Source organism: Perna viridis, chromosome 3, assembly GCF_037379345.1.
Source record: "Perna viridis isolate PV_CMFRI_1.1 ecotype Kerala chromosome 3, ASM3737934v1, whole genome shotgun sequence".
Taxonomy (NCBI): domain Eukaryota; kingdom Metazoa; phylum Mollusca; class Bivalvia; order Mytilida; family Mytilidae; genus Perna; species Perna viridis.
Genome location: NC_142447.1, coordinates 2668416 through 2956773, shown reverse-complemented (window position 1 = coordinate 2956773; position 288358 = coordinate 2668416). Strand labels below are relative to the sequence as shown.

The 288358-nt window shown below is 32.6% G+C and overlaps 10 protein-coding genes, 2 long non-coding RNA genes and 1 pseudogene across 21 annotated transcripts; 7 read left to right on the top strand and 6 right to left on the bottom strand.

The window, feature by feature from the left end:
- Positions 1 to 24191: 24191 nt before the first annotated feature.
- On the bottom strand, positions 24192 to 36097 carry LOC148620660 (neuronal acetylcholine receptor subunit alpha-10-like). 2 transcript variants are annotated; one of them, XM_088574337.1, is made up of 8 exons: positions 36001 to 36097; positions 34168 to 34261; positions 33226 to 33365; positions 32597 to 32641; positions 31542 to 31651; positions 27604 to 28139; positions 26846 to 27036; positions 24192 to 24974 (listed from the first exon to the last, which is right to left on the bottom strand). In XM_088574337.1, the coding sequence occupies exons 1-8, from the start codon at positions 36004 to 36006 to the stop codon at positions 24822 to 24824; spliced, it is 1275 nt and encodes a 424-aa protein (XP_088430463.1). In that variant the 5' UTR covers positions 36007 to 36097; the 3' UTR covers positions 24192 to 24821. The 2 variants fall into 2 exon arrangements, with proteins under 2 accessions (XP_088430463.1, XP_088430464.1); XM_088574338.1 differs by having other exon boundaries at positions 35578 to 36015.
- A 1866-nt stretch (positions 36098 to 37963) lies between these two features.
- LOC148620659 (neuronal acetylcholine receptor subunit alpha-10-like) lies at positions 37964 to 43110 on the bottom strand. Its single transcript, XM_088573922.1, has 5 exons — positions 43081 to 43110; positions 42241 to 42350; positions 40893 to 41428; positions 40033 to 40223; positions 37964 to 38269 (listed from the first exon to the last, which is right to left on the bottom strand). Exons 1-5 carry the CDS (start codon positions 43093 to 43095, stop codon positions 38093 to 38095), a joined length of 1029 nt encoding a protein of 342 aa, XP_088430048.1. The 5' UTR covers positions 43096 to 43110; the 3' UTR covers positions 37964 to 38092.
- Positions 43111 to 74896: 31786 nt separating this feature from the next.
- Positions 74897 to 82567, top strand: LOC148620658 (neuronal acetylcholine receptor subunit alpha-9-II-like). The gene is made up of 7 exons (XM_088573921.1): positions 74897 to 75046; positions 77170 to 77309; positions 77714 to 77758; positions 79255 to 79364; positions 80026 to 80561; positions 80994 to 81181; positions 82284 to 82567. Exons 1-7 carry the CDS (start codon positions 74986 to 74988, stop codon positions 82437 to 82439), a joined length of 1236 nt encoding a protein of 411 aa, XP_088430047.1. The 5' UTR covers positions 74897 to 74985; the 3' UTR covers positions 82440 to 82567.
- Positions 82568 to 83959: 1392 nt separating this feature from the next.
- On the bottom strand, positions 83960 to 161753 carry LOC148620656 (G protein-coupled receptor GRL101-like). 2 transcript variants are annotated; one of them, XM_088574335.1, is made up of 25 exons: positions 161381 to 161753; positions 139549 to 139716; positions 124086 to 124196; positions 122632 to 122748; positions 119789 to 119905; positions 119309 to 119404; positions 119005 to 119121; positions 112393 to 112542; positions 107922 to 108077; positions 107459 to 107575; positions 106250 to 106369; positions 105668 to 105799; positions 102323 to 102442; positions 101855 to 101975; positions 98198 to 98272; positions 95753 to 95824; positions 95151 to 95222; positions 93965 to 94036; positions 91713 to 91784; positions 91234 to 91305; positions 90256 to 90327; positions 89122 to 89320; positions 87668 to 88324; positions 86559 to 86730; positions 83960 to 84882 (listed from the first exon to the last, which is right to left on the bottom strand). In XM_088574335.1, the coding sequence occupies exons 1-25, from the start codon at positions 161448 to 161450 to the stop codon at positions 84758 to 84760; spliced, it is 3372 nt and encodes a 1123-aa protein (XP_088430461.1). In that variant the 5' UTR covers positions 161451 to 161753; the 3' UTR covers positions 83960 to 84757. The 2 variants fall into 2 exon arrangements, with proteins under 2 accessions (XP_088430461.1, XP_088430462.1); XM_088574336.1 differs by lacking the exons at positions 139549 to 139716; positions 161381 to 161753 and adding an exon at positions 124459 to 124558.
- On the top strand, positions 131243 to 131985 carry LOC148620657 (uncharacterized). The gene is made up of 3 exons (XR_015920933.1): positions 131243 to 131379; positions 131565 to 131639; positions 131848 to 131985. It is a non-coding gene; the product is annotated as an uncharacterized LOC148620657 (long non-coding RNA).
- A 5527-nt stretch (positions 161754 to 167280) lies between the features above and the next one.
- On the top strand, positions 167281 to 195550 carry LOC148620655 (uncharacterized). Its single transcript, XR_015920932.1, has 2 exons — positions 167281 to 167528; positions 195175 to 195550. It is a non-coding gene; the product is annotated as an uncharacterized LOC148620655 (long non-coding RNA).
- LOC148620654 (uncharacterized) lies at positions 192816 to 201543 on the bottom strand. Its single transcript, XM_088574334.1, has 3 exons — positions 197951 to 201543; positions 195260 to 195493; positions 192816 to 194741 (listed from the first exon to the last, which is right to left on the bottom strand). The coding sequence occupies exons 1-3, from the start codon at positions 198006 to 198008 to the stop codon at positions 194500 to 194502; spliced, it is 534 nt and encodes a 177-aa protein (XP_088430460.1). The 5' UTR covers positions 198009 to 201543; the 3' UTR covers positions 192816 to 194499.
- Positions 201544 to 203179: 1636 nt separating this feature from the next.
- Positions 203180 to 209828, bottom strand: LOC148620653 (uncharacterized). Of its 3 annotated transcripts, XM_088574332.1 has the most exons (6): positions 209810 to 209828; positions 206215 to 206382; positions 204795 to 204914; positions 204396 to 204522; positions 204051 to 204243; positions 203180 to 203396 (listed from the first exon to the last, which is right to left on the bottom strand). In XM_088574332.1, exons 2-6 carry the CDS (start codon positions 206279 to 206281, stop codon positions 203211 to 203213), a joined length of 693 nt encoding a protein of 230 aa, XP_088430458.1. In that variant the 5' UTR covers positions 206282 to 206382; positions 209810 to 209828; the 3' UTR covers positions 203180 to 203210. The 3 variants fall into 3 exon arrangements, with proteins under 3 accessions (XP_088430458.1, XP_088430459.1, XP_088430457.1); XM_088574333.1 differs by lacking the exon at positions 209810 to 209828 and having other exon boundaries at positions 203180 to 203412; positions 206215 to 206427; XM_088574331.1 differs by lacking the exon at positions 209810 to 209828 and having other exon boundaries at positions 206215 to 206427.
- Positions 209829 to 212425: 2597 nt separating this feature from the next.
- On the top strand, positions 212426 to 220841 carry LOC148620652 (uncharacterized). Its single transcript, XM_088574330.1, has 5 exons — positions 212426 to 212615; positions 214358 to 214477; positions 214647 to 214773; positions 217132 to 217324; positions 220416 to 220841. Exons 1-5 carry the CDS (start codon positions 212549 to 212551, stop codon positions 220599 to 220601), a joined length of 693 nt encoding a protein of 230 aa, XP_088430456.1. The 5' UTR covers positions 212426 to 212548; the 3' UTR covers positions 220602 to 220841.
- Positions 220842 to 230483: 9642 nt separating this feature from the next.
- On the top strand, positions 230484 to 244319 carry LOC148620651 (uncharacterized). Of its 6 annotated transcripts, none has more exons than XM_088574328.1 (6): positions 232479 to 232725; positions 237539 to 237831; positions 238885 to 238979; positions 239960 to 240153; positions 240783 to 240866; positions 241298 to 244319. In XM_088574328.1, the coding sequence occupies exons 4-6, from the start codon at positions 240109 to 240111 to the stop codon at positions 241844 to 241846; spliced, it is 678 nt and encodes a 225-aa protein (XP_088430454.1). In that variant the 5' UTR covers positions 232479 to 232725; positions 237539 to 237831; positions 238885 to 238979; positions 239960 to 240108; the 3' UTR covers positions 241847 to 244319. The 6 variants fall into 6 exon arrangements, with proteins under 6 accessions (XP_088430452.1, XP_088430451.1, XP_088430454.1 ...); XM_088574327.1 differs by having other exon boundaries at positions 237539 to 237893; XM_088574326.1 differs by lacking the exon at positions 232479 to 232725 and adding an exon at positions 230484 to 230550 and having other exon boundaries at positions 237539 to 238979.
- A 4229-nt stretch (positions 244320 to 248548) lies between these two features.
- LOC148620650 (lipid transport auxiliary protein 1-like) lies at positions 248549 to 257818 on the top strand. The gene is made up of 6 exons (XM_088574322.1): positions 248549 to 248699; positions 250004 to 250114; positions 253207 to 253308; positions 255154 to 255253; positions 255879 to 255932; positions 256849 to 257818. Exons 2-6 carry the CDS (start codon positions 250052 to 250054, stop codon positions 257409 to 257411), a joined length of 882 nt encoding a protein of 293 aa, XP_088430448.1. The 5' UTR covers positions 248549 to 248699; positions 250004 to 250051; the 3' UTR covers positions 257412 to 257818.
- Positions 257819 to 264568: 6750 nt separating this feature from the next.
- Positions 264569 to 266627, top strand: LOC148620649 (E3 ubiquitin-protein ligase TRIM45-like; annotated as a pseudogene).
- An 8868-nt stretch (positions 266628 to 275495) lies between these two features.
- LOC148620648 (uncharacterized) lies at positions 275496 to 278345 on the bottom strand. The gene is made up of 3 exons (XM_088574321.1): positions 278051 to 278345; positions 276551 to 277064; positions 275496 to 275994 (listed from the first exon to the last, which is right to left on the bottom strand). Exons 1-3 carry the CDS (start codon positions 278114 to 278116, stop codon positions 275822 to 275824), a joined length of 753 nt encoding a protein of 250 aa, XP_088430447.1. The 5' UTR covers positions 278117 to 278345; the 3' UTR covers positions 275496 to 275821.
- Between the last annotated feature and the right edge of the window lie 10013 nt (positions 278346 to 288358).

Here is a 288358-nt window from a genome sequence, read left to right as displayed (position 1 = left end):
GATACCCGATCTTTGATCTACCACGAGTTTAAGGTAATGTTTCGTGAAACACACACATATATACTCTGCCGCTTTTAAGACGTTTCCATGGTATAGACAATACTTTAAGACAAGCGCGCTTGACCTCGTCTTACTCTTACACGGATTGTCTCAACTCGTAAAGGATCATTTCTGGAAGAAAAAGTCCAATTTAACTTACCAAAACTAGAAAAGAAAAAAATTCCTTAATTCTACACCTTCCTGTTGGTATCACATATAACACTTGGAAGGCAATCTCTACCGCAGTAGATAACATCAAAAAGAAAACAACCAGGAATAAATAATGTAGCAACACGGCAAAAGTAGTACAGGCATTCTACAAGTTTAAAAAGGACGAAATATTTAAGCAACACAACAAAAGCAGCGCAGACACTCTACACGTTTAAAACGGAAGAAATATTTTAGCAACACAATAACAGCAGTACAGGCATTCTACAAGTTGAAAAAGTAAGAAATATTTAAGCAACACAGCAGCAACTATAAAGGTATCAAAAATATGCAACCACACCGATTTAGCTAATAGTAAATTAATAAGCAAGTGTCTGTTATTATGAACTCACACATGTATTTTTTTCCTGCCCTTCATATGGGAAAGATTTTGGAATGATTTTGGCCCTTACCCCTCGAATGCCGTACATATGTGAATAATGTTTTGGACTTTATGTAAATTTGCTCACATGGCGTGCATCAGTTTACAATGAGTTTGGCCATTATTGTAAAACAACCAATATGGCATGCGTATGTTATGCATATTTTGGCCTAAATTGTAAACCATGTTGAAATGAAGTATATTATTAACACTTATCTTGGCCTTTATTGTAAGAACAGCTAAAATAGAGTATATTGGCGAACAATCATTTTGCCTATATTGTAAGAACTACTAATGAAGTACATTAGTTTAAAATCATTTTGGCCGAAATTATAAGACCAGCGACAATCAAATATATCTAATTTAATTACAATAATAAGAATAATTAACTGTGGCTTCAATAAGCCTTTTAAACATTGTTCATCATTTTAGACTTGATTTCAGATTGATGTATTGTATAAGTCCATAAGCTGTTACCTAAGGATGTTTGTTTTGTGTTTATTAAATATAGGTTTATGTCTAATTTCGAGGAGAGAGCATGTTTTTTTTTATCTTATTAGATTAATAAAAATATTCTCATTAAAGACACATTTATCTTCGCCAACGATTTATTTTTGTTAATTGCACACGTAATAGGACTTATACGTTTAATAGATAGTTTTGAATTAAGACGAAATTCTGACAGGTATCCACGAAATCCTGACAGGTATCCACGAAAATAAAAGTATGACTTAAGGAAAACCTTAAACTTATGTTTATACTGACCTTGTTACTGGTTCTCTGAACACCAGACAAGAAAGTTATGTAAGAATCTATCAGAGTTATACAAAGCATGTTTAAGAGTTTGGTCCTGTCACTCTTCACGTTTCTACAAGAGTATAAATAAAAACACAAAATAAAAGAAAAACAAAAGGAAAAAAAAAAAAAAAACAATACCAGATTATTATAATTATACATTTCGAAAATAACCGCTTATTTCTAACCCTTATCTTAACTCTCAACCCCAACCCCCCACCCAAATAAAAAAAAATAACCTAACAAAACAAAACAGGCATACATTATTGTAATCATACAGTTCGAAAATAACCCCTTATTTTTAACCCTGACCCTCAACCCCACCCGAAAATAATAACATAACAAAAGAAAACAAAAAAGTAAAACAAAACAAAGACCAAAAAATGACATTAAAGACAAACAAACAGACAAACAAAACAAAACAAAACGAAACCACACTCAAAAACTACTATATAATGATAATAAACTAATCAATCCTAATCTAAACATGCAATACATATTATTTGTATACAATATGTAATGCTTTCCAAAAGACAATATAAGTTATAACTGTAATGACCAGGAATAGGATAGATATTGAAATCCCAACAATTGTTATAACTTTAAGAACTGTATCATGTACGGTTGGCTGGAAACATGATAAAAAATAAAAGATATAAGACTAGGACTATTAACTGCCTTAATAATAACAAAAGCATAATGAATGTAGAGCTGAAACTCTACTTCTCTGTTAAGTATTATCTTATTTTATTGAACATGAATTGAGTGTCAAAAAATGCTAGAAGAGAAATCACATTAAAAATAACAATTATTAAATAGTTCTGTCCATTTGAAGCTTAGAACCTTATTCAACATTAAAGACAACAAAGAAAACAATCTTTTTATCGAATAAGGGATTAAAAGGAAACAAGGATACCACGTTATTAACAAAACAAAAGCAAAAGCGATATCAACTATAAAAAATATTGGGAGCAAGCTCACAAAGAGAATACTAACACTTCAATGCAGATGAATGTATAACCCGTAAGTTAAACATTCTCTCTGAGGTCCCCGGAAGTCTCCCTGAGGTCCCCGGAAGTAGATATTCACGCACATCTACATATAATACCTATACTTCATTAAAATATTCATTTCAATCCTCTCAGCGATTTAGAAGGCGACGTGCCTACGAAATGTAAACATGTTAAGTTGAATTATCCCCCTTTGGAGTCCCTATATTCTATATTCATTTATGCACATGTAATGTCCAACATTCCTATAAAGTTTCATAAAAATCCCTTGGTCGTTTTAGGAGGAGTTGCGCTTACAAGAAATGTGGACGGACGTTTAAACAGACAGACAGGCAACTCATTTTGGAATCTCAAACCACCAAAAAGCAGTGACAGACAAGCAGAGTGATATCTACATAAATCAAAACATTCATCTATGGCAACTTTCTCTACAAGATTAAAGTCATCACTACAGAAGTTCTATGGCCATATTCATGAACTCGTGGATCATAAAGTATCCATCTGCAACATGATTTGTTCAACTATCATAGTTTTCCTTTCCTATTTAGCCTACTTCGGCTTTGACTTTTTATGAACAATTCGGCGGGTGTTTCTAGAAAAGCAGAGGACGCTTACACTACCGGTACACCTGCTCCCAGTTTTTATTGGAGTCCGAGTTGCTCATTTACTTTTGATGCTTTGTATGTATTAATTTGGTTAATTTATGTTCTTTGTTGTTTTTGTCTGTTTTCCATGTCTGGTCTTTGTCCCTGGTTTACATTCTTTTAGTTTCCGCTAGAATCTTGGTTTCTTTAATTACTCTTTCAGTACCTGCATTTGGAATATTTCGATCATCTCATACATTTTGCCAGAGACTTTTGTACCGCAGAAATATGTGCTTACTATTTTAAGATTGTCATCATGAACTCGTAACCTACCAAATGAAAGCCGTATTTTTCATCTTGTCATAGTTGTCCTTTTTCGTCTACCCCGTATGTGATGTTATGAACATTTTGGCGGGTATTTCTAATATATCATGGATATCAATGTTGTCTGTGTAATTTATTTCTCTTTAATCATTGCATTATTCAAAAACCAACATTCAACATTTGTGATGTAAAATTGATGGAATTTTTTTAAAACAAAATTTGTCATGTGCCACCCACTGCCTTGTTTTTGCATAGACTTCACCTTAAACATTCAACTTAAACACTACAATTTAAAAAAAAATATCCAAGCTAATGTAACACTAAGACAGATACCACATACTGTGAGAAGATTTTCATAAAATTTTATTTTGCTTCATGGATTACCATAACGCTATATTAAGAATTAATGATGACTTATTTGTCGAATCTTATTTCTTATCATTTATGAACCTCAAAAAGTAGGGGAATTACGGCACCGCACACCCTCACGAGGTTGAAAGTTTAAAGAATTCTAATCAAAATCAATCTGGAATAGTTTTTGTATAAATTGAAATACTTACTGAGGGCTATAGTCCCACACACACAGGACTTGATACGCCATTCTGAGGTGAAAAAAAAATGTGAAATATTTAGAGCATCTTTTCTGTAAATTGAAAACTAAAAGACCTTGAGTAAAGAGATGATGTAAAAACAAAAACAAGGTTGCAAGAGATATTTTATATATTTGTTTTTAAATCATACTCTTGTTTCATCAATCAATAAATGCACATACCACACATTTAAACATTTAGGACATATAATAAGACATGATAGTCTGGCCACAATGGTGACAAACGGACAAACTGATATTCACATATTTTTCACTGAAATAGTATAGCAAAGTGGAGATATTCCCCAAGGACTGTAATTCTAATTTAGTGGAAATTATTATTTTAAAAGTCCGTAATTATGTTAAAAGTAACATTTTTTATCATTGATGATGATGAAGAAGGTTCAAAATATCGTGAGAAAATAAATTATTGCAATATTCCTTCCTTTCAATTCTTTGTCATTTATTTTGTCTTTATGTAACAATCCTTTGAGTTTATTTTGATCTTGCCCTACCGGTGCATCTGCTCCATAAACCCAGGTTTTAGTGGAGTACGTGTTCATCATATACTTTTTTTTTTGCTGTGTTATTTCGGTTATTTCATGTTCTTTGTTGTTGGTCTGTTTTCCCTGTCTTGACTGGAAATACATTCTGCTGACTACCGCACAAACCTTGGTTTCATTGATTACTCTTGATTTAAAAGAAGAAATAGAAAACTGTGTTCACAAGAAAAATAATTACCATATTGTAAAGCATCTTAACGTATTTTTTTTTGTTTTCTTTGTTTTCTTACCTTTATATATTCAAACGTAACAGTGAGTGGCGGGGCCAACAGCACTTGTGAAGGAACAACAGAAAAGTCAACTATGTTGGAATTCACATCTAACTAAACTCTCATTCAGTGACTCCACCTCTCTTAAAGCGTACCAAAAAAAAAAAGATAAGTGTAACAAATATGCACATTCAATTATTTGCTTTCAATATTCACCAGAAACAGAAACATCACATTATAGAAAAAGGAACGGATATACTTATGATGAAACGCAACAAATGCACCAGCTTATAACCTACGTACAAAATGGTGAAATTAGAATTGAAAATGGAAAAATTGATGTTCATCTTGAAATTCCATTGTTCATAGTTGAAAAACATAGGTATACAGAGTGTTGTTGAACGAAATTGGTAAATAGGCCCTTTAAAAACGAAATGGATTAACGTATGCGATATATAACATTTTATCATCTCAGAAACAAATCTTGCTGCGCTTCACTTAGGAAGTTTTGAATTAAAAAAAAAACTCTTAATGTAAAAAAGTGGTGGTTTTTATTTCTGATTGAAATCGTAGAAAAGTTGTGAATGGTTTAAAATCGCAAATATACACAAGCAAATTCACACGAACACATTTTCACGTATCATTCACTTAACACAAACTTCTTGTGGACATTCCAGATGATATAGAAAGGCAAAGTCCTGGATATTGACGCCTATGGAAGAAAGTTTGCGGAAATATGGTATAAAATGATAAAAGGAAAAAAGTTTGTAACTTACCATAAATGCAGATATTCTAGGCAGGTGAACTTTGCAAGCGAGTTAGATATTAAAAATAATTGCTTTTTCCCCTCTTCATTAATATATTAAATTTCTGTATTAATGAGTAGTGTATGAACCCATTCAAAAACAAAGTATTTTCTGTAAATTAAGACATTATTGAAATTTCGGGGTATAAATACGATGCTAATTTTGCCGATTTTAGTAGTTTTTAAGTGACACACTCATATAGTGTTTTGAATATAGCCATTATTGCCAGTATTGGTATCCCCAATACGTTTAATATATAATATTTCCAATGGGAATCTTCCCAGTAAACAACAAACTGAAAACTGATATCTCCATCTTTATAAAAAAAAAATTGGAAAAAATTGAAACACGTTCACAGCATATCGAAATTTGCATTATATATGCTAGGCGTTTTATATATAACTCACCCATTAATAACAATGTATTATGGAAAAAGAGAGGAGATATTTCTGTAGATTGCCTACAATACAAGTTGGTTGATCATTTTTGGAAGCGTTTCTAGTATACATACATAATGATGGCAAATTTTTCTGGCATATTGAAAATATTGTTTGTGTTCTCAAAAACAAAGAAAGTTTGTTTTAGAAAACTATTGTTAAAAAAACTGAGTTCAATGGAAACTTGTTTATTTTGTTTTGCATCTTGAATTTCATGTTTATCGTTTTAACAAATGTATGAGGATTGAAGTTTAAAATTATTGGTGGATATCCCATTTCTATTTTAAACATTTCGAAATGGATCAAATTAGTGGTCTTTATTTGTTTCAATCTCGAAACTCGTCTTGCATTTTTAGTACTAATGTACTAATATATGTGATGACCCTGCACAGACTATAATGATGGTTTCTTACAATTCAATGAACAAAAGTTTAAAAAAAAGTTTCTTATTAGTCATGCAGGACCGTATTAGTTACTACTTTGAAACTTTTGTTAGCTCAGAAAAAAGAGAAATACAGTTGTTGATTTTTGACATGACAACGATTTATTTGAATCACAATACAAAAATGATTTGTAATATTTCACAAAAGGGCTCAAAACATTCAGGAGAGACGTATGTATGTTCGTTTGTCTGCACGTACAACAGTTTTAAAAGCTTAATGCTTTAAAATACGGTACGGTAACTTACTTGTAATAGAAGTACCCGACAATCTTACAATAGTGTGAATTTCCGATCCACCCAGCCCTATTTCTTGTTTTATCTGGGAAGACTATATCTTCATTCTGTATTTTTCCCACTTCTGCCACTTAAAGTAAAATAACATGTTTTACATTCTTTTTAATTCATTTAGTTTATTGTAATCACTAGGTGGAGACATTAATTAAAGTTAAATAATATTTAGACAGTTAAACATTAACTCTATGATGAACTAGAATATTCACAAACACAAAGTTCTTTCATAATTTTTGTTAGCCCTGTTATTATTAACTTCCAAATTGGTAAAATGTGTCATAATATACAGTTTTTATTGTCCTTATGTATTCTCCTGTTGGCATGGTCTGTAATATGTATTGGGCGAAATGTCCAGCTTTGCTAAAAAACTGGTGATTGTCATGGTCCGAAATGTCTTTGGGTCAAATTGTCCGGTATTGATTACATCATTTTCTTAAACAGTCGGATGTCATGTTTTGACCATCCCTATCTTAGAAAAAGTTCAGATTCAATTTATATTTAATCATCGAAGCTAGTTTATGTTTCCTAGACTGGTGTGATTCTTAATCACATTTACCAAGTGTGCGAAAATGAAACTGCCATTATACTGCTTTCAAGCTCCCGATTTTACATGCACAAACAGGATATTGATGCTTTTTCTGCAGGATCCTGTTGATCATACAGTCATTTACGCTCCCTTTGGTCCTTTGCTTTGCTTTTCTAGAAACACCCGCCGTGTTGCTCATAAAAAGTCAAGTCCGGGGCAGACAAAAGAGGAAAGGAAAACTATGATACGTTGAACGAATCAGTTTTCATGTGGCAGATCAAAACTTTAATCGATATGTCGTTTTCGGTGTAGCAAAAATAATCTGATGATTGGTCAGTGTGCAATGTATTTTCATTTAACATTAACTCAACTACAATCGGGCTGTTGTAACTGTGCTATGACCTTCTACAAATGGACAATTAGGTCGAAATACATCAATGACTTTGTAAATTTACTTACTTGGAATGTGACGAATGCCGTTAGCGTGGTAGGTTGTGCTTACTCTTTCGGAGCACCTGATGTCACTTTCGTTTTTTTCTTATTTTAAATTGCAGGTACTTTCTTTATTGTGCCATCTCATGTGTTTTATGTTCGTCAATGCACTTTATTCGGTTGTCTACATTGTATATGTGTTGGCCATGTGTCTGATGTCTCAAAATTGTAGTTTAATTTAGATTCTTCAATATTTTTTGGCAGATATATTGATAACATTTACCCAGGTTATTTTTCTCAACAGCTCTTTTGAAAATAATTGATCCTCGGTCGGAGTGTACGCTTTAGTATATGTAGTAACCGCCTTTAACATATTACCATTTTTAGCGATATCCTACAATGAAATAAGGCATTCAGTATAACGTTTGACATCATTAATACTGTTATAAATAATTCTGTTCTCAGGATTGAAATCTCCTTATCATCTCCTGCCTTAGGTAGCATGATTCCTATATGAACTAGGAAATAAATTAATACATACCTTACAAATTCAGGCATGGATGCTAATTATGATTTAAATAATTATGTCTGAATTTTGATATTTAAGAAAAAAATGTTACTAGAAACTAAATGCTGAGATGTCCTATGCTGCATTCAGCATAAAATAGGGAATAAACAACATTGCAAATGTAAGACAACCTAGTTACATACCATATGCCAAATTCTTATACAAAATAGATGTTGATAGAAAAGAAGATGCAGGCAAAAATTTAGAAATTTTAGGAAAAGAGTTTATCTCTTTTGTTTTTATTTGCTTTTTTTGCTTGCGGTGTGCTCATAATCAACGTACTGCTAAAGTGTTAATTTTCTCAAGGTACTGATTTTTTACTATTTTTGCCATCAATTGAAAAGCGAGAAATTTTTACCCACGAATGTGATTTTAATACTATAAAATGCTTATCATTTTTGAAACCGCGAAAGTTGATACTTGCAAATATATTCTATTTGAAAGAATCATGGAAAAGTGGTCCCTCGACCATTTAGCAAAAAATCCTAAGCTATAATATGTGTAATGACATTATACATTGATATCAATAGGGATCTGCTCCTATTCATAAGCGTTTTGGTCAAGGAAGTAGACATAGGGTAAGGGATACAACTCTTACAAATCATCGGAACGTTTGTATTCAGCCTTTTACATCAATCTCATGTATGCATCAAAGTAACTTGGACTTATTTAATTCTGTTTCAAATGACAGCTTGGTAGGCTTTCGTGAAATTGAACGTGATACAAATATATCACCGATTTCAAGAGTTATGTTCCTTACCTTAGGTCTACCTCCTTAAATTAAACAAAAGTTATGTAACAGAAACACATGAATAGCAGAGCTTCATAGTGCTCTTATCTTATGAAAAGAGGAAACAAAAATATGATGACATTTTGTAATATTATACGGACTGTCTTTTGGTTTATTTCTTTTGTCAATTTCCTACAGTTTATCAGTTCGGTAATTTTATTATCTATTATGCCATCCACAATTCTTGTTTAACCATACATCGAACCCGGATTCAAACCATCAGTCATATAAATACTGTAGGCCATTTTAAGAGAGCGAATAGTTTTCGCTAATATCAATAAAAAATAGCAAAATATAAGCCATGGGAATAAACCCCTAACTACGGGATAGCTGTAATACAGAGTGTAAGTCGCAAAAGTAAAAAAAAGTAGAAATGCCAAAATAAGTATCCATAAAAAATAAGTTAGTTGGTAATCTAATTTGGTTCCCTGGTCAATATCATAAGCGGACTTAGGATCGCTAAAAATATAGACTCAGGTCACGAGAGATGGAAATAAAATAAAAACAAAGATGAGATTATCTAAATTAACTTTATAATTGTGCATTTACGTCGAAAGATAATATAAGTAATTTGAAAAATAATATTTAAACCTATTTTTCTTTAGATTTGAATATTAAAACGTATAAAAGTAAATAAAATAACGTCATTTTCGCTAAGCCAATCAAAAGATAGAAGACGTTACTGGTGACCCGGGGTTATATTTTAAAGAAACTTCGAGATTAGTTGGTAATCATGTTTATATACCTGTCCTTTCAGCTCTGTCCATCCCTAAGTATTATCAGATTCTAATACATTGTTTGCTGAAGATAAAAATTCCAAAGGAGCAAGAAAGAATATAAAAATGAAAAATAAAGAAATATGAAGAGTACATATTTATATTAGAGAAGTATTATCACGTCATTGCTAATATCTACTAAATATTCCTATGCTGATTTCAAATTTAAAACAAAATGAAGAAATGAAAAAAAAGAAGAATTTATTCGTCATTAGAATATTTTTGCCTGTACAAATAATTAGTCCCAAATAAAAGTAAATCAAGGGATGATTTAATAAAGTTTTTCCAACTAATAAACTCTTTAATCCTTCGATTAAATTCACAATGGAAACCAGTGACACTAAATTACTATTTTTGGACATTTTAATATTGAAAACAGGCAGAAAAATAACAACGGATATCTTTTACAAACCCACAGACACACACACACACACACACACACACCAATATTTAAATTTTCAATCATGTCATCCATCCCATACAAAAAGAAATATACCTTATTGTATGGCCAGACGGATTTGCGCCGTAATATCGGACAATACAATTCGGGAAATGAGATTAAACGAACTAAAAACGTACCGGACACAATAGTCATATCCAGAAGGTTTAATCAAATGTGGAATAAATAAAGCAAAGCAATTAACATTTCAAGAATTACGAACCCCGAAAATTAAAGAAACTGATACAAAAGCAAAACCGTTCGTTAGTACACACGATCCTAGGTTACCAAACGTATTTAATACCATCAAATCAAATCTTCCACTTTTACATCAAAGTGAATTGATGAAACAATTGGTACAGGAAGGGAATTTAATTTATAGTCGGAGACGACCAAAAAATCTTAAGAAGCATCTAACCAGAGCTAGATTTGAATCTCAACAAAATGAATTTTCGGTAAAATCATGTGGTGATTCTAGATGTGGTGTTTGCGGAAAAAAAACTATATATATTTAGAAGTAGGCACAACAAAATCATTTAGAGATGGAAAACGTTTTAAAGTAAATGCAGATGTGACTTGCAAGACGACAAATCTAATTTATCGCATCACATGTCCCGGTTGCCACGAAAATGATATCGGACAGACAGGAAATAGTCTTTGTGAACGGGTACGTGTTCATAAGGAACAAATAAAACTTCCTGCATACAGGAATACACCAGTAAGTGCCCATCTGGATATATGTGGCAAAGGACACTTTAAAATTATGCCTTTTTTAAATGTTACCGGGATGAAACATATCGGAAAGAAATGGAGCGATACTTCATAAAAACTTTCAAGTCGGAATTGAATCCCGAGAATACAAAAACTTAATGTACAACATACAATGCTGGAACGTCATAAACCTCCTTAACGACGTTTCCCTTAACGACGTCAATTCAGTTATCCTGAAGAGTCCCTACAGAAGGATAAAATCGATAGAACTATTATATTGTTTACTTATCTTACTGCTAGTTTTATGAATATATTATCTACACATGTGAAATCTTTTTTCTACATATATGCTAAAAACAGTTTGTATATACAATAACCCATTTCTATCACTTTGTCTTAAATCTTGAAATTTGAATTTTGAATCATTAATATTCTCCCTACTACCTTTTTGACTACCAGTACATTGTTTAATTAATTACTAAAACACCGTCAACTGAATTCTCCCAGAGATTACCATAACTGTCTATAGTATCTGGATATACGGGAAGCGAAACTGAAATTATGAAAATATTATATAATAAAAAATTAATAAATGATTAAAACGACAATGGTGCCTTTTCATAGCTGATGTTAATAACCAATAAAAAAGAGTGCAATAGATTTTAAATGAACAAATTCAGAACCACAAATGAGAACGTTCAACTTTCATTTGTAATTTAAAATGCAGGTCTCCATTGTGAACAAACTGGCGAAATATCCATAACAATAGAAGTGTATAACCTTAGCCTCAAATCTTTTAATGCAAGTGATATTTTTATGAAAAGTGGTCTGAACCGATCCGCGCAACCGTTTGACGGATCGATGACCGTTGACTGATTGATCGTTGACGGATCGATGACCGATGACCGGTGACCGATCGCAGTTTTGTTATGTAAAATGACGAATGAATCGTTAAAAATAAAACAAATGTAAAAAAAGCATAGATTGATGTTAAAATTTATTATATAATGTAAATATGTGTAAAATTGATAGAGAAAACACTGAAAACTGTAAAATATAATGACCGCTCTCTGATGCGATCACCGGTTTGATAAGTCGGTTTGGCGGATCGATGACTCATCGGAAACTGATCTTATATCGATGACCGATCGCAAATTTTGTTGCACGGATCGGTTCAGGTACTGTACTCATTGAAAAGTTTCTTAGGCACTTTAAAATGTATAAACAGGTATATGGAACACGGATCCATATTTCATATATATAATGAATGAACTTCAGGTATATTAGAAAATAACACGCATTTTAAGAGTATTACAAAGACCCCTACCGGAAGTAAAATCTGTTGAAAATATTGCATAATTTGTTAACGAGAGAAATGGGAAAAACTGAGTGTGCATTAATGTTCTAAAACCAAAGACAATAACTCAGCAAAAAATCAAAGGAACAGAACAATTAAAACTTGATCTGTTACTTGTCTTGGTAAAACAAGGTAACACATACCATACATATATCTGCAAGCATGCAAAAATGTGCGGAAAACTGATTTGCTAGGCTGACGGACGGACAAAAGAACGTACCGACTAATGAAGTGCAAACTAAGGTCCCCTACGACGAAAGTTGAAGGTAGGAGACTAATAAAGACACATCTCTGTTTCCTTCCAATATATTTTGATAATTTGATTACCTAAATACTAACCGTTTTCTCTAACAACAGTAACGTTACATAAAGCATTTTCTGTCCCTGCAATATTGGTACCCGCACAAGTATAATAGGTACTATTTTGGGTATTTCTAACCCTCAAAATCTGTGACGTGTCATTATTGTTAACCTCTATGAATTCGTCTTAAGACATGAAATAAGAATACATAATTTGAAATCATTGGTAATCCTGAACATATGCGAATTTACTTTTGCATTGCGATTCAAAAATTGTTAAAGGTAATGGATTAATGATATCAGGTTATTGCATTTATATAATTAAATTATGTCCAGAACATAAATGATTTTGCGCGACTTTGGAGTGCAATACAATACTCTACGAGGAATGATACTTACCAATATGAATGCAATTACCCTTTTTATTATATAGTAGTAAATATCATTACAATAATATAACATTTAAAATTATGATAAAAAGTAATAAAGTAATACATTTCTGCCTATTCAATTCGATAGAAATTAGAAATACAATATTTGCAAATATTTCACATTGTTTCTCGCTCTTTCTTATATATTCCGTGAGAATTTGTATACGTTTTCAATGTCGATTTTCGAGCAGAGGGAAATTAATCAAATAAACAAACCAAAGTCAAATTGCTGCCCGACAAAAGCATAGTGAAGATGTTAACTGTAAAAAAAAGAACTTTGAACTAGGTTGAAAGGCACCTACTTGGCTGGTGTCGAACTTGTATATGGTAATGTATTTCAAACCCCCTTTCTTGAGTGCTAAGGTACAATGCATTTTATTACAAATTGATTGATATTGAACTAGCTTTTATATCGACTAAAACTGGTCCAATATACATTTTACTTCCGAGGTTTTGTCCACTAAGCCATTAATTTTAAAACACAACTGTGCAAATGCAAGGATATGCTGCACGGTAGTTCTCGTGGGTTTTTCTGTTGAAGATAATAAGCAAATATTTATCAATATTTCATATGGTGTGGCATTCTTCTATTTTCATTGGTTATCAAGGTGATTTCTTTGAATCAAAGGACTACCTAAAGCCAATGTTTTCATTTATACGTATATGGACGCTATGTTTCTTTGAATATAACTCAAAGCAATAAATACGGATACAAACAACTCTGATATCTCAGAAACCTAGTTGCCAAGAATTTGAAATTAAGAACAGTGGTAGAGTCAACCTAGCCAAACAAGAATATGCAAACAACTGGAAACAAAATGTCCGTTGCCAAGACAACCGATTTTTCCGCCATTTGTTTTGTGTGTTTTTTTTTAAAAGTGACAATGACATTCCTAGTTGAATACACAAAATGCAATATCATTTTTAAAATGACTTTGTATTCTGTCGATTTAATCTTAATAGGGCCATATATAACGTATTGGCTTCATTAAAAGTCCAAAATTGATAACTATATAGTAAATATCAGTATTATTGATATAAATAACTTAATCGTGCTGTTATTATTTTTTTTACTGATCATCGGGATTTGTGTAACAATTTAATTCGTTAAAGATTAAGGTTCTTCCTAAGTCAAAATCTAGGACCACATACATATACACATAAAATTGTTAATAATGTCATTATTTTAATGAATTGTGAAAATAAGACCTTTGAACCACTTGTATACAAAACACAAATGTACGATTCGATATACTTCATCTTTTAACCCAAAATATATGAAAATTTGGTTTGGGGTACATTGGTTTAGGTATTTTGAGATTGCAGATGTCGTACCAGTAATGAATTGATAAAAAAAAACATGAATAGAAAATATTTTGAATTTTCTTTATATTTCCGGGTCGAGGACATGCACCCTTACACAAAATATTCTTTATTTCACTTCAAATTAATTCTCCCATAAAGCACGATTTGAGGAACCTCCGCCAGGTGTCAGGTATGAACACATATTTCAGAATGCAAAATGTATTTCTCTTGTCTGTGCTTTTTTTTAATTTTAAAAATATCACATTTTCACAAATTTTGGAGAAGACTGCATGTTACAACTATAAATTCTGGAGCAATTTCGAAAGTCAGACGACGGAGTCTATTGATTCAGAACAATATTCTGGGCAATCATCCCCGAATATACACAGATCTAACTCTCTACCATGATGAAATCTGCCTTAACCAACGCCTTAAAAAGTAAACAAATCAGCTTAATTCTGACATAGGTATCAGTTTTAATGTATTATAGCCAGTTATAAAGTACCACAGGGTTTCAGTTTACATATTTCGCCGTATATGTTAACCTTAAAATTTATTCAAATTTACTTACCCGGTGTACTAACTAAAGCCGAACCATTCTTAGACCATTATATGACTACACCACTAACTTCAGAGATTATGTTACATTCAATGGTAATGTTTTCTCCTTGTCGAACTGCAACTGTCAAAAGAAAAACTCCACAAGAGGCTTGGTTATAACATCTAATTTCATGGACCTGTCATATCTAAAGCTTCCATTGTCAGTGTTCACTTCACATGAAAGTGTTCCTACAATGATAAAAGTAAAAAGGAATATTAACGAAAAACACAGATTTCACATCAAATTCATTCCTGCGTTTTATTACGCTTAATCAATTTCAAATTACTATGTAACCACTGTTTGTATTTTCTGTTTGATTTTCTTTTATGCGTACTTGTTACAATTCATAGTTTTAGAAGGGTTGGTAGGCGGCTTATCAAAATCTGTCGGTGGTCTGAAAACTCTATGGTTCAAGTTTAGTTGGATCCTTCTTATTTGTTCTTTTTACTTTTTTGAGTTTTTTATTGTTTATTGATTTATTTAGCATTGTATTGATATCTACACATCATCAAGATCATCGTTTCTTATGTGTTATTGTTTCTAACCATTTGCTAAAGAAACAATAGAGTAGAAAAACTCATTAACATTGAGAAGTCGGAGATTACATACAATTATGGGACATTCATTGTCACATATATGTTTGTACCAAGTACTATTGACATTAGTGAAACGATGTTGCCCGTCATCTCTGGATTTTAATCCTGAGCTTATCAATGTGAATTGTCTTAAGTGAGGTGTTACAAAACTGATAGGTTCAGTCTTGTAACTCCACCTGGATATTTGAGTGGGTCTGATTAACAAGTTGTTGAACTTCCAATTTACAGTAATCTCCCCTGTCCGTCCAAATGTCTCTACCACATATATAAATGTTGCCCCGGTATCTTCTAGTACCTGTGTTGTGCTTATGAGTTGTATGATACTTAGTCCACTGTCTAAAGGAGTAAACAGCTGATATTACAATAAATCAAAAAGACCATAATCGACAGGGATAAAATTGACACATCTCTTAATCCGAAGCATAGTTTATGTGATACAAATTAGTTTCGTATTATTTTGCAAAAAGCTTCTAGCACATTTTCCTATTTTGATACTGTATATCAAATCTAACGTCTGTATCATAAATGCCATAGTGTCTTAGCTGATTATGCAATTAAGTTAAATGGTACTAACTTGACTCAGCACATGACATTATACCATGCCCCCTGTCACAAAACACTTTTGTTCCAGTTATACAGCAACAGAATGTATTCATATGATCAAAAGGAGTTGCAATTGTACCATTTAATATTGTCTGGTTTTGTCTGAAGGTAAAGTAAAAACGAAATAATTGGTACATTAAGAGTTCCAGCTGTAAAATTATTATGCAAGCCTATCATTAGAAAAGGATGAGGTCCATATACGATTTTTTAGTTCTTCTATTCAGGAAGTAAAAATATTTTCCCTACCCGATTTTGAAAATAAATCCAATAGTAGAAGTTTAGATGAAAAGGCCAAAGATAAAAGATCTAAAAAAGTTAAGAAGGAACAGAGATCTATACAGCAATTGAGGTACAGCAAGACAATGTCGATAATACTGGTAACCGAAATACAGCACGATGCTGACCTGGAACCAATATGAAATCCAACTGCAGTGGTTACTAACGTCAACAAATGTATTTTGTATGTATCATGACGTCATACTTACCTCCAATATAAATTAAAAGGATTTGGATATTATCAGAACGTCCTGTCTGCGGATTGAATATATCATTTCATTTATTACCATCATAAGAACCACAAAGACCTAAACAAAATTCAAATTATTTTGATAACGAGAATTCCATAGCATTACCTAACATTAACGGTACACATTTTAAGGTGCATTTTAAGCCGAAATTTTCAATATGTATAACCGGTGGTTTTGTGTATACAAAGAAAATAAAAAATAACTACATGTTCCTTATTGCATAGACAAAAACATAAACCAGTTAACGTTTGTCCTATTAATCAAACAAGAATGTAATATAATGAAACTTAGAAAAAAATGGTGCATTTGTCATTTAATTTGTGTACCTGTTCCATGCTCCCAGTTTTTAGTGGAGTCCGAGCTCATTTGCTTTTGTTACTTTGTATGTATGATTTTATTTACTTTATGTCCTTTGTTGTGTATGACTGTTTGTCTGTTTTCCATGTCTGGTCTTTGTTCCTTGATTACATTCTTTTGATTACCGCTATAACATTAGTTCGCTTGATTGCTCTCTTACATCTAGTAAAATGTTCAGTTACGTCAATGCAGTAGTAGTAAAGTTGCTGTTCAAAAGCAAACTTTGAAGGAATCGCTGATGCAATCGCTTACACAAAGATCTCTTCAATTTTGTTATTTAAGATACCATTAATAGCAGTAAATGTTTTTTTCTATTTAAGGACAAATGCAATAGATTTTCTATCAAGTGATGACATAACCCCAGTAACACGTGAAGAAGTAGATTAAATTTAATTGTGTGTGACGAGCATTGATGGCACTTAGAATATATAGAAAAATATTCAGATATGAATTTGAGAGTCTAATTAAAATTAGCCCCTCCGATTTTTATGGGTTTTGCGTACATCAAAAATAAAAAACGCAAGGTCTAATTTTAATTAGACTGTGTATTTGTTTAATATTATAAATTTAACAAGTAAATCGACAAACAACATTAACGAAATTACAATAATATGGCGAAATTTACGTGTTTAAGATGATAAACGAAAATTTATCACTTAGGAAATTAAATTGCATGCAATAAGCCTTAATACATGTATATAAATTAGAAAGAAATTGAATTCTAAATGTAATAATCGGAATACACGACTTTTAAAATATCGGTAAAAGAAACAAAAAAACTACCAAACTTAAGTGTTTCATGTTTCGGGGAATGACTTGTCCATGTCATTAAAAATAAATGAGAAAAAACAATGCGGTGTAACTTGTAAGAGGATGAAGTTATGAGCTAAAGGGTCCCTATCGATAGATAGGCCACTTATCCAATGTTTGGATTGGCTCAGTTGTCTTGGGGGAAGAGTGCTAAAAAAATGGACGCCACTGTTTGTCCACCAAGTTCGTGGTAGTTAAATGACAGACTCGCGGAAGGATGGCTCGGAATTAGATCAATATGCCTTGGTGGGGTTACTACCTGTATGTTATTGCTTATATGAAAATCAGAATCAGTGTGTCGAATGGGTACAAAGCAAGGTCTGTTCGTTTGTTTAATAGTTCACATCCTGACTTAAAAGGAAAATCTGCCAGACTTTTAAGTCATATTCAATAAATCGATCAATATTCTGTGTTACGTGATGTCGTAGGCTTAAGTAGACTTAGGAAGACTGGACTGAGAGCCGATATGACCCATATTTTATCACTTTCTGTCAGTCTATAATCAGTAATTCTTGGTTTCGTACAAATTATACTGTTATTTACCTTCCGATTATTCCCTATCAGACGTGGAAGCTACTATGTGTATATCGAGGCCACTAGTAATGTTGTTATAAAAGATTGTGTCAACAGTCCCCGTCGGCATAACCACCTACAGAATATTGCAAATAAGTTGCGAATAAAAAATACTAATGATAATCTAGTAAATATGGATATCGCTTACAAAACATAAAAAAGAAGAAGAAAGAAAGAAAGAAGGCCCTTGGCCAAATTAAAATGCTTACTTTGGTGTTGGACTGTTTAATATGGTAAACACCAAACTCTTGAATGACATGGTACAAGCATTTCGGAAAGAATCGTTGGATTTAACCAGGTTTAATGCGCACTGTATCTTCCACTTTCATTACAGTTAATTATTTCATGTATTATTCAGCACAAATATACCACCGATAAAACAATGGTTCACTCAGTAGTCAAAATAGTACAGACAAATCTTAAAGATTACAACTTAAGCACAATTTTATGTGACTTTCATTTGGATAAAATCCAAATTAATTCAACTGGTTTACCTACCAGGAAATTTTGTGATCCTAAATTAAGGATTTTGATTCCCGGATTAAGGTCATAATTTGTATACATATTCATCTGAAGACTACGCTCTTCACATGCACTAAATGTGATGACATCATCCCCAGATTTAATGGCAGCTCCACAATTGCAGTACGTTTGGCTGCTGTTAGTACAGTTTATGCTTTTGGCTCTCACCTAGAAGTTCATATGTATGAGCGAGCTAAAATAAATTTGACTGTAAAAATAAAGGAATAATAAAAAAAACTGTGATGGAAGACAAATCAGCCATATTCCACCCAAGATCTAAATTGCACCCCTACTTAACACAAATTTGAAATATAGAAAAAAAAATCGTATGTTTCGAAAATCAAATATATACCGTACTCCTTTTATAAATGGAATCCTATTGAAAAAAAAAATATATGAATACCATATAATGTTTATTTAATAGTGGTTTTATTCGTGAAACAGGAACATATATTTTCATGTTTTCATGGTGGTCCTGAACATATGAAGCACATATGAGGAACATATGTAATATGTATTGTCAAAACATATGAAAAAACAAATGTTGCAATTTAAATGTGTAGCTTACATGCCGATGGCCCTTTGGATGCTATAGGGGTCTCGGGTCGAAATGGCATATGATACAATTGTTGACATGTAGTATTTATTATATAATTGGATCCGCTTCCCCATATATGATTTAATATATTAATGATAAGCAAATATGATGTTTACCGAAAGACTAGTGAGTGTTACCTCTTTATAGACTTTTTAAATTTGTGTACAAAAATACAGTGTGACTACTCACTTAATAAAGCTGATGAGCACATAATAATTCATTAGAATAAACATTTTTGACTGCTTTTGTAATGATGCAACAAAAGTCAAGCCATAAAAAATACCCATTCTACATAGCCATACCTCATACGGAAGTACTTTATGTTTATACAGTATAAATTCTCCTTCGTTGTGATTCTCGTACTGTCTGTAAAAACAGAAGTCCAATATTATTGAAGAAAACACCCATAGAAAAAAGTACTAACTATGAAAAACAAGCAAATGAATAAAACAAAACACAAACAGCAAAGCAAGCCAACCAAAGCAGAGTTTGTTTAAAAAATACATAGATTTAGTTTTATCGTCTTGTGTACTGTTTAAGTGAATTATTACAAAGACATGTATTTAGACAGAGTCAGGTTTCCTCGTATGCTTGATTGACCTACAAGCCATATTATGAACGAATCACGACCAAATTGACCCTGCGTTCCAAGAAATCAAACATTTGGTTAGGTGATGTAGCTGTAAAACAGCAACATAAACAATACATTTGCCGAGGTTGACTTTCAGTATTTTATATCTATGACAGGCTTTTCTTTATTTTCCTCCAATTCATAGGTCAGTGTTACATGAATAAAAATAAACAAAACACTATTTCGATAAGGCATTGAAGCAACTGAAAGGGAGTAACCATTAAATATTAATGGGGATTTGGCTAAGAATTTAATGCCCAAACTTTAAATCTTTAACATTTTGAGCTTTTTGAAAAAGACAAAAGTATTTAAAAACATGTTTTCTTCATAAAATGTTTGTTACTTCTTTTATATTGTTGCTGACAATGTACTGCATATCAAAATACCTCTAAACTGCCAACTCTCAATGTTTGTTGAAAGTTTAATATAGCATCCGGAAAATTCAATACTTTCGCTTGTACGATAAAAATGTTGCTTGAGTCTCTGTCGATGCGATCATCTATGTAAGCTTTCACAGGGATTCGAATAGTCTGTTGCCAACACAACGATTGTATTGTAGAGGGAATATTTGTTCCACACGTCTCCGGGTTTTCTGCTTGAGATATCCCGGTCCATCCTACCAATACGTCTGCAATACTTTTGATGGAGGAACAGGTCTGATAAAATGGCTCCTGGTTTGCTGTAGTTGTCATAGTTACGGTGCGGTTACCTCGACAATTACTGCAACAAAATGTCTGCGGTGGTGCAGTAATGTTAACGTCAATATAGTCTTCCTGTTGACCTTCAAAAAGTGGGCTCGACGTTATTATCTTGAAATTAAGATATCGCAAATGAAATACAAATTAGAAAACATCAACAAGCAAAATAAATATATCAGATTTAACAATAGTCATTAAAACATCAAAGCGGAAAACAATCATGCAGAGAATATATAATAAGTGATAAAACTAAACATCTAACAATGGTTGACTGCAATATGTTATAGATCACTTCAGTGAAACATACACGTGTGATAACAGTATATTAGAACAAATTCGATATTATGATATGTATATTTTCTATGTCTTGAACGAAACGCAAAACATTTACCATTCGTTTGAAAATTGAACATATAAAAAATTGGTATATTTGAGTTAGTATTTCTTAAAATTGACCAAAGCCAATATTATAGCCAGAATAAAACTAGATGTAATATTGTATACGACTATTATGATTTTCACACCGTGAAAATATTATTGTTTGTGTGGTACTTATTATCGTGGTTATCTTGGGTTTAGTAATTAAGTTCCCAAAAATAATGATAAAGGTGTCAAATCCACGAGTTTGAGAATGCCCGAAATGGTCATTTTGACTAAACCATGCAAATCTGTACCGACAAATCAAAGTACTTTCACATTAATACAATCTATTAAAATGTGTCAAATGTCAAACATTGACAGTGGTCTATTACCTGAATATCAGGAAACAATTTTGTCGACGTTGTTAGGTTACCTCCTGTCCATTTAGCTTGAATCGAACAGATGATCTGTCAAATGATCCATATGTATAATATTCTTCATTAGAATAACATCTCAATGAACATTTCCCGAATACGAAAGTATAGCAAGACAAACATACCGGGTTGCATTTTCAGAGCATCTTGTTTTGTCATTCAGTGTAAGTTTACTGTGTCTTTAATACCAACAAACGAAGAGCAAATCGTTTAACAAAAAGATAACTGCTTGTAACGCTTTCCCATTAATAGAAGGGTGAATTCAAATTTAATATTAATAGTGTGAAGTGAAACATATTACACGATATCAGTAGAGTGTGATTATGATATAATTATCATATAATTGTTACAGTTTACACATGGTCAACACATATTTCAGTGTAATATGAACCTATGAACATATGACTATCATGTGTCTCACTTTTGGCGGTTTATAACCTACCAACTTCTCCTAAATTTGTTTTACATACAATCAAGTAGCTTCAGCTAATGTATTCTTGATAAAAGAGCTTAGATGCTATGACATTAGCTTAAACTACCTTTTAGGCCTGTTCCCACAGTTTGGTCTTTGATATAGATCATCGTAATCAATCGTAAAAAAAACTTACTGTATTTCTAAATATAGGCTGATCAATGTTCTGCACCGTGAAAGATTTATTTGTGGAGGTTCCGGATACGGTCTCTCGAGAAAAACAGCTGCCATCAATGTTGAAGCAGACGATGTATTCAACGTCCACTTCAGTTGTACTTTCATACTCACAGACAAATTGTGGTGTCTGGTCATCATTGAATTCTCCTTTTAAATAAGGCTTTTTTGGCGTACAGGGTGTAGCTGATGTTATGATACATGCTATAAATCTTATGTCCACTAGCATTATCAAGAGAAGTAGCATGACGTCTTCGTGGTAACTTTCTGTAGTTAATAAACAGGAATCAATTTTAATATGGACTAAACATACTGGCAACAGCATCTTGTCCAAGTAGTAAAGTTGTATAATGACCGTATTTTTAAACATAACGTTTTAGTCATGAGAACTATCTATAACTATACTACTATTGATGCAGGAGATTGTGAATAATATGATTTCAAACACCCACTACGGTGTTAATCTCAGATTGTTTTTATTTCTGAGACATCGCTTAAAACGTTTTGTCCATCGGGTGAGTTATATACAATAATAACTTCTCTTATTGATTATTTACATTGTTTACGTCATGAAATTGTGTTGTCGACATTGAACACGTCACACAAACAGAGATTGGCCGGCGCGCGCATGTAAAGGACTAAAGAGAGAGAGAGAATAGAGAGAAAAAATCTGAAATAAGTAATTGCTAAACAAATATTTTAAAACAATTAATTACAAAAACAAAAACAAAAAAAAAAATAAAACACAAAACAAAAAACAACAACCCCACAAAAAAATGAAAACAAAACAAAACAAAAACAAAACCTCACCTTACTTTACTTTTCTAACCAATTTCTCGCGTTGTAAAATATATGTATTTGGGGTAGATTAAAAATTGCAAGTCTTTTCTTAACCGGTTTTCACGTGTAACATGTAAAATATAGACCAACCGGACATTTCATAATGCGGATAAAATGCATCTACAGATCATTTGACAAGATATCCCCATATTAATTTTGATGAGGTTTCCACATGTTATTCAAGGAAATCTGTAAAATTGAACCCTGAAGAATCCGAAAAACCTTGACTTAATCAAATGCATTTTAAACGTTTGTAAGTCGAACACCTGCTTAAACCAAAGAAATTGTAAGGACTAAATAGGCAAGCTCCACGCAGCCGCAGACGTTCCTTTTTTCTCTTACTAATTGCTGCAGACAGGACTTTCGAAATTCGCGGATGTTATTCATATCATACGTCGTTTTACAATTGGATAACGTCTCGTAAAATCCTTCACTTTTTTCCGACTTTGCAAAATTCTTTTATTTTCTGAGAGAGCTGAGTACAGCGTCTAGAGTAAATCTCTAACTTCAGACGCTGTTCGGCGCTTGCTAAGTAGGATTATGTTTTAAAAGGTTTTACTGTATATGAAGATCACCATTATATTATTTCATTGAATATTTATGTGTATATTTCAAGGAATTAAATTATTTCGGTCTATTTCAATTGCCATTTCTTTCCATGATTTTCGGGTTTCTGATTTAATGGACATGAAAACATTTTGTTCAAGATAGATATAGAAATCTGACCAATACATTAAGGGGTTTGAACAAGGCAAAATGAGTTTTAAGTTACGCAGGTTGTTGAATGACACCAATATACAATAAAATCATCCGTCTCAATTGGTCCGCGTCGTCCGGAATATGCATGTGTATTACCCCGTCACACTGTCAAGCAAGAGAAATGGACGTGAACAGATGAATAATATAAATCAAATTTTACAGCTTGACCGAAAATTGAGCACACTAAGGACCGTGGGCCACTTATTCAGCTTGTTAGTTCACTTTTGTTACGTTTTCAACAACCACAGCAAAACTGCAACTTTTACAAACAAAACAAGAGTGTCTTTCAAATGATCACCATTTACAAAAGATATGAAGTCATGTTTTATTTATTTTGATAAATCATTTGTCAGCAAAATGCAAAAGACAAGACTTTACCCTATGCATTTTATCAGTGAAGTGAATATATTGTATTCAGATTTCAACAATTTTCTTCAATTGCGTAGGCAATTGATTATTTATAATAAAGTTCTTATTGAGAAATAACGTTTGAGATGTTGTATCTAATGTGATTGGTTTGCTTTTTTTTATAAACTGTATAAAAATGGCCGAATCATATCTACAATGATCGTAAAGGGGGTGATTAGGAACCATGAACCCTTTCCTCGTGCACTGGCGACTTCATATACATTTTTTTATTATGCAATATAACGTCTTATATCTATATGAGAAATTGTAGGTGTATTTCAGTCTTTATCTTTTATATAACAGGACATTTTTGGAATCACATTTTCACCCGATTTAAAAATCCCACCCCTCACAATTTACAGTCATTCAACATCCCACAATTCCATCAAACGATAAGTTTATTCATTGATGGACAGTGTTGCACGTCTACTGACGTCAGCATTGTAAAGGTATATAATCATGCATCATATCAACAACGATGAGAAAATCCAACATTATAGATATTATATACTGTCTACATTTCTAGTTTATTCCGATTGTTATTTTTAATTAATGTTGTTGAAAATAAAAACGCATCCGGTCGATAGAGTAAGAGTGAATAAAACTATTCCAAGTCTGTCAATCGCTACAGCAAAACACTGCCATAATTCTGCATTAGATTGGGTAATTTTGTCTTCTTTCAGTCTATCAACACTATTCTGTAACAAAGAAAGACAGAGAAATATAAATAATATATGCAGGGACACAAAGTGCTCACGTCTAGATTTCAGCACGATGGGTGCCTTGTACAAAGCAGGAACTATCCACCCTCTCCAGATTTGTAGTTGTTTAATTAATGTTCAAATGTTTAACTGTTATGGTGATCCATTTGCTTCTGTTTTGTCTAATAGACCCTTCAAAAGCATTTTAAGTCACTCCGATTTTTTTGTTTTAGTTCATATTCCAGGTGCTTTATCTTTAAGTGTCTTGTTTATCATTTCTGCAGTTTTTATATGTACTTGAATTTGATTTTGTTGTCTACGTTCTGTATGTAAGTCTTCTCTGTTTTCCATTTTCACCTTTTTACTATTACTTGGAATTGATCTCTATAAATTGTCCCTTATTTCGATTTTGTGTTATACTACTTGTTTGCCGTTTGTTGTCCTTCTCATATTCCTTTTGATATGTTGCCAATGGATATCCCCTTGGTGTTGGCATTTCGCGTTTGGGGTAGTTAAATCTACTGAACATTCTGTTAGTCGTTTTGAAGAGATTGATACCGAATAGCAGTCAAAATTTGTACATAACATATAATGACAAAAGGAAATGATGCTCGTGTTGTTTTTATATGCATAAAAGGTAATAACAAAATTACCGAACCGATTACATCTGGGCAGTTCCCAAAAGCAAAAGAGGAAAGTCCGTACACCAAATGGAAATATCAGGATAAAAAACCAGAAAGTTGGAAACCATCGCAATGTTCCTGAGTTGGAACATGCATTTAAAAATGAAAGGAAAGTTAAACCAGGTTTTATAGTGTGCTAAACATCCTGCTTCTATTACAGTTACTTTTTTCAAGTATATTTCAACAAAAATGGGAAGAATAAATTGCCATATTTAGATTTCAGATTTTTCTGATACATACTGTATACTACCCATCTGCTGTGGTATCCCTAATCATCCCAAAACGTTCAGGAGGAAAAACATTTACTGTCATGAATTGTTCTAGGGTAGCTATGTCAGAGATTTTGTTTAGGTATTTTTTTTTCTATAAGTCTTCTAGGGATGATACTAAAGGGTTATTGCATTTACATTGGGGAATATTTTTCTGATATTTTTTGGCACGAACTTAAGAGCGCAGTATCATACTTCTCGAGATATAATATTAACCAATATAATTGCAATAACCCTTTTATTATATAGTGAATAGTACAGAGATCATTTTGCGCATATCTAAATACCAAACATATTTTACTCGGCGAGTGCAAAAGCAGAGGACGCTTACCCTACCGTTGCATCTGGTTCATGCTTCCAGGTTTTAGTGGTTTTGAGTTGCTCATTTACTATTGATACTGTGTATGTATTACTTTATTTTCTTTGTTGTGTTTATCTGTTTTTCATGTCTGGTCTTTATTTCTTGATAACATTCTTTTGATCTTGGTTTTTTATTATTACTCTTTCTACTATCGACCAAAGATTTTTCCATATTCATTTCACATTTGAATTTTTGTCACTCCAGCCAATGCTACCAAACTTTCTATAAATTGAGATGATTCTCATTTATTTTATGTTCACTTGAATAAAAGAAACGCATTTTGGTATGATCGGCATCGCCATTTTGAGTTGACACTTGACAACAATACAATATCATTGAAAGTGGTTTTGAAACGCTTTTTTTTTACAAAGAATGAATATCGATTTCGTGTAAAAATAAGAATCTTTAAGGTCGGGCTTTTAAATTTAAATTTACAAAACAAAAAATATACTACCATAAGATAGTTAGTATTAAAAATGTATGTTTTAGGTTAGAATTATCAGAAACTGTTTTATAGAGTTTTAATGCAAGGATCTTGTTCTATGTATAATTTACCTTATTACAACACATGCAGTTAGACTGGAAATCTGGAACTTTAACACGAGTTATGCAGCACAATGGAAGAACAATACAATCTCTCAAACATTTAGACATTTCCTGTTCTCCACGATAATAAACATTAATAACGAGTACTTGTATAACTGTAGAAACTGCTGACAGTCCAAGTATAAAGTTGAAGAAAATCACTGCAACGATAAAAAATAGAACAAGGCTTTTTAATTTTGTCTCTTATCGGCTGTTTGTTATGAGGCAGTTTTTAATAGTTTCATGTTTTTATTCTTGTTTTCTGTTAGGTTTTCTCGTAATTTTGATTTGATTTTTTTTCGGTCTCTGTTTTCTTAAATTTTTCGTTGTCTTTTTACTTTTGACATTCAAGCCTCGATCTAACCGTTGGTTTGCCAAATTTCAGTTGCTGTCTCTATCACTTCTCCAAACATATAAATATCTTTTACGTGTCACTCCGCTACTCCTCTACGTTATATACATAAAAATGTTTCTTGCTATCATAATAACTCAAACCAACCAAACAACCAACCAACCAAATTAAACCCTGATTTAGAGTAGATTTTTTTCTGCAGTGTGAATCATTATATCAGAGAGCAAGTACACAATTAAAATGTAAATTACTTTTAGTATGTTGCGCATGCACTTCTTTATATCAAGATGTTTGTTAAGCACTGAGAATTAGAACGCTTTAAAATAGGAAAATTTAATAAACTTTCTCAGACTGCCTTAGATTTTATCATACATACTTAACCAAGGAGTTGCATCTGCAGAAGGTGGAAGTTTGTCGGCCACCAGGAGTTGAAATACTGACATAGCTAGCATCACAGTTATCATCAATGACGCCTTCTCTCCACTGTCTACCGGAAGTATGTACCCAAAAACTGCTAACACCGAAATCATAATACATGGCGTTATGATATTAGTGACGTAGTAAGAAGGCTTCCGACTAATGTTGAGATAGAAGGTTATATCAACATATGGTTCTGGGCAGCATCCATAATAGGCCACATTCCGTACGGTAGTTATTGTATTAACAGTCCATTCAACGTTTTCTTTGTATGATGAAAGGTCTCCAGGAGTATCTCTGGGTTGAAAGTCGAGTTCTAAACCGTGGTAGGTCCAAGAACCGAACATCAATGGACATTTTTGAGAATCAAAAGGGAAATTTGCTACATCGATAGGGCATAACGCCTCCATTACGGTTGGAAAGTTGTAAATAACTGTTCCGTTTGAGTCAACTAAGGCGTTATAATTATTTATTCCTGCTATTTCGGTATCTATACTGAAAAAAAAATGACAAGACAACGTAAGTCAGAACAGTAAAAAAAGTTGCAACCGCCATAAGCTGCTTAATCCTTGTGTTTGTATTGAACAGTGATATAATGATTTATCAGTAAAAAAAATAGTTCTGTCCTCGTCATTGAAGTAAAAAAGTTCTTTTGAGCAAAGTACAGTCCCTTATTCGATCCGTGCAACAATTTGACCGCCGCCTGATTGATCGCTGACAGATCGATAACTGATCTGATCGTAGTTTTGTTATCTATAATGACGGATAATCTGTTAAAAATAAAACAAATGTAAAATAAAAGTATTAATCCATATTTAAATCTACTGCATTATGTTAATATGTGTAAAATAGACAAATAAAACAACGGAATCCGTAAAAAATATTAATCGTTCTGTGGTCACGTGATGCGATTGATCGGAAACTGATCAGTGCTAGATGACCGATCGCAATTTTTGTTGCACAGACCGGTTCAGGTACTGTAGAATGAGTCGAACCCGTTGAAAAAGAACAAACCGAAGTCAATTAAATGCTTGACAAAAACAAAGGAAAGATTTGTACATCAGCAGATAAAAACTGAACAAAAAGGGGCTTTAAACATTGTGTTTAAGTGGCTTGTATCGTCGTATTGAAAAACTGTACGTTTGACTTAGATTTTAATGCTCTATCAATGTCCCAGGCGTGTAGTGATTGTAATCGACCGAGAAAGTAAAGGAAATTATGCTTATCACTTGAGTTTCCATTCATCTTATCTGATGGAATACAGAGCTGAGTGAAAATCAAAAGATTTTTTTAATCATGTTTCACTTAAAAAGAACAAAAATGCATAATTAAAGAATATTTTATACATATTTATATTTATAACACTAAACAAATAAAAATAGCAGTCATATTTAACTAGTGCTACCATCAGTATACTGGACAGAACAGTGTGTACTTTGGGAAAAAAACTAGGAGTATTACTACATTATAAAAAGTTATTGCATGAGTATTGGTGAATATTGACCCTCTCAGAGTATCATGTTGCAGTATTTTGTTTCTGCTTCGGCCAATATTTACCAATATTTAAGGCATAAAACTAATAGTAGGCAATGCCTAAATCAGCGAGCGCCGTGAGCTTTACCATACATGTACCGTCTGTGCGAGACTCGTAAATAATAAAGGACATTACAAAGAAAGAGGGTCAACCCGGATGAAAATTTTCGCTTCGCAAGTGCAATATGTTTATTTATATTTAAGAAGCAAGCGAAATCAATATTTCTATTTGAAAATCTGTCTTATTAATTAATGGGGGTGTTTTTTTTCAATAAATGAATGACTTGCATGTTTTTTTTTCTAAAATTTCAACCCCATACCCCCTTTCCTCTCGCTCTCAAAATGGTCGATAACTTTATAGCACTCCGCAATACTTTACATTTTTGATTCCTTAAGGGCATCTCTAGCAACATCCATTTCAGTTTTGGCCGGTCAGATCAATCTTTACAGATACCAGAAATAATACAGTTCTCCACGGATGGTGAGAATAGTTTACACATATCATGTGACGTAAACATTCAGACGACAGCTTCAAATTCCAAAACAAGAAAGTGATTGCCTTTCCTATCTTAGAAAAGCTATGCTTCGATTTGGATAATACAATCGGAGTTATATTTTTTTCAAGGCGGGTTAGCTTCTTGACAACAGCAACAGTGGAACAGCGGAGATACACGTACGTGCATCCACATGTTTCCCGAAGTTTTTAAAAACACCGCATTCACTTCTTTAAACAAGTGAAAAAAAGATAGAAAGACTTGAAAATTGTCAGAAAGAGTAATCAATGGAACCAAGGTTATAGCGGTAAGCAAAAGAATGTAATCCAGGGACAAAGACCAGACATGGAAAACAGACATACACAACAAAGAATATAAAGTAACTAAAATCATACATACAAAGTAACAAAAGTAAATGAGCAACTCGGACTCCACTAAAAACTGGGAGCATGGACCAGGTGCACCGGTAGGGTAAGCGTTATCTGCTTTTCTAGAAACACCCGCCGAGTTGCTCATAAAAAGTCAAGTAGGGGGAGACAAACGAGGAAAGGAAAACTATGACCCGTTGAATAAATCAGTTTTCATGGTGCTGATGGATACACCATAACGATCCACGAGTTCACGATGACGACCATAAAACTTTTGTAGTGATGACTTCAATCTTGTAGCAACATAACCCTGTTCCAGAAGCCTATTTGTTAGAGTTCTAGCGCGATACAAAAAGTCTGCGTAGTTTGGGCAAGCTCTGGCATAACGTATGAGTTGTAGTATGAACATTCCATACGCAGGAGCCGAAGAGATGTTGCCACAGATGAAAGGAAAGTTGACAATTCTGAATGAAAAGTCATCACGTTTGTCGTAAAGTTTGGTCAATAGTTTTCCTTTATTATCGATTTCTAAGTGTAGGTGATGAAAAGATGAATTTATTTTTACTGAAACACAATCTTAACTTGTATTTTTTTTATTTGTTTGATTTAAGGAAATGATGAATTTCCTCCGTAAGGACAGTCACTTTTTGTTACTTCTGGGACATTACGTTTTTGTTAGTATATTGGGAAACCTTCAGGGAAATTTATAAAGTACACGTAATAACCGTAGTATCAACATACATTTGTAGCACAATACGTATAGCAATTGATATTTATAATATGAAATGGTACGTAGATCTGCCCATATCATCATCGTCATCATTATCGTCATCAACAACCGATATCCCATGGATTCGATAATATTTTGTTCATGAACAGAGAAAATCAATATATAGAATCGTCGTTGTTTATAGAGAGGCTTAACGAGGATATATGGGCTTGTCGGGTCGGCTGACGAAGAATAATAAAATGAGAGATTTTAATCATTTAACATATCATTTACACTGTTGGAATTCTAATTTTTTCTAAAAGTGTATCATCTATTCGATTCAAACAGAAATAATGTTTAAAGAATGAACGTCGCCATAACCCTCTTATCAAATATTTGATGTTTTACTTGTTAATGAGTATAATACAAGTCTCGTTATTTGAAAGGATTATTATGTTGTTTGATGAATCATCGACCTTCAACGTAGATGATACACTCAGTATACTTGTGTACATAACGAAAATGCCACATATGATAATCATACGTTACTTGATTCTTAAGATAAATATATGATTCTCATATGTAAAAATTGGCTCAATAGTAAAAGGAAAAATATATGACTCTCATATGTAAAATTTGGCTAACTAGCAAAATGAAAACATATAAATATAATGTGATAATCATTTGATAGACATATGTAAATCAGACATATGTTAATAAAGTCATGCTCAATTCATATGAAAATCATTTGTTATCAATCACATGCTTATTATGCGCCACACTAAAAACTTACCTGTCATACAATGTCAGATCAGGTTTCCAGATTTGAGTGATGGGAACGACAATTTGATCTGTGTCGTTGTAAACACTTGGATTCCATTGCAGAGAACAATCTGTCCATTTCTATCGATAACATAAAAGATTTTGGTATAAAACTGAATGAGATATTGATATTAATTTGGTTGATTTTAACTGTCAGAAATCATATGCTCATATGCTTAGCATGCTTATATAGTTTCTAAAGTTTGTGTAGAAAATATAGTCTTCCATTGCTGATAACATTCAGTTTGATCATGTTGATGATGTTGTCTTGTTTACACAGCAGTTTGTGTGTCATGAAGATGAACTTATTTAAACATGGTAAAATAACGATTTTATATATCAATGAAAGTAAGGACAATTGGACACAACCCTTTCCCCAGAAATGTAAAACGTGCATCAGAATTAAGTGTCAGAGTCTCTGTAAGAATCAGGCAGTGGGTAAAACATAGTCTGAAAGGAAAACCCTATCGTCTTGATAGGGTAATTTGACTATTTGCACCATCAGAACAAAAAACAAAAACAACAAAAAAAAAAAACAAAAAAAAAAACAACAAAAAACAACAAAAAAACAAAAAAACAAAAAAAACAAAAAAAAAAAAAAAAACCAAAAAAAAAAAAAAAACAAAAAAAACCAGACGTAATATTCTATATCATGCTGGACCATCGAGTTACAATTTCATTGAAATACACTGAAAATGACCATTGCAAGATCAGATAACTTTGTCAAAAACCTCCTTTTTCTGAAATGCTATTGAAAAATTTCTTAGCAAAGCCAGTGATGCAGAGATCAAGTAATGGTCTTTTCAAATAAAAAAAAATATCCTTGAGTTATATTACATTGTCAGATTGGTGTGTTTTTGAGATGAATGTTTCTGATTTTTACCATTTTGCAAGGTTCTTACAAATACTCACAACAGCTTCTTCTACTTCTCTATAAACAACCAGAGCAACCTCATGACACATGCAGTGTAATATGATACGGCAGAAAGAAGGTAAATTAACTATTAAGTACTATAATGAGCTTACCAGTCTTATCCACATATTCATTTTGATTATCTGAGCCGGCTCATCCTTAAAAAAATATGATAATGATAAAATCTTTAATTAAACATATCTTTAGAAAATACATTCAAGTCTTTGGTACAATAGATCAGTATGATGGGATTTATCAAGGTGGTAAATATATTTTTGTCTATATTCTTTCTACAGACAGGACTGATTTTTTTCCTTTTAGTTTCTCCGATATTATTGTTTATTTGTATGCTTTGTTACTTGTCTAAAAAACTAAAAAAATTATTTGAGACAATGCTTTGACAAAATATCTAAAAAATTTAGTTGTTGGTCTTTTTGAGTGAATTTGCATTGTTAAATGCCGATGATCTTATTTGAGGGTGTTTGTTTTCGAATTTACAAAGAAAACAAAACGTTACATAGTTACAGAATAATACATCACTATATTGTCTGTCCATTTAAATATATTTTTTATTTGGCGAGTGAAAAAAGTTACAGTTATATCCCAGCGTCTCTTTCAAATAGTGAAAGTTGTTGTAAGGAGTGCAATATTGTATTGGTTTCAAGATTTCATATCGAATCCGATTCTTTTCTCTAGGATTTATGACGTCACATTACAAGACTATAAGGTTCTATAAGCTTACCAGATTAACTATCTGTCGAAGAGCGATACCAAGTGTAGCATTAATCATGCTGACTCCAGGACAGTTCGGTCGTAGACCTTTGTCATAGTTTGTGAATATGCTATCTGAGAGTGACTTTATAATACTTTGACCCTTGACCTCTATAAGAATATTAAATGACAGGTCAATTTTTAAAACTTAATGTTTAGACAGTTAAGGATTTGAACACTGGTTCTTATTGGTTTGTACTTGTTTTAAAATCGTAACTTAGTGTTTTTTTTAATCGGTCAATTTTCTTGAAATGTCACAAAAACGGGAATGGCACTAAGGAAAAGAATTCGATATTTTATTTGAGCACACATACATTTGGGTTTTTCATATTGTTAGAATGAAGACACTAAGAAAATTCCTGTCACTGAACGAATTTGATCATACTCCGAATAATGTTTTGTCAACTTAGGGAAAATCATGATGTAACTGCAAGTAGCAGACAGATACATCTTAACCATTGAATGCAGTAATCATTGTAAGAAATATTTCGGTTCAAATTAGACAGAATTTTGAAAGGGGAACATGGCCAAAACCAGGCAGTGGGTGGCTCATGAATTTAAAAAAAATATCATCAATTTCATATAAAAAATGCACCCTTTCTCAAAATTCAATGTTGGCTTTTGATTAAATGCAACGGTTAAAGAGAAATAAGTTACATACAAAGCATTGAAATTCATTGAAATGAAGGGGGATTTTGATTTAATTTTGTGCAAAATTTGGTTGCTTTGCAATTGAACTTTTTCCAAGTGTTATATTGTCGTTTGAAAAAAAAAATCTTTTGACTAATCGATTAAAGGTTTGATGTAAACCTTTACTTACATTGGAACAAAAAAGTCAGTGGTATAAAATTTACCATGTACCACCATGTCATTTGAACTGCCTATTTTCTATATGAACTCTCTGTTAACTTACCAGTAAAAGCTAGTAATAAGGTAATCCAACATCCGATGCGAGACATGTTTATAAATCCTGAAATATGCTGGAGTCTTAAAGCGAAATTGACATTCTAGAAAATACAACAATAAATACTAATTATTTAAGAATTTAAATTAACAAATGTTATGTATATAAACAAACTATATTTGTAGCTCGATAATAGCGACTCCTCTTTTGAAATATTTTACAGTAACAATTTAAAAGACGTATAAACAAATATAGCGTCATAGAAAGTCACTATTACAAAGAAATGATTTCCGATAATAACAAACAGGACCTAATGTGAACTTCCTCATTATTTTACTTCATTAAAAAATAGGCAACTTGGAATCCATCAATTTATTTTTTATTATCTTCCAGGTGTACGGGTAAGGTTATCCTTTTTTCACCCCCTTCCAGTAACTCTAAGGCAGAAGTAATAGGAAACAGATATAAAACAAGCTCTACAGAAGTGAACCCGAAAACCAAAAACCAAAGTGATACCAGAGGGTAAAACGAAGCCCAATTTGTAAATGAAAGTATAATCAGTGAGCCAATTACACTCCGAAGTGTAAATCGATGTAAAATCAAAGGGGTATGTTCACCCGGAAAAAGGTAAATCAATGGGAAACATATGAGCAATAGACACCTTGAAGTGTCAACCAAGGTGATATCAGTGGGAAAATAAATTGGAAAATGTGTTCCAAGTGAAAAGTACACTCGGAAGTGTGAGGTCCTTTAATCTCACGTATCGCGTCTTGGTTGGTTCTGTCCAAATCGTAAGTATAGAGTTTAAAAAAAAGCACGTCTAAGTTCTTTGATAAAGTCCTGGCCTATTTACACGTTTTTCATTTTTTTTTTGTCTTTATTGTAGGTAATTTTCCAGTTTTTTTTACCCATCAGCTCAACAGTTAGTCAGGGTTTTTCTAGATGACAAGAAATACAGTCCTAAACATGAGCTTCGAAAAAAATTAATATAGACTTATTAGTTTACTTTAAAGTTTTAGGCTATTTTGATCCTGCTGATCGATATGCCATGTCCATCTACAGTATGGGGATAAATTTAAACAATTTATTCCATTCGTCATTTTCCTTCATGTTACATCGGTCATACATTACTATTCATTTTATGTTTCTAGATAAGTATAGGACACTTGCCATTTCGGTTTACCAGTTCTAATTGTCTTTGTCCGGTTGAGTTGCTCAATTAAACTTATTTGTATAAATGTTTGTTTCTACTACCTCAAATTATGGGTTAACTGCGATAACCCTTGAGTTTGCTCTCAGTACAAGGGCATTTATCAATCTTTTAACTAAAATAGGCTTGCTCTCACAAACAACAATTTGCAGGAGACGCCTGTTGCTCTACACGATTACCTTTCTCCTTTTTTTCCTTTTAATTCTAACCTGCATTTTAATAGATGAATCAGAGAATATTCAAGATGGATAAGACGGGTATCCTGATTTGTGTTTTCATGCTGTCGTTAGTAAAAGTAGTAGCAGAATCAAAGTTATAAAGGAAAGGAAATCCATGGACAAAACTCTGATGAAAACTCGAGAAGGACAACAGTCAATGATCAAGTCGCAAATCTTGAAGAAATAAACATTGAGATCGTATTATTTCATTCACAAATGAAGAAGATTACAGACCAGCGCACCATATTAACGTCTACGTAAATTCATCCGGAATTAAAATATCCAGCTCCTGCTGTCATGGCTAATGCTTTGCCATCAGAATTATGACAATTGATAACGGTATCAAAACATCTTATTTATCAACATGGTGAAGTGTTAAGTCTTAAATAAATAAGTATTGATTCATTTACTTACTAGCATGAATATTAAAATATCCAGCACTTCTTTTCTGACATAGTTTTGTTTAAAGAACAGATAGATAGATTACATCTAATGCCTTTAATATTTGAACCGTGTAATCAGAATAATATTTTACTAATCATTTATTAATACTATTGTTTTAGATATCGTGTTATCGCAATAAGGTTCAGAGGCGGTTGGTTTAAAGAATAGAAATATGTCGCCAATTAGTGTTGGTTAAAAAATTCTTTTGACCACAACTGGAATTGATGTAAATTTTTGTGTTAATATTAGTGCTAATTTTTTTTTCTGGCTGACAATTTAAAACCCTAAGTTAAATCTTTTGCACATCATTTGGCAAACGATACAAGATACCATGACTTTGACTTTATTTCTTTTATTACATCAATAAGCATAAAAACAACGTATTATAAAGATCTGACTTATTGACCTATTTTGCCTGCCGTAAATAAAATCTTTGCATTAAAAAGAACCGGATTTGGTTATTAACAAACTCACATATATCCTAAAAAATTAAAAAAAAAAAAAAGGACATCGCGAACACAGCCGAGTCATGAGTCGAATCATGACCATCTTAAAATTTGATGAAATACGGAAATTCTTTATTTACTTCGCTAACAATTAATGTGATATATTTTCGTTCTCCATTAGTCGCTGGTTTTATTCAATATAGGATTCATTATTGATTGTTCTTCTCGACTTGTATTATTACTTGTTACAATTAAAAACTTTTAAAATCGTTTGCATTTGCTTTTGTTTTTTGATATTTTGGTTTTTGTTATGCGAGATCACATTTTTGTGTTCTATGTGTGTATTGGTTTGTTTTTGTATGTTGAATGTTGTTATTCCTATCCTAAACACACACTAATCGACATATATCAATTATATGGGTTACTTACTCGTGATGTTCATGAGTAATGTTAGATATCAAAATGAGTGAAAGTTGAATATATCAAAATAAATTAATTTGAGATAAATACTGTAATCTGATTGGTTCAAAAAATTTTGTTATATCTCAAGGGATAAAAAAATATATTGACACACCCCTATCTAGTTAAATCCAGAGCTACTTTTCTCATGTTTAAAGATAAAAATGTGTTTTAAAATTAATTCATAAAAATTGGCTATGATAAAAATTTTGTCTATTGAAAAATAGCATAAATTTTCCATGTGCTATTTTGTTATATAGCTGATGTCAAGACCAACGGGATTATGCGAGACTTCCTGTAACACACGCAATGCGTCTGCGTTAAAAGTTCACAAACCACTTTCAAGATATACATTTTCATCCCGGTGGTGTTGTCTCTTTGACACCACATCTTTTGTCGTTATATTTGTAGTAAATGTCAGTTATTTATTTTGTTCAGAGTATGAAATGAAGATAAAATACACTTTTTTCAGATTAATTCTAAAGAAGTCATAGCCATTTGAGCAACTTAGTGGGTACATGCATTTCTAGAAGGAAAGAGTACGATGTTTTCAGATTAACTCTACAGGAGTCATAGACCTTTTAGCATTTTAGTGGGTATTTCTAGAAGAAAAGAGGAAGCTATCCCCACCGGTGCACTTGGTCCACTCTCAATGTTTTTTTGTGGACACCAGGTAAATCATTTATTTTTTATTTTAGGTGTATGCTATTTTGATTATTTTATGTTCTTCGTCTAGTCAATATGTAGGGAGTGTGTTCTTTTTCATTTCCCTTCCAAAATATATTTTTGAATACTGAAAATATGAGTAAAGTTTGATCTTTGGTCTATTTAACATAGAACGTTTGTGAGTAATGGCCCCTTTTATAAAATTTTGAGATTTTGGTCTCCACATCCAATTTTTTTTTTTGTTTTTGCATTCATTTCATGATACATTTGTACTGAAATGATAATGAACTTGAATTATCTTTCCTTTACCACGTTGGTTTCTAAACTGAAACCTAGTGAATAAAATTTAATGCACAATTACATGAATCTAAAACAATTTCACAGATGTTGGTTTAATTTGCAACTGATTGAGAGTATTTAGGGCAAAAGTTGATTAGTCCAAGAGACAATGCACGAAAAAAACCTTGCAAAGATTATGCGATTCATAGCTTTCACTGCGATAACTCCTGATCTTGTATATTATTGAATATACAAGCACATCCGACCGACAGCGTGAATGTAAATAGTACTATCCCAAGTCTATCGACGGCTACACCAAAACACTGCCACAATTCTACATTTAAGTTGGATGAATTACTTTTGTCTTCTTTTATCATTTCGGCACTGACCTGTAATCAAAGAAGGATACTAATATCAAAACATTACCAAAGTAAAAATATGATATTGAAAAAATACGAAGGCCAAAATATAATATTGAAAAAATACGAAGGCCAAAATATAATATTGAAAAACATCGTTGCATTGAACATAAACATAACAAGAGGCTCCGAGGAGCCTGAACCGCTCACCTGGTTGAATTTTGCCTTTCAAGAGTAATAAATCAGAAAGTTGTCCAACAATTTTAACTCAAGAGGACTTTGACAGGACTTATCGTAAGAACCATGTCAGCTATTGAAAGTTTCTATCTATCATAGTTTTCAAGATATTGGCTGAAAACTGTCATTTTTCCCCTTTTAATGCCAATAACTCTTACATGGAGGCGTCTGACAACTTCTATCCCTGAAAACTTTTGTAGGCCTAATAATAAGGATCATTTCAGCTATTGACAGAGTTTGGCTTAACCTAAATGTCTTGGAGATAAATGCCAAAAACTACTGTCTTACCCTATGTTCTGTTGTTTGTAACCACGGCCATGTTTTTCGACGGATCAAAAATTCCCACATAGGTTCTATGCAGTATACCCCAAGAATCATTCGCTACGTGTTTGGTATTAATTGGTCAAGTGGTGTCAGAGGAGAAGATTTTTAAAGAAATAACATTAAAAATAGCAAAAAACGTTGAAAAAGGGCAGTAACTCCAATATGGCTTAATATAATAAAAAGAAAATTTGTCAGCAGATAGATCTCATCATGCTGAACACTTTTACCTAGTCAGAATTTAGCTAGACCTAACGGCAAGTAGTGTCTGAGAAGAAGAGTTTTGAAAAATTGTTAACGACGACGACGATGGACGCCAAGTGGTGGCAATAGCTCACATGGCCTTCGGCAAGGTAAACTTAAAATGATCAGCAAACAAAAATATAGGATATAATGAAACAATAAGTAATGCCTCGCAGCGTAACGGTGAAAAAAGGGGATGGCAAAATGTTCAAATTGGTCTAACTCGAAAACTGCATTTTAGATTTCGATGAGAATTGAACTTGACCTGTATTTTATGGTACTGAATAACAGTAACTGTACGAAGTTTACAAAAAATCAGTGATCCGCTCTCAATTCATCATCTGAAAACCGCCTTGCGATGGACAGACTGACGGGCACACACCTTTTTTAAGGGTATCATATGTGTGGCGGGGTATAAAAATTGTACATTGAAATTTTATACATTTCGGAGTGTAGCACATAATACCTCGCCACTTCGTGTGGCGGGGTAAAAAAAGTACATTGGACTCTTTTTACATTTACTATCATTTAACTCAAATCAAAACAGCTGTGTTGACACAAAATCTCTCTTTGCACGAGAAGTAGCCTACACAGTCAAGTTTACCATTCATGAGAACCACTTGAAGTGAACGTATCATGATAATTTACAAATTATAGTCATATACTAATTATATCAAGCTCGATTCATTCGATAGTCATACGGTATGACTATCGAATGAATCGAGCTTGATAAAATTAGTATATGACTGATATATAAATTATCATATGATTACTAGAGGATAATCATTCTGGTTGTCATATGAATTAATTGTGCACATAATTTTATGATTATCATGTGGCAGTTTTGGCTGTGTATACTTTGTAAAAATTAGGTGAGGGTAATATCACTAGAGTTTCCCCTCATTTTACTTTGATTACAAACTGCTAATGTATTGTCCAATTTGAAATCAATAGCAATTAATAATAATTTTACATATACACGTATATGATACCTTGTTACAGCAGACGGGATTCTTCGTCGAATTTGGAATTTTAACACAGGTAATGTAGCACAGTGGAAGAACAATATAGGTTTTAAAATATTTAGACATTTCCTGCTCTCCACGATAATAAACATTGATAACGAGTACTTGTATAACTGTAGAAACTGCTGACAGTCCAAGTATAAAGTTAAAGAAAATCACTGCAACAAACGAAAAGACATATTTAGTATTCAACTAACTTAAAAAGACGACTTGGAAATTTGCTGTCGAACTCCAGATCGAGGGACATTACCAAGTGTACCACGCAAAGATGTACAAGATGTCGTCCTTGTTTTAGGGTTAATATACTGTTTGATATGGTGAGGTTGGTTTTGCCTTGCACTTTATATCTTATATTTCCTGTTTAATGTGTGATTTTTTAAGGTAAAAAAATACTAAGCAGCAATATTGAGTGTTTTGTTTCATTTTGAAGTTAACAATAGGGTATGTAAGTCTCGTCACGTGACTCCGTGGTTTCATGAAAATGGGTCCTGGTCTACCATTCAAATGCATGGAGATTCGTCATTAACAAAGCATTGAGTTCAATATAAGAAGCAAAATACCTTTTTTTGTGTAAAAACACTGATAAAAAATTACAAATATCTAGTTCTACAAGATAAAAATGTTAAGAAAAGCGTGAAATAGAAAATTTTGCATTGTGATGCCGCGTTTCGATTTCCCGGAAGTAAACATTAAAATGCAGATCGGTCTTCAAATTTCAATACGTTCTACATCGGAAATTCCGGAACAGAAACTATAATTAGAACTTACAAATCCTATATAAGTTTCATTTACTATGAATCATTTCTTATGTTTCTACTTATACATACTTAGCCATGGTGTATCGTCTGCTGAGGGAGGGAGCTTGTCTGCAACAAGAAGCTGGAAAACTGACATAGCCAACATTAAAGTAATCATCAATGATGCCTTTTCTCCACTCTCTACCGGAAGTAAATACCCAAATACACCCAAAATTGAAATCATAATAGAGGGCGTTATAATATTTGTGACGTAGTACGCAGGCTTCCGGCTGATATGCAAATCAAAAGTAATATCAACATACGGTTCCGGACAACATCCGTAAATGACCACATTTCTGACAGTACTTATTTTGTTTATTGTCCATTCAACATTTTCTTTATATGAAGTCAGGTCTCCAGGAGTATCCCTAGGTTGAAAATCAAGCTCCAGGCCGTTAAAGGTCCAAGATCCAAACATCAGAGGACATTTTTGAGAATCAAAAGGAAAACTTGCCACATTTATTGGGCATAATGATTGTATTACTGTTGGAAAATTGTAAATGACTGTTCCGTTAGCGTCAATTATAGCGTTATAGGAATTAATTCCGGCTAACTCAGTATCTAAACTAAAAAAAAAACAGAAGAAAAAAATGTTTCAATCTGTTCGTGGTTTGAATGATTAAAAAAGCAGTTTTAAGACTGTCAGTTAGCATAAAGTAAATCAATCGACTTTCGACTGAGTCTGATGCTATATAGCCGCTTATACACTACACTTTTATCCCGAAAAGTTAACTAATGAATATTTAATTGAAGAGATTCAATATCTAAAATATGATCACTAGTGGCGAAAACACCCAGATTTAATCAGTGAACAGAACTAGTTCCATGCACTAGTTAATTTCCAATTACATTTTGGTAATTAGTCATTAAATGGTTTTTCTCAACAATTTATTCCTAATTCAACATAAGATTGAAATTTTGTGATCGGCAGATTTATATTTGTGATATGAAAATTTGGCGGAAGAAAGCCGGAAGCGCATTTAGAGAAATATCGGAATTTCTTACATAGGGAACATTCGATAAATTCCCGCTATCTATATAATAGTAATAGGATAATCGACTGGAAAGAGTGAAAAAACAAAATATTATCACGAGTGCCGAAGAACGCCTAGATTTAATGAGTGAGTGAAGTCTTCGAGCGTTCTTGGCACGAGTGATCATATTTTGTTATCCACGATAACCAATTGATTATTCTTTTTATCAGTGAAATTACCGAATTTTCTTCAGTGTGAATGTCGAAATTTATTATTATTTAGTTATTACAATTATTAAATTATTTGTTGAAATATGAATCAATTCTGCCATGATTGGAGCTAATTGGAAATCAAAAACAGATAAGGGTGGATAAAATTGACTTTTTTCCAATTATTTAACTTACCTGTCATACAGTGTTAGGTCTGGTTTCCAAATTTTAGTGACTGGAACCGAAATTTGAGTGGTACCGTTGTAATCACTTGGATTCCATTTTAGAGTACAATCAGTCCATTTCTACAAATGAAATAAAAGATAGTATCATGATTAGTCGACTTTATATCAGTGCAAGATATGCTTCATAAAGGTATATAAATTGTAAATTTGATAATTGGGTACCATTCTATGTAAGAATGAGGCAAGCAATAGGTACGCATCATTGGGTGATAAAAGACAAGGCTGTCATAATAACATTCTTATCCGTTATCAATGTAATATAAAGAGACAATGATTCTTCATTACGCAGTAGTATTTCACTCTTTCTTGAACGTAAAACGTTGTAAACGATTCTCGTGTTAATCTCCAGGATCCACGCTGCGGCAGACGTTCGTTTCCTCTCTCGGAGTTTAACAGTGCGACATAAATGGCAAGCCCGTGGTAAAACAATGATAAAATGGAGTTTCCGTGATTTACTTCTTAAATAAAGCCGCAGTGTCATTTTTTTCTCGATGATGTAGGTTTACAAATTTCATGATTTAAATTTAAATTATTTTAGCCATGAACGTGAACTTCAATATAAATGTGACCGACATACTCTCAACTAAGAAAAGTAGAGCAAAACTGTAACCCAAAAACCACACTAACCTTTTAACGCGGGATAACTGTTTATCGGTTGGCTTTGTACATGTAGAACGTACAGAACTTTAAACTGGGGTTAAAAGTATAATAAGTCTGTGTTATTGCAGTATAAATTCAAATAAAAAAAAATAATCATAGTTTGAAAGATTTTTTATAGTGTTTTACTTACCAATCTTATCCACATATTCAGGGAGATTACCTGGGCAGGTTCATCCTAATCAAAAGATATTGACAATGTATAAATATTCTAAATATTGCTGCTCGGGCGTTAAACCTCAACAATCAATCAGTCTAATGTTGATCACTGCATAGAAATCAAATATCAAACCCATTATTCGGAAAGAAGAACTATAATTGAGTATGTATAGTTGATGGCGTTTTGAATTTATTTGTTCTAACACAGATGCTGAGTAGTAACAGTTGCCTTGTATCCGTCTTCAAAGCTTAACCATCATCCCAGTTTTTAGTGGAGTCCGAGTTGCTCATTTGCTTTTGTTACTTTGTATGTATGTCTGTTTTCCATGTCTGGTCTTTGTCCCTGGATTACAACCTTGGTTCCCTTGATTAGTCTTTTAAAATATGACTCCGCTCTCCGATACATTTCAGTGTCATCGTGTGTCACGTGACAAATTTGATTACTGCATGACAAACTATATCGACGGAAAACTAAATATTGACGAAAAAGTCATATACAAACAAAAGTAAAATATAAAACAAATAGAAAGAAGAGAAAGGAAGCATTATTGTGACTTGCAGACATACGGTCGAAACAGTTATACATACAGCCACAGCGTAAACTTATATATTATAATAATCCTCTTCGTTGTCGAGAGGGACTAAAACTTAACAGAGGCCTCATTGTCGAAATTGTCAATAATGTATTTTTTTCTAAATACACCATAACTGCAGATGGAGAAAAATAGGTTTGCTCAACTTTAAATATTAACATGTTTACAAGTTCGATCTCTTGTGTTAAAAATTAAGGTGGTGCGCTCTATCGTCGGTTCTGTTGAAAGCATTGCATAATCTGACATCGAATGGAACATATTGGAAACGGCAAATTATACTAATACACAAATTGAAAAACGAAAACAAAACAGACAAATGGAGGAAATAAAAAGGACTGCCAAAGTACGTCAGATAAATATTAGACTATGCAAGTTCAAATTTATTTCTAATTGAATTATATATGGAGAGAGGAAACGGTAGTTTAATCATCACATATGCAAAAATACTTTAACTGATTAATTAAAATTTTACTCTTCTTGAACTATTTATTAATGAGAACCATGATTGTTTACTCACTGAAGGCTAATTGCTTTTTTTTATGGCGTCACTTTAGAATTGTAATTATTATGTGGGCGGTCGTACTGTAGTATGTTCAATGCACTTACCAGGTCTACGATCTGTCGAAGGGCGACGCCTATTGTAGTATTGACCACATTTACTCCCGGACAGATAGGTCTAAGTCCCTTGTCGTAATCCGTAAATATGGAATCCGACACAGATTTTATGATGCTACTTCCGTTCACACCTGAATTATTTAGTTAACTATTTTCTTTACCACAGTGTACTGCGGAAAATGCAGTTTGATTCAATTTCGCTAACTTTGAGATTACTTTATCAAATTATACATAATAAAAACATTGTCTAAAATTCAGATGACAAACAGGTCGCTGAAGACACAGGTACATGTAATTAAAGAAAATGGAAACTCCATTCAGCGGCAGACGTTCTTTTAGTAGCCACTAAAGACAACTATTTGCTATATGATTAGATAACGTCGTGCAAAATTTTTCACTTTTTCCTAAAATTTCAAGAATCTTCTAATTTTTGGAAAGGTTGACAGCAGTAGTAAAAAAAAATTGAGTACAAAAATGACCATGTTTTCTTCTGTTTCTTTTGTTTGTGTCTTTAGAAAATTACTCTTGATAGGACAGAACTTGTAGTCTACGTATTTCATATATTGGTAGACATACACCATCCATTTCTTAATGGAAAATCAATTTTGTTCCTTTCAGTAAGAAAAATTCAAAAATGGCTGAAGCCTTGGTCATAACCATGTGAAATATTATGCTGTGGTGCCATTATTATATGGCTTACGATAACGATAAAAAAAATCCGTGAACATCAATTGTTTGCTCTCTGACGCAATGCGAGACTAACTCGGCGGGTGTTTCTAGAAAAGCAAAGAACGCTTACCCTACCGGTGCACCTGGTCCATGCTCCCAGTTTTTAGTGGAGTCCGAGTTGCTCATTTACTTTTGTTACTTTGTATGTATGACTTTAGTTACTTTATGTTCTTTGTTGTGTATGTCTGTTTTCTATGTCTGGTCTTTGTCCCTGGATTACATTCTTTTGATTACCGCTATAAACTTGGTTCCCTTGATTACTCAATTAAGAGAACATCTTTCACATTATATTCTTATCATGCTTTACATGAATAAAGTACATGTATGTATGAAAAAATCGTATATACTTACCGGCTGTGAACAGAAAAATCAAAGTAAATATCCAACCTCCAGTCGATGGCATGTTCTGTAATTAAGAGGTAATATCAGATATTGAATGAACCTTAATTATTTGGACTTAGATGAACCGTAGTCATGATCTCTACTAAACACTGTAAGAATCAGGTTGTTGAGGATTATTGAGTTCTATTGTCAGAACTTCGAAATATATCACTATGTGGATGGTATATAGAATGTCACTCTAGATAGTCAGAATTTCAGTAAACTAGCATGCTACAACTCCAAATAGTAACAATTTCAGTGAAAAGTCTTAGTTGTCGGATTTTCGACAAGACAAGACAAGACAAATACTTCAATAAAGTCTATATATACAGTCTAAACATTCTTTTATAAAAATACATTAGCCACTCTTTAAAGAGTTATGAGAAACTACAATAACAACAGTAAAATACTATTTATACAAATCATTTTTTTCGTTTTAATAAAACTATATGGCATATTTTGACAGTATAATATTGCATGGCATTATTACTGAACATAACAATATTTTCTGGTCATCAGACATGTTCATAAAATCATCATAAATACAACAGGCATGGGTAAAAAATTCATACATGTATATCTGCATCCCAGTAACACATGTTTTCCATCTTCAACACTAAAACAACAATTGAAACGTGTTCTTTCTGCAATACATAAATTTTCGTATCTACCGGTTTGGATTCTTATTGGCACTACATTACACCGAAATTCTATATTTACCAGGCATATTTCTTATGAAATAATTCTCTTTACCATAAATGTTTTTAAATTTTCTGTATATACGAACTTTGCTTGTATCATTTGACATAAGTTTACAATACCATTCTTATTTGAACGTTTCAAAAGAATTATTCACAATGTCTTTTATAACAGAATTTGACATAACATAGTTCGTATCACAATAATCCATATTAATACATCTCAAATTTTGTATTCACCTTATATTGTCAGTTTTTAACTTTCCTATTTCCATGGGAATTACCCCATAAAACACCTTTTTGATAACTCTCTCATTACCCATTTTGGTAACTCTAGACCAATTTCTTAAAACACAAGTGCATTGTTTTACATTGCATGACATCCATCTAATATCACCATACAGAGCCAAGTTTGGTGTGTATTAATCAACACCCATGAAAAGAAAAACGCATTGCTCTGTTTTTACACTGTTTATACACGAATTTTCTATTGTGTCCCATATTGCAGCAGCATTCTTAATTATAGACATTACAAGAGAATCAAAATGTTTTGAAAATACAGAGTATTGAAATCCACCATTAGCTTTACATATAGATATCTATAACCATAATGATCTACTAGCTGATTTTGAAACAGCTTTAGCCATACATTCATACCTTAAAAATTCGGTTAACAGTAGACCAAGATAAATTAAATTATATTCAGAAACAGTGGCAACAATTTTATCATTAAGCATAAATTGACACTGACTCTGTTCTGATGTGAATGCTCGTTGATTTATCACAATTAACAAATAAATCATTTATCAAACACTATGAATTAAGTACATCCAACTATTGTGGATTGTTAATTTTCAGCTAAAAATAGAACATCATCCGCACATAATAAGATAATTATTAAGATCAATTCCAATATTCAGCTTCTTAATGTCGTCAACAAGATCATTGATGAACTTAATAAAAAGTAAGGGAGACAGTATACACCCTTGTTTCAAAACACTATTGAGATTAAACCAATCTATACAATGCCCATTAAGTTTAACACACAATCGGATATTATTATATAAAGCCTTAATTTCTTCTAACATTCTGGAGCTAATATGAAGTGATTGCAATTTACAAAATAACAGATTTCTATTTAGCTAATCATACGCTTTCTTACAATAAAGGAAGAAATGTAGAAAGTTTTTTTTTCAAAAATTCCTTGTCTCAATTCTAGTTGTTAAAGTACTTAAATGATCTGTTGTGTTTCGTCCTTTTCTGATCCCATTTTGCTAATCATGTAAAAAGTTAATATCATCAAGTTTGTCAGTAAGGCGTGCATTTAACACACCACAATATATTTATATAAAACAGGAGCCAATGTTATACCAAGATATGGCATCGGGTCAATTTTGTCCGACGTCGAATTTTTAGGGATCGGAGTAATCATACATACGAGACACTTTTCCAGAATTCAAACAGACATTGAACATTTTAGTTAATGCTATTAGTGCAGTCTGGTTTTTATACAATTCAACCGGAATTCCATCATACCCTACTTTTTTTTTCCATTTTTTGAAGTTTTTAAAACATTGTACACCTCTACAATGGAAATTTCACAATCAAGCAAATTATCATCTACATGTATTGATTTATTATTAACACTATGAAAATGATTTTCACACTTTCAAACTGTTTCAACTTGAGATTGAAATTAATTTTATAATTGAAATTAATTTTATGAATAAATGAATAAATACATAGTTAGAAAGAAAATATATTCAAATTACAAGCAATAGATATATAAATAAGCACATGCGTGAACAACATATTAAGTATATTAGCTAAGAGGACTGACTTTCACATTCATGATTTTTATAAATCTACATAATTTTTCTAATAGAACATTATCTCTAGAATTAAACAAACGGTTAAACTTAAAAGTTTTTGGATTTTTCCAGCAAAATTGCAGTAGATTGTTTTTTCTTTCAGCTTTTAATGAGCTGCATGACAGTATATAATGATACTCGTCACCGATGTCACCCGAGCCACAAAAATGGAAAAGTCTGTCATTTCTAGCCATACCGTGCCATCTTCCTATCTCGACTGACAGTCGGTGAGTTCCACATCTAAGTTTACATAATATATACATTAAATTATTAAACAATGCATCAATATAATGCTCGAATTGACTTCACTTTTAAAAATTCTATAACATAGACATTTTGGTAAAACATATATCTGACAAACAGAATGGCTGAAACTGATCTTTAAATATTTGTTCAATATTTTTTGATACCCATTTATCAGCATATTGATAAACCCACATGTTTGACAAGCCACAGTTATCAAGTATATCTTTTATATACATCAACCATTTATTTTCTAAACCATAGTTATCATAATTTATTAACAATAATCTATATAACAAGTGTGATATTTCAATATCTTTGTCATTCAAAAGTCGACCCCAAAAAATAATCATACGAACTTTTGCGCTTAAAGCAATTGAATATTTTCCAAGCTCTGCATAGACAACTAAATCAGGTATCGATTGTTTTAAATGCTACAACAATTTACAGAATTTAAGTTGAGTACGTCAAAAAATGTCCATGTTTTCGAATCCCCAAATTTCAGATCGGTATAATAAAATAGGCAACACTGCTTTTTCAAAAAGGTGTAATTGACATTCAATAGATAGATTATTTTGTCAACCTTTTTTTTTCAAAATGGCATACATAGCTTTTGTACCGTGGCCATATAAATATTTTCGTGTTCTCAGAAAGGAACCACCTCTGGCAAAATATATACCAAGGTATTTATAATCTTTAACTATTTCTAATTCGTTCTTTTTTTTTTTTTGCAATAAGTTTTGTGGAATTCATCCACAAGAAAATATTAGAACTTTTGTCTTCTCTGTATTTATTTTCAATTTCCAATTTTCACAGTAAATAGCAAATTTATTCAACAAAATCTGCAATTCAGTACTGCTGTCTGTTAGTAAAAAGTGTCGTCAGCATATAATAATAAAAATATCTTCAGGTAAACGGTAAGTTTACTTTCTAAATCCGAGCTAATTGATTCTAGGCCATTTAGCTCTTTCAAGATAATCTTGCAAGTCATTTAGATAAATTGAAAATAAAGTAGGAGGTAAGTAGGAGGTAGGTTTTCGCCTTGGCGAACACCAGTCTCACATAAAAAAAATCTGATTTTTCAATATCGTGAACTACACGTGATTTAATATTTCTATACATATTTTGAATAACTCGGAAATGTTTTCCGTTAATATTATTATTCAAAAGCCTAACTAAAAGTAAATGTCTGTGTATCGAGTCAAATGCTCTCTGGAATTCAATGGAAGCACAATATAGTTTCTTTACTTCAATTTAAGTAGCTCAAATAAAGCATAAAAAGAAAATATATGATCATTTGTGCTATAACCGTGTCTAAACCTTGTTTGATTTTCATGTAAAATTAAAAGTTGATTCAAATAATCACACAATCTGTTAATCAAGACTGAGATAAAGTTTTTCCCTAGGCTAGACAATAGCATTATTGGTCGATAATTTTTCGGATCAGACTTATTCCCTTTATTTTTAAATACAGGAACAACATTTCCAAAAAGCCATGCTTCGGGCAACAAGCCTGTATTAAAAATCAAATTAAACAGCTTTTAATGATGCTAAAGATAAACTCATTAAACAAGCACAAAAACCTCTGTTTGCCTTATATAAAAAAATTAGAAACTTGAATTTACCTATTGATATTCAAATTGAACTTTTTGACAGTCTTGTCGAACCAATTTTATTATATGGATACGAGATATGGGGTTATGAAAATACTGTTAAGATAGAACGTGTACATATTCAGTTTTGCAAACGCATTTTAGGACTGAGGAAAAGTACGCCTAATTGTATGGTATTTGGGCGATTTCATAACCTTTCATAGCTTTAAACATTTCATCCCATATAATACCATAATTCAAGAACATATTCGACTCTTCAATATCATTTTCATTTTGTTGCATAACATCATCAACTTTAACTTGATTTCTATCAAATTATATTATCATTGAAGTCTTTTGTTTTGTCATTTTTCCATTTTATATATCAAAAGAAAAAGGGATGTAATACAGATAATGAGTATAATTAATCGGTATTCCGAATTACATGTACCTCACCACATGTATGTATGATTAGCATAATTGCAATCACGTGCATTATGAGTTTGAAAGGGTTATGGTTATAATAGTATAACCGTTCGATTTGTCTCTGTTTTGGGGAAATAGTCACTTTGGTAGAGCCATACTAAAAAAACACAGAGTTTTACATATTTTAATAACGTCCGAATAATTCAGCAGACTAAACATAACTCCACATAAAAATCACAAACAAAATCAGGATCGAATCACAAACATGATTGACATATGGAATAAGTAATAGTTTGGCCAATAGTAATAATTGTACCATATTTAACCTTAAGCAAACACTTATTTTTTGCCTGAAGAATAAGAACAGTTTAAGAGTAACAATTAGCACCAATTTGCGTTAGTTACAGTCTAAAGTCTAAAGTCTAAAGGTTATTAAGCTGATCCGTGATAAAGTCTTTTATTGAACTACATGTACTTGGAACAATATATTAATCAATATAAAAACTTTTCTTTATCAAATAGACCCTTTTGTGCTAGCGTTGAGGTAGTCGCTGAGCATGCGTAGAGCATACTCAATATACACTTCCGCGACGAAAATACTTTCGTTCTACCCAAGCTCTACATCGCGGAAATGTATATTGAGCATGCTCACCAACCTACCACAAAAGGGTCTATACTTCTACATGTATAAACAATGGAAAATAAGAGCGTGAAAAGCAACACGCTGAAAACGTATTGAATCTAAAAATAAAGCTTGCACGTAAAAACCATAGGGTTATAATATGCGCATCGTTGCGAGTTATGAGATCGCACGGGTAAGTGGACCATAAGCGTATATTATTATGCAAATCTGTAATTATCAGTATCAGTATATGTGATAAGATTTTAGTTTGATTTATGTTCTTTTTTAATATAACAAATTTTGAAGTATAACCATGCAGAAATAATCTGTTTAGAGATACTATTTAAACCATCAAACGTCAAAGAAGGTTTGTAATGTCATGCTAATTTGTTAATCGGGCCAGTTGGTTGGAAAATGACAATATACCATGATAACGATTACATTGATGTCAAAGAGATCTAACTTATAGAATTATATGTTTTCAACTTCAACTGTAAATATCAATAAACAGTTGCGGTTAAAAATATGATATGCCATTCCCCTCTTTTTGGTGCTAAATAGGTATGAATCGAAAACAATCAAAACCGAAAAGTCCTTCCAAGTGGACCGTAAATTTACGTAAACCCCTTCCAGCATTTCAGAATAACGTTACGATGTACGCATGTGCGTACAGACTGACAGACAGTTATTATAATGGGGCGTCCTTCAAAAGACGAGTGTGCACGCACCAATATGCTGACCAGTTTCGCTCCGTCAATTGCAACCTTTCGTAAAAGGCTTTTTTTATTGGAAATAAGCTTGCTTCATATTGCATACATGTAAGAATAATCAAGGGAACCAAAGTTATAGCGATAATCAAAAGAATGTAATCCAGGGACAAAGACCAGACATGGAAAACAGACACACACAACAAAGAACACAAAGTAACTAAAATCATACATACAAAGTAACAAAAGTAAATGAGCAACTCGGACACCACTAAAAACTGGGAGCATGGACCAGGTGCACCGGTAGTGTAAGCGTCCTCTGCTTTTCTAGAAACACCCGCCGAGTTGCTCATAAAAAGTCAAGTCCGGGGTAGACAAACGAGGAAAGGAAAACTATGACCCGTTGAATAAATCAGTTTTCATGGTGCTGATGGATACACCATGACGATCCACGAGTTCATGTAAAATATAGAATAAGGAGCCCCTTCTTTCCTCACGTTTTACAACAATCAAATGTTCATGTTTTCATGCGTTTAAAATAAAACTATATCCCTTAAGTGTCTAAGAGGCAATTGGCAAGACCGAGTTTGGGGAATATCTATTTCAAACAGTGACATAGAATATAATTTGAGTCAGATAATCAAATTTGAAAAAAAAAACGATCAAGGTCATGATTCTTCTTTCCAAATGCACGCCAGAATGATGGAAATTTAACTAGAATGCTCGTCAATGAGGAACTCTTACTAGTCTATCACAAAATTGCATATCACGACAGTGTACTCTGGAGGCTAAGCCAAATTGAATGTAGACAATCTGGTTACGCGTATGGTCTTTTACACTTATTTAAACATTATATTGTATTAAAAAGCAATTTTTCAAAGAAAAAAATTATCACCCCAAAACACTAGCTAGTTCCATATAAAATGTATTTATGAATTTATATCTTAGTCAATGAAGTTCCGTTGTTGCAACCAAGTACTTATAAATGCATTTATTCCACAAAGAAAAGAAGTACCGTTGGTATCCAAATTTTAACAATCAATTATAATAATTCATTTTTTTTCAGATTTGGTGGTGTATCATGAGTATGATGTGTTTTTCGCCTGATTCTAAGAAATAAGCGTAAATGATAGTGGAACTTGAACGTCATGTAGGATATTGTTTACATAACTAATTCGCTTTCTAAAAAAATATTTCACTTCTATTGTTCATTCTTTTTTTTTGATTCTACCAAGAAAGGCAGGTAACACAACTAAAAACCACATAGAAATCATTAAAGAAGATTAGATTTCTGATGAAGACTTTTTGGAGGAGAAAAGTAACGACATTTAATCTTACTTTAAAAGAATTATTGTGTCCGGGTGTCAAAAAAATAGACATGCAGCAGCTTGTCGTAAAAGGCGACTAAATAGTGCTCAGAAACCTAGCCGGGGGCTAGGCGCTCTGCCCACAGAGCAACTGGGATGTGTGCCCCAGGTGGTGGAATTGGGTACCCCTGGCGTGTTACATGCTGGGGTTGTCAGGGTATAATATGGAAAACCTGACCGCAAACCATAGTGGTGCACCGTGTTGGGAAAGATACCACGTTCCTCGCACATTAAAGAACCCTGCTGTGGTATTCGATAGGAGTAGGAACCTTTGCGCTCCGCCACAGGAGGCTAAATTGTCCAACCCTACCCATCCCTTCCTTTTATTTTGTGGCAATCAAAATTTGTCGACCCATTATCCTTGTGTCCCATCCCTTTTTTCGTTTCATCATCATCATTTCATGTTCATTTTATCATCCCTTTCATGTTCATCGCCTGAATATGGCTGAAATATTGCTGCTCGGGCGTTAAACAAACAAACAAACAAACAAACAAACAAACAAAAAGAATTATTGTTGTATGAATTACTAAGCAAACAGATTAAAGATGTAATCAGTATAAGATTAAAAACAAACCAAAAATTAAAAAAAAATAAATAAACTGCTGAAAATTGTAATTTTTTTGAATTTTTCAAACTCCTGATGTTTTCTCAGAAGTTATGTATTTTTTTAACCCTAATTCATAATTAACATTCAACACTGGCTGATTGATTTCATTTGTATTTTAAGCTAATTATAGCCTTTTACGCCCTGTCTTCTTCTTCCCTTACGTTAATGAGTGTTAAAATTTTTTAGGCTAAATTTTTGAAATATTCTTCAAGAGTGGGTGCAATGTCGATATCTTTTGTGGTAAAATTAGCGAGAAATTAAAGTTTCAACCTAAAACCGCCTAAATATATATCCCTGACAACCCATGCTTTGCAAATTTTAGGGGGCGAACGCCCGCCATACCCCCGCCTGAATCCGCCCCTGCTGTAGCATGTTTTATAGACGTTATACATTGTATTGCAGGTAAAACAGAACTATGAACACAGGTGTACTTTAAAATGACATGTTCTTATGTGTTAAGCGGAAATTTAATACAATGAAACCTGTCTATATATTTTTGTATTCTTTTATATTTCTTTATTCTTCGAATTCTCAGGATAAATTGAATATCATTTGCTTAGTTGGTATCCATGACAACAATTAGATTGATTCAATGTTTTATTTCACAGGATATTTTGTAAAGAAGTTAGAAGTTCACTAGCAAACGATATAGATTTGGATTGAAATTTTGGGTTTAAATAATTTGTCTACAGAATTATAATATGTCTTTTCGAAATTCGATAATTTAGAGCAAGTAAGACTTCTAAATTATTGTGTAAAAGACTATATTTTGGATTCACAGAGCAACCTTAAAATAAAGAACATCGTTTTTATATAGTACTTTCTCTCTGTTTTTCATCACGCACCCGGAAAGCCACCAAGCAATCAAGAAGGAAAAGTCTCAGGACGACATCTGGTGGATATTTAAAAAAATGTTTGAGATTGAGAAATTCAAACTTTAATATGACATATGCATTATAAGTGTTTGTTAAAACCCTATGTTGTTTACACTCTATTGCATACCGTATATCACACTTCTAGACCTATATCGCATATCCTATATCACAAATGTAGACCTTTATCGCATACCTTAAATGTATATCACACCCTATACCTATATCGCATACCCCAAATCGCACCATAGACCTATATCGCATATCCCACATCACACCTCTAGACCTGTATCACATACCCTATATGAAAACCCTAGACCTATATCACATACCCCAGATCACACCTCTAGACCTATATCACATACCCCAAATCACACCTCTAGACCTGTATCACATACCCCAGATCACACCTCTAGACCTTTATCACATACCCCAGATCACACCCCTAGACCTATATCGCATGTCCCATAGCGTACCTCTAGACCTATATCGCATGTCCCATATCGTACCTCTAGGCCTGTATCACATGTCCCATATCGTACCCCTATTCAAAACACACGAAAAATTGTTAAAATCTATAATATAATGAACATGCCATGTCAAAATCTGTATCACATGTCGAGTCAACCATCGACCCTTATTATCCTCAGGCCTGAATACCCTTGGTTGATATAGGAGTTTCGGGTTGATACGGCATGCGATACAGATTTCGACATATAATATTCAGTATATATAGTTAGAACAAAAATAGTGTAATTCAAAATACATGAGCTAAAGTAGTATAAAACTATAATAAAAGTTTCTGGTATCCGAGAGCACGTAGGAAAAGCAAACACATACAAAATAACATACTTACCAAAAAGATATATTAAACACCCTGCATCACGTGATATCCGGTCTTATTTAAAATCTTCTAGAATTGACCCGTTTTTTTATTAGAGATAACAATATACACCATAGCTACAATACGTATTTTACAAATCGAAATAATTATGAATCATTTACACCGCATGGATAGGAATATAGGATGATTTAATATCAAATTGTTGTAAATAGAACTTTTAATATCTCAATCGAGGGTTATTTTATTCCGTGTTAAAAGCTTATAATTTTCAATTTATGGTTGCTAGAGGCTATTCCTGACATTGCTAAGTCACGGTTCGTCAAGTAAAAATAATTGAACTTAAAGAAAATTTGTTTTGTCTTCCAATTTACATGTTGTATAATGTGAAAATTAAATTATAATTACGGTATTAGATAAATTAAATGCATTCTTGTCGATGAAAAATGCTTTAGTCGCACAAGAAAGTTTTTAAATTAGACCAGCATTTGTCTAAGGATATAATGCTATGTGGATTGCTAAAAAATATCTGTCTAGCGCACCATTCACACACAGAACTCTAATTTAATTGACCAATATGGTAAAAAAAATTACTTGAGCAGATAAAATGGCCAGTTAAAAATTGACATTTTCACTTCAGCAGATGCGTAAGGAGTTTTTACAATTTTATCCTAATTCTTACGTTATGCCAGACCTTGCCGTAACTACGCGGACTTTTTGTATCGTACTAAATAACTTATCATTAGGCTTCTGGGACAGGGTCATGTTGCGCGAAGATGAAAATAATCGATACAGAAGTCATGAACTCATTGATCGTTATGGTGTTGGTACATAAACCAACGTATTTTAAAATACATAAAGCTTAAAAATTGAGTACATGTATCATACTAAAGACATAGTCTACAGAGAACTTTGGTTAGGCATAGTTCCTTCGTACCTAGTGTGAAAAAAAACAAGAGTCAATTATTTTAAATCGAATTCATTTGTTAGTTTTCCCTGTCTTTTTGACTAAATGGATGGCAACTGACTGAGATTATTCCGAATTGAAACTTCCTTATTGAAATATATTTATCATAGACAGCCAATCACGTAAGTGTTGAGTGGGAATTTTACAGCAGCTGTCATTCCGGAGAAAACGACTTAATTTCCGAAGAAACAGAGAAAGTTAAGACGATATACAGGTAATAACAGCATGATATACACTCTGGTTTAAGCATTATCAAAATACTCCGATCAATAAGAAATAATAGAAAATATACGTCAATTTGACACTATATTAAAAGACGAGAATCAGTTTGCCAGTAGTTTTAATTAACATGATTTATGAAGTTATAGAGAACTTTGCTTTTTTTTTCATTTGACCATTACTGACTACATTGACGAAACTCCTACTAAAACCGTGAGGCTTAATTTGACAAGATCAGCTGTGGCAATTGTGTCAATTTTTTTTTCTTTCATGAAATAAAACCAATATTTAGTTGAAAAATTCTGCCAGAGGCACTGTAATTATACCAGTTCTGTTACATTAAATGACGATAAAATTGAAAGCGTCAATGTATCAATTAAATTATGTATGCTACATATTTAGAAGATATTCCTAGTTAATTGTTCGGAAAGTTTATGGAACAATATTAAAATTGCCGGTACAGAATTATACACTTTTATAGCACAGTTTCGGATCCATCGTTTTCCGGGTTTGAATATTTGGTTATTTTTGCAAAGTTGAGTTCATTTGAGAAAATGATAACCATAAAAACCTTTAGAATTTCAAGATCCACTCCTGAAGCGTAAGAAGGAATATATTATGTGAACAATAGAGAACCTAACAACTCAAAATTAAATAGAACATATCAGAGCTAATTACATCAACTATTATCAATACATTATATTGATACCTACAAAGAAATTTCGCACAATTCACTCACTAAACAACATGCTTATGTAGGATCTTAGTTGTCAGGATTCATTTTAATGTATTCAAGCTGATGTCCTTAGATACAAATGTACCAAAGTTCAATGATTTTCAAAGAAAAACTTAGGTTTCCCTATCGACATAACATGGGAGCAATTTAAGGGGGAAAATGGAATACTAGACAGTAACAACTTTCAAAACTTCGACACGAATGACAAGGTCTGAAGGATTGTTATTTTGTTTTTCAGCGAAGAGAATTTTAGTTTATTCGTTTGTTTATTACCCTGCCGGAGCCCCTGTTCAATATTCCAATTTAATTAAAGTCATTTGGATCATATGCGCATCAGTCCTGTAGTCTGTCGTAGGGCAGGGGGTTGGAAAGGGGGACGAGTTCCAGACTTATCTTCATAATTTTGAAATTTAGACCATCGTTTTTTAATCCTTTGCTTCACAAAGGGAGGAAGCATTTTTTTCTCGGAGCCAAAGTTCTGCTTTGTGAATACAAGGTAGTCGAATCGGCGTTTTTTTTTTTTATTAAAATCTAAAAAACATTTTAGCATTTTTTCTAGACACGCACGAAAAGGCTTTTAAATAACGGAGGTTTTGTGGTACATATATTTTTTAACGTGTAGAAATTTGCATATCTATAAGAAAACATCACAAAACCCTTATTCCTATGACTTAACTCAAAGATAAGGATGACCTCATAACAAAATTGAACTTAGACAGGTTTTGCAGGTTTTGACAAGTTATATTCCGCTTATACCGGGGCAATGTGTTTATTATACTCGGGTTATACAGGTAATGATCGAATTTGATAGATAATATTTAGGTTAGACACGTTATGATCGGAACTGACAGATAATGATCGAATTTCGCAGATAATATTTAGATTAGACAAGTTATGTTCGGATTTGACAGGTAATGATCGAATTTAACAGATAATGATCGCATTTAACAGGTAATATTTAGGTTAGACACGTTATGTTCGGATTTGACGTAATGTTGTTATTTGTCAGGTAGCATTTGGATAAGACAAGTTATGTTTGGATTTTACAGGTAATGATCTGATTTGACGGGTAACGTTTTTGTTAGACAGGTTATGTTTGGATTTAACAGGTACAGATAATTATAATGTTTTTTGTTAGAAACATAATGTTTGGATTTTATCAGTTGTGATTGGATTCAGGACTATATAACATTCTTACGTAGTGATATTTATTGAAGTTGTCGTCTGCTTTGTTCCGAATTTTCTTCCAATGTTTTGTTACATTAATGTCAATGAATGTCATCATTTCTTCTTACTAGCTCAATTATAGACGATTGTAACCATTAGTGAATCTCGTTAATGTGACAGGCAGCTATAAATTCAAACATTTAGGCCGTTTCGACTGAAGAAGTCATGACACATTATTTCAACTAATATAATAAAATGACACTGGTACTGTGCTGTCGACCTCGGATACCAGGGACGTTCATAATTTAGTAGAATTTGAGCATAAACAGAGGCGATGTTATAACAACTTACCCGATGATATTTTGGTTTATGGGTCCCCGCCTTACATATGTAATTATGTTTGATTTATAATATCAGAAATTTCCAAAGTTGAAAATATAAATTCCGATGACCGATCTATTTGTACCTACAATTACTGTATACATTTCGAAACGGGCATGGCATCCGACTCATAGTTAAACAGAAAAGAATATTTTCATCTTTTTAATATATCTTTTCTGGAATGTACATAAGTTTTCCTTATATCTCTACAACAACTTCCACTTACCCAATCTAGACAGAAGAAATTTTCGTTTGAAGAGAAGACTTTAAATTTAGAGCCACGACTGTTCGTCATCGTCATTGACGTCACAATTAAAATGATTAATCCACGTAAGTAAAAGCATGGATATGCACGCACACTTCTTTGATCAAATTTTGAAGTAATAATAAAAAGAAAATCAAGATACGTTCATATTCTTATGTACATTCTTTTGACGTTTAAGCAATAACTTTTTCAAATTTCGTGTTAATTTATATGCACTTTTTCCTTGTTCGTGTTGTGTAATCAACATTAAGATGGACATTGTAATTATAAAACGTTGTTTCTCAACTTTGCATGTCAATTTAAAGATAATCTATCAAAATTTCTGTCTAGACGGCTTTTCAAATTTCCAAGAAAGTTTTAACACATGCACTCGGTCCATTGCACTCTTTATCCATAAAAAATTTTAAAAAAAAATTTGTATGGCTATGATGTGGGCTTTCAGACGCGCAATAGTTTGACTTTTTACCAATTTCAGATGAGATGTATGACATTTACATACCAAGAAAGAAAAAACCATTTCGGTTATGTGTAAACACGGATATTACCTGTCTTCAAAATGTCTGATTAAAGATTAAGGTTGAACGTTCACGTTTCAACCGGAGATTTTGTATCACTTTTAGGTCTTGTGATTCCTTGCACTTTGATTGATAGGTAACACAAGCATTACTAATTTTATGAAGCTTTAAGTTGATTTTAGCTAATTACCAGTAATACCATTCAAATTTTATAAAATTGATAAATTGATTGACATTGAATATACATTTCTAATAAGATTTACACGAATCTAAAATGGAGAACATTTGATCTGTAGAACAGAATAAAGAAATCTATACGCATACTTACCCAAAATTAAAAATTTTCTAACCTTCAAAAGCAACCAAAAAGCATACTAATTCGACTCAGGCGTACACATATAGTTATGACGACGAGTCATCAAGTCATCCCTCAAACTCACTTAAAGAGGTAGATCTAGAGTAAGGGACACAACTCTTACAAATCATTGGAACGTTTGTATTTACCATTTTACATCAATCTCATGTGAGCATTAAAGTAACTTGGACCGATTTCACTCTGTTTCAATGGAAAGCTTTGGTGCAATTGAATATGATACAAACATATCACTGGTTTCAAGAAAAATAAATAAAAATTAAAAAAAGAAATAAATAAAAAAATATGTTCACAAATTAACAAATAGCACACCTCCCCAAGAAAACAAAATAATACAATATGAAAATGATAAATAAATAAACATGGAGTAACAAATGCACAGAAGAAATAGCATAAAACATAAACCTAGGAAAAACAACAATACAAAATAAAATATTGCAGATTAGTACCTTGAAAATTTATTGATGTTGATTTATAGTAATATTTTAAAAAGCGAAAGCATTTTAAGATAAACTTACGTTTACAAGACAAGCGCTGTCTTTCTACAATTTAAACGTTATATGATGAGTCTAATTGTGTTAAATACGTCAAATATTTGAACCAAGTAATTATATTTCAATTAGTCATCGAGTCATACTGCTATTGTTTAAAGTTTCACATTGGTATTAATGGTGTGTAGCTTAAATGAATTAAAACACATCAAAATTAGTGATGGTTTAAATTATCTTGACATCAACATCAAATGTGATAAAAAAGACTGCATTATCATTTAGTTTTTGTGATGTTATTGAATTCAAATTAAAAGATTTTGCATGTATCTTGCATTTTGATTGTAAACTGAATGAGTGTTCGTCTTGTCGTGTCACTGATAAATTGATGATAGGTTAAAAGATTACATTGATGAACCAACCGTGAAATTGTAGGTGGCCTTTTTCCGACGCTATGCATTGTCCTAATTTATTGTGCACCCAAAGCATTAGTAATCAATATACCTTACTTTACTAGTGATAAGATGAACTCATTAACTAATTAGTCCCCACGGGAGATAAAGCTGTTCTTTTGTAATTGACAGTTTTAAAATCGAATTCATTTAAACACACATAGTATAAATAATCTTAGCTTTTAACGTTGCAAAAGTGAAATACGTAAACTCCAATTACAATTTAATTCATATCAAATCAATGTTTGATTTTGTAGTCTTTAAGTAGCAATCTTTCTAAACATTAGGCAGAAAGGGATTCATGAATATCTAAAACCTACAAAATTGGGTTTAATTTCTATTTCAAAAAACAGTAATTGATCACATAACCAGTCTTATGGTTTTTACACTTTCGAGATAAAAATTATATATATTGTACACGTCATTGGTACCTTGCAAGAGTTATCGTTCTTTGCAAGAGTTACCGTTCGTATTCGGTTTCATTTGTTTGAGTTTAGTAGGAGATGAATGTATGAGTTTCTGAAATGTGCAGATCTGAATGCAGAAATAGTTATCGTTATGTGAAAGTATAGCATATCTAGACTGAAAAGGCTTCGTTTATTTGGTGTTTTTTTTTCTCCGCTATAACTCACTTCACCATTTGCTGTGTCTGAATTTTATGTTTTATGGTACTTAAATCTTTATGGGAAACGTATGTAAATCAAGTTCAAATGCATACAAAAGTGGACAATAAGTCAAACGGGCAACAATCTTACCAACTATAAAATAGCAAAATAGGAAACAAAAATTGAACAAAACAAAAGCCATTAAAAACAAAGCAAAAACAATTTAACGAGAAACAAAAACAAAAACAAAAACAAAACAAAACAAACAGAAAAACAAAACAAAAAATATATAAACACAATAACAAAACGAAATAACAAAACAAAAACAAAAAAGGCGACACTTTACCAGTGAAAAAAGTGATTTTAAGGATACGCGTCCATTCAAATAATAAAGTTTTTATCATAAACGTATAACTTGTAGATTTTCAGAATCATTTTTTGTTTGTTTCATTTTTTTAAAAAATGGGATTTTCCTTCAATAGTTTGTTGCTAGTTTATAGGTAATATTTGATATAGTATCACTTGAGAAATCACTGTAAGAGCAATAGTCAGAATTAGAACGCTGGAGGAAGAAGCAAGACCAAGAACATTATCTATAGACAAACAAACAACAACACACAGGAACCCAAAACACAAACATGAATTACTGAAAATAAGCGAATGTCAGATATCAATAGCTCTACAAAACGTTGAAAGCACAGATCTAGTACACTGGTAAAAAAATTACACAATTTCATATTCAGAGCACACGAACAAAACGAAAACAAAACCCATGATTTGTAAATTCTTCATTGTTGTTTTTTATACCATGTCTATGGTTTAACATCCTCTTCTTTCAACTTTTTAGTGTTCGAAGATCGATCGAAATCGACGACTAGGAAATGTATCTAGATATCACATTCCCCACAGCAACAACTCTATTGACGCTTAATATCATTAAACAATGGAATGCTTCCCCTTAAATACCAAAATCAGAAAAAGTTTATTGACAGAAAATATTGAACAAGCTGCATTTATCTCGGATACATGTATGATTAATACTTCCGGAACTATCACATTCATTCACTTTACCTCAACAATGATACAAATTTTCAAGCTCCACGCAGCGGCAGTTGTACGTTTCCTCTCTTAATTATCCTCCATTATATAGATAGGTCACTGCAAATAACTTTATGATAATTTGTGGAAATAAAATTACATTGAGACACTTAAACAAACACATTCAATAATGTGCTTGTTTAAGTGTCTCAATGTATATAAAAAGTATATATTTAAAAAAACACCTTACATTATGGAGATCCATTAAAAAGATAGATAGTCTTTTTTATGATAACATAATAAAAGCAAATATACCTTCCCAAAATTTAATTGTAAAATAAAGTCGGTTTCCTAAAATATCAGGCATTTTAAAACTGCCAGAAAAACTATGCGGGCATGGTATTATTGTAAAAAAAAAACAAACAAAAAAACAAACAAAAAAAAAAAAAAAACAAAAAAAAACAAAAACAAATATTAAACGAAACTTTTTCTGCTCATTTGTTCATGATTATATTTCCTAAAGTTTGTGCAAAAGTATGCATTTTTGGAAAACAGCCAGTTAGTTGCATCTATTTATGTACGAATGCTATACTATCCACAATCAATAATTTCCACCAAGTTTCACTTTTATTTTCAAGTTTTACAAAATAAGACCAGGTCAATTTTGTGTACGAAACAGTGCACATTAGTCCCATCTGTAAATCATTCACAATTTCCCGACTTTGCAAGATTCTTGCATTTTCTGAGAGGGCTGATTGCAGCTTGTAAGTGAATTTCGATTGTCGGGCGCTATTACAGATCTTGACAATTTTTATGTTTATTCACAATTTTGTTATGTATACTTATTTATAAACATCAATCATAAAAGTTAAATATGATTACATCCTTTGAAAGATAAGTCATATTTTCAGGGAGTTGACTATCTGGACAGAAAATGTTTCAAGCATCGGGAAGGGGATGCGGTGCACACATAATTTTTTATTATGAAGGTTTGTCCAGTATGTTTTTACAGTTAATCATCGACCTTCCAATTTGCATATCAATTCGAACTATAGAGTAGTTTTTTTATTTATAAAACGTTTTTTTCGGGATTACTGTATGCTTTCTTGAAAAGATATTTAACTCTCTGTTTCCATTAATTCTTAATTAGATAACAGTTATATTTCCACTTTAAAAGTTAATTTTGTTTATTAGCATTATCATTTATTTATTACAATAAAAGTTGGAACAAATATAAGAAAACAAAATGACACTCTTCTTGACGAGTTAGTGTTCCCGATCTTACGGCTAAGTGCAATTTTTGCTACTTGCATTCTTTAAATAATTACCTGAAAAAAGACGTTATGATTTTGACTTAGGCATATTGCCATAATTACATTGTTCTTAAATTTGCCCGAAGCTCGAAAATACGGTCACAAATTGTACCAAAAACCTTTGGAAAAATTCCATAAATACCACAGCTGTCATCGAAAGCGACACCTAATTTCTCTAAATGACATCCAGTTTACTTTCATTCAGCCAAACAGAATTAGCAAGTTTCATACATAAGATTGGCCCGAAGAAAATGCACAATCAATATCACCACTGTTAGCAACAGTTATCTTTGTTAACTTTCTTTTTTTTTATCGACATTTAGTTGTTATTCAATAAAGAAATCAGGAACATTAACGCGTTTTCTACTGAACAATGTCAATCGTATAATTTCAGTGGCTAGGTCTAGTAACACAGCTATTTGATGAAAGAATTGACGGTAGTTTTCGAGCCTCAATTTAGATATGATCGTTATGGTATCGTCGTTTCAACCATGAGAAGGATTTGTTTCCAATTTCGTAGTTTCCGTCTGTCGTTTTAAGCCAGATCTGCCGTCATGCAAACTTCTTGAAAAGCTGAAGTCGCTTATTGTATTAGTGCATCTGGTCCATACTACTACTTTTTTTAGTGTCATGGGTAGTTCACAATTATTCTGTAGTGTCTGTTTGTACTCTTTGAATCAATTAGTGTTATCTAAGGCTTTTTTGTTCAGAACTGTCAACTTTCCTTTCATCTGTGGCAACATCCCTTCAGCACCTGCGAATAGAGTGTTCATATCACAACTCGTACGTAATGCCAGAGCTAGACTTCTAACAAGTAGACTTCTCAATCAGGATTATGTTGCTACAAGATTGAAGTCACCACTACAGAGGTTTTATGGTCGTCATCATGAAATCGTGGATCGTTATGGTATATTCATCTGCGCCATGAAAACTAATTTGTTCAACGTGTCATAGACTTCTTTTTCTCTTTCGTATACCCTGGGCTTGACTTTTTATGAGCAACTCGGCGGATATTTTTAGAAAAGCAGAGGACGCTTACCCTACCGGTGCACCTGGTCCATGCTCCCAGTTTTTAGTGGAGTTCGAGATGCTTTTGTTACTTTGTATGTATCATTTTAGTTACTTTGTGTTTTTTGTTCTGCATGTCTGTTTTCCATGTCTACGTTTTTTTTTACCACTAGAACCTTGGTTACCTTGATTATTGTTTGTACTGTTAACCTGGTGAAGCGTTTGTCTCTCGTTCCATTCATGGTTCCTTTGAAATTCTTTTTACAAATGTATTTTTCTTTTAGGAATTTGAAAGATTATTTCACTAACGAAAAAAAAACTTCCCATATCTTGTCGTTATCTGTGGCTATTTCTTTCGAAAAACACAAAAAGGAGAATCAAATTAATTCTACTACTACTACTTGACTTGAATTATTTTTGTACAGTACACTAATGTATATTTAAAAGCAGAGGACGCCTTACTTACTGGGCTATGTACCCAAGTTTTAGTGAAGTCCGAGTTCCTCATTTCTTTTTGTTACTTTGTACATGTGTGTACGTGTTACCGTGGATATTTCATGTTCTTTGCTGGGTGTGTCTGTTTTCCATGTCTAGTCTTTATCCTCAGTGTATTCTTCTGATTTCCAATCGAATCTTTGTTCCCTTGAACCCTTTTTAAAACCTGAAATTATTTTTATCGTTTGTTTTTTTAAAACTCCTTTTCTACTGTACCCATCCTATATTAACTCGGTATCTGATTTCATATTTTGTGTCTCCTTGATGAAATTTATTTTTATTAGAAAGTTGTGTTTTTTCTTATACTGTTAAAAACGGTATCGTGGTGTATAAACAAAATTGTCTGTTTTCTATTTTTATTCTACAAACCAGACATAAACAGATTATACTTGTCTGATATATGGTCTTTTGTTGTCGTAGATTTTCTTTACATGGTATCTAACATCGTGCTCACACTTAAATAACAAACTCAAATGCGTACAAACACACTATAGGAAAGAAAAATAAAATAAGTAGAAATGATATATTACGAGACAAGAAGGAATGACTTCTAATCACGAATTTCGAGCTTTTTTTCTGATATATTTATGTATAAATTGATATTTTCGTATTCATAGGTGATAGAGAGTCTGTTGTCGTTTCAACATGGATGCTTTATATTAGCAATGATGTATTGTTTAAGTGCTAGTCTATCAAAAAATCGGCGAAACAAAAACTAAACAAAAGATAGATAAATAAATAAGATATACTATACCGTCTAAATAGAGGACAATGCCGAATCTGAGTCATCTGACAATTAATCTAGGAATCCGGAGATTTAAAAGGATATTTCTTGACGATGCATTAAAACATTTCCATATTAAAATTATTATATATCATAAATTACTTTGAATCTAATCTTGGTGGAATACATCCCTTACATCTACATAGAAAAATCCATAAAAACCAAGCGATAGATAGCTTCGATATAAACGTTTAACATTTCTAAGAAATATTTATTTGAACACTAGTTGAGCAACACTCCAGGTAAGAGTATTCAAGGGAACCAAGATTATAGAGTCATGCAAAATATGATTCATGTTTGGAAAGCCTATCATTTTTAATACTTTGTTTTAAATGTTATAGAAAACAGAAATTAACATCTGGCTTTTCATATTAATCGTGCTCTTAGGATACAAAAAAAGTATATAGAATGTACTGTCGAATTCAAATATAAGGAAGATAACTCTGTAAATGACACTAAAATACAATAGAACTTTGGATTTTCAATGTGGATTGTCTCCTATGAGCAGACAGATTGGAATGAATAATAACACAATGCATCATATAGACCCACAAAACAACTTGATAACATGAAATGAATCATTTGTTTAAACATGCGGTATTCGTTAATTTGCATTGAAATGAGGGCCCAGGGCATCACCACAAGGTAATAGTAACCTACATTGAAATAAACAAACAAGTTGTTCATGTAGAGGCCATAATCAATAAATTGATCATCCTTGAAGTGATACCGCCTTTTAGTATTGATAATGCCCTCGCCTGCAGTTCGTACATTTTCATGATAATAAATTATTATGGCAACTTATATCAAAGTCATTATTACATCTTCCTTAGATCTTCAGTTTTTATGTGTAATCTTTTTCATTCGGTTCGCTACATTGTTTTTGAAGATCGTCTCTTTTTCGTATGATCACGTTCAGGCCTTGCGGGAGGTCATATTGCAATGGTTTTCGATTTTTGTTTGCCGTTTTGTTCTCTTGTTTTATCTTCAGATTTTATATATTAATGCATTCATTATGCTGTCTATATTTTGTATGTAGATTGTTTCTGTTTTCTGTTTTCATGTTTAAGCCCATGTACTTAGAGTTGTATGCTTCTGAATGGTCAATTATTTTTTGATACTTTGGCATTTTTGCCGACGTTAATTATTCTATAATTATTTACAATTTACATATCGCAGAATTTGTATCTTAACGTAGTTTGGATTTGAAAAAAAAAAAAAAAAACATGCAAAATAAAAATCGAGGTAATAGCGAGCACCGTGACGTAGTGTGAGCTCTACGGTTATTACATGTATTGTCCAAATTTCCCTTAACGTTCCCCAATATACTAATTAAAAAAGTCATGTCCCGGAAGTAACAAAAAGTAACTGTCCTTACGGAGAAAATTCATCACTACCTTAAACCAAACAAATAAAAATACATAGGTTAAGATTAGGATTCAGTAAAAATAAATTCATCTTCTCTGATAGCTCTCGAGTCTTTCTCTATTTTTTTTTACTAATTAAAAGAAGTGAATATGATGTTTATAAAGAGTTCGGGAAACACATGGATGTACTTACGTGTATATTCGCTGTTCAACTGTCGCTGTTATTAAGAATCTAACCCACCTTGGAAAAAATATAACTTTGATTTTAATATCAAAATCGAAGCATAGCTTTTCTAAGATAGGATAGGCATATCATTTTCTTGTTTAGAATTTGCAGCTATCGTCTGAATTTTGTTTACGTCACATATGTGTAAAATATTCGCACCATCCTTGGAGAATTGTAATATTTCCGGTATCTGTACAGATTGATCTGACGGGCCAAAACTGAAATGGACGTTACTAGAGATTACCTTAAGGGATGAAATATGTAAAGTATTGTTTTGAGAACGAGGGAAGTGGGGTGCGGGGTTGGAATTTTGGGGAGGAAAAATTTTCGAGTTATTCATTTATTGAAAAAAACTCCCCTATTAATTAACAAGGCAGATTTTCAAATAAAAATATTGAACTCACTTGATGCTTAGATATAAACAAAAATAATGCATTTCTGAAGCAAACATTTTCATCCAGGTCGACCCACCCTTTTGTACTACATGTCCATTTATTATTTTTACGAGTCTCACACTGACGGTACATGTATGGTAAAGCTCACGGTACTCGCTGATTTAGGCAATGCCTATCCCATATTAATTTTATCTGTTCATAAAATAAATTAGTTCTTTCCATTTCAACTATTTGAAGGTTATTGTATACTTTTGGCTTGATTGACTTGCCTAATTTTTATAACCTACATTGCAAAAAAGTATCAACCAATCATAAGGTCGATTACAAATATTGTTAGAAAAAAATGTCGAAAATGGAATAAAAAGAGAAACAGACGTCTGAGATAAAACATGGCAAGGGAAAACCTATTAAAGCAGAAATGAATATGTAAAAAACATGCAAGCTCCGAAACAGCGTCTGACGTTCGACGTGACGAACTCTGGACGCTACTGCCAGCCCTCTGAGAAAATGCAAGAATCTTGCAAAGTGAGGAAACATGAACGATTTAACGCGGCTAATAATCTCTAAAAATTTTGAAAGGCCTTTCTGTAGAGTTTAGTAAGAGAGGATACGGACCTTGGCATATTTGTTATAAATTTGAGTACGGTAAAAAGATTTGCCACCCTTAAATTAAATTGACCAATTTTATTCAGTCATTCATTTTATTAGTAAAATAAGACATATAGGTTTGTGTAGCCTAGATTCTCCAATCGTGATAATACTGCTACAAGCACAACACAATCTTACATAATAGTGACAAAAAAGAAAAATCATTCATAAAAAGTTAAAGCAATGCCATAATATATTCTTTCACAAGAGAAAAATGGGTTTTTCTTTTTTTGTCATATTCTACTTTTGCATATACTTTTTTTAGAGGTAATTATTTGGGGCTTCCATTTAAAAATCAAATATGTGAAACATTTCTATTCTTTCATCTTCCCCGGACTTGAACTTTTATTAGCAGCTCGGCGGATGTTACTAGAAAACAGACGACGATTACCCTGCCATCACCTGGTCCATGTTCCCAGTTTTTACTGGAGTCCGAGTTGCTCATTTACTTTTGTTTCTTTGTATTTATTATTTTTGTTACTTAATGTTCTTTAATGGTCTGTTTTCCATGTCTGATCTTTGTCTCTGGATTACATATTTTTGATTTCCGCTAGAATCTTGGTTCACTTGATTACTCTTAAACTTGTCTGTCCTGAAAATGAATTGTTTTTCTGTTCACACTGAATAACTATACATTTTAACAGAATGATAGGCATTGAGTATTTTCATTTGTTAAAGGAAATCAGTCCTTAGCCTACGCTAATATAGATTTCGTGTTGTGTTACAATTTTCGATGCTTGACGGTAATGTTTTTAGAGAATAGATAATTTGTCTTATTAGTAGCCCCAGTAAGTCTTTAATCAATTACATTTGTACAATAACCTAAAATGTCGTTAGATTGCAACAATGTCGGTTGATGAAGACATTTTCTGATGTTTATTGTCTCTTAATGGACATCTTATATTTATTCTCAAGTATATATCCAAGTTTTCTCCTCTTTTTTACATTAATAGATCTGTCTTGTCAGCAAATAAATTCTTATATCTGTAAGAGGCATTATCAAATAATTTTGTGTCTGTCATCCTTATGTTTTTCATATCAAAGGAATAAGCAAAAATAATAAATATATAAATGATTGGGAAAAAATAAAAAAAAAAAACCATTACACATCGCAACGAAAACCACATGCTTATCAAACTGTAAAAAAAAATATCCTTACATATTAACACAATAGCAATACCGATAAAAACTTCATGTGAAGGCAGGTTCTTCGGAAGGTGATCAGTTTATGATATTTGCAAGACACCAACCGCGCTGTTGATTGAAGGCAAGGGCAATGAACGAGAAATAATATCAATGAAGATACAATATACAAAATGAAATAACACTACATGGAGGTAAATTGTGTTATGGTCACGACCAAAACACTTAAAATGACCACTCTTATCTATGAGCAACAAACCACTGCTCTCGTAGTTAATACGTAAATAGCTTAAAGATCCCTATCTGAAAAATCGCTGTGATATATACAGTTTCTTACAAAGCGTACATTATGAATTAGTAAATACAAAACTCCTTACGCTGGAGCAGCTGGAGCGTCTCGTGATTTTTATGTGTAACTTTCACGTAAAATTCACAGGAAGGCTAATTCATATAACTATGATTGAATTAAATCTATCAACAAAGTTATGAGCTCAATATAGTTAATAATCATTTATGATTGATGAGAAATCTGTAAACTATGTACACCTCAACAGCTAGACATACTTCGATTGAGGTTTTTGGGCTAATACAGAAATTCAAATTTCAAGGGTCAACAATCAAGTTCAAGAAGCAACCAAACGATAAATAACAAAACCAAAGACAAAGCAACTCAAAACCTGAAATAAAATGGTGAAAACATCAATAATATGTTCGAACAATATCCATATAATGGAGCAGCAAGGTGCATCAGTAAAGTTGGTTGCATTGAAGGACAAGATTTGGTTTGCATGGGAACTAAAAACACAAGTAAATGAAAATATGTTTTGGAAAAAAATAACGCACAAAATTTATAAATAATTCTTATCATATCTTATACATGTAATGGGTAATATTCGAGTGTGCAATATTTCACGATTTGCTCTATCAATTGGTGTATTAAATTTTCGCAGTCTTTATTTTTCAGGTCCTTTAAACCAGTCTATGGGAAATAGAAATATCTAGACTTAATTTAACAAGCTATTATTTCCGCGATTTCTCAAACAATATAGCAAAAATTAGAACATTGAAGATTCACGCTATATAGTAAAATGTGAAAATAGGAATCACTGGTATAAATTAACAGGAGGTTAAAGATTAAAGCCTCCGTAGATGTAATGTTAATATCATGACGGTCTTTCTGTGTTTTCAGTTATTTACTAGTAGGGATTTCCTTAACACTTTGTCAATTATCTAATGTGTGTCTACTAAGAAAACGGCGACAAATAAATAGGCAAATACTAATTTCCTCAGAGGATAATCAATATCTACAAAAATAGGATGAATGAGACACAGTTTCTGCAATTAAGACAAATTCCTATTCTAACTGATGCTATTATGCTTACTTATATAGTTAACCAAATTTAACGTCTGAACATTACATGATCCATTTCTGCTTTCTTGATTAACTTTAGGAATGAATGACTGAATAGTCAAAGTCGACGGAATATTAAAACTAATCAAAGACGACGGTTTTACGCTGCTGGAATTGTCAGCCAATAATGTTTGAATTCAGTTCTTGGATGACGTAATTGCTTTATAAACTTCCGTTATGTCCTTTACTATGAAAGTACTACGTCTCTTTTCAATTGACTTTTAACAATTAGGCTTCTGGAACAGGGTTATTTTGCTACCAGATTAAAGTCGACACTACCGAAGTTTTTGGTCGTGATCATGACCTCGTGGATCTAGTCCATGGTGATGTTTAGGTACCTTTACACCTCCCATTACCGAATCAATTTGTCGTCAAAGAATATTCTCTGATTCTTTTTCAGTATAAGCCTATATTTGTACCCCACTGGGTCAAGAAACCAAGATTTTTGTGACTCAATTGTTTGAGCGTCTAAGCCTTCCTGGGATAGCATGTGTAAACAAACTAATGTAGGTATCATTGTGTAGCCAAATGTCTAAGCTTTACAATGGTACTATGAAAGTTGCAATAACACTTAGGATGTTGCGGTAAAATAAAAAAAAGTGTACCCCTACTCTCTCCCCGAAAAATCGCCTAAGTTGACATGTTCGATTTTTCGGTCAAAAGTTACATATAAATTCGACTCTTAAAGTAATCAACCATCTGTAACACGATACTAACCAATCGACATTGACCGATTAGTGTCTGTATAGTGAGACTCATCAGTAAAAGATTTATCAATAAATGACACTTTGCCACGTCTCTAACACTGTTTTTATTTAACGACTATATGTTTTTTTTATTTTCCTAAGTTCCTTTTGAACCTTTTGAAGATAATTATGAGTAATTGTATCAGACTCAAGAATACAGAAGATGGACATGGTTGTAATGACTACATGAACCAGAACCTAGAAATTAACCTGTATGTAAATTCCATGGTACAAAATATAGGTATACAATATTTAAACAATAGATAAACGACAAGTCTCATTTTTAGGTACTTTGAAATTTGTTATACTACAAATTTTCATAAACACGATAAATTAAATCTGACTCCTAGTTTGGTGAATGCACTCAACTATGGTCAAGCAGCAGTGTCATCGACCCGATGGTTATTGAATACAAAATACCAATCATATATATTTCATATGCAGATTTCGACATGTTGTACACGTGTTTTATGAAGTAACATCTCATCAACAGCATTATAATCAAATACAAAGGAAGATCCATGTCCACTTCAGCTTAAACTAAATTATATACCGTTTGTTTCCCCTTTATTTGGTAAACCTGATACACCTTTTATCCTATATCATAGCGATGACGTGTTCATTACCTTGTTTTGTTAGTTTTAGATTGCAGAGACAGTAGTCATTAATACAAGGGTTGTTCTACAGATTAATATGCAACCTATTTGCCCTTATCTAAAACTAGATCTTTTCATAATGGAATGTTAAATAGGTCTGGTAAATTTAACAACAATTTACAAATGAATACAAGGACAAAATTCGAAATCGAAAGAAAAGAATAGTTGCCATAAAAGGATACGAACAGAAAGGCAACAACTCCAGGCAATAATCAAATCGATAAGGCAGACTAAAGAAAGTTCAGATAACCAATGGAAACTAAAAGACAAAAAAAAATAAATAGTCGGAAACAACCGCAATCGTTTTGAATTTCTACTTGCATTTACTCTGGAAATGACAGGTAAACAAATCGGGTTTTTTACCACTCATAAAAATTAAACAAATAAAAATGTGAATAACCATTTCAACTAGTATTTTGTATTTGTCATATATCTCTATTTGAATCTTAATATTCCAAGATCTGAAAAAAAAACAAATTTTCGAAGAAATGTTTTGAAAACATATTTGAACTAACAATATGCTACATTATAGCCATAGAATATCACACGAAAAAATGTAACACATGTTTGAATATATTTTAAAACATATGTTGAGGACAGATATAATATAATATCATTGAATTGTATTTTTTAAAGATCATCAGTAGGTCATACGCTGTTCATTAAAGCAACCACTAGGAAAACATGTATGGAAAATGACTTTTTTTCTATCAGATAATTTCTGCAGTTCTAAGAATGTTGATATCGTTGCTCTTGCATGCGTTACTTTTCCAGGGTTGTTAGGTTCGTCCAATGAATGAGTACTATTATATTAAGCAATGCAATATAGCACTTGGGAAATATGACACAGTGAAGTCGTTATTTAAGCTATTACAGAACTTTTATTCGAATCAAGATATGGGACGACATTTATGGCCCTCATCGGATATTAAACTTTGCATAGTAATTCTATATCATTCTTCTGTAGACACCCCATAATTCTTTCTTTTAATGTAGGTGCTTAGCTGAGTCATAAATTAAAAAAAAATGGTTTAAACTTTAATGCCATGTACACTGCTTAAGTTGAGAACAAAGTAATTTTACCAGTTTCATTTGAATCTTAACGAAAATGACTGTTTATACTATACGACAAAGACTTTCATAATTAAATTCACAAGAACTATTTCTCTAGACTATCAGATCGATCGCTGCACCTATGTTACTACCTATTGCATAGCGTTAAATGTAAGAAGCACGTTTTAAATGCTATATAAAGATAATGAAAATTAGGATGTTGAAAATTTTACATGTTAAAAGAAAAAGCATACAATGATTTGATCCAAACCATTTTATTTATATTATAAATATGATGAAAAAGCAGTGGCGTTCAATGAAATAAAGCAGACAAATCTATGTCAAATGTGGTGGAGAAAACGGATGGGAAAAATCAAGCGATTGTGTTAGTCAACAATAGTTCTGTACAATATCATTATTGCACTCAACAGTACTGTATCAGGAATATTATACATTTAATTTATCAATAAAATTAAATGTAGTTTTAAGCATATTATCGCCTAAATAGCTACATTTAAATTGATTCATTTTATTTCCATTACGAATCATATTTCTGTTTTTTTACTATTGATGTTGTAATATTATATATTTATCCAATCTGATTCCAGATAATTGATACCAGTACATTTAAATATTTAAGCATTTCAGAAAATCAGTTACATTTTGTCCGCACAGGTTATGTCAAGCTTTGCATAACACCAGACTATGTTATTATACGGAAATAATGACACATTTTATAAGTACCTGGCTTTTTAAACAAACTTTTCTCAATAAACCGTCTGTAAAGAATTCTTTTGCTGATAAGTATAGGTTTTGTGAATGTTCTTTGTAGTTTATCATATACTTCACACTGTTTGATGTTCTTAGTGTTAACAATTTTGTTGAGCCTTAACCGATAAAATTATGTAATTTGAATAAACAATGTGAATATTAAAGACTTATTAGCGGAAGAATTAATATAACAAATAAATACAAACATGTCGATATTTCATAGGAGTGAAAGACCGAACACCAAAAAATATCGGAAATCATTACGTTAATTAACCAATACTTTTGTAATATTTACTTATTTTCCACGTGCTAAATGTTTCTTTGACATGATCAATTATTAAACGACGAGTAATTTAGTTCCAAATACATTTTAGAAATTGCATCGAAGTTTCTAATCACTTAAATAAATTAGAAAACTTTTTGTTTTGTTTGGAACAACAGTAGCCATTCAAAGAATATCTAGTTACACCAATATGGACACATAGAAATGCCATGGGTATCATGCCTTCAGCAGGATGTCAAATCTTCGTGGTTCTTTCAATTACTTTTACTGGTGAGTCATTTATTGTTGTTAATTAAGCTCTTTGATTATAAAGATGGCAAAATTATCGAATTTCACTGTTTGATAAATTTCGATAATTCACATATGAAATAAATTCTGTGATTTCGCACTTGATTTTTATTGCCGCTAAAATGTCACAACGTATACATACGTCGAAAAATCTGTAAGATAAACGAATAAAACAATCTAACTAGAAATACTGTGAGCAAATCACACTTGGTGATACCCCTGCTCCGCATGAAAGACCCAAAAAGTGATTCATATTGAAAAACAAAATTAGTGGTGCAAAATGGCATTATGTGCTGAAGGGGGTTCAGAATTTGTACAATAGCAAATTTAGATAATTAAATATGATACAAGTCTGACATATGTGTCGGTAAATACCCTCGCGGGGACCTATGGACCACCAACAGTGGCATCAGCCAAGAGGTTTTTTTTAGAAATAAAATTACCAATAATATAAATACTGAAATTTTCGGTATGATGTACACGTGTTTCAAAGAGTAACCACCAGCATTGAAACAGTTGTATTTTTTTTCGGATCATATTCAGTATTTTTTATTGTAATTTTTTACTAGTTTAAAAAAACTTCAATGACAAAAATTTGATATAAAGAACAGTGTATTAAAACCTTTTCCGATCTTTGTGAAAGACAATAAATAAATCTTATCGGCAATGTAATATATACTAAATATATATCAAAGGTCATACAAAAAATCAAAACTCTAGATCAGTTTCGACACTGATACTAAAAAAAAAACTGAAACAGAAAAAGTGAACACCATGAAAAACCAGATACAAAAACAAAACAAAACACCACTATCAACAGCATCAACAAAATCCATTGCAAAAATACAACAACAATCATTATCTTGACTGTTTATCAAACTATATTCAGTTTTAAGTTTGCTATAATATGATATAAATTCTCCGTGAGTGGTAAACATTTAATCATCTATTACACAATAATTGTTTGACTTTGAACTAATTTTACAAGTGTAAGCATTTGGATTTACTGATCGATATAAGTACTGGATATTGAGTTTGTCATCAATGCTTAATTTTTAATAACAGGAAAATTATCATTTCTTCCACTGGAATGAGAATACACATGTCCATTAGTTCAAAAGCTACATATTAGCATAATTGGTTTATGGTACACGTAAAATAGTACAATTGCCATTGTTCTAGTGTAAACTTTTTTTCAAGCGTACGTTTTTGGTACGAATAAGGCAAAATGTGAAAAATCAGAAACATGCATGTCAAAATCCCACTGATCTAATAATATGAATCTTTCAAGGATGCTTTCTCTATTTGAAAAGACCATTATTTGATCTCTGCATCACTGGATTTGCTCATTTTTTTACTAGAATGTTAGACAAATGAGGTTTTTGACAAGAGTTATCTGTCCTAGAAATGTTCATTTTCAGTGCATTCCAATGAGAATGCAACTGGATTTAGCAAAGTGATACGGGAAAGAGTAATCAAAGGAACTAAGGTTCTAGCGGTAATCAAAAGTATGTAGTCCAAGGACAAAGACCAGACATGGAAAACAGACATACACAACAAAGGACATAAAGTAACTAAAACAATACAAAACTATAAAGTCAGCCTCATAAGAGTGAGGGAATAGGTCAACAAGTAGAGGAGCACAATTAGTTCCCATTGGAATGCCGACCATTTAATGAAAAATGCGTCCACCAAATTGGACAAATATTTTGTCGATTACAAATTCTAGCATTTTGTAAACATCTTCTACTGTATATTTGACATATGATTTGGAATTATTTCTCACAACGTATGAGGAATCTCTACCAAGAACTATATATTCTTATCTAAATCTTGTCTTTTTTCCATAATTATAAAGCTGCAAATTGTTCAATTAAATTTTAAAATGTATTTTCACACCATGTTTCACCGACTGCCTGATTCATACAGAGACAGACACTTAATAACAATATATCATATAAGTTTTATACGTGAAAGTAAACAACGTGTGTAAACACATATTATATTTGCTTGAAATATCATTATCTAATCTTGATGAATTATAGCGCAAAGAAAAATATACGACCATCTGTATTTGTCCACTAATCAAGATTTTTTTTATTCAGGTTTAAATGCACAAAGCGTTACAAAAGCAGTAGCAGATGCCATCCTCACAAATTATAACAAGGGTCTTCGACCAATTTGTCCAGGAGAAGATATGGTTAATGCTACACTAGGTGTCGCTCTTCGCCAGATTGTTCATTTGGTAAGAAATGTTTGTTCCAAAGAAAAATAAATATCGATGATTTTTAGGGTATAAACTACATAACCACCAATAATGTTACCTGTAAATGTAATGTAGAATTAGTAATTTTAAATTTCGAAGTTCTTTTTTTCCGGAGTGTATTCAAAGAGAGTTATTGATTTTAGCTTGAATTGTATTCAAACAATAAATCTAATATCTTTGTAATAAAAGTGCATTTCAATTATGCTATTTTCTTTGGGTTTACTAAAGTTCTAAATAGCGTATAAATACAAATTCTTTTCGAGGAAACATAAAGCATCAATGAAGAACAATATTCAAAATAACAGACCTAGAACAAAAAGAAAGTCGTAAATTAAACTCATCATTTCTTTAGTGAATTCGATGCTACATTTTTCATACTACAGGATGAACCTGCACAAATTATAAAACTGAACATGTGGATACGAATGGTAAGTGTAATACTAGTAAAAAAGCATAAATCCTACTTCTTTGAAAACGTCCATTGCAGTCCAAATAAAAACTTCCGAACATACTAAGTATCCGTTTCTTGATAGCCTACTATCATAAATTAGAAAACATTAAGTGTTTGCGCATTCCGCATTACATTTTTATGATCTGTACAATATACAGTACTAAGCGAGTGATCAACACAGATCATTGCTGGGTTTTTCTACGCCGAAGATTAGGAGTGATGGCCACAATCTTTTTTCACTCTCGTGCCAATGTCTGTTGTGAAGGATTCTTAGTTGTTCTCGGTACAAACATGTTTGATAAAAGTTGATTTATGTTTTTTTTTTATCAATGGCTGTGTTACTCATAAGCAATGAGTTATATATATTTTTTTGAAAATTATTCTTTTAACTGATTTAACCACTGATTTATCGATTGTGACATTATAGCATGCAAATGATATATAATCACCGCTGGTATACAACTCCGCAATGAAAGAAAAATGTATTGCGCGCTGTAAAACATGGAATTAAAGCACCATTTCGATTGGAATGCCCATACAAAGTCGGGACCATTACGGTGAAGGCTACCCCAATGAGGTTATACCGTTTTGTCAGATTTATTTTGGAATTGACTTATAAATCGGGTTAGTGTTCTGTCAGTTTGTTGTTACACTTATTTCCTTAGACATGCCATTATCCAGTAACATTTAAAATGTCCGTAATATTTTGCTCTATTTTTTACTTTCAAAACCTTGGCCTATGTAGAGTGTTTGGACGAGTAATCAAGGGAACCAAGATTATAGCGGTAATCAAAAGAATGTAATCCAGGGACAAAGACCAGACATGGAAAACAGACATACACAACAAAGAACATAAAGTAACTAAAATCATACATACAAAGTAACAAAAGTAAATGAGCAACTCGAATTCCACTAAAAACTGGGAACATGGACCAGGTGCATCGGTAGGGTAAGCGTCCTCTGCTTTTTCTAGAAAACACCCGCCGAGTTGCTCATAAAAAGTCAAGTCCGGGATAGACAAACGAGGAAAGGAAAACTATGACCCGTTGAATAAATCAGTTTTCATGGTGCAGATGGATACACCATAACGATTCACGAGTTCATGATGATGACCATAAAACGTCTGTAGTGATGACTTCAATCTGTTCCAGAAGCCTATTTTTTAGAGTTCTAGCGCAATACAAAAAGTCTGTGTAGTTTCGGCAAGCTCTGGCATAAAGTATTAGTTGTGATATGAACACTCCATACGCAGGAACCGAAGGGATGTTGCCACAGATGAAAGGAAAGTGAGCAATGAATACTTGAACTATTACTTATGAATCAATACATTAACTGATATTTGTTTGGTAATGAAAAATATGTAGATTAGCCATAAAAATATATGCACTGCACGAATGTATGACTTCATGTGTTATAATAATTTTATTCTTCATTCAATTAAAATCACTGGAACTAAATATGGTACTTTTACAGAAATGGAAAGATTGTTTACTGCGATGGAACCCGAGTGATTATAATGGCATTAACCAAATAGTGATTCCAGTTAAACAGATTTGGAAACCTGACCTGACTCTATACGATAGGTAAAAATGTAGATGCTTATCCTTTGCATCTTTTTACCTCCAACTATCCCTAAAATATTAAAAAATACCAAAAAGAATATTTTGATATGCTGTGAAAATCAGTATCCGTTTGAAAATGAAAAGAAAGGTGAATTGTGATAACAATGCAAACTGTACAAATTGCATTAAACATACTAATTATAAAAGTTCTTTTGATTAGCTTTAACCATAAAGTAATATAGAAAGTCGTTAGAACTTTTAACTGGTTTGTTCTCAAATTTTGCAAAAAAGGGCGATGATGACACTGTCATCCAACAAATGTTGTTTCTCAGGGACGGATCTAACCAAAGTACGTATTAATTTTGAAATTAAATAATTATAATACAAAGAACAACCATGCAGTATCCAAGCGAAGACAGGGAAAATGCCCAACATACAGGGAATAAGAACATGTACGCAGGAAAAAAGGAAGAAAAAACTAATAAGCACATCGAAGTCAACATAATTGGTATTTAGATCAAATGCAGCGGAATGGTTTTTTTTCTGCAAAACACCGACGGATCAATTTTTTAAACAAAAAAATCATTATATCAAAGACTTATATCAACAACAAAAAGAATAATTTTCTATTAGTAATGTAACAACCTGCAGAATTACATGCACAAAAATTATTTCATTCCAGTTTGGATACCGAAATTGCCGGTATCAACTCCTTCAACGCTATAATCGACTCCGATGGAACAGTTATGTACAACTTTCCTACGATACTGGAATCATTATGTCCAATTGAAGTTGCTATCTTCCCTTTTGATACTCAGGAATGTCCTTTAATGTTTGGTTCCTGGACATATAACGGTTTTCAGCTTGATATCAAGCCGAGGAATAACCCAGGAGACCTCTCCTCATTCAAGGAAAATGTGGAATGGGCCAGCAACACAATTACTGCGGTCAGGAATGTAATAATTTACGGGTGCTGCCCCGAGCCTTATGTCGATATAACTTTTTACATAAACATCAGTCGCAAGCCCGCTTACTATATCACCAATATCATTACCCCCTCTATCATGATAGCAGTCTTGGCAGCGTTTGGATATTTACTTCCGGTAGAGAGTGGAGAGAAGGCGTCGTTGATGATAACAGTAATGTTGTCCATGTCAGTGTTTCAACTTTTAGTTGCTGACAAGCTTCCACCATCAGCAGACACCACTCCTGCTTTAAGTACGTATAGTTCAAGTTATGTATATGAAACATGTTGATTGATTAATAGCCCTAATCGTTATTTTAAGTCAATAACACCTAGTAGAAACATAACAATCAAGTATTATTTTTGCAGTAAATTACGAGAGTTAGCGAGGTAAAAGTGATGTTCGTGCAAATGGTTCAACCAGACAAACCTCAAATTCAAGGTCAAATTTGATTTGTTGTCTACTGAAATATGTCTAAAAGTAATTACATGTACTTTTACATTTTTAATTGAGAAACATCAAACAATATTTTACTTGTCACATTTGCGGTATTTGTTTTTAAATATGTGTTAAATAGCCTCACAACTGTTTTCAAAGTTTTTCGTAATCACATATAATAAGATAAGTTGCAGCTGCAGTAGTAATCGTTTATGATGAGTGATTTTCTAATTGGCTTCCGTTGTAGTGATTTTCTTCAACTTCATTCTCGGACTATCAGCTGTATCTACAATTATTCAAGTACTTGTAATCAACGTGTATTATCAGGGGGACAAGAAAATGCCAAGATGGATTAAAAATTACATTGTTTATCCCATGTGTCATATCACGTTTGTCGACACACAAGTTCAACTAAAAGTTTTATGCTGTAACAAGGTAAAGTAATTGTAAGTCCTGACCATTGTAAACCAACTTATTAATTCTAATTTTACGAGCAAGTAAAAAAAGCAAAAAGTAGTCGACGCGAATAGGTTCCTTAATGATGGGGCATATGTTTCAGTAAGTTTTAGTCGCGAAATGAAATGACAGTGAAGTTGAATTGACATCGAAAAACGTGAAAATATGTATCCGCGGTAGAAGAGTTGGTTAACAGTAAATTGTTTTTTTTTTTCACAAATATATTCAATACATCTTGATAACAACAGAACAGCTATGCGAATTTATCCGGAAGTACTTGAGACGTCGATATTTTCACTGTTTCAAAAAAGGATTTTTTTCTGCCATTTTTCGATACTGCATTTCAACTTCATTTGACCTTTCAATATGTCTAAAAAAGACGATTTTTATTTCTGGAGGTAATGAGGCGTAAATACTTTGATACTTTTAATGAAATCCCTGCGTCCTTGTTCTCATGCAACACACCTGATACACTCTTTGTATTAAATTCGATCTCCAATTCATCTATTCTATATAGAACTTCCCTCTTTTTAGTTATGGCGAAAATAGACAAAAAAGGAAAAGCGCAAATAATCTTACATTTCAATGATAATGATTCACTTGAAATATATCATTATTGAGGGAAAATTCTTCGACAGATAATACACATTAAATGGACTTTAAACACAAACAACCAATCATCAAAAATACATAAAAAATAATAATAAAAAACATAGACAAAACATACACCACGAAAAATTTGACAAATTGCATGTTTATTGGCTTTGGTGTGGCGATTAGTAAATTTACCTATGTACCTGGTGCATGATGCAAGTGTTTAGTGGAATCCTTTTTGCTCATTTATTTTGTTTCTTTGTATTGTTATTTTGGTTATTTAATGTTTTTTTTTTTTGTATGTGTGTCCATTTTCCCTGTGTAGTCTTTATCCTTGGAATACATTATTTTTTTTTATTTCCTCTCGAATCGTGGTTCCTTCGATTGCTCTCCCACTAAAAAAAAGTTATCAATATTCCCCTATTGATAATAGACAAGTATCATATAATTATTTCCTTTCACATTTTTTGTCTTTAATTCTTTCCAGAATAGTGTCAAAATTCTAAAAGATGAAAAACGCAGCCTGTCTAACGCAGAACTCTGGCAAAACTTTGCTGTAGCGATGGACAGACTAGGAATAGTTCTATTCAGCTTTACTCTAGCAGTCGGATGCGGGTGTGTCTTCGCTAACATGAAGGACTAAAAAAAAATAGTTTTAAATTAAATATAAATATTTTGGGTACTTAGGACTTTATACCTCTTTCATTCTGATCCGTCAAAATCAAAAGATTTCCGATAAAACTCAACTAGAGACATTAATTTTATGAAACCGGGCTATGGTGAACTACTTCGCGTAGAATCAGAAAAACGGTATACTGTTTTCATCGAAAATAAAACAAACAAATGAAGGCACACACTCACATGTACTGATAAGGTACTATTCAAGCAGAGTATTTGGAGTAATGTTCAAATCGTTTAAGCTTTTTTCACAAACTATTTACTGTTTAGCCGGTCATAAAGGTGGGAGTGAAATACAAAAAAATATCAATCATAAATACATTTTTGTGTATGTTGCAAATTTTGAAATGCTGTACACGTGTTTGAAGGAGTAACTTCTCATCGGTAGCACTAGAATCAAATATATAGGAAGATCTCATTAAAACAAAATTGTAAACAAGAAGTACTTTAAACTAAAACTATCAAAATATCCCGATTTCATAAAATATATCGGTTTCATAAAAAAGGCAGGTTTAATAAATAATCCCGTTTTATAAAAATCTCAAAGTTGAACCTTTTTATTTGCGGGCTAATTATTTTCCTTTGCACGAGTTGGCTGACAACCACTCACTGGATAAGCGAAGTTCGATTTTGATAACTGTTGATACAAAAACATTGTTCTAAGTAACATAACAAGACATACATCGGTTTGTCTAAATAACCAATGAACCCTCACATTATCGAGTTCACACAGTCCACAGTCGCAATTATCAATAATTCTACTTAGTATAATGTGTGTGTTTCTTATTTTATAAGTCTAATTTGTTTTGTTTTGCATGGGACTTTATTATTAAGATATGTATATATATATATGATCTAGGACTGATCTAGGATTAATCTAGGACTGTAACTTAGTACACGATGTATGGTAGTACGGGACAGTTCATTTTAGATGTTATTATGTAGGATAGAGGATCAAATTAATGATGCATGTCACAACAAATCAATATTATACAAACGTCTGAGAATGTGACGACTCTATTTGCTGCACTATTCCATCGGACCAAATTGATACAGAGAAGATATATAAACGTATCGAAAGGTCTGAAAAATTCCTAACAATTGCTTACATGAACGTATTTGAGAGTGGTAAAAAATAAAACCGAAAGGGAGATTTTTTTATAAATTCAATATAAAAGTGCACTTGAGCCATTACTAACTACATTTAACAACTGATATGGTACGCCGGACTTGACGGCAGGTGTTTCTAGAAAAGCAGAGGACGCTTACCCTACCGGTGCACCTGGTCTATGCTCCCAGTTTTTAGAGTCCGAGTGGCTCATTTGCTTTTGTTACTTTGTATGATTTTAGTAACTTTGTTCTTTGTTGCGTATGTCTGTTTTCCATGTCTGGTCTTTTGTCCGTGGATTCTATTCTTTAGATTACCGCTATAACCTTGGTTCCCTTGATTACTCTTTCTATGGCAGTAAGACAAACAATACAAGATTATGTATATATTGGTTTAATGTGTAAGTTTCTCAAAAGAAATACAATCAACAAATCACAAGATCAAACAAGCAAATATCAATTAACTTTCTATGTTAATTTAATTAATATAATAACTGAGTGTCTGACATTATGTTCGACGTAACAAAAGCAATGTGAATAAAAAGCTTATTTCAAAGTGTCTTGCATCAGAAATATTGTATATGTAAGATATTTTTTTCATTAAAATCAATTAAACAATTAACGATTTATCTACAGCAAAAACAAAAGAAACAGGAAACAAATAATGAAACAATAAAATAAACTGTAACAAAAACATTTCGCCTGTGCCAAAGTCAATTTTTGAATTGTTTCGAATTTTGGAGACAAATGAACTTTCAACTTAATTACTCACACTAATTGTAAAAAACATTGTTAATGTTAGAATCTACATAACTTTAAACTGTAGAAAAAGTTGATCACTGTTAAGGTATATGAAAGTAAATTTTACCTTTAATAAGAATAATAAGGTGTAGCTTTGATTACTTTGTTTCTTTTATAACTGACTTCAGCCATTTGCATGACGCAGTCAGAACTATATCAAAACTTCTTGATGACCAAATATCGTTCTATTTTATTAAGTTTTGAGGTTAATAACTAATGAAATCCTTGTCCAGCTATAATATTAGGAAAATCCATATGTTACGCATGGGATTCATTGTTTCGTTTCACAGAATTAGGAAATCATAAAAAAAGGATTTCCATTGATTGTTTGAATATCATCGCCTCTTATAATAATTATCGGAAGTTCTCTTGTTATCACATACGTGTTATTGAGCTATGGTTATTATGTATTCCTAGTGAATATGCTTTGTTGAGTCCTCTAAGACGTGTCAATTCTAACTGTCTGTATCCGGAATTTCTTTGCCAGACATATCTGTCATCTGTAGAAATATAAGCAAACATAAACTTGCCTTTTGAAAAGAGATATGACACCAACCCTTAGGTAATTGTATTACGAGATACAATCTCAACTAAACTGGTCGAGTATATATTCTATATAAAATAATGTGCATACTGTAAATTCATATATTGTAGTAAACATTTCCACTCTATTCGTGTAACTGATTTTTTGTGCAAAAACGAATGGTTTTTTTTGTTATTTTTTTGGGTTGTGTTAGTCGTACCTGTTTACCAAATTTATTGCACTCTTTTACTTTTTCTAAAATGAAATAATGTCAATAAAAATAAAACTTTTTCACTTTCGTCGACTGATTGTGGTGCATTGTCGTTCTTAATACAGTTGAAGGAATTGAAGGATAACTCTGTGCATATGATGAATATTTACCAACCAAGAAAGGATATAAAATGATTATATACCATAACGTCAAAGAAATGGACAAATCGTTTTAGTACAGAACATAAACACTGTACCGTTGAGCCTAGTATGGACACATCATTTAAGATCTCTAAATATGGATGCAATGTGTAACAGAGGTTAAGAATTTGACCACAAAAACAGTCCGTACATCTTAAACAGTTCATGTAACAATACCCAAATTCCATCCCATCATAATTTTGGAAGCATGGTATCTTGTGGTCGAGTAAAACATTTTTAAAGACATCTATACATTTTTACTCAAGGTATTGTCCGAATATTAAGACAACGCTTTTTTGTTGTCCCATTTTGTCCGATAATTCCTAAACGGTTCAAGCAGATTTCCCAAAATTAACCGAAGCCTTTCGTTTTCGGCATGACACTTGGTGGTAAATTTATGTCATAGATAATCTTTACAGAAATATTCAATATAATGTTCAGACATCAAATGTCTACGGATGACGACAGGACAGACCCATATTGTTACAAGACCGCAATCATTTTGTGGTCCAGAAAAACGAACGTCCACTATGCATGTAGTATGAGCAAATAGGAAAATGATCGAAAAACTCGGAGAACAAAACAAATAATTCGGATTTCATCATGTCTTTACCGAAAAAAAAAACGTTATTAAGTGTTTCAAGGATACTTGTCATGTATAGTAGAAGAAAAATGTTCTGAATTATATAACATTCTTAATTTTGAGTAGAAGTATTTAATACAAATTAGACAGAATTTTATTCATGCATGTCAAAAACCAACTGAACTGACTTTTATTTTTGTTCAGAAACAGTAGATCACATAATCAGTGTTAGTTTTTCATTTGGTTGTTGCACTTTTGAGATAACAAATATTGAGATTGTACATAAAATTGGCACTTGGCAAAAGTTATTTTTCTCGATTTTATTTGATTTTGGTGCGAGCTAAATTTATAATTTTGTCAAAAGTGCAGATCTGAATACAAAAAGTCTATCGTTATATAAAAATATAGCATATATAGACCGAAAAATCATTATTTGTTTGGTGGGTTTTTCTTCACCTTGAATCACCTCTACTATTGGCAGTGCCTGGATTTTATATAGACTGGTACTTCCAGTTTCAAATTCCACGGTAACTAATTTTTACTTAATATGCAACGATTGTAGTTTGTTATATTTTCTGTCAGACTCGTGTATTTTTCTCTAAAATCACGTATCAAATTGTATATGTCGCGTCTTGAGACAAATATTTAACTTTACTTACCAACAATAGAATGTTTAGTATCTGTAGATCTATACGATCCAGTAAAAGATTTTCTAAATCTACATGCTCTTTTCCGAACATTGCCTAAAAAAGTAGCTGTGGAAATAGTGTACAATACTGGATTTATGGCAGAATTTAATGGTAAAACGAACACAGCTATCCAGGCATATACCTACAAGTACAATAAAATGCAAAAAATATTTGAAAGAAAAAAATTCTTTAAAGTAACACTCCTGCTGAGAACCATGCAAAATGTGATGCATGGTGGGGAAGCTTACATATTTTAATACTTGATATTTTGTCAAAAATAAACAGAAAATTACATGTGGTTTTTCACAGAACCCTTGTTCACAAGAGATAAAAATTATAAAGAATGCACTATAGAATTAAAAAATACAGGCGATTACTCTGTAAATATAAAACACAATAGATATTGTTGGATTTTAAATGTGGATTATTTCCTAAGAGCAAAGAGATTGGAATGAATATTTATAAATTTTATCATATAGACGTATAAAGAAACAAAAAAAAATAAAAATAAAATGCGTATCCTTTTTTTTTCTTAGGGGGGTGTATTGCATATTATAGAATTTGCATGATAATATATGGATATTGATCAAAGCCTATTCTAGAATATTCTGAAAATTACCCGACTCGAATTCGAATTACTTAGAAAAGTATAGTATAGGACTGTCATGAAAACTGTTATAACTGGAGAGACAAGTTGGCAAACGTTGCTCTTAAATAGTGAGTTTACTCTCTGTATTTGACAGCTGACAATCGTAATCAGATCACCACTATGTTGATATGCATGAAGTATTTGTTATATTACAGCCTGATCTGCACCATGAAAACTGATTTATTCAACGAGTCATAGGCAGAGAGAGGATGCTTATCCTACCGGTGCACCTGGTCCATGCTCCCAGGTTTTAGTGGATTCCAAGTTGCTCATTTGCTTTTGTTACTTTGTATGTATGATTTTAGTTACTGTATGTTCTTTGTTGTGTATGTATGTTTTCCATGTCTGGTCTTTGTCCCTGGATTACATTCTTTTGATTACCGCTATAACCTTGGTTGCCTTTTATACGAAGACATTTTTGTTACCTTACCTGTTGTGGTACTCGTGCTCCAAAGAGAGACGCAAATCCTAACAGAATGATAGGAATCCAACACATAAAATCGGTCATCACAATTAATGTCATTTTCTTTGCCATAGATGTATCAGATATCGCTTTAGATTTTCTAACAGCAGTTGTTGTCTTTTTGGCAACAAAAAACATCCAGAGATACGATATGAATATAAGAAGAAATGAAACAAAGTTTAATACAAGAAAAACAAACACGGAATATTCCCAACCACCCACGTGATTGGGGGTGATATGTAAAGCCAGGCACACGCCTGATCGCCCATAAAAGTTACGAAAATACTCAATTCCTATTAGAGGACATGCTGATAAAAATAACACTAAAATCCAAAGTGAGGGCATAACCACTAGGGCTTCTCTCATTCCTAAGCGTTTTACTTTTAATGGAAAGATAATGCATACAAGTCTGTCTATAGTTATAACTGTCAAAGTAAACACTGACAGTTCACTAGAAAAGGTCGACATAAAACCCGCAAATTTACACATGGCGCTTTCCCGCCAATATCTGTCATATCTAAAATATTTTCCTCTGTAATATGTATCGACTACTGCTATGATCATAAGGTAAACACCCATGAAAAAGTCACCAATCGCTAAATTTGCAATCAGAAAAGAATGCACCTGCAAATATAAAAAATACTTCAATTAAAAAAGATACAAACATTATCATTGTAAAAAACCTGATGTCTGCGAACGACGATGACAGAGGCATGTTATTCAGCAGTACAAATAAACAATGAAAATGGCATATTTTGGCACTGTCACTTTTGTGTGATTTCGTACAGTACACCCAAGAAAAAATTCATTTCTAACCTGAAATAAGACTTTTTTTACTGAAATAATTTGATCGTTTCGTGTAAATGTTTCCAGTATTTTTAAACTCCTAAAGTTAAAAGTTTTTGTTAAATCTACTGAAACATTATTGTGTTTTGTACTAGGTCAAATATTTTTACTTTCCACTTAAAGTACACATTACTCTTTTACCATGACAATATGAGAACATCCAGACGACCTTCTTATTTGTTTTACTCTTTACAGTTCTTTTTTTCTTATATGCAAAGGACACCTAGGTTTATTATACTAACTGGTGACTTAAATTTTCTATAGTTCAAAGCATAAAAAAGAAAAGATACCAGTCTACAGAAACATCAAAATGGAGGTATCAGAATAAATTTTATCACAAAGTGATCATGCTATCGATTGGCGATATTCATGCACACGACTTTTACTTCAAAAACATAGAATAAATAGATAAGATGTATACCTTTAGTTTTTTTTACGCATGCACTTTTGAAGATAAGTTGAATAAATGAACTATCCTCAGCGACTGAGTACAAATTAAACTGTAAATATGTAACTATGTATATAAGTGTACCTTCATACATAAAAACTTATGTGTAAGACGTATTAGTATTTACCTTTCCATTCTGAAAGTCTTTGATCCTCCAACCAATTACAAGCAAGTTGCCAAAGCAAGCTAGAGATCCAAGAATCCATATACTGATTCTAAGTACAAAGTTAGACATCAAGTCCTCACAAGACGAAAATTCGTCCGGTTTTGGATAGCAATGTTCCACATGTCTGACCATGCAGCAGAAGGGGAATTCATCGGTATGTCTCTCAAAAGAAAACAAACTATTTAAGCACTTTGTTTAACTTATCAGTGTTGTATTTTAAAACTTGGCTATTCTATGTGGTGTGCTGTTTCGAAGGGTGTTTTGTTAAATTCGTATTTGCCTCCCGACCTTCAATTCTCAGATTATTCCTCGTCACTTGTCACCTTTGACTACACTTCCGTTATACCTTTACTCTCCTATTGTAAACTCTCTCGACGTTGGTATTTTTTTATTTTTTTTATTTAAATATATTGTTTCTTCTCGTTTTTGCAATTTAAAAAAAAATAAGAAACAATGTATTTAAATAATAAAATATGGCCTGCTTTTATTGATGTCGATTGTAACAAATATATATATGAATTTGGCTATTTGCCATCCTAAGTTAAATTTTCACAATACAAGTTCCTCTTTCATCAACCCTGGACGTGGAGCAACTAGGCGGGTGTTTCTTGAATAGCAAAGGACGCTTACCCTACCGGTTCACCTGGTCCATGCTCGCTCCCAGTTTTTTAGTGGAGTCCAAGTTGCTCATTTACATTGGTTACTTTGTATGTATTATTTAAAACATTTAATGTTCTTTGTTGTGTGTGTCTTTTCTCCATGTCTGGTCTTTGTCTCTGGATCACATTTGTTTGATTGCTGCTCAAATCTTGCTTCCCTTGATTACTCTTTCAATAGATGCACTACTACAGTAAATCCTGCCAAAACCACACCCCTTGTAGAACTGTAAAAAGTGCCTGGTTTAGACAAATATTTTGGGATTTTCAGGGATTAGTCAAGACAGATTTCAATGTATTACGTTCATGTTTTAAAAACTTAAGCTGATGGATAAAAAAGAACTTATATTTGAAAAAAAGCAATTACTATCTACGCTCCTTACGACATTGATAAACGAGAGCTTACGAGATTTTATTGGATTAGAAAAGATGTACTTACAACGTGCGTAGTCGTGGGAGGCCATGAAAGGTGTTATACTCTATCATTGTTATGTCATTGTCAGACAAGTCCCTACAATTGAAAAAAAAACATATTTAGCCTTAATTACCCCTTAGGTTCCGGAAAATTGGAAAAGTAATAGAAACTCAAATAAAGACTTTGTGATTGGTCTTCTTTGACGCAAGTTTATACTTAAGCTACTTGAAATATTTTAAGACAATCTCATAAAATGTCTACAGTAAAAGCTATTTCAACAAAGGCAATTCTCAATTGGAAGTTTTTTGCCATATAAATATTTGAAATGAATTTTTGCACCATCTCTTTTAGATGTTATGGTGTGATATCACACTTAGTTTACATGAAGTAAGAATCATCCAATGTTAGTTTGTTTAAACTTTTCTGTTTTAAAAATAATATTGCACTTGTTCTCTTTAACATAGAAACATATATACGCTTCAGGGTTTTAAGTGTGTTTGTAAGAATCAGGCAAAATAAGAGACATGCATGTCAAAACCCAACCGATCTAACAATGTAATATTACTAAAGGATGCTTTATCTATTTGAAAAGATCATTATATTATCACTGGCTTTACTCAGAAATTTGTCAATAGAATGTTAGATAAATGAGAGTTTTGACAGAGTTATCTGCCCTTGAAATGTTCATTTTCAGTGCATTTTATTGAAATTATAAATCGACAAGTGAAATATTTTTTCCCTTGATTCTCTTGGTGCAAAAAGTCAAATTGCATTATCAAAATGATGTTTTTGTCCATACCATGTTTCACCCACTGATTCTTACAGGGACTGAAACCCAAATTTCAGTTATTGGCTTCTTTTCTGAAAACATAGCCTTTCCATCTTTTCTATTGTCAAGTATTCAATTGGTGTTTTTGTATGTTTGGATTACAAATATATTAAAGCATGCAAGTTTTGAAGCAAACGCAACATTTGAAATGCAGTCTTCCATAAGTGACTTACAAAGTTAGTAGCTTAAGTAGCCCGTTAAATGAACCATCTTCTATAAGTTCCAATTTGTTATGTGATAAATCCCTGCAAATAAAGGTTAAATTGGATTTGAAAGTATACGTAAACAAATGCCGATTAAACTTTCTGTTTTCTTTCTTTAGGATTTAAAATAAAACCCTACTTAATGAAAAAGCTTCCCACTTATTATTTTTTTTTAAATAAACAATCTCATATAAGACGCAAAGTGACACAATGTGTCTTTAATAATCCTATTTAAATATATTTTTTAAATTTCTGAAATAACACATAAACCATCTATATACCTATCAAAACGGCTAAATGCAATTAATAGGTGACGAAGCTATGTTTTTGCCTAAGCTATACCCGTAATATATGATATCTCAACAGTTACACATTCTGTTCAATACGCATGTGCAATGCTGCAAAACTGGAAGTAAATTGTATTATCTGCAATAACAGAAATTACTTACAAACTGTTAACGCTCCTCAATCCTAAGAATGAACCACTTGATAGTCTTGTAATTTTTTGGTAGCTAAGGTCACTAAAATGATTATACTTCATATTAATTATAAAATATCTACATTTATAAATGTGATTTTATTTAATGATACACAAAACACATTTATGCCCAAAATAATTCGTCAAGGCAAACGTAAAGGTAGCCTTAAATTGCATGATAATGGCCTAAAACCTATAAACAGATAGATCCAAGGATGTGCTGCAATAGAGACTGAATCATCGAAAACATTTACCTATGTGGACATACAAGGATAGATTATTATTGCTATTAGTGTTACTGTAAAAGTATAAGTTTTTGCGGATAACGTCCAGTGAACATATTCACATGACTAATTAGACCCGGTTTCAAAAACTGATAAGCGTTATATAGTGTTAAAATCAATTTTGCGGGTACTGTTTTTCCTGATATGCCGTCCACCGTAAAAATAAAAGCCAAGATTAGTATTGTTCCGATGAGATCGATCGAAAATCTAGCAAAAGGAAAAAGAAACTATTCAGATTTGATTTAAAAACGAACCTTCATGGACGTAAATTAGACATAGGTAACATATGTGAATCATTGTTTTGTTTGCAAAAGCAAGATCAACATTTAGGCATGTGGAAACATTTTGTTCGATCACTTGTCCCTGGATAAGTTTCAATCTTAATTTCACTTGTCCATAAACATATTACTTGCCAAATTTCTTTTAATGATTTTTGAAATAGATATAACTGCATAATGTTGTAGCAATGCCCTAAACAATTTTGTCAAAATGTACCACTCCTGTTCAATGAAGTATATTTCTGAACTATAATTTTAACAACATGCTTTTATTTACTATTTTAGTACTACCATCAGACAAGTTTATTTTCTTTATTTGATCTTTGATTTCAAATTAAAGAACCCCAGATATATTTACTGGTGCACCTGGTCCATGCTCCCAATTCTTAGTGCAGTCCAAGTTTACTTTACTCATTTACTTTTGTTACTTTGTATGTATGATTTTAGTTACTTTATGTTCTTTGTTGTGCATGTCTGTTTTCCATGTCTGGTCTTTGTCTCTGAATTACATTCTTTTGATTTCCGCTTGGTTCCCTTGATTACTTTTTAATAAAATCAGCACAGGCATATGAACCAAGATGATCCGCACCAAATTGCATGAGTTTCTTATTTGAATATTACATATAAAGCTGTTTTTGGCTACAGCAAAAGCAGTATTAAAGAGCTTTTTATATCTTTCTGATTGACCCTAGTTAGAGCTTTGTCCATTTGTCCACAGACCTGTGAAGGTTTAGACGTTTCTTTGGCTTGACATGACTGGTGCTTAGCAAAGGCCTGATGGCTATGAAGAGTGTTCTTCCTATCTACAACTTTGCGAACAAATAAATTACCCTTTTGATCACCAAACTGTGTGTGCTTTCTAAAAAATTTACAATAACGTATTCTGATTTTCAAAGTTTCTTTATATGACAACTAGGGAAACTCGAATAGCCAAGAACTTTTAAAGTCCCTTTTCCATTTATGTCATATTCCCGGTCTTTTTCAGACTTGTTTTTTCGTTTACGTGAATCTGGCGTATTAGATGTATTGGACACTTTATCTCTGACATTTTTGTTCTTTTCCCATGTTTTTTTTTAATTACAAACTGATCCATGAATGTTCCCGTAAAAATGTTCTTTACCAAAAACATTTTTACACATCCGGTATTCATATAATATATAAAACATTGCAGTATAAACTCGGGCAATTGTAAAGCGAAAACAATGGCAAAATTCTGGCTATCCAAGACCGAATACCTATTTTATGCAAACGGGTGATGACAAAACTATTTTTAGGCTTTAAAATGTACATTATCTAAAATTAAATAAGAAAGACAAAGTAACACTGCATCTGATTCACAGGACTAAAAGTCTAAAAAAGGAATGTGCATCCCCAAATTTTATACTTGTCCATGAACAACCAAGACGATAAACACTTGTCAGAGTGGCCGAACGCACAAACCGGACACCTCTGCCCTCACAAAACTAACTACATTTATATGACTTCACTAAAAACAACCTGTAGCTATCATTTATAAACAAATGACGTAAAAGACACGTCACAGACTCAATTTCATCTGCGTGATAACATATCTGAGTCGTGTTTAATTAGGTAAGATTTTCTTTTCTATAATTTTGCTGAAAAAAAAGCTTAATTGATCAGATTACGTGACATGTATTTACAGTGTGAGCAGCTGGGATAGTCCTATGAAAGACGACGGGTAGATCTCCTGGATACCGTTTCCCGACAGGTATCTGAAACAATAAATGAACATTAATTATTAGACCATTATGTGTTATTAGACTGGTTTCATTTACACAAATTGAACAGTCTGAATTACTTAACCTAAAAATCATTTTAGTCAAAAACAATACTAGAGCTTGTTTTCCATTACCCTGTTACACTTTCACTTATGCTACTTCCTGTCCGTCTGCTCTAACGAACCAACGGGTATGAATCCATATTGAAACACGAATGTGTGATTCAATTTGAACGAACCATATGATGGAAAGCACCATTGCTTGTTGACTACAAAAATATCCGACATGTTTGTAAATTTAATCGCCAGTGAGGATATCACAATACTTTCAGCGATGATGTCATAACGTACATGTATAACAAATATACAATTTCATGTGAAATCGACCTCAACAGGTTTTCTTGACTGATGTAGAGGTTGATAAAGTCATTAAGTTCATGCTCCCAATTGTTAGTGGAGTGCGAGTTGCTTATTTACTTTTGGTTCTTTGTACTGCTTTTTTTATTATTATTTTATGTTCTTTGTTGTGTGTGTTTTAATTTCCACCCGAATCATGATTCCCATTTAGTATTGAAATGAAGCCAGCTGGTTACTCTCGTGTTTTAATGATTCTTTTCTCAGAGACATTTGGCTCTTCCTCTTTTCTACCGAAAAAAAAAACAATTGAAAGGGGTCTTAATTATTTATTTCAGGAAAGACTAATTGCATTACAGATAGACGGAGAGATTTTGGATTTCTCATTTGTGTAATTAAGATGTATAAGGCCCTAGGAATAAAACAAAAATGCTTTAACATGTTTGGAAATGCATGAAGATAAAATTTATCCTTTTAACGTTTCCAGAATGGCTACTTAGACAAACATAAAGCTATAATTGAATGTACTAATGTGAAATATTGCAAAACAAAGGCTTTTGAAAAGAAATAAACGCCATAAAAGGTATTACAATCAATTGAGTCTAATGCTTAAAGTAACATTAAAAGTGCATGATAGCAACTTTTATTACAATCTCTACTTAAATTAGAAAAATGATTTTAATAATCCAGACTTATTTTCAGGCAATACCAATAAACGGAATTGTTTAATAGTTTTTAGTGCTTATAACACTCACAATGCACGTAAGTTGGTTAATCCACTAAAAGTACCATTCTTTAAAATCATGATTTCGTTGTTTCGTAGATTTCTAAAACAAGTAAAAATTAAAAACGTTAAATAATTGTTTATTTCAAATCTTCTCTCTGCTTTGCTATGAATATGATTCATATTTGTATTATATTTTTTATATCTCTCTCAGAAAGACCACAGAGAGAATGATCTTAAATGTTCTAATAATTATACAGCTTCCGGTTTAAAGACATATCCATATCTTTTAGTCTAGCTTAGTAGTTAATGACATTGAACAAACTTAAAGAAAGCGATTATCTAAGTGTAAAAACAATATGACTGAGTGGATGGGCCTTCTTTGCACTCAGTGTTGCTTAACATTAAAATTCCGGCTACATTTTACAGGTTCATCAAAACCTGGAAAACGAACCAATGAAATGGAAGCAACATACGTCAGTGCTTCATAGATATTGTTTCAATGTCCATAAACTGATCTCAACCATCATCAAATCGTTAAATGAACATCTTCAATTGGATCTCTGCTGTTTCTCTCCCAATTCGCTAGATATTGTATAAAATAGACATAAAGTACAATCATTAAGTACTTACAGAGCCACTAATCGTAACAGATTCCGGAAAACACCATATGGAAGGTCTGTAATGCTATTATTACTTAGATTCCTTCAGTAATGAAAAAAAGTAACCATTCAAAGAAATGTCATGTCCTTGAATTTTATTCTATAAAGAAAGCTACGCGATCGGATTATCTAGAATTATCAGTTATTCATTCAAAGCACAGCGTTAAATCTTTGCTGAAAGTCACGACCGTGTCTGTAATATAATGCTATTAAAAACCCTGTGGTTATGAGTCGGTTAAAAAGGGTTCGTGTTACGGAAACACATTTTAGTATGAAATGTAAATTTATAATCGGATTATCCAAAAGTTAAGCAAATAATTTATTCAAAACGCATTATCAAACTTCGTTTCGGGTTTAGAATGCTTCACAGGATAGTAGCACGAATACTAGATATATGTTTCTGAGAGCTAAAGGTACTTTATATTTTACAATATTTTAATATTTTAATATAATTTGCTTCTTATACTTTATAAGATTTTCAGAGAATATCACTTTTACATCATCTGTACTTCAATACAATTGTACAAAGAAAAACAAAATGTATGATTGTTATGCGGTTTGGCAGCCGTTATCAAAACCGAGTGTTTTTGGGACTTAAAGTACTTCTCTGTTTCAGAATCAGGCAAAAATGTGTATAAGGTGTGGCACATAAAAAAACATGTTATGATATTACCCAAGTCTTTATAACTGCCAGAAACAACCATCAAAGTATGTATGAAGTTTGCTTTTTTAACATATTAATAGGTAATATTTGATGACATGCACTATGAAAAAATGGCGGGAAATTTTTCCAGTATATTTTCCCTGAATAAGCAGTAAAAAATATCTCTATTAAAGATACTTCAGTATAAATTTAAATAGACTTTCTGATGTTTTCTAGATGTATTGAATGTATTTGATGCACAAAAGACCAAACTGAGAAAAATGATGTGCCATCATTGCCTGATTCTTTTACAGAATGATACTTAAGTACATTCTGCTGGTTCACAAATTGAATGAAGCTGAAATTGTAACATTTTAACTTTTTCAACTTTATCAGAATCTACCATTGCAGAAAGGAGATGTTCATACGTGGGTTCAAGGAATTTAAGTACTACTTAAGCTAAGAATCATGCAATAGGTGATTCATGGTTGAAAGCCTACACATTTTTGTTTTTGATATTTTGTTTATAACGTTATACTAAACAAAAATTAACATGTGGTTTTTCATATAACCCCTGGTCATCAGAGATATATATAGAGAATGTACTGTAGAATTCAAAATCAATGGAAATAACTTTATAAATGACACTAAATACAGTAGAAACAATTGAATTTTCAATGCGAATTATCTCCTAAGAGCAGACAGTATGGAATAAATGATTATACATTCCATCATATAGACCTGCAAAGAAACTTAATAACAAAAAATAAAAATATGTAAACTTTTTTTTAGACGTATCACATTTTACAAAACTTGCATGATTCTTACAAAGACTGCTACTTAACTTTCTACTGATTTAGTTCTGAACTTGAAAAATATACTAAGTCTGTCATTACAAAAACAAGTTATGGGTTCGTGCATAAACCTGTATTCCGCGACAGTTCAGATTACTGTTCATAGTTTAAGAAGTTAATTCAAAATTTTATGTCAAATATTAGCTAAAAAGGAAGATCTCGAATAAAGAAACCTCTATTTTGACTTGTAACACATAGAAATTCGAAAAAAATTATTTACTTTTTATCACTTTAATAATGTTGTACAAGAATATTGGCTACCTCAAAATACTAAATATACGTAATTTGTTCCATTTAAATAAGTTTTTGTGAAATACATTAGTGTAAAAAACTTTAGATTACAAGATTTGATAATATTTGATATTATATTTTAGGGCCTAAAATGGGCCTTATTTACCCGATTCCTTTACTACAGTCGTATATACATGTATATGAAAACTATGTCATCTCTTTTACTGCCCTATCCTTGGCAGTCAAATGAACAATATGCATGTTGGATGAATAGTTCAAGCACTTATTAAATTTTCCGTTTAATTAACTGTTTTACCTTTTTGAATTATTAAACGTAATCTTTTACGTCATAAAACATGTGGTGTTAGAAAAAGTGAATTGTACATTTAATGAAGGTTGTCAGGTACTTGTAATACATGTCAATTATCTATCAGATTATGAGATATCTACTAAGCAAAATGTGGAAAGGGTTTTACAAGGGAATCAGGTTTTGGAGTCAATATTTAAACTCTGCCCACTTTACCGAGTGGGAATTTTGTGCTGCCTAAGATTTGTTTCAAATTTTCCATTTTTGTTTGCCTTGTTATTGCCTTTTTATATAGACTTTCTTTTGACCATTCCTTTAACCTTTGTCTGGCGTTTTTGTCTACCAGTTCAGTGATTTTGTCACTACCACTTGTCAACTTACAAATAAAACATTCTATCCAGGTCTGAAAATGTATCCGAATGTAACGTTTCACCAAGACGATTACCAGTTAAAACACTGGAAAAGACAAAATAATAACATCAGTAGTATTCCTATACATGTATTTTCGTATAACACTATTGAGATACAAACGATATAAATATCGTAATAGATACGGACCCCTATAAATACGTTAAAACGTAAAGTCTTATTTCTATCAACAAAGATTTTTTTTCCAATATTATAGCTCTATCAGCTTTTATACATTTCTCACTACGTGATTTAAATCTAGAAATTTATTTGTCAGCAAGTCAACGAACACATTTTAACTACTACAATATTCAAATATGGACCAGTAAAACAGAAAAAGGAAGAGTGCTACTTTACTAGTTATTTAACAGTCTGGATTTTAAAACACCCCAGAAATAATTATTCATAACATGAATGAGAGTGTAATCAAGGGAACCAAGGTTATAGCGGTAATCTAAAGAATGTAATCCAGGGACAAAAACCAGACATGGAAGCTTAATCAAGGGAACCAAGGTTATAGCGGTAATCAAAAGAATGTAATCCAGGGACAAAGTCCAGACATGAAAAACAGACATACACAACAAGGAACATAAAGTAACTAAAATCATACATACAAAGTAACAAAAGTAAATGAGCAACTCGGACTCCACTAAAAACTGAGAGCATGGACCAGGTTCACCGGTAGGGTAAGCGTCCTCAGCTTTTCTAGAAACTACCGCCGAGTTGCTCATAAAAAAGTCAAGTCCAAGGTAGACAAACTTGGAAAGGAAAACTATGAGACGTTGAATAAATCAGTTTTCATGGTGCAGATGGAAACACCATAACGATCCACGAGTTCATGATGACGACCACAAAACTTCTGTATTGATGACTTCAATCTTGTAGCAACATAACCCTATTCCAGAAGCCTATTTGTTAAAGTTCTAGTGCGATACAAAAAGTCTGCGTAGTATCGGCAAGCTCTGGCATAACGGATGAGTTGTGATATAAACACTCCATACGCAAGTGCTGAAGGGATGTTGCCACAGACGAAAGAAAAGTTGACAATTCTAAATGAATTGTCATCACGTTTGTCGTAAAGTTTGGTCAATATATTCCTTTACCATCGATTTCTAAATGTAGGTCAAGATATGAGGCTGATTTCAAAGTGTCTAGTATCCTTTATCTCAAGTTCTTTTGGGTAGATGCAATGTATAAAATCACCGAAATTAGGATTGTTTAAAGATAATACGTTATCTATATAGCGGAAACTGAGATTAAAGGATCTAGCCAAACGATATTCTTTCCTTTCGGATTTGATCAGCTATAAAGTCAGCCTCAGAAGAATGAAGGAATAGGTCAGCAAGTAAAGGAACACAATTTGTTCCAATTGGAATGCCGACCGTTTGTTGAAAGAGTAATCAAAGGAACCAAGGTTATAGCGGTAATCAAAATAATATAATCCAGGGACAAAGACGAGATATGGAAAACAGACATACACAACAAGGAACATAAAGTAACTAAAACATACATATAAAGTAACAAAAGTAAATGAGCAACTCGGACTCACTAAAAACTGGGAGCATGGACCAGGTTCACCGGAAGGGTAAGCGTCCTCTGCTTTTCTAGAAACATCCGCCGAGTTGCTCATAAAAAGTCAAGTCCGGGGTAGACAAACGAGGAAAGGAAAACTATGAGACGTTGAAAAAATCGGTTTTCATGATGCTGATGGATACATCATAACAATCTACGAGTCCATGATGACGACCATAAAACTTCTGTAGTGATGACTTCAATCTTGTAGCAACATAACCCTGTTCCAGAAGCCTATTTGTTAGAGTTCTAACACAAAAAGTCTGCGTAGTTTCGGCAAGCTCTGGCATAACATGTGAGTTGTGATATAAACACTCCATACGCAGGAACAGAAGGAATGTTGCCACAGATGAAAGGAAAGTTGACAATTCTGAATGAAAAGTCATCACGTTTGTCTTAAAATTTGGTCAATAGTTTTCCTTTACCATCGATTTCTAAGTGTAGGTCAAGATATGAGGCTGACTTCACAGTGTCTGTAGTATCCTTTATCTCAAGTTCTTTTGGGTAGTCGCGATGTATCAAATCCCCGAAATTAGGATTGTTTAAAGATAATACGTCATCTATATAGCGGAAACAGAGATTGAAGGATATAGACAAACGATATTCTTTCTTTCTGATCAAATCAGCTATAAAGTCAGCCTCATAAGAGAGAAGAAATAGGTCAGCAAGTAAAGGAGCACAATTTGTTCCCATTGGAATGCCAACCGTTTGTTGAAAAACACGTCCACCACACTGGACAAATATGTTGTCGATTAAAAATTCCAGCATTTTGTAAACATCTTCCTTTGTATATCTGGAAGATGATTTGGAATTATTTCTTACAATGTATGAGGAATCTCCACCAAGAACTATATATTTGTATGTAGGTGTACCATCTTTTTTGCAAAAAAACAACGGTGTATAATGTTTTTAAGTTGGGATTTTAACTAAGTATGGGGAATAAAAGTATACAGTGTTGAAAAATCATAGGTTTTAATGCTATTATATTCAGATAGTAGTCTTGAACTGATTGTCTCCAAAAGATCTTTCGAATTTTTCAGGATCCACATTGAATCAATACCACTACGGGAGTAACAAGTGTTGTGGTAGGACTGCAGACCCTCTTTGACAGTTGTGAGTATAGAAGTTGAAAGTTTTGAAAGAGGTTTGGTGGTACATTTTGCAGATCCAGCTATGAAACGTTGTTTGTATGGATTCTTGTGAAGTTTAAGAATCCAGTACATAGACGGTAAATCACAATCATCGTCCTTGGTAGAGAGACCAAAAGAGGATAGCACAGATTTATGGTTTTCCACATTCTTTTCTTTGGAGAGAGTGGTAGCAGTATAGGTCTTATCACTGCTATTATTTTCTACGTCTACCTATGATAATAAACATTGGATATGAAACGTTTTGCAGACAAAAAAAATGTTGTTTTGGGCTTTGTCTGCTGGTACAACAACATATTTGTCATGTATAGTAGACAATGTTTTTGCTACATCGGGGTATTTGAAAACTGATGTAGCCTTGGCACTTATTGGCCTACTTAAAACTTTCATTTGTTTCAAAAGTAAAGACATCACGGCCTTTAACCACTCTGACAGAGAATCAATGTCTTCTTGCTCTCGTTTTATCAATTTTCTTGTATAGTCCTCCACGGCAACCATACGAACTTTAAAGTATAATTCCAATTTATGGAGCGTGGTTCACGGTACTTAGGCAGAGATTCGTTTTCGATAATGGTTAAATCTCCCGTAACGACGTGACCAGAAGGACCATATTTGAATGGAGAGTTTTTGCAAGAACAGTCAGAGGGTTTAGCCTTGTGGGAATTAACTGCTATAAAGGAAGATATGATACAAGAATATGGGATATACATATATGAGGCATGGTGTAAGGAGGCGAGAGAGGGAGGGATAAGAGTTGAGGGGTTGTAGGTGAGAAAAGGGTAGGCTGGAGGTAAGGAGATTTAAAAGGATGAAGCGGATGGTATTAGATGGTACATGTACCAACCCTGTCCTCCCACGCATTATTTTGATAAATACCTTAAACACAAAAGCGAAAAATATTAAAACTTACAATCTTGTTAGAGTTCTTTCTAAATCAAGATTGGCTGGCAATGCTTTTAGTTGTAGATTGGTACAGTTTATTACATCTTCTTGGCATATACATGTGTCAACATTGTATGGGCAAGTATAAGCTAAAAATGTCAATAAGAGGATGTAAAATATTAACGTTTTCTATTGGTATATATATATTTAACTATCCATCTTGAATACAGCATCTCAAAAACAGACAAAATGTGTTAACTGCAAATAATGACAAGTAGCAAATATCCTTAATTTATTATTAGCAAATGCATTTCTTGACTGGTCATTACGCTAACAATTTACAGCTTTGTAATACATATTGTGTTTATTTGTAGAGAGGCAAAATTTATTCCAAGGTCATATAAAACTGTATAACAATTGTGAAATAATTGTTAATGTTTTTTTTATATATAAATACCCTTTATTTGATGTTCAGAAAATTGAACTCAATACTTACGACAGTTTACTTCATCAGCATATGTTTCCCCGCAGTCAGGTATTTCATCACAATGTCTTTTGCCATCGATACAAAATGAATGATTACACTTAAATTGATCAGGCTGACATTCCCAGAAACCTATTGACAATAATACTGATTACGCAATCGTGTAATACAAGGTCATCGTGTTTAGTATTATCAACCAAGATGCAGTCAGACGTATAGATAAATCTACTAACTACTGGAACTTATTTATTCTTGTTTGTTATATGATACATTTTTAAAAAAAAACCTAAAAAGGATGTTAATCTTTATAAGCAAAACATTTTTTTAAACAATTAAATTCTTTCTTAAATAAAATAGTTAACTTGATCGAAAATAAAAGCAAACATTATTAGAACAAAATTGGTATATACATGACACTGGGACAAATACAACCTACAAAGCATCCTAAATAAATATAAAAAAAAAACGAAAGGAATACATACAGCATATTAAGATTCTGACTAGATTTAAAGCGGTAAAATAACTTGAAAATGTAAAAAAAAAAAAAAAACTCCAAAGTCCCTCAAAAGACTACTTCTAGACAATGTATAAAAAATCAACTTTTTAACCTATCTGTCCATGTTACTTGTAAGCACTGTTCATTTTTTTTACATATTTTTCAATTGGATTCTTTTAAGTTCTTAAGCGCCGACTTTTACTTTATATAAAATTGTTCCTTTTTTAATAGGAGAATTGAGTTAAACTGTCACAGAGGTCAACACACTTTTTCTCATGACATTGTGAGAAAACGAGAAACAAGTTAGGTTCCTTTCCCCCCTAACTTCGGAAAATTTGTATCACAACACTTAGAATCAATCCCAATTGTATGTATGTTATGGTATTGAACCTTGTGTAATTGCAAAGAGATCAATATACTTTAACTAATAGTTCTGAAACTAGAAAAATGTTAGGGTCATTATTCCCTAATCAATATTCCGCCCTTCTCCGTAGTAGTATTGAATCAAGTGGTACAATTCCATGAAGGTCAATTCATTATCATCAGGTTATTTTGCAGAAAACAAAAAAAAGTTTGCTTTAGGTCCCTTTCTGTCTCTTTTTATAAACGGTTTTGGTCATAACATTAAAAAAAAAACAAAACAAAACATTACGAAACAAAAAAAAAACAAAAACAAAAACAAAATAATAAAAAAAACACAGCGATTCGGTGGTCTATATGTTTTGGTACATATGTACCTAAGTTGATAACGATCATGACGACAATCTCAAAATATTCTGAGAAATATTAGTTCACTTAAGAACTCAGAAAATACATTCATAAGATCAAAACTTAAAAAAAGAAAAAAATACAAATGTTCTTAGTTTTTAGAATGATTGCCGTTGTTCAGGAGATAACTTGTTATGCATGTATATGAGCTTTATGAAACTATTTAAGTCGGACTGAAAATTCATTTAAAATGCAGTAATGCGACAGGCGGAATGACTCATCATTCATGATATATGTTTATATTCGAATTGCGCTGCAACGATTTATTCCTGATAGCCTTCCAGAATGATTATCACGCAGAATATGAATAAAGTGGAGATTATAATTCTAAATAAAAAAAATATTATTTTGAGGCCACTTAAAGAATAGAAGCATACATTACACATCGAAAAGAACAAGGGTATCTCATAAAAGTTTACTTTTCTAGTGTATTGAAGAAAATTGTCCTTGAATTCATAAAAAAAAACTGAATGAATGAATAATTGATTATCTTCATTTGCTCCATAACTTGAGTTCTGATATCATCATGCATGACACATTCATTCAAGTTAACATCAACTGTTCAAATGTACATGTAATGGACGAACTTATACAGCATCAGAAATCGTTGTAATCGACACATAGTCTTATGCATGAAACTTATTGAGATCAATGCTTCACTCTTTTGTTCTAAGAGATAAATTCAAAATCATCAAATGCGTAAATCACTGAAACCAGAAAGTCTTTAAACAAACTCATATATCTAAATATGGTTGAAAATGCTGTTTATCATGGAGATTTAAATCCGTGGTAATTCATCAGATATATGCTTTATCAAGACTGGAAACGAATGACAAAGTGATTCGAAACATCAGTTTTACATTAAGTAGTTTACTTAACCATGATTTATACTGCATCTCGCTTTTTATCTTTTTTTTATTCATTGGCAAGAAACGTATATTAATTTTTATTTTTTTTTATTTATTGACAAGAAGTGTACATCAAATTAACTATATCGCTTGTACTTCTACAATAATTTTATTTTAGTTTGAACGGTTTACTTTTACACAATATGCATGACTTGGTTCTGCTACAAAGAAGTCTTCAAGTATTCAATGGTAGCTTATTTAGAACCTGTCCACCTTTTTGGTGAACAGAACCTTTTAGCACTTGATTTTCCAGCATACTGCATCATTTGTAATATAATCAGACATTTATCACATTTCGGTATATCTTATATCTTACAGTTTGAAGCCTGAAAACTGAAAAAAAACGTAAGACTTTCGACGAACTTCAGGTACAAAGAAGTTGGACAAACTTGACACATCAATTATATTCTATCATATAAGAATATCATTTCTTTACTTGAGAATATAATATGTGATTCACTTTAGAGGCCTTCTTCGTAAATAAATACTATCAGTTTCTATTATCCAATTATCGAAAATTGTAAGGACACGAAGAAGTCCAAGAAATCTGCCTGAAGTTCGATGTTAATAATGATACCTTGTTGTCAAGAGGATGTTTAATTTGGACTTGAAGCTTCTAAAGACCATTCTTATCCTGTCTCTGAGATATTAAAGTCATTCAGTGTACTCAGTGGTCAGGGTAATCGAGATAAAAACATAGCTGATGTCTGACAGAATTAGTGTAATCAACTATACTTTTGAGACAAAGGATTTATATGACTGTGATATCAAAGTAAAAACAAAGTATGGGATCATCTTACTATCAACAATGACCATACAAAAGAACTATATTCACAATAAAAATTTTAAAGAATAAAAGGACAGTGATTGTGTTTTTCAATGTAGACATATTATGATCCCATTTTTAGTATAAACAGTGATATCGAAAAGTGAATTGAAAATCCAGTAAAACATCCAAGTTCCGTACGAACTCTTAAAATACTATCAAAAGGAGTACCTGAGTCCACTATTTCTTCATTAATTATTGAAAACAGTCTAGAGAGCAATGTGAAATAGCTTTATAGCTATTGAAGGGGGTTAATTGACAAAGTATAGACGAATGAAATACAGACCAAACGACATTACAACACCACCACATTAATTAAGCATGATGTATGAAATAAATCGCCATGAAATTCTACTTACTACAGTTGTGGAGGTGGGAACCATCAGAACAGCCTTTCCGTAGATTATCTTGGTCCTTATAGCATACGTGATCCATTGAAATACACTGGCCATTTTTACATGTAAATTCATTGACTTCACAAGTCCTCCTATCTTTAGAAAATGTCAAAACATGCTACATGTGAATACATCTATCAACTCTTTATGTGCAATTTTTCTACTCTGCTACGCTTCTGTAGATGTTTTATTTGTCTTGTCTGAGGTTCACGTGTTAAATTTGGTTTAGTTTGTGTTGAATTCCGGTTTAATCGAACAGAGTTTAAAAAAAAAGATACGATCTCCTAGTTGTTTGCTATTGTTTCTTTTTCCTGGTTACTTACTGTAAAACAGTATTTTGCACTTTGGAAGAGCATATGTACTGTATAAGAAATCATGTTTGGCTGGCTGACTAACTGGTCTTTCCTTAACACTGCCCATGTACACCTCTTTAATCGTATAATAATCAGTTGTTTGACAAAAACACAAGTGAGAACATAAAAGAAAGAACCATGTATGTATGATTTGTACAGATGAAATATCTAGATTTAACTATTCGTTGCTCACCTCCACACTGTGTTTCATCACTTCCGTCTGGACAGTCCCGGAAGTAATCACACCACCAAACTTCCGGAATGCATTGACCACTTTTGCATTTAACTTCGCCTGAACTGCATTTAACGACATCTGAAAACAAATTGGAATTGTTGACCACGTAATATTATCTTTTATTTTAGCTTCATAACAAATATTTCATAAGCAATAGAATGATATATTTGACATGTTTTGTTCCCTTAATCTGGAAGGAGATCGAGGAAGAGTATTACTACTTTCAATGCAAATTTCGCCTTTATTGAGGTAATAACAGTTCTATGTACGTACAGGAAGTGAAAATATTATTAAATGATTGAAATAATTATAACCAGCATTAAAGAATCTTTCAATATTCCGACTAAAATTGCAAGTAACAAGAAAGAAAAGGTGTATTATTTAAGATTTCTAAAATGTCCTTTTTCTACAGTTTTTATTTACAACCCCCGCATTTATTTAGATGATAACCTAGTTTTTCGACCAATCAGAATTCGAGATGACCGAGTTTCAGACAATCAGAATCTCGAGAAGTAAGTCATGACTTTTACAACAGACGTCACGTAACTGCTGTGATTGCCTGTTTTAATTTAAAATCTAGGATTTTGTATCTGTTTAAGAGAAATTTGTAATATGGTTACCAAATTAGTAAGTATGGAACACTTTCTCTACGCAAAAAATAAATAAAAAAGAAGTCAGTTTTTTTTTAACTTTACTGCTAAAAACATCATATGGCGTAAGTATTCCGTCTCAGTGTATTATCGAATGAAAACCTAGGTTATCTTCTAAGCCAGTTAGTTAAAATTAAACGGCGAGTTCAGTTCGGTAACACAGCTTGTTTCTGTCATCCGTTCTGAATTTTTTTTTCACTACAAATATAATATACATGAACTTCCTCTTAGTACTTCATTTGAAACAAGCCCCTTTGGTACATGTACATTTAGGGCCAATGAAAGTAGGATATTTCCTTCAACTTCACGGAAAAAGCTCTCGTTCGTTACGTGCATACACTGTATATATACCAAATTTAAATAAAAATGATGTAACAGTAGTCGTCGAAATCGCATCCTGCTTTACAGTTACGGTTGTTACCAACTGTGCCAAAGAGTTCACTCACTCCCTGTGGTAGACAATAATGGCAGTCTTTCCGTAATTCTAATTCGTAAATGAAAAACAATAATTTCTTACCACACTGAGTCTCGTCTGTTCTGTCGAAGCAGTCAAAATTTCCGTCGCAATGTTTACTCCGTGGTATACACTGTTGATTGTGGCATTTAAATTCACCCTCTTTACACTCGGGGAACACTGTGAATTGAAAAGGCATAATAATTGCACCAAAATATAATACAGAATTCAACTACAACATGTACAATTATGAAAAAGGAAAAAACAGACCTTTGACAGACAATAATGACAAATCCAAATGACTTGCATATAAAGAATGAAAATGATTTTCCGCCCATTGAAGTACGTATACAACTTATAAATGTGTATCTTTAAATGTTCAGAGGTATAGGTGTTGTAATATGCGCTTATTGAGAATCATTATACACATTGAAAAAAGATGGCCTTGTAATAATAGAATCAGAAAGAGCATATTTCCCAAAATTTATAAAATTCAAGTTACACTTGATTTAATTCAACAACGTACAGCATCCGATTTCGTCGTTTCCGTTTATACAGTCATTAATATGGTCGCAGGTAGCATTTCCTGGACCGGAAGCAGGGATACAGCGCCCCTCTGGACACAGGAAGTATTTGTCCATATTCCTGCCAACTATAGCGTCACATGTCTGGTTTGGTTGTACTGTAAAACAATGGCTGATTAACTAACCATATAACAATGCAATGACTAATCTCTGATACAATGTAATATCAATTTGCTAATTACATTATAAATACAACGAACTGAGAATGTTTATCCCCATGGTAGATATATAAATGTTTATCCCCATGGTAGATATATAATACATACAAGTATTTCACCTCGCAAAAACCTAGAACAAAGTTTAAAAGATGTAAAGGGTTTTCATTTTGTTTTTATCAAAATATGTATCTCTTACATATTATTTGCCTTGTAATCAAATGCAGTACTTGTTATTTTTGAAAACGAATAAATTTGCACTACAAGTTTTGTGTATCTACTTAATCCTCTACTACGTTCTATACCTTGCTACGAATCGTTTGGTGTTTTCATTTTCCGCATAAATTCTAATGTTTTTAACAAAATATACTTAGAAACTAAGTTGAAAACTTCTAAACCGAACCCCTTTTAACTGAAAAACAGGTGTTCGGTGTACCAAGGTTAAAAAAATACAATTAAACTTATTTCCAAGAGTTTTGGATTAGACAGGTTTTCGGTTTATCAGTGGTTCTCTTAACGCAGCTTTCGCTCTTTCAAATTCTATTTAATAAGATTGATTGATTGATTGAAAATTGGGGTTTAACGTCCGAGTCGCAATACTGCAGCTATATTCAGGCGATGAACGTGAAAGGGATGATAAAATGAACATGAATTGAAGGAGTAATCAAGGGAACAAAGGTTATAGCGGTAATCAAAAGAATGCGATCCAGGGACAAAGACCAGACATGGAAAACAGACATACACAACAAAGAACATAAAGCAACTAAAATCATACATACAAAGCAACAAAAGTAAATAAGCAACTGGGACTCCACTAAAAACTGGGAGCATGGACCAGGTGCACCGGTAGGGTAAGCGTCCTCTGCTTTTCTAGAAACACCCGCCGAGTTGCTCATAAAAAGTCAAGTCCGGGGTAGACAAACTTGGAAAAGAAAACTATGAGACGTTGAATAAATCAGTTTTCATGGTGCTGATGGATACATCATAACGATCCACGAGTTCATGATGACGACCATAAAACTTCTGTAGTGATAACTACAATCTTGTAGCAACATAACCCTGTTCCAGAAACCTATTTGTTAGACTTCTAGCGCGATACAAAAAGTCTGCGTAGTTTCGGCAAGCTCTGGCATAACGTATGAGTTGTGATATGAATACTCCATACGCAGGAGCCGAAGGGATGTTGCCACAAATGAAAGGAAAGTTGACAATTCTGAATGAAAAGTCACCACGTTTGTCATAAAGTTTTATCAATAGTTTTCCTTTACCATCGATTTCTAAGTAGGTCAAGATATGAGGCTGACTTCACAGTATCTGTAGTATCCTTTATCTCAAGTTCTTTTGGGTAGTTGCAATGTATCAAATACCCGGAAACTGAGATTGAAGGATCTGGCCAAACGATATTCTTTCTTTCTGATCAGATCAGCTATTAAGTCAGCGTCATAATAGTGACGGAATAAGTCAGCAAGTAAAGAGCACAATTTGTTCCCATTGGAAAGCCGACCGTTTGTTGAAAAACACGTCCACCACACTGGACAAATATGTTGTCAATTAAAAATTCCAGCATTGTGTAAACATCTTCCTTTGTATATTTGGAAGATGATTTGGAATTATTTTCTACAAAGTATGAGGAATCTCTACCAAGAACTATATATTTGTATCTAGGTGTACCATCTTTTTTGGAAAAGAACAACGGTGTATAATTTTTTTAAGTTGGGATTTTAACTAAGTATGGGGAATAAAAGTATACAGTGTTGAAAAATCATAGGTTTTAATGCTATTATATTCAGATAGTAGTCTTGAACTGATTGTCTCCAAAAGATCTTTCGAATTTTTCAGTATCCACATTGAATTAATACCACTACGGGAGTAACAAGTGTTGTGGTAGGACTGCAGACCCTCTTCGACAGTTGTGAGTATAGAAGTTAAAAGTTTTGAAAGAGGTTTGGTGGTACATTTTGCAGATCCAGCTATGAAACGTTGTTTGTATGGATTCTTGTGAAGTTTAGGAATCCAGTACATAGACGGTAAATCACAATCATCGTCCTTGGTAGAGAGACCAAAAGAGGATAGCACAGATTTATGGTTTTCCACAATCTCTTCTTTGGAGAGAGTGGTAGCAGTATAGGTCTTATCACTGCTATTATTTTCTACGTCTACCTCTGATAATAAACATTGGATATAAAACTTTTTGCAGACAAAAACAATGTTGTTTTAGGCTTTGTCTGCTGGTACGACAACATACTTGTCATGTATAGTTGACAATGTTTTTGCTACATCGGGGTCTTTGACAACTGATGTAGCCTTGGCACTCATTGACCTACTTAAAACTTTCATTCGTTTCAAAATTTAAGACCTCACGGCCTTTAACCACTCTGACAGAGAATCAATGTCTTCTTGTTCTCGTTTATCCATTTTCTTGCATAGTCCTCGACGGCATTCATAAGAACTTTAAAGTTATAATTCCAATTTATGGAGCGTGGTTCACGGTACTTAGGACCTTAGGAAAGGATATTACGCAGAGATTCGTTTTCGATGATGGTTAAATATCCCGTAACGACGTGACCACAAGGACCATATTTGAATGGAGAGGTTTTGCAAGAACAGTCAGGTGGTTTAGCCTTGAAATTCCTCAATCTCGAGGTTCTGCAATAGCCTTTTATAATTGAAAATTTTGGATGCGATGTGTGAAGTATAGGAATATGAAATAATTGGTATGGATTTGTCTTTTAGATATGGGGAAATTTTGTTGGTAACGTTTTTGTGATGGAGGATGTTGGCCAAATCAATTGCATCTATACCTTTGTTGACAAACGGTAGTGGAAGTAATGATCGTTTTTCTTCATCTTGACTTTTCACACAAACTTGTTTAAAGAGTCTGTGGAAACTAATATCCAAAATGTTGGCAACAAGTCTGTATAATGATGAGGTGGGGTCAGATGACGAAATGACAAAAGGGATGGGACACAAGAATAATAGGGTCGACAAATTTTTATTGCCACAAGATAAAAGGGTGGATGGGTAGGGTCGGGCAATTTAGCCTCCTGTGCAGGAGCGCAAAGGTTCCTACTCCTATCAAATACCACAGCAGGGTTCTTTAACGTGCGAGGAACGTGGCATCTTTCCCAACACGGTGCACCACTATGGTTTGCGGTCAGGTTTTCCGTATTATAACCTGACAACCCCAGCAAGTAACACGCCAGGAGTATCCCATTCCACTAACTTGGGCACACAACTCAGTTGCTCTATGGGCAGAGCGCCTAGCCCCTGGCTATGTTTCTGAGCACTATTTAGTCGCCTTGTACGACAAGCTTAGCGCTGCTGCAGGCCTATTATTTGGACACCTGGACCTGCACGGGGCCTGTTTGATAAGATTTGGGTTTGAAATTCACAGGTCAAACACAAAGAAAATGATTCAAAAGAAGTTGTAAAACCTTTGAATTTACTAAAGGCCACCAGTGCACCTGTCAGTGAAAGGATATTAAAACAAGTCTACACAAAACTATTTCTATCGTTCGTCGTGATCTTTAAACACTTTCCAAATACATCCTTTGATCCTATTACTTTTTCACACTAAAGACTATTCTTTTAAGACTCGAGATTCTACGATGGCTGTTTTGATTTTCATGTCAAGTTCCTTTCCGTTAGGTAGACAGTATTTACTTCTACTATTGTTGTAAAAGGTTTCCAATTACTGAAGCACGCTGGGCTTCTTTTTAGAAGAAGCTGTTAGACTGTTTGACACATGTTTTAAATATGTTTTATATAGGAACAGTTTTGTGTTAAGAATTATAATGCGTAAAGACCACTAAATACGGCAATACTATTTATGCCAGAAACATCTGGATAAAGTCATCTGTTAAGTTATTAGATAAGACGCAACGGCATTTGATAATAGAGAGAATCCTGTATAAAAAAATGGTTCTTTAAGACTTTAAAACTGATATGTTTTTGGAGGTGTTTTGTGTCTGAATGTAATGCATGCTTCTGAACATATTTAATAAATCGGAAAAAGGTTCCGGTTTAGACTGATTTACGGTTAGTGTATTCTGAATTTTTTTTTTCGTTTTTAATCAAAATGATTTAAATAAAAAGATTGTTTTCATCAAACAATTTTAATATTATAATAATAATTTAATAGTGTCTTTGGTAAGGAAAGTATGATAATGGTTTAAAATAGAGGCAGCGTGACGTATTTCCGGTAATAAAAACATGTTCAAACGTAATAGGATACAGTTATGTGGCTAAACAGACTTACAACAAGTATCCTCGTCAGATCCGGTGGCTGTGTTCCAGCAGTCATTTCGTCCATCACAGAGATATTCTTCGCCGACACAACGAAGTGTCCGAATTCTTCGCCCGTAACGAATACACTGGTACTTTCCACCTCCAGAACAGGAATAATCATCTGGAATGAGGACCAAGAATAACTATATATGATACATGTACATGTAAATGCAAAATAGGAAATTCGGAAGGACAAAATAAAGAAAATAGAGATAAACCAACAAATTATATAAAACATGAACTTAAAACCCATAGAAAACTAAAACTAAATAAGAAACTGCTGTGCACTGACAGCTTAAGCGCTTTCTTACACTCTAGAAACAACTGTAGAGGGTTCCATTTTTTTTAAGTTAGAATCAACAATCACTTTAATACGATAAAAAACGTAATCAATCGAAAAACCAGTAGCCCGTCAAATCCAACAAACTGAATCAATGCAACATTTACAGATTTCTTAAGGTCGAAGAAAAATATGAATTTATCAATTAAAGCCACAGACATTTAGAAGTAAATAGACAACATGCATTTATCATGAATTCAGCACCTGACAAATAGTTAAATGAAGGGAAAATTTCGACGAGACGAAACTTTTTAATTAAGGCTATGGCATGGATATTCTTTCATATGGTCATCACATATGCCCCCGCACCCATACCATGTCTTAACTGATAATTAATTTAATCGACTCGTTCGCAACACAAGATAAATTCAACTGCTTCGTTATGATGTTTTTCGATAGGAATGTATGAAATAGAATTTAATTAAACCATTTATCATCTTATATCTCTGTCTTAATGCATCACATCAACCACGGGATCACGTCTTCAGAAGAATTTTTTTACAGGAAACTAATTTGCCAGATTGATTAAGGGTGATTGGTCGATGTTAGACCGCACTAGATCGCAGAGTTAAAAACCATTTATCACAATGGATCTGAAGCGAATGATTTGTGATACACCAGAATGATACGATTTTAGTTAATTTACCATCTTTAATTCGGATAAATTTCAGTAAATGTTGAAAAGGTCACGATGGATCACTGCATATGTATCTTTATTATTTTTAAGAAGAAATTGTCATTATCTTGTTGTTATAGATTTTAGTATACAATATATATATAGCGTCTCAGAATGTGACGACTCTATTAGCTACACTGCTCCATCGGATCAAATTGATACAGGGAAGATATATAAACGTATAGAATGGTCTGAAAAATTCCCTACAATGTTAGAACTGTCAAATTTGCTGTCCCGTACCACCATACATCGTGTACTAAGTTACAGCCCTAGATTAATCCTACGAGGAGGAATGACACGGCCAGCGAAAGCTATATTTTTTATATATAGCCTAGCTGGCCGAGTGGTCTAGGGCGCTGGACTTTGTGCAGGCGGTGTTGCCATAGATGTCACAGCAGTACGAGTTCAAGTCCCGCGGAGGGAACGACCAAAAATTTGCATCGCAAATTTGACAGTTCTAACATCGTTGGGAATTTTTCAGACCATTCTATACGTTTATATATCTTCCCTGTATCAATTTGATCCGATGGAGCAGTGTAGCTAATAGAGTCGTCACATTCTGAGACGTTATATATATATATATATATATATATATATGTAATTAACCTCTCTTATCACGCCACTACTAATTTCTGGCCTCTCTTCCGTAATAATTAGTAAATCTGCTATCAGAGGGATACATGCAAGCGATAAACTTTTTCATATATTCTTTAATATAAAAAGAGGGACTTGTAGCAAGTCTAGTACTCCCAATACTTCACTCTATCCGTTTGTATTAATTAGTATGGTATGTGAAAAGCCATGTTAATTTCGAGAGGTTTGAAACGGCTAATTTCATTTTAATTTACTGCATAGTTTATATCGCTTTTTGACCAATCTAGTAAATCATCATATACTTAAAATATTGACAAACCCTCCTTCCCCAAATAAAATCTATTAATTGAATTGTTTTGCCTTCAAAATAGTGTTGAAAACCGATATACCAATTAGGAATGAAAGTCAAATACTATTCTTAAGGAGGTAGACCTCGGATAAGAACAGAACTCTTGAAATCAGTGATATGTTTGCATCATATTTAGTTTTATTAAAGCCTATCAAGTTTTCATTTGAAATAGAATGAAATAAATCCAAGTTACTTTGATGTTTAGATGAGATTGATGTAAAATCTTTACACAAACGTTCCAAAGATTTGTAAGACGTAGCATACGGTGTTGGTGTCATTTTTGGTAACGTCGAAATTCTATAATCGTTACATGTAAGAAGAAGTGTGCTTATTTAATTGTGTACATAAAATAACACACACGACATGTTTTATTATTTAATTATCCGATTTGATATTAATTTTTCGTACGTTTTGGTCAACTGAAATGATCAGATTACATCCTGATTTGGTAAAGAGTTTGGCATCAATCATTTAAAAATGATTTGAAGGAAATTTTATCCTATGAGAAAAATGTTAGGAATTATGAAAACAAATTTCGTGATGCGGTAATAAAAAGTGAAAAACCCTCACTAAAACAGAAAGCCAACAAACCTACAAGCAAAAAATAAGTCAGTAGCACCCCCCCTCGGAAATCATATTGCGAATGCGTATAAAGTGCATCTTTCCTATTTGATTTCATATCTCTTATGTAGTAAATGTATGTTGATATTTCCGAATACATGATTGTACTCGTTTAGGAATTTTAGAAGGTGTGAAGCTAAACATAAAACATTGCTTAACATTTCGAGAAACAAAACCTTAGCAAATCTCCCTCTTTGAGAAAATTTGAGAGCGAAATTTCCCGTTTTTATTATACGAAGAAAAAAACTTGCTGTCGTATAAGGTTATGGCGCAGTCGTCGTCGTGGTCTGCGGACACTTCGTTTCCGTGCGATAACTTTAGTTGTGGTTGATATGATTTTACCAACAACTAATTTAATTCGGACTCTTTTGCCCCTGCCGCTTTAGAAAATGGGGCCAAAAACGGTAAAAATACGTATTTTATTAGAATCCATGTAGATTGGGTTCTTTTTCGATTTTAAATATTCTATTTTTAATGTGTTCTTTAATTCGGCTACACAAATGTACAGCAGATTTTATGTGTTTTGGACTGTTTTCAAGTTATAGGGGGTCAAAGTTGGGCAACGCCCAAAAACATTTTCATAACTTTTTTTTTCTTCTTTTTTTCTTGTCCGATTTCGAAATTTTTTATTTCATTGGATTCTTCAATGGATTCCTCAATAATAATCCAATCAGAGATATCTCTTACGGTTCTCGAGTTATAAGGGGTCAAAAAGACCACCCCAGAACAAATAATTCTTTAGTTTTGTTTTTAGTCCGATTTGAAAAAAAAATTCAAAAAAATATTTTTGCAATATTTGTACAGCCAGTACATATATATACATGTAAAATTCGAAATTTCATAGTTATTAGTTCACTCAAAGCTAACGAAAAAAGCTTTTGATGAAGACTGGGTAGCACGCAACGTGTAGAAAACGTCGGGAAAAGACAACGTGACGTCACAACATACGTGCGTATTTATCTACTATTAGACAATAAAACTCATTATTTTTTAGAACAAACATGATATTCTGAATATTTATACAGTCCTTTACGCGTGAATATACTTTGGTAAAAATACTATTCGTTGTTATATTTTACAACCGTAAGCAAGAAAGTAGCCAATGGCGAACGTCGAAAAAATTAAGATTTGTGACATAATTGAAATATGGATAAAAAGGCTTTTAACAAAAAGACTGATTGAACATTTCATATATTTTTACATTGGGGTTATGTAATAAATTGTCAATATAGTTAATAAAAGTCGCGATTAAAAAAAGCTGTTCGAATAACTTTTAAAATAAATGTGAAACATGTCTTCAAATCAGTTTCTTTCCATTTTTACAATGTCCACATCAAAGGGGAGACATTTGTTATGTTATAATACGCTTTGATCTTATCATTACGTCATGAAAAATATGACATCGTCTGCAGCACAAACTGCTCTTTCCAAAAAAGTTCGTTTTATCAATATAAGCCAAGAAACAACTTAGATATATTGATGAAATGGGAAGCAAGCACATCTTAATGTTACCCGTCCACATATGACAATGGACGTTCTTGTGATCGAATAATGCTTTCCCTCCACAAGTAGCGGCAGCTTTCAAAGATTTATGATTGTAATCTTAAAACAACAACCATTTTCGATCATTTTAATATATATATATATATATGTGTGTGTGTGTGTGTGTGTGTGTGTGTGTGTGTGTGTGTGTGTGTGTGTGTATATATTGCCTTTGATAACTCCACATTTTAATAGCAATATTTCAGTTTTTGTAACCAGCCCCCGGCCGGTTCAATCGAATGTTACACCAACAACGTACACAACGTCTTTAGAAGCGTTTTGTCTCTTACCATAGGTCACTAGCTCCTGTGTTTATATTTTGTTTCAAAGATATCGACAGAAAAATCCAAATATCTTTAGAAATTTAGAAAAAAAATAAATATTACGTGGAAACCATAGTTTCTGTCGTGACAAAATCTGGTAAACCAATTTTATCATTGATCGTTCATCGGAAATATTTAAAATGTTCCTTACCAACTGATTTTCTTTAATTGATTACAAGCAGGTTGATGATCGTAGGAAACATCATGGAGTCCCCCTCCACAACAAATAGAGAGAAAGAAAAAAAAACAAAACAAAAAAAGAAAAAAAAAGAAAGCTTGAATCAAGGTAGTACAAAAGGAGCATTTCGAAAAGTTTACAAGCCAACGTTGCCTTTCGATGAATGGTCAGTTTCAAATGGTATTCTGACCTTTCAGGATGAAAAAAGTACATAAATTATTGTACTGCATATCACTCAAGGTGATCCCTTTTATCAAATAGAATTCAAAGCACCTATACATTTCCATTTATTCACCTGTTTTGTGATCATTGCTTTATTTCAATTCTAATAGGACTATTTTCTACAAAATTATTTTAGAATAGACACAGCCTACGCGTTGTACGAAATGTTGGTCTCGTGTTTATCACCATTTCACCATTGCTATGGTCTAAAAAGCTTTGAAGCACGTAATATTAGAATTGTTCATAAACAATGGGTGATCATAAAATTAAAGCATAAACACTCCTGAACCATTTACTTTTTATTCGAAGCACCATTCAAGTACCGGTAATTACAAATAACATTGTATAAATAAAGTTTTGGCTTCACAAAAGCCTTTTACAATCATTATTGTAGTTGCACCGTAAAACAAATATCCTGAGTTGATATTCGATCATCTTTGGTGAGTGTTCTTCATCATAAAGGCAATAAAGAAGTCACAGGTCTTGACGTAAGAAAGATGTTATTGTATTCAGTACGCGATGTAACGAATACAATAATGGAGTCTTGTGTTTGTTTTTCATACAGAAACCATCTTAACACATAAACCATATTCCATTCAAGATATTTGCTAATAGGTCATTCAAAATTGCTTCAAACCATGGACAGGAAAAATGTTAATTTCTGCCCAAGTGAATTTTAACTAAGGACATTGCACCCTGAGGAATGCTAATATTGCGAGACTTTTCACAAGATATTAATGAGGACGATACATTAACACCATCCTAATGGAAATATAGACACCAATAATTAAATAAATGGCATGTTTATTAGAAATATTTTGCCACAAATCATTTTACAAGAAATCTTTTTTCTCATATTGCTTTGACCGGGTCAATTTGTGAGAAAATGGGCGAACATTTATGGAAAGGATGGTTGACCTTTATTAAGATCAACGTGTTACTACTTATATCAATGGTTTTAATCAATTTTAATCGAAAATTTTTATGATAAAATGATTCTCAGGGTGCAGCTTGATACGACCACAGAGGTCGAACCCTGGACACTTGGGTAAAGTATGGACTCATCATCCAAGCTTGCTTTCAGATTTTCATTAACTATATATTTGAAACAGGATAAGATTTGACTAGAATTTTGGGACCCTTCTTCATAAACGATTCCTATCACAACGTCTACCCCAGCAATCATTATGACATGTACCTTGTGGTATAATTTCAAACAGCTCCATTCAAGTATAGTCGAGTTATTGCCCGAAAATTTAGAAAATGCTTGTTTCTGGCCCCTTTTTCCATAGTGGTTTAATTCACAATCCTCAAAATCAATCCCAGCATTCCTTTTAATTTGTGACATGGCATATTGTGGTACAATTTTATCTAGATCCATACACTTATACTCAAGTTATTTCCCGGAAACAAAATGTATACGGAAGATCGTATAAATAGTTATTTCGTTATTTCTTTTCATATTTTGTTTGATGTCAAAAGCACCACTCTTATCATTTCGGGGCGTTAGCATTGCAAAATAGGGCAAAAGGGCGTCGACAGACATACCAAAATGGTTGCTGCTTAGGAACTTGAATATTAAGTATTTCTTTCATAAAACATGTTAACTGAAAATAAACAATTTAACAAAGTTAATACAGGAAGATGTCATGATTCATAGCTGTACATACTCATTTCAAATTTAAATTGAATTGGATGAATTAGTGTAGATCCATTTAATACATTTGTGTATACTTACCACACTCGTTTTCGTCGACACAACTATGACCGCAATCACACTCGCCATCACAGACGTTGGACTTTCGGATACACCGTCCATTATTACACTGGAACTCATCAGTTTTACATGGACCACCTGCAAAATATATGCACATCCCCGTCAAAACATATCTTCAATGCAATCAAGACAGTTACATGTATCTTTTTTGCTAGTTTTTTTGTATTTAAAAATGGGATAAACCTATCGCCTTAAATTCTCAATCCGTAACTAGACAGATTATACGAATGAAATAGTTGACATTTACTGATGATTTATAACTCACAATTCGTCTCGTCTGACTGATCCTGGCAATCTACCCAACCATCACACACACGTGTCATATCTTTGTATGTGCCATCATCACATCGGAAATACGAATCTAGGAAAAGGCAAGAGAATTATTACACGTAACGTTACAAGTGTCTCTAAGTTGATATGTGACAGGTAAAAAAATCAGAAATATATATCCTGTTAGTATTATCACGTTTGAAGACAATGGTGTATTTAAGAGAACCTAATCATACATGTACAAGGAAAATTCAAAACAAAACATAATTATACAGTCATGCTACATTTCTTATTTGTAAAATGTCTGTTTTACTTGAGAAAAATATAAACCATTAGTTATGCCCTTTTCATCTAGTATATAGCTACATTGTACTTCGTTTTGTTATTTCAGAATTTTGTGCTTCATGGCAAGATGTTCTATTGCTCCCAGTAAAATTCGTATTTTGATATCAAAATGTGGTCTTCTAGAACTTACCACAGTTAGTCTCATCACTGGCATCTTCACAGTCCATATCTCCGTCACAAAGGTAGGCATGTGATATACACCTGGAGTTATTACACCGGAACTGAGTGGGGTAGCATGATGGACGAACTGTGAATAAACATTAATCAAACTACAGGAGTACAGAAAATAACAGGATAAAACAAATACATGTACGCAAGGGTAAAATATCTCTTCTGGTGCTCCAGCAAATTCGCGAGATCAGGTATATTAGTCCAATTAAATAACTCGGGAAAAGAAAATAAAACGCGAATTGATCAAACAGATTTTATGCTTAAGACAGCGACAAGTTTTAGTTACTAGTACTCTATACGAGATGATTGTATGGGTGGGGCTAAAATTAACGAGAAAGCTGTGCTTTTGAGTTAGATTGGGACCAACTCATACTCTATCTATTTCGAATGTAGTCACATGCATTCTACGTCACGATGATCAGTTCCCGCCATTTTTCCACGTGCAGATCAGTTTACACCGAGCAGTCGATTACAGCAGCATGGCTGAAAATATTGATTTACTACAATTTTCTAATTTTGGGGGTGTTATTTGAGATAGGCACTGACCAAATGGATCATATCTTATGCTTTCACGACGAGCTAATAAGAACAATTTAATTGATTTTTTATTATTCTTTACCATAAAATTACTGAAAAAATTAAAAGACTTTGAACATTTTGAAACAGCCTCGATTTTTATTTTTCATTTTTCCATTGAAAAGGTTTTTGTAAAAAAAAAAAATAACTTAAAAACGACCAAAAATCAAGAAAAAAATCACCGACAACTGTGTTCGATTAATTTGGTGAATATAGCTGAAATATTGCTGCTCGATGTTAAACCCAAACAAACAAACAAAACAAACATTAATTTGGTGACTTCTTCTTGGAAATAACTTTTGCTTTTTAGAAAATCTGTATGTCTTCCCAGTTCTGAGAGGTCCGCATCACGTGTACGCTCGTGTTTTTAAGAATTAAACGCACTGTTTGAAAGTTAATTAACTACATTTGTGAATTGACTGATGCTTCTTAATGAGCACCATTTCACTGTCGTTTTGTCATATATACTGAAAATATGTACCACTTCATAAATGACAAAAAGATAATGAGAAATTCTACACAATCAATTTTCAGCATTCACAATCGGATTATAAAATATTTAGTATTTATTTTGGTATATCAATTACGTAAACCCTGTTAAATTGAAGATTATGTTTATTTTGAAGGTGGTCTGAACCAGCGACATTTGAAGATGAAATTAAGTGCAACACTCAGTCGACCGGAGTGAACTAATATCGTCTTTGATCAAAACAATTGTGTTTCGAGGCTGGGATAGACGGGTAATAAAGAATGATATCTTTTTTGTAATTTCCTACCTCCCTTGTTTGCGAAAATTAATCCTTTCAGATATTATTTTTGTAACAAAAAACACATATAAAGCAGTAAGGAATCTATTTCATATTTTAAATTAACGGATATAAAATGTGCTTTATTTCCAATGATTTATTTCGAGGCCAATTAGAACTTGCTATATGATTTGAGGTTCCTCCTAATGTATTTAAGACCATACGGCGACCCCAATGTGCTGTGTTTTAGCTTGACGGTAGGATATTGTCTCCTCAACATTTACCCCTAAAGGAATCACTTTTGAAAAATATAATTTATTGTTTTTGTTTTTGTCTTTTTTTTATCAGAATTCTTAAATTGATATCTTACTTGTTTCTATGTGATACGTACGTGTACTAAAATATTGACCAATAAAAAGTTAGTAATGTGCAGAATTCACATGGCTTTAAGGCATCAACCATTTGACTTTCATGGGGGTGGTGGTTAGTGGGGCGCTATTATATTTTTTTAAAATAATTTGTTTTGGAAAATGTGGGGAAATAATTTGACTTATCACTTTACAGAAAAAAAGTTTGACTGAAAACTATGATAAAAAATAATAATAAAACTAATAATTTATTGTCTAATTTAAGACCAGAAAAAGTAGTGTAAAGACAAAAAAAGATTGTTATCAATTATAGATGGTGAAAACACAATTAATATTGGTTTTTGATTGGCCCTGGAAAAAATACACGTTATTTTTGCTAAAGGTAAAAAAAAATGTTTGTCTCAGAAAATAATCTAAAGTCCACCTGAAAGAAAGTCCAGTGGTTGCTGCCTAAACAAAGCAAAGTCGAACTTCTTGAATTTACAATGAAATTAGAATTAGCTTTAAAAAATGAAATAAAAAAATAAATAGTAAGTGTTCGTCTTTAAAGTCGGTGTCGAACAGTTGATAATATGATGCAGATGTAACATGTAAGAGGACGAAGTTGAATATATTGGTATTTTAAACTTAAATTATGCCTTTTACAGTTTTACATCAGCTAGTATTTATTGTTCTTCAGAATATGGTGAGGATGTAAGCAGTAAACAGATAAACAATTTGTTTTTGTTTGTTTGTTTGTTTGATTGATTTTTTTGGTTACATTTAAAGATACGAAACTAATTAAGATCTTTACTCGGTATTAAGGGTTCACTTCTTGTCAGACAGAAATCGAGCTCTCGGTACTTCAAAGGTCACACTAGGTTAAATTCTTATTGATTATCGTTATGAGGACTTTGTCTTATCGTGCGATACACATAGATGGAGTATTAACTATAAAATCTAATTAATATTACATTTCAAAAATGGAACAAGGACACATAATAGAATAAGTATAAAGTTCCTGAGAGATATCAACAAAAAATTACGATGAATGAAACCAGCAAATCCAAAAAGATGGTCAGTTTAGTACCGTTCGAAGACCAATCAGTTTAATGCCTTCATAAAATACTCACCACAATCATTTTCGTCTGACCAATCACCGCAGTCGTTCTTAAAGTTACATTCTAAATAACGTGGTACACAAAAATGGTTCGCACATTTACCGTGTGTCGGTGGGCACTCGTAAACCTCTGAAATTAATTAATATGTACAAATTTGAGTTTTCTATAAGATTAATATATTCTGTCTGTTGTGCATGTAATATTCAATGTTGTTGGGAGTTGATGTCGCTAGAATCTGAAATCAAATTCCACGATATGGCTTATCTATATTAAGCTTCATTCTATAAAATATGAAAGAGTGGCAGTGATAAGTAGCTATGTTGAGAAAATTGTAACGAAATAGTTGTGGACGGACGAATTGACTGACGACACGATGATCATCAAAAATCCAGGACAGGCTAGAGTAAAAAATAGTCAGGTCAGAGATAATACTGAAAAAAAATCTAGGACATAAAATTGCTTCTAGCCCAAATAGAAATCGATTGTTCCCTCATGTAAAAATTTAAGTCTTAATCGTTAATGGGTGAAGGTGACATATTTTACTGCACTACAAACTTTAAAAAAAAAACTTGTATTTGTTAGGAAAATGTCAATATACTGGCATAGTCAAGAAATGTCATAATACTGACATAGTTAAGACACATAATAGTCTACAACAATCTTGGATAAAATATTCTTTGATTTTTATCCGGACAAGATCAAAATCATAAAGATTACGTGTATATAAATATCCAGTTATTCTGAATATAGGAACTGTCTTGTTTACAAGTCTATCATTTTCTACCAATGAATAATTCAACAATAAAATAGGCTAGGTAGTATTTGTTTTGATAACTTATTCCGGAAATTTGGTAGACCAACGATGAAATTCCGGAAAAACATTATTTCAATGTTCCCAAAAAGACAATATACGTGCACTTTAGGTATAATCATGAATCGATTTTTAGACAATAAAGTCCCTATAAATCCATTGTTTGGTCATGCAATGCATTGGAATATAAAAATTATCCTTTTCTTTCCCTGTATCATCTTCTGGGCTTCAAGCAGTAGGAGTGTTTATATCCGGAGAAGAATTGAACAACGTTATCGTTTTACATTTATCATCCGCAATCATTGACATTCACGCCTGATTCTTTATTGATGAAGCTCAGGATCACGTAAAAGAAATTTTGAATTTATGATTTTCAGAAAAAAATTATGTACCACAATTTTAATATTTCAAGTATATGTCTAAGACACGTACAACAGTATTTTATTTTAACGGAGGTAGAAGATACAGTCACACAATATTTCAAGTTAACAGTACACTTTAGTATAAATGTACCTACCACAATATTTTATGTGAACGGCAAGTATAAGGCAAGTACATTTTGTACCGCAATGTTTTATGTTAACGGCGAGTATGATGATCATGTACGTACCACAATATTTTAACGGTAAGTATAAACATAAGCTAAGGTACAAACCACAATCTTCCTCGTCTTTACCGTCTTCACAATCTTTCTTCGTGTCGCATCTCCTGACCATATCTATACAGACACTAGCATTACACTGGAACTCTATGTCTTGCAGACAACCTGGAAAAATGTGTTCTAGCAATGAATTCTGTAAAATGACGATTTCTGGAAATATATCTCCCTATATAGCAGGTAATAAATAGGCTCCGGTCAAGTACATGTTCCTCATGCATAAAATAAGTGGGTCCTAATATAAATGACGTGTTATAAACTGCATCATTGCGACTCCAAAATCCAATTATAAGTTATAAGTATATTAAATATAATGAGATATGTTATAGAGACAACCCCAACGGGATGAAAAATGTGCAAGACTACTCACACCACAGAGCAGGTTGATGCTGGCCCCAAAACAGTATCATACACAGGTACAGCGAAATAGTTTCCCCTATATACTACAGCAACATAAAAGTAAACTAAAAGTAAAAACGAAACAATACGTACAAATTCCTGACTTACAACCGGCGCAAACAATGCGGCGGGGTGAACGTACTTTGGCGTGATCACAAACTTCCCCTTTTAAATCTAGCTACCGGTAAAATATCACACAATTAAATACACATAAAAACTAGACATCTCTCTTAACGGGACTAATACCATCGCCGCCTGTTGAACTCTACATACATTTGGGGACCAATGCGGACATATGATTCATGCATGTATTGGATACATTTTTATGGTGAATAAACTATGCACATTTGACACACACCTGGCTGCCATTTGGTAAAACATCAAACTCCAAGTAGCAATCAATACTATTTTTTGTTGAAACATAATAACAGAATACGACTAACTTCGGGCAATATATGCACATCTCCATATAATAACCAAACACTCCATTGAGTTTCATAACAATCCCACAAGTCGTTAAGGAGGAGTTGTGGACAAAGCATCAGACCAAAATTTTGCTGAAAATTTCCAACGGTCATCATTTTCTAAAATTTTTGTTCAAACATAAATAAATTCCTGACAATATGCACATCCCAATATGAAATTAAACATCCCATTAAGGATCATAATAATCCTGTAAGTCGTTGAGGAGTTGCAGACAACATTTCTATGAGGTTATATTACATTACACAAAGTCTTATAGCAACTCTGCAAGATGCTCAGAAAATAGCTTGGAGATGGGCAGACAGACAGACAGGTTAAAACCTATATCTGAGTCCCTTGTTAAAACAGAAATAAAGAAATTGATTAATCTTTTCACAAATGAACAAAAAAAATGACTACATGTATTACCAGTTACATGACATACCAACCAACACCAACCTATTGCCAGTTATCTGACATACCAAACAACACCAACCTATTACCAGTTACCTGACATACCAACCAACACCAACCTATTACCAGTTACCTGACATACCAACCAACACCAACCTATTACCAGTTACCTGACATACATACCAACACCAACCTATTACCAGTTACCTGACATACCAACCAACACCAACCTATTACCAGTTACCTGACATACCAACCAACACCAACCTATTACCAGTTACCTGACATACCAACCAACACCAACCTATTGCCAGTTATCTGACATACCAAACAACACCAACCTATTACCAGTTACCTGACATACCAACCAACACCAACCTATTACCAGTTACCTGACATACCAACCAACACCAACCTATTACCAGTTACCTGACATACATACCAACACCAACCTATTACCAGTTACCTGACATACCAACCAACACCAACCTATTACCAGTTACCTGACATACATACCAACCAAAAAAATCATCCCCTTTATTGTAAATTTTATTATTAAGTTATTGATATGAATACTTAGATCAAGAAAACGATAAACGGTATCGCCAAAGCGAACGACAGTGTTATCTAACAGCAATATGAGTGCTGTAAGCAGATCAGAAGAAGTCCATTTAACGTAGTTTGTAGGTTTTTCGTTACTAGAAATGATCCTAATGAATTCACATACCACTTTATCAAAGGATATTTGAGAAAGATATGCAAATTTTTGTTTTATGAGATTATTTGGAAGTGTACTGTATAGGGTAGAAAAATCAAAACTTTAAACAGATTCGAAAGATCCCACACGGGCATATAATTCATCCAGCACTTCAAGCGAGTTTTTAACACTCTAAAATATTTAATTCCACTATTTGCATAAGCTTTGTTTAAATCAATATTGTATTTTCGGCCTGACAGACGTTCCCGGAGATTCACAGAGTCAACATTTGAGTTTCAAAATATTACGAAAAACATCTCTGACATAGCATAGTTTGCACTTGTAACAAAAATCCTACTCTATACCTGCAGCTTATCTCCATATTATAAAGTTAAACTTATAAAATCAATGAAAAATGCGATGCTTTATCATCTGTTGATATCAACGCTGACAGTACTATGCGTTTAAAAACATATTTAAATGAAATTATGGCTATTGAAAGGATGTTTACGGGTTTTCTGTCCTTTTTATCACATTTAATTCGTTGAATCATAGATGAAAAGAGATTCTAAGGCATCTACACATAACATGTTTATTGCTTGAAACTTCAGTCATAATTATAGTCTGTCTGGAAATATTCGCCTTAAAGTCCATAACAATGAGCTACAATTCGACCTATTATTTCCCAAACCTTTCATCTTGGTTTCTAAAGCTTATCATGATAGTCAAGCATATTTTTCTTCACTACTTCCTGTCTTATATCTGGAACAGTGCATATCTGATGCACTTCGGTTTGTTTTCAACTTCCACTGTTGATATGGCTAAAGATTCGGAGAATAATGGGTGTCGCATTTCATGTATTGTAATGGAAGATGACTCGACAAAAATTTTAGAATTAAAGCAAAATCTTACCTATGAAATAAAAAAGAAAGAAGACAAAAATCACAAACGTTAGAATATCGTCGGTGACTTGTATCATTTACACCAAAAGTTTAAAGGTTCTTAATCGACCACTACCATCAATTACTTGACAAAAATATTGACTATGCAACAGCCCAAAATCCAAATAATCCAGAATGTTTGAAAAAAAAGCTATTCTTTCGATTGTACCTCATTCGTTTGGTGTTCATTCTAAATGTGATACAGGGTGTACTTACCAGCGGAACCCAGGAAACTATACACACAAGGGTCTACCACATGGTAAAGATTTAGGTGTAGGAGCATTTTTCAAAGATCTATCTTGTCTTTTTGAGCAGTACGCGAAAAATCTGACAGGTTGTCAAACTTAGGAAACTCTCAAAGAAACGAGTCGTTCAAATCAGTGTATTGCTTTGAAAGCTCCTAAGTCAAAACACTTTGGTGGAAGTGAATCTTTAAACTACAGAGTGGTGGCAGCAGTAATACTGCAAAAATGAAGGGAGATCTCATATACCGCAGGTACAAAATTATAGACAAGATACAGAGTATGCGTTAAGTATTGCACCACAATAAAATAAACCATGCTAATATAAATACGGTATATAATGTATTACCCTAAACAACTGTTCACCTATAAACCAAAATAAAGGTAGTAACAATAATAATAAATCGGCAATTAGTAATTGGGTACTGGGGAAATACATGTAAATACGGATACATGTTACACATTTTGTACCGCTGAAACAATGATAAACAACACCCGGTTTCAAATTGTGTGCACTAATTGTTCCTACAGTTTCCTAACTGCCTAAAATGTTCATAGAATCCGCTATATTTTCTCAAAATACGACATTTGCAATATGAACAACATTGAGAAAGAATTCGTTGGACAAGCTAGCTCGTAATAAGGGAGCTAATTCGGTGACAAGCTATCTCGTAATAAGGGAGCTACCATTTTATTTTTACTGGGATGTTTGAAATAAAAAGGCTTGTTTATGTTTAAAAACGGCCAATGTTTATATTATCTCAAAGAGGAAAGGCTGAAAAAAATTATTCTAGCCCCACCTCCAAATAAAAATCAAATGGTTACTCCCTAAACTCAAAATGGTAATTATAGAAATTATAAATACATTTCATACTTTAAATTCATTTTCTGAAGGTCTATGAAGCACACATCTTTCACCTGGGAAATGTGCTAACGAGAACAAAATGAAACTTGACATAAAGAAAAAGATTAAGAGAGAAAATGCCAGTTTACCGGGAAGTAAAAAGAAAAGTGTAGAAAGAAAGCAAACAAGGTCTTTGAAAATAACAACGAAAGAAATAGGGTACAACATATGCCAGTGGTGTAGCGACTAAAAACGTTCCGCAAAATAATATCATCCCGATCTGAAGTGCGCGCTAATCAAATTATGTACGTATAATGATAATATTCGCACATTATTTTAATATAATATGATATCTGCACAACATATACATGTATGATCTGAGTGCATCATAATTCATTATAAGGCATTTCATATGATGCACATGATGCTATCGGGGACGTAAAATCCTTGCAAATGCTTATAGAAAGTACCGATATTCCGAAAAAATGATTGAAAATCACACTTTCACAACTGAGTTCACCATAAATTCGTTTAGGCAGAACAGTTACATTAATATCAAAAGTGAAACATTTTTATCTGTTCCGTCTGATGTAATTTCAAAGCCCATGGTTAAGAAAATTGCGTCATCTGGATTAGAACTATTGCATTTGAGATTAGCTATCAACGCGGAAATGTGGAAGGTGTAGAACAGCTACTCAGCGAAAGAACTTTCTAACGGAAAGCCAAGAGTAACAATCGCTTCATTTTTTTGACAGAGAATGAATGATAAGAAAACGCAACGGTCATGTGTCCTTTTTATTTTCATTTTAAAGAGATCTTATTTCGATACAAATACGTGTTATTAAATAAATGAATATGCAGAAAATGCTTTCGTAAAATATAGTGATCTGAAATAGAAGGGTTAGATGGTTAGACAGTGCTACATGTATTTATAATAATTTTTGTTTCTCTGCCTTTTCAGTATTTTAATTCCCTAGTCCAGCTTCTAATAAATTCATTTGAAACTGAAGAAAAAAACTGTCCAAAGCCTTTCCATCACTGCCGTTTTTTAGCAATTTCCCTACATATCCTATGTATTTTCATCATTGTACTTGTATATTTCAAATCTATGTACTAAGAAAACGAAATCCGATCACATGTCATTTTTCTGTCATATGATTGCATTTGAGTCGATCTTTCCGCATGCAACATTTCAGAAAAATTCTAGGACGCGATACTTACGTATTCCTACCTTAAATTTAATATTTGCTTATGTTAGAACAGAGACATATTTTGTTTTTATAATATGAGACGGGTGTAACCTGTAAGATGGTGAAGTTAATAACAAAAGAGGCCTTGTCGTCCTTTTTACTTTTATATTTTTTATAGATGTGAGACGATTTGTCTATGGGCCGAGTTGTCCCATTTTTTTAATTTCCGTATCTGTATATATATATATATATATATATTATATATATATATATATATATATATATATATATATATATATATATATGAGGACTTTGTTCTTAATATATATCCCTTAAATCAGTAATTTCTGATATGCAAGGTTCTAAAATAATTCTGTTAGTGAAAAAAACTAAATAAAAATTATTCTAATCATTCCCACTCTAATATGAGTCAGGTGTAACTTGTCAGAGGACAAGCTTGAATATATAGATACACATGTATCTACAACTTATCTTGTCACTAAACATTTTGGTAGTTCTTGTCACTTCTTGACGCTTCTTGGTATTTTTGTCGCTAATTAGTGAGACCGGTGTACTTCGGATTTCTCTCTAAACCCAGAAAAGGTCTACTCTTATAACCTGTCGGAAATGAATGAAAGTACATGTGTCTGAATTTTAATAATTATTGAAGACCATATAATGAACGCTTTTTTGTGAGAAAAATATGAAAGTATGAAAGTACCAAACTTTGTATGGGCAGCTCCGAAAGGCGTGACTTCCTGTCAGACTTATATCAGGCTCAGATTGCTTCAAGCTGTGCCTTTATTTCGCATTAAATACCGTTATAAGGACTTCGTCCTCTAATAAGCCTGGTAAACATGTAGATTTAAAAAAAAATCATGTACAGCTGGGTCCTTTCTTCTTAGCTATCCGAAAACCGGGAATAAAAACAAACATAAGATAGATAATGTTATTCCTCCTACAATTGTTATCAGCAAAAACAAACCAGAGTCCTGAATTTTGTAACTCCAATCAGAAATATGTTAAAATGTTTCCTTTAAATAATAATACATTCAACGGCAAGAACACAATGCACATACATTTGTATCATGCATGATGTTTAGAAACTTAAATATATAAAGAGAATAAATGTGGTGAATATGTCAAAGAGACATCAAACCTCATCATGATTTAAAATGTCAGGTCAAGGGTACCCATAGGTCTTCGATAAACGGGGAGGAAATTTTAACCCTCACACCGCAGAGTAGGCTGCACATGGCCCCAAAACAACATTATACCCAGCTGGAGCGAAATGCAGCCCCTAAATACACTTGTACTCCAGCAACATAAAAGTGAACAAAGTTTAAATGAAACAAATCATAAAGAGTCCTGAAATTCCAGTCCTGGACCAGGCGCAAAAAAGCGGTGGGGTCAAAGTACTTTGGCGTGATCACTACCCTTCCACTTTTTAAATCTGGTCACCGCAGAAAAAAATCATTTCACAATCAAAAACATATAAAAATCAGTTCAAAACGGTTTGAGTTTCTTGTTAAAAAAATAGAAAAAAAACTAATTATACGTTACACACATACACAAACAAAGGACTAATAGCAGTTAACGGACATACAATCTCCAGACCAGTTTATACCTACAAATATTTATGACCTCATCGTATGTAAAATGCATTCTTTACAGGATATTCATTATTTCATGCAAAATTGAAGACATAGAATCTGAAAGATGAGAAATTGTTTTTGAATTAATTAATCTATAAATCATCAATAAAGCATTAGGTCAGTAAGTGGACCTTAAAATGTAATACGATTTTTGTTATATGAAACAAAAATTGATTTATACAAGGGCTGGTATTCGTGGTACGTTTTCGTGCGTTAATATGCTAATTTAACGTTGCAAATGCTAATTATATGCATCGTGACGTCAAATCGACGTAATTTCTCTTCCGCGCTAGATTCCAAGCTGGGTGGAAGCTAGCTGCGAAACGTAGCTCTATTCTTTTGTATTTTCTTAACGTTAGATCGCAAAATCAAAAAAAAAAAAAAGATCAAGAGCTACGATTTCGCAGCTAGGTGGAAACATACTATTTGCTAAAGATTATTGAAGAGGTAAAGTACCCGTAAAATATGACTGCATGGTTTTATAAGTGTCAAAAAAGAGTAATCGAGGGAATGAAGGTTATAGCGGTAATCAAAAGAATGTAATCCAGGGACAAAGAACTTATTGACTATTTGTTTTGTTTGAGTTGTTATACAATTTGTGGAGTATTGAAGGTAAATTTTACGAATTTTAGATGATGTAAAGAAGCTTGAAAGCTACCTCATTCATCCGGCCATGGTTATATATTTAATTTGGGATAATAAGCTTGGTAAGTGTAAATAATTTATGTTCTGAAAGTTAAATTAAGTAGATGATATCTTTCTTGGCGAGAAAAAATAAACGAATATTATGACTGAGAATTGAAACAGTATTCGGATTTGGAGTATATCTACCAGAATTATCTCTAAATTGCAAGTAAATTTGGCTGAATTATGTATGAGTTAAATGTTCTATATGTTAACTGGTATATTGGTCAGTTTCAGATTGGTTAAAATGCTGCCCCAGAGAAAAGCTACTCGGAAACGCATTGCTACAAACAAAGCTGGTGGTGGTAGGAAGGCTTCAACACCACCGACGAAAGTTTCCAGGGCAGCTTCATACACTGTGCTTCCCCGACAGTCTACAGCACCGGTACCATCCAATACAACCACCCTTCCAACAGCCATCATATAACTCTACATTCACGCCTGATTTAACGCTTACAAACCCAGTTCCGGGCCCATCGGGAAATCCATCGTCGAATTTCGAAGGTAATGCTATCGTCTCATGCAATACCAATTACACACAGGCAATAACTACAACCAGAAATCTAATTACATTGCCAGTACAAATGAATATGGTCACACAAAACCAATTCAACACACCAAATATGACAAACCGTGCCAATAATGAAATAGCATTTAATGTTTCACAACCAATAAAAGAAAAGATAACTAAAGGAGAATATGTAGATTTGTCAAGATTGATCAATAATTCTACAAATGATAACCAGAAACAGACCATATCTTTCGGCCAGGGCCAGTTGATTCTCGAGCCATCAATAACAACAAAGCAAATAACAAAAAATGAAATGAGATCTGATGCATTTATTGTGTATTTAAGCATATATTGTTCGGTTCACAAAACTAGATTTCAGGAGTTATTAAAATATCTGAACACTGTTAGGCTTGGGGCAGAACGCTTTCCGGGGAATGGTTAGATATCATATGACCAACAATACAAGTTAAATAAGGCCCAAGACATTACTAGTTCTTGGGGAGCGATCGACTTAGAGCTGTGGTTACTTTGTATGCAATCCCAAACATTTCCCCCCAACCTACCCCGTAAATAGACACGCCTACAATCTAAAATGTTATGATTTTAACTACTCTGGAACTTGTACAAAAGTAATCTGTTTTTATCAGCATACTTGTTTAAGGTGTAATGAACCTCACGCTCAGATTTATTGTCATAAGCAAGTATATGTTTCTCAAGGTGCTAATAGGTTTTCAACAAACAGGCAATTCACCCCAAGAACCAATGATTCTTTCCGTGCCTAAATTGCTTCCGGATGTTAAAATTATATGGTCTGAGATCCTGCCAAGATCGAAGTGGTGTAATTCAGAAAATAAGAAAGCAATGAATGAAGGAAGGAAAAGGTTAAGCAATTCTATGGGTGCATTTGTGGTCAGTCTAGGCGGCCATTACTTACGTTATAATGACATTTCCTTGACAGGCTGCTTCATTAAAACCGATGGCATATATTTTGACAGATATGGGGAACGACGTTTTCCTAAATACCTTTTAAGGGGTTCTAGAATTGTTTCATTGTTGCGGAATTCCTGCATTTCCGCCACAAAATTATATCAACTGGTGAAAGGCTAATGTACAGTACATCCATGCTGCTTTCATTCTCGAATGTCAATGACTAAAATGTCGTAGCTTTCTAATATGGATCTCTGCAACCCAGGATTCATGTTTCATTATGATTTATATATTTTCCTCCGTATATATTACAGTTATTTACATTTATCTATTTCTCCCATATGTACATGTAAAACAGTGTTTTTATAGTTATCTATTTTCTCCCATATAAATTAGTTATTTACAGTTATCTATTTTCTCCCATGATACATAATACAGTTATTTAAATTTATATATTTTCTCCCATGCGTGAGCTGAATTTTAGAATCTCAGAGTCCCAGGATTCTAGTTCTTTGGCATTTAAATATTCCCACACGAAAGAGATGAGAATCACTGTACACTAGGTTGGCACATTATTTACGATTATCTACATATGCATACGAAAAGATGTTTGTACATAAAATAAAATATGTTAGTTTGTTGTATATAGTTGTGAACCACCCAGTTAAATATGAATTTCAAGTATTAGCATAGGGTATTGATCACAGACGCTCAGACCGCACTTAATGGCGGTTTGACTGGTGGTTACATGAATTTGGGAACTCATGTACCCCCCAGCCATTGACGTACTTCGCGCTGTGACATAATTTCGTTAAAACAGTATAACTGGACCTCTGTACCCCAGGGTCCAACATTTCATTCTGACATTCCGGTTAAATATTCAGTGATATATTTGACATTATCCGTATCAACAACAAGAAAACAGATTATCCCTATTCAACATTAAGTGACAGTAACTTCCGGTTTAATAAACAAATAATTATTTAAATTTCCATTGAACAGTTCTTGCATCTTTTCATTGCTTTATATTAAATGTTTGTATATAATTTAATTATAACCGTGGCCAATACCGCCAAAAAACTCATTTTGCTTTATTACGCATCTTGGATAAATAGAATCAAGGGGCTGTAAGGGTGTAAACGTTATGACAATTTAAATTCTTTGACAAATTGAATCCTTTTATGTTTGTACACAATTTAAGCTTAAAATGATGAACGCCTACAAAACATTATGCAGGGGTATAATCCAGAAATAATATAACATGGGAGTTTCGTTCAGAAATTTATGAAAGAGGCTTTCCGCGGTTATTTTTGCTAAAGTTTGTAAAATTAAGAAAACAAATTCATACAAAAGGGCCCAAAACCCAACCCACGCACACACGGAACCTACTCTATTCGAAACACAAATTGACGCCATTCTTAATTGAAAGTGCCTTATTTAATTTTATTTTGAATATAAACTTTAAACATATTCTCTAGTTTAACAACTTTATTTTTTATTAGTTTAACATGTACATGACCTTTACTTTATTTGGGCCAGTAAGAAACAAATCACAGCTTACATGCACTTTATGTACTTTCAAAAAGTGTTTCGAAGACACTCAAAACATAATTGCACTTTATCTTTATTCGATGTCTTAAATTGTTTGTTTGTCCTCGTCCAAAAATGCATCAGAAAATTGCAGTAAAAATTTCAAATAGGTTTAAAAAATGGACGATGTACATGCAGTTAACATTCGGATCATGTCTTCCTTGGTAGACCAATAATTCAAGCAAATGGTGAAAGAAAAAAACAATTTGTGGCCATAAAAATAGACCTTAAATTGATGTTTCCATTAAAAACATTTTTACATATGGCGTCACTGGAAAACTTCGCTTGAATTGCATGACCCGTAAGTGCCCTAGTTAATTAAATCGTAAACAAATTGTAGCATTCGGGTTACTCGGTATTTTTCTTGTATGTTTTCAATAAAGATCGATGAACTTTTATTACTCAAATCATCCTAAACTATGACCGACAAAAACAGGTCTCTAAAAATTGTGCTTATAAATTATTATCTTAATTTTATGATTATTAGTACTGAAATTTGAGTTAACATTAAATCGAATATTTTCCTATTTTTGCTTTATTGTTGTTGATATTTTCTTTACAACTAATATACAATTTACTTGGAGGATGGTTTAGGGCATAAACATTTTTTATTAATAACCGTGATGTCGAAATTAATTACCTGAATGTTTGCTAGTTTGGTGTACCTAATTACAAGTAAAGCATTAGTCTACATAAGAATTTAGTAATGTTGAGGAATAAAATCAATTTTTCTTGAAATTTTCGTTATTATCTTTGGAAAATAATTTTTAGGTCTTGCTAAGAAAGCTAAATCTAAAACTACTTATGTTGTCAAATAATGCTCTGGATCAAACGATACTTGAAAGATAATTGAAATTCTAAAATGAATCATCTTCCTCTTTTTTTAAATATTTTCTCAAGTATAGTACAAATAAAGCCTCTTGCTTCTTTGGGGACACAAACTAAATTGAAATAAACTGTTGATTTATAAAAAAAAAAAGTAACTGTTTATACATGTTCAGACGGGACGTATCATGGTATACAGGTGTTCTTCCGTCCGTCCGTCTGTATAATAACTTAAAAAAGCTGCTACCAGTTTTTTTGTGAAACTTTAGTGAATTGTTTCTTTCTATTGATACGGGCTCCTTTTCGATTTTTTAAAATTTCTGACAAACAATTTCTTTTTTGAGTCATGGGACTTTAATGGTACAAAATGGGGTGGTTTTCGGACTGTAACGCAAGAAACCCTTGCGGCAATGTCAATGAACCTTTAATGAATAATTTATTGATATTGACCTAAGCAACCTTTCCATTTTTGTACATTTCCAGTTTAATGATCAACAGTTATTGGCCTTTCTGCATGAAAGAGGGCGAAGAATACACCCATTTTTACGAAACTTTGGAAAATAGTTTATTACTATTTATGTTAGGTCCTTCCTCAATTATTACGAATATCTGATTTTGGTGACCACCGGAACCCACTCTTGAATCGCCCTCACAACAAAATTAAACACATCTTAGAAATATTGGATTCTGGTTGAAACAAAATAGTCCTTGACCTTTAACAGCTGTTTGGTTTTGTATGTAAAGAAAGAAAAAAAAAGAAAATATAGATAACCAAACGAAATGTTGCTCCTTCGCAAAACATAAAACTACCTATGTTTTCATGAATTCTTTAGGTACATTGTATAAGTATAAATATTTCCCTTTTTTTCAAAACATTTGTCGCACAAAAATATACAGTATGTATATTAATGGCGAGCGTATTATTGTGAAGGAATACAAAATTATGTTTCGTGAAAGAGCCAACGCCTCTTTATTTTACATGTGCAAGCTCTTTAGAATTTTTTAAACCCTTCTTTTTTTCTGAATTCGATATAATAAAACTGTTTTCATTAATGTACTGATAAATAACCCTGCCTTGCTCTTATAAGGATTAACTCCAATAAACTGATACTACATACATAACATTTCATTCAATTTATTTACATTTTCCTTCCAAGGCCATCTGTTTTACTGCTATTTGCGATTTGTTTTTCACTTATTTAAAGTTTATCATTAAGATCTTTGATGTGCTATGGAAGAAGAGTATTTTTGTAAGTTCGTGCAGCTATGTTTATTTTGCATTGTTCAATGTACAAAGTAATCATTTCTTTTTTTAAGTGCAAGAGCGTGTGTGCATATGTGGAAACAGTATTTACAATTTATTCATTTATTCAGAGCGCATGGTGAAAGGAAAATCAATGTATTGTATTCAGGAGACTACAATGATTTTCAAGTTATCAAGTTCATCACCTCAAAGGAAAACTAAAAGGATTGATTGATTATGATTTATTTCACGCATTTCAAGACAAGAACAATTGACCAATCGAACTGACCCTGTTCTTTACAAGCCCGAAACGCTAAGTCGGGTCATTTTTTCAAATATAAGCAACACCCTACGAATACATGTAGACATGCCATCCCACTTGGGTGCATCATTCTGACCCCCGAGACCACCTGTCATCACCACATCCCCTCAATACCGCGTGCTTAGCGGAGAAGCAGTGACTTAAAGTTTTAAAATCTTTAGTGTGACTCGATCTTGGATTGAAACCCAAACCTCCCGTACTCAAGGCAAGTTCGCTATACCGAGACCACCGAAGCAGTCAAAATTAAAAAGGAAGGTGAGCAGCAAACCAGTTAAAAGAACTACATGGGCTCAACACGACATTACCATTTATATTTTCAAACATGAATCATGTTACATTAAATGACCGCTCTCTTCAGCGTGTTTTCTGTCCAGTGAGTGTCACCAATAACTACTGAACGGGTCACCATTTAATTTTGGACATACAATGTAATCCTGATTTCCAACAGAGTTAATTGAGTTTTCAGATGATTAGCATTCTTACATATGGTAGGCATTTGACTGAACTTTTACTTAATAATCAACTCTTGAAAAAAAAATAATAAGCAATAAAAACTTCACTTAAGGAGGTAGACCAAAGGTAAGGGACATAACTCATGAAATCATTCATATGTTTGCATCATATTCCTTTTCACCAAAGCCTCTCAAGCTTTCGTTTGAAGCAGAATAAAATGAATCAAAGTTAATTAGAAGCTTACATAAGGTTGAGTTAAAATCCTGAATACAAACGTTCCAATGATTTTTAAGAGTTGTGTCCCTTACCTTAGGTCTACTTCACTTAATTAGTAGATGAGTAATCTGAAAAGGGAACTATACTCTGGGTCACCCGCCCACTTTTGGACAAAAAATTGTGATAAAAGAATATGTTTAATGTTTTCGCCAAATGGATGACTGAAATATAAAGCCTATGCATCGACCATTGATTTTATGCGGTTGACATTATTTTCGGTCCGTAGACCAATCAAATCGACTTCCGCCAAGATCAGCCTGACAATTTTCTTTATTTAAAATTTCCTTCCCCTTTTCTGGTTTTAAAGAAAAAGAGGGTCTTGTACTAAATCTTTTCTTTTAAGTTTATAGTTATTTGAAAACACTGAAAAGTTTGGGGGACGACCAATTTTATGCTGAAGGGAAGGGGTGGCTAGTTGGCAGATTCTGGAAATAAATATTATGGCCTATACATCGTAGAAAATAATTAAATATTCTGATCTCAGTCACTCAGATAAAATAAACACAAGTAATCTTGCCCCAGTGGGGTTGAAAATATATTTTCTGATTTTCAATAATTGAAAATATTCAGACCCACAAAATTTGTCAGCCTCTTCCCCCGAGTCAAATGGTTGCCCCTTAATCTACGGAACCAGTTTTTGGATATGTCATGAATGGGATGTGATGGAGTGGATTCTATGAACAAGCTGTCTTTTTTATCCAAACAAAATTCTCATAAGACACAAGATTAATTAATAGCATTAATTACTTATTAAAAAGCTATTCACAATGTTGAATCGGCTTACAAGGAAGACCAGAAATGCTTGTTCTTCATTTCTTGATGTTTACGTCTTTTACCTCTACTGTCGTAGCCAATATACAACTATAAAATAACGTAGTTCACAAAAATAATATTCGCTGTCAATATCAGCTGATCAGCGTCTGTTTGCAGGAGTAGTTCCCCTTTGCACGGAACACACCGTCTAGAGTGCCATTGTGACGTAAGTTAGGTTTTCCTAAGATATGCATATCACCGTGGTCGACAAGACCATGATGGCGATTATAGACTATAGCATTGTGGTATCATAATAGTGTTCCCTGCTTTAAGAAGGTGAGCATGAAAGTAAATAATATCTGTATAACTTTTTCAAGCTCTCTAATTTCGTCAGAGTGTGGATGCGAGTGGGAAAATGCATGCAATTGCCTACAATTGAGTTAAGGTTTTGTAGAGGAAGGCTTGGCATCAGGCTTGCGCAAGAAATCGAAGAATATACTCATGGCAATAAAAGTACAATCGTTGGGGGAATCAGTGGAACAATAATATCAATATTTATTATACAAGTTCTTTTTTTTTGTATCGCACTAGAACTAGAAGTCATCACTACAGAAGTTTTATGGTCGCATCATGAACTAGTGGATTGTTATGGTGTATCCATCTTCACCATGAAAACTGATTTATTCAACGGGCCATAGTTTTTCTTTCCTCGTTTGTCTACCCCGGACTTTTTATGAGCAACTCGGCGGGTGTTTCTAGAAAAGCAGAGGACGCTTACCCTACCGGTGCACCTGGTCCATGCTCCCAGTTTTTAATGGAGTCCGAGTTGCTGATTTGCTTTTGTTACTTTGTATGTATGATTTTAGTTGCTTTATGTTCTTTGTTGTGTATATCTGTTTTCCATGTCTGGTCTTTGTCCCTGGATTACATTCTTTTAATTACCGCTATAACCTTGGTTCCCTTGATTACTCTTCCAGTACACTGTAAATAGATACTCACATGAGATATTCTAAAGAGCCTCATTACACTTACCACATTCCTCAACGCTTTCGTCCCTCCCATTACTACATTCGTTCACACCATTACAAAGTTTGTCCCTGGAAAGACATTCCTGTTGTTCGTTATCACAGAAGAATACCTCACCGTCACATTTAACGTACTCTTTTGCTGTCAGTTCTTCATTAAAGTATTGACAAGAAGCTACAAATAGAAATGATGAAACCGATAAAGATTTGAGATTGGTTTGGTATCATCTTGATGATACTTGATCACTTACATGGGCTTAAGGGTGACTTTGGTTGTTTCACACTTGAGTGTCATTAACCAAAGATCAAACTTACCATGAATTCAGTTTTTGCTAATATTTAAGTCCTTCTCTGTCTAAAAATCAGGCAAAATGTGTATTATGTTTAGCACATGAAGAAAAAACGTGTATTTTATTCCATTATCCAAGTACTTATACCTAATTGCATCCAAAAAATGGCCATTAAAGTGTTTGTAAAATTGCATGTTAAAGATATCTAGGTCATTGTGTTACCGCACATTACAATAAAAAATAGTTACGTTACATATGAAGGCAAGATAAATTTAAATATATTTTCGGCTTTTTCTGTTATAATGGATTTTTATATTCATGCACGATTCTTTTGTTTATACTAGGTAGCCCCATCCTCTTTTATTAAAGATAAGCATTATTATGTTTTGCTTCAGTTACCCCAAAACAGGTCACCACGTCTCAGTTTAGTCGAGTTTTGAATTGTATATCACTATACTTTCATCGCCAATAATTGTTAAAAAATCAAACGTACAGAAGAATTTGTTCAAATACCAATTTTAGTGTTTCATTACTTGATTAGTTTGGAGTATAAAAGTATTAATGTTTGTTGTTAAATTGACTCTCAATAGAATCGCACTTAATTATCCAAAAGACTTTCAATATGTTTGAACCCATTTTAGATTTATAAACATTTATTTTGGCTCTTCTGATATAATCATACACACCCTTTTATAACAACTACCTCAAGTTTCATATTATTATATAATTGCAACTGAAATGAATAAACAATTGCTAAAAATATTAACTTTATCTGCCAATCTTGCTTGAGAGTTTTTGGAGTTATTCTTTTTTATTTTATCTTTTGCAATCAAGCTGCAGATCTAGAATTTCATCGAGTTGTGTTGTCTTATGATGTTTCTTTTCCGTTGGCGGTACAGCCAACACTGCCACTTATGCCACATAATTATATGTGTTCGATTCGTAAAAGAATTATGGGATAATCACATATGACAATAACATGATTCTCATATGTATAAAATTGTATTGTTTATATATGATTATCAAATATTTGAGAGAAAAAAATCATGTGATAATATCATACGATAACCACTCTCGGTTTATATCATAATCTTATGATTCATGTATGTGGCATTTTGCGGCTTGAAAATAATTCAATAAGTGTTCGGAAAAAAAACACAAGCAAAACAAAACTATCAACAATTCAACAAAGACAGGTGTTTCTGGCATTAATTTTTATCATTTATCCTTTTGCATCCGACCCTTGGGGTTATCCGGGTTATCGATTTACTGGAACTTGTCAATGCACATTTTCTCAATTTCAAATAAATTGACATTTCACAGATTAAAACAATCAATGGATTTCTCATGTCACGTGTGAAATCGGATACTTATTAGATTACACCTTCATCCAAAGAAGGTGTGAAGCGTTACACTCAGAGTTTTCATTCTAATAATCCGATTTCAAAGCAAATTAAAACAGAAATGTCAACCAAAAATAATTGTAAAAAACTTTGAAAGCCAATGCATATTCTGGAAAATGTGCATTGACGAGTTAAATCATTCTCAAGTAAATGCTATCACATTTTCTAAAGGAATGCATTTAGAACTAATATCTTCAACTTAGATTTTGTTCAATATGTGTACATGTATATCAAGTCTACATTAATACTCAAAACCTAGATGGGTCATTCTCAGATATTAACTTAATATAATGATGTTTATATAAACTTCTAATCGTGCCTTATGCTTTGCGGTTCATAAATTGTACATTGCCCCAAAGTTGGTTACGTATATGAAGTAATAAACTTCTGGTAAAAAATTATGTAATAGTCTTTGTAAAAATTATGCAAATTATGTAATATGTAATACACCCCCCAAAAAAAAATGATACACATTTTTATTTTTGTTTTTTAGTTGCTTTATAGATCCATATTATGAAATGTTTTATTAAACATTCTAATCTGTCTTAGGAGATAATCTACATTGAAAATCCAACAGTTTCTATTGTATTTAAGTGTCCTTTACAGAGTTATCTCTATAAATTTTGAATTCTACAGTGCATTCTATATGATTTATTATATCCTAAGAACAAGGGCTATATAAAGCCACATGTTAATTTCTGTTTACTATTACATTTGAAACAAAATATCAAAAATAAAAATATGAAGGCTTTCCATCCATAAATCACATTGTGTATGGTTCTTATGTGGAGTGCTACTTAAAAACAATCCTTGAATGTCACAACGCAGAGTTTTATTCAGTATTCAGTCAGTATCGGAGTGTGCATTTTTACTGCTTAAATAGAACGATTGAAGAAGTGTAATTGAATTGATACAGACCATAGATCCATCGTGTCTGAAAACAAAATATTAGTAATACAGTCAAACGTTCTATATATGCATTACAATGTTTTATGAAAAAAGATAGAAAGTGTGAATTCCCATATGTAAACAATATTAATCATACCACATATCTTCAAGATCCGGAATAAGCTTGTATCTAATACAGCAAATAACGCTATATATTGTTGAAGGCATCGCCATTGTTTTTACAATTTCCTACCATAAACTCTCATATACTTTTAAAATATTGAAAGCATGTCTGACATCGCAAATGTCATTAACTGTAATTCTCTAAAGGCATGGCATGAAAGTTAATAAGAATTCTAAAAATCCTGTACAAATCATAACAACATTGAAATCAACGCACATTCAATGATATATATATTGCCTATAAATTTCAGCTCATTCTTTATGATAAATGAGAAATAAAGGGAAAAAGAAATTTGGGTGTTACAGTAAAGACATATTCGTAACAGTGATATACTCAACAAGCAACACGAAGAAATAAGTTACTCAGGAGGAAAACTATAACTAGTGAGCAACTACGACTCTCGTCCAAAACCATTTATCGAGTTGTTCATTCCATGTTAAGTAGCATAAAAATAGTGTAAAAAGTCGTGTTCATATTGGAGAGCGTAAAATGTAGGGTAAAAATACAATTTTCGATCTGATAAAATCTAGGCAGAGGTCAAAAGGAAAGTCTGTATAACAAATGGTAATATCAGGATAAAAAAACTGGAAAATTGGAAACCACAACATGGTCTTGACTTGGTGCAGGCATTTCAAACTGAGAGGTGGGTTAAACCAGGTTGTATAGCGTACTAGAATTCCCGCTTCCAATACAGTTCATTATTTGCAGGACATTTCATCATAAACGGGGCACATAACATTGCCTCCAGTCAAATCGGTAAAATCAGCGATTAAAACTACAGAAGATATGAACATTAGGTAATTGAAAATAAAAAAAAGAAATAAATACATTACAATATATTAACACGAGATAAACAAACACTTTTGAACTTTGTGGGGAAGGTGCGTCATGTTCAAGATGAAATAATGATATACAAGTAAAAACTACAACAAATTAATTTTTAGATATTCACGAGGAACAGGAAGTATATATCGAACGTCAAAATAAAAACAAAACAAAACAAACAAACAAACAAACAAACAAAAAACAAATAAACAAACAAAACATGCAAACAAAAAAACAAACAAAACCAAAATCAAAACCAAAACTACAAACAAACAAAAACAATTCGATAGCAAGTTCGCTGTTTTGTCCGATTTATAGAAAGCAATTGCTTTAATACCAAAGAGAGTTCTTTAGTTTGCAAATGTCTATTTACACTTCATTGTGCTCAATAACTAGCCTTCAAGTTAAATCGTCAGGATTCTGTAAATTGATGTTTCCCATATGATTCTATTTTAGATGTCAAATAAATGAGTATTTCTAGTAAAAGTGCGTTTTGAGAAGGCGATTTCGCATGTTTACATGGACCTGGGTTTGTTTAGCACTATACCATGGACCAGAGTGCATTTATCACAATTTTTCAATAAAGTGGTTAATGAATGAACGTATGAAATTCTCACTAAAGTTGGAAATTGAAGTTTAACTTTGTCAAAATATGACAGAATAATCAGAAACCAAGATTTGAGCGGAAATCAACATATAGAGACTAGACAGGGAAAACAGACAAGCACAACAAAGAACATTAAATAACAAAAAACAAAACAAAAAACAAAAAAAAAAAACAATAAAGAAACAAAAGTAAATGGGCAACCTGGACCTCACAAAAATGGGAGCATGGACCAGGTGTACTGGTAGGGTAAGCATCCTCTGTTTTTTTCTATAAAAAATCTGCCGAGTTGCTCATAATGTCAGTCTTCAGCTAATGTAACATGTTTTGGGTAGAAAAAAATACGCAGTACATAATGTAACGCCTCACATTAAAGTTTTGACTGAAACAGTTTATTTAGTTGACACTGTGGGTAAAATAATTAACACTGAAAAAAAATCCATTATAAAGCCGATACTATGTTTATAAAGTCCCAGAAATGAAACTAAACAATTGTAGTAAAAACAACGGACAACTACTCTTTTTTGCTCTTTTTTACCAATTTAATAGCAAAAATAATTTAATTTTAAGGAAAGACAAAATCAATCCACAGAAAAAACGGTTACTGAATTATAGTATATCAGTTCATGTACATTTTATATGTTGCTGTTTTTCAAGTGATATGCATGTGATATTTTATAAAGTTTTATAGGACATTTCTGTACTAAAATTTCTTTTGATTGTGTACAGTAATAAACACATGCACAACAGGGAATTCGATGTCCAAGCGATTAAGCTTAACAATAAAAATTTGGTTCTATAAACAGTTTTTTTACTTTTTCAATAAAATCTCTTCTAAGCAATATGCTATTTTTTGTTAAAATCAAGATTAACTTTCAATATTATGTAATTTCGAACGAAATCAACAAACAGAAGGCTTGAGACAATTAATGTGTTTCGCAATTAATTTGTTAATTGGTTTTCCGAGTATTTATATAACAGCCTTAAGCTCTAAAGTCAGAACAAAATGGTTTGAAGACGAAATAGAATTTGAAAAGCTATTCAAACATCATTTTGAATCTTAATAAAAGCAAATGTATGTTTCTGAGTATAGGTTGTACGCATGATCTTGTTTCAAGCCATGGTTCTCGTGCCTGATTAACTTTCCAGTGAAACATACAGTTAATTGAAACTGAACATTTTGATTTGTAAATAGAGTAATATGATTTTTTAAACCAATTTTATATTGATAAATCTAAACGAGTTTTTATATTTTGTTTCGTTCCGATTAATTTTTTTCCAATTTGATGGGTTTTAACTTTTCAATTGCAGCAGAGGTAGTTTAATTTGAAGGTTATTGTGCCAACATGTCGTGTTTATGGATTAAAGCAGTAAGTGGAAACGAGGAATATGTCACAGAGACAATAACAATACCAAACGGTCAAAAAAAACCAAAAGCAGTCTATTTGTCTAAATTAAACGGTGAGAAATTTCTGATACCAAGAGTCTGCATTTGAAACGACAAAACCACTGTTTCAGTGAAATAGACATCCCACTGTACTATAACTATATAAAACATATAATAAGAAAACAAGACTTCTTCATAACATTGTGTCAAATTTGTTGACTATTTTAGAATAGAGACAAATTGCGCCCAATAAGGTTTTTATTGCTATCAGTTCTCTCCATCTATAATATGAATGGAGCTAGACAGTCTCTAAACAAGTCAATACAGATTGATCATCCAAATAAAGACCTAATTTACACTTCATCAAGCCTTGCTTAGAAAAAAACTGAAATTTAATTTAAAAACATGTCAGTTATATATATATATATATATCTGGTTCGAATACTTGAAGGATTACTGGTTAGACCTGAAATTATATGGATACTGACACTATATTTTTATTATCTGAATTTATATGTTGAAATATACCAGATAAAATGAACCGTAATAGAAGCTGGAGTTTTAGAGCGCTCTAAACCTGGTTTAACCCACCTTTCATTTTTGAACACCTGTACCAAGTCAAGATCATTAGGATGGTTTCCAACTTTCCAGTTTTTACCATGATATTGCCATTCGTTATACAGACTTTCCTTTAGACATTTCCTTTTGATTACTGCCTGTTTTATCAGTTCGGAAATTGTGTTACGTCCCTTCATCCCTTCATATAGAATGAAACAAAAAAAAAAAGAACAAAAACGACAAAATAAAACAAAAATGAAACACGTGGCTTTTATGATTTTATTTCAATTCCTGAAAATAGTGTCGTGTTTTTAATTGGCTGAGATAATCTCTGGTATTTCATAATAGATTATTTTCATTTCTTTAATTTAGGAAACTGTTTAAAGGAAAGCAAGGAAATTGTTATAAAAAGAATATAGGATAAGTACTAAACAAGGAAAAAAAGGAAAGCAAAGGATAAGAATTTAAAAAAAATGATATGTACATAAAAGAGTAATCAAGGGAAGGAAGTTGCTAGCAGAAATCAAAAGAACGTAATCCAGGGATAAAGACCAGACACAGAAAACAGACACACACAACAAAATACATAAAATAACCATATAATACGTACAAAACAACACAAGTAAATGAGCAACTCGGACATCACTAAAACGTGGGAGTATGGACCAGGTGCATCCGTATAAAAAAGGCCTTTACTGTCAATTATTATAAAATATTGTAATAGAAGGTGCAGGCAAAAACAACGCCGGATGATCCATCGTTTTTAATCTTTTTTTATTTCTTCCTATCGTTTCAACCTATGTATTAGAATTATTTGATTTTGCCTCCTAAGTAAAACCATTTCTTTTGCATTTTGCAGCTATCATAAGGATTATTTGTTAATTACAGATATTGTATTATTAACTATAGTGTATTTAATGTATGAGCACCTGCCTTCTTCTGGATATCAGCTAATTGATACTATAATGCCTTTGCGTTGAATAGGACATATGATCCACACATTATCGCGATCACCACATGATTATGCGAAAGGTGTTTACAATGTGAATGTAACTGCAAATAAGAAGTTTCGTTATAAAATCTATAGATCAATCAGAAAGTAACTGTACAGAATACTAAGGATTGTGAGTCACATTGTGTTTGCAGGATATAGATCTAGAGGCATTGAAAGTAATCTCATCTCAAAGGTAATTGCTTTTAAATAAATAAATACAAACGTTCCAATGATTTTTAGGAGTTGTGTGCCCTAGGTCTACCTCCTTAAGTACCATTCTGTGTAAGAATCAGGTAAGGGGTGACACATCATAATTCTCAACATGGTCTTTCTTGGCTCAAATGTATTCAATGCATCAAGAAAGCAACTGAAAACTTATTTAAATCAATTTTGAAACATCTGTGACGTAGATATTTAAATCTACACCGTTCATATTACGAGGCTCCCATACTTAATGAAAGTGTAATTTGCATGATAGAGTCTTATTATCTAAATCAAGCTACAATGAAGTGGTTACAATCATTGCAAAACTATATTAGCGAAATATAGATGGAAATGTCTCGTATTAAACCCTCCTTTGCTCTATATATTGTCAACAGAAAACAAATTATGACTAAAAGCATCGTTACGACACCTTGAAACTTTTGCCTTCATGTCAAAATCGTATATATCACATCACATGCTTATTTTTAAATGCGAAGATATATTGTTTTTACTATGCGTTACGTCATATTTATACAGCTAGCAATAACACAGCTGAAAACAAAGAATATTATCCTGCCGTAGATACTGGTTTATAGTTAGATGTTGGTCATTTTTAAGTTTACTTATGCTTTTGTCAATTTGTTTATCCTTTCATAATTATTTTTATTTAGACTTTTGAGTTTTTGAATGAGGTCACAATCGTTATCCTTTTAGTTTATTTACATGTTTTCAACAAATTGTTTTGGAAGTCATTCAAGAGGAAATTAAAAACAAAAAAGACGGAAATTAACGATTTTTCATTGCTTATTTAACGGAAGTTGAATTAGAGTTTGGACATCAAAATGTTAGAACGTGTGCCTTAAATATACAGCCAGATAAAGGTAGAAAACTCACTTAATTTATCGTTTTAACAAAAATAAGATCAATAGGCAGAACCACAAAAAACATAATACATAGATGTTTTTTATAATACAATGAAACCTGTCTAATACGAACCATAAACAATCCATAAACCTTTGTTAACCAGACACTTTTTAAAGTATATTTATATCACGTTATATGAAATTTGGTTGACCAAAATCTTGTCTTAAACCAACCAAAGTCTAAAATGTGTCTGGTTTAGACAGATCTCACTGTTTCCCTCTTAATAATTATATTACTATTATAGGTTATGACAACTTATATATAATTTGAAGACATGCGCATCAATGGAATATAAAAAAAGAAATATATACCACATTATTATTGATCCATGAAAGGGTGGCCAGTATCAAATGTTTTAAGACACTATCTTGGGAAATTATGTCGATATAAAAATGTAAAATGTACAATGAGCACTCTATGACTAACACTTCTGTTGTTTTCATAAACAATAAAACTTTTTAGCGTTTTCTGGCAGTGTTAATTTGTGCTCTCAATTATACTTCATTTTTGCTTCTTGCAAGTAATTGAATAGAAATTTTTTTTAAAAATGTTTTTTTTTTAAAGTTGGTGAACGGTTTTGATACTTTTGCTACGCTGAATTTGCGGCAGAAAAAATAATATGATGTTTACATTACAAACTCCATGGAGAGGTCTCATTGAGGTGAAACCAAATCTGTTACAAATAAAAAATAAAAGAAAGAAAAAAAAACATGATATTAAAATTAAAATGATTTTTTATGAGAGTTTTTAAAGAATTCTTCTTCGTAAGGATATATAAATTAGGCCTTTTATCTTAAGACCCTTTCACTAAGTATTCCTTTTAAGGATACATTACCTAAGCACTCCTTTTAAGGATAGTTTAAGAGTAATCAAGGGAACTAAGGTTATAGCGGTCATCAAAAGAATGTAATCCAGGGATTTAACAAAAGCAAATGAGCAACTCGGACTCAACTAAAAACTAGGAGTATGAACCAATCCTTCTCCCTAACGATACTTTAACTAAACTTTCTACCTAAAGATCCCCTAACTAAACTTTCTTCATAAGGATAAGTCTTGTACCTAAAGATCCCTTAACTTAACATTCCGCCTTATGCTACTTTAACTAAGCCTTCTACATAAAAATCCCTTAATTAAAGTTCCTTCTTAAGGATACTTTAACAAAGCCTACTTCCTTAGGATACTTTAACTTAGCGTTCTATCTAAAGATTCCTACTAAACTAAACTAAACTTTCTTCCTAGGAATAGTTTGAATAAACCTTGTATATAAATATACCTTAACTAAACTTTCTACCATAGCTACCATAGGATACTTTAACTAAGCCTTCTAAATGAAGATCCTTCACTAAACTTTCTTCCTAAGGATACTTTAACTATGACTTCTTCATAAGGGTACTTTAACTAATTCTTCTCCCGTAGGATACTTTAATTAATTAGTCTCCCGTAGATACTTTAACTAAGTCTTCTTTCAAGGGAAACTTCAACTAAGCCTTCTTCCTACGTACACTTTAACTAAGCCTTCTTTCCTTTTAGGATATATTAACTGAGCCTTCTCCCTTAAGATACATTAAGTAAGCTTTTCCACTAAGGATACTTTAACTGTGCCTTCTCTCTTAAAATACTTAAAAGCAATATCATATTGCATGCAAATGCTATTTAATCACCACTAGTATTGTCACGCCCCAATGGAAGAGGGATGTTCAGCTCTGTAAAACTTAGATTTAACCCACCATTTCGATTGAAATGGTTGTAGCAAGTCAGGACTATTGTGGTTTAATATCTAATTTGCCAGGATCACTATTGGACTTGACTTGATTATTGATTGGTTAAGTGTCAGGTAATTTAGTTGTACCTTTATTAACTGAGCCTTCTCCCTAAGGATATATGGACTTTGGGTCATGTATTGTTAGAAATAAAAATCAATTCATTTGAAGTTCGGATGAAATACTACTATTTTGTAATCTTGATGATATATTTAATATAGTTCTACGTATACCTTTAAAATTTGAGAATAATGTGATCCCCTACCCTGCATCCAAGAAAAAATTCTTTCCTACAAAAATAGCTGACTTGAAAAAAAAACTGTCAAATTGTCAACAGTCATCTAATATCTTGTATAATAATGTTTGGGCATGAATAAGAATTAAACAGCCTGGACTTCTAATCGACTTCTTAAGAGTTTTATAGGCGTGGGAGTCCATTGTAGAACTTTATTTCCCTACTATAACTCGATTTTGATCAAACCAAACATATCACTTTGTACCATGTCCGACCTAAATCTAATGATTACTGCTTGCATATGACATCTTATCGGATTGCCACCCATATAGGCTAAAAACCACTAATTCCACTTCCCATAGGCTTCTATGCTAATTTCACAATATTCAATGGCTTCTCTGGACTTTACCTTAACTTTAACCTGCAGAGGACTATATATCAGCATGATTCTACATATGTCAGCTCACAATCCTCAGAATGGCATGTGGGGTTAGCAGACTTGCAGTGCAGTACTGGTCACCGGAAGTGAAGTGTCTATAAATAGCATGGGAAATCCCAGTGTTTTCACAAGATAGGGGTATATTTAGAAATCATTATGGAGATTAGGCTTCACATCACAAGAAGCAAAATGCACCTATAAAATGTACAGAAATGTTTTTCCTTTCAGAAACTGTTTAAATTTCTTAAATGAGATGAGAACTTTTTTCACAGCACTATGAGGAACAGGGGTAATTTCTGCGTAGGACTATTTTTGCGTACGTTCCAAATGCTCATTGGTTGAATTGGTGATCTGTAACCTAAACAGTCACTTTCTGTCTTAGAAAAAATAAATAACTATACAAGTATCTTCCTATAAACATACTGAATGAATTTGCAAAGTTTCAGTGAAATGTGACAAGCACTTTTTTAAATATTTGATTTTTAAATATAGGGTAACCAAGTTGCGCGAGCAAAAAAGTGACAATATTCTACCATACTTAAATGCATTAAATATTTGCAAAGAACTATTCTGACTTTTCAAATAAAAAAAATCAATCACAACTTGTTTTTGAACAATATTAATAAAGAACTAGCCTTTGAAAGTAGTCATTTTCTGAAAAATTGGTCTATTTTTAAAAATTTATGTCTGACATGCCTCCCCCTTTTTCTTGATCACATGTCAAAAACCCTAAATCTTTAAATTTTCGCAAAAGGTGATATCTTTGGCTTTAAATTTGTAAATACAGTGTTTTCACAATAAAACATGACAAGTAAAGGGCACCTAAAGCAAAAAAAGTACTCAAAAATGGATTTTCCATGTTGCCATAGGGAAATGCTTACATGTCCTTAACCGCAGTAATGAAAGTGAGTTTTTCCTCATTTCTAATCAAATTTTTGCTCAAATTTACACAAAACTTGATTTCAAGTGCTGATTACCACCATATTTAGGTAAATATAGCCCTCAAAGTTTAATATTTGATATTTGTACTAAATTTTCTACACTTTTCACAAGATAGGACATAAAATTCAGCCAAAAAGACCAATTTTCCATAATTTGGACCTATAACTTTTTTGTAGTGTATTCCTCTCATAGCAAAGTTTACAAGATCTTCAAGTAGTTTAAAGCTATTCCAAGAAACTTTTCATTTTGCCATGGCCTAAGCTTAAGGCTAAAAACCACTAATTCCACTTCCCATAGGCTTCTATGCTAATTTCACAATATTCAATGGCTTCTCTGGACTTTACCTTAACTTTAACCTGCAGAGGACTATAATCAGCATGATTCTACATATGTCAGCTCACAATCCTCAGAATGACATGTGGGGTTAGCAGACTTGCAGTGCAGTACTGGTCACCGGAAGTGAAGTGTCTATAAATAGCATGGGAAATCCCAGTGTTTTCACAAGATAGGGGTATATTTAGAAATCATTATGGAGATTAGGCTTCACATCACAAGAAGCAAAATGCACCTATAAAATGTACAGAAATGTTTTTCCTTTCAGAAACTGTTTAAATTTTTTAAATGAGATGAGAACTTTTTCACAGCACTATGAGGAACAGGGGTAATTTCTGCGTAGGACTATTTTTGCGCACGTTCCAAATGCTCATTGGTTGAATTGGTGGTCTGTAACCTATATAACAAGCTTTCAATTCCTAAAATGTTGATTTTAAGTTTGAAAAAAACAACATCGTAAAAGGGGTATTCAACTGTACATGTATGAAATTAAAAATATGATATCATGCCATAGAAAAAATCATTTTAAATAATTTAAATAGTCATTCAGATAATCGAGTTAAGCAATAAACAGGAATGAATATTGCAAACATTTGCTTCGATTAAAAAAGATCTGCCTGAAGAAAAAAAAACAAAGATAAATGGGAAATTTGAACAAATAGTGGAAGCACGTGTTTGATGCCATACACGAATGATGTAATTGTGAAATAATTTAAGATCTGACGTACATGTAATACAATTGATAGTTAGGGTAATTTAAGACCTCCTGCATGTTTACATGTAATATTTTAAAATTAAAAACAAATCTGGTTGAATAACGAATCGAATTGTCGGGTACAAAGTTCAAGGCTTACTAAAACCTCACAAAACGTTTGAAGCAGTTGGTCTTTACATATTAAATGCAATATGCTTTTGAAAAGAAATGTTTGAAACAGAACTTGAAATAACAGGAAATCTGAGATATGGTGAAAACAAGTTTTGTAGTTTCTTGTTTTTATTAAGAATTTATTCGTTTTAGTCTAGTGTTTAATAAGAGAAAACTTATCATAAATGGGTGAATTTTGTATAACACTAGTATAGTATGACCTTTGACCGTCTTGTTAGGTCCATAAATCTACAGCATATGTACCTCTGAAATAAACAACACTTAAACACAGTAATCAAGGAGTAACCAAGGGAACCAAGGTAATAGCGGTAACCAAAGAGTAATCAAGGGAACCAAGGTTAGAGCGGTAATCAAAGAGTAATCAAGAGAACCAAGGGTAAAGCGGTAATCAAGAGAACCAAGGTGATAGCCGTAATCAAAGAGTAATCAAGGGAATCAAGGTGATAGCGGTAATCAAAGAGTAATCAGGAGAACCAAGGTGATAGCGGTAATCAAAGAGTAATCAGGAGAACCAAGGTGATAGCGGTAATCAAAGAGTAATCAGGAGAACCAAGGTGATAGCGGTAATCAAAGAGTAATCAAGAGAACCAAGGTTATAGCGGTAATCAAAGAGTAATCAAGGGAACCAAGGTTATAGTGGTAATCAAAGAGTAATCAAGAGAACCAAGGTTATAGCGGTAATCAAACAGTAATCAAAGGAACCAAGGTGATAGCGGTAATCAAAGAGTAATCAAGAGAACCAAGGTGATAGCGGTAATCAAAGACTATTCAAGAGAACCAAGGTTATAGCGGTAATCAAAAGAATGTAATACAAAGACTTGACATGGAAAACAGACATACACAACAAAGAACATCGGTACTGCTGCATGGTTTTAGATTCTCTCCATCTGGCCATAACTTACAAACCTCAGACAAAGATGGTACAGTTTTTTCATGAAAACCATTGAGACGTTGCTTTATATCTTTCTCGAAATATTTGTTTTTATATCTATAAGAAATGCAATGACATCTCTGGGTTTTTTAAGTTACACGTAATATATGTTTATGCTTAAAAGTGGTTTTTTTTGCAGACAAAACAATATTGTTTTACAGTCTTGGTTACCTTGAATTCATTGACTAGAGATTACTGTATAAATTCATAACATAGCGAATATCGAATTTTTTTTTCAAAGGCAAAAACATTCAGAACACCTGATTTTTTTCAGGTTTAAATGGGGTTCAAACCACTCGTATCTGTGTATCTTCTTTTAGCTAGCTTTGTAAGAGGGCATATGGATTTGTTTTCTCTTTTACTAATCGCTGAAGAGAGGCCTTTCGAAATTCTAGGATATTATTTAAATCGGATAACGTCGGGTAAAACCAGACCTACCAACTTTGCAGAATTCTGGTAGTATCGAAGAATGCTGTCTGTAAGGTCTTGAGACGCTGTTCGGAGCTAGGTTTATAGTCGTTACTTGTTCTTTATCCGTTGTCGTTTTAATTTGTCACAGATTTTTTCTGCTTGACACTTGGAAATTCCTTCTTATCAATATTGTTGCTACATATTAAAGCGGACACAACAAACTTACTGATGATATAATCATATTATGTATTGCAAAAGTGATTTTGTTATACTCCTAGTTATGTAAGATATAAATTGCAGACAGCAATGTGATTAAAAACACTCATAAAATAAAAAAAAACATGAAAGCACTGTGTTTAACCCTTTATGATTAACTATTTCTCTATATAAAAAAGTTTATACACGATGGGTTGAGTTTGTTTTAATGTTTGTAGATGTTCTGAGATCAAAGAATTCAATTATAAAATTACAAGCACTGTTTTTGTTAATTCTTTTAAAGTGATAATTTAAATATTTGGTAAAAAAGGCCTGTAAACAAGTTACTTATTTGCACTGTTTGTTTGGTTTTATTTGGAGTGATACTTTTAACAGTCTTATATATAGCTATTTCGTCATTCATGTCATTTAAGCGAGATGAAGACCGACACGACGCTTATCATGAAGGATATGAGTACATCACACTTAATTTAATCAAGGAAAAAAACAAAATATTTCTAATAAGTTTCTTGAATAAGATTTATACCTCACAAATGAGGTGAGATTGAATATGTATGGTAACTAACATGTAGTGACAATTAATCTTAGTATTCAATCTTTTGTTAGCACATTGGTGATCGTAGCTAATGTGACTGTCAGTTATCAAATTCCGCAAGATTGTTCGTCTGTGTAATGTTCGTCATTACTTTTTTAACAAATATGGGCTCTATTTTACCACAAACTTCCTTCAGACTACAAACAAACCTGTGTATTTTAAAGACTGTATGGCATAGCATGCCCTATATATGAGAAAGTTACATTATAGCTATGTAAACTTAAATTAAAAACTGATCTGACATTTGCTTAGCTATTTTATCAGTTCTGCATGAGATAATAAAATAAAAAACAAAAAGAGATTTACTTAGTAAGATGCTCTCCTTTAAAAAGTTTAAATTACCTATTTTGTAAATGTGGTTATTGTTCTTCTATTGACCAGCAATTTGGATAGAGTTTAATTTTAATGAATGGAGAACATCTCAAAACATTATCTCAACTTAGTTGATTTTGGATCTTAAATATTTTAAAACAGAAAATGAAAATGAGTTTTAATAATATGGACCCAGGTTTGTTTTAGATTATACTCTAATGCACATGCTTGCCTGTAGTCAGAGGGAAATCATGTTGAAGGAGTAATCAAGGGAACCAAGGTTATAGTGGTAATCAAAAGAATGTAATCCAGGGACAAAGACCAGACATGGAAAACAGACATACACAACAAAAAACATAAAGTAACTAAAATCATACATACATAATAAAGCAAACCTTTTGGAAAGGTGATACTGAGCCTTAAATCAAGTTATTTGTATTGGAAACTTTTAACTCAATCAGATCTTAAGTAGTTATCGTATATCATAATGTCAGGCTAAAAATAATGTCTATGAATGAATGTACAATAAGTCATGTCGAAACAAAAACCGGAATAAACAGGTACAGATAACCTGTGTAAACCGGTCTTTTTTTAAGTGGAAGTTTTTGTAAGATCATCAGACAAAAAATCAGACCGATCTGACAATGTAATATCACTAAAGGATACTTTCGGTATTTGAAAGACTATTCTTTAATCTCTGCATCACTGGCTTTGCTAAGAAATTTTTCAATAAAATGTTAGAAAAATGAGGTTTTCGACAGAGTTGTCTGCCCTTAAAATGTTGATTTTCAGTGCATTCAAATGAAATTATAACTAAGAGCATATGGAAAATTATGCCTTATTGCCTTTATTCTGATGGTACAAATATCAAATAACACTATCAAAATGATGTTTTTTTTTCATTCCAAGTTTCACCCACTGCCCAATTGTTACAGGGACTGGCGCTTAAGTTCTCACAGTCCAAAAGGGTTTCGGTTTGGACATGAATTTTCCACTGTATTTGCCATAGTTCAGATACGCGATATGAAATACCGGAAAAATACAAAGGCGTTAATAATGGAAGAATTTAGAACGTAAATTATGTTAAAAATGAGAAAATTTTTGGAAAATAAAGGGACGGAACAAGTATATAACAAACAGTCATGACATACAAAATAGTCCCATGATCTCTGATTAATGGATGTGTTTAGAAAAAGACAAATATCAGAAATATCAAATGTTATTTTAGATATGCCATATCTCTATTATCTGTTTTGAACACAAATTTATGAAACGAAAATGTATATTGTTAAAACTTGTTATAGATGTATAAATTACGTTATGAGAAAGACAAAAACAGTGATATACTTCAATGTTGGTGCTTGTTAAAAATAAAAAGTTATAACCGTTTGATTATATGGTAATAACTAGATTTAATTTATACACAAATACGTTAGTGGACCATGAACACCAGAAAATAAGCACAACGGATATTTTGTAAATATGGTTTTTATCTATTAAAGTACATATGACTTTTAACTAGATTTCGAACGGAAGCATATGATAGATTGTCATTCAAATATACAGCACATGAAGTATGTTTGCTGTATTATCTTTCAATTCTGAGATGATTGAATGATACCACAGTTATTAAGAACTGTCTTGCTGGTTTACAGGTGTAAACTCTATCAAATAACAATTACTTGTTTTACTTACTGGTATCATAAAGAAATTCTTTATACAATGTTTTATCTAAACTGACAAGGTTGATCAGATACAGGCTTTGTATGGCACAATCTACAGGTTTCGTATGGTACAATTTTTGCATGTTCACAGCTTTTCCTATTGCCCATAGAATTTATCTATATGCTTATTGCCCCCCCCATAACTTTCGTCGCTAATATAATTATATTATAAAAAATAATTTTACTATCATATTTTTCACGATCAAAATATTGATTTTAATCAATAAATATTGATTTTAAACCTCATTTTTTTTCTATTCCAGACACCATTATACTCATAGATATAAACTACTTTTTACTACTTTTCAGAGATAGGAAATCGACAGCTACTCCTGTTTTTAGTGGAATCAGAGTTGCTCATTTACTTTTGTTACTTTGTGTGTATGATTTTAGTTACTTTATGTTCTTTGTTGTGTGTGTCTGTTTTTCATGTCTGGTCTTTGTCCCTGGATTACATTCTTTTGATTATCGCTATAACCTTCCCTTGATTACTCTACTGTAACATCATCTTACGCATTTAATTGTGATGATGATAATGATGAAGGAAAATATGTACATACAGTGTTACGTAATAACTTGTCTTTATTTATGACAAAGAAGTAAGTTCTACTTACCTAATATCTCGGTTTTGTTTATAACAACGATGTCAGAGTCAAAAAGTTAACGATGTTAATTTTATCTGGAAACGGCCTTCAAATTTAAGATAAATAAACACTATAAAGCTATCTTCCACATTTTCCAATACAAAATTCCTTTCACTCATTCTCATTCCCTGCCCCTATGGAACTTTGTCCCTTTTAATATTCAACTTTCCATAGTAAATGTGCAAAATGTATACGATGATATGCACATATTTAAATGTTAAGCAAGTAGATGAAAAAAACAAGACAATTTGCCATATAAAACTGTATTTGGCAATTTAGGACCACAACCTGTAAACAAACTCGTTGCTTCTGTATAAATCAAGGGGGAAGAAAGATGGGAAAGTTGGTAGTTTGGCAGATAATCTTTTGATATATTCTTCGTCTTTTTTTTTTAATTTTTGTATAGACTTATGTTATTCTAATATTTCTGTTTTATTTTCTCTCGGATATATAGTCTAATACCACCTAAAAATCTGCCTCCTTAGAAGATATTGTCTGTGTACCTGGTCGTGAACAATTTAGGGGATTGCCTCCCTTTGATATAACAATTACTTACCCACGTCAGTCTATTAATTAAAATTGTACTGATAATAACGTTATAAAATGTTTTTTGTTTCACATCTTTAACTTGTATTAGTATAATATTAGAAGAATAGCGAGCACTGGAGATATACAAATGGATTAAATTACATGACATTTTATTTTGAAATCAATTTTGCAACTGATGACATACTTGATAAAATGTCAAATAATTACGATGAAATATTGAAAGCGAATGAAATTATCATTCATTCTGAATTCAACCGTCAGATGTGTCGATAAAAATCCTTTATCAATTTTACAGTTATAATTACTACTATAAGAAAACATCATGATTCAATATTGAGCATCTTGACATTCTTAGCAATACGATTCCAATTGCATTTTATTTTTGAGTATCTACGTGCCATAAAGTAGTTGTTTATGTATATCTTATCAAGTCATTAAAACTTGGCTTTGTTTTATAACAGCATAACTTACCGTCACATTGATAGAAATGCCGTTTTACAAGAATTGTACGTCAAGTTTATCTCATGAGCGATATCTTTATCATATCGATATCAGTGACTTAGTACATCACGATCTTCTGCATAAACGTAAATATGGTAGACAGTGCATTTCTCATGAATAAATGTACATGTGGAAGACATTGCATTTCCTCACATAAAGGCATAAATGGTTGACAATGCGAATTAACAAAAATGTATAAATTGAATGGATGATTCATTTATGAATCTTAACTGTGAAAAAAATGCGGAAAACACTCTTGTCTTCGCATTTTGATGTAATGGCTAAATAACAAATAAATTCATGATTCATTGATATACAGATTACATGAATAGGGCTTGTATGTATCTTAATTCATGTGGCTCCGTTTATGAACGACAATTGAACCCTAACTCCCACACAAAAGTGTACGATGAGGTTATCCTACTATTTTATCGACGGAAGTCACTGATGCGTAAAGATGATAAAAAATATGAAACTTTTCCTAAGCTATAACAAGTTTGGTAACAATTGTCAAAAATTCTGACAACAAACATCATGGTGATGTACCTTGAGACCACGAGTTAAGTACAGAAACGTCGTCAGTTTTGAATGCTTTTAACAGTTGAAATCCCGGACTAAAATATAAGTAGACAACGAGACTTTCAAGCTCTATCACATGTTCATCTAAGAATCATAAAAGTTTCCAATATGTCAAAATTAGAAATTGAGACATAAAGAAATAATGAACGATGTTGGGTAAGTTAGAGCAATGCCCGATTGTTCATAGTGATCTCCAAACGACTGGTATACTATTTTTTTACATGAAGTCGAACTCTATTTGACTAATTTCTCTACTGTCCAATTCGTAAATGCTACTCATGTTAGTAAACATGCTATCATACGTTTGACTTTCTGATCACATGCATGTTTTAAGAAAACATCTCGACTTAAAATCCTATTTCTTATATTTTTGCATGGTTATTAGGATAACATATACTTGATTAGGTCTGCATCACGCATTGAGGAATATTGTTATCGTATCTTCGCAATGTTGGTATTGCTTTGAATTGTATACGTTTATGAGACTTTAAAGACTGATCATAGTATTGAATCAAACATACATCTACTTTACATAATAAACGAACTCACAAAATATGTACATATTCATTGCAGTAGCATTTTGTCAATCGATATAGTAGTATGCCGACATCACTTTTGATTACTAATTGAATGAGGTTTATCTTTAACAATTTTGGTCAGAAACACAAATTGAAGATAAAGCTATAATAAATTATCGCCTTCACCAACATGAGAACAGAAGATTTTTTTCAGAATGTCATAGTTTCTTTTCTTCATTCTAAACCAGGTCTGACATCTTATTACCAACTGAACGGGTGTTTCAAGAGGACGATTATACAGGATGCCCTTCATGCGTTCTCATAGTGTTTAAAGGAATTTGGATTTTTCAAATATTATTTGGTTGCTGTGTATTTTAAAGTTAATAAGTGGTATTAGGTGTTTGTTTGTTTTTATGGTTTTGTCTTTCTTCCCATATAATGGATATGTCATTTAACGTTCTAAGCAAGTATCGATGTCCAATTGTTTCTCCTAATTGTCCTTTAATTACACACCAAGCATTAATAACGACCGAATGGTAATGACAAAATTTCTGAACTGATAAACTCAGAGCAAAAGACAAAAAGAAAAGGCCGTATAACAAAAGGAAATATCAAAGGGAAAACAAGTACATTGGAAACCAAACGCAATAGTCCTGACTTGGCACAGGCATTGCCGTTATAAATGATAGGACAAACAAGGTTTTATAGCGCGCTAAACCTCCTGCTTCCATTACGATTAATTATTTTATTATTATTGTATACTACAATACAAATGGTCAGCATAAAATTGGCAACAGTCAAAATTTGTAAAAATCAATAGTAAAAACATTCTCTAACAACACATACACAAAGGAACAATACACACATAATTAAGGAGTTGATTGACATTTGCCACCTGTTCATCTAGAACATTTTGATTATGATAATTCATTTCCGTTGACAAAGAAATAATTTGCTTATCATGCTGACTTAGTTCAAATATGTAGCATAGATAAGGTTTTTAAAATCTTTCTGCACTTTATAATTAGAAATATAAAAAAAGAAAACTCTGGTAGGTCTTCTCTTAAATAAAATGTGTGTTGTTTATATTGACATGGTTTGCTGTAAGACACACAAACGACTAAAACAAATCTAACGTGGAGATATCCTGTGTGTGATGAAATGATACCCAATGAGGTTATGAAGATATGATATGACAATGAGTGCGTGAAAAATTCTTATTATTGGTTGATTAATGTTTTTAGTCTTGGAGTTTTCTAAATATTTAAACATCAAATATAAACACATTTAGAAAAGTAACAATTTAGATGCTAAATTAACCACTATATGAAAAAACAAAATATTTTAAAATCTCAATAAATAGCGAATTATCAATATACGTATGTTTGAATAATTTTGAAATTATGTGCCCAGGATTTTAGTTTACTTTTGAAAGTACTTAAATTGAATAGAGCTACTAAGAAGTTGTGTTTTGATTTCAAATAATATACAAAAGTTAAGCAGTTATTCTAATTATAAACTATTATTATAGATTTATACTGATACAGTTTTTGGGTATGACCAAAGAATATCCTCTTAAGTATAATGAATCAATTAAAATAACAGACACACAGTCCATGTATTAGATAAAATTGTCATTCAATGTCAATTGTGGTTTTAAAAAAGGAATTTATATTGTTTAAAAAGACACATAACCGATTAAAAAGCCCTCATACATTTTTTTAAATAAGATAAGCAGGTTTAGGTATTCGATTTATTGTATTTTTTCCTTTCGTGCACGGTACTGCATACCCAAATATTTAGCTCTAACACTACCAATCAACTGTTTATTTTTACCTATCTATTTAGTTACCGTTGCTGATAATACATTAAACTCAAGTGCAGTGAACTTTTCATCTAACACTATATCGAAACTTTCAGTAAAATTATACAATGTATTTATTACAATTTGATTTAAAAATCCGATGAAGATGATAAAGTTGAAACAGAAAAAAAACACTTACCGTATGAAAAATAGAAAGAGACGAATAATATTTTGAATAACATCCCAGACAGAAGATTTCCCTCTTTCATCAACAATAGTTTGTATTTCCTTTAAAAGCTGTAAGATCAAGCAATAGTTCAATAATCATTTCATCGTCAAGACATCATAATGTGTCACAGCAATTGAAAAATATGATGGTATTATAACAACTCTAGACTAATAACTTGTGAACCAATTTCAACGTGATCCGTTGCTGTTAATTGAATATCTATTAAAGACGTACCGAAGTTAGTATAATTTGATACGTAATGTTTCATAAACTCCTTATGCTAGTGTGTTATTCCGGGTCGATGAAAATTTCGCTGTTCTGCGTAAATATCGTTATAATCAGTGACTGTGGTTCTACCATGTGCGATTATTTGATACTCTACTATGTTTTATACTATGAAATAACAAAGAAATTTGTTTGTTTTTCGCCTTTCTGGTACCCTTACTAATTGTCTTTGTTATTAGCGTATATCAACTCAGTACTGTGCATTAAACTATTCGTTAATCCATTTTATATTTCAAAGAGTAATATCTTTAATAAACGTTTGTTTTGTTTACACCTCTTCTTCATAAAAGATTCACTAGTAATCATTTCATCGTCCAAATACGTTACTGTTCATGATAACGCTGAGAAAATTACTTTCACCTAAAACCGACTACAACTGCGCGCAACATTTAATAAGCTGATAACGATCGACTTAAATAGAAAAATTCAGCGTTTTTTCTCATTACTATTCTATAGAAACTTCCTAGACCATTTAGTACGCCCATACATTAACTGCATTCACAAATGGTCAAAGATGATTGCAATTGTTTTGTTTATTAGTAGTTGTTATTCTTCTAATTTAGACGTCACATGAACGCAATCAAAGACTGACTGCCATATAACAGGATAATAGTATATTACAATGGAGTAATATCATCAGAATGTTTCTAGCCTAATGACTGACTGTAGTTAAAATAATTGTTTAGCTATGTTTTGTCGCTGCCAATTTAATTACTAATTTTTTTACAAACATCTTGCAAAGCTGACATTCATCTATAAATTTAAAATGGTAAATTTTGTCATCGATTTTTAAAGATGCTTTTATTCGTATAAATGTCCATATAAACATTTTTCGCTTTAGGTAATGGTATGGTTGTAACATTTTTTTTTTAATTTTAGGATAGATTGGTTGATTGTTGGGGTTTAACGTCCGAGCAGCAATATTTCAGCTATATTCAGACGATGAACATGAAATGGATGATAAAATGAACATGAAATGATGATGAAATGAAAAAAAGGGATGGGACACAAGGAAAATAGGGTCGAAAAATTTTGATTGCCACTAGAAAAAAGGGAGGGATGGGTAAGATCGGGCAATTTAGTCTTCTGTGGCGGAGCGAAAAGGTTCCTACTCCTACCGAATACCACATATGGGTTCTTTAACGTGGGAGGAATGTGGCATCCTTCCTAAAACGTTGCACCACTATGGTTTGATGTCAGGTTTTCCGTATTATAGCCTGGGGTACCCAATTCCACCAGCTGGGGCACACAACCCAGTTGCTCTGTGGGCAGAGCGCCTAGCCCCCGGCTAGGTTTCTGTGCACAATTTATTCGCCTTTTACGACAAGCTTAGCGCTGCTGCAGGCCTGTTCTTTTGACACCCGGACCTGCACGGGGATCAGTTTTAAGAAACTTTAATTTTAAGAAACTTTGATTTTATTAAAATTGTTTTTATGTGAGAGTGATTCTGAAATTTTCTATTAGCTCCCCGCATATCTATCGATCATGATCACTGATGTCTTTTTCTTGTCGTTCATTTATATCATGAATAAGTATATCTGAATATTTCTATGGGTTGATATTCAGATGTAAAGATTTCCGTATAGTTTATTGAACTCAACCATGTGAAACTAAGAGATTAGAAAATAAATTAATTTGTACATGTAGTTGCAGAGTTCGTATTTTTGTGTTTGGTTTATAAGAACATTTTTTTTTTGCTTTAAAAAGTTTAATTTTAGTATTGTTTTTTTTTTTTTTTTGTTTTATGTTTTTCATTTTTGATAACAAACGATTATAGATCAATTTTGGTTGTGTTAGCTTTTTTTTTCTTTTTAGTAATTTATATTTAATTCTTTACAGGTCGGTTAAGAAGAAAGGGCAACTGATACTTTAACTTCTACTCAAACTTTCCTATTGATTAAACCAACGACTTGGTAAAAGTGCAAATTATAATAATTTGAATTGGGAAAACGACTTAACATACATTCGCTAATAAAAGTTGTGTATGAATGAAAATAATTTCTGAAAAATGGTAGTTGATAATAGAAACTTCAAGTATCCTTCTTTCGCCTACCCGGACTTGACTTTTTATGAGGAACTCGGTGGGAATTTCTGGAAGAGCAGAAGACGCTTACCCTACCGGTACAACTGGTCCATGCTCCCAGTTTTTGTGTAAGTCTGAATTGCTCATTTACGTTTGTTACTTTGTATGTATTATTTTGGTTAATTTATGTTCTTTGTTGTGGTTGTCTATTTTCCATGTCTGGTCTTTTTTCCCTGGAATACATTCCTTTGATTTCCGCTAGAATCTGGGTTCCATTGAGTACTGTTCCATATAAACCGGTACTTATCACCTGAAAACTACCGATACATCAAAATTGACCGACACATAAATCAGACAAAACACGAACAAAATGTATCAGTTGCGGTTTAAAATCCCACAAAGAAGAGGACATGACATTAGGTGTTCCGGAAAAAATCAAATTAAAATTAAATAATACAAAATTTGTCGAAAATGGGAAAAATAAAACTGTATCGAATATGTTATTGTCCATAAATTTGGTGATCGTGTTACTGTATGCGGTTGATGGTTTGTCTTGTTTGTCACGAATGTTTAAAGTTCCAGAAACTTTACATTTCGATTAAATGTGATAAAAACTTTAAAAAGAAAAAGGTGCATAGCCAAACCAAATAAAGTGAAAGAGATTTCACCTTATCATTGTTAACCTTTACATTGTCTTCTGTGATAAAATTGTTGTAGTGATTTCAATTCAAGTGATTTTTTTAAAAATTAAGATCTATATCTACATCTTTATCAAGAAATTTAACAACGTCCAAAACATTTTATAGTAATGGAACGTTATATAACAGTATGAGTTATTATCATAGTCTCTCATCACGTGACTCAGTTGTCCTAATCTCTCATTCAAATGTATGGAGATTTGCTATTTTCAGAGTAGAGTTCACTATTTTAGATAAGACATTTTTTTGTGTTAAAAATATAAGAATAAAAATTTACTAATATCTAGTTTAACCAAATACAAATATTGAGAATAGCAACGAATAGAAGGGTTGTAATGCAGCGTTTCGAGATCCCGGATGTGAATAATAATATGCAGATTGGTCTCTGGAATACCTTCTACATCAAAAGTTTTCGGAAAGGAGCACCATCGCAATGACAGTGTAAGGAACATAATTACGGCTCTGCAATTCACATACCAATGATGCTTATGTTACTCAATAAATCCTAAATATATGCATGTGAAACTGCATGTATCTTTGAAGTTGAGCTGCCAATTTCGTTTAAGATAGTCTTCATTCAACAGGAAGAAAATTTATTTCAAAATAGTAAGGTGTGCAGATGATTATCAGTGCATTGACTGACTTCACCTATTTGTTTTGGCAACAGCCATCCAAATTATTTTTGATTAACTAACAAGTTTATGCGAAGTCATGTCTAATCAGATTTTTAGACTAGTTTCAAATTAGCCAGAAATTACTAATAAGATAAAGATACGATTATTGAAACTCTCTGGTGGGTATTTTTCACTGTTTATTTAATTACTCGTAATAAGTCTTCTCGGGAATGCCAGATTGAAAACCTTTTCACCTCTCTGACGTTTCCTTCCTCAGTATTATGGGTATTAATATGCTATGTATGATAGGCTATAATATCTAATAGATCAAGTTTTAACGTCGGTTTCAACTCTCAATCAATTATCACGAGTCTTTTATGGAAAAGAATTAAAGTGTAGGTCTGTAGTTAATGTACATTATAATTCTGCTAATTAGTAAAATGATATGGAAATCCAGTTTACAATAATACATACATATATACATGTTTTTTTTCAATTTGCCGTATTTTCGCATTACGTCGTCTACCAGACATTTTGTATCGCACTAGAACTCTAACAAAGAGGCTTCTGGAACAGGGTTATGTTGCTACAAGATTGAAGTCATTACTACAGAAGTTTTATGGTTGTCATTATAAACTCGTGGATCGTTACGGTGTATCCATCTGCGCCATGAAAAATGATTTGCTCAACATGTCATAGTTTTCCTTTCCTCTTTCGTCTACCCCGGACTTGACTTGTTTATGAGCAGCTCGGCGGGTGTTTCTAGAAAAGCAGAGGACGCTTACCCTACCGGTGCACCTGGCCAATGCTCCCAGTTTTAGTGGAGTCCGAGTTGCTCATTTGCTTTCGTTACTTTGTATGTATGATTTTAGTTACTTTATGTTCTTTGTTGTGTGTGCGTGTTTTCCATTTCTGGTCTTTGTCCCTGGATTACATTCTTGTGATTACTAACAAAATATTCAGAATGTAGTATACTATTTGTTCGATTTTTTCGTTTTGTTTTGTTTCTTGTCTTTTTTTTTTTTTTTTTTTTTTTGGCCCTTACTAAAACAGGTAAATTACAACGTTTGTACAAAGCAAATAGGCGCAAAATAATATTTGGTCAATGACATGTTGTTTGCACCGAAAATGGTAGCGAAATAAAAAAAATCAAGTCAACAGGGAAAAATACTTGGTAACATTTAGTTTTTTACATGACCAACATGATACTATCTCTACTCATTTTGTTCAGTTCGTTGGTGATGCAGTGTGAATAAAACGGATGCTATCACTGTTAGGTATGTTGTGGAATAGATGTGTATTAGTAAGTCAACTCTTTATTCGAGTGTGAACATTGTCTAATGAATCAAATTATTTCTCTATGTTTTATTTATAATACAATCATTCGCTGTGTTTACGTGTTGTTGCAGTGTTGCAACTGTGTTTTTATAACTGAACACTATCTAGAAAAGTAGAGGACGCTTACCATAACTGTGCACCTATTCCATGCTCTCAGTTTTAGTGGAGTCCGAGTTGCTCATTTGCTTTTGTTACTTTGTATATATGATTTTAGTAACTTTATGTTCTTTGTTGTGTATATGTGTTTTCCATGTCTGGTCTTTGTCCCTGGATTACATTCTTTTGATTACCGCTACAACCTTGGTTTCCTTGATTACTCTTACAACAATGAAAACCATTTAATACTACATATTCTACGATTGAATATAGATGGGGGAAAAGAAGCTAAATTTGGCACCTCGAACTTTTATTACGATCAACACAAGGAATTTTCAGAGCTTTTGTCTTTTGTAATACTACAGTGTTAGGTTTCCTTCAATTATTTATTTTCTGTGGATACATTCTAAAGCAGAAATTATTTGTTCATGCACTTGTTATGGGTAAATACATTTTAATAAAATTTCTAATCTGATTTTTCCTCTTTATATTGCAATGATAATTGATCTGTCAGACGCTCAAGAGAGTCCTCAGAGTGCGATGCTTAAATGACTTCTGTACCTGACACGACAATCACATGATTATATAAACAAAAGATGTCATTCCCTTGAATATAAAAAGTGTATTACAGTTAATATGACGCTGTATCATGAGACGTTATAATTTTTGACTTGTAATGTTGACCAATTAAAAAGCTAAACGCATTATCCTTTGAGTGACATACAATGTATGATTTTTTTTCATATCTAATTACATAAAAGTATAAAGAGATTTCGGATGTAATAAATAGTTGTGAAGGTGTGTTGAAGCAGTAAAACATCAGCAGTTTCCGTAAACTCACGGTAAGAACTATTTGGTGGTTGTCATTATGAAGTCGAGAATCGTTATGGTGTATTCAATTGCATCATAGGAACCAATTTGTTCACCGCGTCATACTTTTTCTTCCCTCTCTTCGTCTACCCTAGCCTGGATTTGATATTTTATGAACAACTCGGCGTATGTTCATAGAAAAATAGAGGACGCTAATCCTACCGATGCCATTGGTCCATGCTCTTGGTTTTTAAGTGAGTATTTGTTGCTAATTAACGTTTGTTTCTTTGTAATTGTTATTTAGGTTACTTCACATTCTTTGTTGTGTGTGTCTGATTTCTCTGTCTTGTCTTTATCCTTGAATTATATTCTTTTGATTTCCGCTATCTGTTGTTCATAACGTTGTTAAGAAGTAAACATGAAGCACATCACAATAAGTTCTGTGTTCAATATATTTTAATTCTTGGATATGTTGAAAACAATAAACTGGTGAATTAGTCCAATTTGGCCCCAAAAAACAAAATAAAAGTACCAGAACTCGCTATATATTTTTCGGGATTGTTTTGTGCCATAACGAACAGGTAATGTAAAAACTCTGTTAGATATTTGGATAATTCGATAAAACAAGTTAATAATATGATTACCAAACCGTATTAACCGATTTGTCTCGGGTTTTATTATTTAGAAAGTTAATCGATTTATCAATCAAGCCTGTCCGCGAAATTGTTTATTTATGCGCATGCCTTAGGGACTACAAATACAAACTACATATTTATCGATTTTGTTCAATCCCAAAATTCTACATCTATAAACCTTCATACTGGGGAAGTTTTGAATAAAATGCAAGAAACTAGGACAGTGATTTGAGTGCATGATTAGGTTAATTTCTAAAACTAATAGAAATATTGCAGAACCGTAAAAAAACTAAACGAAAGGCAAAACACATTTTATTTGAATTTAATGCAACATGTACATTATATTTAAATGAACAAGTGGGTTGGAAGTATCAACTTAGCATCACAAAATTCAAGACTCGTAAACCACTGAGGTTTCATTCCTTGTATTTTTTACACGGTCAGACTTCTCGGTGCTTGATTTGGCTCCCCGTTTCGGTATTTTTTATACTATTTGTGTACAATTTATGTTTAGATCGATCTTGAAATTTCTGCTGATGAAAGGTTACTGTCTTAGATAATTTGTATTAAAAAACTAAGTGACCTCAACAGCAACATGTGTGTACATTATAATAACATTCTTGAGATGCATATCTTTTCTAAGATGGGAAAGGCATTAAATCTTTTGAATTAATGTAATGCTATAGACCAATAGGAGAAATAGAAAGTTGTCAGTTGCGTCTATTTTATATGCATCTGCAATGTGTACAATATGCCGTCCAATCGTAACGGTCTGTTATATTTTCGGAATTTGTACATATTATGAAACAGACTTGCTAAAACTGAAAAGGAAACGACTGGAGCTACCCTTAAAGTTTATTTGTTTTTTAAATCCGGAATTTTGAACATCTCAGTATTCACCAGTAGTCACTAAAATGGGCAATGCAAATTATTTCCACTTTCGTCGAACTATTTCTCGCCGAAAGTTCCGAAACAGAGTAATAAATCAACGTAGGATGTATCATCACAAAAAAACCCTAAATCAAATATGGAAGTGTATTGGTTTTGACGTATGAAGTATGACCACAAACCCTAGAGTAAAATGAGCATATGTCTCTTTCTACACAATGAAACATTATCAACGTTTTGTTGTCTTTACATGTAGCAAAAATATTTGTTTAGACAAGTTTCTAGTATTGTTCATTTTACACTGGCTTTTGTTAATTTCTAAATATACACTAAAATTACTTGCCTGGGTCCATGATTAAAACACACACTACTGATGTTCTGAAACTGATATCAAAGCTCCCGCTGTTCCTATTAAAGAGTAATCAAGGGAACCAAGGTTATAGCGATTATCAAAAGAATGTAATCCAGGAATAAAGACCAAACAAGGAAAACAGACATACGCAACAAAGAAAATAAGGTAACTAAATCATACATACAAAGTAACAAAAGCAAATGAGCAACTACTCCACTAAAAACTGGGAGCATGGACCAGGTGCACCGGTAGGGTAAGCGTCCTCTGATTTTCTAGAAACACCCGCCGAGTCCGGGTAGACATACGAGGGAAGGAAAACCATGACCCGTTGAATAAATCAGTTTTCATTTTAGTTTTTGCTAAAAAAAAAAAAAACAGACCAAAACAAAACGAAACAAAAAAAAAAATAAAATAAACAGTGGTGAGTCCCATCAATTCAAAAAAGTGTCAGTAAGGATGATTGAATGCAGATTGTTATAAATTTGGCAGGGTTAATTCATTTTAAACCGTGATTTTTATGATAGAGTCTTGATTTTAACCGACAAAACACCTACCGTCTAAGGTCAGTAGTAGTGCAGGAGTTCTGAGACAATAAATTTCTGAAGAGTGAAAAGAATTTATTTGTATGGTTTTCTAACGCCAACGTATTGTCATCAGCTTTCTGTGTGATAAACTATTTTTATCATTTTACTGTACTAAGCAGTATGCAGAAAACACATTCTAATCCTTCAGGAAAAAGTTGTATAAGTCGGATTCTTTTCAATATCAAGCCTTTGTTTTTAAATTAAGCTTTTAACAAAACTGAATTTTTGTAATAACATTGCAGGTCATCTACGTCAAATGATTTGAATACTTTTGTGTTTTTCTCACAGTCGTTTTTTCAGATACATATCCTTATTATATCGTGTAACTGTGAGTAGCGGATTTTTATAATTATTAATGTCATCACATATCTTAAAGGGTATTTATAATTTGATAGGAACACGAGACACGTTATTTTCATATGTTTAGTACAACAACTGTATGAAAGCTGTTCTCTGTAGGAATTTGAACCAAGTCGACAAATAGAACCCTTTTATTTCTAACGTTCTTTGATATTCATTAATTGAAGAAGGAAAAATAACATAACTGAAGATTAAGTTCCTACTGTGTACAAGTAATAATTTCGTCTGATAAAAGGTTTGATGTTGAAAATCATGATTTGAAATAAGTGTCATACATATGCTTCTTTGTTTTGTTTGATTCGCATATTGTTCTTGTTTTTCATCTTTAATAAAAGAACCAGGCAGTGGTTAGCTAACGACAAAAATATTTGTTTATGAATGATTGCAAATTGCAGTCACTGAATAGGATATATAAATTTATGTGTGGTTACAGAGTATGATTTTTGTAGTACATGTTTGTAGTAAATCGTTTTCGTGGCAAGTATTATAAGTGAGTTTATTAATTTAGTAGATATTGAGGATTCGGCAGTGACCACATATGGACGCGTTTGTTTGCTGTTTGCCGTTTATTTTTTTCATTTTCTGTTATTTATATCATAAATTTATGGTACATTTGACTTTTGGTAACATGTACTCTTTGTTTTGGAGATACGGTATCCATATCGTTGAAATCTTGTTTCAGGGATGCTTGTTTGTGTTAAATTTTGACAGTTTGTATTAATGTCTAGCAATATATGAGGTGGTCATTTGTGTCATCCAGTACCTAACTTAGTGTACGTGTTCTTTTCTATTTTCCTGGTCCTTTAGCTACGAATATTTGAATATCAATGTGCTAAAATACGCGTACAAGTATAGAGCGAAGGAAAGAATAGCACATATATACTTTATATTCGTTTGATCAAAATGAATTCAGAAAATAATTGCTGTGCATGACAGATACGCTTCTGATTGTGAGTTATATTTCTTCTTAACTTTTGGTATTTATAAAACTTATAGCGAACGGGCATTCTTTTGTCAAACTTTATGGGTAACCATTTTATCTTATAAATCAGTTATTTTCATTTTAAAATGAAGAGTGCCGACATACAAATATCGTTGTTTTTTTTAAATATATTTCTGTCTACGACAAAAGAAGTAATACCAGCTACATAGACATTTCGTATCATGTGTCACGGAACTGCATAATTGCTTAAGCACAATAAAACCTGTCTAAATCAATCCATTGATAACCCAAAAACCGGTCCCAACCAGACATTTTTTTTAAATCTTTGCATCATTTTAAATGTATTTTAAATCTTGGCTCACCAATTTACCATAAAATAAGAGTCATTATAGTCTAAAATGGGTTTGTTTCACTGTTTTACCATTAAAAGAAAGATAGGGTTTTAAATTGGAATTCAATAGCATGTATTCTTCGTGATGCCAGGAAAAAAATATTTCTTTTAAATAATTAAAAGTTATTAAGACAAAGTAATGATATTTGATAAACCGATAATAATGGGTGTTATATACTGTCAGTGACGGTATATCATCAATAAATATTTTGTCAATGAATTTTGGTTGGTCAAATAGAACGATTGCAGTATGAGTTTAGCCGAAAATGTGGTGGGGTTATTTCCTCTTTGGTATATACACTAGACATATTCTCTTTATATTTATGATAGAATATCGTCTTTCTGTCATAATTTACAATAATTTAAAAGAAAAAACCTAGTAAAACTATGTTACAAAGTTCTATTTCTAGACAGTAAAGTGCATATTCATTAATTTGTAGATTCCATTTCGAGTCGAATTTCTTTCTAATTGCTTCTTAATTGCTTCATATCACTCCCAGAAACGATGCTTATCGGAATATTTCATCAACGTTATCATAGCTATATATTGCACATCTTCGGATATCAGAAACAAAATATTTTCAGTAATAAATCTGTTGATCTTTTTATTTGATTTATAAATTTGACACATATAAATTACATTCAATTAAAATGAAATGCACTTCTCCTACATATTCAAATATAAACATGCCCACATGCAGTCCAATCGAAAACTTTCCTTGCTACTGCCATAGATTACCAATAGTGGCATGCTTATTGACGTGAGGTACTTTACATACAGGAAGTGTTTACTCCATCGGTGCACATGCGTATACTCAAATCTCACCACAGGTTAAAAAAATCACAGAATTTTAATTCTCTTAAAGTCAAAAAGTCTTTAAAATTCTCTTAAGTTGAAATTAAATTTTGTATATTGCTTGTTTTGCTTTTTTGTGTCTGTTTTGTTCCTTTGTTTTGTTTGTTTTTGTGTTACTTCTTCTTTTTTTTTTTTTTTTTTTTTTTTTGTTGTTGTTATTGTTGTTGTTTTTCAAATTAAGGTTATGTAGTCTTTCGAAAATGCTGTTATATATTTGTCATTCAACGGTTCTCTTTAAATGACAAAAGGAAAAGCTAGCTCTGCACTCTCGCCAAAAGTTTAATGAATTTGATAGACATGCTGCCAGTCTCTCGGTAAAACTAATTTAAAACTTCTTTTCAAAACTGCATTTATTTTTTATTTATTATCCATCTGCTAGTAAATATTAAGTAGTGATCAATTAATATCTATAAAGTTGCTTAATAACTTTTGACACAGATGGCATGAATTTACATTAGATATTGGCTTCATACTACTAACACAAGAGTATAATGGCTGACTTCATAAAATGAAATGCACTTCTATATATTCAAATATAAACATGCCCACATGCAGTCCAATCGAAAACTTTCCTTGCTACTGCCATAGATTACCAATAGTGGCATGCTTATTGACGTGAGGTACTTTACATACAGGAAGTGTTTACTCCATCGGTGCACATGCGTATACTCAAATCTCACCACAGGTTAAAAAAACACAGAATTTTAATTTTGAAACGAATGAAAGTTTTAAGTAGGTCAATGAATACCAAGGCTACATCAGTTTTCAAAGACCCCAATGTAGCAGAAACATTGTCTATTATACATGACAAATATGTTGTCGTACCAGCAGACAAAGCCCAAAACAACATTGTTTTTGTCTGCAAAGCGTATTATATCCAATGTTTATTATCAGAGGTAGACGTAGAAAATAATAGGAGTGATAAGACCTATACTGCTACCACTCTCTCCAAAGTAGAGATTGTGGAAAACCATAAATCTGTGCTATCCTCTTTGGTCTCTCTATCAGGGACGATGATTGTGATTTACCGTCCATGTACTGGATTCCTAAACTTCACAAGAATCCATACCAACAACGTTTCATAGCTGGATCTGCAAAATGTACCACCAAACCTCTTTCAAAACTTTTAACTTCTATACTCACAACTGCCAAAGGGGGTCTGCAGTCCTACCACACCACTTGTTACTCCCGTAGTGGTATTAATTCACTGAGGATCCTGAAAAATTCGAAAGATCTTTTGGAGACAATTAGGTCAAGACTATTATCTGAATATAATAGCATTAAAACTATGATTTTTCAACACTGTATAACTCTATTCCCCATACTCAGTTAAAATCCCGACTTAAAGACATTATACATCGTTGTTTTTACCAAAAAAGATGGTGCACCTAGATACAAATATATAGTTCTTGGTAGAGATTCCTCATACTTTGTAAAAAATAATTCCAAATCATCTTCCAAATATACAGAGGAAGATGTTTACAAAATGCTTGAATTTTTAATCGACAACATATTTGTCCATTGTGGTGGACGTGTTTTTCAACAAACAGTCGGCATCCCAATGGGAACAAATTGTGCTCCTTTACTTGCTGACCTATTCCTTCACTCTTATGAGGCTGACTTTATAGCTGATCTGATCAGAAAGAAAGAATATCGTTTAGCTAGATCCTTCAATCTCAGTTTCCGCTATATAGATGACGTATTATCTTTAAACAATCCTAATTTCGGGGATTTGATACATCGCATCTACTCAAAAGAACTTGAGATAAAGGATACTAGAGACACTGTGAAGTCAGCCTCATATCTTGACCTACACTTAGAAATTGATGATAAAGGAAAACTATTGACCAAACATTACGACAAACGTGATGACTTTTCATTCAGAATTGTCAACTTTCCTTTCATCTGTGGCAACATCCCTTCGGCTCCTGCGTATGGAGTGTTCATATCACAACTCATACGTTATGTCAGAGCTTGCCGAAACTACGCAGACTTTTTGTATCGCGCTAGAACTCTAACAAATATGCTTCTGAAACAGGGTTATGTTGCTACAAGATTGAAGTCATCACTACAGAAGTTTTATGGTCGTCTTCATGAACTCGTGGATCGTTATGGTGTATCCATCAGCACCATGAAAACTGATTTATTCAACGGGTCATAGGTTCCTTTTCCTCGTTTGTCTACCCCGGACTTGACTTTTTATGAGCAACTCGGCGGGTGTTTCTAGAAAAGCAGAGGACGCTTACCCTACCGGTGCACCTGGTCCATGCTCACAGTTTTTAGTCTAGTCCGAGTTGCTCATTTACTTTTGTAACTTTGTATGTATGATTTTAGTTACTTTATGTTCTTTGTTGTGTATGTCTGTTTTCCATGTCTGGTCTTTGTCCCTGGATTACATTCTTTTGATTACCGCTATAACTTTGGTTCCCTTGACTACTCTTTCATAGATATGTTCAATCAAGTTTAACAACCACAAGTATGACGCATTGGTTACCAAAACTTTTATCCTAAAGACAGTAAGTAATATAAAGATGACTTTAGTTAATTTAGTTATCTTCACTCATTTTTCTTGAATAGAGGCTGGGACAGTGAATCATATTACTTAACCATAACAGAGAAAACAAGAAAGAATCTTCAAAAAATATAAATTGAATCATCAGAAAGGTAACCGTACATTTTGGGGGGTTAAGGCTTGTTTTAGGGTATAATGCGTAAAACTGATTTTAAGAGAAATCAGGTAATAATTTATAACAGTAAGACATTGGCTCATATGTTCTTATTTTCTGTTTTTACGATTTTGATAGTAAATCTTCCTAAAGCCTTTTAAACAGACATTAAGAGCAAGTTGGTATAAAATGAAAATATAAAAATCTATTAATAAATTTCGAATAAAACGTATATCTTCGATAAAGAGCACAGGCTTTTAATGTCCTATAAACTTCACAAGAGAACAGTTACATGTAGCTCTGCCTTAACACCAGGCAGTGGCTTATGATTCACGATTCTCCCATATCACAATAAAAATAGGTTTTGATTGAAAATCCTTTAATAGGCCGAATGAAATTGTACTTTACAAAAACAGCGCAAATGAAAGTTGGTCAATGGAGATTTTAATACTTTTTGTAACATTCTAATACAGAAAAATTCGGAATAATTTCCCTACGTAATTTTAACACCTTTTTTCACGATATGTAGCAGATCGAATGAAATGAACACAGGAAGAGTTGTTTTTAGGACGTAACAAATGGAGCAGTTTTATTGGTTTTCTAGAGAAATGATGAATCATTCCCTGCCTGATTTTCAGACAGACCCATACTTAAATTCTTAAATGATATTTATCAATCTAATGTACTTTGGTATGCTGTACACAACCTAAATGTATGGAAACGGTTCAATCAAATACTATATGGTCATGGTAGCAATATGCCACAAATATACTTTGAACGCTTGTCAGAAAAGATAAGTCAAAACATGAAAAAAATATTAACTTCAACAATATCCATGTCCAATAAAGTCAAGTGCATTTGTAATAAATATGAGTTTATCAAGGTAATAAATATTTCCAGTGAGTTATAAAAATCAAGAGAGGGACGTGAAAGCGTATACACATTTAACTTATGTTAATACAAAGCAACGACTGTAATATAATATGTTCAAAATAGCAGGTTTTGTAAGAACAAAAGTCTTGTACTGTGCTTATTATTTTGAAAATAAAACACTGGTACATATAACAGAGAACATTGTGGCAAGTTACGTGACGGTATCTTAAATAGAAGGAAAATATAATGACCTACGTTCATCCAGAGTTCTGGTTTCGTGTATGACTATACGATAATTTACTGCAGTTTGCTAGAGCTTCGGTAAAACCTATTCTATACCCCTAGCGGGTCTTCAAACCAAATCAAGTGATTATTTCATTTGAGTTACTCACGCTATATTAAACACTCTTTAAAAACCGTCATTTTTTATGTAATCAATTTTGATGTTTTGTAAACTTTAAAATGACAACAGCCGATGAACTCTTGCATTTTATAACAATGTAAATACCAGTTTCCAATTCCCTAAATTTCATCATTATTGAGTGAACTATATATTTCCTGTTACGATGACTGTAAAAACTTTGATCCTTATTTATTTATTAATATGTTTGATGAATGAGTTGGCAAACAAAGACATAACAACAGAAAGATATTTTAGAATGACAACAAATGCGATAGAGCCACTCAATTCATCGCCCACAATCAACAAATTGATAAATTATTGCAAAGTCTTGCCAATATTAATACACCAGTAGTATGGTTTAATATGTTTAACCGTTTAAATACAAAAATTGATAAAAAAAATTGTTTGATTTAACTATTTGCTTTATTATGTTGTGTATTTACGATGAAGGGCAACACTGGTTACAAAGAAAAATATCTTTTTCATAGTTGCGAAAGTCAAGGAATAAAGATAAAGAAAGACAATGGAGTTAAAAAGAAACAATATGCAGAAACCAAAAGAAATTTTAAATAAGAAGATAGTTTTAATTTGTTTTTGTGTTTGTGCATATGTATGTTTGTGTGCGTGTGTGTGCTATAGTTTATTTCGAAATTGTGTATGTTAAAAATTAAACTTTATTGTGTTAGTTTTTTTTTTTGTTGTTGTTCTATCGTGAATTGAATGGTTACATATATATTCAAATATCTGTTTCTTTCAGGGTTTGTATAATCTATTATTCTACTGCAATCCGTTGTTTTGTTTTGTTTGTACAAAAGCAAATCTTTTTATGAGCAAGTTCATGTCATTAATGAAAAAATATTGTTGTTAAATTTGAGTTTGTTTAAGGGCGTATACTGTCTTTTCTCGATGTACGTTATCATGTAATCTGACGAAAAAGTATGAGTATTGTTCGTCCAGATTACATTTCTTAGTTATTCATACCGAATTTTGAGGCTATGTCTTGTTTTTATTCATGAATTGATAGTAAAATTTATGATTAAGGCGATAATAACAACACAACTCGAAATGCAAAGGAATTAAAGCATCATTATTAGTAGTAGTATTTATAAACTGATAGTAAAATGAATGGTTAGAGCGATATCAACAACTAGAAAGGTAAGACACCGAGAAATACTGACATACAAGTATAGCTGTCAAAGCAATAGTTTAACCTCTTTTCTCTGCCACTAATCAGGTAAAAAAGCATGCGTATTGTCGGCAAAAAGCCAGAGATGAAAACTGCATTTGCAGAAAAACAAAAATTATGACTGGGTAAATAGCGTTCTTGATTGCATTTGTTTCGACGTGGTCGCACATAACGGAAATGATCAATGGATATGACCAAATCTTGTTCTCTATAAAACTGTTTGCTCTCTCTGTCTCTCTCTCTCTCTCTCTCTCTCTCTCTCTCTCTCTCTCTCTCTCTCTACGCGTGTGTCTGCGTGCTTGAATAGTATGATACACATACCACAATTGACATATCTGTGCAAAAAATAATATTAGCGCAAAGAAGAGAATCACTGATTCTGTAAAGTTTTGTGTAGAATGAATAAAAAACGTATACTTGTGGGAAACCGTCTTACCACATCGATTAAGCATGTGTATGACACACGGTTATTAATTTTGGAAGTGATTTATAACCCGCTTTTATAACTTTATGCTAGTACTTAAGCAACTCTCAACAATATTGGTATCAAATAGAGAATCATCTGTATGCCTTGATTGTAATTTGGTTAGACAGAAAAAGACAAATAGCCTGTCAGCTTTGTATCTTCAACTTATAGTTGATTAAGCGCTGGCTGTTTTTTGTTTTTTTGTTTTTGTTTTTTTTTTTTTTGTAATTTGCATTTAGTAACATCGCACTTTATCAAATATTGTCTTAGCGAAATTCAACAAAAAAAATGGATTCACATCCGGAATAAATCATATATGATATATAATTTAATTTCAGATGTAACACGCTTTCTGATTAGATAAAAAAAAATGTCCATCATCTCATAGACAACATTTATAATGAGACTATCACATCATCAACATTTTTTATGGTTTACTCGTTGAATTTTGATACTAAAATTAAATTATAAGGAATGACTGTTATATGTTTTTTCGGTCTGTGAAGAAATAACTTCAATCACGTAATACACACTAAATAACCTGCGTATTTTCGGTTAAATTTGATTATGATGACGGACGACGGAGCAACGAAGACTAAGTACTTTAGATACAATGAGCTAAATAAAGGAATGCACTTAAGGAAAGCACATCGATTTATCGAGAAATAATGGTAAAATGTATATTTAACCACAAAAACAAAAGATCAGAAAAGTCGATTAATTCGATATATTGATGTTCAATACATTAACATATTTTACTATTACGTGTTACCGCAAAATCTTTGCAACCATTAGAAAGCTGAGTTATGTAGCTGCCTAATGATACTTATACATTTATCAATTTACTTCGTTCTGTGGAAATTATAAATTTGAAAAATGAAAGAACACAACTTTTGCCCCAACAAATAAAAAAATGGCAATAAAATACAAAATGCTGCAGTTTTTAACGACAAAGTGATTCGCATATAGGAGGTATGATGTAGCTGAAAATAATATTGGGTTGATGCGGGTGCAGTGGGTGTGGTTATCTCAGCCAACATACTTGTTGAGTCGATTTAATTTTCCTGAAATTCCCGGACATTGCTTCATTTTTTAATAAATTATGACAATAGCAATATGTACAGTAAAACAACACTTTTGTCGATTTATGTCAGTAAGTAGGATTCACTGGATGTCACTGTCTTAATATATCTAATTCATTGTATATAAACAATACATCTTTTGATAGTGATCATTTCAATTCTCAGAGAAGACACTGCACATTAAGAGGTTTCTTATAAAATTCCTTCGCGTCTTAAGCCTATGCAAAGTTCGTTTATGAAAACTCTGCCAACTGAGACAGATTTGTAGATCAGTCAGGTATTTAATTTCTGGCCTTTGTTTATCTTGTTTCGTTTTTACTTTCAGTTTACTTTTATGTTGCTGAAATTTATAAGGACAAGCTGCAGTGATGGTGTCCTCGTCGTTCATTTAAGATCTATGGGTGGCCTTGAGCTGACATTTACCACCCCAGTAGGGATTTTGTCTTTTTGACATATTTACTATATCAATTCTGTTTATACATGTAGAATATAAGGACACATTGAATAGTCCTTTTTTCATATTTACCGTAAGCAACTGTTTTAGTTAAAATGACGTTACTAACAAACACACGAAACCTTGTTTGCAGTCTTATTGGGGAAAAGGAAGGAAGAAAAGTTATACCTTTTTCTTGAACACCTAAAACTAGTTTTACCTTTGTAAGTAGCTATATGGTTTGAAATACGTTTTTTTTAAAGCATCCGTGGGTCAGTTGTTCAACTTGTCATCAAATTTAATTAAAAATTAAAATACCTTAATAATTGATTAAAATTAATTATGTATTAATTTTAATGAATCATTGACAATGCTTATCATGTCATTTAATTCAATTCACCATTTGATCTGAATTAAAACTCTAATGACATAATAAAAACACAAATTACATATTTGATAATGCATTAAGGTTACAATTATGTTTTAGTAAAACCCGGGAAAGAGTTATATCCCATGAACATTGATACAATTCAAACAAAGTTTGCAAAGTTAATAGTTTTAGTACGTTTAGGTGAATGAATTCTAAACCACATGTACTTAGCTACCACAATAAGAAATTGCGTTTGAGAGATAACAAACCATCACTTTCCAGGATTTACTCTGAGGGGGTACTTTGAAATGACATTGAAGGTGTGAGAGGGACTCATTAAAACAAATACATTTCACAACAATCCGATAACCATAATATATCATTGCTCTTGATTTGTTTTTGTTTTACTTTAGAATGTAAAGGAAAGTTTAAAACTTTTTTTTTTAAATTCGGGCTATTGTTTATTTGGTTGTTTTCATTCCGCGATTGATACTTAATATTGCATTGAAATACAAAATAAATGACTTCGTGCCATTACTTGTAATGCTTTTGTCTTTTAATGCTAAAGGTTTTACATAATGTTAACTATAAAAACATCTTTTTTTGTTGCTTTATTATCAGCAATTGAAACCATATGCAATGCAAGGAATGAAGCCTCGGTGTTTTACGTATTTTTAAATTTGGAATACTGCAAGATTTATATTTAAATAGGGTAGATAAAATGTGATATTATTCGGGGTCAGACAAGTCTTACTACTGGGTTGGTGAATACCGTCGATTAATGTGAAAATAATTGAGATTGTTTGAAAAAAGTGAAAATTTCTGAACACTAGATTTTCGCGATGTGTATAAATCAAAATAAAGTACGACTAGTGTACTTGAATTACATTCAGTGCTCACTTGTAATCCTTGTAACTACACCTCATATTGCTCTATATGTCTATCTAAGTTCAGTTACATTCGGTGTTTACTTGTTATCTTCGGAACTACACCTTATATTGCTCTATACGTCTATGTGACTCTTTTGTGTTACATCTACGAAGGAGGAAACTACATGTACATGTTTTTATTCGTGGTTTTTGAAAGAGTAATCAATGGAACCACGATTATAGCTGAAATCAAAAGAATGTAGAATAGAATGACAAATTGTATTGAATGCAAGTATAAGGCTCATTGCATGAGAATAGTTTTATCCGTTAAAATTTAGCGAATTTCTAGTGATCCAGCACAAGTTTATATATATTAAGCCTATATAAAATAGCTACATACATGTCACTGTGACATTTTGCCTGGAACATTTGTAGGACAAATAGCACACGATTTTATTTTTACGGAACACTTGACAACTGATTTTTGAAGGAATAGAATAGCATTTATTACTTAAATTATTAAAATTTGCATATGTATATAGTGTATGAATCCTAAACAATGATACCTTTATCTATACCTTTGATGTTCATTAAGCAAATATACGTATATTATAAATCAAATCCGCTAGAATGTTTTTTACTTTTAGTATCCTGCACAAGTTCGTTTCTATATCAAGCCTAATATATTTAAACAGATGTTACTTTCCCTTTCATTTATAGAGAATGTGTTGCGGATGCAAAAAGTACACTCTAGCGTTACGTAAACAAACACTTGTTTAACTCAATATTTGTAAGCAATATTTTTGCTATTATTATACATACTGGCTATATCAAAATATCTAAACAAAATCTATGTTGCATAACAGATTTGAACCTTCCAAGCAATTCTGAGTGAATGATGATAGTTCTGATTCTCTCTGTTTAGATGTACCAAAACTATTTTCTGAAAGTTTGTTTGGTGTGATAATTATTAACAGAACATTAAAATTTGCTGGACACTTGGAAAATATGATTTAATATTGAACGAAATTACCCAACACACTCTTCGTTTCCTTTGTTGTTTTTGGTGTAAGAGAGATAATTCCTATAAATACTGACGTTATTTTCCCGTTTGCCTTAGATGTGCTGATTTAATTTCCTGTCACCTAACTTCACTCTCGGACTCATTTCCCATCGAAAGGTCACAACAGCAATATCACCCCACCAATCACAAAATCTGCAATGTATGACACCTATGTTAAAAATAACAATAAATTATTTTGGAAAATCAACTCAATAGGATTATCAATTGACTATTAGCAATAGCGTGCCGATTTAACTCGTGATCGGAACAAGTTGTTAAATCTAGACGTTCTTTGGTACCCGTGTTCATATTTGGATTATGCACTCTTTCCAATTATTTATCCTGTATTATGCAACGATACTTATTCGAAGATTACTGAAGACCGTTGTGATTATATCTTGCTCTGGTATCACTTTACCATCTCGAATTATTACAGGGACGTTTTTTCCAAATTAAGTATAATACAATCGATGTTTCTTTCAAACAGTACACAAACCGACATGACTCCGGTTGTATTTCTGACGTATTCCACTATAACATTTTGTACCCATTAAGAAAATAGAACAATATAATGACATAATTTCATGTTTAAATCTGATTTGTTCTCCACAAGACAATTGTTTCATAGAATGCGTCATTATAGCCAAGATTAATAACAATAAACAGACAATATTTACACGAAATTTAGACCAGATTTCAAATTGAATAAACCAAGTTAATGCTGAGTAGTTTTATGATATATATTAAGATATCAAAAACCATTTTATCCACATGGGTAAATTCATTGATAACGAAAGGATATAAATTTATTTGTTACACTAACAGCCATAATTGTTGCAAAAAATCTTCTTACCATTGTATCACAATTAATTGTCCCGATTGTTTTTTACTCCCAGATAGAACATTCTAAAAAAAAACAACGACAAAATGGATTATATTATTTATAAACTAAAATGTCAATTATCTTTTTTCATATTTTCGGAATGCAAGCCATTTAAGCAATTTTTGTTAAGGAACGAAACCCACAAACACAATATCCTGTTTGACGATCTCATTTGGGGAAAGAAAATTTTTTCTCGCCAACTATTTAGTGGAGTCCGAGTTGCTCATTTACTTTTGTTACTTTGTATGTATGATTTTAGTTACTTTATGTTCTTTGTTGTGTGTGTCTGTTTTCCATATCTGGTCTTTATCCATGGATTACATTCTTTTGATTACCGCTATAACCTTGGTTCCCTTGATTACTCTTTGAATCTAATATTTGGATTTTAGGTCTTCTACTATCCATAGCTCCAATCGGAGAGTAAACCTGTCCGTCGGGTCGGAGAGTTACTCCCCTTTGTTTAAACACGAAGTCAAAATCGGTAATATGAATACGAACTACTATCGTTCAAGATATCAAAAATAAAACCGTTTGAATATATCGTCAAATTCGTCTTCATTTGTGTTGCCTTCTATTTTTGCTCGTAGCATTCTCGAAATACTCATTTGTACAGCTGATATGCGTGCAAAACTATCATGGATATTAGGTAGATTGGGTATGCCTGCTTTGATTGAAAAGGTTACATGACAAACACAGTTAGTCCTCATACACATATCTTCTCCACATCCAAGGTAAAATGAAAAGAGATATCGAAGCTTTAAATAGAACAGTATAAAAATATAAATCAAGACTTTAAATTTTGGAGAGGTTCATGATAATGTTTCGAATCGTAATTCCTTTTTTATCTCTTTATACAAGCGATCTTTTCAAATAAAACATACTTATAACAATTTTGAACTTAGATAAAACCCTATTCATCGTTATAATGATAATTGCAGACTTATTTAACTTACATTATCTCATTGAATAAATACTTAATTATTTTAAGAAGTTCTTTACTGACTTGTAACGTCAGTGTTCTATGTAATATCCAATAATTTATACTAATTTGAGCCTATGAAGTATTATATTCCACTTCATTCTAGTCAATTTTTAGTTAAGTAGCAGACAAAATCTTTCCACTGGACGGGTCCTTTGGGGACATTTGGAGATCAAGTGTGAGATTCTAAACAACATTCCGTACAATCCGGAAACTTATCATGAACACGAAGTCATTTCCATACATTGAGGATTTTCAGCTGTCATAAAACATTTATCTTAATTTTAAATTTCAAAATTTGACGAAATGTTCAAAGGACTAGAAAAGAACAACAGAAAAAAGTCAATATCTGATTAGAACTAAAGACAAAGCAACGTCTCACTTTTCACGTGGGATAGAGCTTACACAAAACGGCAGTACAAGAAAGATTATGTCCGTGTGCCTTTCATTTACAAAATTGAATCACTCGTATTTTTCAAGCTATTTATTTTATGTTCTTAGTTGTGTTTGTCTGTTTTCCATGTCTGGTCTTTGTCCCTGCATTACATTCTTTTGATTTCCGCTAAATCTTGGTTCCCGTCATTACTCTTTGTCGCACATATATATCGTAATCAGCGTAGATGTTTGCCATATTGGTTAAAAAAAACAATTAAAACTTAACCAGAATGAGTCCTTGCTAAACTCAAAGTTCAAATGCTAAAAAACAAAAAACAAAACATAACTTGTAATTGACATTTCTAACGAAAATAAGGTTACTAAATAGCAGAAAAGTCCGGCTTTTATAAAAATAGTCAATGCTGTAAGTTGAAGTTGACTCTTGTTTTTTTTTTTTATATTTTTGTAATTTTCTGGGTGCTTTTTTCTGGATTATATCATAATTTTATCGTCTCTATAACTTTGCACATTTGATTTTACGGAGCTTCTTTTCGTCTGTCCAATTTTCAAATTATACATCGATTCTACCGCAAAAACTAGGAAATTATTTCTGGATTAATTCAAAGAATAAATTATTGAATTTAAAAACCAGAATTCTAAATTTGATTTCCAATCTTCTATTAAGTTTCTCTTATTCATCTCAGAACTTAATTTTACTTCAAAACTGTAAATCAGTTTTAATCTAAATTTAGTTATAAAATATCCTTTCCATATCAAACCTCAACTTAGAGATCTTTTAATGTAATACAATGTTGTGGAAATGAAATACAAAAAAGTAGTGACTTCCGGAATTATCAGTAACAATTTTTTTTCTCACTTTCGAGTTTAAACTAGGATGAGGAAAACTTAGTAACTCTGACATGTTGAACCAAGGTTGATGCAATCTTTTTACAAACTTGATCAAATATTATATGCATATGTATCGTCATTGTGAACTCGTTGATCGTTATGGTGTATCAATTTGAGATATATGAACCGGTTTGTTCACAGTTTGCCATAGTTTTACTTTCCTCTTTCATGATATTTTCGACGGCCGCTTACCAGTGTCCTTGATCTATGTTATCGGTACATGTTGAAAGAATAATCAGGGGAACCAAAGTCATAGCGGTCATCAAAAATTTTTTTATTCTTTTGTTTTTATAGTACTAATGTTGATTGCCATGATTACCATTTGTACACATGGAAGAAAAAAACATGTTTTCTCATGATTCTGTTGAAAGGATATATGTAAATAGACAATGACGAAATTTACATTTTATTTGAATAAGTTGGACAGTGGGACAATTTTATATAAAATATTCAAAAAGGTTTTGTTACAACATGGATTAAAGATCTTCACTAAGAAAACAAAACAAAGCAAAATATAAAACAACAAATATTTTGTATAACTTTAAATTATTTGCGACACTTGGTTCATTGTTTTTACTGTATTACTGACGCCAGATTCGTTCATCATTTATATTTTAGTGATTCTGTCACCGATACTGAATATCCGCCACATTCTCAATTACCTTTTACAATGGCTCGGGAAAGCACCTAATTACAAATCAACCGTTTTCAATTAGAAATCAGGAAATTAGTTTCACACTGTATCACAAAAATTGTAATTCTCGTCTAAATTAAAATGAGCTTATTATTGGTGAACAATATACAGTTGCCAACAATTCAAATACATTGTCCAATCAAGGGTTGTTTTCCGAAGGTCAATGACTTGATACTTACCTACGTCATATAAATATTGCCAATTTCGAGATGCTTTACATATGCTTCAGAAACAATCTGTTATAATCAGAATAAAAACCAATTATTAAGGAAGTTCAAGATCAAAAAATAAATTGTAAGCAAGAAGTCCTCGAAACAGAAAAAAAAACAATCAATTGGAAGCCATAAAACCTGCACCGGTGAAGTCTTCCGAAGTATGTCATATATATGAAAACTAAAATGTCTTAGTCTAGCCCATATCCCGCCCTATCATTCTTATTATCAATACTTTAAATATATGTACACCGATGTTGCACTGAATTCACGTTTTGAACAGATGGTCATTTTTATATTCCTTTTCTGTTTGTTCTATGTTCTATGACGCTTTTCACTTCAGATAAATTTGTTAATTTCAAAATATGCGTTGTGAATTATAATAATAAAAAATGAAGAAATGCTGAATCGAGTAATTGGTAAGGTGACCGATTGATCGGTTGACTGGTTGATTGGTCTTTGTACTTGCGAAAAGGATAGGTCTGCATTGAAAGCTATATGATTGCCTAAAAATTTGTCGGAAGATGAATCAATAATTTTTAGTATTTAAAAGTATTTTTTTTTCGTTTTGGGGGCTGTTGTTTTCTGTCATTTCTGATCATTTCAAGCAAAGTAAACACACAGACAGCTGGATTAATTAACTATAATGGCCTGAAATTGTTGTCACATGAAAAGATGCATGGAGCCCGTATAAAACCATCATAGGCCATGTTAACATAGGCATTTCTAAGGTATGTTTATAGTACTTTGATTTTGGCATCGTTTTAAAAAAAATATTAATGATCAAGATATTTGCACGTAATTTTCTGAGTTCCAACGCTTTTTTATGCTATACATGAGATCATCTGAAGGAATACTTTAAAAGCTTTACGGTATTACGTAAAGAATTATTTCTATGATAATTATCGGCCCCTCCTCGAGAGAGAGTTATTTCACGCTTGAAATGAGAACGTGTTTCCGTTTCCATGAGCAACTTAACATCAGCGGCATTATAATAAAATACTGTGGAATGTGGAAATTTGACGTCTGTTATCTTTCCAAGCAGTGTCTGTTTTTTATACCCTGTGCCATAAGTACGATATTATGTAAGAAGGACTCCTTAAGAACCAGGAGTCAAACGGCTATAGAACAAATAACATCAAAGGAAAATAACTATACAGGGAAGAAAGACGAATACGTCAAAGAACATGAATTGTCCAAATAACCACGTTCAAAGAAACAAATGTAATTGAGCAACCCCGGCTAAACAGCAGAACTGGGATGTGTGCCCAGGTGCTGGAATGGGGTACCCCTGACGTGTTACATGCTGGGGTTGTCAGGCTATAATACGGAAAACCTGACCGCAAACCATAGTGGTGTACCGTGTTGGGAAAGATGCCACGTTCCTTGCACTTTAAAGAACCCTACTGTGGTATTCTCTTGGAGTAGGAACCATAGAGCTCCACCACAGGAGGCTAAATTGCCCGACCCTACCCACCTCTCCATATTTCCAGTGGCAATAAAAATTTGTCGACCCCATTATCCTTGTGTCCCAACCCATTTTTCATTTCGTCATCATTTCATGTTCATTTTATCATCAATATCATGTTCATCGTCTGAATATAGCTGAAATATTGCTATTGGACGTTAAACCCCAACAAACAAACAAACAAACAAACATGTTAAACAAGTAATTTCAATATTTCATTGTGAATTCCCAGGACAGCTGACACCTTAAAGTTGCATACCATTACCAAGCTTGAAAATAAGGCTTTTAAAATCATTACTCTAATAGTACGATGTCCGTATAAATTCTGCACAATTTTTTTACATTTTCTGTGAACTGACAGCATGGAGGCAAATTACTCACACAAGTAAACAATATTCATACATTTTGGTAGTAAATTACATATATGATTTTAAGGTACACATTCTCAGCTTTACTTTGACTACTTTTAATCAGAATACACACAAACAATGCACTTACAATGCATAGGTCTAGGTTCAGTGTGTTTTTGGTACTATATGGGGGTGACCATTTGACCCGGAAGTGGTTAGTGAGTCCTAGTACATTTATATACATTCAACGGAATATATATATGAGTCTTGTATCGTGGTAATGAATATGTCAAAACAATTTTTGTTCATTTGTTGTATTCTAGATGTAGATAATTATCAGTTTATACGGTCTAAAACATAAGGACAAGTGAGCATTTTCCAAGAGGTGTACACCGTTGATTAAGCATTTTACCATATCTTGATTAGGAAGGTGGTAACTTAAAGCGATTTTGTTTTGTTTGTTTTGATGTCAAAAGAATACTAACAATCCTTTACTTTCGCAGATGAAAAACAAAGCCGTATGAAATAATCACCCGTTCTAGTAATTGTTGCAAGAAATGGTCTTTCAATTATATTTAATTAAAAATACAAAAATAAAAAATCATATACTTTTTTTCTAATTTCAGTATGCTGTACATGAGTTTTAAGTTTTCTCATCAGCAACATCAGAGCCAGATACATAGGTTTTTAAATCGAATAAAGCTTCAGACCCTGCTGGGTTTGTATTAAAATTACTGTTTATCTCAGTGGGAAGAAAAATGGCCTTTATCTTTAAAATAAGCTAAAAAGTGCATATGTGTTTATCACAAAGACCGACATGTTATTTTTATTACATTTTTTTTTATTTTTAAGTGCATACGGAAAACAAATAAAGTCCAAAATTGTTTTTATTTAAACTGGCAAAAGAAAATTAAAAATAAAAACCAAAATTCAAGGCAAAAGGGTTTTCATGTCAAGCCTTAACGGAAACACTCATGATTTTTTTTTAAATCAAGTGAATCATTGTATCTCTATTATTCATCTAAAGTCACACAACATAATAAATAAATATAGTCATATTTTGAGATTTGTCTTGAAATTCATTCGTGGTATCTTACACATTGTTCGTTAAAAGTCTATCTGGCAAAAAGATGAACATCCTCTATGAAAGAGTAATCAAGGGAACCAAGGTTATAGCGGTAATCAAAAGAATGCAATCCAGGGACAAAGACCAGACATGGAAAACAGACATTCTCAACAAAGAACATAAAGTAACTAAAATCATACATGCAAAGTAACAAAAGTAAATGAGCAACTCGGACTCCACTAAAAACTGGGAGCATGGACCAGGTGCACCGTTAGGGTAAGCGTCCTCTGCTTTTCTAGAAACACCCGCCGAGTTGCTCATAAAAAGGCAAGTCCGGGGTAGACAAACGAGGAAAGGAAAACTATGACCCGTTGGATACATCAGTTTTCATGGTTCTGATTGATACACCATAACGATCCACGAGTTCATGATGAAAAGATATGAAAGATAGAAGTCACTGCACCTGATCCCAGAATTATGGGAGTTCATATTGCTAGAGCTTAAGAAAAACGTTTTGTTTATATGTAATCTATGTTATTCGGTTCGCAGTATTGTGAATGGAGATCGTTTCTTTTTTCTCTTAATTTTTCCTAATAAGTGGTAAATCCATTTGTCATAGTGTTCCCTTACTCTTTTGTCTAGACCGGACGACATTTTATGAACAACTCGATGGATGTTTCCAGAAAAGCAGAAAAGCAGAGAACGCTTACCCTACCGGTGCATTTGGTCCATGCTTCTAGTTACAGTGGAATTCGATTTGCTCATTCATTGTTTGTATTATTATCCGACATTGTATTTAAAATTGTCAAACTCTAATGGATTTATCAACGTCTCTTTATAGATTATTTGTAGAGAATACGATTTTAGAATTATCGGTTATTATTTAAATATTGTTTTCGCTTATAGAGATATACAACCTTATTGTATCCCTACGTATAAAAAAACTATTTTTTTAAATATTGCACCACATAAAATCTTGTTCATTTCGTACTTGGCGTTACTACTCCAAATACATTGCACTGGAATTGCAGTTACCCAATATTAATAATTCTGGTAGTTTGATGGGGTTGTCAATCTTGAATATGTTTAAGCTAGCTTTCAGTAACTGCAAAAAATGTGAAGTGGAATTCTCATGACATCTATATGGTGTTTGTTGCATTCCATCGCAAAAATAAGATGTATTTGTGAGTGAATTTTACGATTTGTTTGTTTGTTTTTAGTTCATTTTTGACCTAACATTAAAAGGGGATGGTTATGGCCTAACGTTAATATTCAAATCCAAGCAAATATTTCATGCAAATATCCATAGCCAGTAGATATTGTTCATTGTTGTGTCTTTGTCCGTGTCGCTATATCACTTGTTACATTAATATGAAAGAATTACTGTTTTGGATTTAAGCTATATGCTGGTGCTTTGGTGTGTTTCATACGACGAAAACTTTACATTATCATTGTCACAACTCATCGTTAATCTATGTCTTGCAAATTGTCATCTCTCTTTGACATTTAGGAGATATTAACCAAGATGGCTATTTTCTTGATGACAAAATCAATTGAAGTAATTGTCATTGATGTCAATCTTAAACAATGGGCACAGTCTAACGTTGCAAGACGTCTATTGTTAGGTGAAGCAGCTTTCATTGCTTTCCAAGATGAAAATTCTTTTTCTTTTTCGTTTGAGGAACAGTTATTCTGTACACACGAGATAATCTAACGCTATACAATTGACAACGTATGTAGGTCTAACCGAAAAGAACGTATTTCGTTACATTCGTTTGATTTGCGGTATAATTTTAGTTCCATTGGTGACTCTGTCATATTGTGACTCGAAGTCACTTTAGGTCGGAAATAGCTATTTGTTTCTTCAGTAAATAATTTCTGATGTTACATAAAGCATGTGAATTTATTATTCAACTGAACGGGTACACACTCTTGGTTTGTCGACTTGAAAGGTTAAAAAGTGTAACATATAAAGTATTTGATACATATAAGTACTGCAAGAAGGGAAATAACTCAAAAACTTAAATGGAACAAGTTTTTGAATTCTGTTTTTTTTTCAGTCCTAGGAGAGACATTTGTTGTTGTTTCATTTTTAGTTGTTGTTGCTTGTTATAAAAATGAACCTAAGCAAATTACTTTGAAAGTTTAAAAGCAGAATTTCATATAAAATGAAGATCTTACCTGATATACTTTTAGTAGATTTTTTTTTCTATTTTTTTCTTAAAGATGACTTTGAACTAACATACTGCATACTGTAAAACTTAAAGATGAAATATAGGTAACCCAACTTAGTTTGGAGATAATTGAGCCTAAAATAAGCGATTTTTATATAGGTTCTGCAGGATATTTTCACTATTTCGCTACCTATTATACAGCTGGTTAAAACAATTTCATAACAAATCGTATTAAGAACATTTATCGGACATTATGTCATATTACAAATAGAAATTGGAGGTCACTGAACTGATTTATTGTTATATTAAAAAAACAACAAAATGTCCATTTCATTTCTATATCCCACCACTATCTTCCCCTTGAAGAAAGTTTTTGATATTAATGTCTGTAATTGTACCTTATATAGACTAAAATCTTGGTTCCCTAGATTGCACTTTCATGCCAAAATCCTTTTGTACACACGCTTTTTTTATTCTTACAAACACTGTTTCTTCACTGAAAACATATGCTTCTGTATGATTTTGCATGATGACAGAAACGAAGCTCGGTCAAATATGTGTTATCTACTTTCTAAAATAGCTATTAAATATGTAACAAAAAAACTAGAAGAACAAAAAAGAAAGACCGCGAGAAAAAAAAATCATGCAATGATGCCATAGGAAAATCAAGGGAACAAAAAAGAACGATAATAAAAAAAAAAACGCAATCCAGGAACAACGACCAATCTAATGAAATAGACAAACACAACAAAGAATATGAAAAAAGCCAAAATAGCACGCATATAGTAATAAACGTAAATGAGCGACCCGGATTCCAGTACAAATTGGACGCACTGAACAAGTGCACCAGTAGGTTAAGCATGTTCGTTCTGCCTTTCTCGAGTTATTTATATAATTTCCGGGGTAATCGAAAGACGAAAGGAAAACCATGACACGGTGAACAAATCGGTTCTCATGGAGCAAATGAATACACTATTACGATCCACGAATTCATGGTAACAAAGGCAGTAATGTTCGATAAGTGGTCTATTTGTCCTGGAGTAACAATGATATCTAATGCTTTTGAGTAGGAATTTCAACTGAGTATCGGGAATAGTTCTTTCGATGGGGAGAGCTGAACAAGCATAAGTCTTGATGCTGTTATATTCTGATAATAATCTAGCATTTAACATTTCCAGAATATTATTGTATTGAGCAACATTTAATTCAGTCCGTTTCTTGAGTAACAATTGTAAGACTGAAGACCCTCTCTGACAGCTGTAAGGATTGAAATAAACAGTTTTGGATGAAGTTTGGTGGAATATTTGGCAGATCAAGCTCTTATTGTATAATTGATATGTTCATTAATGATGCGTTTACTCATCTGCATCATCATCAAGTATTATAACAATGGCTGTGTCACTTGGAATGGTCATTTTTCATGATCAGAAAAGGAAAGGCTTTCCACAACTTACAAAAGATTAAGCATGTAAAAACCTGTTTAACCAATATTTTTTCATAAGATGAATTCATCTACTTTTGTGTTTTTGGTTTACGCTACGGTCAATACCCCTATTTGTTTTTGTTTTTGTATTTTTTTTTGTTGCGTAGAGTGTGCTACTTCCGGTTCCTTTATGTTAGTTGTTGTTTTGTGTCATCATCTTTGTTCTTTGACTATACAGCAGATTCATGTGTTTTCGTATTTGGTGTGCGGTTTCTTTCATTTGGTGACCTTTTTTTTGTCTTTATTAATCTGTTATGAAATAAATAAGATTGATAATTAGTTACTGAAAATAGCAGCTGTAACTTACCACGAATAGACAGACGAAATGAATGATAAACAGTTGTCAGTGTGGCCTAGTCGTATACCTTGTGACGTTATCTTAACATTACAAAGGCTGATGCTGATAAGTGTCAGTATTTAATGTTATGTTAAAGTTAATTTGTTTATACTTTTAGTTAACATTAATTTAACCTACAAATAACGTTAATATAACGTTGATAAGTTTTAGAGGGCGTCCATACAAATCCAGACAGTGGGTGGAACATGACAGATTTAATTCGGAAAACATTTTCAATCATTTAATATTACAAATGCATCCTTTCACAAAGTTGGTTTTGGTTTTGGACTAACTGTATCGATAAAAGAGAAATAATTTACAAAGATAGCATAGAAATTCATTGAAAAGAGGAGATAACGCTTTACTTTGAGCAAAAACTGGTTACTTTGTTTGGAATTTCCAAGATAAATTTCCACTCATATCATAGGATCTACCTAATGTTTACATGAATTGCTTCTTATACGTTTAGTTACCAGTAACGGCCGCATTAACTTACCATAAGTTTAAAGTTGATTTAACGTATAGTTAACATGCACTGCCTATTGTCCCTGTCCTGGGAATGGAATATATTCTTTTCATTTTCGCTCGATTCGTGTTTCTCTTGATTACTCATTAACATATTTAACGTTAAATGAACCTCGCATTTTGGTTATAGTGACTTCTCTTGCATGTACATTTGTAAGAATAATGAACCAATATTCTAACGGAAATCAAAAGAATGTAATTCAGGGACAACGACCAGACACGAAAAACAACAACACAACATAAAATAACTAAAATAATACATACAAAGTTACAAAAGTAAATAAGCTACTCGGAGTCCACTAAAATCTGGGAGCATGGACCAGGTGCTCTGGTAGAGATTGCGTTTCTGCTTTTCTAGACACATCTGGCGAGTTTCTCATAAAATATCAAGTCCGAGATAGATGAAAGAGGAAAGGAAACCTATGACACGTTGAACAAATAAGTTTTCATGGCACAGATGAATACACTGTAACGATCCACGAGTTCATGTTGACGACCATAAAACTTCTGTAGTGATGACTTCAATCATGAAGCAATATAACCCTATTCCAGAAGCCTAATTGTAAGATGTCTAACGCGATACAAGTCTACAGAAAGTCTACAGAAAGTATCGTGCATGGCATACCTTTACGAGAATGATCCTGGAATGGATAGCATGTGTGCCTATAGACATTTAATTTAAATCATTTCATCAAGCAAAATTTAACCTGTCGGTAATTACGTTAATGACGAATGTATTATAAGTAAAAATTTACACACGAAATTTAATATTTACGTTTCTATTACAATAAAAAATAACCATCAAATGTTACAGTACTTGTATTGATATTCATTTAATTGGGCAGTGGAGAATAAGGTATAGAGCATTAAGGGATGGGCATTTAATTGGGTATGAGCAGTGGAGAATAAGGTATAGGGCATTAAGGGATGGGCATTTAATTTGGTATGGGCAGTGGAGAATAAAGTATAGGGCATTAAGGGATGGGCATTTAGGCATAGGAGAGTGGGGTATAAGACAAAGTTAATGAGTAATATGCATTAAAAACACCGTCATTGATGATATAAAAAACATGCACTAAAGGCATTAATGTAAAATATGGCATAAAAAACATAAATGTATTATTTTCGAGTTTAGCATAATTTTATATTTTTTAGACATTTTTAGGCGAGGTTCAATTAAAATGTAAATTAGACATTGTACATTGGGTATGATGAATTGGTTAATGGTGTACATTTTGTATACAAGTTAGAGGGTGGGACATTAATACCATAGAAGAACTGTTATATAGTATACCACAAAATCGAGAAAAATATTGAAATATGCCTCAAAAAGATAACACATGTAACGTCTCACAACTTCTCGTAACACACAACTCCTGTATTACTGCAAACATTTTGTCCAAAAACACTGTCACCCGTGTACATCTGACAGCTGGTAGTAGAACCACTAAACGAAAACACATCACAGTTACTGTGGTTCATACAAGATACCGCGCATTCTTTAGTTGAACGCATCTGTATATCATATATTACTGATAATAATACTGGATCATCGGTTACCTTGAACATTCCAAGCTTTACGTCCGCTGGAGCTGTAAATGATGAACACACAAAAAAAAATAGAATGTTTGACTATATTTTGATAAAAAATAAAACTTTTCATTTTCCTGGAAAATAACTGAATTAATGTCATGACGTATTTAAAGAGCCATGTCTAAAAGGCTAACAACATGAATCTCCGTTTTGTCATTATTAAAAAAGATAATTAAAATAATTTGATCAAAATAATAAATACATTATAAAGATTTAAAAAGACATTAAACAAAAAGACAAAAGATAACATACAAATTATTTGGAAAAAAAAACAAATCAAAACCAACATACAAAATCACCCACAGAAATCCGGATTCTACTAAACACAGGATCAAATGAATCTAAAGTCCAAAGAGTTTCTACAAAATTAAATGGACACCCTGACTCATTGTGGGATGACTCATTTAAGTACTCGATTAATTTTTTTTTCAGATATGTAGCAGTGTTACAGAAAGAAGAAAAAGAGAGAGACACAAACCACAAAAATATATTTATCCGATCCAATTCCAAGACCTACCTGCACAGTCTTTCTCATACAAAGAAATAAACGTATTCATTGTTGAAAATAGAGAAGTAACGGTCGAATATAGTGTACAGTCACCGGATCCATAGTTATGTTCCACATTGGAACATTTTGTCCGCTCCAGACATCGTTGAAGGCATTCAGTATCGTCTGTTATATCAGAGTAATAAACCAGCAAATCCCCTCCAGACACTTCCAGAGTATGACCTTTTAAGGCCATAACACAACCTTAAACATGTATTTACAAATGCTATAGAGTTATAAAATAAAGAAAGGTTGCTCTCATGAATGTAATTTGTACATCATTGCTTTAATCGTAAGATTCAGTTGACAATCGTTAAATTTGAGGTGAACGTCGATTCGTCTGTCTATACTTTGTTACTCATATGTTCTGTTTAATTTTGAAAGCTTTAGGTTTCTCAAATTTTGCAAGAATTATTAAGTGTAAGCAAACATATGATTTTTTGACAGAAATTTCTGTTTTTGAACATTCCATCTGTAACGCATTATAATGTAACTACCGATTGAACCAAATCTGTTTTAAATAATGCTGTTTGGTTTGTGTGGACAAGGTAAACAGCCACACACAATAAAGAACACAAAACAAGATATAACTAAAACAATACATCCAAAGAAACAAAGTAAAATGGGCAACCTGGATTCCACTAAAGACTAGTAGCATGGACCAGGTGCATCGATAGGGTAAGCATTCTGTTCATTATATTTTATCTGTATCATTCCATAAAAGTGTCTAGTTGTCCCATCATATCTGTGTAAAATGAACCCAAGTGATAAAACTGAAGTTCTGTTTTCGAGGTTCAGTTTTTGAATTCGTGAGGTTCCTGTATCTTAGGAAACCGTCAGTTTCAAGTCTTGTTTATTTTAACTGACCTTTATGTGATCGCTGCGTCACTGGTAATGTTTATAAATTTGTAACTATAAATCATTTTAAACAATGCTATAAAAAATCATTCTCTACTCACTGTGTCTCTACTATTTGATTGTGATGGAACCAAGAATCCAATTACTTATTTGTTTCACAAAAGCTTGAATTATTTTATACCATGGTCCATCAAATACCTGTACAGAGATCTACCCTAATACTCAATAAACAGTCTAACATGGTTATACTAGCATTACATGTTTATTTAATCATTTCATTACCCCATTAATGACTCTGATATATGTATATGTAGTGGAGATACGAATGCTCGGAAAACTACCCATCCATAAAAAAAAATCAAGACACTGCCAGTGGTAGAGATGATTCAAGCTGTAGAAAAATTAACCAAACAAACGATGACTTTTAAGTCTAGATATAAATATGTATTTGGGGTAATCATACTTTCGCCTAACACTTATTAATAAAATCAAGAATGATATCTGCTGCAAAGTGCAATTTTCTGCTACAATATATACATTATTATGTGTCATAAGAAATGATATAAATGTTGTGGGTTTTTGACATGCATTAATTACCTTTAATGTTATGTTTTCCTAAATACATTATAGGTTTCAAAATGAATGAAAGTTGTAATCGCAATATATCCACTTTTTTTCTATAATCCCTTTGGGATATTTTGACCTCTTGACATTTGGCGTTTTCGTGACGGAAATTCAACCGAAAGCCTGTCACTAATAGTGGATCGTCTCGGCTACTACCGCAATGATGCTGACTTGGTACAGGCATTTCAAATGATGGGTTCAATCTATGTTTTACAGCGCGCTTAACCGTCTTCTTCAATTGCGGCGTGAATATATTATTGGTGGTTAAATAGCACAATCGGTAAATCAGAGGTAACATCAACAGCAAGAACAATTTACAAAAAGCAATCATTGCTCATTATTTTAGAAGAAACTGAGTCCTTTTCAACAAAGGACTGATATCTAAAGAAGAATTTGGAAAGAGACCTTTTGAGACTCATTTCCTCATACACCTGAATCAGGCGCAAATTTTTACGCAGATATTTATGGCGTACATGGAAATTAGAGTAGTAAGTACTTGCTCTAGCGTAGCGAATCAGTTGTGAGATGTAAACACCATATACATGAGATGAAGGTATATTGCTGCACAGGTAAGGAAATTTTACAATATTAAAACCAAAGCTGCCTATTTTATATAAATCTTAATACAGAGATGTCACTGATGTGAAATTCGAGATATAGGTCCAAAAATGATGCAGAACAAGTTGTTCCGGTAGTCTCCTTTATCTCGAGTTCTGATGGATATATTGAAGGTAACTACTAACCAAAAGAAGTGTTGTTGATGGACAGTACATCATCAATATACATGTGCTTAAAGTTCAAGGATTTAGCATACTTCATATTTTTATTCTTTACGAGATTCTGCAGAAATTCAGTCTTGTATGAATATAAATTCAAACAGGATAGGAGAGCAACACAGTTAGTGCCCTTGATATTGTCAACTAGTTGTTGAAAAATAGTTCATCCAAATGTAACAAATATGTTATCAATAAGGAAATCAAGCATATCGCAAACATGCTTTTCTGTGTAGTACACTTTTAGAAAAATATGTGGACTTGTAACCAAGAACAACATAATTTTTTTTTCGAAACAACAAAAGATTTACGAATTATTACTTTCAAATGAGAGCTAAACTTATCATGTAAATGATAGAGAATTGAATTTACCAGACTAATGCAAAGCTTGAGAAATGTTTCATACCTGATGTAAAAAATGCTTTCAAGAATATAACCCATAAGGTGATGACCAACCTGAACATAATTCAAGCATCAGAAAACTAAATTAAAAGTATCATTCCAATTATAATGAAAGGACTTGACAATCGATATTTTCTAAATGGAGTCAATATATATAATGAATTTGTTTAAAGATTTAAATTAATAAATGACAAAATGAATTGATGTTTTCAAAAAATGGACTTTGCCTATTTCAATAGAGTATATCGAATTTTATATGGAGAAATTAATTCATTAGTAAGTATGAAAGTTCAAACTTTTTATTTGTTCCTACAACAATTAACTGTAAATTTATGTAAGAATCAGGCAAAATGGAAAAAATCCTTAACTTGCATGCCCTACACCTTACGGATATCTTCTCTATTTGAAAATACCATTATTGGATCTCTGCTCCTCCAGATTTACTCAGAACGTTTTAATAGAATGTTTGAAAAATGAGGTTCTTGACCGAGTTGTCTGCCCTTGAAAAATGACTTGCACTCCATTAAAATTGGGAGCATGAACAAGGTGCGCCTATAGGGTATGCGTCCTCTAAATGCTTTTCTAAAAACTAATAAACTCACTTCGTATTTTTGTTCTTTTACTTTATTTGATTATGTCTTTTTGCGCACGCACAAAGAACACAGATTTCCCCCAAAATTAATTGTATACGTAGAAAATATAAGTCATTGAACAGTTTATTACACCGCATATATTGTCAAACTACATTTCTATCCTCTTGATTGTTAAATTTTGAATTTAAAACGTTCGGCCAGCCTTGCGCTTTCAATCAAAAATGTATATAACTATATTTAGTGATGAAAAGACGATGCAGTGTGATTTTCATTTTGTCACCATGAGTGTTGTAATAAATATCAATGGAATGAAACCCGCAACGACAAATTCGCCATCATTTTAATAGTATGAATGGTAATTACAAAATTTCCAAAAATGATAAACTATAGGCAATAGTCAAAAGGAATACTCATACCAGAAATTCCGTATACGAAATGGCGATATCAAAGTTGAAAACCGGAAAATTGGAAACCACCGCACTAGTCATGATTTGGTACATGTGTTTACGATAGAAATGGTGTTTCAAGCCATATTTATAACACGTTTATCAATTGCAGTTAACTGTTTCCAGTATATAACAATATTAACGAGTAACATACAATTGACACCTGTCAAATTGGTATCATCAGTAGTCAAAAGAGTACAGAAAATTTAAACAAATAATTAGTGAAACTGAAAAGAACTAAATTATTATACAAAGAGTCACTTGACATTCTTAGAAATATTTTCATTATTATCCCAAATATCACACAGTAGTATTATTCTGCTATTATTTATTCCGAAATTTATCATTTTTATTTTCAAATAACCTTTGTTTTAGGATATTCTATCTTGATACGGATCGGGTTGTAATAAAAACAAAGTTCGACCACGACTGTACTGCTTTCAGATGATAAAAATGTGGTAGCATATTTTAGTTGATATTGCCATACACATTCCAAGTATATTTCTTTCGCTATATTTTGCGTCTACTTTACTTAACCGAAATTTTCCAATAACATTCAAGCTATCAATCGGTTCATTTAAACGTTCAACAAAATACGATATAAAAGTTGGGTTTGTTGACTCTGGACATATATATCTTAGTCGATCATGCCCATTTCACTCTTCCATTTTTAAACAAGAAAACTCTCAATTAGATTGATTTTTTGTTGTCCCAAATAAAGTCCCAAATTAGCTTCGTTATTATTTTTTAAACTTGCATGATATCCGTCTTATTTCACTTTCAAAACTACAAAAGGAAATAATGTTATTTTTAACAATTAGAGTTTTTGCAAGTATTTTCTGGTTTCTACTTTTCCATACTTGCATACGACACTATTTTTTCAACGATTTGTTTCCACAAAGAATCATATCATCGTCAATATTAATCCATGATGCATTCTAAGTGTCTATACATTATCATTTGTCCAGGATTTTTTTCTTTTAGAATTACCTATGAATAAACCCTTAGTTTTTTATCCATATTAATGTTTTACCCCGATGCGTTTTCATATTTTTAGAACACCAAATGACAATTGACAATTTTCGGGAATTTTTGTCCGCCAAAAGTGCCCCTTTAAAATGAAGGAATTGGTTTTAGACCAAATTAAACAGATTGCAAAGACAAAACACATGTAGCGTCGCCCTTTGCATGTTTCTTAGCTGGACTGCTACTTATTTTTTTTACTTGTCTACATGTAAAAGTTAGCATTGAAGTGTATTTTGTTTGTTGTTATTGAAAGCTAAACGCTGTGAGACTTAAACTGATTTTCACTTTTTAAATAGTGTTTTTCTTTCACAAAAATCAAGTAAACCGATAAAAAATGTGAAACATCTATCTAGCATTGTTGATAATTTCTTTCATGTCTGTCGCATTTTAATCAATCATCCTTTTAAACAGTACGTTAAGCTCACATATTAAGTAATCAATTCACAACTTTTGAAATTTTGCCATTACCGCCACTCATGCAGGGTGATCTTATTTATTTTATTCCTATACAATGTCGTATCTGTCTGATGCTGGTACGGATAACCTGGCTAGGTGGAATTAAGTCTCTACAGCTTCTAAATTAAACCTCCACTGCAACATTTAGTATATAGCTATAAAGTTTTCTTTAAATTCAAGAATTAAAGTTAAACAAGAAATAACAAGCGAAAAATGAAATATCGAAAATATTCATGAACTCTCACTATGTGGAAATGATTTTGATTACTACATGTCTAGATAAATTAAAAAATCTTTATGTTCTGTAAAAATTAATATTTGTGAACATATTATTTGGTTATCGGGGAAAAAGTTGGAACGGGCAACACAAATTTTAATCGATCTAGTTCGAGTTGTAGTTGATATATTTGAACAAATGTGAATAATATTTGACATCGTTGGGATCTAGGTATATGAATAGTCTTGTTTTAGTCGCTACATCTTCAGTGTCAGATATATTTATCGTTTAAACTTCCTGACAAGAAAACATTTGGAAAACTATTTATTATATATAAAAAAAAATTAAAAGGTGAATTGCCAGAGTTTACAAAAAGAATATTTGGTGAATAATTGAGTATTTTGGACTCTTTTTTGGACTACTTTTACATTAAATCAAGAACACGTACGAAAACGTATTGAAACGTACTGCACATTAAACCGTTTTGTAAGAGAAGATTTATCGTGTTAGTAAACTCAAATAAATGAAGAAATAAAGTTACTGTATAAGTCATGTAATTCAATATGCCAAGCACCTGTTTTGTCGTGATATTATTATTGAATGGTATGCGGTCCCCTTATGTCTACGTCCCGATACATTGAGATATGTCAACATGCGGTTGTTCTCTATGACAACATTGTTGTTTTTGCAGTTATATAGCAATTACCATGCTGAATTCATTAATAATATACTTTATAAAATGAGAGTAAACACGTGATCTTCAAATCCATCATGTGAAGCATGCACAGTGAACTAGTATTTGAACTTTAAATGTCTATGAATTAGAAATTTATAGAAAGAAATCATAGGGTAAATGTTTTATTAGACTTGCTACAAGTCTCTCTGTAATATATATTTTACTTGATTAAATATCATTACTATCAAATATTCATTCACCGTACAGCAGTTGGATAGTGAATGAATATTTGATAGTAATGATATTTAATCAAATAAAATATATATTACAGAGAGACTTGTAGCAAGTATAATATTTTATGATAGGATTGTATAGAATAGTTTCTATTATGTGTAACCTCTTTTTTCCTGTGAATGAAGATGTGTGTAACCTCGTTTCCTTGTGAATTAGGATTGTTATTTTTACAGAGGACCCCTAATTAGTTTTCCTGGAGAATTGTCACAGTATGAAACGTAATAAATTATACATTTTCTTAACAAAACAAAATATACAAAAAAGAATACACCAACTCCAAAATAAGTCTTAAACTTGTCCGTGGTTGTAGCGATGTTTTAGACTTAAATGAACAGCCCTGGATTACCGGTAAATTGCTAGATTAAGGTTTTCGCTACCATAAATTAGTGAACACTTTCACTAAATTCTTTCATAAATCTATAGATTCAATGTTGTAGTTTAGTTTGTATGGTTATGTAACAAATAAAGCTCGAAAGTTAAAACAATTATTATTGTCTAGAAAAACATTTGAATAAAATTATCGGTAAGTGTTATTTTCACTTTTCCATGGTTAAGTCTGTGAATTATTAGTTCTAATATTGCCTCTCTTGTTAAAATTAAAATACCAATAAAATTAATTAACTTTCGTCCTGCTACATGCCAATACTTTTATCTTGCCATTATCACGATGACCTTGTTATTCTCTGACATTTAGTGATATGTTTTTACTAAATGATGGAACAAACCCAAATAATAAAACAAGCTGTAAAAGCCCCCATATACTTGGTTTCATTAAAGATGGAAAGCATGGTAATTGCTGTATGACTGCATAAACATGGTTTATGCTTTGAGTTTGGCGCATCATTTACTAAATTCTATCTTAATTTGTTTGAGAGACTAGGTGTGATTATCAGTTGTTATTGGATTTTTAATTAGCTTACAGAACAGCGAATACTCTTCCGAGGTAGGTAAAGCTTGTTGTCTTTGGTCCTATTTGTTCAGGTGTTTGTATTCTGCATCAATCATAAGCGTTAAATTCAAACACGTTTAACCTCGCCCATAGGTTATGTGCCTGTCCCAATCCAGGAAACTGTCATTCAATAATTGCCATTTTTTTTTAAATTCATTGTTCATTGTTATTCGTTAATGTTTTTTTCTATAGATTAGATCGATTTCCATCTTTAATGAATAGATTCACATCATTTTTATGGGCCTTTGACAGCTTGTTTTATTGTTTGGGTGTGGCCCTTTATTTAAGACCGAGTGGTGACCTGTTGAAGTTTATTTGGTTGTGCTTGACATACGGTGAATGACTACCTCATTGTCAACCATACCACATGTCCAATTTCTATATTGCGTGTGTTTTGTTCTAATTTTGGTTCATACATTTCGAAAGATTATATTTTAAAAGAAATAAGAGCCATGAGGTAATTTCGAAATACATTTTTATGCCTTCTCCATGTTAAAGTTTTTCTTATGTATTGACAATTCTTTTTATTTTTATTTCATTGATCCAAACAAAGAGAAAAAATAAAGAATACGACAATTAAATTATTTGTTTTAATAACACTTTTGTATTAATTAACAAGATTAAAGCACAGAACTTCGAAGTTCATGCTCTTTGAGTAAATCTGGAGAGCTTTATTCCTATTTATCAGGCCTCTATCTAACCCTGCATCGACGATATCTTCAAATTTCTTATAACCGTCGTACGTTGGGTCAAAGTTCTCACTGACCCACTTAGTGTACGATCCGTAGTTATGCTGGAAAAAAAGATGTCTGCTCAAAACAGTTATGACTCCTTCTCATTACTGCTATTTACGTTCCACTCTCCTCAATACAAAAAAAAAATGCTTTTTGTTCCATACCTTCATATGGTTTTCTATTACATTTAAATAATACATTACTGAATAATCCATTTTTTTCATTTACCGCTATAGCCTTGGTTCCCTTGATTACTCTTTCAATAATTATTGGAGTCTTTGGACCTCAAAGCGTCGTCAAAGTTGCATTTTGTTCTTTTATGTTTTATTCTTTAATATGATTTTAAACTAACGTTTGGACAGTAACATTTTACTCCCTCGTGCTTTATTGTGTATGTTATCATTTGTATTTGTATCACAAACTGTAGACCAATCAACCATACATACGTGAAATTTTAACGTGAAAATTATATGTAGTTAATTTCACTCAAAAATGATATGTTTAGCTCGATTCACATAAATTTTATGTGAATTGTGTTTTTATACGTCATTGATTATAGAGTATCATATCGCGATGATTACATTAGCCTTATTCAATTAGGATGTAATGATTTTCTGGCAGAAACTCTGCAATTTCTGCGATGTTGCAATGCAAAATGTTTATACATGTAATATACCAAAAATAAGCAGTAGAAATGTTAGAGAGATACTCACCGATGTTTCATTAATTTTTGCACCAATCCATGGCCATAACCGTCTGCACGGGATAATCGCTAAAGCTGTATATATGGCAGGTTCATCGAGTGCAACAGTAAGGAGATGATTTGCATATCCATGAAATTGAGGTCCAAATTTAATAGCCAATACGTCTGTTATTGGCAATGTAGCATACAAACCTTTGCCATAACTAAAATGATGAAGAAACCGTTTTATATTTTACTACATGCATATGTTCCATGACAAGTTTACTAAACAGTACTAATATCAATACACAATATATAAAGCAACAAAACTGAACCTATTGTTTATTTATATGATTAATATTGGAGTGTAACTGACCTTCTGGAATCTTTGGCTTCTTTAATGAGAAAACGTCTCAGGTTTCTATCAAAAGTCCTCATTGCCGCAATGTCAAAGGCATCCGCAGAGTCAAATATATATGCAACATCTTGAAGATAATATAATCCTACAATAAATTATGGGAAAATTTTAACATAAATTAGTATAAACAAAGTAAATAACATTTTTTAAGTTTATGATATAATTACAAAAAAGTACTTTCTCATATCTAAATTCTTAATTATAAGGATATGTCTTTTCTTGTTTTGTCATCTTGCATTTGGGTAGGGCAGATGACCAATTTAAACAGATTTAAGATGTATTGCAATTGATAGGACAAGATTTGAGAAGACATCTTTTCACTTTCAGAGGTACATGAAGGTGGGATAGATAACCTACCAAAAGATACTGGATCTAAAGTGGCATTTGTTACTCCAGTCACTAAACCTGTTTGTAGCGCTTCCATCCGTGTTTTCTCTGTTGTTTTCCATAGCCATTCAGAGAGTGAACTATTTATATCTACAATAACACAAGCGAAGATTGAAATTGATTACTGTAATGAACACCAATATGCACACACAATTTTGTGGATTACAAACACATGAATATGATAACACATTCTCGTTTGGAATACAAAGAAATATTGAAATACTGAAAAAACTGTATTTTACCAACCGCAAAGCGTCGAGTCTTGTACGGTTTCAGAATGATAAAGACGAGTAAATACCAACACCAGTGCACTACAAGCAGTACAACGGTGGTACGCTAACATTTGGAACTGTGGTACCTACTACTTGTATAACACGTAGATTTTTCTGTACTATGTTGGAGTTGTCGGTGTATCCTATGCAACTGTCGACACTTACACTTAACTGTATGTAATAATGTTAACTTAACTTAAAAATCACAGAAGAACTGTAAAACCATGTAATATCTTTATCATTCATATACAAATTACTGGCCAAATTTATTCATAAAGCAAATATCAACGTCCTCGGTCGATATGTTCGGAGTCGTCACAAAGAACTTCCTATATTTCACTCATTTTAACACCTCAAAAAGTACTTCCCACTTTAATCACATACATGTAAAACGATGTTTAAACACTTTTGTAATCTGTAATTGTACAGATTTTGTTAAACAGATCTTAAGTTCTTGATAGAATGTCTGTTTTGCACAACTGCAGTACTGTACTGAGTAAACTTCCAATTCTACGTTATATGGAAGGGTGGGGAATAGAGATGTGTATAGTGTATGGGGTGAAGAAAATTTTGGAAGGGGTGGTGAGGAACTTTGGTTTAATATTATTTTTCCATAAGAAAAATCTTTTTTTTTAATCAGAAATTTTGATAAATTTTAAAATATTATTGTCAATTTAACAATATAATTATTTGAAAAAGGGAAATGCAATGGGGTGGTAAATAGGATTTATAGAGTTGTATCAGTGTATCATTATTCTTACTGTAAACAAAATAATATTAACAGTTGCTATATTTCGCTGATTTTGTCAAATGAACATTTTCGCGGATATTATTTTTTAAATGTTTTCAAAGGGTTAAAGATATTTTTGCGGGCACTAAGTTTCTCACTTATATGTCCATCGCTGAAATATAGCCAAAAAGTACACTGCGGAAGTCTCGTATATTATCGTTGTTCTAGAAACGTTCAATAATACACGTTGAGTTGCTCATAAGTTGAGTACGTGGTACACGAAAGTTGAAAGGAAGCTACGGCTTCAATTTGCTGCAATGTAGAGTTGCCAGGCACTTTACGCTTTATTTTAAAACAGAAAAATAATATATATAAAGAATTTCTTTACCTTTGTTTGATACGATTGGTCCAATCATGAGGGTAAGGCATAGCATAACTGATGGTATGATTTCCATTTTGTTCCAATTATTTAGCTTCAACCATATGATAAAAACAAGAATATGTTGACTACGCGTAATTCACCAACCGGATTCCACCGTGTTGAACCTACTGAAAGCTAACAAAAACGATATGTTTAAAGATTTTCTTCTACTTTAATACTAGATTGAAAGAATTCACTGATGTGTGAACAATATAAATTTAAACCAAAATATGATGCACTTTATATATGTACTCATATTTTTAATACCTTTCGGGTATCTTCCAATCGACTTATTGTAAATGCTTTGAATTTTTAGCAGCTTTCAAAGTGTTGTCGAGTATCGACTCCTAACGAATGTTTATGAATAGAAGATATATGCAAATGAGCGCAGAAATATTATAAACAAAGTAAAATAATTTGTATGAACTGTAACAGTGCAAGAATAAGACGTGGGTAGGTTATCACAGATTTAATTTGTATTTAATGCCACTTTTCGAATGAGTACACCATTGTGGTTACAATAAAACAAAAATATCACGAAATAACTATAAGAATATTCATGACAGAGCTAAAGAACAAGAGAACATGACTCCATTAAACACTGGGAGAATGGAACAGTTGCACCGGTAGAATAAGAATTTTCTGCTTTTCTAAAAAAATTATATCCACACTAAATGGCTCATATAATTTCATAAAAGTTTGTAAACAAAGGAGGAAGACAACAATATTATGAACAAATTACATCTGTTGTCATAGGGGATGTCGCCACACAATGACGACGAACAAGTTCATGATATCGACCATAAAATTATGACATTTGCCATATATCAACATAACCTTGCCCTAAAAACTTAATTGTGTAAAGTTGAGTTAGGTTAAAAAATCTGTATATCTTAGGTAGGCATTTAGGCATTCCTGCTATGCCAAGGTTCAGATATCAACTTCCGTCATTTTGCAGACCTATATAATCACATATACATACTGTCTATTGAGATACAAAAGAAGAGCCAAGATGTTGAACTTTGAGTATATGAAACAACTCAACTAAAACCTAACAAAACAAATAAAAAAATATACACATTCCTCTACAATTTTTAAATATTTCCAAACGGTTTTATTTTGTAAATGCATTAAAAGTGACAAAAACAAATCTGATACATAAGGATCCAAAAAAAAGAAAAGTGCCTTATTACAAATTATGTTTCTTTCACAGATTTTACCTTTGTTACCGAAAGATTAAGTTTATTGTCTTGTTATGTACCCAACGAACGTACGATGTTCTACCATTCGATTTAAATGTATCAAATAAGTGTGTTATTACATAAACGTTCTGTATGAATTTTCAAATAAGCACTATATAACGTGAAATTTCTGTAGATATCATCTGAAGGATAGAAAGTGAATACCAATCAATCAAGCAAATTGTGATGACAATCGTAACACTTCTGTACTGATGATATTCACAATGATTGAACGTACCCATGACTACGAAATTGATTTGACAATATCCATGATCTACAGAACATGCCTATATGCAGAAGGCCCGATAATAAATGATTAACTGGTTAAATGTGTAATTTATATTCCATATGCTGGAGATATTGGTATATTGTCACAAAGAAAGAGGAAGTGTACACTTTGAAAGTCAAACTCATTACGTTCGTCATAATGTTTTGATTTCAATAATTCTGTATTATCTATGCACAAGTTAAGGTCTACTTATGAGACAGAAGAATGTGTATTTGTCTTTTTAAGTTTATTTAGGTAGTTTATATGTAGGAAATCCCTAAAAATATTATCCATATTAATGAGACAAAAATTGATAGGCTGTGCTTCTCGCTTTTTTCTGTAGTAGCACTTGTGAAAATATGGCTTCATACGAATATTCGTATATAGATTGGTCACAAGTGGCGCATTATTCGTTCCCATAGATATTCCGATAATCTACTGGAGCACATGTCTCCAAATTTGACGAAATTTTCGTCGACCAGATATTCCATCATTTTCGGGGATTTGATACATCGCATCTAACCCAAAGAACTTGAGATGAAAGATACTACAGACAACACTGTGAAGTCAGCCTCATATCTTGACTTACATTTAAAGATCGATGGTAAATGTAAACTATTCACCAAACTTTACGACAAACGTGATGACTTTCCTTTCATTTGCTCATTTGCTTTTGTTACTTTGTATGTATGATTTTAGTTACGTTATGTTCTTTGTTGTGTATGTCTGTTTTCCATGTCTGGTCTTTGTCCCTGAATTACATTCTTTTGAATACCGCTATAAACCTGGTTCCCTTAATTAATCTTTCATCTGTGGCAACATCCCTATAGCACCTGCGTATGGAGTGTTCATATCACAAATCATACTTAAGCCAGAGCTAGTCGTAACAAACGTTTTGTATCTCGCTAGACTTCTTACAGTACGGCATCTGGAACGGCTATGTTGCTACAAGATTGAAGTCATCACTACAGAAGTTTTATGACCTCCATCATGAACACGTGGATGGATACGATGTATCCATCTGCACTATGAAAACTGAGTTGTTCATCGTGTCATTGTTTCCTTTTTCTCTTTCGTCTACGCCGGAGTTGACTTTTTATTAGCTACTCGGCGGGTGTTTCTAGAAAAACAGAGGACGCTTTCCCTACCGGTGCATCTGGTCCATGCTCCCAGTTGTTAGTGGAGTCCGAGAGTGGAGTCCGAGTTGCTCATGTGCTTTTGTTACTTTGTATGTATTATTTTAGCTACTTAAAGTTCTTTGTGTTGTGTTTGTCTGTTTTCCATATTTGGTCTTTGTTCCTGGATTACTTTCTTTTGATTCCTGCTAGAATCTTAGTTCCCTTGGTTAATCTTTAACAACATTCGACTCGGATTTTTTTAGTTAGAATCAGCTCGTGATGTTTGATTTTTCCAGGGTTTGAACTCTAGCCCTAAAAAATGCAGTCTTTCTTTTTAAATCTTCAATTTTCAAATTTCTTATTTCCAATTGTTGTCCATTGCACTCAAAAGTAATATAATTTTAGATAATTCAGATTTTTATTAGCATAATTTAATTTCAGAAGTATCACGCATTCTAATTGGATAAAAAGTGTCCACCATCTCTTGACAAATTTTGTAATGTGAGTATGACATCATCAACGTTTTGGGTGATTCACTCGTTTTATTGCGATACTAAAGTTATATTTTAAGGAATGACTGTTATACTTTTTCTGTCTATTTGAAATAAACTCAATGCCCGTGGTGCACACTTGAAAATAACCTGCAGTGCATGTCATTTGATGTGCACCACGTGAATGTGGTAATTTCCTCATAGACTTGAAACTTTATTCCAATTCATGGCACAAAAGAATATAAACTGGATATCATATGATTTGCAGGTGATATTTAAATTCAAATCTCCATCATTAAAAGCTAATTCTAAGTAATAATATTGAATAAAGATTTTGAAACAAAACAATAAACACATTTACATTCTGTATATCCACCATTTAACATCATTATATATATATTTTTTTTAATTTATTGTAAAACAGCTACATTTCCTGAAGCCTACCTCTTTTTGAGATTGTTGGAACCACTCAAAACCCTCCTCCTTTCACATCCGGGCTTGGGACCGGCCATTGCGGAATTGAAGGCCTTATGCACTATCCGGTACGAAGACAATTAGACGTTAGATTAATATTCAACATTGTATTCTGGATACCATATGTACTTTAAAAACACATGTTCACAAGTATAAAATATTCTGTGGTATAGTATGACAAAGTAGATCCTGCATCCCACGCAGTTTACCTCAAAACTAAGTTCAAAATACAAACATTATTGAGACACGTAGATGTCGAATTTTAAGGGGTGTCCATGTAAAAATCAGGCAAATCCTATGTATGGATGGCACAACATAATTTTACTCGTCTGAATTTGTTTTCAATCTTATGTTTATTTCATATGTCAGTATAACCGTTTTTGTAATCGACAATGGATGGTTCAGAAAATGATATTAAAGTTACCTAATAAAGCAACTAAATATTGCAAAAAAAAGTTATCGCCATTTTCATTGTTCTTTCTAATTATTTCAGTTATAAAAAACAACAATCAACTTAGAAAAAGAATGAAATAAAATTTTTCATGTGCCACACACTGCCTGGTTTTTGCATGGACACCCTCATAGATCTTTTGTGGACCTTTCAAACATGACTCATCTGATTTACCTCCATATGCAATTAGGTTCTCAGAATAGATAAAAAAAAAATGATCAAAGATTACAAATAACTCCTTCTTTATTTAAATTCATTTGAAAATCTGCTCTTATGAAATTTTACAGTGTATACTTGTAAGGTAGGTTTGTATCTATACAAGGTTCTTTTGGTGAAAACGTTCGCTTTGAAAAATATTCTTTTAAAACAACAATTCAAATTAAAATCATTACTTCTGAAACTTCTAAATCTAACCTGCTTACCAGTAATTGTAATAGTATTTTATAATAACATAAGTTATTCCGAAATATATGAAAAACCTTTAAAGTTGGTACATTTTGGAAGATCCACACGCACTATGCTTTCCTGTCGCATATGATAACTAAAATGCTTGAAAAGAATTGAAACCGAACCGATTCTTAGAATATTTATTCTAATTAAGTTTTACAAGTGTACGTTTTGGTTCTTAGTTGTCAGAATTTTATGTTCCGCTTGTTTTGACAATCGGTATCAATTCTTATAAAAATTAACTTAGCAAAGAATATTTCTTCATCAGTGAATACACGAAATAAATCATAAAACGTTGTTGTCATCATAGCAGACGTCACAATAGGAACGTTTATACCAATATACTACTGTATAACGAGTTACTTTGTGGGGTGTAAAATTTTGCGTATTTGATGCAAAAAAAATTTTGTCGTTTTAAATTTTGGCGGATACTATTTGGTGCAATGAGTACTAATGCCCAGAGTGAATATTTTGCGGAAAAGATAGACCCCTAAAATACGGCAAAATTAACACACACCTCGCGAAAATTAATCGCTATACGGTAAATACATCGGATGGAATTATGTTTTGTTTTGTTTTCCGATATGGAATTGCATCATGAATGAAAATTTGTATGTAAATAGCTTACCAATAAGTTAATTTATGTAAATACCTAAAGATGTAAAAGCAAGATCATGATAAGAATGATAAAAAAATATATTTTTTATCAAGGTCTGGACCAAGAGGACCAAAAAAAACATAAATAACACATATTTACTACAAGAAAACATCGAAACTAAAAACTAAATAACAAAATAAGCTAATCAGAATCCATTCAAATTGAAAGAATGTCCAACGGTAGAGTAAGCGTCCTCTGTTGCAAATTGACCACATTTTGAATGAGAAGTCATGGTATGTGTTATACAGTTTAGTTATAAGTCTTCCTCCATCGATGGTCTTTTATATTGGTCATGTGTTATGTAGATCTCTAATGTATATTGTGTTCTTTGTCTCAAACTCTTTTTGGATCGATGTGATGTAAAGAAATCACCTAATACCGGATAAATCGACTGTTCACAGTTTAACATGCATATCACATAAGATTGAAGAAACAGACCGGTAGAAAATATAAATCACACGGAGCATTCGTTTCTGTCATCTTAAAAGCATACGGACATAGATATTTCCAATTAACTACTAGCGTTTAAATGTTGGAAACACATTGTGTTCAAAATATTGTTAAAGATTTTTTTATAAAGAATGTATGATTTTAGTTAAATTATGTTCTTTGTTGTCTATTTTCCATGTCTAGTCTTTGTCTCTGGATTACATTCATTTGATTTCCGCTATAACCTTGGTTCCCTTGATATTCTTTAATCACATCGTAGAAATTCATTACAAAAGCACCGTTTGTTTTTTCTTTTTAATTGAAATTTTGATTAGAAATCCGTCACTTACTGAAAACATTAAAGTTAAAGTATATCATCATTGCATGTACATCGTATTTGATGTTTTTAGTTTTCCAATTTTTTACATAATATTGTAATTTGTCATATGGACTTATCTTCATATGACCTTTCCTTTTGATGTTTGCCTGGAGCTTTTGGTTAATTTATTATAACACTTTGTTTGCAATATAGATGATAAAGGACAGATATCTTTACCACATCATTTTTGTCAGCTTCCGACAAATTTAAACAAGGGAAATTGTTAAGTACTTTGGCTTGTTTCTATTAGAGTACATTATATGTACATACTTTAACAATTATAGTGAAAGTTTAATATACTGTTTTTAGTATTCAGCAGAGGCTGTTTAACACATATTGATAAGGATGAGTAGATGGCCATTTGTTTTGATGATCATCTTAATCTGTCAGGGAACAAGCATATCCGAAAAAGGTATCGTACGCGCTTAAGTGTTTTCACTGTAAATATTTTCTCTTTTTTTTTTTTTGTCAATTGAGGTGTTGGTTGAATTTGCCTTTTTGTATAATCAAAAAAATCATTTATACATCTTGTCGACACTTTGGAAGGAGAATTATTTAATAACAGATTGTTACATGTACCCATGCAGTGCTAAAGGGGCTTTCCATATTCCAACAATTAGCCTAGAGCCTATTTTAGTCTACACAGATTAAAGTCGATCGTTTTGTAATTGACGTCACGTGATGGATTGGGCGCTGAATATTGTATATATAAGACTACGCGAAAAAAAAATATTTTCATTTTCATTTTCTTACTCGTCTATTTCATTTTTTTTTTATTTGCCTTAGCACTCATTTAAATCAACTAGCTTAATTTCGTTTTATACAGGAAATGAATAACTTGCAAAAACGTAACACAATACAATACAAAGCTAAAACAAAACCAAAATAATTTTAAAGTTTACAGCTGATAAATACATGATAATTTTCCGAGGCATTGTGTACATACATGTAAGGAGAATGGGTGTTAAAGATTCCTAATTGCTTAAATTGAAACGGATCGTTGTTGAATTAGGAGGCTCGGGAATCCATAACAAAGAAGCAAACATGAATTCTTAAAAAAACAAAAAACAAAACAAAAACTTGAAGTTTACAAAAATGTTCTGTCCATTTTGTATATTTTTGTCATTTTCCAGTCTCATTTTTGGCAATGAAATGGTGTCCACATCCCAAAACGATTGAATATTAGTGAAAACGCGTATATGTACAAAGTAACTATGAACAGTAGAAATGTATTCGTAAAATATGCAAAAGATGAACATTTTCTTACCAAAGAGTCACGCATATTCTTATTTTAATATATGTGAGATATTCTTTACCCCTCCACGTGTGAGATAAAACTCGCGGTTTTTGTAACGTCATAGTTAAAATATTAATGACGTCATGAAAATTCAAAGCAATTTAGGCAATCTGTGCGCTCTTCATTGGCGTACTTATAGCAAAATTAACTTTAGAAGTGAGAAAAAAAATCAAAAACCGCTAGAAAAATGCTTCGTTAGAGAACTTGGAAGCTTACCCTTTAAGATCGCACGACAGAAAATTAGCAGACACCTAGTGGTAAGATTCTAACCAGGCCTTGTAAAATACCAAAAAGACCATGAATATTGCTAGTTTATTTTTCTCAAAGACGTCTCTAAAAGAAAATACTTTAGAATTCTTACCATGATGTCTTATAAAAGCTAAAATTTTACTAAATTTTATGTGGATGCTGTATGGAATTTTCAATATTTTGCAAACTTAGAAAAAAACTGTTAGAAAAAAATTCTTAAAAATTTTTATTAAGAATCTTTCATATTTCAAAAGAAAATTGGGGTCATCAAACACTCTTTTCTTGCTATATTAAAAAAAAACTGGAATTCCCTACATATTACTACATTTTCAAAATGTTTTTAATTTACCATTATAATTTTTATGTCAAAAAGTCGTTTAAAATTATTAAAATATATTATTTTTGCATCATTTCAAACACTACTAGTTCATTGAAAATATATATATGTCGGGGTAATTTTGCAAAATGACAGAAATGAAAGCTCCGTGTTATAGGTATGATCTAAATAAATTATATTGTTTGATACTACAAACTCCCTCATGCCGTCAAATATCCTATATTAACAACGGTTTTTCTAAACTACTACATATAAATTTAATATATTAAAGATGCCAAAGGAAGCATTTCCGAGTGGTTTTGGGACGCAACACTGCACACAAGGCTGGAAGCATTGAATACAAATGTAGTAAAAGGAGTGCAAAATGGCATGTTAGATCCGATAGCATTTCGTAAGTATTATTAAACTCCAATTAAACTATGTACAATTGTACATTATTTATTAAAAACACCTTGATGAATTAAGCGTTACATCACTTTTCTTTTATTAAAAAATACGTGTACTTTTGGCTTCAAATAAACTATTCTTCTTTTACTTTCATTGTTCAACATTTATTGCAGAAGTCTATTATCTTCAAGATATTATGTACATGTTTGACTCCGCTGATGCCTTTGACATTGCTGCAAAAAAGGCTCAAGATATCTACCTTCAACAGTTTCTAGAACATCATGCAAATAGTTCCAGAAGGTTAGTTTTTGTGCTTATATTGTTTTTGTTTTGTTTTTTTTTGGTTTGTTTTGTCACGTGACATAAATACATTCATGTCATTTTTTCTTTGATTAATACACAAAATAGAGGGACCAATTGAAACTCTACAATTTGTAAACCGTGACATTTTAGCGTCAGTTTTATTTTCGCGGTACGGCTTGTAATGCGGAAAAAAAACAAATGTCGTTAAAATTTCTTTGACGAACAAGGGAACGATCGAAACCTGCGCTATAGTAAATTGATTGCACAAATCGTGAAAAAAAGTTCCAGTTAGTTTAAACAATCTTTATAAAAGATAAATCTGTGCTATCCTCTTTGATTTTTCAACACTGTATACTTCTATTCCCCATACTCAGTTAAAATCCCGACTTAAAAACATTATACATCGCTGTTTTTCCAAAAAAAGATGGTACACCTAGATACAAATATATAGTTCTTGGTAGAGATTCCTCATACTTTGTAAGAAATAATTCCAAATCATATTCCAAATATATAGAGGAAGATGTTTACAAAATGCTGGAATTTTTAATCGACAACATATTTGTCCAGTGTGATGGACGTGGAACAGGGTTATGTTGCTACAAGATTGAGGTCATCACAACAGAAGTTTTATGGTCGTCATCATGAACTCGTGGATCGTTATGGTGAATTCATCAGCACCATGAAAACTGATTTACTCAACGGGTCATAGTTTACCTTTCCTCGTTTGTCTACCCCGGACTTGACTTTTTATGAGCAACTCGGTGGGTGTTTCTAGAAAAGCAGAGGACGCTTTCCCTACCAGTGCACCTGGTCCAGGCTCCCAGTTTTTAGTGGAGTCCGAGTTGCTCATTTACTTTTGTTACTTTGTATGTATGATTTTAGTTACTTTATGTTCTTTGTTGTATATTTCTGTTTTCCATGTCTGGTCTTTGTCCCTGGATTACATTCTTTTGATTACCGCTATAACCTTGGTTCCCTTGATTACTCTTATAGATCAAACATAGTTTGAAAAACAAGATTCGGAAACAAGCACTAAGCTTTTGTTTATCCGTCTCCTTATCATTACTGACAATTTATACATTTAAACATAAAACAGAAACATCCTGTACATGTACTACTTTGTAATTACAATATAGATATTGAAAATGAATAGAAATTAAATACATAAAAATATAATCATATAGGAAAGAATGAATGGTGTATTGAAATTCAATTAAACATAAGCGTTTGCTCTTTTTTAACAAGTTTAAATTCATGAATATTTTCATCCAAAATTGGAATATCTGGCCCCGTGCAGGTCCGGGTGTTAAAAGAATAGGCCTGCAGCAGCGCTAAGCTTGTCGTAAAAGGCGACTAAATAGTGCTCAGAAACCTAGCCGGGGGCTAGGCTCTCTGCCCACAGAGCAACTGGAATGCGTGCCCCAGGTGGTGAAATGGGGTACTCATGGCGTGTTACATGCTGGGGTTGTCAGGCTATAATACGGAAAACCTGACCGCAAACCATAGTGGTGCACCGTGTTGGGAAAGATGCCACGTTCCTTGCACGTTAAAGAACCCGTTATGGTGTATCCATCTACACCATGAAAATTGATTTGGGTCTTAGTTTTCCTCTTTCGTCTACCCTGGACTTGCATTTTAATGAGCAACTCGGTGGTTGCTTACCCTACCGATGCACTCGGTCCATGCTCCCAGTTTCTAGTGGAGTCCAAGTTGCTTATTTACTTTTGTTATTTCGTATGTGTTATTTGGGTTATTTCATGTTCTTTGTTGTGTATATCTGTTTTCCATGTGTGTATATCTGTTTGGTCTGGTCTTTGTTCCAGAGTTACATTCATTTGACTTCCGTTGGAACCTTGGTTACTTTGATATCTCTTCGACATGACCATATGAACAGTTTGGAGTGTCTACACAGAAGCAGATGCTCGTCAACAAATGACAAAATATTTCACAGGTGGATAGGCGAAGGCATACGAATTCAAAGTACAAGTTTGTGCTTGTACGAACATTAACAATGTTATAAACTTGCACACGAGTAAAATGACCGTGTTGATTACCAACTGAATTAGGAACATAAAAAAACTTGGGGATTCCTTGTTTATATAATCTAATATAACAAATTAAATCTATGTTTACAGTATTTTTAGAACCAGCACGTCAGAACATACACAGCATTGCCTTACAAATAATTTTAACTACTGACTCATCATTAAACTTTAAATGAGTGTCTATAGAGATTAAATTGTGCTGAGTTTTAAAACATGAATTTAACAATTTAGTACCATGACATCATTTTTGTAAGAATACGAATAATGTACATGGTACCAACAAATATACTTTTTAACATTTGTATTTCAGCTATGGCGAGAGTCTATTTGCCCAACTTCCATTAACAGATCTGTTGGCCATAAAGTTAGAATCACAATTCAAAGGTTATTCTGATCACCTTCTCAATGTAGCACTCGATAAAACCTCAATCTATTCCATTGTGGCCATTATTCCATGTCGTCGATTGTGGCCATGGATAGGTACAAAGATAAATGCTACAACGGTGAGTATTACCAGTAAGGGGACGGCCATTAGATTCTTAGGGGGCTGGCGTATTTTGAAAATAGATAATCTGTCCAAGAATATTAAGAAAATAAAAATAAATTTATCTAGCCTTATCACACCAGAAAATAAACTTTTGCAAATTGTTAGAAAATAAATATTGTGACCTTGGCTAATGAATTGGAAATAAACATTCTGATCTCCGCAAAACCTTAAAAAAACATCAAGTATCATCAAGTGGTCCAATGTCTCAACTTTACAATGGGACCAAGAAATTTGCGGGAACACTTAGGTGTTTTGGGGTAAAATGAAAAAAATTACCCCTACCCCACCGAAAATCGCTCAAATTGACATAATTTTCCATGTCAAAACACCTAGAGTATTTATGTTTCAGTAAAAAATAGCTTATTGGTATTTTCTGTTTGGTATTATCACAATTAATACTTCTGGGGTTCTTTTGATGAATTTTGGGCGATTTTTTGTAGTCCGACTTTATTCAAGAAATGGAATTTTCGATTTTTTCGTAAAAAGTCAAATAAGTTCGACTCTACAAGTTATTGCTCCACTAAAAGGTCTCAAATTTGGTGCCATTCGATAGATAATTTAATTTGCTACGTAAACAAACCACGAAAAACTTTTCGAGAATGGATTTTCAAAAAGTGTTAAAAATATTACTCCTACTCCTAGAAAACTGGTCTCGATACAAACAGAATTCTCATACACAGCATACCAACAGTGTAGAACTCATATCTTAGGCATTCATAATTAAGATAATGATGTGCCCAACATATCTGATCAATTCAGGCGCTTAGATTTTCTTTTTCAGGTTACAATTATTATAAAATCGAAAAAATAGGAATTTTCTGGATTTCAGAATTTATTCTATATCACCAGTTATTGTCATTTGATCAGAATACTGTAGTTTAAACAATTTTTTGTGTGATATGGTATATTAATATAGTCTCTTAGCTTCCAAATGAGCCAAAGTAATAAATATCTGAACTTTTCCAAGTCAATTTAGGTGAAAAATTGCCACCACTTCCCATGAAAAAATACCTCAACATGGACTAAAATGTTAATTTTTGGCATATAAACGGTGTACAATAGACATGTTGGGTACTTGTGTTTTAATTATAGATGTATGCAAAATATCTTCTCATTTCAGGCGAGTATTTTTTAGTTTCAATGTGAAAATAATGAGTTTTTCATAAAAAGGGGAATTTTCGGAATTTCATATTTTCTTCCATTTCACCAGTAATTGGCATGATTTTTTTTCAAATAGCACATTTCAAACAAGCTTTTGCGTATTCAAACCATCTATGTATCATCTAAGCTTTCTAATGAGTCAAGACAATGCACAATTAAACGTATTTGAGGCCATTTGGGCGAAATATGACACCCAATTCTCTTCCATTTCACCTGTAATGGGCATTTTTTGTCAAATACCGTACTTCTAAAAAAATGCATTTGTATACTCAAATTCAATTATATAATGCCTTAGCTTTCCAATGAGCCCAAGTAATAATATTTGAACTTTTCCAAGTCCAACTAGGTGAAAAATTGCCACCCAACCTATGAATAAAGTATCTTAACATAAACCCAATTGTTAATTTTTATTTTAAAAAAATACAAAAATGCTTCAGTTTATTTTTTGCGACAAAAAGATTCTTAAATGAAAGGTATAAGGCTACCTGAAAATCATATTTTTGTTGATGGGGGTGCACGGGGGTTAATCTCAGCCCACATACTACAGTTGAATATTGCAATTGTAGATTTCATTCATATACTTAGATAAGCGAATCTGTCCCCTAAATAGTCCCTCGCAACATTTCCCATTAAATATATTTCAAGTCCAGGAATGCCACCTGTCGAATATATAAGAGACTATGCTTGTATTAAAAAGAATGAACTATATTTAATAATGTGTTGAATAATATAACATAAAAAGTAACACATGCTTTGATATAGAATCCAAACCATTTGTACATACTTTGGTAACCCGGATATGCACATTTAAATTTTCATCGAAAAACTCTTTTATGAGTATGGAATATAAATAATCTAGCCACGGTTATGATGAAAATAAATAATCTAACTTTCACCAGGCTGGAAATAAAATTTCTGACCTGAAAAAAATTGGCAGGCCCCTCTCCCCTAAGAATCTAATGGTCATCCCCTAAATAAGGGTAAAAGCAAAATAAGCAAACACTATTACGATCCATAATCAAGTCAAGTGCAAAATAAATCTGGACCACCGGAGCAGCTGTATGCAGTGGTGATGAAATAGCATTTACATGATATGGAGTCATAAGTAGACAATCAGTGGTCACATCAGAACAAAGAACAATTTACAACCAAAAAAAACAATCATTATTTATAATTTTAGAAGAAACTGGGTATTTTTCAACCAAGGACTGATATCTAAAAAAGAAAGAGACCTTTGGTAAGAGACCTTGTGAGACGCATTTTCTAATACCCCCGATTCAGGGGTCTCACATATTTATGGCGTTCAAGGAAATCAGAATAGTTCGTACTTCTCCAGCGTATCGAATCAATTGTGAAATAGAAACACCATATGAAGGTGTATTGCTGCAGGGTTAAGGAAAGTTCACAATATAAAAATTTAAGTCGTCTCTCTTACCATATCCTCAGAAAACCTCAATAAGTCAGTATTTTCCAAAATAGGTTATAAAAATTTCAGATATTTCACTTTAAAAATCAGGGTTTGGTCATATATTGACCATAACATTGATTAGTCTAAAAATTGAAGTTTAAATTATTGCAACTAGTAGTAGAAGTACTCGTATCCCTACTGGAGTCTTCGCTCAAAGTAGTAGTACTCGTATCCCTACTGGTCTCGAAGTCGTAAGTGTAAAGTTGATCGTAAGTAATGACGTCATAAACTAAAATAGCATTGTGACGTAATGATTTACGATTAATTTCACACTTACGACTTTTTGTGAAACCGACGCCTGGAGTCTTCGCTCAAAGTAAAGATTGTCTCAGACATATAAACAATACATCAATTAATCTCTTCAGCAACGTATTCACGTGTTCGAATTGCTTGAATTAAAATATTCATTTATTTTCAGCATAACTACGGTCCTTATGAAAAATGGGTGGGTGAAAACTTCAACCAAGCTTACGATGGTTATAAGAAATACGAAAACATTTTCGATGCAGCATTTGCAAAAGGCTTAATAGACCCGTACACTGCTTTTGAAATTTATTCAAAAAGTATGAACTTTGAGGTTGCTTGTTTCAATTCCGTAAAGTAATTACAAGAAAATTATAATTTTGAATGAACAAATCTCAATTTTAGAAGTTCATGATGAGCCTACTTTATTATCTGTTAAATAACAATGATAGTTTCATCGAAGTTGAAGTACATTAACTTTTGAAATTAGTGTAATTTCATTTGAAGATTCTAAATAATATTTACATTTTTTTGTTTTAAACATGAACATTATTTGCATGGTTTTTTATCATTATTATTATTAAATTGTATTGAGTTTTAATATGTCTCTGGACCTTTTCGTTATTCAAAAATATGGTCAGATCAGTAAAATGATAATTGAAATTTAATGGTACAAAACTATAGAATGTGAACATATAGCAGAGGACGCCTACCCTACTAGTGCATTTGTTCAATGCTCCCAGATTTTAATGGAGTTCGGGTTGCACATTTACTTTTGTGTCTTTGTACGTGTTATTTTGTATAATTCATGTTCAATGTTCTGTGTGTGCTTTTTTTTTCGTGTTCAATCTTTATCCTTTGGAATATATTCTGGTTGTCGCTCGAATCTTAGTTCCCTTTGTTATTCTTGTAAAAGCGTTGCAGGTGTCATAATTGTGTTACCTCAGCATACAAAAAAGAATAGAAAAAATAAATCATTAAGAAAAAGAAGTTTGAAAATATTTTTTCAAAGATTTATAAAGCTCGTACGGACAATATAGCATACTTCAATATCACATCTTGTTGACGACAAATCTATGCTAATCATATCTAGTGCTTTATTCGATTGAAGTTTACACATTTTAGATTTTTTACTTTGTTAGATTGTAACAAGTCATCAAATATAGGCATAGCAAAATAACAATCTTAAATGTAGATACCGTTTACATTTTTCATAGCTTTTTATAGCAGTCAACGTTCCCGTTACAAACACTACTTCCAGAAATGTCTTCCTTGAACATGACACACAATTCGTCAGCATAGCTGTACGTAAACACAGAACATCCTGTTTCTGCCAAACACAGCACTGCGCATGCATATCTATGAGGCTTCGCATTGCTCGAAATTTGTGCAAATGCTGTGGTCTGTTGTATCACAGCAAACAATCCCATGTAAAAAGTATCATCTGAAAAGCACACGAAAGCTATTCTCGACTGTTATAGTTTTTTTTTAAAGAAAATGGCCTCAAGATCTATCTAGTTATAAAACAGTTATCTTTATTGTTAATGCACAGACATACTTCTATAAAATGCCCGTCAGAGAACGTCTGAAAAAATGAAATTGCTTTACCTCTGACACTTGTACCTATAGAATACAATAATACAAGTAATTACATGTACATTTCTTTAACAAGTAAACTAATTGTACTCTTCAGTTCAATTCAATTCTGAATCTTTATTAGTCCAAGTAGCTCATTTACCTTTTTTTGCTCCTTTTTTATTATTTTGGTTATCTCATTTTCTTTATTGTGGTGTCTGTTTTCCATGTCTGGTCATTCTTCTTGGATTACGTTATTTTGATTTCTGCTAGAATCTCGATTCCCTTGATTACTATAAAATGCTATTTAACACATATTTGTGGTTGTGGCATACAAAAAATGTAAACGAAAACAACAATTTACAGTAATAATACCATATTGCAAATTGATAAACAAATAAACATTATAACTTGTACAAAATAATTACATTTACACTACATTTATATTGATTTATTCCGATTGTAATCACTACTAACTATTTTCTATTTTTTATGTAGGTTTTGTTTAGTTTTGTATGCGATTTCGAGGTTAGGTTTAATGTGTGTATATTTTCACTAATCCTTATGGTAAGTACTCCATGCGACATTGATATTCTGTCTAATCCAAAGTCTGACTATAATTATGAAGTTTTGTGACATAGTATAGATCAGCAGAGGAGTAAAGCATGGAGAGGTCTTGGGGAAATCAAAGTAAAAACAAGTTTTGGAGTCTGTGGAATAGAAAAGCTAAAAGAGTTCATCAGATCTGCGGAATAGTAAAGCATGAAGAGGTTGTAAGGTCTGCATAATAGTTAAGGTTAAGGAGGTTGTTAAGCCTGCGGAATCGAAAAAACTTGAAGAAGTTATTAGGTCTCTGGAATGGTAAAGCTTGGAGAGGTCATTGGGTCTGCGAAATAGTAAAGCTTGACGAGGTCATTAGGTCTGTGAAATAGTAAAGCTTGAAGAGGCTAAGCTTGTGGAGAAGATTATGTGATTGTAGTCATTGGGACAACGTTTTACTGTGTCTTAACTACCTACCATTGAGAGGATACCTTTGCATCTTTTCCAATAATTATTTTTATTGTTAGTATGGCTCTTAAAGGCCATTGCAGTGTGTTTATATTATCAAATGAAAAGGTTGGAGGTAGCGACTTAACGGATATATATTTAATCACTGAACAAACATATATAGAAACTGCCCGATGTTATAACCCTCAAATCAAATTAACGTAAGTGCCTGTTTTACTGCGATTCAAATAACCTACAAACCGACGCAACATTTCAGTACATGGTTACAAAAAAGTACCAGGTTAATTTATAGCTATTTCAATTTAACATTTTTTTTCGCCAAAAAAAAACCATATTCACATTGTAAATGAACGGATAAGGCAATATACATTTGTTGACTGGTTGTGAGGAGAATGGTTAATTTATGATGTATGTCGCATGTCATAGATGTACCTACTAATTTCTTGGCTAAGCCGATGGCAATAGTTGGTATCAAAGGGTATTAAATTTACAGCTCCTCGATTAAACAGTAACTGTTGGCAAATTTCCATATTGATGTCTTCGTAATGCTTCTTTGGAAGAAAATTTTTAAGAATTGCGGCCACGAAAGTTGAAAGTCATCTGACTGAGCTGTATCGGATTTCTACGTTGCTCATGGATATACCCCCATAACATCTGCATAAACTTTGACTACTCAGTGAAAACAGGAGAACTATCGCTCTGGTCACCTATAAAAACTGTTTTTACTAATGATGTTAAGTATAATAATTTATTTTATACTTATATTACCTGTACATTCTTTTTGATAAACTGAATACCATGGGTTTCCGGTAGAAATTTTACCCGATACTGTCTCAAACAAATTACAGGCCCCGGTTCCGTGGTTGTGTTCCACCCAAATACAGGTTGCCCTAACATTACATTGATTGAGACACATTTCTTTGTTTTTCATGTCTGTAAATGATTCCGTCAAAGAGCCTCCGAAAACTTGTTGGGCTGCCCCAGATAAGTTCATTACGCATCCTGTAGATTAAAAGATGTTTGTTGAATTCTGGTCCATGTATGATAGGCAATGCTACGCTAAAAAATGCGAGACCTCACAATATAGATAGTTGCTATAATACTATTAACTTGGCTTACAACAATATTGATTCACATTATAGTACAAAGACAGCTTGGCACAGAGGCAGACAAAACAATTTTTTGGAAAGAGATGTTTCGATCCAGAAATTTATAAAAGCCACGTCTAAGCTATACTGAGCTCATTGTTGCCTAAATTTTGCACGACAAAATGTTCAAGCGGAAGGAGAAATTCAAACACCGGACTACCGTGTTTTTCATGTGAAAAATCTTTTGTCACCGTTTTTAATCTAAAAAATGTAAATGCATTATTTATAAAGTTATTTTAATGCTATATGTCGATGAAATATTCAAAATGTGTCACAAGCAGTAATGATTTGTCTGATTGTACATAGATTTATTCTTATATGTTAATATTATACTTTGAGGATTTTTTACTTGTTTACTTTCTTAGATGGTCTATATAGCGTCATATGGACCGGCTGTAAATTACATTGACTGCCTCGCTTTCAAATTAAGAAAATTACGTCATAGTTGAAGAAGTTGTGTATGTTTTTCTCTTTCTTTCACAAGAATTATTCAGAGTATATTATAAAAAGAATAATTTAGCAAATAGTTCTTGGTACTACGGGTTAAATTGCAATATATGGACCGGATGGACGCCCAAAATGTTAATGGACCTAATGACCATCTACACTTCGGTCCAAATATTTAAGAAATAAATTACATTTTAACATTCAATTTGTTTTACCACGGGCTGGCCATTCATGTCGCATTGTTTAACCCCGAGCGAAGGCGAGGGTTTAAATATCGGCATAAATGGCCAGTCCATTGTAAAACAATGTTCAAATGGAGTTTCCGTAATTTATTTCGATTCTATTATGAATTTGAGTAGTAGCTACACACTAGTTTCATCAAATCTAAGAATCTTTTTGATTAATTTGACCGGCTCTTAAAAGACCTTTGAAGCACACCACATTAAAATGCCATATAACCCTCAATATTATAAACTATTTGCTAAATATCAATTCCTCGAATGCTGTAACGAGTTCCAGGTGTCATTCTAAAAACATCATTTTTGAGATTTTTTTTCTTAATCAACTGATCATATAGTTGGACATCATCTTAATCATCCTACAGGTTAAAAGAATGTTTTATTCGTTTCTTCCACAATAATTTTTGGATTACCGATATTGTTTTGAATATGGTTTTTCCTTTGTATGTATTCTTCATTTTGTTACAACTTATTATTATTACAAATAAACGAACATCGTATGCCACATCAGAGTCTATCCCAACTGCTTAATTATCTCCTTTAGTGGAGAACGAATAGACCCGAGGGTTGGTAGAAACAGGTTTATATGTAAAATTATTTGAATGAAAAATTAAAAACTATGCAAAGAAAACAAACGTTTGATACATAAACAAAATTAAGCAAACACAACCCAAAACTGATATAAAACGAGTGACATTTTAGCGCTTTGACATTGGACATTTTAGCGCCGACAAAGTGGACATTTTAGTTCCAACTTATTATATTTTTTATCCTTTTTAGATCCATTTCAAATATGCATATAACTTTTTAACGCCGGTAAAAGGTAAAAACAGTTCAATGTTTCAAACGATATGAAGCCCTCAAGTCTGCATGCCTATTTACATCTAAAACCTGGTAACTAATAATTCACAAGTCAACATGGGCTTGATACTATTAAAATACCAAAGCACGTGTATAATAATCCTTTGTGGCGTTGCCACGGATTCCTGTCTTGTCTCGATTATGGTGCAGGGAGATGGATGTTTCTTATCTAAATCTAGCTGGTAGTTGGAATACAATGATCTGCTTCAACCAATGTCACGTCCGTAATGGCCCTTAATTGACAGATTTTTATATTGAGTTTTTCTTGAAAAAAAATTGTTCACCATGCATGCCAGTAGTAAACTGTACATGAATGATCATGTATGGGCAAACTTTAAGGCTGGGGTACAAGACCAATGTTGTATATAGGTTTTAACATAAATACATACAGGTAAACGGCGCTAAAATGTCAACTGCCTAAAACGATATGAAACGAAAAGGAATCGCGTAAAACTGAAACCAAGTAATAAAAAACTGTAACCAAGTAATAAATCCCCGTACAAGTCCTGCCATTCCTACTAGAATGCAGAAAAAATAAGTCTTTTTTTCTTTCAATATATCTGAGTTTTCTATTCGCAATGACAGAATATCTGAATAGTTTAAGTAGTATTTGGAGGCTAAACCCCAAAACATCACATAAATACAGAAACCTTCTTAAACCAAATTAAGAGAAGGGTTCCCTCATCTCTGCTTCATGAAAGTCAATTTGTTAACTTAAATGACGTATACTTACCCATAACTTTTGTGACTTTCAGCAGAAGAAAAGCAGCGGCAAATGTTCTAGAATTCGCCATGGTTGCTGATCAATAACAAAACCAAGTCTGGTTTAAGTTTGATACTTAAACAATGGTATCTGTATGATTTAAATCAAATCAAACTATTTGTATAGGAAAAACTAGAAGGTTTAAAATCCATATGGGCATCGAAAATAACAGATGTTTATATTTATGATCTTTAAAATGAAGCCTGTTGGACTGTAACTATATATACACCATCGGTTGTTATAGTTACAACAAGCACATCAAGTGCTGATGGTCATGTTTCTATTTTAATGTAAATTGGTATGTTCATCTCTATTTTGAAGACATACAATGTACTTCCAAACATAAACTCTACAATTTTTATCCATAACCATGGCGGACGCATACCAAAAGAAAGTATGCAAAATACACCAGTCCTTTTCATTTGTAATATGACTTTCACTCAGTCAATACGTTATAATATATGTACCCGTTGAATTATATTGAACTCGTACTTCGTCCTCAGTGGATAATTGTTGAATGAAATTTTCTCTTACGAATAAAAGTACTGGATTTTTTTGGGACGGTACTATATCTTTGATGAGTTTTAAATAATCTTAAAATTACTTCTTATTACTGTATGTTTTCTGTCGGTCCTTGATGAATTGGAAACCTGTCCAAACCAGACTCATTTTTGATTCCCCTCAATTCAATACATTTTGAACAGCATAAAATGAAGTAACAATACCAATGGTCCTACTGACATGAAGGGACTGTAGCATACAACTGCTTTAGACAGTTTACTAAACACCTTTCTGGAAAATTATCAAAATGAAATATATGCGCAAGGAGCCCTATATCAGAAAAAAAAGTTGAACATTTCAAAAAATGTAAGAAATAAAACGCATTTCAGTAATTTTTTGGATGGCACTGATTTAACGGCCTTTTTTTTTTTTTTTTTTTTTTTTTTTTTTTTGTTTTTGATTTTGTTTTTTGTTTTGTTTCTTTTTTTTTGTCCTTATTGTTTTGTTTTGTTTTTGTTTTTGCTCAGAAGTTGTGTTGATGGGACTATACATAAATAATATACATGTAACTTCCGGTAGTATGCACAACGGAACTCCGTCACCCTCACTGCACCTTGCTTATAGCTGACACGACACACGCATTCCAAAGGCACAAAATAAATGCTTCAATAAGGATGCTAGAGATTAGGATGGCACCAAAGCAGAAAATAGCTTGCCAGACAACCTTTAGCACTGCTGGAGTACACTCTTGTTATACGTTTGCATTATCAAATAAAACTAAATTGAAAAGTTGATGTTTGCTATCTTGATCAAATAAGTAAGTTTTAACTCACTGAGAATTCAAAAGTTGAATATAGATTAAAATATTTTAACTGCATGATGATTGGGGATCGAGTCCTTGGTTCTTTGATCTACAATGTATCTCACAAGGGATGTACTTCATTTCCGACAATTTTGAAGAAAGAAAACTAGGTTTTATTTCCCACAATATTTAGTTTACACTTCCGGCAGTTTTTTCTTTTAAAATTTCCTACAAAATTATAAATACATGTAATAGATAATGATATGCTAAAGAAACCCAATAGTATTCTCCTGTGATTAAATAATTACACATTTTTAAGTGCTTGATTTTAGGTTAACTAATTATTCAATGGTTTATTAATATATGGTCATCAAATTAAAGATCAACCATACAACACATTCTGATATTGCTAACGTTTGGCTAACCATATTCGAGCGGAAATTAAAAGAATGGGAAAACAGAGAAAATGAAACAACCAAAAATAACGCGTAGAAAGAAACAAAAGTAAATGAACAATCCGGACTCCACTAAAACTGTGAGTATGGACCAGGTACACCGGTAGGGTAAGCGTTTCGTGAGTTTCTAGAAACACCCGCCGAGTTGGTAAAAAATGTCACGTCCGGGGTGGACGAAAGAAGAAACAAAAATTGAGACACGATTAACAAAGCAGTTCTAATGGAACAGGTAGATTCACCATAACATTTATGATGACGACCATAAAACCTCTATATATTTTGAAACCTGGTGTTTAGTTCTGTGGCGTAAGAATGAATGAGAAAATTTTAACCATTTCAAATCTGTTTACCGGTACCTGCATCGTCAAACTTTTTACGGGTGAATTTTTACGTAAAATATTATCATGTTACCAGTGGCGAATCCAAAGGGGGTGCAGGGGGTTGGCAACCCCCTTGTTATTGGAAAATTTGCCATTTTCCAGTGTAAAATTGACAAAAAATGGAAAATAATGTCCTAGCACCTCCCCCTTTTTTCTTTTTTCTGGTTACCCCATATTATATGCATGTACGACGTCACCGCAAAATAAATATTCATATTTGTGTCCGTCGTAAGGGACCGACCATTTTAATATTGGAAGGGGGACTGGGATTTAGGTTAGGATTTTTTTGTGCAAGCGCAAAATTTGTATTTAAATAAATCAGTAGCAACCGAAATCAATATCTTATTTTAAAATCTGCCTTGTTATGTCTGCCTAGTTAAGTAATGCGAAAAATATAGAATCATTTTTTATATATTTTTGAATGGATGAGTAAAATAAAATTCATTTCTAAAAAATGTAGAACATCTTTTTTTTCAAAAAGAACTCTGTCCCCCTATCGATAATAAAATTATAGTTGTTATACTTATTGAGCAAAGGGGAATAATCCATTCTTACTATAATACTGTACCATTAAGTACCTGTCCAAATAAAATTCAGACACTGCCTATGGTAGAGGTGATTCATGGTATAGAAAAACCTACTGAATAAACAAGGTTATAAGGTCGACAGATCCTATTTGTTTAAGGAAAAGTGTTTTTCCTGCATTCAGATTTGTACTTTTGAGAAAACCACACATTCATCTCGCACTAAAATCAATTAAATCGAAGCAAAGTACGATAACTTGTCCGAAGTGTTTATTTCAATGCCATGTACAATCTATATAAGCGCATGCAACACCCAAATGGAAAACTATGACTTGTTCTGTGGTCTGTAACTGATTCTGAATAAGAAATAAAAGTGAATTCGTTGGGTTTTTGACATGCTTGAATCAACTGCTGTCTGAAGAATGTTACTTAAGTAGCACTCCACATAAAAATCATGCAAAAAGTGGTTCATGGTTGGGAAGCCTGCATATTTTTTTATTTTAGACAAGTTGTTTAAAATGTCATAGTAAACAAAAAGTAGCATGTCGCTTTTCGTGTAACTCTCATTCATAGGAGATAAAAATGATATAGAATGTAAGTTTTGTAAATTTAACAGATAATGCTCGAATCACCGCAAAATTAAATCAACCCAGCACCATTCATTTTTAATGTATATTAGGTAAATAATTAGCAAAATGGTTGATAAAGCTGTATTTATATACATTATTTTGTACAATTGTAATCTTGTTTTGCTCTTCTAAATAGATTCTTAAATGAAGATTGTCTGCAAATGGTCAACCCCCAATATTAAGCACTAGTTTTATTTGTTTGTTGTTTGTTTATTTTTTTATCATACATGTGTAATTATAATATATATATATAGTACATTTGTTTGGGTTATATGTAAAAGCATCGTCACAAACAAATCGGTTTAGCAATGTTTATTTTTTTCTGTGGACGGATCCAGAAAATTTGTAAAAGGGAGGGTTCCATTTATTATTAGCCCATTTTCCCTCAAATTTTGCACTAAGTTTTCAACAAACGAGGGGTTCAGGACCCTCCCTTCGCCGGATCTGCACGATCTTTAGTTACAACAAATGATCTAATATAAGAGGGATGCAAAACTCAGGCAGTGGATGGCACATGACAAATTTTGTTTTAAAAAATGTTCAACCATTTCTTTTCACAAATTTATCTCAAAGTTGAAGTCGTTTTTTAATTAACTCCAATGGTTTGTATAGAAAGCATTGAAATTCATTGACCAATGGGAAATAACTCTTAAATTTGAGCAAAATTTGCCTGCTTTGTTAATGACTTCAAATGAATTTACCGAGCCATCCATTGTCGATATAAAACAGACTTTATACAATTTCACATACATATGATGTATAAATTACACTAACAATTCAGTGGAATAAAGTTTACTCTGCGTCACCCATATAATAGAATCTGCCTGATTTTTACATTGCATCACCCATATAATAGGATCTGCCTGATTTTTACATTGACAGCCTCTAAAAGGAAAAGGTCAGGATATATAGGTTGTATTGGCTTTTAGAAAATTGGATTTGACTGAACTATTTTGTCTTAGATATGGACGAACAAAAGTAAGAGAGTAATTTGTTTTTTGAAATATGGTTACTCAATTTACTTGGTTTTTTTTTGGTGTAATATGGTAACCTAAACAATGCAAGCAACATTCAATTTTTACCTAATGGGCTATAAATATATTTTCTTAAGAAGTTAGTTTCATGTTTGTATATAAATTATAGAGTTCTGTTCTACTATAATATTTCAGGGAAAAATGCATTGCAAAATTATCGGTTTTGTGTTGTATATTTGTCTGTTTGTATTGTTTTTAAATTGTTCGATTTTAATAACTATTCCATTAATATGAACCCTTGCGGCACCACCCACTTCGTAAAACACGCTACCCATAATGCCATTGGTCATGTTTTACCGCACTAAGGATCCATAATATTTTTTTTTGTAATAATCGCCTTTTTGCACAAAAGTTTTATATTTATCCAGTCCTCCCATAACTACCCTAAAAATTGACTTTCCAAATATTTAAAATTCTGCTTTCACATCTGTTTATCGCATATCATAACATTTTTATCAGTTGTTAATGTTCCAATGATATTGTTGCTATTAATTAAGATACATTATCATCAGTTTTTTTTATTTGTATCATTAAAACTTAGTTGTAGGCTGCTATAAACATTTTACCAAAGTGTTGACATCGATATTGTCCCATTTTCAAAAAAAAAAATCATACGATCATTTCACTTTTACTTTCATTTTCTATCCCATTTGCTTGGGCCCTGTTTTTTAATCAATCGCAACAAAACAAACATTTCATCTGACGCATATAACACGACAGTACTCATTACACATTGGATCATGGAATTTCTGTGTAGTCCCTTCCGACAGGGCTGCAAAAGGTTTTAAGACGCAAATGCATGAGCTTTGGCTAAAATTTGAGCTTGAGAGACCAAAGGTGGGAAAGGAAAATGCCGCCATATCAGCTTCAGATGCGTGAGAGTTAAATTGGCACTATTGCAATGTGTCTTCGGATATCAGCAGTCCTGCTAAATAAGTTTGAATGCACTGAATATTGTGCGTAAGTATGAAGTTGATGCTATAGTAAATCACATTTTAATTATTTCACGAAGTTGTCCTCTGATTTAAATTGAAATCAAGAAACTAACATCCTCCACGAAAGAACAGACCACGAGATGTTTAGCTAGACATGGGATTCTAACCAGGAACTTTGCAGTCCACGATAAGGATCGATTAGCCAGTAATATAGGCAATCAGAAGGCTGGTATTTTTCTATTTTTATTCAGGGATATCCCAAGTATAATTTAACACTTTAGATGTAATACAATATACATGTAACAGGGACCGCCAAATTTCGTTAAAACTATAAAAAAGACTGCTTAAATAAGTAATTTAGGCTTAAAATATGTATTTAGATATTAACATTTATTAAAAAGAAAGAGGTCATTGTTTAATGCCTGAACATGTATTGCATAATTTTGGAAGGGGGTTCCAGACTATTATTAGCTTAATTTTCTCTAAGTTTTGCACGAAAGTAAAAACGAATTCCAACTATCCAACGATCCGTCATTGCTATATCAGGTTTGAACTGTGTGTACGTGAACTGAGATCGAGGGGAGGAGCTACTGCAGGGGGTTGCCACCCCTCCCTTTTATTGGAAAATTTGTCATTTTTGTGTGTAAAATTGAAAAATAATTTGTTAACACTCTCCTCTTTTTCTGAGGAACCCATGCTGGCACCCCTCCTTTTCAAAGTGTTCTGGATCCGCCCCTGAATTTGTCAAGCAGTTTTTGAATAAGTTATCGAACCTGACTTTCTACATACAACAAAATCACATCAAATAAAGTTTAGAATCATTTAGCTGTAACAGTTGTCAAATAAGATCTTCCATCATCTTGTTTACGTGTTGCCAAGAATGAATTATCCTTTTTTTACGAGACAAGAAACAAATTCTTGAAATGTGCGACGAACTTGTGGTCTCACTATCATTTCAATCGATTATCAAAAACAAACGTCATCATTTACTCGAATCGATATTTTAATTATCATAACAGTGAGGAGTGGGGACCTTTTAAGGTTATGGGTCAGGTGATAAACTTTATATCTGACAGATAAATATGATTTTTAGGAAATAAAACTTGTTGGGGTTCTGAAAACAGAGCGTCATAATACGGTACGTCTGTTTGCTTGATTTTTACACAGAAAATGCAAGATTACTCGTAAGTTTTAATCAATATTTATGAATACTTGTAGTAACCGGCGATCTAAACGTGTATTATAGATCTAAATATTAATCTATCGTTGTAAGTATGTGTTTTTATTTTTTTTTATTTCGCTTGAAAATGTCGAAAGGTATATCGAATAATTTCATGATTTTGTCATGTATTTTTTATCAACATTTTAGACAAACCTGGCCAGATTTCTTTTGAATATATTGAAATGTTTCTGTTCTTTTCTTTTTTTTCTTTTCCTCCCATAACACAATGTATAAATGCTGTTTCCAAACTTTTTTCTTTTTGCTTAAGTGTTTGTTTTCATATTTACTATCAGTATTGGAGGAGTAATCAAAGGAAGCAAGGTTATAGCGGTAATCAAAAGAATGTATTCCAGGAACAAAGACCAGCCATGGAAAATAGACATACACAACAAAGTACATAAAGTAACTAAAATCATACATACAAAGTAACAAAAGCAAATGAGGAACTTGTACTCCACTAAAAACTGGGAGCATGGACCAGGTGCACCGGTAGGGTAAGCATTCTTTGCTTTTCTAGAAACACCCGCCGAGTTGCTAATAAAAAGTCAAGTCCGGGGTAGAGGAAAGGAAAACTATGACATGTTGAACAAATCAGTTTTCATGGCGCAGATGGATACACCGTAACGATCCACGAGTTCATGATGACGACCATAAAACTTCTGTAGTGATGACTTCAATCTTGTAGCAACATAATCCTGTTCCGGAAGCCTATTTGTTAGAATTCTAGCGCGATACAAGAAGCCTGCGTAGTTTCGGCAAGCTCTGGCATAACGTATGAATTGTGATATGAATACTCCATACGCAGGTGAAGGGATGTTGCCACAAATGAAAGGAAAGTTGACAATTCTGAATGAAAAGTCATAATGTTTGTCGCAAAGTTTTATCATTAGTTTTCCTTTACCATCGATTTCTTAGTGTAGGTCAAGATATGAGGCTGACTTCAGTGTCTAGATTACCTCTGTAACGTTTTTAGGAGCGTCATGCGTTTACGTTAATTTTTGATATATTTACTAGTTCATTTGCGCCACAAGGTTTTTTTTCATTTGTGCCGAAGAATGATTATTTCGTTTGCGCTGTTTTCCAGATAACCGTTCTTGTAAATGAAGATAAATAATGTTTTCATAATTTGTACTCATACAAAACCGCAAGCATCGGGTGTTAAAGTTGTATATATTCTCTAAGTTTCTAAGTGTCAAGATGGACATACATGTAATCCAATCTGAGACAAATAGAGGGAATATTTGACGGCCTTACGTATATATTGTCAAGCGTTTTGAACGACAATTAATGCTGTAAATGCGATTTTTGTAAGTGTTTTAACCATTTTTACCTTCCTACTTCCATCTTTCAGTGGTGAACAAGGGTAACAAAAATTATTACTATGTTATATTCATATGTAATTGGCGCAACTAATACACTATATTTCTGTGCAATTGAAATTTTGTCTGTGACGCAAATGATATACTAATGGCCCCAAAAGCAACGCGTCGGTTTTTTAATTACTAGTCTTGTTTTTACAAACGAACAAAAGTATCGTATTTCTATTGCCACGTTCACTGGAAAACATATGATTGATTTTAAAAGCGAGCCGTAAAAACTTGATTTCCAGAAAAAAGTAATTTAACAACTAGAATACATTTATATATTTTCTACTTTCAATTTCTATTTTATTGACTTTTCACTTTTTGATCATGATATTGGTATTTTTACTCAAGTTTAAATTTCGGGACTGTCTCTATGAAAACTGCTAGTGTCTGTTTTGCAATCTGTGATTTGCATGCATGTATACCTCCTGGCTTCGTGCATCCTCAGGGCCAGGGTCCAACTATCATATGCAGTATAAACAATGCCCAGTGGTGCACCTACATACATAATGGTAGATTAGCCGCTAAATCAAATATGTAGCAGGAAATGTCTGTAGGTAGAACGGTATTACTTCTCATTATTTTAGGTTGGACTTTTGTGTACCTTAGTCAGGTAAATACTTACGGACACTTTAACTGGTTCTCGCTTATATTCTATGTAGTGTAACAGTAGTCACCCGAGAACCAGCTTACCGGACACTGTGATTGGACAAATTGTGCTGATACCCAAAATGTTTTATTAATTCCAGACTAACATTATTATACTTTAAAAAAATGCATTATATTTTTTTTTTCAAAACCATTTTATATAAATATTATGATTTTTTAAAATTCATGTGGCATTCGCAGAAAAGGGGGAACTTTGACTCCAAGCATTATCTGCTTAAAATACCAAGGAAACGAGACTGTTATGCTATGACTTTGCTCGCAATTTTAGTTAGGGAAATGAAGATATAACCAGAAAAAAATCAGTTTATAGCTCCGTCATTATTTCAAAGGGTTGAATTTTTCAAAAGTATTACTATTGTCGCCTTAGGAAATAAATAGTACCGTTCTACCTATGTAAGCGAGCACCATGATCTTCAACATTCTTGAAATTCTCATTTTACCCTTACTAGCAGCTCCAGCTATAACACCTTTTTTAAATTTTTTATGTATCTCTGTACCGAATTCTATTACAAAAATCAATGAAATATTCTGATGATAAATCGATAGACATGATATAAAATGTGACCAATGGCAAACGGCCTGGTAATTTTCTATTTCCGTATTTGGGATATCCCAAGTTTGAGTTGAGATTAAATTGATCGACCTATGTCTGAAAGGTTATCCTTATAATCATTCTATTTTTAAACTTGGGATATTCAGTTCGAATTATGAACTCTTACGTGTAAACATTTAAATTTATGGAAGATATTATTTAATGATGTTCAGTGAATGTGAAAGTTCATTAAGTAGCCTACGTGTATGTCTTGGTTTTGTGATTGTGGATTATATCATTTTATATCATTTATAAAATAAAAATATGCAGTTAAAGAATTCTAAAATATTAAAATGCTCAATACAAAATCAAAGCGAAAATATGAGCAGGCTTGACTACAACCTAGCTATTAACCAAGAACAAATCAAGGCTACTTTTACAGTTTATTTTTTAATGTGAAGAAAAACAAATTTCCCACTTATTTAATTAACAGCGGACATGCACGAATACTTTGATTAAATGTTGAGGAATGCCGTTAATGATAATTTTTCAATGTTAAATTTATGTCAGACCTACATAGGAATGTTTCTGGTATAGTACTTATGAATGGCTTTATCAATATTTCAAAGTGAGCCAAAACATTCCGTTTTGCGCACATGCAGTACTTCGTTACAAATGTACAAATGTACAATGCCAAATGCCAAATGTACTTTGTTTAGAGATTCAACTCGTGTTTGTAATTTGGATAATTATATATAAAGAAATAATCTCAGATTTCGTTTTTGTTTTTGTTTTGCTTTGCTTTGCTTTGCTTTGTTTTGTTTTGTTTGTATTTTGTATTTTTTGTTTGTTTGTTGGTTTTTGTTTGTTTGTTGATGTTTTTTGTTTTTTGTTTTTTGTTTTGTTTTGGTAAATCATATACAGAATTTGAAGTTCAAAAGGTTACGAGAATGTACATTAATGAATGCTACATTAATATAGTGTGATGCTCCATAAATTTTGCAGTTCAAAATTAGCCTGGTAAAATACCTTAAATGATATCATCTGTTTTTTACAATTTTTATCTTTGATCTATGAATTCTGAGAAGCCTGCACTGATCACTCAATGTGTTAGTGTGATTGTAAAACAATCTTTTCCGCGATGACACGTGCTAAGCAAAATTTACATATCCTCTTTCGAATTGGGTTGGGTAGGGTAGTCGATGAGCATGCGACATCCTAACACTTGTATTATATGTACATCAAGTTGTAATAATTAAAAATTGACGTTATGAACGAAGTAAATTCGTGTTAAAAAGGTGTAAAAAACCCAAAACGAGGTATTTGACACACCCACAATACAAACCAGAAAAAAAATCTGTATGGATTCGTCTAAGATTTAGGTAGATCAAATACTTACGGTGAATCGCAGAAACTGTGTTCTATATCCTAAATCCTGTATATTTTATTCAATTATATACATATCCTATAGATATTATTCTTTCTACATACCTTAACACTTGACATTACATGCAGATCCAAGATGTTGAGGACGAAATTGGTCGAAAAATTACTCCCAATTTTTCTCCCACGCTTCCTCAGCAATGATTGTATATATAAACTGTGCTTCATAGATGTGTTGAAAACATTTTCGAATTTTTAAATGTAAATAAAATAAGTTTATGAACACAAATTGAATGTATACATGCGCCGATAAAAATATGATTGAGGCGGGGCGTGCCGGGCAGGGCATGCCGGGTGTGGCACGGGTACACCCTCACTAAATTTAGCATATCATGGGTTAAAATTGTAAAACAAATGAGAGTAATGAACAGATAGAACTAAATATCACATCAAGATACGGAAAAACATGTATTGCTCTCAGAACATGTTTGCCATGATTGCTCGGCAAACCGCGCCCGGCCAATCTATCCTTAAAAAATTTGGTTCGTTTCTTGCTTTGTAGTCAACTTGATATATTTCAACGACCAAGATTTACCAATTCCTCACGAACAGTATACATTGTAATTGTATCAAATTAAATTTGGCGAAATGATTGAAAGTCCATAATAGTTGCTCCCCCTTTACGATTTCACACCCTGTATTGCCAATTTGCGTAGGACCCACACCCGCCAAGCCCCTCCTTAATATACCTCTGACGACACCCCCCTTTTTCCAACGAAAAAAAGAGCCAAACAAAACAATTAAGCTTACACCTCTTTTCATTTCAGATGGCCGGGAAAAATCACCAGCCTAGCTAAAACTGTGAAAAGCGCTTCCGTAGCTATTGCAATACATGTAGCTAAGTCTGAAGAACCACAATGTCTTTCAAACAACATAATAAGCAACGGCTTGAAAGGCAATCTACAAGGCGGGGAGAGACGACAATCCACAAGGCGGTGAAAACCGACAATCCACAAGACACGGGAGACAGCCGACTACCACCTACAGTGTAGATTGATTTGAGAACATCCTACATGATATCGTGTGAGGCAAACAAACAGCACGAAATACAGAAAGACAGGTCTGTTGTAGAGGTCCGGCGAATAACATCAACATATCATGATGGTTAACAAGACATAAAGTGTATGTTAGAACAAGTAATATAATATAACGAGCATAGGTATGATGTATATGTCAACTCAACGAGACAACAACCCCACTGGGATGAAAATTTCAGCCCAAGGCTATCCATTGGTCTTAATGAACGACGAGGAAATCCTCATACCACAGGGCAGGCTGCAGCTGGCCCCAAAACATCATTATACATGTACACTGTACAGCGAAAGAGTTGTCTCTGTATACTCAAGTAACATAAAAATAAACTAAAGGTGAAAACGAAACAAGACATATAGAGGCCAGAGATTCCTGACTTGGGACATAAGAGCACAAAAAATGCGGTGAAATTAGAGTGCTTTGGCGTGATCACAATCCTCCCCCTTTAAAATCTGACCACTGTGGTAAAAGTATTACACAATAATTATTAATAAACACACCTTAAAAAATCAGTTCAAAAGGCTGAGTCCTTGATACAACGGAAATAAAGAAACTGAATATAAATTACGCAAATGCACAAACTAATGACTACTTTAGTAGTTAAATGGCATGCCAGCCCCCGACCAGTTTAAATCTATAAAACACCTGTCGTACGTTTTCATGGATATGCATCACTATCAACATCTAATAAATCCAATGGCCCATAGACGAATGAATCCCCCTTATCAAAATGCAAAATTTATGAAAATAGAGTATTTTTGTGTGTAATTGTTTCCATTTTTAAATATGCTTTTATCAAGGATTTTAGTGAACCCTTAGTGCAACCCCCCTTTTTTCATTAAGGTGATTCTCAATCCACCACTGAATTTTACATTCATAACAAAATACATGTATTTGCTTGCAGAGCTATTTATAGTTTCACTTAATGTCATTGAAATTATCCTTTACTTATTTTCTCATTAACGTCAAACGTTTTCACTCGATACTTTCAATTTCAATGATCCCACGCTAAATAAGTCATTGGTGATTCCCTTTGTACAAATATAGTATTTAAGTTATTTTTAGAGGCTTTTACTTACAGTTTTCCGATTGGCAGTTTCGGAAATGATTTTCAACAGTACTTTCATGCCGGAATTTAGAGCCATAGAGAAGTGGAATATAAAACAAGCAAGCACCGTAAGTACAGTCACAACCAATTTTATTGACTTAGTTTAAGCAAGAATGAAAGGTAATATATTTGTTGTCAGAGTCGTCTCGACTTTCGAGTAGTCCTTTGTATGGGTGCATTTATGCATTTTTTTTTAAATGTGTAATTTGCAACAATTCTAATTCAGATTTTTTTTTCAGTATAATTCATAATTAATTTCTGAAAAGATTTGTTCATTTCTTAAAAAAAAATCCAAAAAATAAAAAAAAAATCCAAAAAAAATCCAAATTTTAATTTGTATTTCTGGAGGACGGCACTTGTTATTTTGGAAATAAAGTAGAGATAAAAAGAAGATCATTTATTTGATTTGAAATGATTTTCTTTCCGTTTGTTAAATTCTGTGGGGGATCCAAGTGGTTCCAGGGGTAAGAACCCCTCCCCCATTGAATTTATTTCGTGTCAAATTTGGCAAAAATAACCAAATAATAGCCTGCAACTCAAAGTCTCTTAATTCCTGAAGCTGGATTCATTGGAGATATTTTGTACCCACACCAAATATTCGTTAATTATGATAAAATCGAATAGAATTTTTGTGTAATTATGTCGCGGAAATCAATGCGTGCTACAATTTAGAATTCATCTGCAAGTCATTGTACAATAAGGAAAATAATGCTGAAACGTTGATGAAAACTCAATGTACGTCGTACATTTCGATGTGTCCACTAATGATTTGTTCTTCTATGTTGATAAAACTTAGGAGAATTTTTTTAGCATGCATTATCAGCCAGAATTATATATTGCTTGAGTTCATTCTGTTTCAGTAGGGGAAAACAGTGATGGTAGACCCAGAAATTTCGATAAGGGGCTCTCCTCCTGGTCTAAACGGTTATGTGTGTTCGAGTTATTTACTGGTTTTCCATATGATTTTGAGCATAAGCCCCCCCCCTCCCCCTCCCCCAAACCATGAAAGAGTTCAATTTAATATTATGTTATTTTGTTTTCTTTACAGTATTAACCATCGTCATTTCGCTGGTAGTTCAGCTACACTCTTCCCCTCTGAGAAGGAGCTACTGTGACCCATGTTTGGGTTGCTTTACTCAGAACCTACTAAATACTCGTCACAATTTAGGAATAAATAAAGATGTTATAGCACATGAAATGGAGAATCTGTATACAGCTTTGACCCGTGCAGCTGCTGTTGAGGTATGTATATATACATATTGTATACATCCACTGCAGACATGCGCCTGTCAACAGCCAGTAGATGTTGATTGTGTATTTCTGTATTACTTCTTAGTTTGATTTCGGAGAATTGTCACCGTTCAGTTATCATGGATTTTATTACTTTGCTGTCGGGGCCTTCGCGAGCTTACTAAAAGATGTGTAAACTCTTACTGACGACAATTTTTGTGATTACTGTTTTGTAATAGGTTATACGACCGGTTATACGGTACCGATTTGCTCCGTTTCACCAATTCCGTTCCCTTTGTATACTTGATCTTCGCGTCGCGAAAAACGGACCAGACGATATTTGGAAAATCATCCCATTCCGCTTACATATTATGCAGAGCTACATTTGTACTTTAGTGTATTCTTCAGTTTCATTTTTTGCAACTGTCACAGTTTTATTACCTTACAAGTTGCGTTAATTGTAAAACAAATTTCGGAAATTGAAATTAGGTCTCTTTCAATTTCGAAACAGGAACTGTGTGACTCAGTAACTTTTCAAATTAAAAATTTTCATAAGATGACCGATTAACTTTAATTGGATTCTTCCGTTGTTTTAACATCATCGTATCTATACGTTATATGACTGTTTTGAAACATTGTAGTCACGCCCACTTGCCAATTCAGACGACTTGAATGATCCAATTGGACAGACAGACGTATGCCCTCCTCCTAGGAGGCACAGTGCTGTAAGTAACAATCTAACCTCAACCTAATTTGGTCAGCATCTAGGGTTTGAAATACTCTAGCCCACATTTTTCTAATGAAAAAGGAAAATTTTCCAAGTGCATTTGTATTGTTTTGTATATCAATCATAAAAAGAGAGGATGTCTGGTCCTCGTGTACTATTTCTTCCCCCTTCTCGAAAAGCTTAATATATATGTGTGATTGGAAGATGCAAATGTCAGATAATTATGATGTACGGAATTCAAATTTTACGGACAATATTATTTTATACACTCACGTGTCAGAATAGCACAATTAAAAAGCGCATGATATACGTAGTACTGTTCGAATTAATTATATAGGGATTTTTTACACTCTTTTAAATAACTGAGATGCCTTGCGTCGGGTAGGGCTGTTTTTATTGTATTTATGATGACTGTTTTTATCGTTACAGAGAAGGTGGATAATGTGTGTATACAACAAGATATCTGACGCTTTGAAGAATATAACAGACACGTCCGTTTATATATCAAACCAGCAAAAAATTCTTAAAGCAGGGAGACGACTACTCTGTCAATTAAAGTTTGTGATTATACAAACTGAAAACAACCCAGGTCGCTTCATCTCACAACTGTCTAGTAAAATATGTGAAATTTCTGTCGGAAGCCCATTGGTTACTCCGGGACCGAACCAAGTATTATCATCCCTTTATAGTATACAGACGGCTAAATATGTAGTGTTCAAAGCTAATGAAACTCTAGTCAAGGACGTCCTCGGTAGGTTGTTTGAATTTGGCTATAATCATAACAGACGACGAAGAAATAAAAACGCTAAACGCAGAAGGAAATGTAGAAAGGGTAAAGGGCGGGGCAAACTTGGCAATAAGAAACAATGCAATAAGAAAAACAAAAGACGACGAAATAATCGGAAAAGTAAAAATAAATCTCGTAAAAATTTTGTTAAAAGAAGGAATAGACAGTATAAAAATTTATCTAAATTCTAAAAGTCTCGAAAATTTTTATGATATTTTTTTTCTGTTAATTTCAACACATTTTTGTTCGTTGAAATAGTGCATTTATCTTTTGGGTTTTTTTTACTTCAAAGTTGTTGTTTTTTTCATGATTTGTTTGGGTTTTTTTTTTGTTTGTTTGTTTGGTTTTTTTTTTCGTTGTTGTTTTATTTATTCCTTCTCTGTTTATTTTTCAAATGTAGTGTACTTGCACATACTAATTATTAACTAAGTAGTATTAACAACCGATCCGCTTTAGCCGTTGACTTGTCATGCACGTACTGTGTTGTCACATAATCCAGTTGAGGTAACTTTCGAAATGCTGTTCATTTCCTTGCAATTTATCTTGAATTCATTAGAAATGTTATCGTTTTGAATATGTATACAGTCTCTGTGCATTGAAAGTTCGCGGTTGATCTGGACATGTTACATTTATTTTTTTATAAAATTTATTTCATTTTAGATCGAAAAATTAAAGTAATAATTTATTACCTTTCTTGTGAGCTGTACAGTAGTCGATGCGCATGATTAATATACGCGTGGATTTTTTTGTTCGATCCCAAGCCTTTCCATACAGAGAATATGCCCCGCATGCACATCGACAGCAATTGGCAGTTACGCAAAAGGGTCCTTAATTTTATTGTGTATATTTGTTTATATTTTAAATTGTTTATCAATTTTTAAAACGTGTTAAGACTATTTGTAGAAACATGATTCTGATTCGTCGAATGTGTTCAGATTTACGTTTTTTGAATATACTGTTATTATATTATAATGATTTAAATAATTCAGTGGCGGAAAATAGGGCAGGATTCCTGGAGTTGGAGCCCTCCCTCTGAATATTTTGTTATTTTCGTAGCAAACTTTGGCAAAAATGGGCAAAAAATCTGGACCCCCTTTTCAAAATCATGGATCCGCGTCTGATTATGTACACAGAAGTCATTGTGTCTGACTTCAAATTCAGATATATAGAACACGAAATGAATTTAAAGTAGGCACAAATTTAAATCGAAAACAAATATCACTTGTTAAGCATTTATAGTGCACAAGTATTGTTGTAACTTTTATCACATATAAAATGTACTAATGTTCGCATTATTAATTATAATATAATGAAGTAGATTATTAACATTTGGTAGTTGTAATTAGTAGATACTGACTTATATCTTAACAATTTGAATAACAGTGTTGTTTTTATTTTATTTTTTTTGGACAATTGGTGTGGAGGTACATTTAACACAGAGCGTGAGTTAAAAATTAAAAGTTCCAGTGATTTCATTTTTTTTTGTCGAAATAAAATATCAATGTACATCTTCTAGTCGAAAGAAAATTTCACTATATTTTTCCGTTATTATTATTGGTAATATGAGACGCTACAACGTATGTTTCCATAGAAGAAACTATGGACCATGTGTTTGTTTAGTGGAATTAGCTTTTTTTACGATAATTTATTTGTGCTTTGTCGTTTTTAATTTAATATTCGTTACGTCTTTCATAACCAATTGTGTAAAAATCATCAATACTTTGTTTCCAAATTTTCAGATTTGTCAATTAACAGAGGCGCATAGAGAGATCTAAAAAATGCATTTCAATACTGTGTTCCTTTTACAAGTACCTCATTTGTGATATTGCATTTATTTACAAGTTAGACATTTACATATATGTGTTACTTTAGATCTGTATGTGTTTTATCTTTTAAAATATGATGGTGTTGTATTTTAAATATTTTTATATGCCTGATATTTTAATTATATTTTAATTGTTTACATGCATTAGGTTAAATATTTATATTTACATGTAATTGATTGGTATCTGCATTTTAAGACTGTGAATAATAAAGTATTTTTGACTCATACTTGATAAAACCTGCCCCCAGACAACATTCAAAGTACATTAAGCTCTTGCCAATATAAAACATTCCGTTTTAAAACTTTTTATCAACTTTTTCTGTTATTATTTCAAGTTAACTTTTGTAATTTGTCAGTTTAATTGTTTATTTTTTTGGGTGTTTGTTGGATTTTTTTTTAGAAGAAAAAAATCCCTTTATTATACATGCCTTTTTGAATACAGTGAAACTTTGTGACTTTCGTATTCGGTGAAAATAGTTTTTTTTCATTACTAAGGCTCGAATTCCACAAAACAATGTGTCAGAGAAATTTTGATGTCTAGTTTTCAACAGTCATATTTTTTATTTCCTTCATTCCAACACTTTGTTTTTTTTTGTTTATCATATTTTAGTGTATTTAACTGTTTACCATATTTGGTTTTTGTTGACCGTTCTTCAATTAATGAAAACATTATACACGTGTTGTGATTTACAAAGAACCAATCCAGTACGGATGTGGTATTGTGTAAGCTCTGAGAGCTAAATATTCAGTGAGTCAATATATCAGGAAATTTTATTTATTTTTAAGTTGTTTTCTGAGAATGTTTTTTTTATACTCAATAAATGTTGAATGTATACTAACGTGTGTGTGACTCTTTCATTTCGATTATACTTAGGATAAATATAGTCGGGTATTACAGACAGCAATTTCACAAAAAGATTCCCCTTTTTTTCTTTGAACTTTTAAGTCGGGTAATCTTCCCTTGCAAGTGACCAATCCAAAATAAGGTATCTTCCTCTGTGGACATCAACATATTAATTTTATGTCGCTTTTTTCCATTATTTCATTAAAATTCATTGTGCAGTTTAGGTAAAATAGTCAATATACGAATTTTTACAAGAAAAAAAACCTTTTAGTCGGATCATTTTCCAGGCCCGCGAATATAATAAAAATGAATTAATAATCTTCCTTCCTTCACATTTACATACAAATTATAACCTTCCTATAAAAATCATCTGAATCTGTCAAATAATTTATCATAAATTATGTAGACAGACGAATATACAGAGTACTACTAAGAGGGTTTTTAACGTCCTTGACTATCCTGTCACGGACGGCACATACAGAGTGATTGCTAAAATTCATATATACTTGTACCATCCAAACTAATTTGATATTCTATAGAAGACCAACCAAAAACCAGTCATACAATTCAAACCAATCTCCTAATTATTTAGATATACATGTAACATATGCCGATCGACCAATTTTGCTGTAAATGAAAAAACTGATGCAGCTCTCTGTTTCCTGTCCCCTTTCGTCTACCCCGGACTTGACTTTTTATGAGCAACTCGGCGAAATTTCTAGAAAAACAGAGGACACTTACCCTACCAGTGCATCTGGTCCATGCTCCCAGTTTTTAGTGGAGTCCGAGTTGCTCATTTGTTTTTGTTGCTTTGTATGTATTATTTTAGTTACTTTATGTTCTTTGTTGTGTATGTCTGTTTTCCTTGTCTGGTCTTTGTCCCTGGATTGCGTTTTTTATTACCACTAGAACCTTAATTCCCTTGATTACTCTCGGCCTAGTGAAATGAATGCAGCAACCCAATAGGGTATGTAAGTCTCGTTCTAGTTTTCATTTTCCTTACCGGAATTTCCGATGTAGAGCGTATTGAAAACCGAAGTCTGATCTGCATTTAATTGTTTACTACCGAGATCTCGAAACGCTGCATTAATGCAAAATCTTCTATTTCATGCTTTTCTTAACACTTTTATGAATAATTTGTAGAAATATATACAATCATGCCCTTTTTATTGGTTCTGTTACATCAATGAAAGATGTTTTGCTTTTAATACCAAACTCGACACTCTGTAGACGACAAATCTCCATGCGTTTTAATGTCATGACAAGACTTGCATACCCTATTATCGAAATCTGAACTACAGTAGGTTAAGTCTTTAAAAGAACATTGAAAGGAGTGCAAGTCGTTCGTTGCATATCGTCCATGTCACACGCAAAAAGGAAACCGAAATAAGAATTTTATTTTTTTTTTGGGGGGGGGGATTTTTCGGAATTATAGTCATACGCGAATTAAAATAGTTCTATCCACCAGGTGGTGCTAAAAATTACTTACAAAATGTATATAATAATAGAAATATAGAAATAAAGAAAAAAACTCTTTCCAATTTTTTTGGCGCGAAGCGAGGAGCTAAAAAAAACAACCAGTTTCATTATAAATTTAGAAACGGAACGGTTAATTTCCTGACAGATTCTTCCGCATAGTGTCTCCATGGTAACAAGAAAGTCTGAGAAGTTCCAATTAGGTCGGTGGTACCTGCCATCATCTTTCTCTTTTTAAGCTATTGTGGTGAGCACTAGTTTGAAAAAAGAAAGCGTTCTATCTTTTATAAGTAAATCTAATATACATGTGACACCACTGAAATAATTACGAACTTTTATTTCATACATTTTGACACCGCAAAATATTGAAAAAATGGAACGTAAAACAAAAATTTTAAAGTCGGAAGCAATTCTCCCAATTAAGTGAAAGAAATAATCGAGAATTGGTTGATACGTATAGATATATTAAACACTTAATGGAGATGTAGTTACTCCACTCAAGGAAGTAAAATTTTGTTCTCTGACATGCGAGCGTTATATACATAAATGTAGCAAGCACATTACATACTAACAAGAGTAATTAGACTTGACTGAAAGATAACTTTTTGTGTTTTTTTTTTTCATGAAAATTGTAGAAAACTTTGAAAATATAAATGGAAAGGATTTATTCAAATATAACAACTCAATCTTGAGAATTACGGTGGAACATATACACCGGTTGGGTAAGCTTCAAACATTCAGACATTCCGATGATTTTCTATTCTATAAGTGTAAATTGAATGAGTCTATTTTACACGTTTACCAAAATGCTAATGGCACCTTAATTTAAAAGATACGGGTAAAGTTTCCGGGTAAAATCCGTAGATTTCAATTAAAATGACCTTCCCTGTTCCGATTTCATTATGAGTGATTTGTCACAAATGACTAATTAAAACTATGTAGTGTATTACTCTTGTTTTTATGTCCTAGCTGTTTCCTGTTGTCTAATTAGCTCGTAAACATTTTATCACATTGCAGAACTTTGAAAACTTCTTTGAAAAAAAATCACGTGAAAGATACTGTTCGCCTTATGTAGAACTAGAGAAAATATGATTCTCTGCCAAAAACAGGTTCATTTGTGCAGATTAGATGCGCACTTTTCCACAGCATTGCATTGCTTTATTTAAGAAATAATTCGTGGAGGGGGTAGATTTGTACTCATTTTAACATAGGTACGGCATTTATATTCGGCTTTCTAGTCATCTCGGCCAGAAACGTTTCGGTCCAGTACTTTTCGGCCATAGTCCATCTCGGCCATAGTCAATTCCGGCCATGGTTTTCAATATGTATTCATTTGATATATCATAGGTAAATTAACATTTAATTGGTTTCATTATGTAATACATTTATGATTGTCATTATTTTGTTTGGGTGAAAAAGTAGTTTTATGAGGGTAAAAAAGTGTTTTGTGTTAATATACGGAATTGACGATATACAAACGGCAAATCTTTGTAAAGAATGATATGTGGAGAAAAATAATATACCTCTTGCACATAATTAAGAGGACTGTATCTTTCGGTTGTAATTAGGTGAAACTGATTTCAGATACACGGTTTTCGGTGCTTTTAATGAACGGTATAATATTTAATTACAGGTCTATGCTATACCATGTTTTAGCGATTGAAGGACAGAATTAATATACTAGTAATTTAAGTAAGAACATTCAAATTTTCTTGTAATTTAATCATCATAAAGTGAATACAACAATTACAAAAAACCACACACACAAACAGCACTCGCTCTTTACAGCACAATTAGAAAACAAAAAAAAGCACATGCTCAAACACCCATTCGCAGACTCAAACATTCATTCGCAGACTCAAACCATACAAAAACAGTTTTAAGCACTATAATACAAAAGGTGGTAGTTGGCACAGGTATACCTTTATAATTAAGAAATACTAGTTTGTCATAGTTCTTGTAGGTATCTCTCTGGTAGCGAGATACTTGCTGTTCACATACAAGTTGTTGCAAGATGGTGACAGTCTTAGCTTCTTTCTGAAAAGCTGGCATAATCTTGTAAAAGTAAAGGTGGATACGACCTGCTTTACCATTAAAGCGTCTGTGCCATACTGACATTTTAGTTAACCTAAAACAGTAAATACACTATGATACTGACCTATTTTACTATAACCGAGATGGTAGTATGGCCGAAACGACTTGTATCGTTATATTCGATTATTTAACACCGAGCGACAGTGTAGTGTTAAATGAGAATATAAATGCCACACCCATGTTAAAATGAGTACAAATCTACCGCCGGAAGGAAGTATTCATTTTCTAATATGACAAATATGTAATTTTTGAAACAGAAATTACCCTCGGCGTAGCCAAAATAACAGCTGTTCCATTTACCCCCCCCCCTGTATGGAAGTTGGATTAATTAAGAAATAAACTACACATCCCAGTAAACCGTCTGTTGAATAAGTATCAGTATCAGTAAAGTATTAGATAACCTCTCAGCCGTTAAATTATCGCGTAAATCGTGCGTTTTTAAATGAGTGTTTTGTCTCGAAGCGACAGTGAAAGAAAAGAGGCAGTGCACAGGTGCTAAATTGGGGTTGTACCGAAATATACTGATGGACAATATGAAGACGTGATATTAGAAATTTCAATAACTACAGATTTGGAATAGTTTGTGCTTTCCGGATTTCGAGCATTTCTTTCTCCAATACGATTTACTTATTCTGTTTAACTTCCGGTAAGTGGAATGAACCCAGTGAACCAGAACCAAAACATGAATATTTTAAATTTACATTTAACAATGACAGACGATCTTGAAGACTTTGAGACTCCATCGATTAACTTAGACACGTTAGAATATGAAATGTTTGCCCACTGAAGAACATCTAAATAATTTGTAAGCAAGCTGAAGACAAGTGATAATGAAGTACCACACAACAGTGAACACTAATAATACTGTCACGAGATTGTCCGAGATTGATGTGAATCCAGACTAGCTGGCCTTTTTATTTTTTTTATTATTATTATTTTTTTTTTTTGGAAGGGGGGGGGGGGCTATGGGCGGGCCCGGTCATGCAGCTTCTTTGGTTTAATAAAACATCTGTTGGAAGTCTTACCTGAATAATATAATTCAGTCATTATATTCCACTCCCTATCAACGCCCCTTTTTGGCTGAAAAAAAAAACATGCAATAGCCTCTTCCTTTTAACATTGTAGTCCAGATAATCATGACTATTGTGGATGCATGCTGTTTATGATTTGCAACCAAGCTAAATAAAAGTTAGCCTCCCGAGATGACATAATTATTTGGACTACAAAATAAAATGTATGTGTACATTTGTGTGTCAGATAACCTGACATACAATATGTATATTGTACTAATGGCCCATGAAAGTGGCAGCTGTAGGATGTTAAGAAATTCATCTAGTACTTGCCACAGGCTTTTGCATCTGATAGTAAAAAGAATCCTGAAACATTATTTGTACATGTTAACATCATAAGATAAAAATGTGTGTTTCTAGAAAAGCAGAGGATGCTTACCCTACCGGTGCACCTTGTCCATGCTCCCTGTTTTTAGTGGATTCCGAGTTGCTCATTTTTTATTATTTGTACATGTTAACATCATAAGATAAAAATGTGTGTTTCTAGAAAAGCAGAGGATGCTTACCCTACCGGTGCACCTTGTCCATGCTCCCTGTTTTTAGTGGATTCCGAGTTGCTCATTTGCTTTTGTTACTTTGTATGTATGATTTTAGTTACATTATGTTCTTTATTGTGTATGTCTATTATCCATGTCTGGTCTGTGTCCCTGGATAACATTCTTTTGATTACCGCTATAACCTTGGTTCCCTTGATTACTCTTTAAAAAATTGGGATTTTTTTATCCGAGTCAAGTACCAGTGTCAGTGTAGTCCGAGAATAATCTTGACTTCCAATAACTCGAATAATTCAAGCCGTCACCATCATCGATTTTCTCTTACTCATAAGGTGGGTTTTTAACAAGCATGGATCACCTTTTGTCATTACTTTATAAAGGCAGCTTCTTTAAACCTTGAAAGACCAATCAGGTAAACAACTTCCTTGACCTAACTGAGTCCAAAAGGGTTTGGTTTAGACAGGTTATTCCTGGGGTTTCACTGTGTGTTTATATCTTAGTACTACATGTACATGTACCTTAACTGTATTTTGTTCTGTTTATAGAAGCTACAGAAAAATCTGACCATTATGCGGTAAAGAAACATCTCCATAATGGGTGAATTAAAGTCTATATCAGTGATCAGTGTAGTCTTGTTCATTGGTGCTGGTGCATTGGTAGGTTTGTACATCATACCATCTTTATTTTTACAAAGCAGATTATACACCAAATATAACAAAATTTGCATTTTTTTACAAAGATCTAAAGAGCTTTTTTTAATTCTAGGTAAAATTATGGTTGTGCTTTTTTTCTTTCTATATTTTTTTAACTCACCTGGCCAAAGGCCAAGTGAGCTTATGCCATCACTTGGCGTCTGTTAATGTCGTTGTCGTGGACAAATTTTCAAATATCTTCTTCTCTGAAACTATGAGACCGACAGGTTTTAAACTTGACAAGATTGTTCCTTGGGGTGTTCTGACCGTTGGGATTTTTGTTCCATGAAAAAACATGGCCGCCATTACTAAAAATAAAACATAGGGGTCAGAAGGAAGTTTGGTGCAATTATCTCAAAAACTGTTGCCTTTAGCCAATTTCTGGCATGGGTTATATAGTTCAGCATCATGAGATGGATCTATGCCTAAATTTTCAAAACAATTCGTCAACTGATGTAGGAGTTACGGCCCAGAAACAGTATTTTTTTGGGGCATTTTTTGCATGTGCAACTTTGAAAATCTTTTTCTCTAAAACCATTTAAGATCATTGAATGAAATTAAGCATAATAGTTCTTTATTGTATTGTGCTCAAAATGACTGTTGTGATTTTTAATCAGTGAATGGATATGGCAGGCTTTCAAGCGGGCCCTTATTTTCCTTATTTTTCAAAAGCAGCCCTGATTTTCCTAATAAAAGCAGAAGAATCCTAAAAAAAGCCCTAATTTTGTTAAGAAGTTTCTTATTTTTCGAATTTCGAAATTTTTAAATAGTAATTTCCCTTTATATTGTTTGTATTAATGGAATCTAGCTTAGTATACTTTCAGAAAATGAATATTATGATCAAATAAACACCTCAGAAGACATTTTGGTGGTCATTAGCAGTTAATTCACAGTATTCTTTGGACCCATACTAGTTCAACTTCTAATGGTTGAACTGGAATGCTGAATACAACTGTTGATGGCCTCTGACATGATCTTCTGGGTTGGTTAATAGCTTTTATATTGTTGTCTTTAGCCAGTGGTAAGTAACTTATTTTTGTTTTAGTATTATAATTGAAAAAGAAAGAATGTCATCCCTTATTTTTGTGTTAAAAGCCCTAGAAAATTCTAAAATTTGCCCTTATTTTTTAAGAATTTGGCCCGAAAAAAATAGCCCTTTTTTTTTACAAAAAGTTACTTGAAAGCCTGATATGGCTGCCTATACTAAAAATGGAACTTGTGAGTCAGAAGGCAGGTTTTTTCACTCTTATTAAGTGATCTGATATGAAAATATCGTTTGGTTAGATTCTTTAATCTCAGTTTCCACTATATACATGTAGATGATGTATTATCTTTAAACAGTCCTAATTTCAGGGGTTTGGTACATCGCATCTACCCCAAAGAACTTGAGATAAAGGATACTACAGACGCTGTGAAGTCAGCCTCATATCTTGACCTACACTTAGAAATCGATGGTAAAGGAAAACTATTGACCAAACTTTACGACAATTGGGATGACTTTTCATTCAGAATTGTCAACTTTCCTTTCATCTCTGGCAACATCCCTTCAGCACCTGCATATGGAGTGTTCATATCACAACTCATACGTTATGCCAGAGCTTGCCGAAACTACACAGATTTTTTGTATCACGCTAGAGTTCTAACAAATAGGCTTCTGGAACAGGGTTATGTTGCTGCAGGATTGAATTCATTACTACAGAAGTTTTATGGTTGTCATCATGAACTCGTGGATCATTATGGTGTGTCCATCTGCACCATGAAAACTGATTTACAATGTATTCAACAGGTCATAGTTTTCCTTTCCTCGTTTGTCTACCCCGGAGTTGACTTTTTATGAGCAACTTGGCGGGTGTTTCTAGAAAAACAGAGGACGCTTACCCTACCAGTGCACCTGGTCTATGCTCCCAGTTTTTAGTGGAGTCTGAGTTGCTCATTTGCTTTTGTTACTTTGTATGTATGATTTAAGTTACTGTATGTTCTTTGTGTATGTCTTTTTTCCATGTCTGGTCTTTGTCCCTGGATTACATTCTTTTGATTACTGCAATAACCTTGGTTCCCTTGATTACTCTTTGAAAATAATTCAAAAAATTGTTGCCTTTAGCAAAATTCTGGTTCAGGTCATGAAAATGCTATTAAAAGCATTTCCTGCATTTGACAGTTAAGTTGATTTTAACTTAGCTTGTCTCATTCCTCAAATTTTTCAAATTGCAAATGGTTAACGAGGTGAGCAATTCAGACTCTTTTGAGCCTCAAGTGTTTTAAGTTTTTAACTATTTGTTGGCAATTATATGCATTCTAGTGTTGTATTACATTTACTATAATAACGATATTTTAAACTCTAGGGTCAATATTTGGCAGAGTCAGTATATCTTATATGACACCGGTATAATTACAGGTCTAAAAATAATTCCCGCTTTTATGACATAAGTAATTTTACATTTCTTTTAGAGGAAGAAGGGATACATTAAATGTGGGAATGGGGCAACACAACCATAAGGCTATCAACAATATATGCTAGTTTGGCCCCTTGTGGTACAAATATGTATATGTTGTAGAAAACATCGAAAAAATAAAAAAAAAATTATAAGGCCATTATTAAGAAATTTCCTTGGTTACCTTTCAGACCCAATTTTACAAACCCGCCGAGATTTCCCAGACTTAAAGTTTCATGTCTTGCCTTGACCTGATTTTTAATTTTTGTTATTTAGTTTATTCTAGCTTGATACTCATAATTTTTCAGTGCTATTTCTTTTTAAATTGGTTCCAAATTTGATGAAAAATGGTAAAGGTGTATCAGTAGAAAATATTTACTTGGATAGAGCTGTTTCAATTCATTTGTGCTGGTAAAATCAATCCCCAAGCACATAGCAGGTGATGCATTGGGGTTTAGGCAAGAGGGACACAAATGTGACAGTTACTGAAGAAAAAGTTAAAAAAAAAATAAATTTAAAAATTCGTTCCCCAGACCAAATTTTTCACAAAAGTTGGATGATAATCTAGGAATTTTTTTTATAATTGCCTAATGCTCAAATATACAATGTACACATGTATTTCAGGTATTCTTTTTGTTGTTTATCCTCGCCAAAAGACAGATTATTAGATTTGCTTGGAAAGCCACGAGACCACCTCATGTTGCTATTTGTGCAGATGCACCAAAGGTAAATGTAAATGTACATTAGCAAAAAATGTCAAAGTGTCAATAACGGGACAATTCAAAATACAGGAATCAAAGACAATTGTTGTATGAACATAATGTAATGAACCGAATAAAAAAGATTATGAAAAAACTGAAGATAAGGGAATCAGGAGGTAGCACAAAGGCTAAAGCCTTAGCAATATGCGCTCCCACAATAAAGCCAGGAGTGACATTGGGTGCTCTGGAAAGGTAAACATGTCCTCCACCAGCGGCACCTGTCATATTGCCAGCGAGTATAATCCTGCAATAGTCTAGCAACAATAATACAGCTTCCTTACATGAGCCACAAAGGGGTAAAATCAACTATTTGGTTTTTATGGCAGAGGTAGTATCATACATGAAGTAAAAATGGGAGGACTGGGTTCAGTATTGTGGACAAGTATTTTATCCTTATTTCATAAAGCTTAAAGTGAATGAACAGGAATTACAACTACTACAAATAAATTTATCTTTGATAAAAACAAATTTGTTCCAACCAACCAAGAGTTTACAAGCCAGGATGAACCTCTCCCTCCCCCCATTTTTTAAAAAATTAAATAGCTACTCCCTTTATATAGTTAACCTGTTTTCCAAAAGGTTTTTTTGTATTCATGATGTGATTTTTAACGCTGCTCAAAACTATGACTTTTACTTGTATGTTTTTCTTGCTCTTTTTCTATGGACCTGACTTGAACCTTTGCTGCAGTTGATTTAAAGATTTTGTAAAACCTTCAAATGAACGACTAAACGCATTGGCACCAATAATTATTAAAATCAAGGTTTTGTGAAAATTCTTTGAAACCTTGTTACAGTTATCTGCCCTTGAATTCGAAATACATGTAGGTTGGAGCTTACTGGCATGAAAGCATGTTTACAAGACCTTTTCCAAAATTATACCAGTTTTTAACACACCTGGCGTCCGTCGTCGTCATTAACAATTTTTCAAAACTCTTCTCCTCTGACACCACTTGACCAATTGGAACCAAACTTCCTTGGGGTATCCTGCATAGAACTGGTGTGGGAATTTTTGATCCGTCGAAAAACATGGCCGCCGTTACTAAAAATAGAACATAGGGGTCAGACAGTATTTTTTCGCATATATCTCCAAAACCATTAGGTTTAGCCAATTCTGGCTGGAGTAAAAGTGTTCAGCGTCATGAGATCTATCTGTGGTCAAATTTTCATTTTGATATGTTAAGCCATGTTGGAGTTATTGATCTTTTTTACTAAAAATAGAATGAAGGGGTCAGACAATAGTTTTTCACAAGTATCTCCAAAACCGTTAAGTTTAGCAAAATAATTTCTATAGCTGAATATTATATAATATAGCCTTATTATAAGGCTTTCAAAAGTTGTCAAGGATCAAAGTTGTCAGGTAACTCCTATAAGATTTATTGCCATTGAAAGATGAAAAATGACAGGGTTTTTTTTACAGTTTTCAGCCAATATCTTTAAAACAATAAAAGGAAGAAACTTTCTATCACTGAAATGATTCTTATGATAGTCCTACCAAAGTCTTCTTGAGTCAAAATTGTTGGACAACTCCTTGTTAAATTTATTGCCCTTGAAAGACAAACTTTAACAAGGTGAGCGATTCAGCTCCTGGGGGCCTCTTGTTTTCTTTTGGAAATTATTTTAAATAAGTAAAGTACTAAAGATTAAGAACTTCAAAACTACAATGTATGTTGATGTACATGTGTGGTTTTTTTTTTAGAATGCTGGACTTATTGAACAGCTCAATAGCTACTTGTCCTACAAGGTCATAGTTTGTTGTCTGTCTGTCTGTCTGTCTACAAAAAATAATTGTAATTTATATTTTGATTTTCAGGATTTAAAAGAAAAGATTTTAAGCAGATTAGAAAGGGTTGTTCACATCAGCCATGAACCACAATTACTCAATCCAAAAGTTTTACAGACTGCAAAAAATGGTAAATATTTAGTGATTTGTGCTAAAATGATGAGCACTAAGAGAGAATTGTGCTAAAATGATGTGTACTAGGAGGGATTTGTGCTAGAATGATGAGTACTAGGATATATATGTACTAAAATGATGAGCACTAAGAGAGGTTTGTGCTAAAATGATGAGTACTAGAAAATATGTACTGAAAAAGAACTTATCCATTCCTTTGTAGAGTTGTCAATTCAACAGATTCAAGAATCTACAACTGAAAATTCTCCCTTAAACCGCGAAATTTGGTACCCACGAATAAAAGTACTTTCACATTAGGTAAAATCTAATTAAAATTAGACCTATCAGTTGTTCCGTTACTACATGCAGTGACCAAATGGAACAATTGATAGGTCTAATTTTAATTAGATTGACAGCAGGTATTGAAAACTATTTCCCTTTTTGCGAGCTTTCAAATGACCTAGTACAGATACAGTGAGAAACATTGTTATATACCTGATATGAAGATCAAACTATCTAACTACTTAATTCTGAAATTTAAGTTGAAACCCATTTCTAATTAATGCAAAACTCTCGGACTATGCTACTCAGGAAAAATTACACTACTGACAACACTTTACCCGATTATTTCTTTTTAATTTTAGTACCAAATCATTACTACTTCAGGATGAAAGCAGTAGATGCATTTGCAAAGTTTGGTAAGTTGTGGATATAAGTTTTCATGTATTATCATAATTAGAAGTCCAAGATTACAACAGGTCTCTTATCAGAATTAGAATTCATAAAGTCTAAGGTTTGGCAAGCACTTAAGATTTTGTACTTTTTTATATCAAAACTTAACTAAATATATCCAAAAATTAAATTGACAGGGTGTGTGCAAATATTTTATAAAATTTTTATTTAAAACCTGAAACTTGGAAGTATGTGTTTTTTGCTTTTTTGGTTTTTTTGGGTTTTTTTTTTTTGTCACTGCAATGGGGCTGAATAACTTAATCATTGTCCACCACTCTGCATCCATCAGTCACTGGTCTTCAATAAGGGACTAGCCCCTAAGTGGGGATCACTCTAACCTTTAGTTTGTCCATAACAAATCATGTCCCTTGTTGTCTCTTGGTGTAGGTTTAATTTATGATATTTGGAGTGAAGGTAGATTAGCTTTGCATACTATGGTTGATGACCTTTGACCTTGAACTTTGATCTCAAGGTCAAATTAATGATTTTGCAAAACAGATTCATGTCCGGGCTGTAACTTAGTTCTTTAGGTGTTTAAAACATTAATTTTTCAAAGCTATTGATAGATGATGCTTTAAGTTTGTAGAAATATTTGTCATTATGTACTTGTAATTATTTCATAATGCATTCAAATTTACAGGAGTTTATAGATGAACAGACAAACTAAAATTTCAACAGCAAATGTGTAAGACATATTGCTACTTTTAGTAACTTTATTTATATTATGGTTAAAATTGAGTTTTTTAATCAGCAAAATTACTAAGATAAATGCTATAAATTTGAAATTTTAAACTTTTCCATTTTGAATCTCCATGGAAAGAAATAAGACAAGGCCCTACATGTATGTCACTTCTTACTCATAGTCACTATTTCTTATTATAGATGAAGTTTTGAAGGAGGAGGAAACTGAGTCCCAAGGTCGACACCCATCAAAGAATGTCAGACTGTATCTCCTGGGCCTTTATCATACTTATCTTATCACCTCCTCTGTTGATCTCGTTCACAAATTTTGTGATGCCTATGAGCATGCAAGGCATGGCCCTGATGAATTCACTGAGGAACAATATAACAGTTACATGTTATTATTGGAGGAGCTGATCACATGTTTACGGGTCGGATTACGGAAGAAACATGGCATGCCATTAGAAAAAACTGCAAAAGTGGAAACGGAAGTGATATTTGACTCAGAAAGGAAAGGCATAGTGAAAACAAAGACTAATATTCATTCTGGGAAAATCAAAAGTGCAGACGGAAAGATAAAAATAGGAAATAGACCTGGAGATTTGAGATATAGAACGAGAAAAGATAGTAGCGGTCATTCTAGTCTTTTAGACAGTGGTCATTCTAGTCAGAGTAGTGCAAGTATGGAACTGACATCTAGTACGAGAGGAGGGAGTGTAGAAAGAGACACAAAAGAATCTCAAAATAAAAGTAGTGCTTGTTAAACAGTCTTCTTTTCTATATTTTACTTGAATGAACATATATGTGTAACATTTTTGCGAAGTATATGTGTGATCAGTATCAGTGTGACCTTACCAAAATTTTCATGTACATGTGAAGCATAAAACATTTTATTATAACTCAATCTTCTGTGTGTAATGACCAATCAAGATTGATTTAAATTCTGATAGATAACTAGTTGTATGTAACCATATCTCAAGCACAACAAATAATGGTGTGCTGTAAATCCCTGAATAAATCTTCAAAAATTTAAACCAATAGATTTCTAATCCTTTTCTTTATTTAAAACTTTATTTTCATGTATATAGAATTTTGTTTTGGAACAAACTGGAGTTGTCTTTCTTTTTATGTTATGAAAAAAATGAATCAATAATAAAGACTTTTGTCATGATCATTTTATTTTTCTGTCCACCTAATTGATTTTAAGACATTAATTTTTCTTAGTTTCTACAAATGTACATAATCATACAGAATTTCAATAATTTTATGCCAGCTAACCTTAGAAAATTTTCTTTTCGATGATTTAAAAATGCTTCAGCATGATGGGTCATAATGAATAAATGACTTCTTTCTTTGTCCCACATCTTAATCCTGGTTATTGAAAACATGATACATGTGGTTACTGAAAACATTATACATGTGGTTACTGAAAACATGATACATGTGTTTTAAGGAAGATTATATGTATTGCACGGAGCATTTTTTGCAAAATCTTAGGATTTTCATTTAGTAATTAGTAATTCATATGATGTAAAAAAAAAATATCTTCATATTATTTTTAAATGATTTTGACATAAACCGATGTGTGGTAGATTTACAAATATTTATTTTTAAAAAAGCTTCTTGCAAGTGGAGAAAGTTGTTGGAAAAAGTTCATTGAGAAATTTGATGGATATTGGTAAGTTTTGTAATATTACAAGGAAATAAGTGGTTACCCCCAAGATACATGCAAGAGATAATTATAAAAATATTGAAGAATTCCTGAACAATATTTTTTAATAATTTGCAATAATGGAAAATTCTATACAGAATTTGTATAATATGTTGTGACAACTTGCTTACATGTACATTGAACCAAATTTTTTTTTCAAATCCTGTTTGTGTACCTTTGTTTTTAAAGAACAAAAAATTTGTTGTGATATAATGGTATGGCACTGTGGTCATCAATGTCCGTAAACACTTGGTTTTTGTGCAGTAACTTGAATATTACTCAGGTGATCTGTATAAAATTTTATAACAAGGTTTCAAACTACAAAAGGAAGGTTGGTATTGATTTTAGGTTTATGGCTCCAACTGTCATAGAATTGCAAAAACAAGCATTTCATAAACTCCAGTGAAGTCATAGATATGTCTATGATATTGGTCCACAGTATACTATATCACAATGGTCAAACTAGAACTGATTTTGGGGTTTAAGACTTGAACATTTTAGAAATTAGGGACGAAAAAGAGGTCTCAGAACATGTCTTTTCCTGATGTGAGGACAATATAATTTGACTTCTACTGAATATTTCTCTTTGATTATATATTACAAGATACCATACCACCAAAGGAAGACTTGAATTAATTTGGCGGCTTTTAAGATTTGAGCCTTTTTAGGTCACCAAAGGCCATGTGAGCTATTGTCATCACTTGGTGCCCGTCATCAGTCGTCGTTGTGATTTTTTTTTTAAAACTCTTCTCCTCTGACACTACTTGACCAACTGGAACCTAATTTGGTATGCATTTTCCTTGGGTATCCTGCATAGAACTAATGTGGGGATTTCCTATCTGTCAAAAACATGGCAGTTGTTACCAAATATAGAACATAGGGATTAGACAGTAGTTTTCGCATATACCTGCAAACCGTTATGTTTAGCCCAATTCTGACTGAGTAACAGTGTTCAACATAATGAGATCTATCTGTGGTCAAATTTTCATTTTAATCTGTTCAGCCACGTTGGAGGTATTGCCATTTTTCTACGTTTTTTGGCTGTATCTAGCTCACCTGGCCATAGGCCAAAATCTTCTCAGACAATACTTGACCAATTGGAACCAGACTTAGTATGAATGCTCCTTAGGGTATCCTGCATAGAACTGATGTGGGGATTTTTAATCTGACGAAAAAATGACCACTGTTACCAAAATTAGAACATAGGGGTTAGATTGTAGTTTTTGCATATACCTGCAAACCGTAGCCAAATTCTGCGAAAAGTGTTCAGCACATTCATTAATGAGAACTATCTGTGGTTTATTCTGTTAAGCCGTGTTGAAGTTATTGCCCTGTTTCGAGGTTTTTTTTGTTTTTTTGTTTTTGCTAATTTTTATATTTTTCTATCTAAAACCTTCTCCTCCGACACTGCTTGACAAATTGAAATCAAAGTTAGTATGAGTGTACCTTAGAGTATCATACATAGAAATAATGTGGGGATTTTTGCTCCGTCAAAAAACATGGCTGCCGTTACAAAAATAGAGCATAGAGGTCAGACAGTAGTTTTTCTCATATGATATCTCCAAAACCGTTAGGTTTAGCAAAATTCTTTCAATTGATGTAATAATCCTTTTTATCTTTTTATAAGGGCCTACAAAGTTATCCAAGGGATCCAAGGTGCCAGACGACTCCTTGTAAGGGTCATTGCCCTTGAAAGGTATAAAATGACCCTTTTTATCGTTTTCAGCCAATATCTTGAAAAGTATGATAGAAAGAAACTTTCGATTGCTGAAATGATCCTTATGATAACTCCAACCAAAGTTTTCTTGAGTCAAAATTGTTGAACATTTCCTTAAATTTATAGATCTTGAAAGGCAAAATTTAACAAGGTGAGCAATACAGGGTCATGAGAGCCTCTTGTTTCTAAAAGGAGGCTTGAAACAAGAATTTGGCTATGTTCGGACAATAACGTGTAAAGTGAACAGAGATGTTGTAATTGTTAATCAGCTGTAATTGATTACATTTCTTCAGGTAATCATTGTAATCATTAATCAGCCAAAAATCTGATCACATGTAATTTAATTGAATCAATTACTTTTCGAATACTTTTCGAAATCGGGTTACTTTATGATTACCTAATGATTACAATAAGAATGGAAATATTAAAGCCTCGATTGGTATCTATGGATAAGGCATTATGTTAACAACAAAAAAAGAGTAAAATGATTGTCAATCATACAATACTTCTTTGTGTAAACGTTTCATTTGTTTTCTCTTCTTTTGTTTGTGTGAAGATATTACAAAATGTTAATTCAATACCAACTAGTAAAATCAAAAATATAATTATTCAGCTAATGAAAAAAATGTTTGTAAGAGCTATAAAAAAATCTTATATAAGTGTTTTAATGAATTTGATAAAAATAAAATGATGCAAACATTGATAGAATCTATCTCTAGAAGACTTTCCAAATATCTTGAAAATGACTCATTGATTATTGCCACTGCTCTTGACCCTCGTTTCAAACTTCAATGGTGTGAGGCAGACAGAGGTAGCTATGAAAATCTGCTAAAGGACAAAGTTGTGAGTTTGAAAGGCAATGGTATAGAGTCAGTTGATGAAACAAACTCTCTACCAAGAAAGACAGCCAAGACCGAACTGTTTTCCTTTCATGACTCTCCTGCTACACCAAGAATTCTGTAGTTGGTTGTCAAGTAGCTGACTACTTAAATGAGCCATTGTGATCCGTTACAATTTTGGAAATCTAAACAGAGTGTTTATCCTCAATTGTTCAGTCTAGCTTTGGAAAACTTTTCCATTCAGGCATCTTCTGCTGCAATAGAAAGACTTTCCAGCATAGGAGGAAAAAAACTCCGACCAGACCGATGCTAACTTAAATTTTATTACATTTCAAAGATTGATGATGATCAAGAGCAATGGTTCTTAAAAATTCAAGTGAAAGTCACAAATTTTTATATTGAACTTGTGTATATTTTATAGATCTATGTGGTTTAATAAATTGGTGAAGGATGATGTTCTACTATACTTTAAAAAATAATATCATCTGTTAAATTCAAAGAATTTAAGGACTTATGAAAATAGCATAACAAAATGTTCCAAACCTTTCAATTAACTCATAGTTATTTGCAAATTCATTGTAATCAGATGTAATCATGATTACTTGCCAATGTAATCATTAATTTAATCAATTACTTTCAGAAATGCTGTAATCAATATAATTTAATCATACATTTGATTGTTTGTTTGTTTGTTTGTTTGTTGGGGTTTAACGTCCGAGCAGCAATATTTCAGCTATATTCAGACGATGAACATGAAATTGATGATAAAATGAACATGAAATGATGATGAAATGAAAAAGGGATGGGACACAAGGACAATGGGGTCGACAAATTTTGATTGCCACTGGAAATAGGGGGAGGTGGATAGGGTCGGGCAATTTAGCCTCCTGTGGCGGAGCCCTATGGTTCCTACTTCGGGAGAATACCACAGTAAGGTTCTTTAACGTGCGAGGAACGTGGCATCTTTCCCAACACGGTGCACCACTATGTTTTGCGGTCAGGTTTTCCGTATTATAGCCTGACAACCCCAGCATGTAACACGCCAGGGGTACCCCATTCCACCATCTGGGGCACACATCCCAGTTGCTCTGTGGGCAGAGCGCCCTAGCCCCCGGCTAGGGTTCTGAGCACTATTTAGTCGCCTTTTACGACAAACGTAGCGCTGCTGCAGGCCTATTCTTTTAACACCCGGACCTGCACGGGTCAATCATACATTTGACAAAGTTATTGTAATTTAATCAATTGCATTGAAAGTAATCGGACCCATTTCTGAAAGGGAATGGATCTCATGTAAATTTTACTACAATGTGCCATACCACGAAAAAAAAAGACTGGGCTTGACTATTTGGGTTGCGACTTGAACTGAGTAACATTATTGGGAACCGAAATCAATTCTTATTCTGATTTATGGATGATGACTTGAGTTATAGGGAATTTATCGCTTTGAACAATTCGTAGGATAGGGTGTCACACCCTCAAAGGAAGGATTGGGTTGATTGTGGAGGTTTTCATTGGAGCCATTTAGAAATAAGGGGCCGAAAAGTGATCACTCCCATCCTGTGTCAAATGCCTATTAAAAATCTAAATTCAAAGCTGTATCACTCATGAATGTTGTGTCCCTTCTTGCCTCAACTGTTCAGGGTTCGACCTATGTTGTCGTATAGAACTACGCTCCATTATTTTTTATATCAAAATTTTACAGTACGTTTATTCAAGGTCATCTAGGAAAAGCAAATATAATATTTGTAACAAAAACATTAGATACAATCTTATTTCAATTCAGTATTAGTAATTTTTTAAGTATTGATAGGAGGGGCAGTTCCGAGCTTGCTAATGGGAGTTGTCCTATCTTAATGTTACCAAGACAAGATGCATGTGGGACTTGATATTTTAATGAGTGTCTTTAAAAAATGGTTTACATGTGTAAAATATGAATAAAATATGCATTTTACCACCTGAAACCTTTTTTTAACTCTCTGAATTTGGACCCCTCGACTCTTTTTTCAAATTTCTGGATTTAATCTTTTATAAATATATTACTTTATAAGGTGCGCCTGATTTTGTTTTTTGTTCTTGTATTGTTTTGTTTTGTATTATTACTTTTTGGTATTATTTACAATGTAATCTACAGATGATATAACATAAAAGTTCACTCAGTCAACAAAACACGAAAATTTTCGCCTTCCTTTGAAGCCAAGTTAATATAATTGAGCAAGTAACATTAAACTCGAGCTTGGTTAAAGCCCATTATGACGATAAAATGAGAGGTAAAGTTACGGTACAAACATGGTACAAATAAACTCTCGAACTTCAAATCGCCTGTGTGGTTGTTAAAACATTGTCAACCACACTGATAGCTGACATTGTTTATCGACAAATGTCGCGTGGTTTTATATTTTATAGGACCTGGTCATACACGAAAAATTAGTCAAGCGACTGCTTTCCATTAAATCGTATGATTTGTTCTATGTACTATGATACTATCAATTCGATTTTTTAAGAAATACTCAAGATGTTTTAATTGCTACCAATAAAAAATTATTGTATATTTTGCTTTACTGTACACGCGTTTCAATTAATTAAACAAGCAAGCAAGAAAGGAAAAGTGCCGACAAACGTCGAATTCTGATGTTACCGAATGTGCCGCAATAGAGTGCGTAACGTCAGTATAAACAGTGATAGAGGACGAAGTTTAATGCATTTAATGCAAAATAAAGTCACAGCTTGAAAGCAGCCATTCAAGTTCGGTATTTTCGACCCCGTGCAGGTCCGTGTGTCGAAAAAGAATAGGCCTGCAGCAGCGCTAAGCTTGTCGTAAAAGGCGACTAAATAGTGCTCAGGAACCTAGTCGGGGGCTAGGGCGCTCTGCCCACAGAGCTACTGGGATGTGTGCCCCAGATAGTGGAATGGGGTACCCCTGGCGTGTTACATACTGGGGTTGTCAGGCTATAATACGGAAAACCTGACCGCAAACCATAGTGGTGCACCGTGTTGGGAAAGATGCCACTTTCCTCGCACGTTAAAGAACCCTGCTGTGGTATTCGATAGGAGTAGGAACCTTAGCGCTCCGCCACAGGAGGCTAAATTGCCCGACCCTAACCGTCCCTCCCTTTTGTCTTGTGGAATCAGAATTTATCGACCCTATTGTCCCTGTGTCCCATCCCATGTTTCATTTCATCATCATTTCATGTTCATTTTATCGTCCCTTTCATGTTCATCGCCTGAACATAGCTGAAATATTGCTGATCGGGCGTTAAACCCCAACAAACAAACAAACAAACAAACGGTATCTTTGTATCTTCTTCACTATAAAGAGTGTATTATTTGATCTTCAATAATCATTTAATTCATAATTTTTTTTGTTCCCGACATGCCATGAGAGTAGGCCTTTTTGGCTTTTGCCAGAAAGTCCGAAGTACAAACAATAAGTAATATTGATCCCACTAATTAGCGAAAAGAAGTGACAAAAACCAACACGTGGTCTAGAAAAAGCGACAAGAAGATGGTCGTCCTCCTACGTATTACACCTGTCTCACATTAGCCTAAATATCAAATAGACGGTATACGTTTAGGCTGTATTCCAAATCTATAATCTGGTTTTTAAAAAGTCGAGGTAGGTCACCGAACTAGGAAGCTTTTTTACCGTCCAGCAAAATGACTGAATCGTCAACTGGCTCAGGACAGAAACCTATCAATTGCCCTTTTTGTGAAGAAAGACGAATTAAGTTGAGATGTGAAGACTGTAACGTTTTAATGTGCCAGGAGTGTAAGGTGAAGATACATTCAAAACTGAAAGATTCGAAAAAAACATACATTAATAGTGACCGACACTTGGAAACAAGAACTGGACTTTACAGTTATCAAGTGTTCTGAACACTCTGGAAACTACTGTTGTTTATATTGCAAAGGGTGTCAGAGTGTTGTGTGCCCTTTATGCATTGTGAAGATACATTCAGGACATGAAATGGTGAAAATTAGTGAACGAGTAATCAAGGAAACCAAGGTTATTACGGTAATCAAAATAATGTAATCAATGGAAAAAGACCAGACATGGAAAACAGACATACATAACAAAGAACATAAAGTAACTAAAATCATACATACAAAGTAACAAAAGCAAATGAGCAACTCGGACTCCACTAAAAAGTGGGAGCATGGACCAGGTGCACCGGTAGGGTAAGCGTCCTCTGCTTTTCTAGAAACACCCGCCGAGTTGCTCATAAAAAGTCAACCCCGGGGTAAACAAACGAGGAAAGGAAAACTATGACCCGTTGAATAAATCAGTTTTCATGGTGCAGATGGATATACCATAACGATCCACGAGTTCATGATGACGACCATAAAACTTCTGTACTGATGACTTCAATCTTGTAGCAACATAACCCTGTTCCAGAAGCCTATTTGTTAGAGTTCTAGCGCGATACAAAAAGTCTGTGTAGTTTCGGCAAGCTCTGGCAATGAAAGAAGGACATTAATTGACACTTGATAAATTCAAAGCGAAACTGAGCGATATGAAAAAGCGAAAAAGTGAGGCTTCCAATATGAAAGCTGACTGATGTGAAATTGAAACGGAAACATCAAAAACGTTGAGAGCGCCATCAAAAACATGAAAAGTTCTTGATAACCTAAGTAAAAAATACATCAAATCTATTAAAAATGAACTAGATGAAAGTACAAAAAGTTATTCACGTGCTACTGACACTGGCATTGATTCAATTGTGAATTGAACTAAAGAAACAGACAGCATTATTGGTCAGCTGGAAACTTCAATAACAACCACAGATGCTTCACTTTTTTTTCTTTGAAATTTCTAGATTAAGACCCCACTCTTAAGGAAGTTGATACCCCATTACCTGCAATGATTGATCATATCCTCATTCCAAAGATTATAATTCAGTCCGACGTTGGTTCTCTTGTCAAGATTCAAGTTGAATGAAAATACGAATCTACTTTGGCAATTGTTGGTTATATTTCTGTGTGAGATGGTGGTTTGTGGATAGGACATGGATTTGATAATGTAGCTTTGCCATATGTCCAAACTATGGCAAACTCTTTGAACATTATAAAAATTTTGAAAAAAAAAGATTCATCGATTGAATGTCGATCATCAACATAATGCAATCGTGTCCACTGGGGAAAACAATATCCAGAAAGTAACCAAAGATACAAATCACTTAACTAATTCCTTATTCGATATTTCACCCTTCCTACCGACTGCAATATACAGTAAAGAACAATTACTGTTCTTTGGTGGATTTTGTAGTAAACCTGTCAGGCGGGCAGTAATCATTGTCATGAACCAGGAGGGTGAACAAGAAACATTGTATGAGATTGATAAGGATAACAAGGCCATTTTAACATACCCCAACAGTATAACCACAACTAAAAACAACTTAATCTATGTTGTTGACCATGTTGATAACAATACCTATAGATGAAGTATAGTTGTGTTAGACTTTAACACTGGAGACGTAATCAACACGTACGACGAACATTCCGAAGTTAATAAGAAAACGCCATTCAAACCCGTGCACACCGTTACCTCACCCTAAGACTCACTCATTCCTTCCATATTCTGAATAATCCTGGTGCTCTGTTGACATGTTATGATACTAGACAGTTAGGTATAGATTGTCCAATGTCACTGGCCTTTACTCCAACAGGACAACAACTATATGTAGGTTGCACCGTACAGAAAAGAAGTGACACATAAAAGCAAAGATTTATTTTGTCAACATTGAGGGCTGTTGAGAGAGTGAATTTGTGGTAGTTTTAAAATGATTGATTATATCTATGGACGAAAAAGTTCAATTATAAAACCAGAAGTACTTATATGGAAACCTTTTCCTTTCCATTCATGTCGTGTTAGTTGCATTTTGTATACTTTTTTGTGTTTCAGACAATTAGACTCGTTGTATTTTGTGATATTGCTAACTTTCATATTTGTTGATATTGTATGGTTCCGAATTTGTATAAAGTCGGTCAACAGTGACAAGGAACTTACATGTAAGTGATTTCCAAAATCAAATACTTTTTATGTTTTTGTTCTAAGACAGTGGGAAACAAATCTATAGAAACGAAAGCATAGAATGTCAAAGAAAAAGATGATAGAAGCAACAAAACAAATAAAAAAAATCGCAACACCTTTAAAACTCACAGACAATCTGAACCAATTTAACAACCATCAGTATCTGAATGGGGTAATGTGTCGATCTTCCCCTTAATGATCTAAAGATATAAACTGTATAAGTAGAAAATACTTAATGAAAAACTCAAATTATTTACCCTATATAAAAAAAATAATTTTAATATACCGTAAATAAGATTACCCCAACTGTCTTCAACATATACTAGTAACCAACAAAAATGCGAATTTTAAATGACGGCCTAACATGTTATGAAACTATGAGATGAAAAGGGAAAAGCAGCAATTTTGTTGAATTTGGATTAATGATTGAAGTCGAGTTATCTCTCTCTTTCAATAAATAACACCAACATTAAATTAAATCATCCAACGCCTGAATGATTGGTACGCTTAAAGACTGATACGCTTAATGACTGATCCCGAAACGAAACAATAAACAAGAGAATACGGCTTTTCACAATCAGCTTATTACTGGAATGCATGTACAACACGCATAAATTTTACATAAAGGAGATAAAACTTACTAAAGAATTTTCAATCTTTATTTTGTGTTCTTTTTATCAATATAGTTCAATGAACTATAAATTGAATGATTCTTTAATGAATTGTAGAGATTCTACAATTGACGCTTTTTCTGTCTGTCTTTTTGTCATTTTATGAATTACTTTGTTTGAACGTACGAATACATATTGACATTGGCGTGGATTAACACTGAAGACCATCAAAAACATGTATGATTGAGGATTTTACCTTCTGTAGTGTAGTATGGAACGCCATAACTGACTTATCTGGTCAATTATATTTTTACGCTGTGCTGTTTTCTTTATATTCGGTACTTTCTTATTTATATGCGGTTGTACTACCTTCATATGTAGTGGTTTTACCATCATATGCGGTAGTTTTACTTTTATATTCGGTGGATTTACCTTTATATACGGTGGCTTTATCTTTATATGCAGTGGATTAACCTTTGTATGCAGTGGATTAATCTTATGCGGTGGTTTCATCTTTATATGCGATGGTTTCATCCTTATATGCGGTGGTTTTATTTGTATATGCAGTATATTTTTCTACATCAGCACTCTTCTCTATATGCTGTTTATACGTCTTTATATACTGTTCAAACTTCATTATTTGCTGTAAAAAGCTTTGATTGTCCCATTGCAAGGCTTAAATGTTCGGAACATTGAAACGTGATCAATTTTGCACATCACATTGTGAAACAAACGAGAAAATTTTTGATAGCATCACGGTTTGGTGAAATTTGTAAAATCACATGCAAAAGAAACTAAAAAAAAGTTATATGATAGTTTACTAAAAAGCAGCTTTACATCTAAGGCAATGCTGCATGGAAAACAGTTTGAATAAAAAGCCATTTCAAAATTTGCATTGGTAAAGGGCATCAAATGTAGGCCTGCAGGTCTGTTTATAAGACCAGGTTTTCATACTCAAACCTACTGTTCTTTGATATAACACCACTGTAGTGATTGATTGATTGATTCGTTATTTTTTAACGTCCTGTGGCAGATATTTCATGCATTTCAGGGCAAAAATGATTGTCCAATTGAACAGACGTTGTACTCGCCCGACATGCTGAGCCAAATTTTTCACACTAACAACACCCAGAAGGTATGCATTCTGACTCCGAGCCTACCAGTAGTCACCCTACCCCCTTAAATACCGAGAAGCAGTGACTACAATTTTTAAAGTCGTTGAAGTGTATCTAAGTATGTTGGATAAATTTCTAAGTATTATAAAATATTTTGACAGATAAAAAGTAACTCATTTCGAAGCTGTTTAAAGTTTTGCATTAGTTAAAACAAATTTTATTATTAAAATACGCATGCGTCCTGCAAAATGTATTAAATGTGGTAAGAATTATTTTACAATAATGAAGGTGTCATGAATTAGATTTGCGAAGGTCTTGCTAGAATATTTCCAATGTTTTATTATTATTATTGTTATTATTTGTTAACTTGTCTAGCAATAATAATTCTAATTATCATTGATAACTTCTCTTTAAAAAGTTCTAAACCAAATGTTAAATCTATATTTTCAAACTAAAGAACTTAAGTGTAGAAAACTGTTATGTCGGGCTGGCGGACGGACGGACTGTAAATCTTAGAGAAGACTTTAGCTCTTAAATCACAATCGCACAGGGTCCTAAATTTCTATAATTGAACTGTTGACGTAGAATTCGTGAATAACTATCAAGATATAATTGCTTCTATGCCTATTTTCCAATCTTAAACATTCGTTCAATATGTAAATTACATATTCTCCATGGAGTTTATCCGACTGTGAGGGATATCAACAGTCGCGTTTAACTACAAGTTTCAGTTTTCTATTTGTCGTACATCATGTTTCCTCTACAGTTGAACATGTATACCCCTGTTACAGAGAAAATTGACCTATTGTCAAGACATTATTACCCCTGTTACAGAGATAATTGACCTTTTGTCAAGACATTATTACCCCTGTAACATATCAGTCGAGGCTCAGCAGGATGACACCAGAGGACAAATTGTTGTCATTATGGGTAGCGTAATATATGCAGGTGTTGTTCTGTTACACATCTGTACGTTTTTTTTAAAGTACCACACAGAGTGATTGAGCTATGCCTGTTTCTTGTTGAAAATGAATCATTTGAAAACATCATCGATTGTATTTTCTCTGAATCACCATATGTTAGATATATATTATTAGTTTGGTATGAATTGCAGTGGTTGGTCTTGAGAGTCCGAAAAGGGAGCACGCCATCTGGCTTCAGAGGGGCTCTCAACAGTGATTTACAGTTCAACCAAACTTTCCGAACATTTCTCCTCCCTTCTTGGACCAGCCTACGAAACATATCAAATAATTATAGTATAGAATAGTAAATATTTTTGCCCTTTGACCTTGCTTTATAAAGATATCAGCGAAAAGATACAATTTAGATACTTGAAACTCCAAGTGTATGACATAAACGTGAAAAAAGAAAACAAAGACTATCTTACATAAACAATGTAGTGAACCGAATAAAATACAATTAAGGAAAACAAGATATCACGCAAAAAACTAATGCACTAACAATATAAACTTCAACAATAAAGGATAAGCATGTCCTGCTCAACCAGCGGTATACGTCACACTGCAACTGAGTAAAAATCCAAAAAGAACTCGGTCTAGAGACCGTAACTTGACAAAGAAAATAGTCACACAAGAACTTAAAATAACCAAAATACTAGCGTCAATGAGCAACCCAAACTCTAATAAAAATTGGACACGACCTTGTGCGTCGTAAGGGTAAGTGTCGTCAGATTTTTTAGAAACGGCTACCGAGTTGCTCATTGAATTTGTAGAACAATGACAGATGGCAATCATGTGTGGGTAAACTGAGCGGTAAATAGTGATATATTCGGTTTTATTTTTTTTCAATTGAGTTGAAGTAAGGCATCCCCAAACTCTGGGATCACCCTTTTCGTGGTTATATATTAGTGCGGCTGCGCAGTTTATAGTGGGAGCAAGCCCCCGTTATAAAGCTAATTAAAAAAAGTAAAATTCTTCTTAAACCGAAATCTTCATAAACCAGAAACTTATCCAAACCAGATGTCTTCTGAAGTTCTTCCATATCAATTTCAATGCATTTTTAAACTTTACAATCCGAACACTTTCCTGAATAGAATAAATCGTTCAACCCTAAAATGGTTCGATTTTGGGCTCGATTGGTTACACTTTCAATGTGGTGAATGGGAAACAAAATTGCATAGTGCCGAGTCCTTATTTTATTAACGTCAACATGTAAAGTTTTTGCTAGTTTTCTAATAACAGGTTTGAACCAACTTTCCCTAATTCTCCTTCGGTTCGTCTGTTTACTGAGACGGACCTCTGGGTATGAACCAATAATGAAACATGAATCTGTGGTTTAAGTGGAACGAATAAAATTGAAAGCACCCTAGGTCAACCACAAACGGATAAGTGTATTGTCCATTTATGATCGCAGAGGACTATGTTAACAGTTGTTTTGATATACATGAATTAGTGAACAAATTTCGCTGAGGTCAGAAGTAAGGGCAATCACTATCCATGTTCAAACGTCACAGCCTATTGACCAGTGAACTTTAAATCGGAATTCTGATTTCTCAGTTGAATGTCATTCAGAATATTGAAACCTTATCTTTATATTTTCTTACCGTGGGTAGTCCACAAGACTGATCAGTTCATTTGTGTTTAACACCAAAAGGTCAATACTGAATCGTATTTTAATGCAAGTTTACTAATGTTAATGTAAAATACAGCTCCGGTTTAAATTATTACATTTTTGGTTTTATTACATGTGTTCACTCTGACATCTTGATTATATCGTATTAAGGTTATCTTCACAGTGGATAGGCGCACATGATCAGAATGAAGGCGAGTGTAGGCTAAGGGTATGTAGAACGATGACAGAGAATATGAGACAATATTTCTTTAAATATCTCCCAAAATATGTTCAACTGGAGTGTCCTCAAATAAGTATTTTTGTTTTTTATAACGTTTTATTTTATTTCCTACAACAAATCGGTCACGTCATCAACGTCATAAATGCACATCTTAACAAAATTCATAGAAATAGTAATTTCACACATTACCTATCTTTTTTTTTTTTTTAAAAAAAGTTCAATTCCAGCGTAGATGATTGGATACTTATTCGAAAACTACATTCATAAAAACAATACATTTTCTGATCCACGTCCATTACCGCAGGTCTAACACGGGATTAATGTCTCATATTCCTGTCAAGCTGAAAATCTCATGGCATATTTCATTTGCCGAAACCACGCGATATAAAAAGATGGAAATTTAGACTGAAAACATTTGTGAGTAGTGAAGAAATACAGGTAAATTAAGAAGGTATCCATGCAAAACCATGCACTGACAGATAAAAATGACAATTTTTGATTAAAAAAAATTAAAATATTATAAACATGGTGGGGACTGTAATAAAACCATCCGACAATTCTTCTCGTAAATAGTCTTAACAAGATCAGGGTCGGGTCAAGCGATATTGAAAAGGAGTGGGTGCCAGTGGGATTCCAAAAAGGGTGCTCCGGGCTATTATCTGCTCATGTTTGTCCACATTTTGCACACATTAACAAAATATTCCTTCAAAATGAGGGGGAATAAAACCTCCGGACTGTTGTCCGCCACTGAAATGCAGTAAGTTGGAAAATTTAAATATTACACTAGAACGCAGGGAATCATTCTTTCAATAACGAAAGTTTTACTCAACTGTGCGGCCATTCAAGCCGTTCCAGCTTCACATAGTTTGTAACAACTACGTTCATTAACGCACGATATTGTCGGCGGTAGAAATCAGTGGGAACGTCGTTAATAAAATAGACTATATATTGCATAATTCTGCACCGTGTTACCAAATATAAAATAATTTTACTGCAGGTGTTCGCCAATATGTTGTATAACTTGAGCACATTGTGGTTCGTGCAGAGATATCAATAAGCGTGTGTCTATTAAATATGGCTGAAAACACCATATTTAAACTTTCAAAACAATATTTCAATATCTTATCGTGCACTCGTAATTTAAACTGTTTGTACACAATCGTTGCACCTGCCTATTTATGAGAGTTTTCTTTATCTGTAGAGTCATTCAACAGCGGAAATAGCACTTCACGTAATTCTGTAAACTGTGTGATAAAACGCCCTATTGTGGATAATATCCGTCAAATTTAAAATTAAAGACCTTCTGATAAAGTATGGTACAGATACCGAAAAAACTGAACAAATGAGGTGTTCTTTATATCGCGAATAAATATTAAGAATAGTTGAACAAATTTTATTTCTTAAAACAGATGTTTAAGGGTAAAAACAAAGCATATCCGTATTATACAAGTCGTCTGTTGGCCTATATAACGTTCCATTACTTGTAATCAAAGGTTCGGTATGGGTTCGGTATTTTGAGGAAAATTCATTTTAATCAATATTTAACTAAGTTAAAATAGTGTTAATTCGAATTCTGCAGTATAAAAATAGAAAGATGAATAGACGTAAGTGGAAGAAAGGCACACAACAGTAGTCTACCGAAAGGATCCAACAGAGCTATACAATCAAAGTAAACAGAACGAGGAGACTTCTCAAAAGTTAAGCTTAATATTACCGACCAAAAACAACATCTCCTCACTGTGGACAGGTGCTTGAATCTGCTGTGTATATGTATCTGTGGACACACTGAGTACAGAAGTACAGACGTTAATGTACAAAACTAACGACTGACGTGAAGATAATTAAACAAAATTGACGAATGAAGTAGACAATTGAACAAAACTTACGACTGAGGTAAAGATAATTGAACAAAACTAACGACAGCGCAAAATATAACGAAACTAAGACTAAGGTTGAGGTTAAGACAATTGAACAAAACTAACGACTGAGATTTAGACAGTTGTACAAAACTAACAACTGAGGTTAAAACAATTGAACAAAACTAACGACTGCGGTAAAGATAATTGAACAAAACTATCGACTGCGGAAAATATAATATAACGAAACTAACGACTGAGGTTAAGATAATGGAACAAAACCAACGACTGAGATTAAGACAATTGTACAAAACTAACGACTGAGGTTAAGACAATTAAAACAAAACTAACGACTGAGATTAAGATAATTGTACAAAACTAACGACTGAGGTTAAGACAATTGAAAAAAAACTAACGACTGAGGTTAAGACAATTGAACAAAACCAACGACTGAGATTAAGACAATTGTGCAAAACTAACGACTGAGGTAAAGACAATTGAACAAACCTAACGACTGTAGAATAGACAATTTAACAAAACTAACGACTGAGGTTGAATTAATTGAACAAAACTGGCATTTATCAATCTCCTCCACAGATCTTATAATCGCTGCCATATTTACTCCTCTAGCGTTAAGCCCTACTAGACAGAATCTAAAAAAAACTGTGATAAGGTATGGACCTGCGAAAAACTGTGATAAGGTATGGATTTGCGAAAAAATGCGAAGCTCTTTAAAGTGTACTGTGGTAATTTGCGTATTTATGTAGGCAGAGTTGTGTACTGAGTATGGTATATATATGTAAAAGAACTTCACTTTGAAACACCGAATATACTTCTGCGCAAGTGTTTGAACATTTATAAGACAATGATGGCATGACAAAAAAAGCAAATGAACAAACGGTAAAGGTAGTGGGTCTCACAGTAGTTAGTTACTTTCTCGACTCAGGAAATACGGGCCTCTGCAATCATCTTTGATTGCATTGGACTTATTTTTCAGATACAGCATCTTTAACACTATGCAATTGCCAATAGGGTGAGGTGAATAATGTCCTGATTGTGCCATGAATTCAGAAAGTAGAATCATTAATGTTTAAATGTTCAGTATCATGACCAATATCATCTGTGCAAAATTGGTCAAACGTGTTTGATCATACTTAGGTTTTGCATGTATTAAATTTTAAAACTGTTAAGCTAAGTGAGCGATTCAGGCTCTTGAGAGCCTCTTGACTATAACTGTTTAAGATTTGGAACGGATGTACAAAAATACAATATGGCACCATTGGTACTCTACTCTTCTATTCTGAACACTGTCATAGTCCAGTTTCCTTTTCTCATAAAGGTAATAAAATAGTTTATTTCTAAACTTAAATTTGAAAAGGTTTCACTTTCTTAAATACGACACCGTAGGTTTTGTTTACTTTCTAAATTTACAGATCTTTTGATTTTTTTTCCTCTTATTTGAGGTTGTGAATTTTAAAATTTATATTTTATGACGATATAGGAATTAATCTTCACTTTCACACCACATTTCACCTGGCATTTTACTGGTACAACACATATTTAATTTAATGTTATTTTTTACAGCCGTGATTTTAAGTAGAGATGTTAAAAGACTTCCATTTCGTGGTTGACCAACTTAAAAGTGTTTGCTAACATCATTTTTGACACTAAGATGGTGCTAAAGATATTTAACGTGTATTTCAGAATATACGTCTATGATTTATCTTAGTAAACATCATTTATAGTTAAAGCAAAGAGATCGTGATAAAAAGTGAACCAGAATATTAATGCATAGACAAAGACTAAACCAAAACAGCAGACAAAAGCCATGAATAATACAAACTAATCAAACGAAAGTTATACACACAGAAAGTAAAGAATAAATGAGCAACCTGGACTCCACTTAAAACTGAGAGTATGGACCATGTGCACCGGTTGGGTAAACGCCATTACTGTCAAGTGAGTGTTTGCTGTGTGCTTTTAATGGACTAAATAGCATCAGGGCGCATAAATCATGGATCACAAACCTCAAGAAATGAATGAAATATATCATTTTAGACTTCTTTATCTAAAGCTTTGAACATGGTTAATATTTTCTCGTAACTCAAGGATACCCTTACCTGTATGTGTAAACAAGAAACAGAACTTAAGCTTTAAGATATGATATAAAATACTTCATTTATTTTAATTATATAACAATAACATAATAACAAGTAAATAACAAGAATAAAGTAACATTGCATGCCATCGAAAACGACCGTCCTTAACATTTGATTCCTTTAAGAAAATGTAAAAGACGCACATTTATTGTCAAATTAAATGTAAATATTACGTCCAGTAAGCTTCAACAATTTCATATCATTGATAATGTAAACAAAACGTCGCTGAGACTTTATACAAATAGAACACATTGTTAAAAGGAACACAATTGGTTTGAGCACTGGTTTGTCGATTTGAATTTTAATATCCAAAAAACTGGATACTTTTACTTTAGCACTTCATTATTAAACACTATCTTTTTATATGTTTTTCCTTTCTTTTTCATTGTTAAAAGTCGTTGTTTTTGTAATCTTGCCTTCAGGTATCTAATAGTATCTACCCGTGGGACATCAAATGGTACCGGTTTCAACTTTGTTGCTATGGGCGGACAGCTAGAATCTAAAAGTAAAGGCACATACTATTTAGAAATACTTTAACAAACTTACATTAAAGAAACTGGGATTAAAGCCTCTTTTACAAAACTGTTTGTATTTTATAAAGAAAAAGATTGACATCTTACGGATGCTTTTTAACCATGATCTATATGAAAATGGTTGACGTAATAGTTTATGCTTTTCTGTTGAAATACGTTGTTCCAAATGGATAATTTTATACCTAAAATCTGGCACAAAATTAATAAATTATTATTAAATGTCTACAATTTTCCGATCTTTCCCAATGAAGCTTAAGTTAGGATTCTTAAAAGAAGTGCGAGACACATCATATATAAGTTGACGTATCGTACCGGCTTAGCACACTATGCGCAATGTGTCTCCGAATTTATGTTGATGATCTTTTTTTTTTCAAATAATAACTCGACAGAGTCATATTGGAAACATATTTATTCAGAAATAGATATTGACAATTGTAACAGTTGTACTATTGTATAAGTATTTCCGTTTTTTTAATGTACATGTATTATATAGATCTGTTTATAGATATGATATATACATACCTGGTGATTGCCAGAACTGAACAGTTATCAGGTGGTGTTTGGATACCCAGTCTTTAGCCTGATGAACATGATCACAATCCCACAATGCTATATGTCCTTTCGGTAAATTCCCTCTCTTCGTGTATGTTATTATTTCCAATATCCCTTGCTTTCCATAGAATCTCTTTTTCGTTGCAATTGGATCAGTGTCATGAAGAACTGAAACACTAGGGTAGCCATACTTGTCTGCAAAATATGGTCCAAAAGCAATTGGATTATAAACGTACTGGAATCCCAATCGTCCTGTAAAACTGTCCTTTCCTGATGTAGAAAGCCTTATGAGATTCCTACCCAATGAATGATTGCCTCCAATTTTATTTAATGAGTATGATAATCTTATGGCACTAGTGTCATGGAATGGCAATGTTTCGTTATATCCAATCATGTCTTTGAGTTTCCTGTGTGAATAAAGCCCACCATAATGCTTGTGTCCTGGATAATTTAGTTTAAGCTTTCTAAAAGATGGCACTTGTACCTGAAAAAGAAATCAGTTATTTCGAAGTCCACTAAGAAACGAACACAAAAATGTTTACATTTAAATATAGGAGCCTATCAAGAGACTGTTCTTTGTCATCTTTCTTTTTATTGTACAACCATCCAATATACCAAATTAGCAATACAAGTATTGATAATAAATAATAAGTCGTTATAACGTGGTCTGTAGTGAAAAAAAAGAAGCTTAAAGGAAATATTTTTGTAAGAATCAAGCTAGTTTGTCTTACTAATTACTTTCCCAACATTAGTTACAATTTTTATTGTTTTTTTTTTTTTATTTAAATAAAAAATGTTACTTTATTTAAGTAGAAATCCAGGTAAGAATCATGCAAATTGTGAAACATGGTTGGAAAGTTTGTTTTTTTTTAATTTTTTGATATTTTGTTTAAAATGTTTAAGTAAACATGAATTAACATGTGGCTTTTCATACAACCCTTGTTCATAAGAGATATGTATTATATAGAATATACTGTAGAATCCAAAATTAAGGAAAATAACTTTGTAAATAACTACAAAGTACAATAGAAAGCATTGAATTTTCAATGTGAATTATCTCTTTTTGAGGCTGTATCACATATTACAGAATTTGCATAATTCTTACCATGTTACTTTACTTAATATTTCAGGTGGTGGAAAAAAGTTTCGACTTATCACCTTTATTTCTGTTCGGCACGATTCTTAAGTTGAACTATACTTTACAAATAGTTAACACAGTATCTTACATAATTCAGAGGTGAAACATAACAAAGTAACTAGAATAAATCAGATTTTAAGAAATATAACCAATTCGCGTATATTCGTTTCATGAACTTTTGCTTTATTTGTGTGTATAATAGATAACATTTTGAATTACATTTTCGCGTGTCATGATTTCGTCGGAAGCAGCTTCTGTCTTCAGATTCCAATTTCTAAAATATTCTGTATCAATTAAAAACCATGTTTTTAACATAGAATTATTGTATTTACCTTTTGGCAGAAACACAGATGCAGCATAAGCAGAACAAAAAATATCAATATCCAATGCAGATCCATACTGTTTGCTGGCGTCAGACCGGCCTTATCTTGGCATACTACAAGAGTACCAGACACGTGCCACGTCGTAATGGTACACAAAACACTTCCCTTTAAGATCCCAACCAGACTGCAATGTAGCTTAAACTACTTAACCCCTAAAACAAGTAACACGCGAACACATCGTCTGCAAAAGCTAATATTCCACGCCCCAGCATTCATTTGGATAGTTATTGGTCAATTTCCACGCGCGAAGGAAAATTAATAATTAATTCAGTACTTCACTGTGAAGTAGAATAATATTGAAATGATTGGCAGATAATATGTTGTATGACAACCCACTTTAGTAAAACCCACCCAGACGCGAAACCCATTTTACGGTTACGGGTCGTAATAATAACTGTTAAATTGACTTTTTATCTTCCAGGTGAGTGAGATATTACTGGCTCCATGCTATCTGTGTACAGGTGTGCTTCAAATATCGCACCAGCTATTTTCTGTCAGCAAGTCAAAAGTGATGTGAAAAAGATGTCATTTTTAAATCATGGTTTTCAATAAATGCAGCTGCAATCGAAAAGATAAATTGTAATTGAACATGGACACGACATTCATTTTCGAAAAAAAGATAGAAAGAAACATACTGAATCGTATAGGTTGTAGTTATGGAAAATATTTCAATATAAATATATGAGCAGACGTTTAACATTTTCTAAAATGATTTAAATTTTGTACTTTTCAATTTTCATAAAAGCGTTTCGCTTCCTTAAAGGATGTATCACTAGGAGTATATTTTTGTTTGACATTCTCCATGACCAAATACACAAATGCACAGTGAACAAAACTGTGTACAATAATTCAAATTAAAATAAGCACACATGTCCTGGATAAAGTAGTGAATCTTGTGCATTATCTACACACAAAGACAGGAAGTGCAATTTGTTTTTAATATGAAGGGAGTTTTCTGAATTATGTGCAAATACCTAAAAAAAATCCAACAAAAACCAAAAAACAAACTCAGTAGATCATCATAACGTATAGCTTCTTTGTACTTTGGTACAACTAATGACTCACTATTAGTACTACATCATAACAACACATATTTTTGTTTTAGAAATTCTGTTGATATTATTAAAATATGATAAGAAGTTTGATTGAATGCATACTTTATAGAGAACATACCCATTATTCGGCAACATCTTGACTGTATTACTAAAATAGAATATAATAATGATAAAAAACTATGTTTATATATTAACTTGGTATTTATCACCTTTTACAATGTTACGCTTTTCATATTGATTATAGAGTAACAAGCATAATTAAAGCTTTAATGATATAGTCGATTTACTCCATAGTTAAGCCTGATTGTAATGGATGTAAGATTTTACTCGTTGGTTATCTGTAAAAACGGATTTCTATATTGAAAAAAAAAACATGTGATAATTGCTTTTTTAAGTATAAAAGTGCTTTCTTGAGAATGTTAGATAATCGGATATTGATTTATTGTAGTACTTTCTGTAGTGGTCAAAATTGCAGGGAAGAGGTTACAAAATTTATGAATTGTACACAAATGTTGGAGATGAAAAATTGTTAAATCTTCAAGCATTTTAAGAATAAGAGAAATCGGGTCTTACATAAAGAAACGTGATATATCTCTTTTTTTCTGCAGGTAAAGTGTGTTTCCCCTATTTCAATACATGTATATCAATTGAAGAAATGAGATAATCCAAAGAGTAAGCAAGGGAACCAAGGTTCTAGAGGTAACCAAAAGAATGTAATCCTTGGGACAAAGACTAGACATCGAAAACAGACATACACAACAAAGAACATAAAGTAACTAAAATAATACATACAAAGCAACAAAAGCAAATGAGCCACTCGGACTCTAAAAACTGGGAGCATGGACCAGGTGCATCGGTAGGGTAAGCGTCCTCTGCTTTTCTAGAAACACCGCCGAGTTGCTCATAAAAAATTAAGATGGGGTAGTCGAAAGAGGAGAGGAAAACTATGACCCGTTGCACAAATAAGTTTTCAAGGCGCAGATAGGTACACTGTAACTATCCACGAGTTCGACATGACGACAATACAACTTGTGTAGAGATGACTTCAATCTTGTAGCAACATGACCTTGTTCCAGAAGCCTACTTGATAGAAGTCTAGCGCGATACAAAAAGTTACGACAAGCTCTGGCATAACGTATGAAACTCATCAATGTTTATAACGACTTACAAGTTTCTCTTTCAGACGGAAAAAGTATGTATTTGATGATTGCGGGTTTTGACTTCACCGTAAGAAATGTGCTAATGCCAAATACCAGAAAACCATTTGTTATTAATCAAAACATATGAAGTATATGTTGTTATTGACATTACGCTAATAGTTTTCCTTCATATCATGTTAGGGGAATTGTAATAATGAGGTTTTTTTTTTTTTTGTTAAAGCCCTTCTGATATATTGCTATATCGAGTGTATTACTTAACGTTTTAAAAGTGTTAAAACATGACCTGATTGTGAATACAGGAAGCACACACAATGTACCGAACCTATTCAAATAGATAACACATAAAAACTCGAGATGAAATCAACAAAACGTTACACAAAAATCTAGAACTAGCAATATGAACTAAAAAAATCGGAAGTGACCAGTCAGCGATACCCGTCATATTGTAAATGAGTATAATCCAGTAATAGACAAGTAAAAATGATGCAGGACCACGACACGAGTCAAAAAGTGGTCCGGTCCAAACAATTCACTCTAGGACGATATCATTCAATTTCAAAAGTATCGTTATGTAAACGATGTAAAACTATTTCTTAGATTTTAACACAGAGAAACTTAAAGGGATAACCAAAGGACGTTTCCTTTATCAACTTAATACGTGATATAAAAAAAAACATAAAAATAAAACATCGAGATAAGACATAAATGGGTTAAAAAATAAAACACCGAGATAAGTCATAAATGGTTGCAACAAATGTTAACGTTGGATGACACATATTCTATAAGTGTTATTTTATTTCCGATTTTTCTTAGACTGTGCCTTAAAAGAAAACATTACTCAACCGTATATCATTTCAAGTTTTAAAAGAGGTTTTGGCATTGATGTTGTGAACTTCTTCGTATAAATGAATTGTTCTGATTAGAAGCAGTATATAAATGCGTTGTTGTATGTTAATTTGTGTAGTTTGTTTCTGTTTTGTTTATTTATATTTTGGTTGTATTGGTTGTACATCTTTGACTTTGACTCGGTTCTTTGATGGTGAATTTTGCAGTAAAGGTTTGTCTAAGAAGTTTTAAAATAACGAAACTGGTATATGAGTTGGTTCTAATATTGTGTTTGTCATGAAATAAGTCGAAATATTTAGCTGAATTACATTTTTTAAAAATGATAGAACTTTTAGAACAGTTTATATCCAGACATTTTGCACAACTTTTCTAATCGCCATCATTACTTACACTGTTTCTAAATTACAAGAGGACTCATTAAATGCATGTACATTTCTAGTATTAGGAAGTTCGATGAGAACTGCCTCGTGTCAAAATTATGCCCAAACTTTTTTACAAACGCGAACGGCTCTCATTTCAATTTGTCAACTGTTCAACTTCTTTTATTATGTCGGTTTAATTCACACAAAATGATTTATCTAATGCAATGACCATTGTACCCCTTACCGAGTCTAATATTTCAAAAAAGAGCTTTTACGAAACCCGTGTAAAGATATCCATGTCAACCATGGCATCGGTATTAATAGTTTCAATTAAAAGTATCATCAAATACATAATGAAACTGTACGGAAGAACGTGAATACTGTACGTCCGAATGTCAATGTGAACAATGATTATAATGACAATTGATAACACGGATGGAAAAGATAGGCCATACTTATATCCGTCGTCCATAAACAAACTATTTTCAAAAATATATACTCCGATCGCCATTCCTTTGTTTGCTTTTTTTTCATTTTGGAGGAGGGATTCCGCTTTGGACCGTCCATGCATAAAAAAAAGCACATTTGATAACCGTTATTTCAGAATTTCTTTTTAATTTTTGCGGCCTGTGGTTTTCTTGTTGTTTTTTTTTTTAGTTTTTTTTTCTTTGTTGTTTTGTTTTGTTTTTGTTTTTTGGGGGGGATTTGTTTTGTTTTGTTTGTTTGTTTGTTTTTTATAAGCTTTTTATTTTTACACACATTTACAGTGTAATAATGGTTCTTGCTGAGAAGTAATCATATAAAATATTGTCCACTGGTTAGCAAAATGTTGTTGTTTTTCTAAGCCTTCTATCCGTTGCATTAAACACATGTAGGACCTTTTCGCTATAAAAATAACTTATGAAATCAAATTATATCAATTTTGTATATATAACTACTTTTTTTATTTTACGGTAGTTGATTGTAAAAGAAAAAATGAATATAAATTTTTGTCACAGACGAAACTGTATATATAGGGTATTATCTTAACTACTAGCATAGGAAACTACACCTTTCAAAATCAAACGATTCATGTTTACGACAATTATTCAAGAAAAATACCTCCATATTTCACAGCGGTTGTAAATACTCACACCATATACGACCAATTACCCAATCAGCTGTTGACTTTTTCAATGGCTATTGTCATAAAATTGTGCAGGTGCTTATTCTGTCATCTTATATATTGGCGTAGATTTGGAGCATACAACACGCGATACGGTTGTTATACTTGTTCGGAAAACAGTTGGTATCCTATTGCTGCGGTTAACTTTTGCTAAGAAAGGTTTAAATTAGTCGGTCTGCTTCTTCGAACAATATGCACGTGTACCATTTGCAGATGTTTTACTTATTACTGCAATTATACTTTTTTTTTCAAGATTGATACATTTCAAACATTTTTGCGGGTATTTAAGTTCTTGTTATACTGAAAGGTACTATATGGTTAGCGCTATAAATGCAACTTTAATGGTAATTATTTGCGCGAATAATGACTGATCACGAAATTCGTGATAAATTAATCCACCGCGAAAAAACAAATTAGTCAGTTATTATCAAAGTGTATCTTCTGAATGCTTTGCATGAAGCATGTATCAATATTTAAAAAAAAAATAGTCGATCTAACCAAAGTTTAGCTATCAAAGACAAAACATTATCTCTTGACAAACTGTGGGAAACCAACTTCCCCATCCCATCATTTTTATTGCATTTTGTATAGCTTTTTACCAATATAAATGAAGCAGTATCGACATCTTATCCTAGCATAGTAATCAGTGGTACTTTAACCGAGTTTCATCAAAACCATCCATGAATACAAAAAGGACACAAAAAAGACAAAGGAGCAGACTAAATCGGTAAGACGCACACGCAGATAATATACATGTAACACTGTAACTCCACTAAACATCTGGACGAACTAAGGCCCTATAAAGGGGCGAGAAGTTTCTTCTACTCAATTAAGCTGAAATTTCAGTTTTTACACACAATGCTGGCTCAAATATTCATATTGAAAAAAAAAGCTTTTGCAGGTATTAGTATTGTCCAAACGACTTAAACAACAAAATAAATATATGTGCATTTTGACCAATTTTGAATGAAAACTCATATCGACCTCCTTCACACAAAAGAGGCGACAATTACACATCTTAACAACCTTCAATAATTGCAGAATTATCTTTTTTAAGATCTCCCACTAGACTAGTTATGTTGGGGTCTTTTTCGTTCTTGAATAGAGATGTTCTGGCGTTCATCGGAAATGAAGACAGTAAAACTAGTATTAAGCCATCATAGATTGACAATACATCAAACGTTCTCATATCACTTATTCAAAAGGTAATGACCATTATCAACATTTTTCAAAAGTTTATAATGTTGATTTCTATTGAAAAATCGTGATGCTTTGAAACGCCGCCATACTGTTTTATTTGGATACGGAAGTAAATGAAAATAATTTATTATTGTATTTTAACAAATATTCGTGACTATTAGTCATACTTATCACACAATGCCATCTTAATTATTGACTGACTATAACAAAGAAATATAAAAGCATCGTTAGTAATAATAACACATCAATATGGAAATTTGCTTTGCTCTGTTTTCTTAAAGTTTGCTTTTTATGATAATTGAACCTCTGACGACTAGACCTTCACTGATAATGATTGCTTGAGCAAATATAAGTTTAACCCCTATAAATTCGATCCATGTGAACTTCATTTTACTATGTCACCAAGTTTGTATCGGATTGTAATGTGTTATGATTATTCAGTTTCAATGCGGTTTTGACAAAATATTGATCTTATATACAGTTGAACCTGTATAAACCGAACCACTTTTGGACTTTAAAACTGGTTCAATTTGAACGTGTTCGGTTTACCAAGGTGCAAAATATACACAGGACCCTGAACTGCGTCTGCTTTTAATGGTTTCGGATTTTACAGGGTTTCATTTAGACAGGGTGCACTGTATATACAAAGGTTCCCAAACTGTTCTTAAGAATTTACATAGCTTTTAGTATAAATAAATAGCTGCCCTATTTGCAATTTTTTTCTTCGTGAAAACGTTGAATCGGTAAAGGCATATGTTTTGGATGAATTTTCACGTGTAATATATAACCGAATCGGTTTGGAAACGTTAAATTTACAGATCATACTGTAGATAAAAAGTTAAGTCGTGTATATAAAAAAAAAACGATGAAAATTGTGTACATATAACCCTGAATATTTTTATGTATCATTAAGTAATTGAAATTATAATATGTAAACAGTGTCCATTTGTCAATCAAATATTTGAGGTTTCAACATTATAAAAATGATAACACTTGCAAATTAAAGTTTATTTTCGCTGAGATGCTTCGGAGTCAGTATTATCAACAGGCATGACGTAGTTATGTCAAGTTTGTTAATAAACTTGGTGTATGTTTGTTAAGTATATATCTGAAGCACTTTTATCCAATAATATTGATTTCTTTGGTTGGATGGATTCAATGTAACCTCAGCCATTGAAAAGAACGTTGCAATATTCGCGTCTAGTCAGTCTGTGACAATTTTTAAAACACATAGAGTACTCTGATACGTAACAATGAAATTACTTAATTATGGGATCGGAATTGCCTTTTCTTCGCTAATATTGTTTTGGGTTTTAAATAGGTATTAAGTCATCGTAAATGATGGTGATCCTTCGCGAAATGTCTCCAATTCTATAATGTTGCTGATATGGTCTTGTATAGAATCATTGCATAATTGTGTTGGTAGACATACAATCGTGATGTGAGCGCGACTTATCACGTGATCACTGACGCTGTCTTCTAACATTCCATTATCAAACAAGTGCTTTTCGGAGAGACACACTCAACAAAGTTCTAATCATGATATTGACTTGTATCGAATCATTGCATCATTTGTTTTGGTAGACATAGAATTATTATGTGAGCACGCCTTTTCACATGGCCCATATAATCAAAATTTATGTCACTAAGAATGTTTTTAGAGATTCAATATCAAACAAATGCTTTTTGGAGAGTTACACTCAACATGGGTTTAATCAATTGAATATTTAACACTCCGTTTGATGTTCGTTTTAAATGTATTTTACAATTCTGAAAATCACATATAAAACAATTAGATTGTTTTGTTTGAACTTTGAAGTAGTTGAATGCCTTTATACCAAGCACTTGAAGGATAACATTTAACGTTTATAGCAAAAACATGCCATTAGATATTATATATAAGCTGTTTTTGAGCTATCCATATCACTCACAAAGCAAAGAACAGAAGAAAGATATTATATTTTAACTTTGCATCAAAATAAAATGAAACGAACAGTAGAATAAATTGTCGAATGACAAGGAAAAGCGAAAGCGGATAAAAGAGCAAACACTCTAGACATAGCAATATAAAGTATAGTATTTAGGCTTCTTACGAGACATCAAACATGCTGCTTGTTGAAGGTCAAATCCGATGACATAGAACGACTAACTATGACTGATGGGTGTGTTTTGTCATATTGTAAACGGACATTCCACATCGATCAATCAGTTCTTGGTTACAACAGTAGAATGTTTGGAAGGACAAACTGAATCTTTAAGAAACATATTACTGTTCTCTCATATGTCTTGTCTTCTTTTTCTTATCATCAGTTTTATATGTAATTGTATTTTTTTTATTTTGTTTGCAACATTATATGTAGAGCGTCTTTGTTCTTACATCCAGGACATGTACTTGTATTTTGATATATCTAAGTTCTGCTATAACAGAATCTTCGGTAATTTTGACGATATCGGATTTAATCGGTAACTCTTTTGTTTTCCATAGTTCTTACTGCTGTGATACTGAAAACATATCGGCAATTTTAAATGACATCGTGACGTCAAATCGAATGCTTTGTCGCTGATAAACAGAATAACAGAAAATTATTTCCAGTTTTGACCACACACCTGCCGTTATTCTGTATATCTAGCACGGGCTTTTCTGGTTACTTCTCTTTTTCTTCACGTTTCTGGGCAGTGGCAGGAATCTACTACCCAAAAGGTAGATATTAAGACAGTATCTACTACCCAAAAGGTAGATATTATGATAGTGGCAGGAATCTACTACCCAAAATGTAGATATTATGATAGTGACAGTGGCAGGAATCTACTACCCAAAAGGTAGATATTATGACAGTATCAGTGGCAGGAATCTACTACCCAGAAGGTAGACATTATGGCAGTGGCAGTGGCAGGAATCCACTACCGAGAAGATAGATATTATGACAGTGGCAATGGCAGAAATCCACTACCCAGAGGTCAAATGTTATGACGGTGGCAGTGGCAGGAATCTACTACCCAGAAGGTAGATATTATGACAGTGGCAGTGGCAGGAATCTACTACCCAGAAGGTAGATATTATGACAGTGGCAGTGGCAGGAATCTACTACCCAGAAGGTAGATATTATGACAGTTGCAGTGGCAGGACTCCACTACCCAGAAGGTAGATATTATGACAGTGGCAGTGGCAGGAATGTACTACCCAGAAGGTACATGTTATGACAGTGTCAATGGCAGGAATCTACTACCCAAACTAATTTTGCTGTTTACCCTTTGGGTTCCGTCTTATATATAAACGGATGTAAAGTTGCTTTGCTAAAATTGTCACATCGAAAGCATCACTTTGCAAAATTAACGTCATATAACAACGATCCATCTGCATTACTACATTAAAGGGAATATTTTAAATAAACACACTTTACACATTCTATAATTTATAATTTAAAATCATTTTAAGTCATCCATAGACTCAAATTCTTTTACCTATTTTTATCATGATCAGTGTTGTAACGTTCCCTGATGACAAAAGAAAAATACAAATGCATGTAAATTTGAACTGTATTTCCTGTAATTTCAGCCTATAAAACTCATCTAAATTTCGTATTAATGCATTTTCGTTTTGAGGAAATTTTGAGGTTGTATCAAAGGTCTTATTACTTTGCACTTGAAGCGGTAAAGGCACAATTAGTAGTTTGATACAACCAAAGAAATAAACTTGCAAAAATGTTATATATATTCATGTGATCAAACAAGGCACACTCTACACAATCTTAAATCCTTAATTTCAAATCATTTTAAAGTCTAACAGATTTATGTTTGTCTGTTTTTTTTTTTTTTTTTTTTTTTTTTTTTTTTTTTTTTTTTTTTTTTTTTTTTTATTCCTAATTACTATGAATTTCTATTGGAATTATAATTCATGCTTTGATCGGAGCAAGAAAACAACTAAACTTTGAATCACATAAACCATAGTTCTTGCATGACATTAGTTATAATTATTCTGGCAGTAAAGAATGATACATTGAACGTCTGACATGTTATCGTCACTGTAAATGCTAATTGCATATTCATACAGAAACAGAATAAACAGGGTACTTCCGCTCCGAGTGTTTTGGATGAATGATTACAAAAACCTAAGTCAAAATGAAAGTTTTAAAAAATTCAAATTTTTGACCTTACAGTGTACTGCCTTAACTGTGGCAGCTGTCTTGTCCAAATAACGTTTATAATATTTGTTCATGGAAGTTGTTCAAGTAATCAAGGGATCATAAAACTTAAACCATAAAGTAAATAATTGCTTACTTAAAAGGAGGAAGTCTTCGTCTAACCCTTTATTTCAAAATCATTGAATTTTTAAATAAAGTTAACGATGCGAATATTTTATTCTTAATTTGTATAGCATAACGATTCACAAAAATCACAAATTTCAGTACTTTATTTGCTTTTCGGTTAAAGATAATAAAAATCTAGAGGCGAAGATATCATGTACAAAG

Bases quoted from the DNA above. Each gene is read 5' to 3' on its own strand.
- LOC148620660 (XM_088574337.1), bottom strand. The intron at 31,652-32,596 runs GTAAGCTCATTA...TGTTATCGATAG, and splicing joins TGAATATGTGGATAAGACTG to AAATGGACAGATTGTTCTCT. The intron at 24,975-26,845 runs GTAAATTATACA...TCTTTGTTACAG, and splicing joins ACTGCATGTGTTGTAATAAG to AATAGTGTTGATAGACTGAA.
- LOC148620659 (XM_088573922.1), bottom strand. The intron at 40,224-40,892 runs GTATGTATAAGT...CGTTTGTTGCAG, and splicing joins AGACGATACACCATGGCTAA to TGATTTTCTTTAACTTTATA. The intron at 38,270-40,032 runs GTATCATATACG...CTTTGATTACAG, and splicing joins ATCCCGTCTGCTGTAACAAG to GTCAGTGCCGAAATGATAAA.
- LOC148620658 (XM_088573921.1), top strand. From the start codon at position 74,986: ATGGGTATCATGCCTTCAGCAGGATGTCAAATCTTCGTGGTTCTTTCA. The intron at 75,047-77,169 runs GTGAGTCATTTA...TTTTTTATTCAG, and splicing joins TCTTTCAATTACTTTTACTG to GTTTAAATGCACAAAGCGTT. The intron at 79,365-80,025 runs GTAAAAATGTAG...ATTTCATTCCAG, and splicing joins GACCTGACTCTATACGATAG to TTTGGATACCGAAATTGCCG.
- LOC148620656 (XM_088574335.1), bottom strand. From the start codon at position 161,450: ATGAAAGAGGGAAATCTTCTGTCTGGGATGTTATTCAAAATATTATTC. The intron at 124,197-139,548 runs GTAAGTGTAATG...ACATTTTTCCAG, and splicing joins CGAAAGCGTTGAGGAATGTG to GTTGTCTGCAAGACATAGAG. The intron at 112,543-119,004 runs GTAAGTATACAC...TCCTCATTCCAG, and splicing joins TGTCGACGAAAACGAGTGTG to ATGATTATTCCTGTTCTGGA.
- LOC148620654 (XM_088574334.1), bottom strand. From the start codon at position 198,008: ATGTTCAGGTTGGTCATCACCTTATGGGTTATATTCTTGAAAGCATTT. The intron at 195,494-197,950 runs GTATGAAACATT...TACATGTTTAAG, and splicing joins GAAAGCATTTTTTACATCAG to GTTGTGTTATGGCCTTAAAA. The intron at 194,742-195,259 runs GTAGGTCTTGGA...CATCATTTACAG, and splicing joins GTATGAGAAAGACTGTGCAG to CTCCAGCGGACGTAAAGCTT.
- LOC148620653 (XM_088574332.1), bottom strand. From the start codon at position 206,281: ATGGAAATCATACCATCAGTTATGCTATGCCTTACCCTCATGATTGGA. The intron at 204,523-204,794 runs GTAGGTTATCTA...AATTTATTGTAG, and splicing joins TTTAGATCCAGTATCTTTTG to GATTATATTATCTTCAAGAT. The intron at 203,397-204,050 runs GTGAGTATCTCT...CTTTTTTTCCAG, and splicing joins CAAAAATTAATGAAACATCG to CATAACTACGGATCGTACAC.
- LOC148620652 (XM_088574330.1), top strand. From the start codon at position 212,549: ATGAGTAGATGGCCATTTGTTTTGATGATCATCTTAATCTGTCAGGGA. The intron at 212,616-214,357 runs GTATCGTACGCG...AATATATTAAAG, and splicing joins AACAAGCATATCCGAAAAAG to ATGCCAAAGGAAGCATTTCC. The intron at 214,774-217,131 runs GTTAGTTTTTGT...TTTGTATTTCAG, and splicing joins CATGCAAATAGTTCCAGAAG to CTATGGCGAGAGTCTATTTG.
- LOC148620651 (XM_088574326.1), top strand. From the start codon at position 240,109: ATGGAGAATCTGTATACAGCTTTGACCCGTGCAGCTGCTGTTGAG. The intron at 240,154-240,782 runs GTATGTATATAT...GAAACATTGTAG, and splicing joins CCCGTGCAGCTGCTGTTGAG to TCACGCCCACTTGCCAATTC. The intron at 240,867-241,297 runs GTAAGTAACAAT...TTATCGTTACAG, and splicing joins CTCCTAGGAGGCACAGTGCT to AGAAGGTGGATAATGTGTGT.
- LOC148620650 (XM_088574322.1), top strand. From the start codon at position 250,052: ATGGGTGAATTAAAGTCTATATCAGTGATCAGTGTAGTCTTGTTCATT. The intron at 253,309-255,153 runs GTAAATGTAAAT...TTTGATTTTCAG, and splicing joins TTTGTGCAGATGCACCAAAG to GATTTAAAAGAAAAGATTTT. The intron at 255,254-255,878 runs GTAAATATTTAG...TTTTAATTTTAG, and splicing joins TTTACAGACTGCAAAAAATG to TACCAAATCATTACTACTTC.
- LOC148620648 (XM_088574321.1), bottom strand. From the start codon at position 278,116: ATGGATCTGCATTGGATATTGATATTTTTTGTTCTGCTTATGCTGCAT. The intron at 277,065-278,050 runs GTAAATACAATA...TTTCTTTTTCAG, and splicing joins ATCTGTGTTTCTGCCAAAAG to GTACAAGTGCCATCTTTTAG. The intron at 275,995-276,550 runs GTATGTATATAT...CTTTACTTTTAG, and splicing joins TCAGTTCTGGCAATCACCAG to ATTCTAGCTGTCCGCCCATA.